The sequence below is a fragment of the Pinus tabuliformis genome, chromosome 4_2, assembly GCF_031772625.1.
Source record: "Pinus tabuliformis cultivar Carrire ecotype Pingquan chromosome 4_2, CPIR1, whole genome shotgun sequence".
Lineage (NCBI taxonomy): Eukaryota > Viridiplantae > Streptophyta > Pinopsida > Pinales > Pinaceae > Pinus > Pinus tabuliformis.
This window is the reverse complement of record NC_142304.1, coordinates 535,554,120-535,842,477: the sequence shown is the minus strand read 5'-3', so window position 1 is coordinate 535,842,477 and position 288,358 is coordinate 535,554,120. Positions and strand designations below refer to the sequence as shown.

Sequence of the window (288,358 nt, the reverse complement as noted above, 5' to 3'; positions counted from 1 at the left end):
ATTTGTTTATGTGAAATTTTTTTACTTAATGAATTTAATTAGAAAAAACATAACTACTTTGCAAATAAATCCCAATCTTTGATCTGTGTATATTATTACAAATATTTTTTATAAAAAACTTATTGCAAAAATAACCATATCTATTAACATAATAAAATTTTATTTTAAAATAAAACCACTCCTCATAAAATTTTAATTTTAAAATTTTAAAAATGTAATAAATTAAAATGTAATTTCAACTAATAAGACCATTAGTATCCTATCGCATGAAATTAAGATAACTCTATCAAGTTTTGTATAATAAAAATAATGTTTTTACATTATAAAGTTATGCTAATGACTTGAGAAGAAAAAAAAATGGTGGTTTTGAATATATATATATATATATATATATATATATATATATATAATTATGGAATGTTAAATTATAATATTTATAAATTTTATGTTAACTTAAAATATTCAATAAAAAACAAAAAAAATCATTGTTTTGAATCACAAACGAAACTAATTCAATGTATTTTTTCTAATCCAAAAAGTCAATTCAGTATAAATTGAGAATATTCTCAAAAAATGTATTATTTCATTTCATTGTACGATTCTATGAAAATGAATGAATAATATTTTAATGTCACTAAACGAAACCAATTTAATATATATTTTTTAAGAAACCCAAAAAATCAATTCAATACATATTGAGATTACTGTCAAAAAAATACATTATTTCACTTCCCAACCCGACTCTATAAAAATAAATGAATGAATGATATTTTAACGTAAGGCTTCAATTTTTTTATTTTGACTTTTTGTAATTCAGTTATTTTCTTATTTAATCTAATCATAGACTAGCTCAAGCTGAAAAACAAGTTCAAAGAACCTACTAACATATTACCATAACTATTCCTAATAACATAGTTACCATAACTATTCCTAACATCTTTGATATGTCAAAAAAAGAAGAAGTTATGAATAATTTATAAAATACATGGATTCACGGTCTCTTACAGCTTGCCCAACTAGATTGCGGCGCACACGTGGGTAGCACCCAAGTGCGTGGAATAAATATTGACCAGTCGGCGGTGACTTGGACTTTGCTGCCGTTGTTCTAGAAGGGACAGCTCAGCTGTTGTATCCCACAACAAATGCTACTATGGACTCACACTATATGAACCACTGTTGTTTTTACATAGTTGCGAATGTTTATCCACCCTGAGTGGGTTAAAAGGTAAAAGGTAAAAAATAAACAGAAACCTGAATGCAAGGTGGTCAAAATTGGAGTGTAGTTGGTCTCCATAAATAAGCAATGCTCATGCCCCACCTTGCAATTAATTGTCCGAAAAAGAGAAAACAAAAACAGCTACCTAAATTTGAGGGGGTCAAGATAGATAGGGTATGGTTGGCGAACAATAAATAATAATGGTCATGGCCCATGGCCCACCTTGCAATTAATTGTCGTAAGAAGATTAAAAAAAACAGCTACCTAAATTTGAGGGGGTCAAGATAGAGTATAGTTGGTGTACCAAAAACTAAATAATGGGCGTGGCCCACCTTGCAATAATACAATTATAGTATATTAGCATTATGAATGTGAGGTGGAAAATAACATGATTCACCAATTTGACTTGGACCAATTGTCTCTTTGATGTGTTTCTTTTATGTTTGTGTCCGAAGAGTGAATGCTACAAGTTGTTGTCTTGGCTATAGTTGTGTTGGCGGTATTACAAGTCAAACGGGTTAAGAGGGAACACCGTATCTTATGGCAATCAGGGTTGGAATTTGATGGGCAAATTGTTCGTCCTGGGTGATTTGTTTATCAAATACAGTTTTAAAAATTATAAAATTTTCTAAATTCTGACTTTGAAATTATAAAAATAAGTTGAATGGTGAAAAACGTGCTGATTTTTTTTTAAATTCTAACCCTAATGGCAATGATTGGACACCAAGGTACAAAATAAAAAGGTGTACATCAGATCCTATGGCAATGATTGGGCACCACCGTAAAGAAATAAAAAGGTGTAGAGTTAAATATTTATGAAGATAAATTAAAGGTTGAATAATTGATCAGGTTATAATGTTAAATTAATAGATTATTAATTGAAAACTTAACATTTTTGACACTTGTTTTTCAATACTCATTTGGTTTCACTCTTTTTAATTTTTGGAAATGGGATAAGGGAAAGCATTTATATAATTAATTAATCTATTAATTGAAAACTTAACATTTTTAACACTTGTTTTTCAATACTCATTTGGTTTCACTCTTTTTAATTTTTGGAAATGGGATAAGGGAAAGCATTTATATAAATAATTGTTAGGGGTAACAGTGTTTATTGATTCTATGCATAAAGGGAATTATTCACTATTAATCAATTTCGTTAATGAATTTGTAACATTTTTTAATGTATTAATTTTTTTTAACGATATTTTGTTTTATTTAACTATTTTTTTAACAAAATTGTATTGTATATTAACATGTGTTATCTTGAAATGATAAGCATTATCTTTAACTAAAAACTTCATGCTTTAATTGTCACAACTTATTCTCAATATATCCTTAACAAAACCAATACATGTCCCCACGGCACGTGCCTAATGTTGAAGGTTGTCAGCAGGAGATCAAGGCTAAATTGGGTTACTAGCCATCTAATTGAGCATTTAATTCATCGGCAAGATTGCATTCATCTTGAAAAGATGCCTAGACCAGCTAAGCTTTAGTCGTTGTACTCCTCATTTGGTTTGCCTCATGTAAACATTGTGGCTTCTCATCATTGTTTACAGAGGTTCCGTGTGCAACCGGGCGAGGGTGGCATCATGGTGAGTCAACGTTCCCCCTTCAAGCCTATTTTTGTCATTTGCAACCTCTCGTGAGAGTCATTCGACAAGGAAAAAGATGAGCTTTGTGGTGTTAATGTAGGGGAATCATGCCTCTAATGTTCATTCTCTCATCACAATCTCCAATGGGTTTCTTTTGAGTCTATTTTGGTTCTCTAGGCATTGGAATGTGTTCATAGTTATTGGTTTTGTACTTGGCCACCCCTAGCCTCCCTTGCTCGCAAGTTGGTTCTGGCATCTCCAATGGCCCCCCAGCTTCACCATTCTAGTGCGACCTTCCCAACGAATTCTTTGTTTCATCATTATTCAAAGGTTATAACTTTGTGGGCTCCATTAAAGGCATGGCCTAACTACATCCACTCTTCTCATTCAACTGAGCAATTGTTGGTGACAAGCATGAGCTTGGGAATTTCTAAAGTGCTTTATGGTATAGTGGTTGTGGGCATGGCCTCTACCCTCAGTTTCTCTCCATCCTGCAAGGATGGTCACCCTCACAACGCCAAAATATCACGGTTAGTGGGAATTAGCCTCTGCTACATGCAATTCATGGCTCACCGGCCACTTTGTATCACAGTCCCGGATGGGTGGCTCTGATATAATTCAATTGGCCTCTATATGGGGTTACGCTGGCAGCCAAAGCCAAGGGGTGGTTCAGAACCAAATTGTATGCAAGCTTTGTGCTTTATGTGGCTTCGCCTCCCAGGGGTATAGGGTATCCCTTCTTGGTGGCAAGGGGTTGTAATTCACGAAATTTCTTGGAATAATGGCTTAGAATCAACTCATATGGAGACTTTGCGCTTCATGCGGCTTCGCCTCCCAAGGGTCCAAGGCATCCCTTCTTAGTGGCTAGGGCTTGTGGTACATCCCAATTCTTAGCAAGGTGGCTTGTGGCTCTTCACGGCTTCTCAATGGTCCTAGTCAGTAGTCCATGGTATTATTCGGTATGGTGGTTTGCACGAAGCCTTAGGTTGGTTGATGACTAGTGGTTCCTCCCTAGACTGCGACTTATGCTTCTTCAATGATTGGTGGTTAGCAGCTCCTCGTGGGTCTGAAGCTCGAGATACCTCAAAAGAAGCAGGTACATGGTTAGTTTGAGGTCATTCCATAGTTTTCTATAATGTATTAATTTAATCATGGATGATGATTATCAGTTTGGTCTTCATCTAAGTGGCTCTCCAGCATAGAGCCAACACTTTTGTAACCTTTGGAATAGTAGCTTTGGCACTACTCAAACCTTCATTTTGTTGGATAAGCTAGTCAGAAGATGTATAAATGGCAAGAAATTTGCTACAACTGATGAATTCGAACTAAATACAAGAGATACAAATTTCTTCCACAACCTGTAGAATAGAAAATCATAAGATAGAAACACATGCAATGACATGCAACCATCAAAGCACAAGGAACACAATTATTTTACAAGGGAACCCAACTGGTAAAAACACCTTCATTTCTTTTCACTAATCAAATGAGAATGATAAACTATTACAATTTATTGCTTCAACTCTGAAGCACACCCTGCACTATAAACATGTTCTCCTGCTGATTGTCCCGCTCTAGACAACACTTGGCCAATCCAAGCCTCCATCTTCCTCCTATTTCCTTATGCAATTCAGGAGAAATTGAGCTCCTAAATAATAGGGTATTTCCATATTTCCTTACGTAATTCTAAGGGAATTGATCACCTGATTAATTACCAAGCTTATACACTCAACTAGTATATAATTGATAATTACAATGTGCCTTTTAATCCAATCTAGCTAGGCAATTCGAATTCCATGCATCTTTGGGCATTTTTAGTTGATTAACTAGTTTAACTAAGAGACCAGTGAGTTAGCAACAATTCTACTACTCAACTGACCTTCCACTGACTTAATTAATGACTAGAGCTCAATTAACTGAGTTCAACTGAAAATAATTGAACTAGATTGCTAAATTTTAGCAATCACTACATGCACAACTCTACTCCAAGCCTACAACCTGAATTGACCGACTTAACTAAGTGACAAGGCCATGTCACTCAAGCTAACTACAATCAAAGTCATCTTTTTGATGTGGAAAATTGAATTTCTCCATTTGACTAAGGCACTAGTCAAATGAAGCTTTTCTTGCTATATTTCTAACGCTCCTTCTTAGCAAGAAAGGGTTCTACACCACCCATATCTTACACCTGTTGATCTGATAATGAAGATCTTAGATTACTTTTAAGGTATTACAGACTCATGTGCATGGATTTGCCTATATTACTTAGTGCAACAGATTGATAAGATTGCGAATAATATAGACAATTGAGCAGTTAGAGAAACATAATAGACAACACACATAACACAACAAATTTAATATGGAGTTCACCCAAAACTCTTGGGCTACATCTCCTGGTCCAGCCTTCAGTGGTGACCTCTCTATTATGTCTTCAAGAGCAGAGTTTTTACAAAAGTGTGAGCTCAAATTGAGTCTCAACACACAGATACAAAACAACATGAGTTTGCTTGAATCCCTCAAGCCTCTCTGAGTACACAGACTCTTTCTTTCACTCTTTGTCTCTGTTTTCTCTCTGTCTCAGTACTGCTTCCTCTCTGTCTCTGTCAGTCTGTGGCTTTAAAGCCAATCGGCGTTGTCTGTTTGTTTCCCCTTCTCGGGCTCTCTAGCTCCCGGCCTCTGTCCACTCGAATCCCCTTTTGAGCGTTAGCAATCATGGCATAATGTCTTCAAGGAAGGTGGCCACCTGTTCTACAACAGAAGGGACCATCGGGCCTTTGAAATCCCCAAAAATAGTGTTCTCTGTTTACACAGAGAAACACTGTAAAACACGGGAAAAATCCGCCAAATCACTATTCATCGGACTTCAAATATTATGAATTCCACCCTATATTCCATCGGGTCCGCCTGTAAATAATGCAGGAGCATCCAGCTAGGGCACCATGACCGGGTGTTGGTCTCCGCCAAGATGGAAGTTGTGTTAACAAATTGTTTTTTTTTTATGTTAGTTTGTCAAAGTAGGGTGGAAGATTTTGTTTACTTTTAGTTTCAGTACTAGTTAGGGACAGTTTGGTCGGTTAGGGTCATTAGTTTGTCTGTCTTTAATCAATAGAAATTTAATAACTGTTCTGTCATTTTGGAGAAAAAAACAAAATGTGTTTGATGTAAAATCTTGTCAAAAAGCAGAACCGAATGCAAGCATCGTTATGTAACTAAATAGAAATACAACTAAAAATAGTAACTGCACAGTTCAGGTAACTGTGAACAGAGACTATAAATGTACATGAAAAATCCATTGAAAGGGTTCAACATTTTTAGCATTCAAGCAATAATAAGAAAAGAATAGACAATTCGAATCCATCTGTGTATCCATAGTATTTTCGTTTTGCTTCCTAATTCACCGAACATCAGAGTAATCAATACAATGCTTACATACAAGTTTATTTAATTCTTCTTTTCTAAGAAACAAAGTCCAGACAGTGAGACAGAGTTGCATTTCCAGAATGAGGGTTTGAATCCCATAGAAGAAATCGACATTGAATAAACAGGAACGAACGCAGACAAATCAATCAGACGAGTTAATCACATACAGGTGATGAGCCCCAATTTTTGGTACAATTTGGGCTCATTTGGCCTACTTGCTCTGCTCAAACCATTCATTTTTTATTGCTCATGCATTCATTTCTTGGTTTATTCGTGTTGTTTGTAGGAAGAAGGGTAGGCATTCTATCCACGTGACTAATACATGATGATTTCAGGTTTTTGGCATTAAAAGGGAGCAAAGATCACGAAAAAGGAGACAAGGAGACAATGAGGTGGCACTGCTGGTTTTTAGGAGAGGATGTCCACGGTCTTGGGGACCTTCCTCGTAATTCCCACCATAGCTCCGAGCTCCAATCCATCTCCCCACCGAGCTTAGAGGCAGCCAACTGTTCTACAGGAACAGCAGTTATAACTGTTCTACAGGAACAGCAGTTATAACTGTCCTACAGGATCAGCAGTTTAACCTTCAGTTGGACAGCCGAGCTCCACAAATCAAGGATACCTGTTGGATGATCATTTTTGCATAAATACTGAGGCCGTAGCCTTGGATAGAAGCTTTTTGAACTTTTGTATTGCTCTTGTAATTTGGAAGTACGAGCTACAGCTCGGTGTTTGTTCCTTTTGTAAGCCAGTTTTGGCATGACATCAGATTTTCGTTTATGAATAAAGGCAGGCAGATTTTGATCTCATTCTGAGTTTCTAAGGGAGCTATAGCTCTCAGGTTAGGGCCCAACCTGAGAGCAATAGATCTCCTCGGTGTTGTAATGTTATTTGCATTTCGTTCCAGCACTTTGAGTTTTTTACTTTAACATGCAATTCGAATTTACAGTCTGTTAATTTAGTCTTTTTCATGAGATTGATTAGGATTAGCTTATGGTGAATTTGTTTCCAGTTGCTTAGGTTAGAAGAGGATAGATATAATCTATTGGAGCTCCAGAAAAAGGTTGTTAAGGCTCACTGCCATCTCTGTTAGGGATTGGGGTGCAGTCCATCACCAACCACCAAAAAGAAACGCAGTTCTTCTCACTTCCATGCAAGCTGCAACATAGACACTTTCGTTAAAGATCCATTCATGCACTTTTGATATTGAACCATACTTATACATTTCACTTCCATGCACGAGTTTCATTTCTTGGTTTTCCATTGCTGATCATAGGTTTCATGGCACAGTTATCATAGGTTAATGAATTCTCGTTTTTGGTGCATAAGTCATTTGTTTCATTTACGCTGCTCCATATCATTCCACTTCCTTCTTCTTCTTCTTCTTGATCTCTCCTCAATCCACCTACTCAGCCTCTGTCCAACTCATTTACCCTCCAACTCATCCATTAATCACTTAGCTCCATCTACTTAAACTTTCGTTGATCCCATCCTTCCAACCATCAACCCACTATATGCACTCTTCCTCCATTTGACTTCTCTGCTCCTGAGCCATCACCAGCTCCATCTCCATCTCACCTATCCTCCCACACCACTCCAACACTTCACCATCTCCCAAAACTTCCACGGCCAAACATCCTGTAGAATTGCACAGACTTCCTGTAGAAATCCCTGAGTTTCCTGTAGGATCCCCTGCAGACTTCCTGTAGAAGCCTGCAAACTCGGTTTCTGAGCATCCGAACGTGGTAGACTTCTGTGGACTGATGCTAGAGACCCTCTGGGACCTCCCCTAGCCATCCTGACCTTGCCCATGCTTTCCTTCCATTCCAACCGCTCCTGCACAACCAAACCCTAATCAAAAGCATCATCACAATAAATCCAACCACTTAATGAAAACATACAAAAACATGTCTTTTCAGATGCAAGTAGCTTAGATGCATGTATTTCAGTTCACTGCAAGTAATGGCATTATTGGTAGTGGTTTCATTCACAGTTTTGCATAGTTAGGGTCTAGCTAGTCAAATTAGGGTTTACTAGGATTTTCATGCTTTGTTGACTTTCAGTTCCTTTCTGCAAATAGACTAGTCTTCTTTGAGTTAGCTTTCGTCCATCATTCATAAAGCTTCTTCTGTGAGCATATAGAAGTTGGCTTGAGCCCTAGCGGACTTGTGCCAGCTGACCAAGTGACAGCTGCGACAAGAGCCAGTACTTGTGCATATAGCACCGACGCTTCCAAGTTTGTACGAACTACCGGGTTGATAAAATTAGAGATAGGAAGCTCCAGGAGTTGTAGCATTATTGCTACAATACTGGAGCCCACCATCTTTTTGGCGCCGTTGCCGGGGAAGCGTCAGAGTATTAGTCATTGTTGCTTTTCTTCTACTTTCTTACTCTTGCCTTCTACTAAGTAGTTTACTTCATTTCCATTCTGCAAAAGTAGCATAGACATTTCCTGCTTTCATAGATTAGCATTTCCTGCTTTCATAGATTAGCATTTCCTGCTTTCTGCAAGCGTAGACTAGCATTTCCATTCTTGCAATTTCATTTGAGCAAAGTAGAATAGTTCTTTCCTGCTTTCAGTTTAATTCTGCATCTTTCATAGTTAGTTGTAGATCAATCTGTCTCAGTTTTGCAGGTACCAAAAGAAAAGCAAAGCAAAAGCAATCAAAATAAAAAGAAAGTCTTTTCCATTTCATGCCTCGTAGGAACCAAGATAGATCAGGCAAATTCTTACCAAACACCCCCACCACATCACTGAGCCACCCTTCTCTCTTCTTTGGTGACAGTGACCCAGAGGATCCTATAGGTGAACATCCTGAGATATCCAAAGACCCTATAGTAGAAGAAGAGTTAGAGACCACTCCATCTGAAGCTATGGCTGACAATAGGAGAGAAGATGAGAGAATAGAAGGTGCCTTCCCCATCCGAGAGACCAATGGAGAGATGAAGATGAAGAACATTAGCCCCTCCGCCTTACCTCACTTCCATGGGCTGACCACTGAAGATCCGGATACCTTCCTGTTTGAGTTTGCTGTCCTTTATAGAACCTATGACTATACTGAAGATGAGCAAAAGCTGAAACTTTTCCCTTCCACTCTTAAGGATGCAGCATTACGCTGGTTCATGGGCTTACCTGGGAATAGTATCACCACTTGGGCTCAGATGCAGCAAGCTTTCAACACCAAGTACCGGGATTACTGTAGGTCCAAGGAAACAAAGGGGGAAATCTTTCGGATGTCCATGGGAAATGATGAGTCCTTAGAGGATTACGAGGAGAGGTTCCAACTAAGCTATAAGCGGGCCAGGTGCACACTTGACCCCGAATCCCTCAAGTTGGTCCTGCTCCGAGGAGTCCCTGAAGACCTCTTAGATACCCTTCACATGTTAGCTGGGGGGGACATTTACCAACTGCCTTATGAGGACATCAAGACTGTGTTTAGAAACCACTCCAGGGTAGCTCGGAAACGAGGTAGAGGAAACCACCTCTCAACTAGTGTCCCTTTCTCCAAACATGAGCTTGCAAATCAATTAGAAGATCTTAAGAGTGAGGTGAGACAGACCATTGCTATGCAGCTTGACACATTCAGGATTCAGCAAAAGAAAGAAGAAGCTGAGAGAGCCTTGGCTGTCTTCTGTCCTCGGTGCACAAGGAGACACCCTAAGAACGAATGTCCATTGCATTCGGTTGAAGTGTGTTTCGTTTGTGAGGAGGACCATCCCACAAATCAGTGTCCAACCTTACCGGGGTTTAAAGCCATGTACCAAGGGACAGAAGCTCCCACAGAGCCTCTCTATTACCTCAACCAAAGGAGGCCACAGGGATCTAGACCTTATCAACAGGGGATGCAAGGGGCATCTCAAGCTTATTACAGCCCCAACCAATCGACTCCTATGCCTTCCTGGGGTCCCCCTGCTCATCCTTCATGGTCCATGCCTCCTCCATGGTCTTATCCACCTCAGTACCCCACTCAACCTACTTCTCATTCATATCACTCACATGCCCAGCCACAGCCTCAATGGAATGCACCTCAGTCGGGGTGGAGGCCCCAATACAACACTCCTCCTGCCATCTTGCCTCCACCACCAGTTCAACCTCAGCCATTACCTCCTGCTCCTCCAAGGCAACCTCAAATGCCTGCTCAACCGAACCCGAACCCCAACAATAGACAGGCCCAGCAGGTATACACTGGGGAAACCTCATGCCCTACCTATGCGGTGGAGATCCAGGAGATCAATCTTCGGTCTGGAAAGACTCTACCAGATCGCCAACCTCCTCCCCCGGAGGATGAGGAAGATAAACAGGAAAGTGAACCGAAGGTTATTCCACCCTTTCCTGAGAGACTAACAGCCACCACACAACCCAACCCAGAGGAGGATGAGCTTCTGGGTGAGCTCAAGCAGTTGTGTGTAAAGATACCACTTCTCCAAGCCATCAAGGATGTGCCAATATACAACAAACTGGTTAAGGAGAAGTGTTTCAAACACCCAGGTAGACGGAAGAAAGATGCCTCAACTATCAATGTCATAGGACAACTGTCTGACCTTATGTTAGGACAAGTCATCTGCCCAAAGTACCTAGATCCTGGAAGTCCTGTAGTAGATGTTCACATCAATGGCACCATTATACCTCACACCTTGATCGATCTGGGGGCTGCCATTAATGTGATGACCAGGGATACCATGCTTAAGCTTAATCTTCAGGGCTCCTTGAGGAAGACCTCGACAGTACTGCAATTAGAAGATCGCTCCACTGTGACTCCCGAAGGGATTGTGGAGGATGTCTTGGTCTCTATTGACTCTTGGGAATACCCTGCAGACTTCCTGGTTCTGCAACCAAAGGCCAAGCTTACTGGATATCCTCTCATTTTTGGAAGGCCTTGGTTAGCTACTGCAGATGCTTACATAAGTTGTCGTGCAGGAAACATGACCATCAAAAATGGTCCCATGTCCAAGCAGCTAGTCCTATACCCTCCTGCCCAACCCTCCTTAGTGCATGACTTACCACTCTGGTTGGAAGAAGGAGAGGAAGACGAGGTGTACTCAGCACCTCTGTGCACCTTAGATACCACTAGAAGAGACCCCCCAACCGAGGATGACTTGATCGAGACCTTGATCCAGAATCCACCTTCCAGTGCACTACCCTTAGAAAAATTGGTGGAGGATGCCCAAGCTAGCACCTTAGTGGATCTTTGTACAACCAACCTTGTCACTCCCAGAGTCCAGAGTGTGGAGTTCGGCCCTGAGAAAACATTAAAGATCAGCTCCTCCCTGTCTCCTTCCCAGGAAAAGGAGCTGTGTAGCCTGTTGGCCAACCACCTAGATGCTTTTGCTTGGAACTATAAGGAAATGAAAGGAGTCCATCCTTCAGTCTGTACCCATCGTATATACATCAAAGAGGATTGTAAACCGGTTAGGCAACCTCAGAGGAGAATGAATCCAACCCTTAAGGACATTGTCAAGGAAGAATTGCAAAAACTGTTGGATGCCGGATTCATCTACCCCATCTCAGATAGTGAATGGGTGTCCCCTCTAGTGTTGGTTCCCAAGAAAAATGGGAAATGGAGAATCTGTGTGGACTACCGAGAACTGAACAAAGCTACCAAGAAGGACCATTTCCCTCTACCTTTCATAGATCAAGTGTTGGATGGACTGGCAGGAAAGAAGTTCTTCTCTTTCCTGGATGGGTTTAGCGGGTACAACCAAATCCAAATCAGCCCGGAAGACCAAGATAAGACCACCTTCACTTGTCCTTGGGGTACCTTTGCCTATCGAGTCCTTCCCTTTGGGCTATGCAATGCTCCTGCTACCTTTCAGAGAGCTGTCTTGAGCATCTTCTCGGAGCTAGTCCATGATGCAGTAGAAATCTATATGGATGACTTTACTCCTTATGGGGCCAACTTCCAGGAAGCATTGTCCAACCTGGGAAAAGTCCTAACCAAATGCACCGAGATGAACTTGTCCCTGAGTCCTGAAAAATGTGAATTCCTAATGACTGAAGGGACCGTGCTAGGCCATACCATTTCTTGCCATGGGTTGCAGGTGGATCCTAACAAAATTGCTCTCATCAAGAGGGTTCCACCTCCTCAAAAGGTAAGGGATGTCCGGAGTTTCTTGAGATTAGCAGGATACTACCGGCGATTCATTAAAGATTTCAGCAAGCTAGCCTCGCCATTGTTTGGCCTGTTGGCAAAAGATGTGGAGTTTAATTGGACTGACGTTTGTTAGAGGGCTTTAAATGAATTGAAGGACAAGTCGGTGTCAGCCCCAATCCTGAGAGGTCCAAACTGGGCCCTACCTTTCCACATCCACACTGATGCCTCGAACAAAGCCATAAGTGCAGCTTTAGGACAAGTTGAGCAAAAACTTCCATATGCCATTTACTTTGTTAGCAAAAACATGTCCAAAGCTGAGCTGAATTACACTGTAACCGAGAAAGAATTCTTGGCTGTGGTCCATGCACTAAACAAGTTCCGACATTATATTACTGGTTACCAGACCTTTGTACATACTGACCATGCTGCTATTAGATATTTAATGAATAAACCAGATGTGAATGCTCGTATTATTAGATGGTTACTTTTATTGCAGCAGTTTGATTTGACCATTGTTGACAAACCAGGTAGAGAAAATGTTGTTGCTGACTTTTTATCTAGATTGGATTTGTCTGCAGATGAGGATGGAACAGTGGATGACCAGATGCCCGATGAACATCTGTTTGCTATTTCAGTACTCTCTCCATGGTTTGCTGATATAGCAAACTATCTTGTTTCAGCACAGTTCCCTCCACACCTATCTTCCAGAGAGAAGAGCAGAATCATCAGAAAAAGTGCCTCATTTACTTGGATCGGGGGCAATCTGTTCAAGCTTGGCCCCGATCAGATCTTAAGGCGTTGTGTGAGGGAGGAGGAAGTCTTTGATATCCTCCTCACTTGTCATGATGGGCCTTGTGGAGGACATTTTGCAGCAAAGAGAACTGCCTTCAAAATCCTGCAGGCAGGCTACTATTGGCCCACACTTCATCAAGATGTCAGAAGATATGTCAGTCAGTGTGACCAATGCCAAAGAATGGGGAAACCGACCCAAAGGGATGAGATGCCTCTCCAACCTCAAGTGACTCTTGAGCCATTTGAGAAGTGGGGCATGGACTTTGTGGGCCCAATCAGCCCCTCTTCGAGGCAAAGGACTTACATCATTGTGTGTACTGACTATTTGACAAAGTGGGCAGAGACCAAAGCAATCAAAGCAGCAACAGAAGAAAAGGTGGCCGAGTTCCTAAGAGAAAACATCTTCTATAAGTTTGGCTATCCAAGAGAGCTGGTCACCGATCAAGGGAGCCAGTTCACCTCCAACCTGGTTGAAGATCTACTAGCTCATCACAAGATCAAGCACAGGACTTCCACCCCTTATCACCCTCAAGCGAATGGGCAGGTGGAAGTCACCAATAGAGCCTTAGAAGGGATCTTGACTAAGGTGGTGAGCAGCAGCAGAAAGGACTGGGCAGATCGCCTGGTTGAAGCCACATGGGCTTACAACACCACTTGGAAGACCACCACCGGCTTCACACCATATGAGCTGGTCTATGGGAAGAAAGCTTTGCTGTCCATTGAGTTTGAATACAACACTTTGAGGATGGCAGCTCAGCTGGACCTAGATCTCAGCCATGCACAACAAGAAAGGCTACTGCAGCTGAATGGCCTGGATGAGCACGGAATGCAAGCCCTCCTTCACTCAGAAGTGGTTCAACTTCAGAGAAAGGTGTGGCATGACCAACATCTCCATGAAAAGCAATTTCAGCCGGGAGATTGGGCTTTGTTGTATGACTCCAGATACAAAGATTTCAAGGGGAAGCTGAGAACCAGATGGCTAGGACCATATGCAGTGGAGAAATGCCATGACAATGGATCTGTCCTCATTCGAACCATTGATGAGGAAGCCATTCCCATGCTTGTCAATGGGCATCGATTGAAGATCTACAGGAGACCTCTCTCAAGACAAGAGTTCATCAAAACTATGGAGAAATCTGTATTGGTCATAGAGAAGGGTTCTGCCTCTGCTTTTGGCATACCCTGAAGGATATAAAAAAAAAAAAAAAAAGGAAAAAAAAAAATAATAATAAAGATCCTTGGGTGAAAACCTCTCTGAGGCGCCCAAGGCAGGTGGTAGGGGTGAAAACCTCATTGAGGCGCCCCTATTGTCTTTCAAAAAAAAAACGAGAAAAGGTTTGAAAAAGATCCTTGAGTGAAAACCTCTCTGAGGCGCTCAGGGCAGATGGCAAGGGTGAAAGCCTCTTTGAGGCGCCCCTGTTATCTTTCAAAAAAAAAGAAAAAAGAAACAAACAATAAGCAAAATATGGTAAAATTGCATGCAGGTTGCAGATGTTCTATGGAGGAGAGGAAGCCTTCAACTCAAAGCCAAGGGTCCTTATGTTGCTGTCAAGAGACCTCACCAGCACCTCCTCCAAGGGTACCCATGTTTTTTTAAGGTATGTGCAATTTTATCATGGTTTGAGTCCTCTACAGGAAGATGCAGTCTTTCTACAGGAAGATGCAGTCTTTCTACAGGAAGATGCAGTCTTTCTACAGGAAGGCGCGGATTTTCTACAGGAAAGTACAGACTTTCTACAGGAAGGTCGAACTTTCTACAAGAAGCTCTGTGTTCTACAGGAAACTTCCTGTAGAAGTTTGGGACGGCCCAGGATTCATCTTAAAAGGAGATTTAGCGACTATGGATTGGTTTGGATGCATGCAAGCCTCTGTTGGCACCCTTGCACATTGCTGTCACCTTGCTCCACCATCCTTGTCGACATGCAACCAAGTTCCCTGCACCAACAAAGAAGATCGATGAGTTCTCGCGGGAAAAGCCATTTTCGAAGTTAAACAAATGCTGAGATCTCATACCACAGGCATCAGAAGCTCCGGGAACGTGATTGAAAGGCCAGATCCTCCGTCGTGCAGCATGCACCCAAGGAGAAAGGACTGTTACGAGACGCCTCGCAGGAATCCTGTAACAGTTCAACCTGCTCGAGTGGATACCATTCACAGCACCGCCATCTGAAATGAAACGCGGGCGCATGCAAGCAAAACATCCACTCCATCGTTGGCAGCCTGTAACCACGAGCCTCCGGGTCTGTGTAAGTCGCATGCGGCAGGTAGATCCACTCACCATCGTCCAAGAACTGGAAAAATCGTGTGCAGCCACGCAGGTAAGTGTCTCAACCCTTCCTTCCATCAAATCGCATGAATTTTACTTTGAAATTGTTTGCATAGCGTAAAATTGAATGGTTGAGCGACCGTATGGCCAGTCGACTGGCCACGTCGGCTAGTTAAAGTGTAATTGGATGTTTGGGTGGCGGCCACGACAAAGAGAATGTGCGGCACGCACGTGAGAACACTCCCGTCGGAAGCAAGAGTTTAACAGGAAAAGGCGGCGGCAAATCTGTGGGAATGGATGCGGCAGCAAGTGAATACGCAGGCGAATGATGGATGACGTCGCCCAACGGTCCGGCGGGGACAGCTCATCCCCCGCGCCACGGATTGCGCCGATTCAAAATCTAATCGGCTAGATCATGCGCATGCATTTATCAACCACCACTTCAAACTCGGGTGGCTATTCTGATCTCCTCTGCACTTTGATACGCCGAGCTGTTGGCTACCAGAACGCCGGTGAAGCACACCTCGAGCGCGGGCCAACTACAGTCCTCCCCGAGAATTGCGCACTGCTCCTACAGGAACACAGTTTCTACAGGAACGCAGTCTACAGGAACGCAGTTCTACAGGAACGCAGTCTCTACAGGAACGCAGTCTTCTACAGGGAAGCGGGTGCCTCACGAAAAAAGGTGGCCAATTAACGAGGTAACCCTGAACTCTTCATGCAACTGGTTAGTAAGAGTGGCAAGACCATCGTCCACAGTCTGGTCATAAAGATATCGGTGAAATTGTTGTTTGCTGTGCCTATGCTGTCGTTCTACAGGAAGTGAAGTAGACTGTGTTGAATTTTGTGGATTATGTGCATGCTCTGTTTTAATAGACCAAACCTCTTTTGCATTTGCCACCTTTAATTAAAACAACCGTGTTCATCATGCCGGGTGGGTTTATAAGACGGGAACCCACTGATTCAACCAAATTAAGGGAAAACCCGGCAGTGGTAGAGCTCTTCACCAGAGCACAATAGATGCCTTTTTGTGATAAGCTGCAGGGTTACGATGATGAAGTGGCCGAAGAATTCTTGCAGGCTCTGAAGCCTAAATCCCAGACACTGGACACAGTGAACTTCAGAGGTCTGAGCCTCAAGCTCACCCCGCAACATATCAGCCGGATCACAAAACTTCCTATGGGTTTGCCGTGGGATAAGGAAGAAAGAAAGCTGAGCCAGCAGGCAAAGAAAGAATTCTTTCCACCTGAGGAAGAATTCTCGGAGGACAAAAATGGGGTGCGAAGAACGAGCCTGTTGCCACCATGGAATGAAGTCAGTTTGCAAATCATGAAATATATCACTTGTGAAGGCCGTTTCAGCATCGTGTATGCATATCACTTTCGGCTGCTCACTGAATTGAGGCACCGAATTGATCTTCCTGTAGAACAAAAACTGAGCATCCCTTATTACCTACTGCAGTCTCTAATGGAGTGTGCCACAAATCTGAAAGAGGGCATACCAGATCAGATAGCCCACCATGGGTTGATCAAGCTTCTTGTGGAGGATGCACTACACTCATATAAGGTCCCCCTCTCATGGGAATCCTTCCGGAATTTGACAAAAGATGGGGACATTAAAATGTTGATCGAAGAAACGGGTTCCTCCAGCAGTGAGGAACAAGAAGCAGTGGCCGAGGGACAGAGAGAAGAAGGCCAGAAGACCCCGACCACAGTACAGAGGAGAGAACAAAGGAAGAAGCATGAGGAGAAGGAGGACAAAGAAAAAGGTGGCACACCTATCTTGTCAGCAAGAGAAAAGAGGATGAAGAGCAGAATGGACAAAGCTGAGGTGGTCCACGTCAGCCCAAGTACCTCAACAGCACCTGCAACCAAAGCAAAAAGCAAAACTCAGGCAGGCAAGCAAGCGGAGGTGGAGACACCTGTGTCTACAGGAAAGCATAAAAAGGCTTCTACAGGAAGCCCGAAAACAAAAACAAAGGCTTCTACAGGAAGCCCGAAAATCATTGAGAAAAAGGCTTCTACAGGAAGCCCAAAAACAAAAACAAAGGCTTCTACAGGAAGCCCGAAGATTATTGAGAAGCAGGCTTCTACAGGAAGCCCGAAGACAGAGACAAGGGCGCCCGAAGACAGAGACAAGGGCTTCTACAGGAAGCCCGAAATTGGAAAAAGGGGCTTCTACAGGAAGCCCGAAAGTCATTGAGAAACAGGCTCCTACAGGAAGCCTGAAGACAGAGAAAGGGCCTTCTACAGGAAGCCCGGAAGTGGGCAAAGCAGGGTCTTCTACAGGAAGCCCGAAATCTGAAAAGGAGGGGCCCTCTACAAGGAGCTCTGAGAGAGCAAAACGCAAGAAAGAGAAGGCTGGTATTCAGTACACCTCCAAAGCCGAAGGAGAAGAGAGAGAGGGAGACCCCTCTACCATCTGAAGCCAGGAGAAGCAAGAGGATAAACACGGGCAAACCACAGCCTCCACCCAGCAGCCAAACCACTTTAGGGGATGTCCCTACTTCGCCCAGTGCAAGAACCCCCTCTAAACCATCAGCCACCCCCGAGAAGGGAAGCGCAAAAATTACTTCCTGGACACGAAAGATAGGCCAATTGCCTTCCGAAGCCCGGCTCAAGGAAATAGGGAAGGGGGAAGAAGCACCACCTTCGTCACCACCCTCGGCAGAAAAGGCAGGGCCGCCAAAAATAGGAAAGGAAAAGCATGATCCGGGCTCTAGTTCTCGGCCAAAGACGAGGAGCCAGAGCAAAGTTGCTCAAGGATGAGCAAATAGTTTAGCTGGGGGGTGATGATGAGCCCCAATTTTCGGTACAATTTGGGCTCATTTGGCCTACTTGCTCTGCTCAAACCATTCATTTTTTATTGCTCATGCATTCATTTCTTGGTTTATTCGTGTTGTTTGTAGGAAGAAGGGTAGGCATTCTATCCACGTGACTAATACATGATGATTTCAGGTTTTTGGCATTAAAAGGGAGCAAAGATCACGAAAAAGGAGACAAGGAGACAATGAGGTGGCACTGCTGGTTTTTAGGAGAGGATGTCCACGGTCTTGGGGACCTTCCTCGTAATTCCCACCATAGCTCCGAGCTCCAATCCATCTCCCCACCGAGCTTAGAGGCAGCCAACTGTTCTACAGGAACAACAGTTATAACTGTTCTACAGGAACAACAATTATAACTGTCCTACAGGATCAGCAGTTTAACCTTCAGTTGGACAGTCGAGCTCCACAAATCAAGGATACCTGTTGGATTATCATTTTTGCATAAATACTGAGGCCGTAGCCTTGGATAGGAGCTTTTTGAACTTTTGTATTGCTCTTGTAATTTGGAAGTACGAGCTACAGCTCGGTGTTTGTTCCTTTTGTAAGCCAGTTTTGGCATGACATCAGATTTTCGTTTATGAATAAAGGCAGGAAGATTTTGATCTCATTCTGAGTTTCTAAGGGAGCTATAGCTCTCAGGTTAGGGCCCAACCTGAGAGCAATAGATCTCCTCGGTGTTGTAATGTTATTTGCATTTTGTTCCAGCACTTTGAGTTTTTTACTTTAACATGCAATTCGAATTTACAGTCTGTTAATTTAGTCTTTTTCATGAGATTGATTAGGATTAGCTTATGGTGAATTTGTTTCCAGTTGCTTAGGTTAGAAGAGGATAGATATAATCTATTGGAGCTCCAGAAAAAGGTTGTTAAGGCTCACTGCCATCTCTGTTAGGGATTGGGGTGCAGTCCATCACCAACCACCAAAAAGAAACGCAGTTCTTCTCACTTCCATGCAAGCTGCAACATAGACACTTTCGTTATAGATCCATTCATGCACTTTTGATATTGAACCATACTTCTACATTTCACTTCCATGCACGAGTTTCATTTCTTGGTTTTCCATTGCTGATCATAGGTTTCATGGCACAATTATCATAGGTTAATGAATTCTCGTTTTTGGTGCATAAGTCATTTGTTTCATTTACGCTGCTCCATATCATTCCACTTCCTTCTTCTTCTTCTTCTTGATCTCTCCTCAATCCACCTACTCAGCCTCTGTCCAACTCATTTACCCTCCAACTCATCCATTAATCACTTAGCTCCATCTACTTAAACTTTCGTTGATCCCATCCTTCCAACCATCAACCCACTATATGCACTCTTCCTCCATTTGACTTCTCTGCTCCTGAGCCATCACCAGCTCCATCTCCATCTCACCTATCCTCCCACACCACTCCAACACTTCACCATCTCCCAAAACTTCCACGGCCAAACATCCTGTAGAATTGCACAGACTTCCTGTAGAAATCCCTGAGTTTCCTGTAGGATCCCCTGCAGACTTCCTGTAGAAGCCTGCAAACTCGGTTGCTGAGCATCCGAACGTGGTAGACTTCTGTGGACTGATGCTAGAGACCCTCTGGGACCTCCCCTAGCCATCCTGACCTTGCCCATGCTTTCCTTCCATTCCAACCGCTCCTGCACAACCAAACCCTAATCAAAAGCATCATCACAATAAATCCAACCACTTAATGAAAACATACAAAAATATGTCTTTTCAGATGCAAGTAGCTTAGATGCATGTATTTCAGTTCACTGCAAGTAATGGCATTATTGGTAGTGGTTTCATTCACAGTTTTGCATAGTTAGGGTCTAGCTAGTCAAATTAGGGTTTACTAGGATTTTCATGCTTTGTTGACTTTCAGTTCCTTTCTGCAAATAGACTAGTCTTCTTTGAGTTAGCTTTCGTCCATCATTCATAAAGCTTCTTCTGTGAGCATATAGAAGTTGGCTTGAGCCCTAGCGGACTTGTGCCAGCTAACCAAGTGACAGCTGCGACAAGAGCCAGTACTTGTGCATACAGCACCGACGCTTCCAAGTTTGTACGAACTACCGGGTTGATAAAATTAGAGATAGGAAGCTCCAGGAGTTGTAGCATTATTGCTACAATACTGGAGCCCACCAACAGGCCATACATTATCTTCTTAACTTCGAAATTGACCACCAGAACAAATTATCAGAGCAACTACAGAAATTTCTGTTCGTGGAAAAAAATGTACAAACACAGTTGCAAATTAACAATCGTAATTCGAAGATGTTGAAGCCGGAATGAAAAGAACGACAGCCAATCATCATCATTAAAACAAGGTAAACCGAAACCAACGTTTTCCTAAAAGTTTTTTCTTTAAATTACAAGATGAAATGTATGAGCATCCATAGCAGAGTTCCAGAATAAACCAGAAACAGTTACATAGCTGACGGTCGACAAACCCTAGGTGAGGGTTTTGGGAAACGGCTCCCACACATTAAAAGTTACAGCCAACAATCACAGAACCAAGGAAGCCTATGCTAACAAAACGACCAGGACGCTGGCTACAGCCGAGAGACAACACTGACTAAGCATTGAGGAAAACCAAATCCTCAATCTTACAGGCCTAATCCAAAAACTGAAGATTAATTGCGTTGACAGAGCCTACCAGGCAGAGGCCGACATGTTTGTTCTGAGAATACACAACTGCAAACCCCAATACCTGCAAAAGAACCAACACACAGTTGTTAACAACTTGTCGACAGAGGAAAACAAAACAAGTGCATGAGTGCAAGTATAAGAGGGATACATTTTCCCTACCTGAAGGATTCGCAGCGAGAACATAGAACAAGCCTTTATTGCTCGAGTTCCAACCAACGACTAAGACAAAGGAGCGGCCACATTAGGAACAGAAGAATGTAAAAGAAAAAATTGAATCATGGATAGAAGAGGCTACCTGCATTGAAGCCGAAGACCGGAGAGCGCCACTGTTTCGAAACCTGAGTGCATGCCAACTCACTAAGTTTCACAAGCAAGACAACCTCATACCAGAACCCGAGCTCATGGAGCAGAGACCAGTTGAAACAATTGCAAAAAGAGCACAGAAATCTACTTACACAGGCGGCGGCAAAACCATTTTTGGTTGTCCAACGAATCAGGACCAAAGGTTATCCAAGCAAGTATAAGAGTCAAGCAAATATAAGAGTCACACTATTGGACAAGAAAAACCAGAAGGTGCGCCCAGCAGTTGCAGCGTAGCTACATACACAAGCAGCAAAACCACACAGAACAAACCCTCGACAAACAAGTGCAAAGAACAGAAATGGTTGAATGAACGATGGAGGAAGAGTTTTGGCGAAACGAGGAGCGGGAAACGTGACTCGAGGTATAGTACACAATATTGATTGCACACATAAATTCCACCTATCACTTTCCAGAAAAATCCAAGAACATTGGTAATCATAAACTAATCCACAGCTAAATCACACTTAAATCATTTAATTGTTGATTAGTCCGAACAGTATTGGGCTGGTCCCATCAGAGTGGTATCAAAGCAGGTTGAAATTGACTGAAGAAATGGAGGTAGGAAGGAGAGGTCATGGAAGAGGTGTTCGGAGGATAGCAGAGGAAGGACTGAGAGAGGAGATTAGGATTCTTACTGCCCGTTTGGAGGCAGTCGAAGCAGGGAGAAGAAGGGATCCAGAGGTAGGCGATGACAGCGAAGAGGAAGCTGAAGCGACAACAGATGGATCAGATGGAGAGGGCCCAGAAATGAGACTATTGAGATTTGTCTTAGTGGCAAGCAGTAAACCCAAACCAGAACTCCCAAATTATGACGGCAGCCTGTCCATAGAGGTTCTATTGGATTGGATCAACGAGTTGGATAAGTATTTCGAGTGTGAGGAGGTCAGTGAAGACCGCAGAGTTAAGTTCATTGTGACGAAGTTGAAGGGACACGCAGCCCTGTGGTGGGACAGTGTCCAAACAGAGAGAAGGAGATTGAACAAGTTGCCGATCAAAACCTGGTCAAGGATGGTGGCCAAGTTGAAGGGCAGATTTCTGCCGAAAGACTATCAGATTGCACTACACAGACAAGTGCAAAATCTGAAACAGAAAGGAATGACAGTGAGGGAGTACACTGAGGAGTTTTATCGAGTGAACTTAAGGGCCAGTTATACAGAGGATACCTCGAAGAAGACAGCCAGGTATGTAAATGGTTTAAGACTAGAAATTTTAGATGAAATTAGTATTTTGTCTCCAAAGAACATTGAAGAAGCGTATTAGAGTGCTATGAAAGCTGAAGAGAAAATTACTAGAAAGCAAAATGCCAGGAGAGGACGAGGAACTGGCAAAGGAAAAGGCCAGTCATATGGCAGAGGGTAGACTGCTAGTAGTAATGAGGAAGGCAGCAGTTCTAAAGCTTCCGGATCAGCAAATAAAGGTGATAATGCAAAAGGTGGTAGGCCATATCAGCGAGGCAAGGGAAATGGCCGAGGCAGAGGAGCTGGTTACCAATGTTACAGGTGTCATAAGTGGGGACACAGATCATTTGAGTGTCCTGAGGCAGACCAAGCTGGATAGAGGGGTGCGTATGTTGCACAACTAGAAGAAGCAGAGGCACCTCCCCAAGAAGCAGAGAATGCTCCAGAAATAGGGGAAGCCCTGGTGTTGAACAAGGTGTTGTTAAAACCAGCAAAAGAAACCACCAAACAAACTCAGCGGAAGGCTTTGTTTCGAACGGTTTGTAAGTCACACAGTAAGTGCTGTAAGTTAATTATTGACAGTGGTAGTACAGATAACTTGGTGGCCACAGAGATGGTGGAAAAGTTGGAATTGAAGCGATTGAAACATCCCACCCCTTACAAAGTTTCATGGCTGCAAAAAGGCCATCAGTTGCTGGTGGATGAACAATGCGAGGTGGAGTTTCAAATAGGCAGATATAAGGATAAGGTCATTTGTGACATCATGCCGATGGATGTATGTCACATACTGCTAGGCAGGCCATGGCAGTACGACAGAAAGGTGGTACATGATGGATTGACAAACTACTATAAGTTTGTCAAGGATGTAATCAAGCACACGCTTGTGCCCATCAAGGAGGAACGAATAGCAGGAACAAGTGAGCCAAGAGCATTGTTGGTCAGCGGAAAACAGTTTTTGAAACAAGTTGAGGATAGCGAGGTGAGTTATGCAGTTGTAAGAAGAGCAAGAACGATGCTGTTGCATACAGAGGTATCAGATTTACCCCTAGAAATTCAGCAGATGTTGCAGGAATTTACAGACATAGTGGTGGATGACTTGCCAGATAAACTACCCCCCAAAAGAAGCACCATATTGACTTCATACCCGGAGCAAGTTTGCCAAATAAGGCAGCATACCAAATGAGCTCCAAGGACAATGAAGAGATTAGGAAGCAGGTGCAAGAACTGCTAAACAAAGGATTGATAAGGGAGAGTTTGAGCCCTTGCGCAGTTCCAACGGTTCTCGCTCCTAAGAAAGGAGGAGAATGGCGGATGTGCATAGAATCGAGGGCCATCAACAAAATCACCATTCAGTACAGGTTCCCACTACCACAGATGGATGACATGATGGATTGCCTAAGTGGGGCAGCATATTTTCTAAGATAGACTTGAAGAGCGGGTATCATCAGATCCTAATTCGAGAGGGGGACGAGTGGAAGACAACCTTTAAGACGAATGAGGGATTGTATGAATGGCTAGTTATGCCATTCGGGTTGAGCAATGCACCCAATACATTTATGCGGTTAATGAATGAAATGCTGAAAGAATACATCGAAAAATGTGTGATAGTGTACCTAGACGACATACTAATTTTCAGCAAGACAAGGGAGGAGCACCTTCGACATGTTCGGAAAGTGCTGGAAAAATTACAGCAGAATAAACTACTAGTAAATCTGAAGAAGTGTACTTTTCTACAAAAAGAGTTGATTTATTTGGGCTTCGTAATAGCAGAAAACAAGCTAAAGATGGATCCAGAGAAGATTGCAGCAATATTTAATTGGCCATCTCCGAAAAGCTTATTTGAGGTACGTAGTTTTTATGGGCTGGCGAGTTTTTACCGGAAATTCATAAGAAATTTTAGCGAAATCTGTGCACCTATGTTGGACACCATTAAAAAGGCCAGTCAACCTTTTCAATGGACTAATGCAGCGGAGAGGAGTTTTCATCTACTAAAGAAGAAGATCACAGAAAGACCGATCCTGAGATTGCCAGATTTTAAAAAGCTCTTTCAGGTTCGCTGTGATGCTAGCGGTACAACTATTGGAGCTGTACTTAGCCAGGAGGATAAACCTGTTGCATTTTTCAGCGAGAAGCTAAATGAAAGTAGACAGAAATATTCGTCCTATGACAAGGAGTTCTATGCTGTTGTACAGGCATTGAAACACTGGAGGCACTATTTGCTGGGAAATGAATTTGTGTTGTTTTCAGATAATTCTGCACTACAGTATGTGATGCAACAGCACAAGCTAAATCACAAACATGCCAAGTGGGTGGAATATTTGCAGAGTTTCACCTTTGTGTTGAAACACATCAGCGGGCAGGCCAACAAGGTGGTGGATGCGTTGAGTAGGAGGGCCTTACTTTTGCAGGAGAGTATTGTACAAGTGTTGGGTTTTGAGCACTTGAAAGATTTATATCAGACTGACACAGATTTTAAAGAAGCCTATGAGGCATGTCAGAATCCCTTGGTGAGAGATAACAGTCCATGGTTGGACTACAACTTGCAAGAGAAACTGTTGTTTAGAGGAGGACAGCTATGCATTCCTGACTGCTCGATGAGAGAGAACATTATTCGAGAGAAGCACAGTGGAGGTCTAGCCGGACATTTCGGCATAGACAAGACACTCGAGCAGCTCAGTCATTTCTACTTTTGGCCAAAGATGCGAAGGGATGTACAGTGATTTGTGACCAGATGTAAAGTGTGCCAGTTGGCGAAAGGTCACAGTCAAAACACGGGACTATATACACCATTACCTGTTCCAAGCAGACTGTGGGACTCAGTCAGCTTGGACTTTGTCTTGGGTCTACCTAGGACACAGTGAGGTTATGACTCGGTGATGGTAGTAGTGGACAGATTCTCGAAGATGGCACATTTTATCCCTTGCAGAAAAACCAGTGATGCCACTCACGTGGCCCACTTGTTCTTCACGGAGATTGTCAGGCTACATGGTTTGCCTAAGTCTATTCTTTCGGACAGGGATGTGAAGTTTACAGGGCACTTTTGGCGCACCCTGTGGAAGAAGATGGATACACAGCTGAGTTACAGCTCTGCTTATCACCCGCAAACCGACAGACAAACAGAGGTGGTAAACAGGAGTCTGGGAAACCTGCTACGGAGTTTGATTGGTGAGAATTCGCGGATGTGGGATCGAGTGCTTGCACAGGCAGAGTTCGCTTATAACGACTCGCCTAATCGTAGCACAGGTTACAGTCCATTTTAGATCCTGTATGGCATGCATCCTCGCGGAGTGCATGAGTTGCGAGATCTCGGACTGCAAGAAAGGCGAAGCGCAGATGGAGAAGATTTCACTAACGCGATGAGAGATTTGCATGAGCAGGTGAAAATTAAATTGCAGGACAACAGCCAAAAGTATAAACAACAAGCAGATTTGAAGAGAAGGGAAGTACAGTTCAATGTAGGAGATGAAGTCCTCGCGCATCTGCGCAAGGAACGCTTCCCTAGAGGTGCATACAATAAGTTGAAGTATAAGAAGATAGGTCCCTGCAAAGTCCTCCAGAAATTTTCAGCGAATGCCTATGAGATACAACTGCCACCAGGGATAGGCATTTCACCCATCTTTAATGTAGCAAACCTATTTCCTTACACTGCTGACCCAGAAGAAGAAGACAAAACCACACGACCTACACAGAATACCCAGGATGGAGGAGAAACTTGGATGAGACAGATGCCTTACATTCAGCCTCCCGAGATCGAGAGCATCCTCGATACTCAGGTGGCCAAACGAACTCGGCGGAAGGAGTATCTGCAATACTTGGTCAAGTGGAAGAACCATCCTATTGAGGACAGTTTGTGGCTTGATGCCAGGCAGATTGAGCAGGCGGGTTCTTCAGTCGAGAAGCTCATGGACCGGAGTCATGATTTCTTTTTACCCCGGGAGCCTGATGCAGGAGCATCCAGCTAGGGCACCATGACCGGGTGTTGGTCTCCGCCAAGATGGAAGTTGTGTTAACAATTTTTTTTTTATTTTTTATGTTAGTTTGTCAAAGTAGGGTGGAAGATTTTGTTTACTTTTAGTTTCAGTACTAGTTAGGGATAGTTTGGTCGGTTAGGGTCATTAGTTTGTCTGTCTTTAATCAATAGAAATTTAATAATTGTTCTGTCATTTTGGAGAAAAAAACAAAATGTGTTTGATGTAAAATCTTGTCAAAAAGCAGAACCGAATGCAAGCATCGTTATGTAACTAAATAGAAATACAACTGAAAACAGTAACTGCACAGTTCAGGTAACTGTGAACAGAGACTATAAATGTACATGAAAAATCCATTGAAAGGGTTCAACATTTTTAGCATTCAAGCAATAATAAGAAAAGAACATACAATTCGAATCCATCTATGTATCCATAGTATTTTCGTTTTGCTTCCTAATTCACTGAACATCAGAGTAATCAATACAATGCTTACATACAAGTTTATTTAATTCTTCTTTTCTAAGAAACAGAGTCTAGACAGTGAGACAGAGTTGCATTTCCAGAATGAGGGTTTGAATCCCATAGAAGAAATCGACATTGAATAAACAGGAACGAACACAGACAAATCAATCGGACGAGTTAATCACATACAAGCCATACATTATCTTCTTAACTTCGAAATCGACCACCAGAACAAATTACCAGAGCAACTACAGAACTTTCTGTTCGTGGAAAAAAAATTACAAACACAGTTGCAAATTAACAATCGTAATTCGAAGGCGTTGAAGCTGGAATGAAAGGAATGACAACCAATCATCATCATTAAAACAAGGTAAACCGAAACCAACGTTTTCCTGAAAGTTTTTTCTTTAAATTATAAGATGAAATGTATGAGCATACATAGCAGAGTTCCAGAATAAACCAGAAACAGTCACATAGCCGATGGTCGACAAACCCTAGGTGAGGGTTTTGGGAAACGGCTCCCACACATTAAAAGTTACAGCCAACAATCACAGAACCAAGGAAGCCTATGCTAACAAAACGACCAGGACGCTGGCTACAGCCGAGAGACAACACTGACTAAGCATTGAGGAAAACCAAATCCTCAATCTTACAGGCCTAATCCAAAAACTAAAGATTAGTTGCGTTGACAGAGCCTACCAGGCAGAGGCCGACACGTTTGTTCCGAGCATACCCAACTGCAAACCCCAATACCTGCAAAAGAACCAACACACAGTTGTTAGCAACCTGTCGACAGAGGAAAACAAAACAAGTGCATGAGTGCAAGTATAAGAGGGATACATTTTCCCTACCTGAAGGATTCGCAGCGAGAATAGAGAACAAGCCTTTAACCCTCGAGTTCCAACCAACGACTGAGACAAAGGAGCGGCCACATTAGGAACAGAAGAATGGAAACGACAAATTGAATCATGGATAGAAGAGGCTACCTGCATTGAAGCCGAAGACCGGAGAGCGCCACTGTTTCGAAACCTGAGTGCATGCCAACTCACTGAGTTTCACAAGCAAGACAACCTCATACCAGAACCCGAGCTCGTGGAGCAGAGACCAGTTGAAATAATTTCAAAATGAGCACAGAAATCTACTTACACAAGCGGTGGCAGAACCATTTTTGGTTGTCCAACGAATCAGGACCAAAGGTTATCCAAGCAAGTATAAGAGTCAAGCAAATATAAGAGTCACACTGTCGGACAAGAAAAACCAGAAGGTGCGCCCAACAGTTGCAGCGCAGCTGCATACACAAGCAACAAAACCACACAGAACAAACCCTCGGCGAACAAGTGCAAAGAACAGAAATGGTTGAATGAACGACGGAGGAAGAGTTTTGGCGAAACGAGGAGCGGGAAACACGACCTGAGGTATAGTACATAGTATTGATTGCACACATAAATGCCACCTATCATTTTCCAGAAAAATCCGAGAACATTGGTAATCATAAACTAATCCACAGCTAAATCACACTTAAATCATTTAATTGTTGATTAGTCCGAACAGTGTTGGGTTGGTCCCATCAGTAAATCGCTATCGCATGTCGCAAATGTTCGTTCCATGGTTTCCCTTTGTATTTGAAAAATACATTAAAACACTGAAAATATTGCAAAATGGCTTTATGGCGGACTTGAAATGCTATATATTTTCATCTATAAGTTCCATCGGGTCTGGTTTTATATCGCTATCGCATATCCACTGTTGATCTGAGTGATCTTGATCCAATGGTTGAGATTCATTTCAAGCGGCGAAGGCGTACGGAGATTACCCGCCCGAAAAGGTGGTTTTCTCACGCCACGTGTCGGCCAGTGGATGGGATCGGGTGGAGCCCGTCCAATACCACTTACCGCCTAAGGCCCGCTCGAAATCCTGCCCATTACGGAACTCAAAACATATATATCTGCATGTATATCCCTTTCGGGTCCGGATTCATCGCTTTATTCACATTTCCTTTGTTTTTTCATTTATTTACGAAAATACGAAATACATTGAAAAAACCCTTTTACCGGACTTGAAATATTATCAACTTTCATCCATAATCCTATCGGGTCCGGCTATCGCAGTCGCAAGTATATCGGCCCCGCTCCTTTGTATTCTGTCGATGCGATATCGTGAGTTAACCTGGGCCGTCGATCTGCGCGCTTGATCGACGGTCCTCGTTGACTTGCGCTAATCATTATCACAACTGTCATATGGTCACCTCCGATAACCTCCGCTTGTCACCACCAATTGCGATATGCTGATCGGATCTGGACCGTTGATCGGCCAGATCCGACGGCTCTTGTGCAAAGTTGTTTTGACCTCCGATAGGCTCTATTTCTGTTGTTTCCTTGTGTTTTTCACTCCCGATAGTGTAATCCACCATTTTTAAAGGTTCTTCTCTGTGCGATAGTTTTTTATTTTGAAGACTTAGAGGTTGTTTTGGATCCATTTTGGATCACGCCTTCCCACTAAAAAAGCTTTTGGACCACCAAAAGTTGGTTTTCAAGAATTGATCAAGTGAGGATACAACTTCCTCACTTGTCCAGTTTCCATCCATCATGCACTGCTTGATTTTGAACCTTTGAGTCCAATTTTGAGGTACTCAATATCCCCTCTGCGCATAGTTCTCACCTTCCTGTCCAGAACTGTATCTTCCTGCAACTCATTGAGATATTCAGGCAACAGATCATCAATAGAAGGTAACTAACTTTTCTCTTCGGGATATTCAATTAATGAAGGTTCAAACAGTCTCAAATTTTCTGCATTAACCACTAAATAGATGTGCATGTAAGCTGGCAAATCAAGGCGAAAAGCATTCTCACCAATTTTCTCAAGTATCTTGAAAGGTCCATACCTTATTGGCTTTAGCTTCTTTCCTTCACCTTGCATTCTGTCTTTGCTGATGTACATCCAAACTTGATCACCAACTTGGAAGCTATGCTCAATTCGATGCTTGTCATGCATTGCCTTGTACTTGGCCTGGCTTCTTTCCAGCTGTTCCTACACTGCCTGGTGAATTTCTTGGATCTGTTCAATGAACTTGGTTTCTTTGTCTACATCACTGTGTCCATCATCCGTTATGTCTTTTCCAAAGACAAAATCCAAGGGAGACTTTGGTGTAAAGCCAAAACAAGTCTCAAAAGGAGATCTCTGTGTAGAAGAGTGCTTAGCACGGTTGTAAGCATGTTGCACATAACACAAATGTTCATCCCAAAGTTTGGGATGCTTGCTGCAATAGCCCCTGAGCAACTGGATCACTGTCTTGTTGACCACCTCTATTTGGCCATCTGCTTGTGGGTGAAAGGTTGTGCTTTTCTTCAATCTGTTGTCCATCAATGCCCACAAACTTGACCAAAACTTCCCAACAAATCGGGAATCTCGATCAGATACAATGGAAGTGGGTAACCCAAAATGAACCCATACATGCTGAAAGAACAACTTCGTTGTTTGTTCAGCTGTAATCTGCTTGTTACAAGGTATTAAAATACAAATTTTTTTAAACCTGTCCACAATAACATATAAATAGTCATGACCTTTTCTAGACTTTGGCAATCCCCCAACAAAGTCCATGGAAACACTTTCCCAAGGACGAGAAGGAACTGGAAGTGGAGTGTACAAGCCTAATTTTCTATTGTTGGGCTTGCTTTTAGCACACATGGTACACCCTTTAATATATCTAGAAACTGTTTCATGCATTCTTGGCCAATAACAGAACCTTTGCAGCTGTGCAACTGTTTTACTTACACCAAAATGACCTGATATAAGAGAAGTATGTGCTTCTCGGATTATGTTAACTCTTTCATTTTGTGGAATGCATAACTTTCCCAAATGATACAAGAGTTGGTCCTTAACATAATAATCCAATTCTTCTATTTGTTTGCCATGACTTAAAGTTGCATCTACATCTTTAAAATCTACATCTTGAGAATATTGTTCAATGTAGCTTTCATGCATTACTGAGTTATGCTTAAGTATAGTAGATGCATTTATGATTGGTTTGGACAACATATCTACAACTTTATTATGTATGCCCTTCTTATATCTGATGACTAGATGAAACTGTTGTAGAAAACCCATCCACCTATAGTGTCTTGATTGTTGCAATTTAGTTTGTGAGTGCAAATATTGAAGTGGTTGATGGTCTGTATGGATGATTGTTTCTTTGCCCATTAAGTAATGTTTCCACTTTTTCACACTCTATACTAATGCATACAATTCTTTATCATATGTGGGATAATTAACTACTGCAGAATTAAATGTCTCAGAATGATAGCATATGGGTTTACCGTGTTGCATCAACACTGTTCCCATGGCATAGTCACTGGCATCTATTTCAATCTCAAATGGTCGTTGAAGATCTGGCAGTGCTAGTACTGGTGTTGTACTAATTTTTTCTTTTAAGGTGTCGAAGGCTTTCTGCTGTTTGCCTCCCCACTGAAACACCTTATTCAATCATGTTAAAGCATGTAAGGGAGCTGCAATCAAGGAAAAGTTAGCAATAAACTTTCTCCAATATTGTGCCGCTCCTAGGAAGCTCCTAACTTCTGTGGCAGATTTCGGTTTAGGCCAGTTCACAATGACTTCAACCTTAGAGGGATCTATCTTCAATTCACCACCCCTTACAATATGACCCAAATAATTTAAATATTTTTTTCCGAATTCACATTTTGATAACTTAACATAGAGATTTTCTCTTTTCAAAACATCTAGAGTCTGCTTTACATGCTTCAAATGTTCTTCCCATGTTTTACTGAAAACAAGAATGTCATCTAAATATAAAATTGCGAAATCATCAATAAAAGGCATGAGTACATCATTCATAACTCTCATGAAAGTGGTAGGAGCATTAGTTAAGCCAAAAGGCATAACCAGCCATTCATACAACCCTTTCTTTGTTTTGAAAGCAGTCTTCCATGCATCTTGTTCTGCTACTTTGACCTGATGATAGCCACTACGCAAGTCCAACTTGGAAAAGTAAACTGCCTCTTTCAGCTGATCTAATAGATCATCAATGCGAGGAAGGGGATAACGATTCTTGATCGTTATTTTATTCAGTGCTCTGTAATCAATGCACATCCTCCATGAACCATCTTTCTTTCTCACCAACACGATTGGAGATTTGCATGGTGATGTGCTTGGTCTTATGAACCCTTTATCGAGTAGCTCCTGTACCTGCTTCTTGATCTCTGCATTCTCTAAAGTGGATAACCTGTACATTCCGATGTTAGGCAATGGAGCATATTGCTGCAAATGAATATCATGTACTATTTCCCTTTTGGGTGGCAGACCTTTAGGTTCTTGAAATAGGATATCATATTCTGAAACAAATTTTCTAAATCAGCTTTCTGTTTAGCATCATAGCCCTCAAATACATTGGTTTTATCAGGGTTCTTTTCCTTTACAACCATTAGTAAAAATTGCTTGCATGAATTTACAATTCTTTTCATCTGCCTTGAGTTTATGAGAGTGTAATTATTTTTGAGTTTATGAGCTCTTACAATATATTCTATTCCATCTTTGGTGAGTTGATACTTATTTTCAGCTCTATAGAAAATGGCTTTTCTATCATACAAGTAAGGACTTCCTAAAACAATACCACATATATCCAAGGGAATTATATCTAACTCAACCTCATCTACAAATGTTGACCCAATAGCAAACCTAAGTTTACATTGTCTAGTCACTTGTAGCTTTGCTTTATCACATACCCAACCTAATTTATATGGCTTCTTGTGAGGTGTGGTTAGTAATCCCGACTTCTTTACAATTGCTTCAGAAATCAAGTTTACTTGTGATCCACTATCAAATAAAGTATCAAACTTTTGATGCTTGGAAATAACTCTAATATGAAAAATCTCATGTCTTTTCCTCTCATTTTCTTCATTATCAATAGATTGTGAGGAATTACTAGTAGATGCTTCAGAATTTTTACATTTTATACCTGTAGCTGTGACTGTTGTTTCATCACCTGAGTCTGACCCCAAATCTTTCTGAATAGCAGCAGTAGTCTTCTTCTTCTTGCCAACAAACTTCTTGGGTTTCAGCTCCGGTTGCAAAGACCAGCAATGTGCATCATCATGTCCATCCTTCTTGCAGTGAGTGCATGAAGGTTTGTCTTTATGTACAACGTTTGCCTTCCTCTCTTTCCATTTTTGCTTCTTCTTTTCCTTGTTCTTGCTTGCAGTGGGTTTTGATGATCCCCCAATCTCTGGGTTCACATTCTTGCCTATTGCCTCCAAATGTGTAGCCTGAACGGATACCTCATCTATGCTGGTGGGGTTAAACATGAGAATGGTGTGCCTCAAATAGCTATGCAGATGACCTATATACTTCAACAAAGTTTCAGGTGAGTCTAGAGAAATGCCTAGAATTAAAGCTCTTTTTCTAAATTCCTGGGTATAGCTTTGTAGACTTTGGCCCTTTAATTGGCGAAGAGTTTGCCAAATCATCATTGCTTGCTACATATAATCTAGTGGATAGATTTTTTTTTTTTAATGGCAGAAACAAATTCACTCCAGGTAGAAAGAATTTTACCATGCTTCTTCAAATCAGCTTGCGTCCTACCTTCCCACCACACTAGGGCAGTTCCTCCAAGGCGAAGGCTAGCCAGCTGAATTTTACTCCTTTCTGAATCAATGTTCTGCACCCTGCAATACACATCAATATGTCTAATCCAGTTATCTAGCTTTTCTGCATTTAATTCTCCATCATAGATTGGCAAATCAAATTTTACATCTAATTTAATCAAAGATGTTTTCTTCTTTTTCTTTTCAGGGCTAGAAGGAGGTGTTGATGGAGGAGGCTCTTCCCCTTTCCCTTTGCCTTCTGAATGAACAAATAGAAGAGGTTCCTCTACTCCTTTGCCTTGTTCGGGTGTTGAGGTGCTTCCACTTCGATCCTTCTTAAATTCCCAATACATTTCTTCCACCATGGCTCTCATGGTCATGAAACTGTCCATGAAATGAGATTCTAATTCCAATGGGACTTATCCGGCCATTCTCCTCTGAGCGTAGACTCTTCCAATCTCTAGATTAGTCTCAACAAGCTCTCATTCTCCTAGTTTGAGCTTTGACCTAGTTAGAATTCAATAATCCAACACAAGCTTGTCTAACCTTAGCAAACCTAAAGCTCTGATACCACTTGATCTGATAATGAAGATCTTAGATTACTTTTAAGGTATTATAGACTCATTTGCATGGATTTGCCTATACTACTTAGTGCAACAGATCGATAAGATTGTGAATAATATAGAAAATTGAGCAGTTAGAGAAACATAATAGACAACACACATAACACAACAAATTTAATATGGAGTTCACCCAAAACTCTTGGGCTATGTCTCCTGGTCCAGCCTTCAATGGTGACCTATCTATTATGTCTTCAAGAGCAGAGTTTTTATAAAAGTGTGAGCTCAAATTGAGTCTCAACACACAGATACACAACAGCAGGAGTTTGCTTGAATCCCTCAAGCCTCTTTGAGTACATAAATCTTTATTTCATTCTCTGTCTCTGTTTTCTCTCTGTCTCAGTACTGCTTCCTCTCTGTCTCTGTTAGTCTGTGGCTTTAAAGCCAATCACCGTTGTCTGTTTGTTTCCCCTTCTCGGACTCTCTGGCTCCTAGCCTCTGTCCGCTCGAATCCCCTTCTGAGTGTTAGCAATCATGGCATAATGTCTTCAAGGAAGGTGGCCACTTGTTCTGCAACAGAAGGGACCATCGGGCCTTTGAAATCCCCAAAAATAGTGTTCTCTATTTACACAGAGAAACACTATAAAACACAGGAAAAATCTGCCAAATCATTGTTCATCGGAGTTCAAATATTATGAATTCCACCCTATATTCCATCGGGTCTGCCTGTAAATCGCTATCGCATGTCGCAAATGCCCGTTCCGTGGTTTCCCTTTGCATTTGAAAAATACATTAAAACACTGATACTTGAGCACTAGATGTCGCTGTCCTTGATACCCATCTTTGTGTGTAAATTATGAAAGATATTCATGAACTCTGACATGTCTTGGTCCCTTTCCTGTTATAGTGTGGTCCATTTTATATATTTGTCTTCGTAGCTTCCAAAGGGGTAACATTGTTCCTTAAAAGAGTTATAAGAGGGTGCAATTGAAAATAGTGCAAAATCCACCATGGCTCTTTTCTCATAGTAAGTTTCTAACCAGTCCTTAATGTGGGGGGCAGATTTAAGCAGTGCAAAAGTAATATTTTCTCTATAAGAAAAATCATGGACTGAAAAATATCATTCCAGTAGATTTAACCATTTATCTAGAGCATCTACATCTATCTGGCCTTCGAATATAGGAATATCAAAGTTAACTTGTACCTTAAAGGGGGTGGCGCCTCCAAAGTGACTGTTGGATGAAGTTATGTCGCATATTGGTAACCATCGAAGGATCTAGGAAAAGTTGTTCATCATTTCATTCCTCTGTCACTCAAGGGCTTCTTACAACAACAATTTGATAAGATCTATTTCTCCCTTGTCTTTCTTTTCTTCTACCATGGGAGGCCATTGGGGTTGGGGAGGACAGTCTTTCAAGGGTTCAAGAAATTTGAGTCCCAACTCCTTATACCTTAACCTTGTTAGGGACATGCACATAAAAACTGAGAATGAGTATACCACTCTGATACCAGTGAACCAAATTTATGAAGAAATTAAATGAAATAAATATTCAAAAAAACACATAGATACTGTGAAACTTGACTTCAATTAATAAGTAGCAAATTCAGACAATTGTTTACATGTAGAATGAAAGCAAACTAGCTTGAGCAATGGTAGTTTATCTATGAGAAGATATGTGATGACTACATGCCTTCTAGAATGTTTTATAATGAGGCTCCAAGGCCTTTTTATCATGAAGAAACAATGAGAAACCCTAAACATCCAAAAACCTAACCCTAGGAGATTAGGTTCCAAATGCTTATGGGACCCGATGGGGTTAGTTGGAACGTCAACTTTCCGGGGTCGTAACTTTGGCATACGATATTTGTTTGGCGTGCACAATATATAGTTAGAAATAACTATACGAGGAAAACAACTTTCGACTACAAACATAGTCTTCGACTTACATTATATTGTTTCCTGAAAAAAAAAAAAACAAAAAAAAAAAAAAAAAAAAAAAAAAAAACAAAAAACAAAAAACAAAAAAAACTCTATTTAGGGCCTCAAAATGGCTCTGGAATTTCAGGACCCAAAAACTAGTGAAATATGAAACTATACTGAAAAATAGGAAACTGATAGGAAACAATGTTGGGGGTCCAAGTGGAATAAGCGAGTGGCCACCAATATCCACCTAGATCAATTGAAAACTAAGACATTGCAACGACGAAGGAGAGGATGACCACACTTAGAGTATTTATGTGTGATATTTTCATCCCTATAATGTTTTAGGAAAACCAAATTTGAAGAAAGTTTAACACTTGTCAACCTTAACTGTAACAACCCTGGTGAAAATTCCATGTAATAAAAGTTAAAAATAATAACCACAGTTGATGGGACACTTATTCCAAGGTGAATGTTGGGAAAAACATCCTAGTGTGGGTATTCATCGGTTTATTATGGCTAAGGAAATTTGCAAAGACAATGACTAAGGTTTTGGAAGGGCAAAGTGGCATTTTTGGCACATTTATTTATGAAAATAATGGAAATTAGGAGAAAAGGAAAGTGAAAGGTCATAGGTTCCATGTGAGGAGGAAATTGAAGGAAAATAATGGAAAATGAAGAAAATAGAGGTCTAATTGATAAAAAGGCTTATAAGGATTAGTTTGTAACCTTTTGTCAATTCAATTTTGGAGCTCTCTCATTATTCTCTCTCTCTCTCACTCTTGGACACTTAGATTTTTCTCGAAGCACTTTGGAATTGGATCAAGAAAGGTAAAGAAGGAAAGAGGAAGCAGAGATCGAGCAAGGAAGAGTGGGATCAAGCAGCTACATCAGTGTTCTTTGCAGGTGTATTTTCCTTGCTAGATTTGGAATTCATGGTATTGCATGTGGTTCTTTTGCTGTTATGGCATGGGTTTTTCTAGGTGTGACAGTGTTTTCAGCCTAGCCTTGCCATTTCCAGATAGCCATGATGTGATGGGGTTCTCATGTTTTGGTGGAGCTGGGCTGCCTGATGGATTCAAAGTTGAGTGAGGTGGATCTATGAATGATAGAGAACATGGCTTAGTGGTCCCTGAACTGGAATGTGGATCACGGTAAAGCCACTGGCCTAGTGACAACTGAGCCAGATTGTAGGTTGCGATAAATCCAGGATTGTGTTGCCTCAGTGGGCCTAAGAATCCTTGCCGGTGAATGGTGGGATATATGGTAAATCCTAGAGGTGGTTTCCCTTGATTAGGCCTAGGAATCCTTGCTGATGAATGGCAGGATATACGGTAAAGCCTAGAGGGTGGTGTCTTAGTTTAGGGCCTAGTGATCTCTAAATCAGACTGTGGATTGCGGTAAACCCTGAGAAACTAGGAGATAGGAAAATTACTCATTGTTGGCATTATGATACAGGTGTTGTCCTTGATGGCAACTCACACATATGAAAGTTGACAGTGCAACAGGTTAACAACAAAGGATTACAGATCAGACTCCAGAGATTGAAGAAAGAGAGTGGTTTAAGAAGTATACGCTGGTTCACTTTGTCCAAGCAACGTATACACGTGGGTCAACTAAACAAAAGGGGCGTATACGTATACACGCACTTTCACAGAAAGAAAAGTGTGTATGGGATGGAAAATCAAGGTTTTGGTCCAAGGTATTAGTCTGAGGTATTTGGTTTGAGGTATTTGGTCCGAGGTATTGGTTTGAGGTATTTGGTCTGAGGTATTGGTCTGAGGCATTTGGTCTGAGGTATTGGTCCTAAGTGGTTTTGGTCCGAGGTATTGAGAAAGGCCTAAAACTATATAAGGAGGAGAATATCATTAGGCCAAGGTGTGCAAGTATTGAATATCTTATGAAGAGTTAGATCAAATATGTAGGTTATGGGTTTCTGATGCTTTGCTTGATCTGAACTAAGGATGCACATAAGTGGTTGATGATGGATGATGGATCAAGATCATAAGACCTGAAATGAATTATCAGTATGTGGTTTGATCATGGATAGTCTAGATTTGAATACTGACGCATGTTTTATTCTGTAAATGTTATGATCTGGGTATGACTAAAGTCTGGAATAGCTGTGAAGTTTTTAAGTTAGTATTTGTAGATTTGTACGCTGATTCGCTTTGATAAAAGCGCGTATACACACTGGTTCGACACATCGAAGTAGTGTACACAGTATGAAATATGATGTTTGAAGTTGTAGTTGGTTCTGGTTGTTGATGCAGAGTTTCAGGTTCTGCTTTGTGTTCTGGTGACAATGTTCTGAATATTTAGATTGATTGATTGTGATTTGCTTCAGTGATGATGGGTTTTCAGTCATTGATTGATTCAGTTATGGTTGATTCAGAGATTGATGATTGGATTTTAGTGATTGGTTGATGTCGATGTATTTAATGGTTGTATTGCAGTGGTGATTGATTTTGAGCTTCTATGTTACTGATGGGTCTAGTATGAAAATTAGATGAAACGAGACCTTCAAATTGTGGTGTTGTGTTCCCGGAGTATCCAGTCTGAAAATTTATGAAATGTGGTCCATGGAGGAAGAGAGAAGGTCGTAGCCTTTTGTAGGCCGATGCCTATGTACTAGTAAATGGATCAGCTAGTACAAGATCCAGGGGGTTGGAGCTCCCTTCCAATAGTAGCTAGAAAACGAGTGAAAGTTGGAGCCTTCTGTAGGTCGGCGCCTACGTATTAGTAAACGGATCAGCTAGTACAAGAGCTAGGGGGTTGTAGCTCCCTTCTAGTAGAAGCTGGAGAATGACAGAAGGTTGTAGCCTTCTGCAGGTGGGTGCCCGCATACTGGTATGAGTCTACATGAGTACAAGAGTGTAAATAGGTTTTACTTATATTAAAAGAAGACAACAACAGGTGGTTTTTGTCCCGCATAGGGTTTCCACCTTAAATCTTGGTGTTCATGTGTGTTGCTTATTTTGTTATTACTGCACATGGTTACTGGTTATATGGTTAATGAAGTACCGATGCACTGATTAAAGATCAACATATGATGAATTAACTGAGTCATAAGTCTGTTGGATATATGTTGGTTGCTTTAAAGACAGTTGCATGTACACGCGAGTTACCTTCATTGAAGTAGCGTATATAAATTTGAGTATGAAAAGAAAAAGTCATTGATTTGATAAATTCTGATTCACTCTTCCCCACCCCCCGCCCCCCTCTCAATGTTATTTCCAACAATGGTGTAGGTGGAGAAATCTGGTGGAATCCATGCTGGTTTGGCCTAGTGAACTGGTGGACATCATGGTAAATGTTGTTATTACATGTTCATTGTGTTGGACTAGTGATCTGTGATGGATTATGGTAAAGCCTGGCTTTTATTGATAAAGGTGAGGTGGTCTAGCCTCAGGATGCCCTGGTTGGTTCTTTTGGTTTTGAGCCCCACATTCATGCTTGGAATATTGCACGGGGGTGAATGGATGAAGAGATATTTGGCTCAACCATTCTATGGTCGGGTGGAACGTGGTAGTCCCATTCTGGGTTTGGATTTTGCATCATCAATATGAGGTTATTTCTCCTTGTATTTCCATGAGTATTATACAGGTTTATATGTGGATCATATGGTTGTGATTCCATTGGTATTTCTATTGCTATTATGTTGGTTATGTATGTGTTTTATGACAATGGCTATGTATAGCTCTCATCATGTTTTTACTTGTAAATGAATGGACAATGTATATATGAACTAATATATGATAATCCAACAAATGATATGAGGGAAAAATGGTTCTTAGTGATTCTCATATAAGTATGAGATCCCTATGCTTAAATATGTTGTTTACACCTGTAGATTACATATTTGTGATATGTTTGACAAAATGCCTATCATGGCTAGTAGGGGTCTGGTTAAGGGCTTGTTCAAGTATTTAATTTTGCATCATTGTTTCCCTGTTATCTTACTAATCTGAAGGTGTCAATCAATTCTAGGAGTGACTTGGGCTATGGGCCTGAAAAAGTGGCTCAAATCCCAAGGATGCTGGCACAACACTGAGCAAAATAGTCCCTGGACGTTGGCATGCCTTGTCATGAGAGCGTCCAGAGCCTCCTGGACATTGGCAGGCCTATAGCATGGGAGCGTCCAGAGGTCAAGTGGTCAAAAACTTCAGTGGGACCCAGGGGCTAGCTACCTAAGTGGTTGGGATGGTTCCTAGGAGTCTTGTAGCTGATGTGGAAGGTCTATATGTTGTGTTTCCATCGATTCCACTTCCTTAAGGTCACATGGGAGGTTGAATCCAATCATAGTAGCCTCTTGTCACATGTTTACCCCAATTGGCCAATTACTTGGGTAGATGTGGGAGGAGGGTGTTACATTGACTTCTCTAACAACATTGCATTATCCACAATGTCCCTTCCATGGTGGGACTTGATAGTTTGAAAGAGTGAGTCCATTACATGTGAGATGTTTGTGAAGTATTTGGAAAACCTTGTTTATGTTTTTTGACCCAATGTTTCGAACTTCAAGGTGAGTCTATATTTAGGGGGATCATAATCCATGATTGAGATGTTATAACATGATGTGTTGTAGCTTTATTAATAGTCATGCTTAGAAGATTTATCTTCACATCGGCTCGTCGTGAATATTATTAATTTTCTTTAATAATGGTTTCCATGCGTTGTTGAGCTTTAATCCATCATTCTGTGTTGCTTCTTTTTTCTATTTTGATTGATTCTTTTACTCTCCTTTTTAGATAGTGGTCTTCCTTCTGAATTAACCTTGTGCTTTCCATGCAAATGTAGTGAGACGAGGAGCATGCATGTTCCACAAGGGTTGATTTTTATGCCCTGTGACTTGAGATGTTTGCCACATGTTCTTTTAATCTAATGAGAAGCAACCTCCATGTTTTGCTTATGTATTTTTTCCCGCGTGAACATGGAATTATATATACTCATTTTTATTTTTATGGTTCCATCGAGTGTAGCAATCCTCTTTGTCATGGGTCCACATAGGTGAATCATGGAGGTCATTTCTTATCATATTAAAAGAACATGTGATAGACATCTCAATAGATAGGCATGCTCCTCATCTCACTACATTTGCATAAAAAGCATGAAGCTAATTAAGAAGGAGGACCGCTATCTAAAAAGGAGAGTAAAAGAAGCAATGAAAATGGAGAAAAGAAGAAACATTGTGAACAGAGATGATCGATTAAAGTTAAGAAACACATGGAAACCATTATTAAAGAAAATTAATAACAATCATGATGAGTCAACTTGAAGATAAATATTCTAAGCATGATTATTAATAAAGTTGTAGCACATAATGTGTAACATCTCAATCATGGATTATGATCCCCTATAATATGGACTCACCTTGAAGTCCAAAACATTGGGTTAAAAAACGTAAATAGTATTTTCAAGATACTTCACAAACATCTCGTCTGTAATGGACTCACTCTTACAAACTAGATGGAATATGTCACGAGTTAAAATCTAGTCGTCTTTTGAGGTTACAACCAGTATGACGATTGGTAATTGATCCACCCAACACCTAATTACTCTATGAAAGAGGAGTGATTATGTGATGTTTTTCTTTAAATATGCGTTTGTAGAGAGAGAGAGAGCGAACCTAACCCTTAGGGATATATAGGGGTTAGGGCCTCTCTCTCTCTCTCTCTCTCTCTCTCTCTCTCTCTCTATATATATATATATATATATATAGATATTCAAAAGGTATGTTACCAGTAATGACGCCATGAGTCACAAGTTCAGATATGGTCTAATCCCTTGAGTTTATTAGTCACAATTATAGTGGTTAGTTAAGTTGTCCACCCAAATTTTTAAGGAGAGAATGTGGATCCCATGCTACATGAATTGGTATTATCACCTTTGAGAGGAAGAAAGCCTCCCCTCTTCATTTGAAAGATGTTATGTTTGTACCTGGGTCGAAGAAGAACCTGATCTCTATATCAGTATTGGAGGATAAAGGCTATGATGCTATATTCAATAAAGGGAAAGACTTTCCGAGACACATAGCTACTAGGAAAGTGAAGTAGATTGGAGTTCAAGTCAAGAACCTATACAAACTTGAGGTGGGAGATTGCATTGCATTGAGCAGCAAGGCAAAAAAAGTGCAGAGTCGAGATGTTGGAGAACTCTGGCATAGGAGATTGGGTCATCTACACCATGGTGCCTTAAAAATCATGCAACAAATTACCACTGGTCTCCCTAAAGGCTCCCTTGACCAACAAGATGTCTACAAGGGTTGCACATTGGGAAATATGTCAAATCCACTTTCCATGGCTGAGATAGCAAAGCAAATGCAATCTTGGAGCGAGTCCACTCTGATGTTTGTGGACCCTTTTCTACAGCCTCCACAACAAAACATAAGTACTATGTTATTTTTATTGATGATTTCTCTAGAAAATGTTGGATCTTCTTCATGCAAAAGAAGGATGAAGTTTTCTCCAAATTTGTTGAATTCAAAGCATTAGTTGAGAAGGAGACTAGGAAGAAAGTAAAGGCTCTCAGGAGTGACAATGGAGGTGAATTTGTTCTGAATGCCTTCAAGGATTTCTATTCCCAAGAATGTATTCAAAGAGAATTTATAGCACCCCATAACCCACAACAAAATGGGGTAGCTGAGAGGAATAACAAGGTCATAGTTGGAGCAACAAGAACCATGTTGCATGATTAGGGGCTGCCATTACATCCATGGGCGGAAGCATGCAACACAACAATCTACTTGCAGAACCGAAGTTCTCAAAGAATACTTGGTATGATCACACCGGAGTAAGCTTTATCTGGGAGAAAGCCTGATGTGTCTTATTTCAAAAATTTTGGAGCTTCAGTTTATTGACATGTCTCCAAGGATTCGTGGAGGAAACTTGAGCCTATAACAGAGTTGGGAGTTTTTGTAGGATACACCAAAACTCCACACAATTACTGGGGATATTTTCCTTCACTAAGGATGACAATTGAAAGGAGAGATTTCAATTTCGATGAGGAAAAGGCTATGAGATGCTCTCTAGAATGAGAGTTGAGTATCCCATCGGAGCAGGAGTTTCTAATTCCAAAGGAGGAGCCTCAGGATGAGCTTCAAGAAGTTGTGGTGTAGCCACAAATGGAGGTGTATAAAGGAGGCTGAGTGGAGACACTCACTCAACCAGGAACATCCAAAGGGAGAAAGAGAACCAGAGAAGTTAATAGATTGATAGAGGATGCACGGGAGAATGTGGGAGCCCCTACATCATAGCGCAAGCAGAGGTCACCTGAGAGGTACACTGGTTACATGGATCTCATGACAGAGCTAATTGAGATAGAGCCCTCTTCATTTGAGGAAGCAATTTCTCAACTTGTTAGGGTTGATGCCATGGTGGAAGAATATGAATCCATCATGAAGAACAATGTATGGGAGGCGGTGCCGAGACTAGAAGGGAAATGAGTGGTTGGCTCCAAATGGACCTATAAAGTGAAGGATGTAGCTGATGGGAGCATCGAGAAGTATAAGGCTAGATTTGTGGCCAACGGATTTTCTCACGTAGAGGGAGTTAACTATGAGGGAACGTTTTCCCCTATAGCAAGGTATTCCTCCATTAGATCAATTATTGCATTCGTTGTGCAGATGGGGTGGAAGATCCACCAGATGGATGTGAAGACTGCCTTTCTCAATGGTGTTGTTGAGGAGGAAATTTACATAGAGAAGACTGAAGGATTTGAGACATATGATCGAGAGTCACATGTGTGCAGAGTCAAGAGAGCATTGTATGGTCTCAAACATGTACCTCGAGCATGGTATACTTGGATCAACAGTTATCTCAATGGATTGGGCTTCACCAAAAGTGAAGCAGATGCAAACCTCTATCACATTGTGGTAGATGGTAAGTTGCTTATTCTTGTTTTGTATGTTGATGATTTAATATTGACAGGTGATGAGCAGTTGATTCGCTCTTGCAAAGAGGATCTTGCAAGGGAATTTGAGATGAAATACATGGGCTTAATGCATTACTTCCTCGGGTTGGAAGTATGGCAAGGTGATGGTGAATTGTTTGTGTCTCAGGGGAAGTATGCCTCTGAAATACTTTAGAGATTTCACATGGAGAGTTGTAAGCCTATGGACACACCTCTAGCTACAAACTAGAGGAAGGAGAATGCCACTTCAGGTGAAGAGGTTGATGCTACCATTTACAGGCAACTTGTGGGGTCTTTGATGTATCTTGTGAACACAAGACCCAACATGTGCTATGCAGTAAACCAACTTAGTCAAGCTATGGTGAGGCCTACCAAGTTGTATTGGAAGGTAGCAAAGCATGTGTTACGGTACCTCAGAGGCACTACTGAGTATGGATTATGATACATGAGGACAAACAGAGTGAAGCTCCAAGGCTTCACCGATGCAGATTGGGTAGGGATTCCATCATACAAGAAAAGTACTTCAGGTGTTATCTTTAGTGTTGGTTCCGCAACTATTTCCCAGTACAACAGGAAGCAAACGTCTGTGGCACTCAACTCAGCAAAGGCTGAATACATGGCTGCAAGTCAAGAAACATGTGATGCCATATGGATGAGGAAAATACTTGTGGGTCTTTTTAGTCAGGAGATGGACAATGATATATTGTGATAATCAGAGTTGCACTAAGCTCTCCAAGAATCCAATATTTCATGACAGGTCCAAGCACATTGATATTCGATATCATCATTTGTGGGACTGTGTGCATAGGAGAATTATGTTGCTACAATACATTCCAACTGAGGAGAAAGATGCTAACATCTTGACAAAGGCATTGTCAAGAGGTAAATTCAAATTCCACAGGTGCAGGATAGGGGTGGTGAAAAATCCCTTTCTTGCTAAGAGGGAGTGTTAGAAAATGTAGCAAGAAAGGCTCAATTTGACTTTAGCCTTAGTCAAATTGAGTAAATCGAATTTCCACATCAGCAGGACAACTTGGAGGCAATTAACTAGTGTGACATGGCTCTTGTCACTCAGTTAGCTCAGTAAATTTGAGTTAGGGGCTTGGAGTTCAGTCATGCATGTGTTGATTGCTAAATTTTAGCAATCTAGTTCAGTTATTTTCAGTTGTATTTAGTTAACTGACCTCTAACTATTGATAGAGTCAGTTGAAGGTCAGTTGTGCAGTGGGACAACAGTCTAACTCAGAGATCTATTAGTTAACTGATCAATCAACCCAAAATAGCTCATGCATGCATGAAATTTGAATTGCTCAGCTGAGGTGGAGGAGACAAGGCTAGTGTAACATGAGTTGTATAATAGTTAAGTGTATAGTTGTTGCATGCAATTAGGAGATTAATTCCTTGGGAATTGCACAAGGAAATAGGGACTTCCCTATTGTTTAGGAGCTCGAATTTGCTCAGATTTATGCAAGGAAATAAGAGGCTGGTGGAGCAGAAAATTGGCTAAGTGTTGGCTAGAGGCTCTCATTCAACAAAGATAACAATTATTCTTTTGTAGGTTGTGCTCAGAGCTGGAGCAAGCAATTGTAATAGTTTATCTATTCAACTGATTAATGCAAAGAGGCTTGAGGGATTTTTCCCAGTTGGGTTCCCCTAGAAATCACTATGTAATTGTGGTTTTGCTTGATGCGTGTCTATGCATGTTGTTCTAAATTGTGATTTCTATTCCGTAGATTAGTAGAGTAGAATTGTGTCTCTTGTTTTCAGTTTGAAATCTTGAACAGTTGCAATTTCTATCAAATTTCTACTTCTACAATCATCCCAGCTTAGATTTCTGTTGAAGTCAATTACAAGGTTTTTGTAATCCCCAACTTCTTCCAGAGTGCTATCTTCAAAGTAGAACTTACGTTGGTTATGTTTTCTTTTGTTAGAGAAAGCCACTACTTTCGTTTTGCAAACATTGACTTGCATCCCAACCCTTCTACAAAAATGCTCAAGGGAAAGTAAGTGCTCTTGCAAACCAAGAGCATATTTAACAATCAAAATAAGGTCATTCACATACAAAAGAAGCCTTCTAACAAACTTGCCCAAATGGATACCGTCATGCCCTTGCGAATTTATTTACTCTTCAAGCTTGTCAATATATAAACCAAAAAGGGTAGGAGACAATGGGAAACCTTGCTTGATCCTGATATCACTTCTAAAACTTTCAGAAATGCCTGTTGAAATTCTAATTTTGACTTTCACCTCTTCATACAGGTTATGCACAACTGCTCTCAAATGCCTAGGAACCCCAAGTTTCTCCATTTTGTGCCAAAGTTTATCCCCAGGAACCGTGTGAAAGGCTTTTTCGAAATCAACAAAGCAACAAAAAGCTTTTTTCTTTTTCTCCCAAATTTTTTCAATGATGTGCCTTAAAGTTATACCATGATTATCTAGGGAATGTTTAGGTCTAAAACTTGCTTGCCCTTTAGCACGTTTATCTCCTTTTTCCGCCCACTTGCTGATTTGTTTTCTAGAATGCTTCCAAATAACTTTGCAAACAAGGGGTTTATCATTATGGTCCTATAATTAGAGGGATTATTGATGCCACTGCTCTTGAAAAAAGGTATTACTAGACTAATTGTTCGGTAATAATTACTAAGATATGAGTATACATAACATGCAATTCCAACTATTTTTTGAAAATGTTATTATTATATATCATTGTGTTATCAAGATAAATTAAATATTAAATATATATTATATTAAAAGTTATTGCTAATAAATAAATAAATTAAAATATTGTTTTTATAAATAATAGTAAAAAATTATTAAAATAACTACATAATTTCTGAATTCAGGGTTTTGTGATCCATATTACATTAATAAGAGTCTTTTCGGTAGAAATCACATAGGAGAAATTTTTTGCCAACGCATTTGGAACTAGAAGGTGATGTAGAGACCAACAGATCATATAAGGGCTAGTTTATGAAAATATTATCATTATTAAAATATTAATTTTCATAAACTGGCCCTTATATGATCTTTTGGTCTCTAGATCATCCTCTATTTAATCTTGTGTTATGATCTACATCTTCGTCTGCTCCTAATAATGAACCACACTAGCTGGTTCGAAACCGTCAGCGAAAATATTCTCCTATGTAATTTCTACCTAAAAAAAGACTCTTCTTAACTACAGAATTTCCATTCCATTATTATTATTTAAATTTTTTTTATTCATTTTCGTTTTAAGTCTCTTTACAACTCCAAAACTTATCTTCCAAACGTAGTTGTAACTAAACACGCTATTAAATACAGGTGTTGTCCTTGATGGCAACTCACACATATGACAGTTGACAGTGCAACAGGTTAACAACAAAAGACTACAGATCAGACTCCAGAGATTGAAGAAAGAGAGTGGTTTAAGAAGTATACGCTGGTTCACTTTGTCCAAGCAACGTATACACGTGGGTCAACTAAACAAATGGGGCGTATACGTATACACGCACTTTCACAGAAAGAAAAGTGTGTATGGGATGGAAAATCAAGGTTTTGGTCCAAGGTATTAGTCTGAGGTATTTGGTCTGAGGTATTGGTTTGAGGTATTTGGTCTGAGGTATTGGTCTGCGGTATTTGGTCTGAGGTATTGGTCCTAAGTGGTTTTGGTCCGAGGTATTGAGAAAGGCCTAAAACTATATAAGGAGGAGAATATCATTAGGCCAAGGTGTGCAAGTATTGCATATCTTATGAATAGTTAGATCCAATATGTAGGTTATGGGTTTCTGATGCTTTGCTTGATCTAAACTAAGGATGCACATAAGTGGTTGATGATGGATGATGGATCAAGATCATAAGACCTGAAATGAATTATCATTATGTGGTTTGATCATGGATAGTCTAGATTTGAATACTGACGCATGTTTTATTCTGTAAATGTTATGATCTGGGTATGACTAAAGTCTGGAATAGCTGTGAAGTTTTTAAGTTAGTATTTGTAGATCTGTACGCTGGTTCGCTTTGATAAAAGCGCGTATACACACTGGTTCGACACATCGAAGTAGTGTATACAGTATGAAATATGATGTTTGAAGTTGTAGTTGGTTCTGGTTGTTGATGCAGAGTTTTAGGTTCTGCTTTGTGTTCTGGTGACAATGTTCTGAATATTTAGATTGATTGATTGTGATTTGCTTCAGTGATGATGGGTTTTCAGTGATTGATTGATTCAGTTATGGTTTATTCAGAGATTGATGATTGGATTTTAGTGATTGGTTGATGTAGATGTATTTGATGGTTGTATTGCAGTGGTGATTGATTTTGAGCTTCTATGTTACTGATGGGTCTAGTATGAAAATTAGATGAAACGAGACCTTCAGATTGTGGTGTTGTGTTCCAGGAGTATCCAGTCTGAAAATTTATGAAATGTGGTCAAGGGAGGAAGAGAGAAGGTCATAGCCTTTTGTAGGCCGATGCCTATGTACTAGTAAATGGATCAGCTAGTACAAGATCTAGGGGGTTGGAGCTCCCTTCCAATAGTAGCTAGAAAACGAGTGAAAGTTGGAGCCTTCTATAGGTCGGCGCCTACGTATTAGTAAACGGATCAGCTAGTACAAGAGCTAGGGGGTTGTAGCTCCCTTCTAGTAGAAGCTGGAGAACGACAGAAGGTTGTAGCCTTCTGCAGGTGGGTGCCCGCGTACTGGTATGAGTCTGCACGAGTACAAGATTGTAAATAGGTTTTCCTTATATTAAAAGAAGACAACAACAGGTGGTTTTTGTCCCGCATAGGGTTTCCACCTTAAATCTTGGTGTTCATGTGTGTTGCTTATTATGTTATTACCGCACATGGTTACTGGTTATATGGTTAATGAAGTACCGATGCACTGATTAAAGATCAACATATGATGAATTAACTGAGTCATAAGTCTGTTGGATATATGTTGGTTGCTTTAAAGACAGTTGCATGTACACGGGAGTTACCTTCATTGAAGTAGCGTATATAAATTTGAGTATGAAAAGAAAAAGTCATTGATTTGATAAATTCTGATTCACTCGTCCCCGCCCCCCGCCCCCCTCTCAATGTTATTTCCAACAATGGTGTAGGTGGAGAAATCTGGTGGAATCCATGCTGGTTTGGCCTAGTGAACTGGTGGACATCATGGTAAATGTTGTTATTACATGTTCATTGTGTTGGACTAGTGATCTGTGATGGATTATGGTAAAGCCTGGCTTTTATTGATAAAGGTGAGGTGGTTTAGCCTCAGGATGCCCTGGTTGGTTCTTTTGGTTTGAGTCCCACATTCATGCTTGGAATATTGCATGGGGGTGAATGGATGAAGAGATATTTGGCTCAACCATTCTATGGTCGGGTGGAACGTGGTAGTCCCATTCTGGGTTTGGATTTTTCATCATCAATATGAGGTTATTTCTCCTTGTATTTCTATGAGTATTATACTGGTTTATATGTGGATCATATGGTTGTGATTTCATTGGTATTTCTATTGCTATTATGTTGGTTATGTATGTGTTTTATGACAATGGCTATGTATGGCTCTCATCATGTTTTTACTTGTAAATGAATGGACAATGTATCTATGACCTAATATATGATAATGCAACAAATGATATGAGGGAACAATGGTTCTTAGTGATTCTCATATAAGTATGAGATCCCTATGCTTAAATATGTTGTTTACACCTGTAGATTACATATTTGTGATATGTTTGACAAAATGCCTATCATGGCTAGTAGGGGTCTGGTTAAGGGCTTGTTCAAGTATTTACTTTTGCATCATTGTTTCCCTGTTATCTTACTATTCTGAAGGTGTCATTCAATTCTAGGCAGTGACTTGGGCTCTGGGCCTGAAAAAGTGGCTCAAATCCCAAGGATGCTGGCACAACACTGAGCAAAATAGTCCCTAGACGTTGGCATGCCTTGTCATGAGAGCGTCCAGAGCCTCCTGGACATTGGCAGGCCTATAACATGGGAGCGTCCAGAGGTCAAGTGGTCAAAAACTTCAGTGGGACCCAGGGGCTAGCTACCTAAGTGGTTGGGATGGTTCCTAGGAGTCTTGTAGCTGATGTGGAAGGTCTATATGTTGTGTTTCCATCGATTCCACTTCCTTAAGGTCACATGGGAGGTTGAATCCAATCATAGTAGCCTCTTGTCACATGTTTACCCCAATTGGCCAATTACTTGGGTAGATGTGGGAGGAGGGTGTTACATTGACTTCTCTAACTACATTGCATTATCCACAATGTCCCTTCCATGGTGGGACTTGATAGTTTGAAAGAGTGAGTCCATTACATGTGAGATGTTTGTGAAGTATTTGGAAAACCTTGTTTATGTTTTTTGACCCAATGTTTCGAACTTCAAGGTGAGTCTATATTTAGGGGGATCATAATCCATGATTGAGATGTTATAACATGATGTGTTGTAGCTTTATTAATAGTCATGCTTAGAAGATTTATCTTCACATCGGCTCGTCGTGAATATTATTAATTTTCTTTAATAATGGTTTCCATGCGTTGTTGAGCTTTAATCCATCATTCTGTGTTGCTTCTTTTTTCTATTTTGATTGATTCTTTTACTCTCCTTTTTAGATAGTGGTCTTCCTTTTGAATTAACCTTGTGCTTTCCATGAAATGTAGTGAGACGAGGAGCATGCATGTTCCACAAGGGTTGATTTTGATGCCCTGTGACTTGAGATGTATGCCACATGTTCTTTTAATCTAATGAGAAGCAACCTCCATGTTTTGCTTATGTATTTTTTTCCCGTGTGAACATGGAATTATATATACTCGTTTTTATTTTTATGGTTCCATCGAGTGTAGCAATCCTCTCTGTCATGGGTCCACATAGGTGAATCATGGAGGTCATTTCTTATCATATTAAAAGAACATGTGATAGACATCTCAATAGATAGGCATGCTCCTCATCTCACTACATTTGCCTAAAAAGCATGAAGCTAATTAAGAAGGAGGACCGCTATCTAAAAAGGAGAGTAAAAGAAGCAATGAAAATGGAGAAAAGAAGAAACATTGTGAACAGAGATGATCGATTAAAGTTAAGAAACACATGGAAACCATTATTAAAGAAAATTAATAACAATCATGATGAGTCAACTTGAAGATAAATATTCTAAGCATGATTATTAATAAAGTTGTAGCACATAATGTGTAACATCTCAATCATGGATTATGATCCCCTTTAATATGGACTCACCTTGAAGTCCAAAACATTGGGTTAAAAAATGTAAATAGTATTTTCAAGATACTTCACAAACATCTCGTCTGTAATGGACTCACTCTTACAAACTAGATGGAATATGTCACGAGTTAAAATCTAGTCGTCTTTTGAGGTTACAACCAGTATGACGATTGGTAATTGATCCACCCAACACCTAATTACTCTATGAAAGAGGAGTGATTGTGTGATGTTTTTCTTTAAATATGTGTTTGTAGAGAGAGAGAGAGCGAACCTAACCCTTAGGGATATATAGGGGTTAGGGCCTCTCTCTCTCTCTCTATATCTATATATATATATATAGATATTCAAAAGGTATGTTACCAGTAATGACGCCATGAGTCACAAGTTCATATATGGTCTAATCCCTTGAGTTTATTAGTCACAATTATAGTGGTTAGTTAAGTTGTCCACCCAAATTTTTAAGGAGAGAATGTGGATCCCATGCTACATGAATTGGTATTATCACCTTTGAGAGGAAGAAAGCCTCCCCTCTTCATTTGAAAGATGTTATGTTTGTACCTGGGTCGAAGAAGAACCTGATCTCTATATCAGTATTGGAGGATAAAGGCTATGATGCTATATTCAATAAAGGGAAAGACTTTCCGAGACACATAGCTACTAGGAAAGTGAAGTAGATTGGAGTTCAAGTCAAGAACCTATACAAACTTAAGGTCATTCACATACAAAAGAAGCCTTCTAACAAACTTGCCCAAATGGATACCGTCATGCCCTTGCGAATTTATTTACTCTTCAAGCTTGTCAATATATAAACCAAAAAGGGTAGGAGACAATGGGAAACCTTGCTTGATCCTGATATCACTTCTAAAACTTTCAGAAATGCCTGTTGAAGTTCTAATTTTGACTTTCACCTCTTCATACAAGTTATGCACAACTGCTCTCAAATGCCTAGGAACCCCAAGTTTCTCCATTTTGTGCCAAAGTTTATCCCCAGGAACCGTGTCAAAGGCTTTTTCGAAATCAACAAAGCAACAAAAAGCTTTTTTCTTTTTCTGCCAAATTTTTTCAATGATGTGCCTTAAAGTTATACCATGATTATCTGGGGAATGTTTAGGTCTAAAACCTGCTTGCCCTTTAGCACGTTTATCTCCTTTTTCTGCCCACTTGCTGATTTGTTTTCTAGAATGCTTCCAAATAACTTTGCAAACAAGGGGTTTATCATTATGGTCCTATAATTAGAGGGATTATTGACGCCACTGCTCTTGAAAGAAGGTATTACTAGACTAATTGTTCAATAATAATTACTAAGATACGAGTATACATAACATGCAATTCCAACTATTTTGTGAAAATGTTATTATTATATATCATTGTGTTATCAAGATAAATTAAATATTAAATATATATTATATTAAAAGTTATTGTTAATAAATAAATAAATTAAAATATTGTTTTTATAAATAATAGTAAATTATTAAAATAACTACATAATTTCTGAATTCAGGGTTTTGTGATCCATATTACATTAATAAGAGTCTTTTTGGTAGAAATCACATAGGAGAAATTTTTTGCCAAGGCATTTGGAACTAGAAGGTGATGTAGAGACCAAAAGATCATATAAGGGCTAGTTTATGAAAATATTATCATTATTAAAATATTAATTTTCATAAACTGACCCTTATATGATCTTTTGGTCTCTAGATCACCCTCTATTTAATCTTGTGTTATGATCTACATCTTCGTCTGCTCCTAATAATGAACCACACTAACTGGTTCGAAACCGTCAGTGAATAATTTCTACCAAAAAAAGACTCTTCTTAACTACATAATTTCCATTCCATTATTATTATTTAATTTTTTTTTTTATCCATTTTCGTTTTAAGTCTGTTTACAACTCCAAAACTTTTCTTCCAAACGTAGTTGTAACTAAACACGCTATTAAATACCCTGCGTAAGGACGATAAGTAGCGAAAAATGCCACTAACCCTCCCTGCAAAGGGTGATAGGTAGTCAAAATCAAAGGTCGAAGAGCCAAATATTTTGACAACATGGCAGAGGCAATGGTAAGTGGTCGCCTACTATTGGAACATTTTGCAAATCGTCTCCCTGTACTAGAAGCGTCTCTTCCTTCTCTCGTCCAAGTGAAGCGCTCCCCGCAAGCTCCATCCGACGTGTCAGAGCTGGACAGGCTACGAAATAGCTACGAGGGAGAGCCGTATGTCTTCCCTGCCACGTGGGTGCCTAGCTGGACCGATGCCCTAGGGACTAGTACTGTGCTCGAAGGCCTACAGAGCCTCTTGGCTGGTGTTGTCCAAGTAAGAATACCGCTTCGTTTCAAAATTCCATCATCAATCCATGATAATTTTCTAGAATCTTGATCATGTTAATACTATTTGGGTTTGCTTTCTGTTAACTGGGAAGGCGCAGGGTGGTTTTGCATTTTACTATCTAGCAACTTCACTCAATTGCACTAAAATTAAGTTGGTAAATCCGTTATGCAGAATTGTTTTCTTAGTGGTATATTCATTCAATTGCAGAAGTTGCAAGATATAGTTGACAGGCTGTTGTACTGGGATGGTTTTCTTTTAAAATTATTAGATAAGTCTTCCTTGACTATTAAAATTTGTCATAAGACGTAGCATTGAGAAAAAATAAAATTAGGCTGCTAGGGCAACCACCCCTCGCACTACTTCCGTGGCATTAACGAACCGTACTTACAGCCAGTAGAAAAAAGCCATAGTCTAACTGTTATATGTCAGGAGTGAGTTTTTTTTGTTTTTCAGTTAAATTTGTCTGAAATTCTGCAGGAATTAGTTCGCATCAGAAGTTCGATCTGTGAACTCTGTACAATCGATTCCCAGAGTTTTTCAGGGCGCTGAATTTATTTATGCATTAAAAACAAATTAAAAAAAAAAAAAAGATCCGACCGAAATTGTTTTGCTGGACAACACCATAGAAAAATAGTATAACTGATCAAACCTAAAATTTCAATGGACCACTTGGGACAAATAAAGAAGTCCAGTAGCCAAAATTTATTAGGGCCGCTGTGAAGAATACAAGCAAAACAAAATGGATTTTGCTCCCAGATTCATAAAAACAAAAAATCACGGGGCAGCGGGGATCAATTCGGGAGATGGAGGATTGTCCTTGTCATTGTTTCTTGGACCATCCCAACCCTTGCTATGCCACTCTGGATCTGGAGTATGTACTTACCAACTATCATTTTCCTCCTGCAGCTAACGACTTCTTAGATTGTAGGAACTGTTAGCTCCCAAAACTGCTCTGCAAAATATCAAGCGCTTCACACTAATCATGGCAGCTCTGGTGCCATCCAAGACGCTTCCCACTGTCACCACATCAGCTCTCCTCTCACTTAATCTAAGGTTTTAAGCTCAGGGAAAATGACAGCTCAGAAGGCAGGGAGTTTGCAAGTTTAACTTTTGAATAATGGGCTAGACCTTAAAGGATTGGTGCCTAACCATTGGGTGATGGACTTTCTATGCAACAATAGAGGTCTGAAAATGGGAACAGAGAAGCTTAACAGAGGAAACTACAGATCCTGCTAATAAAATCAACCAGATTCAATAATATAAAATTGTAAATATTCAAAGAAAGCACTCTGATATGCAGAATTTTTTTTCTTGTACATTCATCCATTCACAACAAGGCAATTTACCTCTTTCATTAGAAAGATCATGATTCATGAACCATAATTTCAGATGCAGAATAAGATAGACCATGACACGTTCTACCGAGTTTTGATTCCCAAAACATAATGAGGGACAGCAAACAGGCACAACATTAACCCTTCGTAATCCCAAGCTATCAAGGAAATTACACATGAAAGATAGAGAAGAAAATTTTGCTATTAACTACAGATAGAGAAGAAAACTTTGCTATTTACTTCATATTGCAGCATCAATACAGTCTTCCTATTTATAGATCTGAGTGAGGATGAAGACGCTACCATCTTTACATTATTCCTTGTTGAAATTCTGATGTTCTATGCTGTTACAATCACTTAAATCCATAATTTCTTTATGCTGCAAAATAAGTTAAGTAATTGTAGATAGAACATAAACCATATAAACCATATGCACAATGGAAGACAACCAATAATTCAATGAGACACAAATAAGTTAGATCAATGACCAGGGCAAAACCCACAAGGGGAAAACCCAACTAGATTCTTCTTCTATTAGAAATCAATTGTTCAGCAGAGATACAAAGTACAATGAGAGAATGAAGAAGTTCACCCAAATTTGAAGAATATCTCTGATAGTAGTCGTTGATGCAAACACTGAATCACTTTGACTCTCCAAGATATGCTCTTGCTCTTCAAGTCTCTCTCTCTCTCTCTCAATCTTCCTATAGACTCTCCAACTCTCTCTTTCTCAATCTTTCTCTAGACTCTCCAGCTCTCTCTTTCTCAAGTTTGAATTCTCCTTTCACAAGCACAAGTAAGTGTGTCAAGTGAGGATGAGAGGCACAAATATATAGGAAGAGCAAGGAGGTCGAATTCATGAGGGAGTAACTCCTATGCCTTGAGGAGGAGTTACAGATGCCAAAATAGGAGTGTAACTTATGCCATAAAGGAGAAGAGTGTAACTTATGCATTAAAGAAGTGTAAGAGGGCGTAAGATGCGTAAGAGCATTAAAGAGAGAGAGGAGTGAATCCATTAAGAGAGAGAGTAACATATGCATTATTTGAGGGGACTTACATATGACATGATTGAGAGACTTGAATTTCTTTTTAATAATGATAATAATAATAATAATGATGATTAAGTCCAAATTGAACTATTAGTATTGATTGATGGTCATAAGGGATTTTCCATCAACAATACTTGATTAACAATTGATGCAAGGTGATTTACTATTTTTGCAAAGTCATACTTGAGACTTAGATTTTCTATTTTTAGAAATTCTATTGTTAGACTTTCTATTTTTAGAAATTCTGTTTTTAGACTTTATATTTTTAGAAATTCTATTTTTTGGACATTCTATTTTTAGAAATTCATCCCTGAGTTGCCAATTTTCAACACTCCCTCTTAGCTAGGGAGGAATTTCTTTTTGCAATAAAGATCTCTGCTTTCTCTGCTCATCTTTGTTCATCTCTACTCTGTATCATCTGGAACAATGATGTCTCACCCTAATGATGAAGAATCATCATAGGGGAGATTCATCCATCACCCTTTATTCACTTGGGGGGAATGCCACTTGCTAACACACGACAAGGATCTCGCACAACCAAGTCTCATCTCTGCTTGGGGGGATCCACTTGTCAACACATGACAAGGATCTCGCACATCCAAGGCTCATCTCTGCTTGGGGGCCTCCACTTGTCAACACTTGCAAGGTTCTTGCACATCCAAGGCTCAACTCTGCTTGGGGGGATCCACTTGCCAACACATGACAAGGATCTCGCACATCCAAGGCTCATCACTGCTTGGGGGATCCACTTGTCAACACATGACAAGGATCTCACACATCCAAGTCTCATTAAATGTCAAGTGGTGGAACACCTGCATCCTAGACAAGTCACACAGACAAGTCTCACTACACCTATTGGCCAGATAGGTGGCTCTTCCCATGTCCTAGATTGTGGGTCAGATGCATACTAAGGCCTACTCTTGTGGCACACACTACACAAGAGGTCCCTCATCCTCAGGAGCTTTTCGGCATCATTCCCTAATCCTGTGAGCTCTGACAGGGGGGAAAGGTAGCTCAATGTTCTCGATCAGCTGTGACCGCTTCCTGGAAGGGTCACGTCCATAAGTCCAAGTTGCTCTCTAAAAACCAAGAACTTTCCTTTCGGTAAAGGCTTGGTAAGAATGTCAGCTATCTGATCATCAATCACAATATGATGGAGCCTCACTGCTCCTCTCTGCACCATATCCCGGATATAGTGATATTTGATCTCAATGTGCTTGGACTTGTCATGGAACATAGGATTTTCTGCAAGACGAATCCCACTCTTATTGTCACAATATATAATTTTTGTGTCTAGAACTTGCTCAAATAGCTCTCCAAAGAGCTTCCTCAGCCATACTGCCTCACAGCTAGCCATGCTAGCAACAATGTACTCAACTTCAACTATACTCAGTGCAACAAACTTCTGCTTTCTGCTCATCCAAGAGATCATGGCAGATCCCAAGCTAAAGCAGCACCTAGAAGTGCTCTTTCTATCAGCAGAGTTACCAGCCCAATCAACATCAATATATCCATGAAGTCTTACATTTTTAGCAGTATATCTCAATCCAAGATTGATGGTCCCATGCAAGTATATCAACACATGCTTTGCAGCAATCTAGTGTGCATGTGATGGCTTAATCGTATTAGCTCAGAGTATTGACCGCAAAACATATGTTTGGTCTAGTGTTCACTAAGAACATTAGTGCCCAAATCAATTGACGATACTCAGAAGGATATGCTAAATCAGGACCTACAACTTCACCACATAGCTTCTTCAAATTCATTTCCATTGGAGAATTCATGGACTTGCATTATGTCATACCAAATCATTCCAGTAGCTTGACAACATGTTTTCCTTGAGAAAGGAAAATCTCACCAGGTCTCTGCCATACTTCAAGACCCAGAAAGTAGTGCATCAAATGAAGATCTTTCATTTCAAATTCAAAAGCTAACTCCCTCTTACACTAGAGGATAAGAGGTTCACCATCGATCATAAATAAATCATAAACATATAATACCAAAATCAAAAGGCATACTTTGGACTGTCTTGAAGTAAAGATTTGGATCAACATTACTTCTAGTAAAACCAAGCTTCATCAAGAAGCTACCAATGCAGGCATACTAAGCTCTTGGAGCTTGCTTCAAACCATATAGGGTTTTCTTCAGTCTTAACACAAGTTTTCTGGTCATGCACTTCAAAGCCTTGTGGTTGCTCCACAAATATTTCTTCCTTGAGGAAGCCATACAAAAAAGCAATCTTCTCATTCATTTGGTGAAGGGACTGTTGTTGCACAAAGTGTCTAGGCATCGCGACAACGCTCAAAGTAAGGGCTGTCACTCTAATCCTTACTCCCTCCGTTTAGACTCTCTCTTAGACAAGTCAAGGGGGGTAGTCCCTAGGGTGAATGAATGAGGGTAGCCTGTGGAACACAGACTCTAGGAGACTTAAAGATGAACAACTTGATGAATGTAAACAAGTCCTGGTTAACCGAAATGGATAAATATTAATAAAATAAGACACAACCACAAGATAGAAATGATTATAGACTAGTACCTTTATACTCAATTAACCATAGACTAAATAAAAACAAGTTATCCAGAGCAATTTATAAATGTGGCAAAGCGACGATCATGAATAATTAAATGTCAACGCCCAAAACCTTATCACGCAAGATATTCTAGCAATTAAATCTTGTGAAGAATTATGAAATTTAAATGCTAAGCAATGATTCTAGATTTAAAATGATTTTCATTAATAACCCAGATCTAGAATAATTTATCATTCTCCAATAGTCAATGATTTTAAAACATTAATCACACTTGACAATAGAGGAATCACTACCACGAAAGGACACCAAGGACACTGTCAGGCTGCCTCAGTTAATTATCTACTGAGGGTCAACCATGCTTTAGAATGGGATTCGCTCAGCTGAGTAAATTCGTTTTTCTAGAATTATATTTCAGAGGTGATCCGCCTATGCTGATGGTGTTCTGACCTTCTAGCTTTAGATTCTATCCTAAAATATCCTCGCTCCGCCCAAAATTAATTACACACTATCCATAACCTGCCTCAGAAAACTATGGCACAGGGAATTTGACCCTCTCAGATCCAATCCAGTGCCTCAAACTTCAACTTAGAGTTCGACCTCCCTAGAAATATTTGCTCATTGTTGTGCCAAAACAGAGACATGAGATAAAATAATTTTACCAACTAGGGTGGAATCTTTCACCATTGAAAGGTCTCAAATGCTCAGAGTTAATGCTCAAGAAACAAATGAAATGATCCACACTTGATGCCCAAAATGAATTCAATCCTCTATTTATAGATTTTCTTGAGGGATTTCATCTTCTTAAATGATTGAGTAAATCTTACTCAAAATCCCAATTCGGGGTTTTTTGTCCAACTTCCCCAAAACTTGCCCAACAATGGGAACCTTGGGTTCTTTTCCTCCTTTTGTGGACTATAGCCTACGAGGATGGATAGGCTAATAAGTCCCATTTGTCCTCAATTCGTATAGGACATTACGCACTCTCTTATCACTCACATATCTCTCTCACACACACGTGTGAAGCAATCTAAGAAAGAGGCCAAAGTTTCTAAGGAGCTAAATTTTTGAGACAACCTAAGTTTTCAACATTGTGATCTCTACTTTCTTTTCATGGTTATTGGTTGAATTTATGAAGTGTGATTTGTGGGAAAAAAGAGAACTATAATATATATTCACAAGTAGATACCATAGTTCAGAAATAGTGCTTGTATCCATTGCACTCTATTTTTCAACATGGTATCATAGCTTTGGTGAAGCAAGGAAGTTGAAGATCACATCTAAGCCTATGCAAGGAAATGAGCTAATATCTGTCTGCCAGCAAAGCTAAAGATTGAGGCACCTTAGATTAGGGGTCAAATCCAGCATAAACAAGGCACAAGTTCACAAGAAGGTAGGGGCATTGATCAATGCACTAAAGAAGTATCTATGCTCGAGAATTGTGAAATATAATTGTAAGCAACTTTGTAGAAAGCCCTAATCTGAATTACTGGCTTCAGGATCAAAGAATATAGATCAAGATCAATCCCCTAAATCAATCTCTGCTAGAGTCCGAGAAACCTTAGGAATGAAACTGAATTTCTGTGCATTTGTGGTGTAAAATCAAAGTTCTTCTAAGACCTCAGATATATCTTAGAGGACCAAAAGCCTCAGAGAGTGTCAAGCAATTTCAAGAAGCTAAAGGTCTATCATCAGGAAGTTTAGAAGCCTTTATCTCCTGGATATTTCATGTATCATTAGAGATCAATATGTAGATTGTGCATATGACAGTCCAATCGACCTAGTATCTTTTGAAAGAGCAACCCTAAGAAGAAGAAATCTCTGTCAACAAGCAATCTTTTCTTCGATCTCAGAATTATGGAAAATTTGGAAGTGTTTGTGAGCACACTACAACAATAATAAAAGTTTGAAGTCTAAAGACCTACTATAGATGTCAAGTAACCTCAGATCAAACCTTAGCCTCAAAGTGAATCTCAGTCTATTTGAAGGCCGAGAGTCTTCTAAAATAACCTTAGAATACTATTTGTTTTGGTGACTAATATTGTTGTGATTTGATTAATGTCTCAAAAGGCAGTCATTGGAGCAGATTGTTCTCAGTTTTGAGCATAATGATTGTTTTGTCCAAGGCCAAGGATCTTGACTGTAAAGTGACCATGAGGAGATCATAACATAGAAGAATATTGAACATCATTGAATTTGTCTATAAAGGTCTTGGAGATGCCTGGATACTTTCTTGTAATTAAAAGCCTAGATGCATTTGCAATGAATTCAAGCTTGATAAAGGTTTCCATGCATAGCATACCTTGTCTACAAGAAATGGTCCTAGCACAATCTTGTGATCGTATTTCTATCATTCCACTGTAAAAATCCATCTACAACAATGATCTTTGAAGGTCTGGAATCGAGTCCCTTAATCTCATAAGGATCCGAAATGATGTCACTCTGAAAAATGCTAGCAAAGTCATCCTTTGTGAAGTTCTGGAAGGCATTAAGAAAATGTCTCAGTTTGGACTGATATATCAGCCTGAAGTATCCTTATGAACCTCATGACCAGTAAGAACTGATGCTACACAATGTTGAATTAGTCATGGGAATTCAGACCTACAAGAAGAACCATAAAGCTAATGCTTTAGAGTAATGACACCTCTATTATGCAAGCTGTGGATCAGATCACAACCACATAAGGAAATTTTGTGACCTTTGCTCAAATTGAAGTATTGAACATATGCTTTCTTTGAAAAATGTTACTATGTCATAAACCCTATGTTGCAAATGATTGCTGAAAGTATATTTGAAGTATACCTTTGAAGAAATCCTACTTACAGTGAAAAAGATGTTGAACTGTCTCTTAAGAATCATGATGATATATTTGGAAACAAAGGGAGAAGTTATCATAAGATTACCTGAGCCCAAAATATCAAATTGTTGAATTGAAGAAGCCTGGCAATTAGCCTTGCAGAATCTAAAGATGATTCTTTTAAGGTCACTTAGTTGGCTCAAATATCTTGAGTTTAGAAGGAAAGGTTGGGCCCCTCTTCAAGCTTAGAAGTTCTAAGGCTTTCTTGATAAAGTCATTTGCAAACCCTGCACTATGACAGGTCAAGGACACAAATGACTAAAGACATTGAAGGTTTTATTGCAGAGAAAGTATTGATGCCATGAAAGATATCTTCCATCTACTGTTTAAGAATGATGAAGTTATTCTTTGTACATTGAAATGAAGGCCAAGCTCTTATGAACAAAATACTACTGCTACAATGATTTAGAGAAAGCAGATCATCATTGGACTCTCTTGATTGATTGTTGACAATGTTGGATATGTGAAGGGCATGTCACTTCTAGGATTCTGACATTTGATTATGAAATTGAAAATCTAGGGTTTGTAAACCCTAACAAGCAGCAAAATCTTGAATTGGTCGTTTCCACTGAAGATAGAAATCTTAGTTCATGCAAGGAAGATATGACATCATGATGACATTGTGGATGAAGCTGATGCAAGAAGGCCAAGATCAAGAGGGAGCTAACATTCTTCTCAAAAGTTGTTCTTCCATGGCCTCCTAGTGAGGATTGCAGGAATGTATTGAAGGTTTCCAATGGCTCTGGAAACAGAGGGAGAAGAAGTGGAAGAACGAAGCAAAGCTTGTGACAAAAGGATTTGTCCCAAAATCGAGATTTGAAGATTTGAGCTTAAGAGGGAGCAGGAAGATAAACAAATTTGAAATATGCTTGTCTGTTACTAGAGATGAGAGAATAGAAGATTCGTTGCGAGAGGGAGATCATGTTTTTGTGCCAATTTTCAAGACTTTGAAGAAATCTCGTAGGGCCCTCAAGGACAAAAAATTATGTTAGATTCAGAGGGAGCTCGAAATGATCATAGTAGAATATGTCTCAGATTAAGAGGGAGTTGGCCACTGAATGTGATCTTGAATTGATGAAGCTTGATGAAATCTTCTTTGCAAAAGTTTGATGATGATAGGCAACTGATTGGTTCTTTAATGAACTTGGTTTGAATATTTGCTTTGTAGTGAATACATTAAATCAGATGAAGCCAAAGTATGATCATTGGATACTCTTGTGGTACTGCTAATTATTGTTTGAAGTATGTGGCAGGAAATGAGCTTAAGCTACTGGGATACTCTGACTTTGATTGGGCTGAAAGTGTTGTCGATGAAAGGAGTACATCTGGCGGATGTTTTTGATTGGGCTCAACAATGGTTTCTTGGATGAGCAAGAAACAATCTTCCATGGAACTTAGTACTGTGGAAGCCGAATATATGGCAGCCTATGCAATTTGTTGTTTGGCTTTGAAAATTGCTTGCCAGAATGTTTGAGCAAGTGCTGGAATTGACCATGATATTTTGTGACAGTCAAAGCTGCATGGCAGGTCGAAGCAAATTGGTATCAAGTACCACTACATTTGTGACATGGTGCAGAAGGGAGCAAGAAAGCTTTAGTACATCTCCACTGATGAGAAGACAACTGATGTCCTAACTATGCCTCTTTCCAGAGGGAGATTTGTTTTTTTCAGAGATAAGTTGGGACTTGTGGAGCATGCCTCTCTGGCTGAGAGGGAGCAATGATTTTTCCTGCATCATGATATTCTTCCTGTGTCACTTAACCAGAATTAGGGATATCATCCTTGTGTCAAGTTGACCAGAATTAGGAAGAATGGTTTGAGAGATGATGTTCTTCCTGTGTCACTTTGACCAAAATTAGGGATATTATCCCTGTGTCAATTTGACTAGAATTAGGAAGAAGGTTTCATGGACAAAGATTCTTCCCGTGCCTTGTGTTGTGATCAAAATTAGGGATGTTATCCCTGTGTCAAGCACATTGAACAGAATTAGGAAGAATGGTCTGGTTGATAGACATTTTCCTGTGTCATGTGTTGTAACCAGGGATGTTGTCCCTGTGTCAAGTACATTGATCAGAATTAGGAAAATGGTCCTAGAGGTTGAGTTGTAGCCTCCCAACATCATGCTCATATCTCTTTCTTGAGAGAGCTTGTTTGATTGATGTCTCTCTGGTAGACTATGTATATGAGTACCATGATTGTGACGTATTGGTTGTTTGATGATGCTGGTAATGTTGATATTGATTTGATAATGATGCTAATCTAGTCTTGATCTTTCCTTAGAAAACTTTTCAACTTGTTGACATCTTGTTAGACATTATGAATACCTCCCTAGCTAAGAGGGAGTGTTGAAGAAAGTAGCCATGGTCGGTCTTCATAATCCTTGATGTATTTATAACTATGTAAAAACACGAAAGAAAATTAATTTTTAAATTAGAAGAAAGAAAATAAAGGAAATCAACAAAACCACCTAAATTTTAAATCCTTGAAAATAGCTCATACTCATGTAAATAACAAATTTACCATAAGTTACTAACCACCATAATTTAAGCAAGTATTTGCGTAAAAGATGGGATAAGGAACAAGATGTAAATAAATATAATTACTAGGAATTATTGCCTACCATTATTTACATGTTCTTCAACACTTTAACATATATGAGTAAAAATGTAAATGTGCAGACTTACTAGTGGTTACTAACCACCAAAATTTAATTTGCAAATAGTTTTGCCTCTTGGTCACTCTAAAATCACTATAGAAATACACTTAAACTTTTCAATTTTGCATTCGCTTATCACTCACATATCTCTCTCTCTCACATACATGGGAAGCAATCTAAGAAAGAGACCAAAGTTTCTAAGGAGCTAAGTTTTTGAGACAACCTAAGTTTTCAACAATGTGATCTCTACTTTCCTTTATGGTTGTTGGTTGAATTTCTGAAGTGTGATTGCTTGATGAAGATAAGAGAATTATAATATATATTCACAAGTAATTACCATAGTTCAGAAATCGTGTTTGTATCCATTGCACTCTAGTTTTCAACAAAATGAAGGTAATATATGTGACGTTTGGGCATAACGACTATAACTCCCACAATTTACAAGAGTATGATTATGTTTTAACCCCTTTACGACATAAGAATTACTTTTTTGCCATTATGAACTTGACTTAACCTTTGTTACTTTAAAGTTTAACTTTTTACTTATGCCCACAGCTTCCCTTGACTTGGCCTATGTTACTGAAAGGTTTAACTTTTCACTTATGCCTAATACTTAGCTTCATTTTATATACAACGTGTTAGCAATGGTCACTATAGTGACTAGTCTAACATTATTGGTTTATCAATTTTTCATTTTCTTTCATTATTCTTCTTGTACCCTTCTTCTTGACTGTACAATCAAATTGTGTGGCCTAAATATGTGTAAAGACGAATCACTTACGTATAGTGATTGTTTGGATCTGGGAGCACACATAAGCACAACTCACTGGTCTAGGTGATTTATAATATAGATTCTATAATATAGATAGGGTGAGGTTGACGATATGATTGTTTGATTTAGAGGAGGGTATGGAAAGGGGGGTCATGAGACACTAAACTCTGGGTGATGTTGGATATGTGGTTCAACACCCTGTACTTGACGTATTTGTTACTGCTGCAGAGGCTTCAATTGTCAGTTCTTATCAGCAATCCAGAAGTGCTTGCCCTATCTTTTTATACAGATTTGTAAGGATATCATGTGGAAATTGTGAAAAAGAGAATTTCTTGCAAGGGAAGGTTTAGTGTTTATTTTGTCAGCAAGCATCCTCAGAGCTGCCAGTATCTCTACCAATTTCATTTCTTTCGTCAAGTTTTCATGTGAGCAACTCTTGAAACATTACTGTGTTCTTATGTTATGTTCCTGATCTTATATGGGTGATCAACAACCCAGATATTATGTGTTATTATTGTCTGTGAATAATAGTGTGTTGTTTTAATAATTTAACCATGCAGCACAACAGCTTCTGTTTTTTAATTGCAGTCATTGGCTATTATGAAACCATCTGTTGTTTTGTGAGCCTTTGGAATTCTGGATATGAGAAAATTTCATCTTTCTCAGAAGCACATGATGAGCTTTACATGTATTAACAAGATAATTTTATATATACCACATATGATTACCTATGAATTTTCTATCAGCAATGGACACAAAGATGGCCAAAATTATATACCTGTTGCACTTTTTGGCTTTACAGGTTGATGCCTTTCAACTTCAGTATGAAGCTTGCAAAGATGTATTTCAGCAAGATACATTCCAATTATTATCTGCAGATTGTTGTGAACAGAGTTGCGCAAATGATGATCCATCTACAAGTTTTTCCATTTTGCACTGGAACAGAGAGAGTGGTGACACAAATCATTTCAATTACAAAATGTCCACAAGTAGAGGCTTTAATAGGGATTTTAGCAATCATGAAAATCAAAATGGTGACTCTATCATTGGGAAGACATCGAATGTAGGTCTAACTGCCATGGATAATATGCTTGTTGAAAATGGCTCTGTCACCAGACTTTACCATCCAGTCCCTTGCAGCAACTCTCAGATCATAGATTTTGGGGCATTTATATCAGAGTTGAATGCTGTGTTACTTCAGCAGAGGAATCGGCTTATGTACCTGACTTGGAGAGGAATTCCGGCTTTAGAAAATTTAGATAGTTTGCCAGCTCATGCAGAATTTTGTTTCTTCATAAGAAGCCTGTTTCATCCCACGACTTCACCACAATTTATCACAAAAGATGGCATCATTCAGAGGAATCTTTGGGTAGGGGCGATAGTGACAAGCAGAATCCATTTTGACGCATTGGATAATGTCCATTCATGCATATCAGGAACAAAATTATTTCATTTGTATCCTCCATCAGCTCTGACATATCTCTATCCAAACCCTTGGAAACAAGGTAATGTCCTTAGTGTTATCTTGGAATAAAGTTTAAGCATGTTGTATCTAGCAAGTTAGGGAATAGGATATCTAGATTAATGGATGTATTCATCAACAACAGAAAAAATTTCTAATGTTTTTCAGTCCTAAGATCCTGTGTGTTTAAGAATGTTAAAACAAGTTCACCTTGTTTATCACTTTCCTATTTGGTAATTCGTAACTTGCTGAACAATGACAGTCGTATATTTCAAATTTTCACTGTTAATATTTTTAAGCAAAAAATATAATTTCATTATTTAAAAAATTTCCTTGGACTTGTAACATATCAGAGTTGAAAAATTAACTTTTTGGATGCTTTTTCAACTTAGAGGCTATCATCCTTAACTTTTTTCCTGTGTTGTCTCTTTTTTCCTCTTTTACTTTTGCCCCATTCTTCCACTTTTGGTAAGCTATCTTGTTTCATGACAAATCACTCTTGCTGACAAGAGAGATCTTCCTAGATCTGGTACCCAGATCTAGAACAAAACAAACAAGAACATGTAGCTTTCCTTAATTTCAATACAATCAAATCATCAATGAAAACAAGAGTGGAATGAATTCTACCTTTAATCAAAGGTTGTCCTTGCTGATTGTTTGAAACGTTGTAGCTCTCAGCTTTGCCCTCAGTGCTCCCGAAGCAGCAAAGATCTGCAAGGAACACAAACAAACAAAACATCAAAGCACATATAATCCAAAAAATGATTTGATGAAACTTATATACATGATCAAGGAATTATATACCAAAAATTTCCAAACAGATAGACAACAATTGTGGGAAAGGAACATATAACTGTATTAATCAGAAATAAGAGGTTACAACCTGATGCTGCCTTGTTGTTGTAGGTCCCCTTCCAGCTGTCCTTCTCAACACCTTGGCTTCAAAATTCTTAAGACCATAGGTTGGATAAGCAGAATTTCACCAAAGCCAAAGCCTTTTTGAGATTAACTAACTAGCCCTCTCAATGAGAGATCATTATACTTATAGGCTTGGCAAAGGATAAGAGAATGATAAGGGAAGGAGGTTAAGATCCAACAAATTAGGGATGCAAGGCAGATGCAAACCGATCGGGAGAGATGCTGTCCATGAGGCTTATCTTCTAGAAGCCTTTTATTACCTTTTTTGTTTTTACCTTTGTTTTTCCGCAGGAAAATCGTAACTTTTTATTAAGATATATAAAAAGTTACATAAGCACGTGCATTTAAGCATTTAATCATATAACAACATACATGAGCATATCTCAAAAACTGAGCTATGAGGAAAAAACCTCCAACCCAAAGAAGTCCCAGGAAATGCTAAAAAGCTGTCTATCAGTCATACATAATCAAAAAGACCTGATAGAAACTATAAACTGTCTGTGAAACATTGATGAAACAAAATACTAAATCCGCCATGGCATAATGAGAGTCCAAAAAACCAAAATAGCAATAATTGAGAAAGAACTGCAGCTTGAGTGATCTGAAAAAGTTTGTGTGCAACTCAGAGAAAATGATGCCGATAAACAGAGACTATATCCTCTATGGACTTGCTGATTTGCCAAGTGCCCTGATCCTGCTGAGCACACTCCTTAGATAAGGTGCCCACATCTGCATTGCGTTCCCTGTATATATGGCAGCAAGAGATAGTATTAAAAGCTGATTTTAACTAAATGACTTCTTCTAAAATAGGTTGTAAGAACTGATTGTGACACCTATGGACAATGTTGAACCAATTAATCACAATGAGGGAATCGCCAAAGATTTGTAATGATAGACAACCCTTTTCAAGAGCCCAACACAAGAGGAGTTTCAGAGTTAGGAGTTCTGCATAATTGTTGGTTTCCCTTCCTAAACCAATGGTTGATTTAAGCTTATGAGTACAGTTGAGATAGAGCACTATTCCACCACCACGTCGACCCTGCTCATCGCTGGCTCCGTCAAAATAAGCCCATGGAATGTCAGGATTAATCTCCTCATCTATTATCACCCTGGGATTTTGGATAGAGACTTTGGTTATCATGAGAGAGTAAATGGCAATGATTTATGAAGCTATGATGATTGGCGCCGAAGCTTTATCCCTTAAGATATCCTTATTTCTCACCAACCATATTCCCCAGCACAGAAGTGGGGGAGTATTCCTTTGCTGTTGTCCATGACCGCCTCCCACCACGATTCCCAGGTTTCCCTAAAGTTCTGCCCTTGCCACTCAAGGTCTATGCCCAGTGCCTGTTTATCTTATCTAAAGTAACCATAGTAAAGGGACAACTCAGAAACAGATGATCCACCATTTCCTATGCGTTTTTGGATAGAGTGCACCATCTTGACCCTGCCTTATTTCTCTTTTTGAGGTTGTCCCAAGTTGGTACCTTGTTTTTGATAGCACACCACAAAAATAACCTTGACTTTGTTGGGCATTCTAACTTCTAGATATGTTTCCACCACCACTCAGGATTTATTTGCATATGTTCTACATTTTGATGCCGATATCCTAGTTTTGGCTAGTAGGATCCTGAAGGTGCATAAATCCATTTCAACTCGTCCTCCTGGTCTCTTACTTTAATTTGAGATCTTCTCAGGGCTTATGTGTACTGTTGCCATATGTCTGCGAGCTCACGATTTAATCGGAGCTGATTTGCATTCTCCCAACCTTGGCCCCAAATGGTGGATCTTCTATGATCTGCCACCTGATTAAGGAAAAAAATCCCTTGCTCATTCAATCTATTTATCAGCTTTGGAGGCAAGCTAAAGTTTTCCTCCCCTCCCACCTATTTTTACCTTTGTTAGAACAATGTCGCACCCTATAAATGAGCAATGTGTGACAGTATTGCAGTCTATCAGATATGCAACCTGTGACAATAAGCAATATCACATGGTGTTAATGTGCAACCTGCGACATCCTTTTGAATTAGGGTTTTTGAAGGAATTTGAACAAGTTTTTGATCTTTCAAGGAGAGAATTTTCTTCCATATTCTTCAGGGATTAATGGCAAGCATGCTTCGGATGACGAAGGACAGGGGTACAACATCAATTTCCATGAATGCAAAAATATAATGTGTAACATAATCTCCCCTAAAGTATGAAGTTCGAAAGGTAGTGATAACTAAAATACCTTATCATGCAAAGGCATTGAGACAAGGAATAGATTCGTCGAAATACATTATGATTCGTGACATGATGCAAGATGGAGTTGTGAAGCTATAGTATATCTCCATTGACGATTAGGTAGCCGATGTATTGACAAAGGCCCTTCCTAAGGGAAAGCATGAGCATTTTCGAGACAAGCTTGGGCTTGTGGATATCTCCTCCCAGTTTTAGAGGGAGTGAGGATGGACACCTTGTTCTCCATGTGTCTTGTACTATGGCTAAGACTAATAACCATAAGTCTAGTACATGAACACGAATAAGGAGAATGGTAGATTGGATAAGCATCATGGACCGACATTCTTGAGACATGTTCTGTGACCAGGACTAACAGCCGTAAGTCAAGTACATTGATCTGATATAAGTGTGGTTTGAAGGACTGACATTTCCTTGTGTCCAGTACTGTGACAACAAATTAGGAAATGGTCTTGTGGAGGACATACTTTAGTGAACCTAGGTCAAATATGTGCCTTAGAGAGGTGGTTGTGGTGTCCTATTGAATGCCTCCCAGCATTGTGCTCTGATCTAGTGGAGAGATAAAGCATACTTGTCAAGGCCTTGATAGTTTGACAATGCTGGTCATGATGATGTTTATATCGATGCATATCAATCTAGATCCTTTCTTATAGAAGTTTTCAACTTGACAATATCCCAATGAGTCATTATGAAAACCTACCTAGTTTAGAGGGAGTGTTGAAATTATAACTAGGTTCGGTCTTCATAAATAAATTTTATCAATAATGTATTTATTGTATTTTTGTCAAAGCATGTTCTTCATGCTTAGAGTCAAAAAGAGTAAAAAATAATTTATTATGGGTCAAAAGAAAATTCAGAAGGGCTTGTTCTTCATGTCCCTTGCAAAAGAAATAAATATTAAATTTGTCAAGTGTCATTTGTTTCATCAAGATGCCAAGTCGATCGTCGTACTCCTTAAATCTGTTAGTTTTTGTAGCATTGTATGGTGTTCTAGTCTCAAACTTTTTAGAGAGGCTAAAACACGTGAGATCTCTAGAACCCAGAAATTGTTTCTGAAAATTCCACTTAGAGACAACTCAATTAAATTAATTGGTCGATAATTAAAAAATGCCTAAGTTTAACTTAGGGAAATCGATTAATTAATAGGAATTAATTGAGAAATGTGAGAATTCTCTAGAAACTCACATGGATCAACTCAAAGATGATCTCAACCATCGATAGGACTTTGTTACATGTCATTTTGTCACCATTAGGCAGATGACCTTGTTGACCCTGCCGCCTACACCTACCTACAAGTCAGTGAGAAAAAGCCTTCAACCCCATAAGGTGTGGTTGGTGGCAGGGAACTCAAAGAAGGGGCTGCCACACTAATCCCGACTCTTTCCGTTTGAGCTATCTCCTAGGTTAGCTAAGGTAGTTCCTAATGAAAAGTTAAGTTAAAAGATGTGAGTTTCTAGGAGAGTGTTATAGTGAAAATGGATTACTTTAAGGATTTATGGGAAAATTTGAAGTGAGCAACCTGAAATAACAATGCCAATCATTAATATAATTAAAAACCATAAAACCAGTGCCTTATAAGGAATTTGCTCAACAATTTAAAGATATATTTGCTCAAAGTAAAATGCAATGTTCTCAAAAGAGAAAACAAAGTAACCCTGAAATGTAAATAAGAATTGTTAGCACAAGATATGTAAGATACAAAATGCTTTTGAGATAATCAACTTTATAAATCAAAACATGTGAAACATATATTGCCAAAACCCAAAAATTAGTAATTAACTTGGAAATGTAAAAGAAAGGAAGTGCTAAACCAAGACATCAATATGCAATTAGACTTGAAACATGAAAAGAAAACACTTGTTTGAAATGATTACAATGCCTGCTTTTGAAATAGACTTTGCATATGAAAACTCAAACCATCAAGAGATAAGTAAAGTAAATGTAATGGAAAGTGCTTTTGGTTAATTTTATTAATTAGCTCTACAACAAGATTACAATTTAAATCTTCAATCCTCAGATCTCACTCTTGCTCAATGATATGGATCTCACAGTGAGGAGTCAATAGAAGAGTAGAGGATTCCTAAGATATCTACTTCAACCAACTTATGTTGGAGGTAAAAGTTTAATGAGGCTTGGGGCCTTCCTACTCTAAAATGCCTAGATGAAATGCAAGTTGTGTTAATTCCCCAAATTAAAATAATGATACATGCAAATGCTTCAAAGAGATTGATTTGCAATGCTTGAAAATGAAATAGTGTTCAACATAAGTTGCAATTATAACTTCAATTGGAGGAATAAAATTAGCTTACAAGTGTTGCATGTGTTTCACCAATGAATTAAAATGATACAAGTAATTTGTTTGAAAGTAAAATTTGTTTCAAATAGACAATGACAATAAATTGCTTCAATATTCAAGATAAAAATGTAGCATAAAATTGAAGCATGTATTCAAGTGCTCTTGAAACAATTTACCAAGGTAAATAGAAACGAATCAAAGTTTGTTACGAATATAAAATGCTTCCATGTAAATGATGAATTGCCCAAAGTAAAGTGTAAGCTTGTAGCTCCAAGCAACAATGAGAAAGAAAATGCAAAGCTCAAATGAAATTGTAACAAACTTTAACTTAATGAAATGTGATAGTGAGGTTGTGTTAATTCCCAATTAAAGCATGCATGTAAGTGAATGAAGTATGAAAGCTTAAATCATGCAAATGTCAATCCACCCAAGAGAAGCCTCCCTCTAAATGGGGAGATAGGATACCATGGGAGAAATCCCAAGCTCCCACAAGCAAGTTAGATCTTTTATTAATATTACAATGAGAAGAGGGCCCTTCAAAGTTCTCAACTATACTTCAAGGAGAGTCCTCACAATAATTTCTTGAAACTTGGACACTAGACCTCCTTTCTTGACAAAGTAGTGACAAGATTTCACAAAACTTATGCAAGGGAAACAAGGTGTGAGTTTCCTCCAAATGCCCACGGCTTAAAGAGGAAAATGGGCATCCCTCTAGTGAACTCGACTTGGCCAAAATAAGCGTCAAAAGGGCTCACGACATCCTTGGAAATCGAACCCCCAACACTTGCCAAAGGTTCTGCAAACACTTGTTAGATGTTGCAGGAAGTTGCTTTTCAAAATATGCCACACAAGAGTTAGCAAACTATCCAAACAATCACTGCAAAATAAGTTAAGTATTAATGGAAAAATCAGTAAGATAAAATGTATATGTACAATTATAATTTACAAAAGGCTAAGCTAAAGAGTGAGAGTAAACTCTCGTCTTTGCTTAGCCATCTTCAAGCTCTTAGATAGCAAATGAAAGAAATGAAGTACAATGTTTTTTTTAAAAGAGATTTAAATTTAGAAGTTCTCGGCTTGTGTACAAGCTATGTGCCGAAATCCCTGCAAAACCACTTTGTAAAATAAGACTATGAAGGTTCAAAGAACAAATGAGAGCTCCTTTAAGAATGTATCAAGAGTGGGTTGGTCTCTCCAAAGACTAACCCTCACGTTTGATTCTGTAATCCCAACAAGATGTTCCCCTATAAAACTTCAATCAAGAATTAGTTCCATATAGATTTAGCAATAAACAATGATAAGAAATTCTAGAGATTTATTTAAAACCAACTAGAGCATTCTATACCTAGAGCATACTTCTAAATCAAATGTCAATGCAAGATAACTCTACATTAACAAATCTACAAGAGCATATGGAAGCAAATTAGATTAAAGCATGAGTAAAAGGAATTATACCAATGCTCAACAATTCATCACACTCAAAAAGGAGGAACACCTCATGAATGAAACCCCAAAGTCTTTATTGATATTTCCGAAAGTGTACAAGGCAGCAGCACTTCCGCATGCACAATAGCTAGTAAAAATCTTATACAATGTGAGAGCCCATGGCTCTATTATAGAGAGAGTTGGGAGCAAATCCCAATGAAGAATGACAATGACAAAGGGCATTGGAGCCAATCCCAATGTAGAAGTGATTAAACAAGTGGCATAAGGTGACAATCCCATAGAGAAATTCGAATTTGTTGAACGGAGCTTCAATGCTAGTGTAAAAATCGAATTCTGGCAAGTGGACAGCATTTTCTTCTTCCCTTATGTGCCAAATTTGAATTTTTTGGTGGAATGACAAGTGTATATGGGTGGTGACCCATGTGAGGACAATTTCCCACAAAAATCTCCACCAAATATTCTCCCAAATCCTCCCAATTGTGCATTGACTTCACAAATTCGAATTTCCAAGCAACATTTTCATTTAATGCCAGAAATTCGATTTTATTTGAGCACATGTCCTTTCTTTGATTTTAGGAGTCCACATCAACTTGGGACTTCACTTTAACTCCCCCATAATTTTCCACCTTATTTAGCATGTGTGGATATTTATTTTTCTCCATTTATTTAATTTCTGGCTTAATTAATTGTCAGATTTCCCACTAAACTTAGGAAAAATGGGTTTTGAGGGTCCAAAACACATTATTAACCCCTCAAAGTGTGTCATAATAGAAAGTTGAGGGTGAGAGGTGTAATTTTGATTACTCATACCCCATACAACTTCTCTAGACGACACTTGTTACAATTTAAATACAATTTTATTTGCAATTTTTGACCTGCGGGAAATCTAAAAAATAAAAAAATGACTACCTAGACCTAATCAAATTCCACGAATTTTTTTGTGTGATCTAGTATGATAATATACATTGACTCTAAACGCTAAGATGTGTCAGGGGCTCAACCTTCAAACTGTCACCCCGACTTTGGGGTAAAACGTGAGTGAAAAAACCTAGAAAATTATCCGCCTCTGAAAAAGAAGGGATAATTAACCAGATAAAAAAACACTCCAAGGTGTACTCGTTTGCTGATTGAGTCCCAACATCCTAGGCTTATTACAGACTGAAAACTCATCATTACTAGTATCACTTATTACAATTCCCCGTAGGGTGTGGAATCTGGGTATAAGAAAGATGATGAGAAGATAGAAGTAGAGTTAAAAAAAATCTGTTGACTGACGATATCTGATGGTACAAGTGTCCTCTAGATCATCCTTGGGCATGGAGTCTTCATATAATCATCAGGTGCCACTCCAGTGGTCAATAGGTCCCTAACCCCATTTCCCTACTCATTGATCAGATGAGAGGTACTTCCCATGAGTCTCAGACTGCATGGGTAGGATGCCTCGACAGGAGAACTAATCATCCTATTCACAGGAGAACGAATCATCCTGTCCAACAGTCGCCACAGGAGAACTAATCATCTTGTCCCACAGTCGCCACGGGAGAACTAATCATCCTGGCCCATAGGAGAACTAATCATCTTGTCCCACAGTCGCCACGGGAGAACTAATCGTCCTAGCCCACAAGCGAACTAATCATCCTGTCCCACAGTCGCCACGGGGTGTCACAGGGGAAGGTTGAATCTTTCACCTTGTACATAGCGCACCACCAGGGGATAGTGAGTCGCCCTGTGGTTGCATGTTGCTCCAAGAAGTAACCCGCGCCCCCCTGGAGCTCCCAGAGCTCAATATATGCATCATACACGACCCTCATAAGAGGGTCTCTCAACGACACCAAGTCGTTTTCGGAAAGTGAAGAATTTGACCTTTCCCAGGGGCTTCATCAAAATGTCGGCGACCTGTTCATCGGTACCGATATGTTGGAGCCTTATTGCTCTCCGATGTACCATATCCCGGATATAGTGGTACCTGATATCGATGTTTTTGGAACGATCATGAAATACAGGATTCTCTGATAGACGAATCCCACTTTGGTTGTCACACAGGATCACGGTAGTATCCAATGTGAATCCAAACAGCTCACTGAAGAGCTTCCGCAACTAGACTGCCTCACAAGAGGCCATACTAGTAGCAATGTATTCTGCCTCAACGATGCTCAAAGCCACCAACTTCTACTTCCTGCTCATCCAGGATATCGAGACACATCCCAAAGAGAAACAACACCTAGAAGTGCTCTTTCAGTTCACCACACTGCCTGCCCAATTAGCCTCAGTATATCCATGTAGTCTCACATCTCCGGCAGTGTATCTCAAACCATGTGTGATTGTGCCACGAAGATATCTCAACAGATTCTTGGCACCAATCCAATGTGTGTGGTGAGGCTCAACCATATGTTGACTCAACGTGTTGACTACAAAGCATATATCCGAACGGGAGTTCACCAAGAACATCAATGCTCCGATGAGTTGACGATACTCGGTAGCATTTCGTAAAATAGGTTCGGCAGCACTACTGCTTAACTTCTTGAAGTCAAGCTCCATCGAGGTAGTCACGGGCTTGTAGTCCACCATACCGAACCTTTCCAATATCTTCACCACATATTTTCCTTGAGATAGGAAAATCTCCCCTGGTTTCTGCCAGACTTCCAGTCCTAGGAAATAGTGCATTAGTCCTAGGTCCTTCATCTCAAACTCAGAAGCCAACTCCCTCTTACATTTGTGAATGAGAGGGTTTGCACCTGTTAGAAAGAGGTCGTCAACATACAACACCAGTATGAGAGGTTTGTCATCTTCAACCTTAAAGTAAAGGTTAGGGTCGGCTTCACTCCTAGTGAATCCCAACTTCATCAGGTAGCTATCGATCCTCTCATACCACGCTCGGGGTGCCTGCTTCAGCCCATAGAGGGCTTTCTTCAACCTGCACACGTGAGATTCCCGATCATGAATCTCAAATCCTTCGGGTTGTTCCACATAGACTTCCTCTTTGATCGAACCATGCAATAACGCGGTCTTGACATCCATCTAATGTAGGTTCCATCCTTGCGAAGCAGCAAGGGCTATGATCGAGCGAATGGTGGTATATCGGGCAACAGGTGCAAATATTTCGTCATTGTGTATACCTTCCTTCTGAGAGAAGCCACGAGCGACAAAACGAACCTTATACTTTTCAACACTTCCATCAACTGCATGCTTTATCTTGTAAAGCCATTTCGAAGTGATAACTGCTTTGTCCTGGGGTTGGGAACCACATCCCAAACATCGTTTTTCATGATCGACTTATATTCCTCAGTCATAACATCCTTCCATACTTGATGCTTGACAACTTCTGCAAATGATGAAGGCTCATCTTGGATGATCGTGCTCATGATGGTCAAGTATCCTTGATACTTGGCCGTCTTCTTACTTTCTCGGAAAGTCCCTCTTGGTGCAATGTGTCCTTCAGCATCATCAAGTGTCCCCCTAAGCCATGAAGGCCTTTTCCTAGAAAAGCAAGGCTCTTGCAGAGGCGGATCAATAGGATCCATAGGTTCTTCCACATCGGGCATCCTCTCATCTTCTTTTCCTTCGGTTCCCTGGTGTCAGCTTCTTTAAATCACCTTTGAATAGGAAGATTGTCAACTTTGCTAAGAGCCATATCTCTGTCAAAGGTGACATCATGGCTAATCTCGATTTCCCTTTGACCAGCCACATAGATTCTATAGCTCTTAGTATTTTCACTATAGCCCACGAAGATTCCTTTTTTTCCAAATGCACGCAATTTCCCTTTCTCCTTCAACACATGAAAATATACTGGACTTCCAAAAATTCTAAAATGAGATATGTCAGGTTTCTTATCAGTGAACATCTCTTCGGGAGTCTTGGAACCCAATGCTTGATGAGGGCATTGATTTTGCACATATACGGTGGTATTTGCAGCTTCGGCCCATAGAAACTTCGGAAGTCTTTGATCATAGAGCAGAGCACAGACAACTTCCAAAATCGTACCATTATTCCTTTCCGCCACACCATTCTGCTCAAGAGTATATGGTGTTGTAGTCTCCCTCTTAATGCTAGCCTCTTTGCAAAAGTCATGGAACTCATTGGATTCATACTCAGTCCCATTATCAGTCCTTAAGATCTTGATCTTCTTTTCGGTTTGATTCTCGATCAAGGCTTTGAAGTGACGAAACCAAGTGAACACTTCATCCTTCTTTTTCAAGAAGTATATCCAAGTCTTGCGAGAATAATCATCTGTAAAAGTGAGGTAATATAAATATCCTCCCAAGGAGTTCACAGGCATCATACCAGATATGTCTGAGTGAACCAACTGCAATATATCGGAGGTCTTGCTTTGGCTTGAGGGGAATGGTCCCCTTTTGAGCTTCCCTTTGGCACATCTAGGACATACACCTTCTTGCTCTACTCGGAACTCGGGCATCCCTGTCACCATTTGTCTTGCATTGGGTAGAGCTTTATAATGAAGGTGAGCAAACCTCCGATGCCATAGTTCGGACTGAAGTGATGTGTCACAAGACATGACACCCAACGGACTTCCTCCGACCTGATATAATAAATTGACTTGAAACCCAAGAGTGAAAGCTTCTTTAAAATTCTTTTTCCATACACGTACCTTGCCATCGATGAAGATCACCTTGTAGCCTTTGTCTTCCATTGCCGAACGAACATTAGGTTCTTTTTGAGATCAGGTACATGTAGGACTTCTTGCAAATGAATTGTATTACCCCGATTCAATTTAAGAGTGACATTCCCTACACCTTTCACGGGATATTTTGCGTTGTCCCCAAGAACAATTTCCAGGTTGGTCTCCTTCTCTATCAGATTAGAGAGAGCTTCTTTGTAACCAGTGAAGTGCCTTGAGGCACCACTATCAATAAGCCAATTTCGTAGCGAGTCCAGGGGAGCAGTAGTAGAGAGGGCTGCTGGTAGACAATATTCATCTTGCTTATTGTTAACAACGTTAGATTCATACCTGGAGTTTCTTACCTTCTTGAAGGGTTGCCCTCTTCCTTGATTTCCGACATATCTTTTACCTCTGCCATTGGACCTGCCATTACTTTGATTGCCTTGAGAGTGATTTTGGTCATCGTCATGGTGTGAGTCCCTTTTATCAGGGCACTCCCTCGCATAGTGGCCCATTTTGTTGCAATTGTAACATCGTCCTTTTCTTCCACCCTTCGGTCCAGCCTTTCCTTTGGATTTAGCCCCAAAATTGTTTCTTCTTTTAGCATGAGAAGAAAAGGCAGAGGGATTGCCTTTAAGTGCGGGCATTTCTTGCTCTTCCATCCTTGTTTCTTCTTGAATACATCTAGCCATCAATTCCTCAAATCCTGGGATGACATTATTGTTGAGAAGAGTAGTCTTGAATATATACCATTTAGGTGGCAGTCCTCCAAGAGTTGTGATAGTCATTTCCCTGTCAGGAACTACTTCCCCAATAGATAGGAGATCATTCTTGATCTCAGTGATCCTTAAGAAATATGCTTGCATACTCTCATCTTTGCCCTTCTTAATTTCCTTCAGCTTATTTCTAAGGAACAAAACTTGATTTGCATCATTAACTTTAAATAAACTCACCAGTCTATCGTAGATTTCCTTGGAGGTGGTCAACTCGGAAACATAGGCCACCAGGCGCTTGTCGATAGAGTCCTGGATGATCTTCTTTGCTTTGACTTCTCCCTTGGTCCACTTGCTTCTGGCAGCAGTGGATGCATTTGATGGAGGCGCAACAATATTGCCTCTCACATGGTCCAACACTTCTTGATCTTCTAAAGTTAGATCGAGAGACATCTTCCATCCGTGATAGTTAGACTTCTCACGGAGCTTGTCTTTGATGGGGAAGAGTGTTGAGGACCCCATGAAGTTTTTAGGATAGCCTTGCCAACCTTCGGTGATTGCTCTTGCTCTTGCTCTTGTTTGGGCTTTGTCTTCACCTCAGCGCCAATACCATGTTAAATTATGGTATGTTCTATGCTTAGAGCAATTTACTTCTTTTCTTCTTATTAGCCACTGATTAGCAATCACATATACATTAAGTAAAGTGCAGATAGAACATTAAACGATCGACAGAAAACAAGCCAAGACAAGAGACACAAGATGTGGCAGCTAGCCAGGGACAAACCCCAATGGGGGGAAACCCTTTGATCAAATCTTCTTTTATCTTCAATATTTTAGCAGAGAGAAATAGAACAAAATCATAATTCTGTAATTTTATATCAGCAGCAGCAAACCCTAGATCAGCAAAGTCAAACTTAGTCAAACGAGATGAAATTGACTTCCAATATGCTTGGTCAATTTCCCGGTCATCTAGTCCTCGAACAGCCTGAAGAAGCAACCCATAAATAGCCCCAAAAACATCGTCAAACTGCTGTTGACTGAAGTCAATCTGCTGCCCCAAACTAGGGTAGTCAACTTGGTCAAACCAGAGGTCTGATCACCTCGGTTTGCGTGCCAAAATCTGCGGCTTGCTTAGGAGAGGCAGCCACACCAAAACCACACTCCTAAATGGTCAACGCTTGGTCAAAGAGATGACTTGCAGCTTCTGCGTCCTTCTTTCTGCGTCTTCCTTGCCCTACTTCATCCTCCTCCTTCCCACTTGTGAGCTGCTCCTTGTGTAACCCAGAGCTAAGGAGAGAGAGAGAAGAATGAGTGAGATGAGATGAGTTGATAATGAATCAACCTCACTTGTACTTATATGATTTGTTGGGCATGTGTGCCACACATTTAGTAGCTGGCCGACTTTGACAAGTTGTCAAGTAAATACAAATAAATTCATATCTCCATAAATACTTGTCGGAATTGGATGATATTTAGATCAATCCTACACCTCTCTACAAGAGGAATCTAGGAAAAATATCCGCTGCCATAAATAAGATGACCCACATGGAGTTTGGCCCTAGTTGCCAATTTTAACAAACTGCCTCTCCAAGACCAAGCCATCAATCCTCTTTGTGTCACTGCTGAGATCATTATCTTCGCTGCTCCACAGAGGTCATCACTGTTGCACCATCCTGATCTTTCTTACTGCTGCAACATCCATTGCTGTACCTTCATTCGAGGTCCTCTCAATGAGATCTTCATATGACTGAGAGCTACAATTAGATCCACTGAAAGCATAACTGTTTCTCTATAGATGCACTTTGTTGCACTGAGATCATAATTCAAGTTGCTTCAGAGATCATTGAGACTATTGCACCATGATCTTTACTGAGATAGTGATTGTGTTCTCCATGCATCGAGACCTTTCATTCTAATCTCCAATGAAATAGTGACTGTGACGTTATCTCTCCACCGAGATCATCATCATCAAGATATCACCGAGGCTACCAGGTATTCGAGATCCTCTACATATCCGAAGTTGCAAGAATACTTGTCTTCTTGTAATTTGGATATTAGTCCCATATCCATCCGAGAGATGATTCATAGGTATGCCGAAATTATTAGCTCTTTTGTGGTGACATATCTACACAGATCCGTATGACAGATATGCCGAGGTTGTAATCACAGAATGTTAAGTTATGGTATGTTCTATGCTTAGAGCAATTTTCTTTAATTTTTTCTTATTAGCCCAATGTCAATTTCACTGTTTAGCAATCACATTAACATAAATTAAAACGCTGACAGAACATAATAAATTGACAGAAGACAAGCCAAGACAAGAGACACCAGATGTGGCGGCTAGCTAGGGACAAACCCCAATGTGGGGAAACCCTTTGATCAATTCTTCTATAATCTTCAATAATTCAGCACAGAGAGAGAGATAGTACAATATCACAAGTCTGATATTTTATATCAGCAATAATAAATCAGTAACTAGCAAAGTCAAAGCTAGTCAAACAGCCCCGGATTGACCTCTAGTCAACCTTGAAGAACTCGGTCTTCAACAACAAACTTTGGCAGCCCAAAACAACCCTCAGTCAATGGTTAAAACAAGAGTCAATAATCAGTAGCCTGCGGTTAGCCCTAACCAGTCAATGTTGGTCAACAATTTGGTCAACGCTAGTCAACGCAGCACCCAAACAACGTGCACAGGTCAACGCATCATTTAACAACCCTGCACCTTGGTCAACACAACCCAGAAAGTCAACGCTGCCCTAGAAACAGTCAACACTGCCCTAAACAGAAAATTTGTCCTTCCTCTTGCATGTGTGAGAGACACTGCTTCTATCCTGGCCCAATGAGATGAGGTGAGAGGAGATGAGTGTTTTGATGATGTGAAATAATGCCACAAGGTATCTTCCTTTTATATGAATCGTTGAGGTTAAGCTGGGGGTGTGCCACACACTTTATCTTGCTGGTCGACCTTGATAAATTGTCAAGTATATACAAATAAATTCATATCTCCATAAATACATGTCGGAATCAGTTAGATCAATCCTACACCTCTTGACGAGAGGAATCCAAGAAAAATATCAGCTGCCATAAATAAGATGACCCACATGGAGTTTGGCCCTAGTTGCCAATTTTAACACAAAAGTATATCTAACCCAGATTTAATATTGTCTCTATCCATAGTCTTACCCATTCGAGGGCTTCTCCTTCCAGTCATAGGTATGCCGAGAGGATATAGGATTGGGTTCTGCTGCTCCTTATACCCAATCGAGGAGGCATCTGACCCCTAAATGTGTCCTACTGAGATGCGGATTCTTTGCTCCTTAAACACCCGAAAAATTCAGAGATAATTGTGGGATTTTCTTACTGCGACTCCTCTTCACTATGGCCATGAATTTGACTGTGGCTCCTCTTCCTCTTGACTGTGGTTGCTCCTTCACTGTGGCTCACTGCGGCTCCCTTACTCCATGCGAAATCTCAGAACCATCTGAATTTTTTCATGTCATTTTCGTTGACCCTTCATGGGTATATATAGTGGTGAGTGTTCTCATATTGAATCGGCGTGTGAGTGTGAACAGTCATGTCTTTTTCCAAGGCTACATGACTTCCATTTATTTAATATATTCATTTTGTTTGGAGCTGACGTTAGCATCTCTTTATTGTTTAGCATGCAGACTTCTTGTGCTTGTTCTTGAGGCATTGATCTTGGTCTTGGAGGGCTGCTACACTAGTTGAAGACTTGTAGACATTTACATGGACTCATGACATGATTCTTTGACATAGAAATAAATTCTAAAGACATCAAGAAGAAGTCTTTCACCTAATGACACCTCTTGCTCATGAAACCCATGCAACAAGATTACAAAGATAATTTATTCTCTTTTATTACATCAAATACAAAGATCATGTCATTATGAAGACCGAACCTAGTTACACTTTCTTCAACAACAAGTATCTTTTCATTCTATAATCAAATTTGGTTAATGACTTCATGAATTGCAAGGACATCTATAGGTTGATGGGTTATCAAGATTCCTTGCATGAAGAAGGAGGATAGACATAGTCCTCTGAGTAGCTGAAGTCATTAAACATATCAAAAGGTCTCCTCTGAATGTATGGAAATGGATACTCATGAAAGATCCCCTCACATAGCAATATTGGAGACATCAAAGTGATGAAGATGATAAACTCATTCTTTGAATGTGCAATGAAGAAGGTCACATGAAATCTGATCTACTTGAAAGTAAAATGTATCAAAGGATGTAGGATATCTTCATAAGGTCTCATATACACGATCTAGGAAGGAAGATAACCATCAATGATCTATAATGCACTAACAAGGTAACAAGTATCCATGAGATAAGGAAGTTACCACATTCAACAACTTATGGTATTTATGCTAAATAGAGAAAGACAAGTTGATGGCAAAAAACATTGAAGGTTAAAAGAACTCAAACATGTGCAGAAAGGAAAGTCAAGTTTGGTCCTCAAGTAGATAAAATAAGTATAGTTAAGATTCAATGCTATGGAAAGGTTAAAAGCTCATATCACTGGAAAGATGGAGGAAGCTGAAGAAAAGGGGCCAAGGAAAGAGGGAGTAACAAAATCCCTACTATGAGTAAGATGATATCCCTCACAAAAGGGTCCTATCATAAGCTCATAAATCTTGTGTTACAGATATGACCAAGATAATAAGATGCACCATGGCATCATCGAATCATTAGAAACAAGAGCTTGTAACATCACCATGGAATTATGAAGGACCAAAATCCATGACAGACAAAACATGAAGAATATAGCTCTTGGGAACCTCAGTGGATATTGAAGGAAAGGAAGAAGTCATCTAGGACAAGGCTCACCATGCATCAAGTCAAAAGGGAAGGTTGGGAAACATCTGCCAGTTGGGGTTATACAAGATCCTCAAAATTCTTTGATGGAATCCTCATTGTAGGATTCACTAATCTAGAATGGAAGCAAGTGTTTCAACAGGAACTCCAACCTATGGAATCCATGAGATGACGATGTAATGACATGAAGCAAATCAAGGGATTGAAGATCTTTTCAATCAAGGAAGCTGTTGGAAGAAGCCTCGATGACCTGAAGTTAAAATAAGGTATGTATGCTTATGTTTAATATTATAATGTCATATCATATGGTTGTAAGTAACATGGATCATTGCTTCTATCTTGAGAAGCACGATCAAGAGAAAAAGATCTCCTCCTCTGAAAGGATGCAGGAAGGCATAAGTCACACTAGATGAAATCAACACAATATGTCCTCATATGAAGTATGAGGTGGTTGACTACAATTAAGAAACTTTGATTAAAAGCTCCTGGGAATGGAATGTGTGAGGAAGGAAGAGATCGTGAGATATGTAACCCTGATGAAGGCAATCAACATCCAAAAGACCAAGAAGATTTGACTAGGAAATCTCCTAGAAAGATATGAAGACTCTGATGAAAGTCTGAAAAATATGAAGACCCTTGACAATGGATATCTTTGGGAGATGTGTCAATATGTATGCAGGATGCTGATACCTACAAGAGGATGTCATGATGAAGAGACATCTCGTAATGTATGATTTGATTTCTTAAATAATATCTGGATAATGCAAGGCTACTCAAACAAGAGTTGTAAATACAAGTACAACTAGCATTCATGTGGTGGGTGGAAGAAGCATGATGAGAAAGAAGTAGTCGTATAACGAAGGTTCCAGATATGAAGAAGGCTACTTTCCATGAAGAAAGGAATGACACAATGAACTAAGGAGGAAAGTGATCGATGGCTGTTGCCCCACAAGGAAGAAGCTCAACTGATTTTCATGACATCAAGGAGAGAAGTTGATCAAGCAGATGAAGGACCCATGAAGAAGAAGTTGCTGCTGTATAGAAGAGTCCCTAGCTAAGAGGGAGCTCTAACAGATCCCTGATCAAGAGGGAGCTTGGATTGGATCACCCCTAATTAAAAAGGAGTGACAAGTTGTGTTTTTCTATTTTCATGTGTCGTGCACTAGACCAAGACTAACAGCCATAAGTCTAGGTGAAGGTCATGAAGAGAAATGTAGACACATGATATCCTCCCTAGTTGAGAGGGAGAGATAGACACAACATTCTTGTCTTCACTTTGGAAGAAAGAATGGAGGATTGGGTAATCATCTGGCATCCGATGCTCTTTGAGGATGTGTAGGGCATCCAAGACAAGAGTAGGCGAGAGGACCGATATTCTTTGAGGGCTGGGAACCCAAGATAAGAATAATCGTAGAAGACTAACAGCCGTAAGTCTAGGTGAAGGCCATGAAGAGAAATGTAGACACATGATATCCTCCCTAGTTGAGAGGGAGAGATAGACACAACATTCTTGTCTTCACTTTGGAAGAAAGAATGGAGGATTGGGTAATAATCTGGCATCCGATGCTCTTTGAGGATGTGTAGGGCATCCAAGACAAGAGTAGGTGAGAGGACCGGTATTCTTTGAAGGCTGGGAACCCAAGATAAGAATAGTCCTAGAAGGTCATACTCAGTGAACACCTGGGTGGGTATGTACCTTGAGAGACAATGATGAAGGTGTCTATAATCATTGGTCTCGCCAACATTGTTGCTCATGATCTCGTGGGGAGATGGAGTTGTTAGTCAAGGCCTTGCACTGTGACAATGCTGGTTGATATAATGCTATACAGATGGGATTACCAATTCGATTCTTCTTATGAGAAATTCTTCAGATTGAGAATGACCAAGTACCATTATAAATAACTCCCTAGTTAAGAGGGAGTGTTGAAGAAAGTGTAACTAGGTTCGGTATTTACAAATGTAATTTTGATCTTTGTACTTGTCAAGAAAAAGAAATATTATTTTTGTAATTTATAAGAATGAGTTTCTTGCTCATTTCATAGGTCTAGGAAAGTCAAAGAGTCAAAGTCATGTATAAGGAGCTCTTCTTGAGCCTATGTGTAATGTATACAAGTCTAGAATAGCCCTCCAAGACAAGCACAATCCTCCAAGACAAGCACAAGAAGAAGTCTGCAAGCTAAACGATGAAGAAGAACAGTCATGTCGGCCTCAATACATATATAACTGTCAAGTCGGCTCATAAAAGGTGACACACCGGTTTAGTAGACATGTCGACTTATTTATGGAGACATAACAACTATAAATAGGCGTGTAGGGTAACCACAGAAAGGCAGATTTTCGGATCTGTCTGAAACTTCAGATGATGACAGAGGCACAGAACTTTGGATGGGTACAGGAGTGTAGGAATCTCAGGCAAGTCACTTCGGACAAGCTCAATGGTTCAGGTTCTCAGATGAGTAAGGCGAACCATGGGGAACAACAGGTTTACACACTCGTTTACCTTTCTCAGTAAGGCGAACCATGACGGAATCCTCAACTATAAGTCAATCTTCATCCACTCTTGAAAGTGGACCTAGTCAAGTAAATATGACTTCCATGTTTACTAGACCTCCATAATCATTTATATATGGTGGACCCTCTGTACCTGTTGGGTATCAATCACTCAACGAGACTTTTTTAGGAGTTGCATTAGATCTTCCTTCTTCTCAAATTTCCAATTGGTCTTGTTTACCGCCAATTACTTTAGGATCTATTGCCCAAACCATGGCATTTTCACAAGCTTCCATGTCTGAAATGCCATCAACATTTGACCAACAAGTAAATATGTTATCTGGTAGTGGAGGTATCCCTCAACAAACCCTAGCTAGATCTTACTTTTCAGCTGGGGGGCAACTGTCCTATGGACCATATTTTCCTCTGGGAGGGAAACCTCTTGGAGGACCCTATCCTTCATATATAGGACCGTCTGTTGGTGGAACCTATCCAACCCTTGGTCAAATACCTCAAGTAGGCCCAAGTCAACCTGTTGTAACTCAACCCTTGATTGGTGCTCCATTCCTAGGAATGGGAGGTACTATTTGGAACCCTGCTTTTGGTGTTGCACCCTAATTTCCTTCTGGTCAAACTACTCAGGTTACTCCTCAAGTGTCTGCTTATCAACCATCCAAACCATTGGTCAGACTATACCTCAGACCCTTGTTCAACAACCTGTTTCGATTACTCCTCAAACCCCTATTCAACAACCTATTCCAAGTACTTCGCAAACACCTTTTCAACAACCCGTTCCAACTACACCTTAAACAACTGTACAAAATGCACAACAAGCACTATTCAACCTCAGGTATCAGTCCAACAACTTGTGCAGACATTACCTCAAGCAACTACATATTAACCTATTCCAACTATACCTCAAACCCCTATAGGTCAAACTGTCCAGGCTATTCCGCAGATGCCTTCTAGTCAAGTTATCCTAGGTGTGCCATAAATGCCATATCATGGTCAATATTATCCAGGTCAGTCTATTCCAAGTTAGTCTCAAATACCTTTTCAAGGTCAACCGTTTGTAGGATCTACATGAACTCAAGTGATAAGCTCTACATGAACAAGTTCACCGCCATTGAAAAGGCTCAAAAGTCAAACTTTATTTCCAAAAAAATCCTTTTCCTAGGAAAGCTAATGATGAAGGCAAGCAAAGCTCTTCCCAAGTTCCTAACACATTAGCCTCGAGTAATGCTGTGAACAAGAATCATTGTCTGAAAGTGAGCAATGTGAGGATGAAGAAAATGAAGACGAGGAGGTAATGAGCAAGCTAATATTGTGGATTCCCAAGCCTTCAACATTATGTTAGGTGGCATATACACTCATCTTTCGATTAGTGAAGTGACCTTTAAGGAAGAAAAGGATGAGCTGATCCTCAATGTCGATGATAGTGGGAGATTTAAAGGGGTCCAATATTCATGAAAGAACAGTAGACACCCCTACGAGTTCAAATGAACAAAACAAAAAAGAGTCCTTGCCTAGGCAGTCTCCTCCTAAAGAGCCTTCTCCTAAGAAACCTCCTAAGAAGGATCCTCCCAAGAAAGATAATCCCAAAAAGGATCCTCCAAAGGAAGAACCTAAATGTAAATCCAAAGGAAAGGAGATCAAGCTCGATATCGACGTAGGTATTGCCATAGGAAAGATGATCATGCAGGTTGTGAAACTTCCGCGCCAACAATGGCAGGCCAAGAAAGCCTTAGGATTTGAAGGAGAGGATACACCCATCATAGTACAAAATATACACCTCTCTAACACTAACCCAGGACACGAGCCATTCTTACTCACCTTAGCCATTAATATCCTCCTATTGCATAATTGTATGTTGGATTCTAGGGCTTCCACCAATAACATGCCATTAAAAGTCATGAAACAACTCAATCTTAACACCACCTGGAGGTATAAAAGTGTCTGTGGTTTCAACTTCCAGCCTGTTGAAGTAGAGGGCCTCATAAAGGATCTCAAGGTGTCAATAGCTATGAATCCTGACATATCATTGCTTATTGATGTTGTGGTCATAAACATTCCTGATGTGTGGGGCATGCTATTGTCTAGGAAATGGTGTGCTACCGTGGGTGGTCAACTTCAAATGGACCTATCTTATGTCACCATTCCACAATTCAATGGGATGTTGGGTTGTGTTATATTCTTTCCACGACTAGCCCACGTAGTTAACCAGGGGGTTAGAAGGGGGGCAGAGCCCCCCCTTCGTTGCGCCGATTGTGTAGCGGGGGAGTCACACGGGGTTTCAAGGGTGCAGGTAACCCCACTCTATGGGGTCCGGGGCAGCGCCCCAGAAAATTTTGGTTTTGGACCCTATGTTAGGTTGGGCAGACCTACCTATGGTTTTGTGCATGATTTTCGCACATGGTTTTGGACGCGATGTTTTCGGTCCATGTTGTTGGATGCTTCGGCATGTATAAATATGTATTGTAACATTGAAAGGAACATAATGAAAAATCATGTTGTAGTCCCGGTTTTGGGATCCAGGGGAAAATCTCTGTGTATATATGTGTTTTATGTGTTATGCTCTCGCATTGTTTATTTTCTGTGTTTTAGAATTCGTATGTAGGTAATTTCTGTACGGGGTTAAAACTGACATGTGACCCCTTTCATTCTCTATAGAGAACCCTTGTATCCATCTCATGTGGTAAAATCGGGCCCCATTCCTTATTACAAGATTCCTGAGGTTGAGAAACCATCCCCTATCGTTCCCTCTCAAGAAGTCCGCATCCTTAAAGGGCCAAATCAAAAGCAAAACAAGAAATGGAAGTCTAAAAGGGAGTTCAAGGTTGGGGATGTTGTGTTGGTTGACAAAAAATCCATTCTTGTCAAGATTCATGGAAAGGTTGGTGGGGACTATTATTACATTGCTAAACTCGACAATGAACTTTGGCCACAACCGGACAAATTTAGTCGAATCACCCGTTTTATTGATACTTGATTGTGTATTATATGCATGTTAGAGTAGGATGCATTCCATGCTCATTTTCGCATTAGAACTAACATCATATTCTTTTATCATGCTAGATTAGCTGCATTTAGATTAAATTGCATTTAGAATAAATTTTATTCCTTGTCTATTTTTTATGGCCTAACATAAGCATGGGTGATCATAAGACATCGGAAAAACATGCTGCCCCGTGTGCTTAGTCTTTGATGTGTAGGTAATAGGTTTACAGTCCCAAGGGATTGCTGGTGTTCTCATGACCTCCCGTTTGAGTACATCCGTGAACTCTACTAAGAGATCATGTCCTAGTTGGAGCCAAATGTTACCCACCAACTGTGGGTGACACCTTTAGGAATTTTTTTTCTCCTAGATGGTCCTCAGCCGGTAGCCAGCATCCCCTTGCAGTCACTAGATAGCTCGATGTGCCACCATCTCTGCCACCTGAGCCAGCCAGTATGCTCCCTCGCTCGTATGTTATGATCATATGTTTGAAGGTGGGTCTTCCAAGCCCGAAGATATGACTTTCATTATGTAGTTGGGTATTTTTGTTTACTTATCATGGACACTTTTGGGCATGGATTAGTGGGGGTATTCGACGGAAAGAATGGTATTGGTTTGTACTCTTGTTTCCTCTGTCTAACTTGGTGGTTAACCTTGTATCTTAGTCCGGCGGGATCTCCGTTATTGGCTACTAGCTTTAGGAGTGCCACTACTTGGGAAAACCCGATTTTGGTTGCGTGGTCCTGCGTCCCAATGTTGAAGAATCTAGGGCAAATAAGTGTAGTGTGATTCTTCGTTACTTGATAACAATTTGTGGAGTCTTTTTACTTTTTCTTGTTAGCTTAATTTTCTTCTTCTTATTATTAATGCATGTGTGTGTACTTCATCAAATTGCTACCAAAACATAAAAACAAGAATACAAGATGTTGGCTCTCTTCCAGGGCCAAAACCTCTCTTCTCTTGAGAGGAAAACCCTTTAGTAAGTTTCTCTTATTGAAACTTCTTATTGATCAATGCCAAATCCTAGACCCTTGACAAGAATATCCTCCAAGCACAAGTCAAATACTTCCTTCTTCCTGCACTTTGTTTCCGACACTTTGTCATCCTACTTCCTTCGGGAACTAGTGATAGAACTTCTAATGCTTAGTTCTAGCAGAGATATTTCTCCTTGATCTTTAGTGAATTCTTTCACTTAAGAGGATGCGTTCCTTCTCTTAACCAACTGAGCTCCTTCTTGATATGAGGTTGCAGACTTATGTGACAGCACCGCAGCCCTAGTTTTTCGTACGTGTGGGAGGTTTCCTTTAGGTTTTGACTCCTTTCTCCTTTTGCTTGTTGATGAGCCTCGGTATTGCAACAAGAATGCTGCAACTCGCAAGGCTACCAACTTTAATTATCAACCCGGGGTTCGTACAAACTTAAGAGGTATCGACACTATATGTGCAACATACAATGTGTCCTTCCTTCGCTATCATGATGTAATGGAGTGCATGTACTGAAGTCAAATCCTAAACTAATTGCAGAAAATGAAATGCTTTAAATAGAAACCTCAACCTATTGCAAAAAAGAAAGTACAAGGAAATAAACGTATTCTAATTGCTTAATGTAAATATCATGAACTAAATGTCAACCATTACATTTCAAAGACTTTAGATCCATTAACAAATTTCATTGGATGTGGCAATCAATAAAATCATCATTGTATTACCCATTTCATAAATCTGTCCATTAGCCCAAATCGCTGAAATGTTTTGCATGGGTAAAGAGGCAAGTCCTAAGTGGTCTTTAGTCTTCCCTAATCATTGATTTAGAGCCTAGGGGTCTTGATTCAACCCTAAGGGACAATAACCAAGCTTCTTGAGCGAATCTGGGCAAGTATATGCATGTTGGAAGGCTACTACAGGGTTTCCTGTAGTACTACTATAGGAAACAACAGATTTGCTATAGGGAGTTATAATTCATCAAATGACCAACCAAATCAAATCCAAATTGGATGGGACAAATTTTGTTATTGACTAGGATGTCTTAGGTCTCAATTCCAAGTGGAATCACTCAAAAAGACCACTGTTAAGCCATGCTAAACAATGGCAGAAAATTACTAATCAAAAATCTAGAAATTCAAGAACTAATGAGCTAGTAAATCAATCAAATGCCTAACCTAATCAAGTGAAAATGCAATGGAGTAATTTTTGTTATTAACTAGAATGTTTTTGTGATCTAATACAAGTGAAACCAACTCGATTGAAGGTCGTTAGCATGCTCTAAAAAATAGCAGAAATTCACTGTTATTTGCCACAAAAGAGTTCCAAAATCAAGATTTGGGAATAAACAAACTAAACCAAGTAGCTCAATGATTACTATGACCTTCCAAAGCTTTTCCAAGAATGAAATGATGCTTGTGATCCTGCAAAAGAACTTACATCAACCATTTAACCCAATCCTACAACAAGAAATCATTAATACTAAATGCAGAAATAGAAAGAAACAAGAATAAGAGATGCATGTGAATAAGAAGTGAAAAGAAAAAAAGAAAATGATATAAAAGGGCTCTGAGGCTCCTAGGATGGAGCTACAAAAATACGAGTTCTCTCCACAAGAATACTAATAAAAATCCATCGCTAGAGGTAAATTCGACTTGGTACTTATACAAAATGATTAAGAATCATTCCCCATGAAAGGAGGAAGCTTTCACCACCAAAATCCCTTGATTAGTGGATCTGGTTCCCAATACTAGGAATCTGCATTAAATGGCAGGGAACACATTCCTAGATTTTCTCAATCATTGGAGCTCTACAATTTGTGCCATAATTCCAGAATATCTTGTTGATTTATTATTTAATATTGATCCTCCTGTAGTAGGGAGCAGGTCCCTAGATTATCTCCTCCAAATCTCCATAATCTGCCCAATATTCTCATAATATTCCACAAAAATAAATAATATTAGGCACAAATATGCAATTATCCATAAACCTTCCTACTGAACATATTGAAGTTAAAAATACATTATCTAATGCAAAAAGAGAGGTTTAATGTGCTGAAGGATGGTCAAATGGGCCTTAATTTAGGTCTAATTTAGAGGCATGGGCCTTAATTTATGTCTAATTTAGAGGCCCATCATACCCCCCTGCTGAAAGTGTTGCTCATCCTCTGAGCAACTTAGTGACCTCATTGTGTCTCATTCATGGCCCTGGTGGCCTCTCTCTTGTGCATTCCTCAGTCCTTTCTCTTAAGAATTTTGGTTGGAAGTTTTGCAATGACAAACACAAAAATGTAGTTGTTTTTTTCATGATTGTTTAACAGTCTTTCAAGCAAAAAAAAAGAGTTGTCCTCTTCGCAAGTGAAATCCATTGGCTTGTAGATCCATTTCATTCATATCCTCTCCCTTGAAACCTTCATTCCATTTTCACTCATTTTTCCAAAACAGTTTGTGCATAGAAAAAAATCATAGTGTTTCTTGAGACCATTAGCATGCCTTCTTCCCTCTTTGGAGCTGCGTTGTCTTTCCTGGTGCTGCTCTGCCTCTCTGCTATGTATTCTTCGGCTTTGGACTAAAGTCCTTCTGCCGAACTGCCCCTCATTGCAGCTCAAATCACTAGTTCGATTTTCTCAACAAACCTCGCCTTAGAAAAATTGAACTCTTTGATCAATTCGGTGTGTCTCCAACTCACCCTCAAGCCTCCTCTTATACTTTTACTGTTGATGAATCAACGACCGTGATCTAATCTCTAATCAATGACTAAGATTAAAACAAGCTTGATCTTCGTCACTTAGAACCTTCTCACCCATATTCTTATTAATACACATTAATATTTTTATTTTCCTAAGTCTAGACTTATGAACCCATTAAAAATATTAATTATTTTATAAACTCCTCATCTGGTAGAATTTCTCCAAACGACTTTTGGGTTCTGGAGATCTCATATGTTCTAGCCCCTCCACAAAATTTTGGAGTTAGAGCACATCCGATGCTATCCAAAATCAACACCTTCTGCTACCTTTTTCCACCATTTGGACACCTTTGAAATCTTCAAAATGCCTTTAGATGAGAACTAAGACATCCTATAGTAATTCTATGTTCCCTGTAGTAAACTACAGGAAACCTTGTAGTGGTTCCTGTAGTACTACAGGAAACCCTGTAGCAGTTCTTGTAGTACTACAGGAAACCCTGTTTAAACCTGTTTTGAGCAGAAATGATAGTTTGAGCCTAGGGTAGGCCCTCAACTTGACTTCCATGCCTTTCTCCCATTTCTATAACATCTTTTAGGCCTTGGAAAAAAGCTAGAAAGAGATTAGAGACCTCTTGGAAAGCCTCTTTTCATCACTACAGTTTGAGTTCTATTTTGATGGTGAATTCCTTCTTTCCTTTTGTTGCCTTCTTCTTCTCTTTTGTGGCCTAGATGATTGCCTAATGGCCTTGGAGTTCTCTGTTTTGATTAGGTCTCTCTTAGGCACTGCCATTTTGGGTTTTAGCACAATTTGTTCCTTTCTTCCTTCTTGTAGTAGCATTCTGCCTTCCTGTAGTAGTCATTCCTTCTTCCTTCAGGGTCTTCTAACTGTATGGGAGTGATGAGAAATGATGTAGAGGGGTTGGAGGATGATGCTAGGGCTCAGAGGGAGTAGTGTAGGTTTGTGAAAATGGAGAGGATGCTTTGTTTGTTTTTTCAAGAAATTTTCAGGGTGAGACAGAGTGTAGGGTTTGTTCTTGAAAAATATTGATTTTTTTCTTATGAAATGGGATTGATGAAGGATGTGTAGATAGTGGATATGAAGTGGATGGAGGGCATGGAGTGTTTTGTGTTGATTTGGGGTAGCATCGGATGTGCTCTAGCCACGAAAATTGGTGGAGAGGCTAAAACGCATGAGATCTCCAATACCCAGAAATGGTTTGGCCAGATTCTAAACAGTTTGGGAGATATTAAAATAATTAATATTTTTAATGAAGTCCCTAAGTCCCTAAGTCTAAACTTAGGGAAAATAAAATATTAATGTGAATTAATATAAAATTGTGTTAGAAGGGTCCAAAATTCATCGATCAAGCCAGAGTTAATCTTAGTTGTTGATTAGGGACTTAATGTCGGCTGTTGATTTGTCAACGAGAAAAGTATAAAAGGAGGTTTGAGGTCACTTGGAGGACACACTAAGGGAGACTAGTTAGTTCAATTTCTGGAGTGGGGTTAGCTGAGAAATTCGAACTAGTGGTTTGGTGAGCAGTCAGGAGGCAACAAGTACGGAACAGAGAGAAGGGATCAACCACTGGAGACCAGCGCTGAGGCAGGAGAGGCAGACGCAGGGCATTTCAAGCAGATGCAGAGGTAGCAGGAGACTGCGCAGTCACTAGAGGGCCTGCGTGGGTGACACAGAGAGGCCCAGGGCTGACGCAGTCAAGCAGGGGCTGACGCAGAGTGTCTGGGAGCCATGCAGAGGTCAGCCAAGCTGACGCTGGGACTAGGAGAAGTGTTGGAGAATTTTTCTCTCTGTGGGTAAGCCAATTTGGCACCCTATTGTACTGAAGAATTGCTGAATAATAAAATCCTCCCTTGCTGCACCGGTTTTCCCACATTGGGTTTTTCCGGGGACTATTGTCCAAAATATCTATGTCAATGTGTTGATTCTTGTACATGCGTTGGAATTTCATAAATAATTTACTAAAGAATAAGTAGGAAAAGTAAATCAGATGTTGCAGTGATAGAATTTTCACATGGTATCAAAGCGAGTAATTAGAGACAGAAGGGAAAATCAGTTATGGGTCGAGACCACGATGCAGAGGCATCCACGTCAAGGGACTCGCACAGATTTTCAGAAGATTGCACAAGAGAAAGAGACTTCGATTTCTCTATGTTGGCTTCCAGGCTGGAAGAAGAAGTGGCTTGTATGACTAGTTCTGCATCATCAAAAGTGTGGTATATAGATAGTGGAGCCTTGTGGCATATGACGGGAATCAGGGAATGTTTCTTAGAATATCGAGAAGAGAAGATGAACTTTCATATCACCATGGGGAACAAGGCAAAGTGTACTCCAGTAGGGAAGGGTACCATAGTTTTTCAAACAGAATCGGGAGAATGGTTCCGTGCTACAAATGTGCTGCATGTACCAGGATTGGGGATGAACTTACTTTCCGTGTCATAACTTCAAGGCAAGGGCTATGACGTCTACTTCATCAAGGAGAAGGTATACGTCAAACACCCGAGTTGGAAAAAGAAAGTGCAGATCGGGATCAAAAGTAACAGGTTGTATAGATTACAACTAAAATCACCAATGGCACTAATAGGCAGTCATGGAGACAAGGACTTGAATGAACTATGGCACAGAAGAATGGGTCATTTGCACCATGGAGCTCTGAGAATTCTCAAGAGTACTATAATAGGAGTTCCAGATCTGAGTACGGAACGCGATGATGTATGCAGAGGATGCGCTCTAGGAAAGTATGCCAAGGCAACATTTCCTAGAAGCAAACATAGAGCCAAGAGTGTACTAGGATTGATACACTCAGATATCTGCAGACCTATGTCCGTCAAAGTTCTTAGTGGTGTCGATTATTTTCTTACCTTCATTGATGACCACACAAGGAAAACTTGGATTTATTTTCTGAAAACCAAGGACGAGGTTTTCCGTTGATTCAAAGAGTTCAAGGCTTTGGTGGAGAATCTGACTGGGAAGAAAATAAAAGTTTTGCGCTCAGATAATGGTGGAGAGTATGTCGATAAGGACTTCACTGATTTTTGCACTAAGGAGGCCATTAGAAGAGAGTGGACAGCTCCCTACAATTCGGAGCAGAATGGAGTAGCAGAAAGAAAGAACAGGACTATTGTAGAAGCAACTAGGGCCATGATGTATGATCAGGATATGCCGAAATTTCTGTGGGTGGAAGCATGCAACACAACAATCTATGTTCAGAACAGGACTCCTCATCGAGCATTGGGCAAGATTACTCCAGAGAAAATTTTCACAGGGAAGACACCTGAAGTCAATCATTTCAGGATATTTGGGATTTTAACATATTGCCGCATACCAGAGTAAAAGAGGAAGAAACTGGATCAAACTGCGGAAAAGGGATATCTGGTGGGATATAGCGAGAACGCTAAGGCATACAGAATCTACTTTCTGGGGAGCAGGAAGGTAGTAGTTCGACGAGATGTAAAGTTCATGGAGGACAAGGCTTTTAGAAAATCTCGTGAGATGCCTTCCGAGGAGCAGTCAAAAGAGGAGCCGCTGGTTAAGCCTCTTCAACCAACGGAAGTAAAAAATTCTCCCTCAGGTCAGGAAGATTCTTAGGATGATGAGGAGGAGCTAACAGAAGCACCTGTTGGCAGAGGAAGAACTAGCAGGGAACTTTGTCAATTCTGCGAGATGCAGAGGACTTCATCGGTGCAACAAGAAACAATAAGAGGGAGCGAAAACAACCAGATAGATATCAGGGATTAGTAGCTCAGGATGGGGAGCCTGCCATTTTCAAGGAGGCAGCTCAACATCAGGTTTGGCTAGACGCGATGTTAGAGGAGTACAACTCCATAATGGTGAACGATGTCTGGGAGGTAGTGCCAAGGCCTCAAGACAGATCAGTGGTAGGTTTGAGATGGATCTACAAGTTCATATACGCTACAGATGGCAGTGTTGAGAAATACAAGGCCAGGTTTGTGGCTAAGGGGTATGCTCAAAAGGAAGGAATTGACTACGAGGAGACCTTCACTGCGGTAGCCAGGTATACATCTTATTAGGACTGTGATATCTCTTGCAGCTTAGATGGGATGGGAGATTCATCAGATGGATGTCAAAACGACTTTTCTGAACGGGGTAATAGAAGAAGAGGTATACATTGAACAACCAGAGGGCTTTGAGACACATGAGAAGAAGTCTCATGTATGTAGGTTGAAAAAAGCCTTGTATGGGTTGAAACAGGCACCTAGAGCATGGAATGGTCGAATCGATGGCTACTTGCAGAAGATGGGATTTTCAAGAGTGATGCAGATCCAAATCTCTACTATCTGGTTTTAGAGAATGAGCCGCTAATCTTAGTATTGTATGTAGATGATCTTTTTTTGACAGGATCATCCAACCTCATCGAGGACTGCAAGAAGAATCTAGCCACAAAGTTCGATATGAAGGATTTGGGACGAATGCATTATTTCCTAGGGTTGGAAGTTTGGTAGCAAAAGGGAGAGATCTTCCTTGGGCAAGGGAGATATGCTATAGAAATTCTGAAGAGATTCAGGATGGAGGATTGTAGACCCATGGCTACTCCAATGATCACCAACTGGAAGAAGATTGATACATCAAAAAACAAGGATGTTGATCCCACCTTATACAGGTAGCTCATAGGGTCCCTGATGTATCTAGGCAATACCAGACCAGACATTTGCTACGCTGTCAACACCCTCAGTCAGTTCATGGTGGAATTGAAGAGGGCGCATTGGGCAACAACTGAACATGTTCTCAGGTATTTACAGAGAACAGTCAATTATGGACTGTTGTACACCAGGAGTATGGATATCAGATTGAGTGGATTTACTAATGCAGATTGGGCAGGAAGTTCAGTAGATCGGAAAAGTACCTCTGGGTACTGTTTCAACATTGGATCAGGAATGACCTCTTGGTGCAGTAGGAAACAGAATCCCGTGGCTCTAAGCTCATCTGAGGCAGAATATATGGTGGTGAGCACAGCTTCGTGTGAGGCCATATGGCTTAGAAAACTACTTGTGAACCTATTTAGAAGGAATATGGAGGCGACCAGGATCATGTGTGATAATCAGAGTTGCATCAAGCTCTCTGAGAATCCAGTGTTTCATGATAGGTTGAAGCATATTGATATCCAGTGTCATTTTATCAGGGACTGTGTCCAACGAAGAGCTTTATAGTTGAGCTACACTCCTGCAGGAGAACAGGTGGCGGACATCCTCACCAAGGTCCTTGGAAGGACAAAGTTTGACAACTTCAGGGAAAAGATGGGGATGGTAAAGAACCCGTTTTAGTAGCAGAAATGGGAGTGATAACAACACGGATGCAGAGGGAGTTGCAGTGCGGATGCAGTGTTGGGAGAAAGGACCAGCAACAACACAGATGCAGAGGGAGTTGTCGTACAGATGCAGCAGTGGCAGTAGCAGAGCCATGGGCAACAATACAAGATGCAACAGTGCAGAGGATGTTGGGAAGGGAGGCTTAGCATCAACACAGGGACCAATGCCAGATGATCAGGGTGATACTTAGTGAGGAGTATTACTAGAGCACAGTCCTCGCTAAGACGGAGTGCTGATTTGGGGTAGCATCGAATGTGCTCTAGCCATGAAAATTGGTGGAGAGGCTAAAACACATGAGATCTCCAATACCCAGAAATGATTTGGGCAGATTCTAAACAGTATGGGAGATATTAAAATAATTAATATTTTTAATGAAGTCCCTAAGTCTAAACTTAGGGAAAATAAAATATTAATGTGAATTAATATAAAACTGTGTTAGAAGGGTCTAAAATTCATGGATCAAATCAGAGTTAATCTTAGCCATTGATTAGGGACTTAATCTTGGCTGTTGATTTGTCAACGAGAAAAGTATAAGAGGAGGTTTGAAGGTCACTTGGAGGACACACTGAGGGAGACCAGTCAGTGCAATTTCTAGAGCAGGGTTAGCTGAGAAATTCGAATTAGTGGTCGGTGAGCAGTCAGAAAGCAACAAGTACGGAACAAAGAGAATGGATCAACCACTAGAGACCAGCGCTGAGGCAAGAGAGGCAGATGCAAAGGCAGCAGGAGACTGTGCAGTCACTAGAGCACCTGCGTGGGTGACGCAGAGAGGCCCAGGGCTGACGTAGTCAAGCAGGGCCTGACACAGAGTGTCTGGGAGCCACGCAGAGGTCAGCCAAGCTAACGGTGGGACTAGGAGAAGTGTTGGAGAATTTTTCTCTCTGTGGGTAAGCCAGTTTGGCGCCTTGTTGTACTGAAAAATTGTTGAATAATAAAATCCTCCCTTGCTGCACCGATTTTTCCCACATTGGGTTTTTCCGGGGACTATTGTCCAAAATATGTGTCAATGTGTTGATTCTTGTACATGTGTTTGTTTTTGTATTACGGTGTGATTTCCTGCAGCAAAATTTATTTTAATGTTTATTGAGGGAATTTCATAAATAACTTATTGAAGAATAAGTAGGAAAAGTAAATAAGATGTTGCAGTGAAAGAATTTTCACACTTTGGTGACTTGGCCTTTGCAGAAATTTCTTCTTTTAACTGTTATCCCCATTCCTCAAAATCATCACCCTTCATAATTTGGCTTTTCCACATTGCATGAGTGAAGGAGCGAGCTGCAATTAACTAGTTGAAGGCAGCTGAGACTGCTGATCTATTCTTAGCTTATAAAACCTCATCTCTCATGCATTGACAATAAATTCTAACTATAATATGCTCAAGAGAAAAGGTCAAAAATATTGCATAACTGTACCTACATGATGGTTGTTGGAGAGACATGCATGCTGCTACTGAGTTGATGATTGATCCATGGTCCTCTGGAGGTGATAATTTCCTTTGTTTGCTTCTACACAAGTCTTCATAGCTTGGTGATTCTAAATCTCTGTCTTCCACTTACCATGAGCAAGCTATCCTAGTCAAATCCAGCCTTCTTGGAATGATGGGTTTTTCCATGGGTGATGTTCACTTCCCTATACCTTATTCCACCATTAGACACCTTTCCCACACTTTATTTCATCTTCCCTACCATCTCCTATGCTTTCGACCTGTTTCCTGTAGTAAAACAACACAACCTGTAGTAGAACTAGAACATCCTGTAGTAGTATTACAGGAAACAACAGATTTGTCTTGTTTTGCCCAGATTTCCCAAACGATAGAATGGATTGACCTGAAATTTTATGAGCATGTTGCCATCATCCTTATGCACCTCCCCATAAAAAAAATTTGGCCAATGGATGCACGAATCTTGAGAAAAATTAAAAATGGCTGAAGTTGATAGAGGCCGATTTCTTGGAAACCGTGGAATGGAATTTGCTGAAATTGCTTGGACATGTTACCATCATCTATATGCATCTCCCCATGAAACAAATTTTTAAATGGATGCATGAATATCGAGAAAATTAAAAAATCGCTGTAGGTGATGGAGGATGATTTCTCGAAAAATGTGCACTGGAATTTTTTTGAAATCGCTTGAGCATGTTACCATCATCTGTATGCATCTCCCCCTGAAACAACTTGGCAAATGGATGCATGGTTTTCAATATATGACAAAAATAGTTTTTTGCTCTATGTACTTTTGTTTATAATATTTCAAGACAACAAGGAAAATGAGTGGTAAAAGCTTGGGAATGATGAGTGGATGGTGGAAATAGATGAAGGTGATGGATTGACATGGCCTTGGTTCTTCTGAAGCATCTGAGCAAAGGAGGAGAAAGTCCAAGTTTGACTTCTTTTGACTAGAATTTTGACCAATTTTTCTTTTCTTTGGTGCCAACTTGTTTTTGTTGCTTGTAGATGTTGGAGAGCACCTACATTCATCAGAGAGATACATGGAGTAAAGATTTTTTATTTTTTCCTTTTTTTCTTCTAGGCCTACTAGCCGCCTCAATGAGATTTTCAACTAGTAGGTCTGCCTAGGCACCTCAAAGGAGGTTTTCACCTAAGATTTATTTATTTATTTATTTTTAATTAATTAATTTATTTTTTCAACCCATTGACCGCCTCATAGAGGTTTTCAATCAATGAGCCAATCTCAAGCCCCTCAAAGGAGGTTTTACTTGAGACTTTTATTTTTCTCTTATTTTTCATTTTTTTGTTTCTTTTCCTATCCTACTCTACTTAAAAAAAAAACAAAATCATTTTCAAGTGTAGGAATACTTCCAATGAAGCCATGTGCACAACAATATGATAGATAAACTGATGTGTAGGCTTGCAATATATGATTTGACATATACCTGAATTTCAGAGACCAAATGCTTTGACTTTGAAAATATCAAACACAATTGAAGAAGAGAGTGATGCTCCATCTTGTTGATTTTTTGGAACCAAACCTCAATATAACTTTGATGCCCTTGGTTTGCTTTCTTATCTGGATCATTTTTCATGTCTTCTTCTACCATGACCTTCAAATCTTCCTCTTTTTGTTGATTGTTCTCTTGAATACATGGAGGATTTGGTGGTAACCATGAGGGAGCTTTCTCAATCTCTGATTTTGATGTCTGCTCTTCATCAAGTGCAATTTTTATTATATTTTTATTTTTCTCTTTTTAATTTTTAATTTTTAATTTTTTTTTTTCGCATGTTGTCCTTCAATGATATCAAGAAAATCTCTTTTTTGCAATACACTACCTGAGCTAAGATGAATACCATTTAGATCAAGAGGAGATGTTTGGAAGTGTTGTACCTCAACATTGTAAGTGGGCTGAGCTACTTCATTGTGTGGGTTTGGAAATGATGGTACAAATAGTTGAGTGGGAGTGGATATTTGAGATGGATGTGGTTGGGGTTGTGGTTGTGGTGGAGGTGGATGGTAGGGATAACATGGAGTTGGGTATGAAGGATATTGAGGATATTGTGGATGGATCCCATAAGTTCCTTGCCAACCTTGTTGCCAAGATTGTTTTTGGGGTTGAGATGGCCAATGTTGCCAAGGAAAGGGTTTGTTTCAATTACTTTGAGGTGGATATGCATAACCTTGAAATTGTGAATTAGGCTCTTGCATCATACTAGGTTGACTAGGCTGCCATGGTCCTCTTGGAGCTACATAACATAGCTGCTTTGGCAATTGACTTGCTCCATTGTCCTCTTGGTAAACTTCATTCAACCTTGGTAATGATGGACAATATTTAACATTATGTGATTCTGCATAGACAACACAATTATCAACATCTTCTTTTCTCCATCTTGCATTCTTAACATTTCTACTTGTTCACTTAGATTGCTAAGGATTTTTGTTTTAAAGTTATCAAGCAAATTCTCAATTTTAGCTTGACTTATTGATCCTGATGTTGATTGACTTACTCTTGCCCTTCCTCTTGATATGTGTTTGCATGTTTCACAAATTCCTTCAAATGATAATTGGTATACATCACCTCCACTCACGAGATCAAGGAAATCAATCCACTCATCCCTAATTGTTCTAAGTAAGATAGTTTTAGTATGTCTGATCTTAAATGATGTAATTTTTCCCTCTTAACATTATACATGAACTTCTTTATTAGATCCTCAAGGTTTTCATCTTCTCTTTGATTCATTCTCTCGATTTTTTCCTTAAGATCATGATCTTTATATTTTTCTAGAAATATCTTTTGCATATCATTCCATGATTTTATTGAATTGGTCCCTAAACTCATGAACCATTTAAGAGCTTTAATCTTCAATGTCGCCGGAAACAATCTCAATTTTTGAGTGTTTAGTAAGTAACCATAAGATCTACAAAGGATTTCAAATTCAAAGAGAAAGGTTTTCGGATCCTTTGACCTTAGACCATGATATTTTGGAAGAAAAGATGGAGGGATGTTCTTCATGTGCACACTACCATCAGTATCTTGAATGGGAAATCCAAGAGGATCTTCCTTATTGTCATCATCTCCATCCATTTCTTCTACATTTTTTGCCATCTCTTCTTCTTATACCTGTAAAAATGGATGGTGATGTGGCTCTTACTGCACCAGGTGATCAAATGGGGGGTGGATTGGTGTTGGAGAATTTTTTTATTTTTATTTTTATTTTTTATGATTGACTGAAGACACTAATGCAATACAGTTTTCTATTTTTGAAATGAAATATGCCTAATGCAAATATTTTTTTTTTTGCGAAAAGTAAAAAGAAATGAATCAACTAGGGAAGAAAACAATGCATATTTTGACACCTCCTTGGCAATAGCGCCAAACAGTGATGAGCCTCGGTATTGTAAAAAGAATGCTGCAACTCGCAAGGCTACCAACTTTAATTATCAACCCGGGGTTCGTATAAACTTAAGAGGTATCGGCACTATATGTGCAGCATATAATGTGTCCTTCCTTTGCTGTCATGATGTAATGGGGTGTATGTACTGAAGTCAAATCCTAAACTAATTGCAGAAAATGAAATGCTCGAAATGGAAACCTCAACCTATTGCAAGAAAGAAAGTACAAGGAAAGAAACCTATTCTAATTGCATAAAGTAAATATCATGAACTAAATGTCAACCATTACATTTCAAAGATTTCAGATCCATTAACAAATTTCATTGGATGTGGCAATCAATAAAATCATCACTGTATTACCCATTTCATAAATCTGTCCATTAGCCCAAATCGCTGAAATGTTTTGCATGGGTAAAGAGACAAGTCCTAAGTGGTCTTTAGTCTTTCCTAATCATTGATTTAGAGCCTAGGGGTCTTGATTCAACCCTAAGGGACAATAACCAAGCTTTTTGAGCGAATCTGGGCAAGTATATACATGTTGGAAGGCTACTGTAGGGTTTCCTATAGTACTACTACAAGGAACAACAGATTTGCTATAGGGAGTTATAATTCATCGAATGACGAACCAAATCAAATCCAAATTGGATGGGACAAATTTTGTTATTGACTAGGATGTCTTAGGTCTCCATTCCAAGTGGAATCACTCGAAAGACCTCTGTTAATCCATGCTAAAAAATGATAGAAAATTACTAGTCTAAAATCTAGAAATTCGAGAACTAGTGAGCTAGTAAATCAATCAAATGCCTAACCTAATCAAGTGCAAATGCAATGGGGTAATTTTTGTTATTAACTAGAATGTTTTTGTGATCTAATGCAAGTGAAACCAACTTGATTGAAGTTCATTAGCATGCTCTAAAAAATAACAGAAATTTATTGTTATTTGCCACAAAGGAGTTCCAAAATCTAGGTTTGGGAATAAACAAACTAATCCAAGTAGTTCAATGATTACTATTACTTTCAATGATTACTATGACAAGGGTGAAATGATACTTGTGATCCTACAAAAGAACTTACATTAATCATTTAACTCAATCCTACAACAAGAAATCATTAATACTAAATGCAAAAATAGAAAGAAACAAGAACAACAGATACATGTGAATAAGAAGTGAAAAGAAGAAAAGAAAATGATACAAAAGGGCTATGAGGCTCCTAGGATGGCCAAACCCAAGGAAACTCAAAGCCTATGAAGGAGACCAAGATTTAGAAGCTGAACATGACACCAATCTTCATTATTTCCATGAATACAATTACATCCCTGCAAGAAATGACAATGGAGCTGCAAAAATACGAGTTCTCTCCACAAGAAGACTAATAAAAATCCACCGCTAGAGGCAAATTCGACTTGGTACTTATACAAAATGATTAGGAATCATTCCCCATGAAAGGAGGAAGCTTTTGCCACCAAAATCCCTTGATTAGTGGATCTAGTTCCCAATACTAGGAATTTGCATTAAATGGCAGGGAACACATTCCTAGATTTTCTCAATCATTGGAGCTCCACAATCTGTGCCAAAATTCATGAATATCTTGTTGATTTATTATATAATATTGATCCTCTTGTAGTAGGGAGCTGGTTCCTAGATTATCTCCTCCTCCAAATCTTTATAATCTGCCCAATATTCTCATAATATTCCACAAAAATAAATAATATTAGGCACAAATATGCAATTATCCATAAACCTTCCTATTGAACATATTAAAGTTAAAAATACATTATCTAATGCAAAAAGAGAGGTTTAATGTGCTGAAGGATGGTCAAATGGGCCTTCATTTAGGTCTAGTTTAGAGGTATGGGCCTTAATTTAGTCTAATTTAGAGACCCATCACTTGTGAGAGCCTCTTCTTCGCTTGGGTAGGAGGCCTTATAGGCATAAGTTACTAGCCCAAACAAATAGGAATATATCACTGTGATCTTGCTGTTGTTATGTCCGCGGACTGCCCTTGTTTTCTTGCACGTGTGACTGCGTATCCTCCTTAGAACAACCCTATAAACTTCGGTTTGTGTCTCTCCTTCTTCGCTGCACTAGAGGCTCCTTGTATTTCGTCTTTCTTCACCCTTTCTCGGTTCTTCTTCTTCGCTAATTTCAGAGGTAGATTTCGTTTTACTTAGAGGAGTGGACAACATCTATATATAGAGGACTGTCCCTCCTTTAGGCCGACTTGACATATCTAATTCGGATTTCTTCTTTGTAGGTGTCGTTGCATGGAGGAGACTTGTTGACTTTGCTTGGAGGTATTCTCTTGACTCTAATACATAGGCATACAAGGTGTAGCATGCCCTTAAGGTCTTAAACCTTTTCTTTTGACTATTTGACTCACCTATAGCACTTTAACCTGTGCTAGACCTATTTCAATGAGCAAGAAACTCATTGACATATATTATAAAAGTAATATTTCTTTTCTTGAATAAATACAAATATCAAAAGTACATTTATGAAGACTGAACCTAGTTACACTTCCTTCAACACTCCCTCTTAACTAGGGAGGTATTCATAAAACATTACAAGGCTTTTGGCTATTATCAATCTTGAAGAATTCACATAAGAGAAACCGGATTTGCAATCCATCTATTATAGCATCATATCAATCAGCATTGTCATAGTGCAAGGCCTTGACTAACAACTCCATCTCTTCATGGGATCATAAGCTACAATGCTGGCGAGAACAATGATTTATAGACACCTTCATCATTGTCTCCCAAACAAGGAGGAATATATCACTGTGATCTTGCTGTTGTTATGTCCGCAGACTGCCCTTGTTTTCTCGTATGTGTGATTGCATATCCTCTTTAAAACAACCCTATAAACTTCGGTTTGTGTCTCTCCTTCTTCGCTGCACTAGAGGCTCCTTGTATTGCGTCTTTCTTCACCCTTTCTCAATTCTTCTTCTTCAATAATTTCAAAGCTAGATTTCGTTTTTCTTAGAGGAGTGGACAACCTCTATATATAGAGGACTGTCCCTCCTTTAGGCTGACTTCAGGCTGACTTGGCATATCTAATTCAGATTTCTTCTTTGTAGGTGTCGTTGCATGGAAGAGACTTGTTGACTTTGCTTGGAGGTATTCTCTTGACTCTAATAGATAGACATACAAGGTGTAACATGCCCTTAAGGTTTTCAACCTTTTCTTTTAACTATTTGACTCACCTATAGCACTTTAACTTGTGCTAAACCTATTTCAATGAGCAAGAAACTCATTGACATATAGTATAAAAGTAATATTTCTTTTTTTAAATAAATACAAATATCAAAAATACATCTATGAAGACCGAAACTAGTTACACTTCCTTCGACACTCCCTCTTAACTAGGGAGGTATTCATACAACATTACAAGGTGTTTGGCTATTATCAATCTTGAAGAATTCACATAAGAGGAACCGAATTTGCAATCCATCTATTATAGCATCATATCAATTAGCATTGTCATAGTGCAAGGCCTTGACTAACAACTCCATCTCTTCATGGGATCATAAGCTACAATGCTGGCGAGACCAATGAGTTATAGACACCTTCATCATTGTCTCTCAAGGTACATACCCACCCGGGTGTTCTCTGAGTATGACCTTCTAGGACTATTCTTGTCTTAGGTTCCCAACCCTCAAAGAATATCGGTCCTCTTTCTTACTCTTGTCTTGGATACCTACACATCCTCAAAGAGTATCAGATGCCAGATGATTACCCAATCCTCCCATTCTTTTTCCCAAGTGAAGACAAGAATGTTGTGTCTACATTTCCATTCATTGCCTTCATCTAGACTTACGGCTGTTAGTCCTGGTCTAGAGCATGACACATGAAATGGAAAAACACAATTGTCACTCCTTTGTAATCAGGGGTGATCCAAAACTCCCTCTTGATCAGGGACTTGTGAGAGCTCCCTCTTAACTAGGGACTCTTTCATTCATCATCAACTTCTTTTGTGTGGGTCCTTCAACTGTTTGATCTCCTTCCTTTCTTTGATGTCATGAAGTCTTTGTTCGAACTTCTTCTAGGTAGGGCACCATCCATTGATCACTTTCCTTCCTGGTTTGTCATGTCATTGCTTCCTTCGTGGAAAGTGGATTTCTTGTCATATGTCAGGTTTTTCTTGTCATCTGGCTACTCCTTTGTGATCTGTCCATGCTTCGAAATACACTTCTCATGGATGCTTCGTCGTACTTGCTTGTTTACATGCTTCGACCTAGTAGCCCATCATGACTTCATCTTGATATTGCTTCAACATTGTTTTTTCTTTTGCTGGATGGCTTCTTCATCATGACATCTTTTGTAGAGTAGAATCAATTATTTGTACCTTTCATCTCTCCAAAGCCTTCATAGGTGTCAAGGGTCCTTCCTTCCTTTGTCAGAGTTGTCCTGCCTTCTTTCGGGAGATATCCTCAATTGTTCTTTGTCAGATAGTGATTCTTTGTGATCATGGTGTTCTTCACATGCTTGATCTCTTTCTTCATTTGCTTCTTCTTAGATAGATTAGTCAACCACCTTATGCTCCTTGTGGGAGCACTTCTTTATGGCTTTCTTCTAGGACTAGTCAGCATTCCTTCTTCACTTGCTTCTTAGTCAGCGATCTTATACTCCTTATGTGAGTATTGCCTTTTGTTGACCTTCATTTCATTGTAGTACATGCCTTCGAGCATGTCATTGGTGAAAGAGATTCTTCCTACTTGATCATGTCATAGAACTATTCCTATGACTCAATAATATACAAATGATAACATGACTAAACTTTGATGCATACATACCTCATCTTGATTCTCCTTTGATCATCTTGACTTTATTTGATTATTCATGGTGTGGCCCTTCTTGCTTCATCTTAGCTTGCCTGCTCATCATTCTTTTCTTGAATCCCATGAATGGGACTTCCCAATAAGACATTTGCTTCTTATTCATGAATCTTCTTTTGAAGATTCCATCATAGGATCTTGAAGACCCTTACCCTGCAAATGTTTCTTTCCTTTTGATGATGGAGGTCTTCTAAGATTCTTAGTCATGATCAATCTTCTTTCATTGGAGATGAGGTTCTATACTAGGTATGCTCCTTCTACGTGAATATCTTGAGCTTTATCTACCATGGTCATATATTCTAGAAGATATTTTTAACCATGCATTTTGTTCTCATTATAAATGCTACTTCTACATGAGTATCTAGAACTCTATGTACTACATGCTTCTAGTTTCTAGAAGATGGTTTCTAGCCATGCAATTTCATTTTATTTATACATGCTCCTATCCTACTCAAAACCTTGAAAGAAGACTTGAAGTAAAGAGTTTGACTTAGTCATCTTAGAGATCCGGAGGATCTTCCTTCTTTTGCTTCTTTTCTTCTTCTTTCACCTCTTGAGTCATGTGAGCTTCTTCTCTCTTTCTTTTGTTGTTGTTGTCCTTCTTAAGATTATGACAATTCCTTTTGTAGTGTCCATATTCTTGGCATCCAAAGCATTGGATTTTGGACATGTCTTTGTTGTTTGTTCTTCGTGGACCAAATTTGCCAAAATTTTCCTTTCTCTTGGCCATGGTAGCAGTTACTTGCTCCGTTGATCCCACATCTTCCTTTGCTTTAAGTCTGGTTTCCTCTATCCTATAAAGAGACCACATTTCACTGAGTGTGGTTGCTTCCTTGGCATATATGCTTCATGTGAAGTTGCCTCAATCCTTAGGGAGAGCATTGAGTACTGTTGAAAATAGTGTAACTAGATTCGGTCTTCATTATGTCAAAGGATGTAACAATGTAAGTTTGGTATTATTATTATTATTATTTGAGCATGGGTTTCATGCTCAAATGTTTATTTTGAAGTTTAAAAGACAACCATGAGTTGTTACACTTGTAAAGTCAATAATTGTCAAAGAGTCCTTCCAGATTATCATATGAAAACCACCGAAATGTACCCACCGAAATAAAAAGAAATGGTATCTACTTGGAATGTTGGCCTAAGAGAAGGGATCACGTCGGCTTGGAGAAGGGGATACAAGCCTATAAATAGGCCACTATGATCTCACCTTGAAACACAACACAATCTCTCATTCTCGCATCTAGATCAAGGGAAGCCGAGACAAAGGAGGAGAGCCGCAGCAAGAGGAAGTCTGTTCCCTCACCTGAGATTGTCTTCACACGTGCGGAGGTCTAGTTTCTGAGCTAGGGCATCATTGCGAAGGTGTATTGGTTGGGTTTCATGATAGATCTAGCCTTAATCTATAAGGCAGATCTAGTCTCTTGAAGATCGAAGTATAGGAAGGGCTAGAAGAGCCTCTCTTCCCCTCGCACGTGCCTCCGCAATCCAAAGGTGACTGTAATATTTCCGCTGCTCCTGGACAATATACATTTCGCATATATTGAAGTGAATCAAGCTCAATTCAAGGAGCTGTTTCATGCTTGTGTAGTTGGCATAAAAAGCAAAGGTGGAAGGAGTTTAAATGAAACTGATCTAGACATCATTTGGTGACTGTCTTCACGTTGGTGCAGCCATACCATACAATGCAAAGTTGCAGAAAGAGATTCTATGCTTGGGTACATTTCGGAAGGTTTGTCATCTTGATGTTGAAGGCTTTCTAGTGTCTTTTGTAAAGGTCTTGGAATTCGTCAATACAGATTCTATAAGAAAGAGTTCAAGGGTTTTTCCTCTCAGATTTTGGAGAAGTTTTTGCCCTGGCTTGGTGCCAATGTCTTGTGTACTTGTATATTTTGATCTTCTTGTTTTGGTAACTGTTTGAAGATAATAATAGAAAGAAGAAAAATCTAAAGAAGTAATATCTCAAGCAGTTATCATAATTAAGAGAAATTGAATAATTCAGATTGCCCTTAATTTCTCAACATGATATCAGAGGGTGGTTCATCAAAGGGCAGAAAGAAGATCAACTCCCTCATGCAATAGTTGGCAAGTATTGGGCTATGGTTGAAAAACCTCATCAATCAAGAGATCAAGCAAGCATGGGTTTATGTAATCTCCAAATTTGACAGATCTGCAAAAGCTGATGGTTTGTTCTCTGCACTCGGGCACATTCCAAGATGAAAACATTTGGGTAATAGACAGTGGAGCTTCAAGGCATATGACAGGTCACCATCATCAACTCAAGACTCTCTCCAAGGGAAAGTCCTATTATGTGGAGCTTGGTGACAACAAAAACTATCCAGTGAAAGGCATCAGATCTACCTCCATCAAGCTTGATGACGGAAGCAACATTCATCTCAACAACATCCTCTATGTTCTAGGTCTGTGCAAAAATCTTATTTCTATTTCATCTTTAGAAGAAAAGGGTGATAGAGTAGCTTTTATAAATGGAAAGGTAGTTGTTTGGGCTAAAGATTCAAGTCTTGAAAAAGCTAGAACCATTGGTGTCCGAGAAGGCAGATTATACAGATTAGCCTCTCCTTCAAATCAAGCACTCGTACATATTGAAATCAACCCATGTGAATTATGGCATAGAAGGTTGGGTCACTTACACTTCAAAATTCTTCCAACCCTGAACTCCATAGTGAATGGAATCCCAAATCTTAAGGAAGAACATGAAGGTATATGCAAGGGCTGTGCATTGGGCAAGATTGCAAAGAAGCCATTTGGACATAGCACATCCCTTGCTCAAGAAATACTTGATCTTGTACACTTTGATGTTTGTGGTCCTATGACCAAATCTCTTGGAGGACATCTATACTATGTCACTTTTATAGATGACCACTCCAGGGAAACTTGGGTTTACCTTCTTAAATCCAAAGCCAAAGTAGAAAATCTCATAGAAAGGAAAGTCAAGATTTTGAGATTTGACAATGGTGGAGAATACACTTCAAAGGAAATTATAGCCTTCTGCAAGGAGGCTGAGATTAAGAGGGGGCTTATAGTTCCGTATAATCCTGAGCAGAATGGAGTAGCTGAACGAAAGAACAGGGCCATAGAAGAAACTTGAAACTTGAAAGTGTCAAAGCAATGATTCATGACCAAGATCTACCAAAATTCCTATGGGTGGAAGTGTTAATTTTAGGTATGTTCTATGCTTAGAGCAATTTATTTCAATTTTCACAGTTAGCTCATTATCTTTTCCAGATTAGCAACCACATCAGCATTAAAATAAACTGCAGATAGAACATAAACATAAATCGCAGAAGACAAGCCAAGACAAGAGGACACAAGATGTGGCGCTAGCGAGGGACAAACCCCAATGTGGGGAAACCCTTGATCAATTCTTCTTATATGTTCTTCAATTGTTCAACAAAGAGAGAGAGAGAGAGATAGTACATTTACAACAGAAGTCAACACTTTGACTTATCTTAAATAAGAGCATAGATCATCTCTAAGTAGATGATACATGAGGTAGCTGAACTTAGTTGAAGACACGCTGCTTCAACTGATTCTTCCAGGTGACTCCATCACCCATCATAGTGCTGCACCTTGTCATCATGTTGCAGTTCACTGTGCTGCATCACGCTGCACCCATCATCACTATGCTGGACCTCATTACCATGCTGCATGTATCATACTGCTGCACCATGATTGCTTGCTGTCCTATGCAAGCACCATGTCCTTGCTGTCCCATCATTTAACATTGCTGTGCCATGTCATAGCTTGATGTCCCTCATACAAGCAAGCTCCATTGCTGTGCCATGTCATAGCTTGATGTCCCTCATACCAAGCTCCAACAAGCACCATGTCCTGCTGTACCACTTACCATGCTGCTGTCCCTTGCAGCACCATGTTGCTGTCCCACTGTTTAGCATTGCTACAACTGTCCCAATGTGCTTTTGCTGCCACATGTCATCGGTGCTATTATGCTGCCCATGCATCTTGTTGTACTATCAAATTAGTATGCATTCAAACTTCATGGGTCACTTTGCTGTTGCTGCTGTCCCGTTGTGCCATCATTGCACTATGCCCTTGCTGCTGTCCCACTGTCATTGCTATTCCATGTTTGCCATACTGCTGTCATACTATTCCATGTATTCTGGGCAGCCTTTATCATCAACAGTCTTCACACTTTGGCATGCTGCTCCAACCCTGTTTGTTAGTGCATATTGCAATAACATTAATGTTCTCCAATCTGCCCCAAACAAACCTTAAAAGACTGTGGCTTACTGAAGGTGAACTCCTTCCTTTCTAGGTTTCTGCCATAGGGTATATGTCAGCTCTTAACAGCTCAACGCAAGCCCAGCTGTGGTGCTATGGCCTGAGGCCTAGCACAACAACAATTGGCTTTTGGTTATGCTCAACACAACAACGTTTAGCCCTTAACACTTCAGCCTTCTAACCATAGTTTGGATATCCTTCAATGAGCCCTAGAACGGTCCTTAAACTGCCTTGCTGTTAGCTGTGTCTAAGGGCTGCATTATACCTTCTATTCTCTGCGGCTAGGGCATGTTTTACTCCAGCTATGGTTCCTCCAAAAGCTGCGGTTATAACCCTTCTTGTAAGACTTCGTTTTTAGCCCTTCTTTGATTGCGGATAAGTGCATGGCTTGGACAACAGTTTCACCTCCTAGTCTAGACTGCGGTTAGGGCATCATACTTATATTTAGGACAGCGTATATCCTCTTCTTGACTGCGGCTAGGTTACCCTTGAGACAGCGTGGAGGATTAGGGCATCTCTTCATGACTGCGTCCTCTAGGTTAGGACAGCGTATATCTTCTTCTTGACTGCGGCTAGGGCTGTGCTAGGACTGCGGCTAGGGCAGATTGTAACCCTCCTTTCCTCCTGCGTCTTAGGGCTACTTCCTCCTAGATTTCTCTCACACTAAAACCCAAAACAAGTGGAGAGAAATCAAGAGTGAAGTGTGTGAGAAATGACTCTCAAGTCATCTCCTTTTATACTAAAACGTTGAGCACATGTGTGGGTTATTTGGTTGCTGGCCGACCTTGACAAATTGTCCCATAACACTAATAAATTCATATCTCCATGAATACTTATCGGAATCGGATGATCTTTAGATCAATCCTACACCTCTCAATGAGAGGGATCCAAAAAAAATACCGGCTGCCATTAATAAGATGACCCACATGGAGTTTGGCCCTAGTTGCCAATTTTAACACTCCCTCTCAACTAGGGAGAACTCCATTCGCTGATCCATATGTCCAACTATACTATCTCTGCCATCAGTGCCCTGCACTGCTCTGCTCTACTCTGCGCTGCTGAGCTATGCTCAGTTCTGCTTTGCTCTGCTGAACCATGAAGAAGAAGAATTGATCGAGAATGTCTCATACCATTCTCTACTAACCCGAAGTCAGTTTTATTGATCCCAGATCAATATCACAAGAGAGTGTCTCAAATCACTCATATTGATCCCAGATCAATGGAGGTCATCCTAGCATAGGGAATACGGGAGATACAACGATGCGTCCATCGATAGTACTACTATGGTCCCTAATCCCATTTCCTTGCTCATTGATTAGATGAGAGGTACTTCCCATGAGTCCTAGACTGCATGGGTAGGATGCCTCGACAGGAGAACTAATCATCCTGTCTACAGGAGAACGAATCATCCTGTACCACAGTTGCCATGGGAGAACTAATCATCCTGGCCCACAGGAGAACTAATCATCCTGTTTCACAGTTGCCACGGGGAACTATTCATCCCGGTCCACAGGAGAACTAATCATCCTGTTCCACAGTCGCCATGGGGTATCACAGGGGAAGGTTGAACCTGTCACCCTGTACATAACGCACTAGCAGGGGAGGGTGAGTCGCCCTGTGGCCGTATGTCGCTCCAGTAAGTACCCAAAGCCCCCCAGAGCTCCCAGAGCTCAATGCATGCAACATGCATGACCCTTTTACGAAGGTCTCTCAACGACTCCAAGTCGTTCGGGAAAATCACAGATTTGATCTTTCCCCGGGGCTTTGACAAAGTGTATGCGACCTGTACATTAGTCTCAATGCGATGGAGCCTCCTCGCTCATCGACTTACCATATCCCAGATAAGATAGTATTTGATGTCTATCTGTTGGAGCAATCATCAAATACGAGATTCCTCAATAATCGAATCCCCCTTGGTTGTCACAAAGAATCACAGTGGTATTCATCATGACTACAAAGAGCTCACTGATGAGATTCCATAACCAGGCAACTTCACACAAGATCATACTCGTAGCTATGTATTTGGTCTCGGCGGTGCTTATAGCAACCGACTTCTGCTTCCTGCTCATCCATGATATCGAAGCAGAACCCAAAGAGAACTAGCATTGAGAAGTGCTCTAGTGATTCTCCACACTGCCTGCCTAGTCAACATTCGAACAATCATGCAGCTTCATATTTCCGACTGTGTATCTCAATCCATGAGAGGTTGTGTCCCGAAATATCTCAGAAGATTCTTAGCACCAATCCAGTGAGGCTCAACCAAATATGAGCTCACCATGCTAACTGCAAAACATATGTCCGGACGAAAGTTCACCAAGAACATCAATGCAAATGAGTTTATGAAACTCAGAGGCATTTCCCAAATCTAGTCCGACATCATCACCATATAACTTCTGAAGGTTAAGATCCTCGAGGTAGTCACGGGCTTGCATTTTACCATTCCACATTCGGAATCCAACTCCCTCTTATTTCTGCAAGTGAGAGGGTCTGCACCTGTCTGAAATAGGTCGTCCTCAGAAGGTGTCAGTATGAGAGGTCTATCATCCACAACCTTCAAACAATGGTTTGGATCGACTTCACTCTTAGTGAATCTCAGCTTCATCTAACAACTATCAATCCTCTCATATCAAACCCGGGGTGATCTGCTTCAGGCCATAGAGGGCTTTCTTCCACCGGCACACATGAGATTCCCGATCATGAATCTCAAACCCCTCGGGTTGTTCCAAACCTGTGGACCTGCTACATGGGGGGAATGGTCCCCTTGTAAGATTTCCCCTTCGGTACATCTCAGACATGTACCTTCATGCTCCTTTTGAATTCAGGCATCCTTGTCATCATTTGACTTACAGACCTCCGTGCTATGTGTCAACTGACGTGGTCCCCAATGGACTTCCTGCCAACCCTGAACTCAACGATAAAAACATCTTTGAAAATTCTATTTCCAAACACGTACCTTTCCATCGATGAATACCACCCTGAAACCTTTGACTTCCATTGCCGAAATGGACACCAGGTTCTTGTGATCAGGTACATAAAGAGATTCTCGTAAATGAATCAAGTTACCCTCATTCAATCTAGGGGTAACGTTACCTACACTCTTTCGAGATAGGTGGCATTGACTCCAAGTATAATCCCAAGATTATTTCCATCTCTACTAAATTAGAGAGATCACCCTTCTATCCGATGAAGTGCGTTGACGCACAACAATCAATAAGCCAGATTCCCAAAGAATCTGAAGGAGAGGGCTAATACAAGATAGCACTTCTATATCTTATCAGAAACAACATTTGATTCTTCATACCTGGGGTTCCTTGCTTTCTTGAAGGGTCAGCCATTACCTTGATGACCTGCACTGTCATTCCTCTGATCATTGAAGATGTACCTGGAATGATTGTTATCATCATCAAGTGATGTGTCCCTGTCGTTCGGACACTCCTTCACATAATGGCCGAACTAGTTATCTGCCTTTCCTTCCACCCTGAGATCCGGTCTTCCCAATGAAGTGATCTTTAGGTAGGCCATATTCCGCTGCGCCATTCTGATAATATTCTCTGCTTCGATTTCACCCTCGGTGAATTTGAAGAGGGATGAGGAACCCATTGATCCTTTTGTCCTTTCCTAACTGTCTTCGGTGATTGCTCTTTCACTCTTGCTTGGGCTTTGTCTTCACCTCAGCTCTGATACCATGTTAATTTTAGGTATGTTTTATGCTTAGAGCAATTTATTTCAATTTTCACAGTTAGCTCATTATCTTTTCCAGATTAGCAACCACATCAACATTGAAATAAACTGCAGGTAGAACATAAACATAAATCGCAGAAGACAAGCCAAGACAAGAGGACACAAGATGTGGTGCTAGCCAGGGACAAACCCCAATGTGGGGAAACCCTTGATCAATTCTTCTTATATGTTCTTCAATAGTTCAGCAGAGAGAGAGAGAGAGAGAGATAGTACATTTACAACAGAAGTCAACACTTTGACTTATCTTAAATAAGAGCATAGATCATCTCTAAGTAGATGATACATGAGGTAGCTGAACTCAGTTGAAGACATGCTGCTTCAACTAATTCTCCTAGGTGACTCCATCACCCATCATAGTGCTGCACCTTGTCATCATGCTGCACCTCATTGTGCTGCATCGTGTTGCACCCATCATCACTATGCTGGACCTCATTACCATGCTGCATGCATCATACTGCTGCACCATGATTGCTTGTTGTCCTATGCAAGCACCATGTCCTTGCTGTCCCATCGTTTAACATTGCTGTGCCATGTCATAGCTTGCTGTCCCAAGTACCAAGCTCCAACAAGCACCATGTCCTGCTGTACCACTTACCATGCTGCTGTCCCTTGCAGCACCATGTTGCTGTCCCACTGTTTAGCATTGCTACAACTGTCCCAATGTGCTTTTGCTGCCACATGTCATTGGTGCTATTATGTTGCCCATGCATCTTGTTGTACTATCACATTAGTATGCATTCAAACTTCATGGGTCACTTTGCTGTTGCTGCTGTCCCGTTGTGCCATCATTGCACTATGCCATTGCTGCTGTCCCACTGTCATTGCTATTCCATGTTTGCCATACTGCTGTCATACTATTCCATGTATTCTGGGCAACCTTTATCATCAACAGTCTTCACACTTTGGCATGCTGCTCCAACCCTGTTTGTTAGTGCATATTGCAGTAACCTTAATGTTCTCCAATCTGCCCCAAACAAACCTTGAAAGACTGTGGCTTGCTGAAGGTGAACTCCTTCCTTGCTAGGTTGCTGCCATAGGGTATATGACAGCTCTTAACAGCTCAACGCAAGCCCAACTGTGGTGCTATGGCCTGAGGCCTAGCACAACAACAATTGGCTTTTGGTTATGCTCAACACAACAAAGCGGACACTTCATAGTGGCATGCCCTTCATAGTGGCATGCCCTTCCAAATGGGCATTAGAATGTATAGTTGTCACCAAGCTCGATAAGAGAGGTTAATAAAGGACCCTATTAGGTGGTTTCAACTTCTAAGGAAGTAACATGTCCATGGTACATTCGTTAAATGGCAAGTGTCATGTGAAATGATGGTGGAATGGAGTGGGGCAATAGGGAATGCTCCAAGCCACATGCCATGGTACAAGGGTAGCTATAATGAGGGAAGCCCACACATTGGGTGTATGGATGTAGGAGGGAGCAATCGTGGTACATGAGTTACCTCGACCTTTGTTTTTCCACCCTTCTTCATATGCCTTTTGCCTTTTATTGATTTTTCTTTCCTTTAATTGCTTGGGGCTCTAGGGGATGAGAGAATGATGTGTATGATAAAGCAGTGATTACCCCTTTAAGGTTGGGCAGTTCATTGCCCACTAGGGGTTGGGACAATCATGGGTTCCTTAATGATGCAGGGGGCACTCATAGGGGCCTTAGGAACTAGGGTGATGGCCATAGTGATAGGGGTAGAGATCATGTTTGGTTTTTGTCAAAGCACTAAATTTTTATGTCCCAACCATCTTTTTCATTTTATGGTACATTTCTTGTTGTAAGTGGCCAAATTATGCTTTTAACTTTCTTTTTAGCTGCATCAACCTTTGGGACATCATTCCAGGCCTGACCCAAAGTGTGGACAAGGGAAGGGGAGGCTAACACCTTGTGGCCCCAATGGACAAATGTGGACACAAATGGGAAAAGTGTGAAAAGGGGCTATAATGTCCAAATGTCCAAAAAAAGCATCCATGTCCTAATCCATGTCCAAATGTGTCCAAAAACAGCGAGCATAAACACCCAATTATGTAATGAAAATCCATACCTTCAGGGTTGGAAGGCCCACCTTCAAACACACAATCATAACAAATCAGGGAGGGTAGACAATTGTTGGTTTAGGTGGTGGAGAATGGCGACACATCTAGCTATCTAGTGTTTGTTGGCTACTGGCTGAAGACTAATCTAGGAGAAAAATTCTCCTATAGGGGTCACCCACTGGTGGTGGGTAACAGTTCCTAGATTGAAATCTAGTAACAATGGTTTCAAAAATAAACATGGTTTGCCCCAAAACTGTTGGAAATATTGGGGAGGGGGGAATTTGTATTTCTTTATATTTGACAAATTTTCACTGAAGAAATCTTGATACTGAATTCACATCACACAATTAATCATCCACAATGTATGAACACAAAGATTAAAGTGCAAATCAAAATTTGAAGAAGAAATACTTAAAACGAATCTTTAATATATTACAAGCTCTTGTGAGGACACTAATCCTTTGTAAACACCAATTTACAAAAATTGCAAGCTCCAACCTATCAAGGAGATGATGACACCAATCCCTAGTAAGTACCAACTTATAGTAATTGTAGGCTTCAACCTGAACCTAACCTTCAATACACCAGAATATGGATTTCAAACCAGACTTAAACTTGGCCTTCAAACCAGGCTTGAACTTGACCTTCAAATAGCAGAACTCAACCCTAAAACGCAGCCTTCAAAAAATAGAATTCATTCCCTGAAACTTGGCCTTCAAACAACAGTACTCAACCCCACAAAACATGCCTCAAACAAAGCAGAACCCCTTCCATAGAAAGTTGCTTCAACTCAACTTCATTTCACTTCTTCTTGGTTCATGAGGTATGAACTTTGGACCTCTCCTTTGCTCTCCTAAACCCAAAACTAAATGCTTGAGTTGAGTGGTTAGAAATGCTCCTTCTCACGCCTATTTATGTTGTGTTTGGACGCTGGGTTAGGGCTGATTTTCCCACTGGTTGGGTCGACTTGTGCAACTAGTAGAATGTATGGTGAATATTCAAAAATTCATTTCTCCTCAACCGCGAGGAGTTAGAAGGTGTGCCATATATTGTTGTAAAGGTCTCAGAATAAGCTTTTCAACCATATTTCTTATGCTCCCATTTGAGCTAGGTAATTGGAGTAAAAATGCCTTCATAGATAAGGCATTGAAATGGGGTTTGCTTGTACTTTGATTGGGTCATCTTGAAAAAATATTTCATATCTCCTCATTCCTATGGAATTAGAGCGAGTGCCATATACCATTGGAAAGGTCTCGGAATATGCAGGCATCAAAAGAAGAAAAAATCCCTTCAATGGAGGCCAGAAAAAGCCAATTAGGTTTTAGTTAGGTATACCCTTACAAAGTTACACTGTTTAATCTGTAGCAATCCTTGTGATTCATACCATCGCTGCCATGCACAAAGGAACATCCCTCCTTGCAAAACTTGCTCCTTCCTAAGATTTTGTGAGAAAACATTTCAAGGCCTCTTTAAAAGCTGTCATTGTGCCTCTTGCCAAAGCCCGTGTTCCTCCTTAAGAGTCAAGACACTAATGGAAACACTTGTGCCACTTGACCTAAGTCCTCATTTCTCAGGTCAATTCTCCAAATGGTTGTTACTCTATGTCATGCTGAATTCCCTAAAATTTTGTGTCTTAGATGGATTGCTGCTACCAAACTTGCTGCTTATGCTTCCCTTGCAACCTTTTCATGCTCGTTGGACCATAACATTATATTACTTGTATTCCAGATCTTGGATCTACCCTTGTTGTACATTTTCTCCTAGATCGTATCAAGGTTAATTGGGAGCGGGAGCCGAGAGCGATATTTTAAAAAGCTCTTGAGTCTGGAGCGAATTTTTATATAATATATATTTTTATATATTTTGATACATATATGTCAACAAAAGCACGTAGAATGATGAATTAGATATCAAAAATATAATAACATGGATTAAACCATATAACAGTGTTGATAATATCGGTATCGGCAAAATATCGATGAGGGTCCAGTAAACATATTATCGGAAATATCGGCGAAAATATCGGCAAGCATAAAAAATGCATAATATATTCATTTTTTTTTTCAGATTTTTAAACATATAAAGCAATAACAACATGAACCAAACACATTGGCACATAAATATGAAGAAAGCACTGATATATATGATGTCAAATAGAAATGATACATCAAAGGCGATACCAAATCCTTCTGATCCCTGATAATTGTCTAATCAAGGACTCAAATGTGGAGAACCAATACAAAATAACATCACATATTTAAAAGTATCTCATCATCATGAGTTATAAACTTATATGTAGCAAAACAAATAAAACTAGCAGCTATCTATCTGAGACCAGTGCCCTCTCCTTAGCAGCTATCTTTCTGTCTTGTTCAACAATTGCTTCAAGAGCTTTTTGTATAACCTCTGCACTAGAAACCATACAAGGCATTACATCTACATCATGTGTAGGGAGTCTAGCCAGATGGTATTTCAATCGCGTAACCCCTCTTGCCATCTTGGTCCCACACAATTTGCATGATAGATATGCCCGATTTGCCCCACCAACAGGGTCCCCTTACTCCCAAAATGGGTACAAGGCTTTTGGCATATTTGACATTTATAGTGAACTAATTCAAACCTAGGGCACAAAAAAAAAAAAACAAAAAATTGGCATTAAACCCCTCAACACAAAAAACAATAAATAATAACCACCTCATTTAAAAAAATTTACTACATTATTTGCAATGTGAATGTAAAATAGCAATAAGAGGGTGCATAAGAAAGTTGAAAAAAAATGAAGCTTGCTGTCCAAATATGGAGAAAACCCTTGCATTGGCTCATGGGCATGAAAATAATAGCAAATGGAAAAAAAACAAAGAAACAAAATGTTGGTAGGCAAAAAGGCAAGGAAGCATAACCCTAAATCTATGAAAAAATCATTAACATAGGGGTTTTTGAGAACATACCTGTTGATGGAATAAATGTAATTTGTCTCACTGTTCTTCAATCTTTGATCCACAAAAAAATCTTAGTTGGTGGTGATAATCGCTGTTTGATCCTCAATCCCTCGACAACCACCACAAAACTCTTCCCCTTCCTTCTCCAACACTCAGAAACAAAAATGAAGAAAAAAAAAAGCCAAATTTCCCTTTTTCTAGTCGAGGCCTAGCCTGTTCAACGATATTTTATATCGTCGTGTGATATTTTGCTGAGATATCGGCGATATCTCAGAAATATCGCAATATTTTCGAGAGCCAAAATATCGCGATATTTTTTTTCGGCGATATTTCGGCTCGCCGAACATATCGCGATATTTCCGATATTCGACGATATTTTGCTGATATTATCATCATTGCCATATAACATCAATCATCTATAAGTGATAATCTTCACAACCGCGTCCACAAGTTACAAGCTCTCATTTATATAGCATGTAAGGGTGCACATAACCAAAATAACATCGAGTGTAATCCATCTCTGAATCGAAAATATATCAACAAATAGGCTCTAGATGGCCTCTAGCATCCAAAAAAGTCATGCTACAACAAATAGCTACATACCATCAAAACCATTGCCTATCTTGGGATCTTTTTCATTAATATCACCCTCTATGCAATTAACATAAGATAGAAAAAATGTCACATGTCAAGTCAAGATTTTGTTTGAGTGATGGGTACAATTTTAGTAGGGTCATGATAGAGGAGTTCGACAACCAATGTCACTAACATCAAGGTACATAGAGGGCTTGGTGCTCTCGATTAAATACGATTCCCGTACCCTAGTACATGACAAATGTTGGAATTCCTAAGTCTAACTGTTAGAAACCCTTCATGTACTTTTCTGATTTATTTTTGCCTACTTGTTCTGATTAATTAACAAGTTATTTACCATGTAAATACTGAAAATAAATACAAGTACATGCTCAACACGTTACAGATCATCAACTGAAGGAAACAAAACAAGCACACAAGTGACGCTGTTGTTTTTGGACCAATGTCCCCAAAAAAACCCAATGCAGGAAAACCGGTGCAGCTATTTGAGGGTTTTATTATTATGTAGTTTCTGAATACACTCTGAGTGCCAAAACTAGCTCACCCAACAAAGAATAATCTCAGCAGTAGTACCTCTCTACTCGGAAGCAGATATTCTGGCTGAAACCCCGGATAAACACTCTGACAACTCCCAACTCCAATTTGCCTCACGAAAACCCCAACGTCAGCCTCTAGGGATTGCGTCAGCCCTTTCTGGCCCAGAGTCTGCCCAGCGTCACCCTGGCTTGCCCTGCGTCAGCGTTTGGAGGCACTACGTTAGCCCTTAGAGCCTCTGCGTCACCCACGATGGCCCTCTGAGGCACTGCGCAACTCCTGGCTGCCTCTGCATGAGCCCTTGCTGGCTTTGCGTGAGCCTCTAACTGGCTCTGTGTCCCTCTCTCTCGGCTTCTGCGTTGATCCTCCCGGTACTATCTCTGCCTCTTTGCTTCTGTATTCACTGTCCCTCAGTTGCAATTCTGATCACTCCTTCGATTTCCTCAGCAAGCCCAACCCCAGAAAATTGAATTCTTGATCAACTTGGTGTGTTCTCTAAGTGACCCTCAAGCCTCCTTTTATACTTTTCTCGTTGACAATTCAACGACCGAGATTAAGTCCCTAATCAACAGCTAAGATTAACTCTGGCTTGATCCATGACTTTTGGACCCTTCTAAGTTCTAACACAGTTTTGTATTAATTCACATTAATATTTTATTTTCCCTAAGTTTAGATTTAGGGACTCCATTAAAAATATTAATTATTTTAATATCTCCCAAACTGTTTAGAATCTTTCCAAACCATTTATGGGTATTGGAGATCTCATGTGTTCTAGCCTCTCCACCAATTTTTGTGGCTAGAGCACATCCGATGCTACTCCAAATCAACAACAAAATCCAATGGAAACATTGCAATCCCCCCAATCTTGAAATCTTGAAAAACTGATAACTCTGCTGGATTTTGAGTGAGATCTAAAATTCTACTTTCTCCATATGAAATCCAATGAGGTCGGAACCACTCTCAAACATCCTGAGTCATTTCATGGTAATGTTAAAAATTTAAGTAAAATCCCTTTACTTCAAGAATCTAACATTACCATGAATTGTATATCAATACTAGGGACATAAACTTGAATATTAGGCTGCTCTACTAAAAAACTCTTGTTTCTTTGAAAAAAAAATGCATTTGGAACATTTTGACAAAAAATTTGTGAAAAATCCAGGGAGTGATTTTTTTTCTTTCTACGGGAGCGAATTTTAGGAGTGCACTCCCAGGCCGCTCCCGATTCGTTCCCGCTCGGGCATGCTCCCGGAGTGATTCAAAGGGGGGAGGGGGGAGCCACTCCCCTGCAACCCTGGATCGGCTTCCCACTCTTGGAATTGATTGCTCATGGTTTAATTATATCCACACTTTACTTTCTGCATTTTGCCTTTTATAGAAGCCACTTTACTGCTCCCGCTTTGTATTAACATCATTGTACCCAGCTCTCCCTGTGGCCTACTTAGGTGGTCATTTGTTGGACATTAAGAAAATTATTGTGTCTTATCTTATCTACTGTTGCAATTCTGTGACAACCTCAATGCATCCCTGTTGCGCTTCAAAGGTTGTAACCTTCTGCAACTGTGCCTCGACAGTGACTCAGGGAATATGCAAGTGCTATTCCATTATTCTGAGCTTCCACCACACTGACATCTTGGTGTCATTAAGAAAATTATTGTATCTTATCTTATCTACTGTTGCACTTCTGTGACAACCTCAATGCATCCCTATTCCGCTTCACAGGTTGTAACTTTCTGCAACTGTGCCTCGACAGTGACTCAGGGAATCTGCAAGTGCTAGTCCATTATTCTGATCTTCCACCACACTCTCTTCATGATCAATGATATTGACATCTTGGTGTCCTTTCTGAAACCACACGCAGAAGATATATTAATTCAAAAGGGTAAATACTAAAACAGAGTGTTGGCTGACTTCATATCATTCTGATGCCTGGCATCCCCAAACTCTAATTCTTCCAAGTACTCTAAAATTTAAGTTCGAAATTTTTAATCTTCTTATTACTTGAGCCATAGCAGAATTAGCAATGTTACTGATGATGGGTTGTTTATTTCAGCCAGGTAGCTTACAATACACATTTTATGCTGTAGGGGACTCAAGAATAAGGCTTGTGAAGTAATTTAAATTTCATTATAGGTATGCTTATAAATTAATGTTTATTCAAATTTAAACAGTATTTCTTCACTATAAATTGTCCAAGTATTTAATTCTTAAAGGTGTGTCTAGGTACTCAAGAAAGTATATGAGAATCTATATGTATTTTCTGAGATGGGAGTTAATTAGCAAAGGATATCACAAGAGAGGTCATGCAAGAAATGTTTAGTCTTTGTTGAACCTGAATGCAGAGTCACCATGACTATATTTTTTTAATGAGAAGAGAGAAAAATAAAGGGGAGATGGGGTTACCTTCTGCTCAGTGACACTTGAAAATTCTGCTTGAGAACACACTGAAAAAATTCTGGAAATGACAGTCTTTTTTATGCTATCTGGAAAACTTTCTTACTTTGAATCATGGATGTTGAAAACAGTACTCCTGTATTTCTTACTGTTCCAAATTTGTGAGCTGACCCTGCTATTTGAAACATTTTACAAAACTAGAGCTAAATATTTTATATGTTGTTTGATTCTTTTTGTATGTATGTGATTATCCTGTTTTGGATGTGTGTTTGTTTTACCCTGAATAAAAATACAAAGGTATTTCTTTTAGATGTTTTATTTGTCTTTTTCTGAAATGTAATATCGTTACTTGCTGTTTAATCTAATTCATTTATTTTCATTACTACAGAGGCTCTAAATAATTTTTCCTCCATGGAGTCTATCTTCCTAGCAAATCGTGTACAACATGCCAAATTCTTCCAAAATGCGAAATGCTGGCGTGCAGAGGTGGTCAATAATATATGATCTACGCTAACATTGAACTAGCTCTGTTCTTTTTGAAAAATTGTTTGCCTGCATTTGAGAAAAACTTGGAGGTCACCGTTATACATCTTTTGCTTATGCCAGTATTCATAAAAGAATATATATTTTTCTGCTGCAAAACTTTTTCAGATAAATATGCTTTTATTGGGTTCCTCATCTCTTTAAATTTTAGGCAATCTTATGGCACATGGAAAAGATCGTATCTAACGGTTCTAAAATTTGACTTTACTACTTGAAGGATGAACATCTAACAATACTAAAATTTCCATCTGCTAATAAAGGAAAATTATATATGATCATCCAAAAGTATGACAACCATACAGCTTTGCAATGCACTACTTATACTAGCTTATCAAGGTTGACAAACCACAACACAGACTGACTCTAAACCTCATTAGTTGGCTTGCCCATTTCCACACTTAGCAAAAACTTTCTATTTGTATACTAAATAATTTAACCTTGCATCAATGCGTCTCATCTCTTACTGAAATAGCCTATAGGTGAAAGGTCTGTGGTCCACGGGAATACTCCAGTGATAGCAGTTTATCTTTCATTTTCTCAGACCTCTCACTTTTCAGTTACCATTTATCCTCCTGTTGACCTCTGATGTGTCAACCATCCCATGAGCAGAGTGCAGTTCAAAGCAGTCAATTTTTTTTCAGATTTCATCATCATCTTACAACTTCTGGTCTTTGTATTGTAATCCAAATTCTGCTGCCCTGTGAGCCTTGATGTAAAAATGGCTCTAGTATGCTTATAAAGCCATGTAAAACATTTAGGTAAGCCTATGATTTATACCAAAGAGTTTCACTCTAGGGAGTTTTTTTCCTCCTCCAATTATCTGTGTTTTTAAACATTTATAATTGGTAGAGTTTTTCTCCCAAGATATGCCCCAAAGCTAGAGTGTGGCTCAATGGTAAGGTCTTAGGTGAGTCCTAATGTATCGAGTCTATGTAAATTATCATACTAGATCATCTATAAAGTGTCACAGAATTTGGTTGAGTCTAGAGGTCATGTTTTCATTGTCATTATTCCCTTTCTGCCTATGATGTCTATGTAATTTTTGATGTAATAAGTATTGTCCATAGAGGTTCTAGGGGGTATGAGTACTTGATTTTACACCTCAACTCCTAAACTATCTATATAGACACACTTTGAGGGTGGAAAAATATGTTTAATCCCCTCTAGAGTCATTATTATTATTTTCTAGTGAAAACTGGCAAATTAATAGCTAGACAGTAGTAAAAAAAAGAAAGAGAAAATAAAATTTTCTCCAAGTGGAAAAATAATTAAAAAGGGAATGTGCATTTTCCAAAAATGAGATCAAATTGAAAGTCTCATTTCCAAGGCAGAAAAGGCCCACAAAAAATTCATTGGGCCAAAAAGAAAATATTTTCTCAAGGAAATTGAATTTTTTGGTCTAGGTGGTTATTTTGATTTTTGAATGAGGGAATTCCAAGAAAATTATTTTTGAAGATTTTCCAGTGGTCCAAAACCACCCAGAAGTCAAATATTGGTCCATCCAGCACATCCATCAAGGAAGTCGAATTTTTTTGGAGATCTGTGCAACAATAATCAAGGGTTCGAAATTTTTTGACAAGGATCAAGCCATGGATTAGGTCCAACTAGCCATTTTTCCACTTGGAGGCTCTCATGATGAAGCTCTAAGCTCATCATTGTATCATCATGTAATCTTGAGCTCTTGGTCAAGCGAAGCTTTGCTATCATTGTAATATTTTTCTAAGCATATAATAAAAGTCTTTGGGGCAAAATTATGGTGTTATTCTTCAGTGATATGGTATAATCTCTCTGATCTCTTGTGTTTAATGTTCTACTAGTGCTTCATATTGTTATTTCCATTAGCTTTTGAAGATTCATTGGTGTATAGTTACCTTGCATCATTGTTTGGATTTGGAGAAACACACTAGGTGTAGCAGATCTATTGGTTTTTGGTTAAACCCGTAGAATCCTCTGTCACTGTGCTATCCAAATCTATGTGGATCTAACAATTATTTTTCAAGTGTGTAGATTCTCAGTTATAAAGAACCCATGGTGGGTCACTTGAAGACTTATCATTTGAATAAGAGAAGGGGTTTTCCTTAACATTTGCTCTAGATCTAAATTTAAATTTTTTTCAAAATCTTTTCAAAATTATTTTAGAGCTTTGATGAATAGATCTGCTACTTAAAGAGCTTGTATTATTAAATTTGTGAATAGATCTTGTGTATATATTTCCATCTAACCTTGTATATCTTTCCATCTATTTGTATATACTGTTGAAGTTTCTAAGTCTAACCCATTAGAAACCCTTCATGTACTTTCTGATTTATTCCTACCTACTTGTTCTGTTAATTAACAAGTTATTTACCATGTAAACACTGGAAATAAATACAAGTACATGTTCAACACATTACAGATCATCAACTGAAGGAAACAGAAACTAGCACACAAGTGACACCGTTGTTTTTGGACTAATGTCCCCTGAAAAACCTAATGCGAGAAAACTGATGCAACTATCCGAGGGTTTGATTTATTAAGTAGTTTCAGAATACAATCTGGGTGCCAAATTCGGCTAACCCAATAGAGAAAAATCTCGGCAGTAGTACCTCTCTACTCAGAAGCAGATACTCTGGCAGCTCCACAGCTCCAATCTGCCCCACGAAACCCCAGCGTTAGCCTCTAGGGATTGCGTTAGCCTCTCTCTGGCCCAACGTTAGCCCAATGTCACTCTGGCTTGGCCTGCGTCAGCCTCTGGAGGCACTGCGTCAGTCCTCTAGCCCTCTGCATTACCCACACTGGCCCTCTGAGGCACTGCACAACTCCTGGCTGCCTCTGTGTGAGCCCTAGTTGGCTCTGCGTCCCTCTCTCCAGCTACTGCACTGATCTTCCCGGTGCTATCTTTGCCTCTCTGCTTCTGTATTCATTGCCCCTTAGCTGCAACTCTGATCACTCTCTCAACTTTCTCAGCAAACCCAACCCCAGAAAGTCAAAATCTTGATCTCTTGGTGTGTTCTCCAAGTGACCCTCAAGCCTCCTCTTATACTTTTCTTGTTGACAAATCAACGGTCGAGATTGAGTCTCTAATCAACGGCTAAGATTAGATCTGGCTTGATCCATGACTTTTGGACCATTCTAACACAGTTTTATATTAATTCCTAAGTAACTGGATTCGTTGATATACCCCGGTGAATCCGAATCCCGTGTATCCGATACGATTCGCTGGAAAATTGTATCCCAAAACCGGATTCGACGAGTCCGACTAGGATTCGTACGAATCTTGTACAAATCCCGTACATGCTCAGCGAATCTCGATTTTAGGATTCATATCCCAGAAAAGTGCCTCCCATGGGTTAAAAAGCACGCATTTCCTTCATTCTTTCACGCTGTTTGTCATTTGTATTTGCATTGTTTGAGCTGTTTGCAAGGAGATAAGGGTTTGGAGCAAGGAGCTAAGGGAGTAGAGCGTTCGGCAAGGAGATTCAAGCACCAGGTAAGTGCATTTCAGCTCCATTTTTTTGCATTTCTTATTCTATTACAACAGTTTGTATATGATTTTTTGTTTACAAATTTGTGCATGTTTTGTTCATTTTTTTTATAGTATTCATGGCTCAATCAAAGGCAGCAGTTAGGGGGCAAAGGAAGGGCAAGAATGTCTCCATTGGAGATGCCCCTCCTCCCCCAATATCATCAGAGTCTGCTGCAAGTAATGTTGAGGGAAGAGGAGGACCTAAAGACAACATTGAGAAATATCCCTTGTGGAAATATGTCACAAGAGAGGATGGGACAAGCACCAAGGGGAAGGGAGGAGGCAATGTGCAATGGAGATGCAACTTTTGTCACATTGCTTTCAAAAGCACATATTTCCGTGTGAAAGCCCATTTGTTGGCTTTACCGGGTTGTGGGATTGGAACTTGTAAAGCTGTTCCTTTACAAAAGAGAAAAGAATTGGAAAAGGAGTCCATTGTTGGTGTTAATTTTAGGTATGTTCTATGCTAGAGCAATTTATTTCAATTTCTTTTCCATATCAGCAATCACATCAGCATAAAGTAAACTGCAGATAGAACATAAATATAAATCACAGAAGACAAGCCAAGACAAGAGGACACAAGATGTGGCGCAAGCCAGGGACAAACCCTACAATGTGTGGGGAAACCCTTGATCAATTCTTCTTTTATGTTCTTCAAAATTCAGCACAGAGAGAGAGATAGTACATTTACAATAGAAGTCAACACTTTGACTTATCTAGATCATTTCGTTTAACGATGAGATCAGTTGAATACATTCTATTTCAACTGATTCTCAAGGTGACGTCTTCACCTATCGTAGTGCTACATCTAGGTCCACTTGCTGCACCACTGCATATTGCACCATACTAAACATGATTATCATCATGTTGTCCTTCATGTCCATGATCTCATCGATCATGCTCCTGTCCATGCTCCATGTCATCATGCACCTATGCTGCCCATCATGCTGCTCATAATGCTGCTGCTATAACTTCTTGATGCCTCATCATACAGCCATATGCACATCAGCCTTAGTTGTTTGCTGTTGCTTGCAGCCTAGCAAAGCAACTAGGCTATAGTTCCACACAATACTCTATGCAGTCCCATTATTTTCTGTATAGGGTTTGCTCAGCTTGATTGCGTTCATATGTGCTATATTATTTCCTGCGTCTTGATCATGAACTGTGTAGATATTACCATTGCGTACCAATATATAGTGCGTTGACTGTGTGGCATATTACCTGTGTTCCATTTATATGACAACGTTTACATGCATATGATTCCATGCACAGCGTATAGGTCTCACCATGAACAGGCCTACGCTATTTTGTTGTTCCTTATGAAATGGAACAGATTCATCACGTTGACTGTTGCTTCATTCTTGACATTGCCAGGATTGCGTTTCACCATAATGCCACTACGTTCACCATAACTGTGTTTCACCAAGATGCGTGTTATCTATGCTGCCAGATCCACGTGCCATGACTGCATTCCTGCGTTCCATGCTGCGTGTTATCTACGCTGCCAGATCCAAGTGTATGCTGTGTGTATACGTAATGACCAGCGTATAGGGTTTCATTATATTGCTGCGGCTACTCAACTAAAAGCGGATACCCGAGTTATGCTTCATGTGAACAACGTGTATATATATAACATAGGACAGCGTTTGATTGCGTTTACTTACCTTTTATGAACAACGTATAAAGAAGTCTCCATGATCTGCTTATAAATGTCATCAATGATCTGCGGCTAGGGCTGAGTGTCACCTTTGACTGCGTCTAGGTGACTTCCTTACTGCGGCTACTACAGCTAGGTCTTCACTGCGGCCTTTATTACCCTTACAGTGTCTTCATTACCATGACTGCGGCTCTTATGTGCTTCATTATGTTATTACTGCGACTTCCATGCTTTGGATGTGACTTCATGCCTTGACCCATTACATTGCGTGTAAGGATCTCTACCCTGTGTATAATTAGGGCATCATGTTGACTGATGTCACTATGAACAACGTAACCATGAACAAATCATGACTGCGTTGGATGAGTCTTCATTGACCGTGTTGAATATCTCCCATGAGTGCATGAAACCAGCGTATAATATCCACAACGTATCCACTATGAACAACGTATATCATTTACTACGAGCAGCGTATATCTTATAAGGTCTCCAAGGCTACGTTGGATTAGGGCATCATCAAACTAGGTCAGCGTATTCTTTTTGTGACTTTCCTTCTCCAAAAACCCAAGACGTGGAGAGGAGATCACCTCAAGAATGTGTTCAAATGACTTCAAGTCCTTGCCAATTTATACTAAAATGTAGATGATGAATATACACGTCTATTGGGCTTCTTGAGCCTACATAAGAGTTGGTCGGCTTGATAATAATTACATAATCAAAATAAATTCATATCTCCATAAATACTTATCGGAATCGGATGATCTTTAGATCAATCCTACACCTCTCGACGAGAGGGATCCAATAAAAATATCGGCTGCCATAAATAAGCTGACCCACATGGAGTTTGGCCCTAGTTGCCAATTTAACACTCCCTCTCAACTAGGGAGAACTCCAACCGTTGATCCATAAGTTCGACTGTACTATCTCTGCCATCAGTGCCTTGCACTGCTCTACCCATCTCTGCTTGCTCTGCTCTGCTCAACTCTGCTGTCTCTGCTTTGCTCTTCTCAAATCTGCTGGCTTTGCTCTGCTCTGCTCAGCTCTGCGCAGCTCTGCTGGCTCTGTTCAGCTCTGCTGGCTCTGCTTTGCTATGCTCAGCTTTACTGTCTCAGCTGGCTCTGCTCAGCTCAGCTCAGCTTAGCTGGCTCTGCTCAACTATGAAGAAGAAGAATTGATCGAGAATGTCTCATACCATTCTCCATTGACCCGAAGTCAGTCTCAAAGTGCGTACCACTGGTCCTAGACCAGTCTTAACCAACCCAAAGTCAGCGTCATAGTGGGTACCACTCCTATCACTGGTCCCAGACCAGTATCGCAGTCTCAGAGAGTGTACCACTGGTCCCAGACCAGTCTCAGGCGACCCGAAGCCAGCGTCATAGTATGTACCACTTGCACTGGTCCCAGACCACTACTGCACTAACACGAAGTCAGTCTCAGAGTATGTACCGCTGGTCCCAGACCAGTCTCAACCGACCCGAAGTCAGCGTCATAGTATGGTACAACTCCTACCACTGGTCCTAGACCAGTATCATTGATCCCAGATCAATGGAGGTCATCCTAGCGTAGGGAGTACAGTAGATACAGCGATGCGTCCATCGATGCTATTATGGTCCCTAACTTCATTTCCTTGCTCATTGATCAGATGAGAGGTACTTCCCATGAGTCCCAGACTGCATGGGTAGGATGCCTCGACAGGAGAACTTAATCAATCCCGTCTTCACAGGAGAACACATCAATCCTGCTACAATCGCCATGGAGAACACATCAATCCAGTCCTCACAGGAGAACACATCAATCCTGCTACAATCGCCATGGAGAACACATCAATCCAAGCCTCACAGGAGAACTAATCATCTTGCTACACAGGAGAGCGAATCATCCTGTTCCACAAGAGAGCGAATCATCTTGTCTCATAAGAGAGCGAATCATCTTGTCCCAATGCGCACCACCAGGGGAGGGTGAGTCACCCTGTGGTCGTACGTTTCTCTAGTAAGAACCGCAAGCGCCCAGAGCTCCCAGAGCTCACTGTATGCAACATGCAGGACCCTTGTACAAGGGTTTCTTGACGACTCCAAGTTGTTCGGGGAAAATCACAGATTTGATCTTTCCCCCGGGGCTTTAGCGACATGTACATCATCTCAGTGTGATGGAGCCTCCTTGCTCATCGACTTACCATATCTAGATAAGGTAGTATTTGATGTCTACCCGCTGGAGCAATCATCGAATACGGGATTCCTCAATAATCGAATCCCACCTCTGGTTGTTACAGAGAATCTCAGTGGTATTCATCATGTGTACAAACAGCTCACTGAAGAGCTTCCCCAACCAGGCAGCTTCATACGAGATCATACTCGTAGATATGTATCCGATCTCGGCGGTGCTTATAACAGCCGACTTCTGCTTCCTGCTTAGAAGCAAAATCCAAAGAGGAACAGCACTAAGAAGTGCTCCAGTGATCCTCCACATTGCCTGCCCAATCAGCATTCGAGTAATCATGCAGTTTCATATTTCCGGCAGTGTATCTCAATCCATGAGAGATTGTGCCCTTAAGACATTTTAGAAGATTCTTGGCACCAATCCAGTGAGGCTCAATCAAATATGAGCTCCCCGTGCTAACTGCAAAACATATGTCTGGAATCCAACTCCTTCTTACTTCTGCAAATGAGAGGGTCTGCAACTGTCAAAAATAGTTTGTCCGCATAAGGTGCCGGTATGAGAGGTCTATCATCCACAAACTTCGGATAATGGTTTGGATCGGTTTCACTCCTTAGTGAATCTCAGCTTCATCAAACAGCTATCGGTCCTCTCATACTACGCCCGGGTTGTTTTGCTTCAAGCCATAGAGGGCTTTCTTCCACCTGCATATGTGAGATTCCTGATTATCAATCTCAAACCCCTCGGGTTGTTCCACACCTGTGGACCTGCTACATGAGGGGAATGGTCCCCTTGTAAGATTTTCCTTCGGTACATCTGAGACATGTACTTTCATGCTCTTTTTGAATTCAGGCTTCCCTGTCACCATTTGACTCACAGACCTTCGGTGCTATGTGTCAATGGACATGGTCCCCAGTGGACTTCCTGTAACTTAATACAACCCTAAACTCAAAAGCATCTTTGAAAATTCTATTTTCAATTACGTACCTTTTCATCGACAAATGCCATCTTAAAACCTTCGACTTCCATTCCTGGGGTTCCTTGCTTCCTTGAAGAGTCGGCCGTGCCCTTGATGACCTACATTCTCTGCCCTTTGGACACTCCTTCGTATAAGGGCCGAACTTATTGTAACCAAGGCATTTGCCTTTCCTTCCATCCTTAGATCCGAACTTCCCAATGAAGTGATCTTTAGGTAGGCCATAAGAAATTTCCACTGCGCCAGTCTGATAATATTTTCTGCTTCGACTGCACCCTGGGTGAATTATGAGGAACCCATTGATCCTTTTATCTTGTCCCAACTGTCTTCAGTGATTGCTCTTTCACTCTTGCTTGGGCATTGTCTTCGCCTCAGCTCTGATTCCATCTTAATTTTAGGTATGTTCTATGCTAGAGCAATTTATTTCAATTTCTTTTCCATATCAGCAATCACATCAGCATAAAGTAAATTGCAGATAGAACATAAATATAAATCGCAGAAGACAAGCCAAGACAAGAGGACACAAGATGTGGCGCAAGCCAGGGACAAACCCCACAATGTGTGGGGAAACCCTTGATCAATTCTTCTTTTATGTTCTTCAAAATTCAGCAGAGAAAGAGAGAGATAGTACATTTACAATAGAAGTCAACACTTTGACTTATCTAGATCATTTCGTTTAACGATGAGATCAACGGAAAACATTCTTCTTCAACTGATTCTCAAGGTGACGTCTTCACCTATCGTGGTGCTACATCTAGGTCCACTTGTTGCATCACTGCATATTGCACCATACTAAACATGATTATCATCATGTTGTCCTTCATGTCCATGATCTCATTGATCATGCTGCTGTCCATGCTCCATGTCATCATGCACTTATGCTGCCCATCATGCTGCTCATAATGCTACTGCTATAACTTCTTGATGCCTCATCATACAACCATATGCACATCAGCCTTAGCTGCTTGCTGTTGCTTGTAGCCTAGCAAAGAAGCTAGGCTATAGTTCCACGCAATACTCTATGCAGTCCCATTATTTTCCGTATAGGGTTTGCTCAGCTTGACTGCGTTCATATGTGCTATATTATTTCCTGTGTCCTGATCATGAACCGTGTAGATATTACCACTGCGTACCAATATATATTGCGTTGACTGCGTGGCATATTACCTGCATTCCATTTATATGACAACGTTTACATACATATGATTCCATGCACAGCATATAGGTCTCACCATGAATAGGCCTAATCTAAAGTCTAATCTAAAGTCTAATGAATAGGCCTAAGCATCTAATTTTTTTTTTTTTATAAAATTCTAAATTAAACTAAAATCTCAATAAAATTAAAATCTAGCCTAATCTAAAGTCTAAAAAGAACTTTTAGATGCTTTTTTATTTTATTATTTTTATATTTTTTATATTTTTTGATTTTTTGATTTATTATTAAAAAATAAAACACCACTAAATTTGAAACTAGCAGCTAATCCTAAAAAATGAAAATCAATTTTTTTATTTTCAAACTTTTAATGATTTTTTGATATTATTTTTAAAATCAAACTTTTAAAAAATTAGATCTAACACCTAATCAAAAGAAACTAAAGGGACCCTTTATGCCTTTTTATATTTTTTAAAGTCAAAACAAAATGACACTAAATTTAAATTAATTCAAAATCTAAAACCCAAAAGAAACTAAGGTAAATGAAACTAAAGCTACATAAATAAAATTTAAAACCAAAACTATGTAACAACAGAAAATTTTACACTATAATCCTAACATAAAAAAAAAGAAATAGTACGTAACTAAATTCAAGCTAATACCCAATCTAACAAAAATGAAAATCGATTTTTTATCTTTATTTTTAATTTTCAAACACATACAAAAAGGAAAAAATACGCTAACCTAGCTTATATGCATATAAAATCAAAGGCAACCCACAAAAAAAAATCGAAATCGATGGGAGGATGAAGAGATGCGTGGGAGGTGTGTACAAGTGAGGTGCGTGTGGGTGCAGCTGCCTGGACGAGTGCTGCAGCGATGGTGGAGAGGGTTTGAGGTTGTGTGTATGCAGATCCGGACAGTAGAAGTGCGAGGAGCAACGTGCTTTTTTTATATATATATTTTTTTGTTTGCAGGTGCTGGAGTAGCGTGGAAGGACGCAGGTATGAAGCTGCGTTTGTTGGCAAGAGAGTTGAACTAGGGCAGCGTACTATGTGGGACACTTTGCAGGTGTGTGGATGGCCAGCTGATATGGATGCTACGAGGTGAGGAAATGGACGAGGGATGGATTCACGATGGCAGCAGAAGTGAATGGCAGTGATTGTGTGGAGAGCGATGCTGGACAGCGTAATGGGCTTGCAGTTCTGGAGCCGGCAGCGTGGGATGAAGCAACAACAAAGCCTGTGGGATTTTAAAAATTTCGAAGATTCTTTGCAGCAATAAAACCCCAGGCAACAATGAAAAATGAAAACGCAGGTTGTAGACCCGTAGTCCAAAAACTTGATCAAAATTTTAAATCTTTCCTGCTCCAGATTGCCTGATGGAAACCCTGAAAATTTTCTCAAAAAACCTGTACCTGCAACCTGTAATGGCAAAAACCAGAACACCCAAAGATAATATGTGCAAGAAACAAAACTGAAAACCCTAAATCAGCTAAATAATTACAGTATTTACAGATTAACGACTCTAAGCAGCCAGATTTATCAATAATCCACAGAAGTATTTTCAGAATTTTAAATTTAATGTGAGATGCTTCAGAAAACCCTTCATGCATTCATAAAAAAAAATTCAAATGATAAGCCCGGGATCAAAACTGGCTGGGCTCTTTTAGAAAACGCAATCCGGGAGTTGGCTGGTTCAGCGGAGAACTTCCCCTAACGCCCGGTAAACTCAAAACTAAGGATATCCTGCACAGCTTAAATCAACCATTAACATAGAGGGAGAAAACAACAGAGAAATTCAGATCAAATGGAGATACCTGCCATTATATTTCAGAATCTAAACTATCATTCAAACCCCAGAGATTAGACAAGATACCTGTGCCTAAATCAATCTTCATCAAGCTATTATCAATGGCTGAAAATAAAATTATGCAGAAAAATAAATCATCTTACAACACTTCCAGAAGAGTAACACCAGCAAGATTTCAACCCCAAAGTCTTTCTTTATTGCACAAAAAAAATGACTACAAGAGAGCTTTCTTTAGCACCACACTCTCAGATCCAATCTGATCTCAAATGACCCCTAACACCCTATTTAAAGGAAAATTTCCCAATGGCTAGTTCAAGTGATCCATGTCAAACTAATCTTGATCGTCGATGAGGATCAAAATCCCTTTTAATCTCTTCCGTTGAAATTTTAAATGCATTTTAATATATTAAAAATTTAAATTTTACATTTATTTTCTCAAAACTTTGACTTATTATTATTTTATTATATATATTTTTAATTAATTAATTTATTTATAAATTATTTTTAAAATTTTATTTTATTTTAATTTTTAAATTTTAAACTTTTTTAGTTATTTTAATTTTTTTTAATTTTATTATTTTTTTGTTATTTATATATTTTTTTATTATTTTTATTTTTTTATTTTTGGATCCTCGAACTTAGCCCTTTGGAAAAATCACCTAGGACCTAGGACTTATGAGGGGATTAAAACATTTTCTAACCCTCAAGACACTTTACATCATGACTTTTACAATTTTACATCTCAAGGGGGAAAACCCATTTGACATAGACCCTCATAGACCACCCAGTTCTGCGACACAACTATAATCTAGCAGATCAAGCAATTTGTAATAACCTAACCAAATAGTTAGAGTTATTTCCAAATTACTTTTACATAGACTCGACCAAGTACACTAGGAGTCCCCTAAGATTCTGACGACAAAATTCATTCTGGCTTTGGGGTTAGGCTGAAGGAAAACTCTGCCGATCATGGATCAGTGAGACAAAAAACCTTCTGGAACGTAGATTATCACTAGAAAATTAGGTTTTCCTAGGCAATTTACATACATGACTCAGATCTGCTAAGATTATTTACAATGTACACATGCAGACTGGGTTTACAACATAACATGATCGCGCTGATGATGACATTCGAATGGCACGGACATGTCGATCCAGTGCTGTCCCTTTTGCGAAAAAGGGGGTGTACTGCTATGGGTAGTTGACACGTAATGGTCAACATTGTGTGTATACGTAATGACCAGCATATAGGGTTTCATTATATTGCTACGACTACTCAACTCAAAGCGGATACCCGAGTTATGCTTCATGTGAACAGCGTGTATATATATAACATAGGACAACGTTTGATTGCATTTACTTACCTTTTATGAACAACGTATAAAGAAGTCTCCATGATCTGCTTATAAATGCAATGATCTGCGGCTAGGGCTGAGTGTCACCATTGACTGCGTCTAGGTGACTTCCTTACTGCGGCTACTACAGCTAGGTCATCACTGCGGCCTTTATTACCCTTACAGCGTCTTCATTACCATGACTGCGGCTCTTACGTGCTTCATTATGTTATTACTGCGACTTCCATGCTTTGGATGTGACTTCATACCTTGACCCATTACATTGCGTGTAAGGATCTCTGCCCTGTGTATAATTAGGGCATCACGTTGACTGATGTCACTATGAACAGCGTAACCATGAACAGATCATCACTGCGTTGGATGAGTCTTCATTGACTGCGTTGAATATCTCCCATGACTGCATGAAACCAGCGTATAATATCCACAGCGTATCCACTATGAACAACGTATATCTTATAAGGTCTCCAAGGCTGTGTTGGATTAGGGCATCATCAAATTAGGTCAGTGTATTCTTTTTGTGACTTTCCTTCTCCAAAAACTCAAGAATGACTTCAAGTCCTTGCCAATTTATACTAAAATGTAGATGATGAATAGACATGTCTATTGGGCTTCTTGAGCCTATGTAAGAGCTGGTCGGCTTGATAATAATTACATAATCAAAATAAATTCATATCTCCATAAATACTTATCGGAATCGGATGATCTTTAGATCAATCCTAACACTCTTGACGAGAGGGATCCAATGAAAATATCAGCTGCCATAAATAAGCTGACCCACATGGAGTTTGCCCCTAGTTGCCAATTTAACAAAAATGTGGCTTCAAAATCAAGAAAACCCAAGAATGAAGACCCCCTTCCATTTTTGAGGAAATCCACCACCAAATTTCCATTTGAGAGTTCTATTGGGGGACAAGCAGCAAAAAGAAGAGCAATTGCACCTGGTCTAGTGGATAAGATTTTCCAAAAAGACAGACGGGAAGAGCTAGATCTCACCATTGTCTTCTTCTTCTATCAAAACTTCATATCATTTAATGTTGCACGCTCACTTCTATTTATTGAGATGTGCCGAGCTCTAACTCAAGGGGCTCCACCAAGGTATGTGCCTCCTGGGTCAGAGAAGCTGAGAACCACATTATTGATGAAGGCAAAAAAGAGGTGCAAAAAATGCTTGAGCCTATTGTAGCATCATGGCCAGCATCTGGGGTTAGCATTGTTTCTGATGGATGGACAGATCCAGCACGACACCCAATCATCAACTTCATGGTGTCTTCCTTGAATGGTCCAGTTTTCATGAAAGTAGTGGATACACTTGGAGAATACAAGGATGCACAATTTATTGGTGAGTTATTTATTAAAGTTATTGAAGATGTAGGTGTTGATTCTTGTGTGCAAATCATTACAGATAATGCACCTGTTTGCAAGGTTGCTGGCATGATTGTGGAAGCTAAATATCCACAAGTGTTTTGGACACCTTGCATTGCCCATTCATTGAACTTAGCACTGAAATCCATTGCTTCTGATGTGCTTTGGATTGGTAACATTATTGAGGATGCACGACATATCCGTAACTTTGTGCAAAATCATACAAATGCCCTCACTATCTACAAGGAGTACACCAATCTATCATTGTTGAAGATTGCTGATACACGGTTTGCCTCTTCATTCATGATGTTGAAGAGGTTGAGGGAGGTCAAGACCGCTCTTGGGTCCATGGTTATTTCTGAGTTTTGGTCTTTTTGGAGAAAGACAGATCAGGTAGCCTCTAAAAGAGTGAAGGACATAGTGCTAGATGATGCTTGGTGGGAGAGGGTAGATCTAATTATTCGGATCATGGACCCTATCATTTCTTTGCTTCGATTTGCAGATATAGACAAACCCATCCTAGGAGAGGTTTAGGAGGGATGGGATTCCATGATTGAGTCTGTGAGGAGCATTATTCTACAGAGTGAGTGCCTCGAGTATGAGACATCACCAGAGGCCTTCTGTGATACTATACATGATATTCTTGTCAGCAGATGGGACACAAATTGTACACCTTTACATTGTTTGGCTCACTCATTGAACCCCAAATACTACAACCATGAGTGGCTGAATGGTGGACCTTCTCGCAGATTCCCTCCTCACATGGATGGTGAAATCTCACAGGGGAGGAAAGAGGCATTCAGGCGGATTTTTCAGGATAGTGCATTGCTTGATGAGGTGGAGGATTCCTTTGTAGAATTTTCCATTGGCAGTGGTCGAATTGGAGGTTCTGATGTGATTAGGGACAAGGGGGCTAAGAAGCCCTATTGTTGGTGGGCAAATCATGGAGCAACAAGCCTCCTCTTCAGCAATTAGCCATGAGGCTCCTCTCTCAGGTGACTTCGTCCTCTTGTTGCGAGAGGAATTGGAGCACATATGGGAATTTGTATAGTGTGAAGAAGAGCAGGCTTGAGCAGTCCAGGGCAGAGACAATGGTGTATGTGCACACCAACCTTCGTCTTATTTACAGGCAGAGGGAAGAGTGGTTGAGGGGAAAGACAAAGATGTGGGATGTCTTTCCTGATGATATGGGTCTGGACACTAGTGTTGAGTTGGCATTGGCCAACATGGATCTCAATGATCCAGTGCTAGAGCCTATTAGATTTGATGACTTAGAGGGGTCATCCTCCACACCAGCAGATGCAGAGGCGACTATGGATGTAAGGGAGGAGGAGGATGCAGAGGAGAGCAGTGGGGACCATGATGATGAGGACATTGATGCTGATTCTGATGCTGATGATGAGGATTGATGCCTTGAGGCTTGTATACCTGTAGTTGTTTTATATTTTCTATTTCTATTTGCCATTGGCATTGCACCAACACGACTTATGTAACACATTTTGATTTGATGACTTAATGAGAAAACTACAGTTGTTAGTGTGTTTATCTTACTATCTTGTAGTTGTAAGTTGTCTTTCATTTATGAATTATGAATCATGATTTATGTGACCATTGACATGTATTTGAATTTTGTATGTACTATGCATGCTATAGATGAAGATCTATGTTTGAAATCAATAAATTTGTATCATTAATTAAAATTTGTGTAAGAAATATCTAATTTTCAATATATATATATATATATATATTTTTAATAAAATGATATATAACGAATCCTACATGTCCTGTTTCGGGGGGTCAACATGTTCGAATCTGACACTATGAATCCCGAATCCCCGTGTCAGGGGACTTAGATTAATTCACATTAATATTTTATTTTCCATAAGTTTAGACTTAGGGACTCCATTAAAAATATTAATTATTTTAATATCTCCTAAACTGTTTAGAATATGCCCAAACCCTTTCTGGGTATTGGAGATGTCATGTGCCTTAGCCTCTACAACAATTTTCATGGCTAGAGCACATCCGATGCTACCCGAAATCAACACTCCCTCTTAGCGAGGACTGTGCTCTAGTAATACTCCTCACTGAGCATCACTTTGATCGTCCAGCATCGTTCCTGTGCTGATGCTAGGCTTGCTGCCCAACATCCTCCGCACTGCCGCATCTTGTACTGCTACCCATGGCCCTGCCATTGCCACTGCTGCATCTGTATTGCAACTCCCTCTGCATCCATGGTGCTGCCCATGGCCCTGCCACTGCCATTGCCACTGCTGCATATGCACTGCAACCCCTCTCATCATGCTGCATCGTGCTGCCCATAGCACTACCACTGCTAACTTCTGCACTGCAACTCAGTTACTGAGAAGTAAGTAACTGATCTCCCAACCCTGACATCTCCGTTAGGCTAGAAACACTCATGATGCTGAAACTCCCTCTGTCGCTGACAAGTGCTCTCTCTCTGACCTCTAGGCTGCTGCAACAACTCCATGCATCTCGCACCGTTGCACACCTCTCTGTGCTATCCTGCATTGGTGCAACACTCCCGTGCCTCTCGCACTGTTGCAGCCTGCTAGCCTTGCGCTGTCCTGGGAATCCGGCATTGTAGCTCCCTTTGTCGCTCCATCCGCATCCGTCTCTACTGACATTGCCAGTACTGCTACTCCTCTTCGGGGCTCCCGTAGCAAGGTATAATCCAAGAGGCTGGGTACCTCGAGAATCTTGTCCCTCATCGCCTGTAGTCCACCTGACTACAGCTTGATGTCTCCCCACTTCTTCCGAAGTGGCACATGAGCATTCATGGCACAATCATCCTCTGTCTCCACTTCCTTCTCTGCCCTTGTTGGCACTGCCTTGGTCTCGGAAGCCTCTCCCTTGCTCTTCTTCCTCGGACACTGGGTCGCATAATGACCCAACTCCCCACAGTGGAAGCATTTGACCTTGGAGAGGTCCTTCTTCTTCCGCTTTTCTTGCTTACTCTCAGATGCTAGGGCGGCATCCACCTCCTCCTCCTTCTTGATTTTGATCCCCTTGCTGCGGCTTCCCGTCTTGGTCACCGTTCTGATCTCTTCTTGGCGAAGAGCAGCCCACATTTCCTCCCATTTTGGAAGGGTCGCCCTGCCCAGTATGCTCTGGACAAACACCTCCTAGTCTTCTGAGACTGCGTTCAGGGCTGTTCTCACCATCAATTCTTGATCCGGTGTGGCCCCTATGGAAGTCAGTTGATCCCGGATCTCCTTCAATCGACCGAGGAAGGGGTCGATCTGTTCTCCCTTCTGCATCTGGTATGATCGCAATTGATTTTCTAGTAACATCCTTCTCTGCACAGAAGTATGTTGGTACAATTTCTTTATGACCTCCCACATCTCATTTGCCGTGTCCTTTTCAGCAATATGTGGTACTACATGATCCTTGACCCCGTTAAGAATGATGCTCTTGGCCCTCGCCATTGCCTCCTCATACTTGTCGTTATCAACTGGGTCAACTGGGATAGCTATCATCATCAAGGCGAAGTGCTTGACACGATTTCTGTCTAGAACGGATAGGATTTTGGCCTTCCAGACTACGAAGTTTGAGGCTCCATCCAGTCTGTCCTGGTCTCTTACCCCGTTCACTGCCAACTCGATGCTCCTCTACTTCCCTCCTGGAAGTTCTTGGTGTGACTCCCTCTGAGCCTCGATTTCCCTCTTGGAAACCCTTCTGCCAATGTCGAGATGCCCCTACTCTGATTGTTTGTGCAGCTGCACCACTGATCTAGATTTCTCGGCTAGAAACCCTTGGTAGCAAATCCCTCCTCCTTGGCCTTGCCTTGTTAGGTACTATTCTGGCTGCAGTACCCCACCAGCTCCACTCTGCAACTTACCCACAGCCTCCTAAACCCCAACAAACTGAAGGTTAGAGCTCCTAGGCTATGCGCAATCTCGGTACCGGCAAATCAGCATCCTCAGCCCTCTTGGCCTTTGCGTGGCTCTGAGTGAGCCTGCCTTTGCCTCCCTCAACCTTTGCGCTGCCTCTTCCTGGCTGAATCTTGATGACGTAGGCACTGTGTCACCCCTTCCTTGCTGCTACTCTGCTAGGAACAACTTCTGTCACTCGAGACCACTGTTTTCTGCTGCTGCTGCTTTGCTTGGCTGATGTCCTCAGTTCTCCTATGATCTGCAACCACGCTCTGATACCATGTTGAAGTTTCTAAGTCTAACCTGTTAGAAACTCTTCATGTACTTTCTGATTTATTCCTACCTACTTGTTCTGTTAATTAACAAGTTATTTACCATGTAAATATTGGAAATAAATACAAGTACATGCTCAACACATTACAGATCATCAACTGAAGGAAACAGAAACAAGCACACAAGTGACACCGTTGTTTTTGGACTAATGTCCCTGGAAAAACCCAATGTGGGAAAACTGGTGCAGCTATCTGAGGGTTTGATTTATTAAGCAGTTTCAGAATACAATCTGGGTGCCAAATCCGGCTCACCCAACAGAGAAAAATCTTGGCAGTAGTACCTCTCTACTCGGAAGCAGATATTCCGGCTGAAACCCCAGATAAACACTTTGGCAGCTCCACAACTCTAATTTGCCCCACAAAACCCCAACGTCAGCCTCTAGGGATTGTGTTAACCTCTCTTTGGCCCAGCGTTAGCCTAGCGTCACTCTGGCTTGGCCTGCGTCAACCTTTGGAGGCACTGCGTCAGTCCTCTGCGTCACCCACGCTGGCCCTCTGAGGCACTGCGCAGCTCGTGGCTGCCTTTGCGTGAGCCCTGGCTGGCTCTGTGTCCCTCTCTCCGGCTATTGCACTGATCTTCCCGGTGCTATCTCTGCCTCTCTGCTTCTGTATTCACTGCCCCTCAGCTGCAACTCTGATCACTCTCTCAACTTTCTCAGCAAACCCAGCCCTAGAAAGTTGAAATCTTGATCTCTTGGTGTGTTCTCCAAGTGACCCTCAAGCCTCCTCTTATACTTTTCTCGTTGACAAATCAACGGCCGAGATTAAGTCCCTAATCAACGGCTAAGATTAGATCTGGCTTGATCCATGACTTTTGGACCATTCTAACACAATTTTATATTAATTCACATTAATATTTTATTTTCCCTAAGTTTAGACTTAGGGACTCCATTAAAAATATTAATTATTTTAATGTCTCATAAATTGTTTAGAATATGCCCAAACCCTTTCTGGGTATTGGAGATCTCATGTGCCTTGGGCTCTCCACCGATTTTCGTGGCTAGAGCACATCCGATGCTACCCCAAATCAACATATACTTGTTGGGTTTTTCTTGAATTTCTATTGCAGATCTGAAGGAAGGCATCAATCTGGGCTCAGATCTATTTGTATACATTGTTTGCAGGTGTGATCCCATCAAGATTTTGAAGAATATTAATTTCAGAAGCTAAGATTAGCCTCCTAGCCTAGACGGCTAGGGCTTTGGAGGTCAATGAATTATTTTTGAGGGTCGTCTAGCCTTTCTAGAGGGCCGCAAGGGTTTTGAAGGTCTTTTCTCTTCAAGACTAAATTTCTCAAGGGATTTTTCCCCTATAATTTTTTTGCAAAATTTTCAAGGGCTTTGCTTGGTTTTTGGTTATATATTTGCTTTAGATCTCACTCTCAAGGCTAGCCGCTAGCCTTGAAGGGTTATTCTTGGCATCAAGAAGGGGTTTGATATCATTTTTGTGGCTCATATAATTTTTTAAGGCTCTTTCTTGTAGGACACAGGCATTCTAGGCCTCTTTTCCCTTGGCCGCAAGTCTGTAGGGCTTCATTTATTTTTCCATTAAATTTTATTTGCTAACCGTCATCTCTTGCAGGTGCTTCAACGAAAATTTTTGAGGGTTTCATCACATATTTTTGGCATATAAATTGATTTCAAAGGTTTGACATCTTTTGCAATTTTTTCAAGGAAGCCACATAGATTTTTGGCCTATTTCCTCTAGGTCAAAGGCTCTTTTCCTTGACTGAAGCAAGGGTTTGACACTATTGGAGGGGCCAAATTTTTTTGAAGTGAATTTGAGCATTGATCTCAAGAGAATCATCATAAATTTTTTTGATAAAATTTAAATAAAATTTTTCATTAATTCTGTGGGCTGGCCGTAAGGTTTTGGAGGCCATCCTCCGCTAGATGTGGGCTCTTTTATGATTGGTGTAACCTTTTGTGGAAACCCAAGTGCCCTTGAGGGTTAGATCAGCCTTGTGTGAAGTGTTTAGAGTCAAAATTGGTAGCTGATCTGATTCATTTTTGCATCTTGAGGAGATTGGTTAGGATTGCTCTATCATCATTGTAATCTTCCTTGAGGTTGAAGAGTCCTTTCCTTCTGTCAAGGGGATTTCTTCTTTGTAATAATATAGTAAGATCTTCTTCTTGAGGGAGCTTGGGACCTCAATCCCATGGTATCCCGCCTCCTTATTTAAAAAGGAGGCATCCTCTTTTCTCTTTTCTTTCCTCTTAGATCTAGCTTACTAACTTGTCTCTTGCATATTTAGTTTCATAGTTTAGATCTGATCTCTTTAGTTGCATTCATTAGCTACTTGATCTATTGCATTTGAAATTGTTCTTGTCCATGGTTTCATTTGCAAGTTGAAGATTTTAAGTAGTCTCTTTCTAATCTTGTTAGCAATCTCATTTGCCATCATTCACATATGCTTTCATTATAAAACTTTACTTGTTTCTATTATCTAATATAAGTAAAGTCATCTTAAGAAGTGTTTATTGTTAAAGGCATTTGGGATATTGCTCTAACCTCTAATCTAATTGCATTTCTATTGTTTCATTGAGTAACATTTAATTTGCTTCATTAATCATTATTGTAAGCTAATCATCTTGTGCTCATAAGTGAATCTTAATTATAAGTGAATTGGCTCTCTTTTCTATTGAAACATCTTGTTATCATTAAATCTCATTGGAACATTTGCATTTGCATCCTAGATCTAACTTGCATTCCTAAAATTTACCTCCAAGCATAAGCTTGGTTGATAGAGAGATAGGACAACCTTCTTCATTTCCAATTTGAGACCTTGCAGTTCTCTTTTGGTCGAGTGTCTTGTAGGAATGGAGGCACTTGGGTTGCTAGAACTCCTGGGTAAGTATCGTTAATGAGGCATTAGCCTCCTTCCCTAGCAGTTCTTCCAATAACTTTGTTATAAGAATTGTTTCAAAATAATTGAGGGGAAGGCTTTCACCTTAGAATAGGCATATAATTAAAATCAACCAAGATCTTGCATCTCACATAGGTAGATCTTACATCTTCATTTTGCATTTTAACTGATTATCTATAATTGGAATCGTAAGTTCAATTTGTTTACTTGCGAATCTTACATTATTATACTTGTCATTTTCAAGCCAATTGTTTCTTGAATATCATTTTACTTGAAGTACAAGTATTTATCATCATTGCAAGTTTTATTGCTCATACATCCAATTGTTGTAATCTTTTGATCTCTCGTACTAACTTTGTCTTTCAACATTGCTTCTCTTGTAGCTTGAGATATAGTTATTTTGTGCAAGTACTATAATTTCTATTTAGGCATTATCATTAAGGCACTGGTCTCATCACTGTTTATCTTGTTAAGTGTCATCAATTTAATTGAATCTATCTCTAATAATTCACATTGCTCAATAATAATACTTCACTTTCCATTTAACTTTAAATCAAGTTGCTTAGAGGAGTGATTTCCTTGCCCTTAGTCTCCTAGAACTTGTTCTTCCAATAAGTTTTCCTCTTTCATCCATCTTTAGGGACTACCCCCCCATAGCTTGTTTAGGAGAGTTTAAACGGAGTGAGTAGGGAATAGGTGACAACCCCTACTCTGAGCGTTGCACCTTAGGTGTACACTTTGGGCAACAACACCACAAACGACTTCACCTTAATTCACTTGACTTTCTAGCAACAATATAATGCTTTGGAAAGTGGGCATTTGTCACTAAGGTTTAGAGTCCTTACTGATGCTCATGTGTAGTTCTAAGCAACCATGGAAAACTTCTAGCTTAGCTTTAAACCATAACCTTTGGTTTATAGGAGTGTGCATTGATCTTGCAATATAGTGGACAATTTGACTCATAGGCATACATTTAAATAGCTTTTGTAGCACCTCCCACCCCTTTAAACCATCTCAGGCCATGGGAGTGTTACTCTTTTGACACGATCTCCAAGGTTTGTTATGAGGATGGGGTTACAACAACTTCTTTTTCTCAAAGTCTTCAAATTCTAAAATTAATGCTACCATGTCGTTCAACTCGTCGAGCGCTTTCTAGTGATATAAATTTTACTGCAATTTGAGTCTTGGGTAAAAAGTTATGCCCCTCAGAACTCTAGTCCATCAAAAAACATGTCATGGAGGGAAATCTACGTGGTACCCATGTGGCCACGCTTGGGCCATGTAGTGCCATGCCACCGTCATGTGTAGGTCCACATGGCACATATGTCATACCTGTTGAAATTCGAGTACAAGCTTGAATTTCTTATCATGATAATTACTTGTGACTTGTTTATATATGTTTTTTCTTTAGCATTTACTTCATTCATTATGTCATCAAGCAATTATACAAATACAAAGACAAGAGACACCAGAAATTAGGCTAGAGGCTAGGGAAAAACCCATAAAGGGAAAAGCCAACAATCCTTTCCTTATAGAATCTTTAGTCAACAGGGGAAATTCAAGTCAAACTAACTAGTGTTCCAAGTGCCAAGACAACCCTCCTTTAATAGCCCAAACTTTGTCACAATTCTGTCAATAAGCCCGGTTACAAGATGCCACATGTTTGTCCTTTAGATGCCTCGTCCCACACATATAGTAGTCATTCTATAGCTCACATTATACAGAAATTACAACCCTCTTGTAGCTCACACTTCACAGGGATTACAATCCTCTTGTAGCTCGCACTTCACAAATATTTGAGTTCTCCTGTAGCTCACACTTCACAAAGATTGTGAAATTTTATCTATTGCAGCTACTGGAAACTATTCTTCCAACTGAAAAGTTAGTTAGATAGTTTATTTGCTATAACAAACAATGAATAAAATCACAACTGTAATTTTCACCATAAAAATACTGCGGAAAATAAAATACTGGAAACTGAGAAATTCTAGTACATACATAAGAATTTTGACATAGCTATTTTTGGACAATTGTCCTCAGAAAAACCCAACTTGGGAAAACTGGTGCAGTAGATGAGGGTATTATTATTAATCTTTAGCAGCAATTCTAAGTACAATGATTTAGATGCTCAACTGGCAATCTAACATGAGGAAAATACTGGCAAAAATATCGTGAGAATTTTCCCTCACCCCAGAACTATTTCCTGCCTCCGAAATTGCCTCCCTAGCCTCTGCGCTGAGCTCCCTGCATCACTCTCTGTGTAGAGCTTATGCTGACCCTTTGCAAATTTCGGCCTTCCTTCCTTTGCCTCCCCCGGACATTGAAAATCTTCCTCTCAGAATGCTGCTGCCCTTCTCTTCCACTTGCTACTCACCCTTGGCTCTATCTTCTATGCTGAGCTGCTGCTACTGAGAAAATCAAATTGCGTGGGCAACTGAGTATCTGCACTGGTGTCTTCTCCATCACTACATCGAATTCCTTTGATAATCAACTGTTGGAGCACCAATGACCAAGATTAAAACTTAATCAATGGCTAGGATCATCTTTGGATCGAGTTGAGTGAGTTTCTAGATGATTCTCACCTTATCTCAATTAATACTGATTAATTAGCCATATTCCCTAAGTTTAAACTTAGGAATTATTTCAAAATTGGTTAATAATCTAATTGAGACACATCTAGGTGGAATTTCTAGAAATGATTTATGGGTTTTGTAGATCTCATGTATTCTAGCTTCTCCACCAAATTTTGTGGCTAGAACACATCCGATGCTACAAAAACTATCACTCCCTCTTAGCGAGGAATATGTTCTAGTGCTACTATACACCCTGTAGCAACACCCTGTCTCCGCATCATCTCCTATCACATTGCTGATGTTTGGCCATACTGCCCATCAACAACCGCACAACTCTGATATATGCTGCATCTGTGCTGTTGTTGATACTGCCATACTGCTGCCAAGAATGCATCTGCATTGCAACTCCCTCTCATCTATTGTTGCTATAACTGCAACATCTGCAACTGAGAAGCATCCAAAATAGCCTGTCCCTGCTACTGAAATGGGTTCTCCACCATACCCATCTGTTCTCTAAAATAGACGAACTTAGCTCTCCCTAGAGCTTTCATGAGTATATCTGCAACCTGCTCTTTTGTGGGAACATATTGTAGCTGGACTGCTCCACGTTGTACACAATCTCTGATGAAGTGACACTGAATATCGATGTGCTTTGACCTGTCATGAAACACTAGATTTTCAGAGAGATTTATGCAACTCTGATTATCACAATAGACACTGGTCGCCTCCATCCTCTGCCTGAACAAGCTTACTAGTAGCTTCTGAATCCATATAGCTTCGCACGTAGTTGTGCTGGCTGCCATATACTCTGCTTCTGCAGAGCTCAGTGCTACTGACTTTTGCTTCCTACTACACCAAGAAACCATCCCTGATCCAACACTGAAGCAGTACTCGGAGGTACTTTTCTTGTCCACTGAACTGCTTGTCCAATCGGCATATGTGTACCCACAAAGTCTGACGTCATCCCCTCGAGTATATCTTAACCCATACTCGACTGTGCCACGAACATACCTTAGAATATGCCTCGTTGCTGCCCAATGTACCCTCTTTGGCTCTACCATGAATTGATTGTTGGAAAATGTAACTATGTTCGGTCTTCAATAATGTACTTGAGTCATCAATGTAATGTACTTGTGAAAAGAATAAATAAAAGAATTATTATTATTATTATTGTGACTTATTAAAGCGTGGGTTTCATGCTTGGTTCACCATGTTTTAGGTCAAAGCCCCCATTGAGGACTTCTAGGATTTATTATGAGTCTATAGAATTATTGTACATTTAAAGAGACCCTTCTTGGGCATTGGAATCATGTAAAAAGGTTAAGTATTGAGCCAAATATGAATTATGTAACCTCCACACCATGTCAGCCTAAGAAAAGATCAAGTCAGCCTAAGGACCCCATTTGACCCCACAAGAAGCCTATAAAAGGAAGCACATCGAATTCATTTGGAGCATCATTCTCTCATCAAGTTCAAATTCTCTTGTAGTTGGGAAGAAGTGCGAAAATCTCTTGTTGCTGGGTAGAAGTGCAAAGTTCTCTTGTAGCTGGGAAAAGGTGTGAAGTCTATTGTCGGGAAGCCGAAGTGAATGCGAGTTTGGGGAAGTCTAAGGAGACAAGGAAAATCGAAATTTTGGTGTCTCTCTTTTCTGTTTCATGTCCTAGATTGGGAGATCGAAGTCTTCCAAGTTTCACTGTTTCCGGAAGCTGTCAGTTGCCATAAGTTGTTGCATAGTCGAAGTTGCTGGGAAGAGGTCGAAATTCTGGGAGGCTGACTTGGTGTGGAGGGAAGGTCTAGTCTTGGTCTAGGGTGAAGAGTCTCAAAGAATACTATTGAAAGGAAGAATTATCTTGATTGGGTTTTCCCCTCGAGGGGGGTTTTGCCCTGGCATGTGCCTACATTTGGTGTCTATTGTTTTATGTGCTGTTGCTTTTGGTAATTGCTTGATGAACTAAAGAAAGAAGATATAAAGAATCGTAATAATAAGAAACATCACAAGTAATTATCAAGAACAAGAAAATCTTTACTGCCTTTCTGATTTTCTAACATGGTATCAAAGCTTTGGTGAAGAAGGAAGAAAAAGGCAGTCTCAAGCACTTGATCCATTCATAGGTACTATCTCAGGGAAGGAGTCTATTATATTCAAGGAAGATGTCTAACTCAATCAAGGGTGAGAACAAACTTGAAGGAGCCTCTAACTTCGAGTCCTGGAAGAAGAGGATTGACCTAATCCTCGAGAAGAACTAAGGATCTCTTTGGCTTCCAATCCTGAAGGAGTATCAAATATGTTGCTCATCATAAAGGAAAGAGATCAAAGGGACCAAGGAAGAAAGTTGACATGTCCAAAATAGAGTGCTATCAATGTCATAAGAAGGGTCACTACAAGAGTGACTGTCCCGAGAATCCAAAGAATAAGAAGAGAGGAAGGGATCAAGCCAACCTTGCTGTAGAAGGAGACTCAAAGAAAGTCAAGCCTAAAGAACCCGACATTAGGGACTTACATTATTAAGTCCTTTGCTTGTAGCTTTATATATCTTGTTTTATATGTTTTAGAATTTATAGGTTTTTAACATATTTTGGAAAAGACATTTTTGTATTGTTTTTATAAGTTTGTAGGTATCCCTCAAGCTTTGGAGGAAGCCCCCAACAACTCCCAAAGATAAGTATCTCATGTATTTTCAGTTTTGGGTTCATGTATTCATTTAGTTATGATTATATTAAATACTAATCACCTTTCTCCCTCTATTGTCTTGATTAGGGAAAACATCTGCAAGAAGGAGGATCTCTCAAGACAAGGTTAGTCAAGAAACAAAGGTATGCTTTGAATACATTGATTGAAAGGATTATTCATTTGATGATCTATTACTAACTTTGTTATGACTAGCTGTATTGAATCTTAGTGATTCTTGTTTGGGTGATTCATCTCTTGATAAATCTACCCACCCCACTCATATTCTTGATTGACTATGTAGAACCCTAGACAGGTTCTGGAAAACCCTAACCAAAGGGTATGCTATTGTGAATGTCTGAAACCCTAAACTGCTTAGGGATATTGTGAAATGCTAGTTGAAGTTTTATTGATGATGTCATGTTTGGGATTTTGGTATGATCGGGAAATCCTAACTTGTTAGGGTTGAATGATAAGGTCTAAAATCTCGAAACCTTTGAAGTTTTGGTAATATAGGGTTTTCTATGTTTCTACATTGGAACCCTAGCTCATTAGGGTTTGGTGGAATGTGTGAGCAAGACCCTTATATTGTCTTAGAAATGTTTCCTTTGGTATGTGTGTATTTGTCTGATCAAATCCTAGTGTAATCAAAATGATTGTGTCTAACTCTTATTGATCATTGTAAAGTTGGGTTTAACTAACACATGATATGAAATGTATTTGTATGATGATGAAATCTAGGCTTATATGGATATGTCCATCTTTGTTTAAGTCCTAGGTTGATCTAGGTTAGAGGTATTAATGTTGTTGGACATATGATATGCTTATGAATGATTATGATCTCCTAGATATGTGTGTTGACCTAGTCATTGATGGTCATAAGTTTTAGGATTTAATGGAAGTCCTTGTCTGAGATTCTAGGATGATGATATTTGGAAATCTAGGGTTTTGTAGCTAAACCCTAGTAAAGTTAAAACTGTCTAGTATGTGTGATATAACAATTTGAAATCTATTTAAATGATTGTTGGAAAATGAAAAATCTAGGGTTTTGCAGTTAAATCATAGTAGTGACATTGTCTAATGTGTGAAATGTAGCAATCCGAGATCTATGTATTTAATGGTTGTTGAGATTGTGAAAAATGGAATTCTAGGGTTTTGGAGTTAAACCTTAGTCAAAGTAAAATCTCTGAAATATGATGTTTTGAGATCTATGTAAGATTGTTGAAATTGTGAAAATGGAATTCTAGGGTTTTGGAGTTAAACCTTTAGTCAAAGTAAAATCTTAGAAATATGATGATTTGAGATCTATTTAAGATTGTTGAAATTGTGAAAATGGAATTCTAGGGTTTTGGAGTTAAACCTTAGTCGAAGTAGAAACCTCTGATATATGATGACTATATGATAATTTGAGATTTGTGAAAGATTGTTGAAATTTGAATTTTTGGTTAAGATTGATGATTGATCGGAAATCTAGGGTTTGCAACTAACCCTAGTGGTAGTTGGTCATGTTAAATGATTGATGATGGTTGATTGAAAAATCTAGGGGTTAGGAACTAACCCTAGTGGAAGATGGTCAGGTTAATGACTAAGCTGTGATTGGTTTTGATTGACTCTTTTGTATGAAATCTAGGATTTGTATGAATCCCTAGTGAGAAGTCTAACATATGTATTTTGAAAGGTTGTTAGATGCTTTGTAGATCTATATTTGTGTGAATTGTTTCTAGGGTTTGCTATATGTTGTAGTAAGGTATGTCATACCTTTGGAAGACACATTGAAACCCTAGATGGAATGAATGTTGTTATGAAGTAGTCTAGGGTGTATAACTAAGTCCCTAGCAAAATGTTGAAGAGTATATGTCTCTTGTTTGTAATTGAGTTTGGGTATCTGATATATATAAATATGAAATGCTTCCGTGATTTTGATATGGCTAACATCATGCTTCTATAGATTTGGTTGTACTTGTTATTTAAGTTGTGCAGGTACACAATCTTCAACTTGGTGAAGATGCTCATTGATGTGATAAGCATGATGAGGTTGATGATAACTTTGATGAAATGGTTGGAAGCCACGAAAGATTCTCCGATGTCGAAAAAAAGAAGTTGATCTCCCAGAGGAAGCATGAATATAAGAGATCTCCCTAAGATTAAGAAGGAGTTCGGATAAAGAGGTGCTTCCTAGTTAAGAGGGAGCTCGAATGGAAGGAATCTCCCTAAGATAAGAGGATGGTTGAGAATATTCCTTGTATAGGAATGATTAGATCCTCTTCGTTTAAGAGGGAGTGACAAATATGATTCTCTGCTTCATGTGTCTTACACTAGACTAGGACTAATAGCCATAAATTTTAGTAAAGGTCATGAGTAAGAGAAGCAAATTGGAGAATGCATTTTGAAGTGCTGCTGAAAGAAGAAAAGCAGGATCAATTGAAGAATGAATTTTAGAGGATATGTTGCTGCATGAGAAGTAGGAAAAGAAAAATACATGTTTGAGGAATCTTCTGTCAAAGGTTCGGTTGATAGTCCAACTATGGAAAGTTGAGAAGCAACATTTGTTGTTTGAAAGACCCCAGAGGTTTGTATTTGATTATGTACATGTGAAAGTATATTATTGATTAGGGTTGTGTTTGTACAGGTGAATCTCTCGAAGGATTTGATAGCATGCTGGTTACCAATTAGTTTGATTGGGAGAGATTGGTCATTCTTGATTTGCTGGATCAAGGGGTGTTGAGGCTTTGTGAGTGAAGCATTGCCTGGGAAGACATCTGGTTGACACTTTGTGTTGATGTCTGAAGTTGGAAAGGTGGTGTTGGTTATTGAGCTTTGTTTTGGATACACACTTGGATTTTTGGGTTGATGGTTAGCAAGTAAGCTTGAGGGTACCTAAAGGGGCTGAAAGCTTGAGTCCATCTTAGTCCCACTTGGATAGATTTCCTTGGTCAGGAATCTAGTCCATGGCATTGCGGTGCCTAAACTATTGAGTGACTGTTTGGATAGATTGCCCTAGTCAGGAATCTAGTCCATGACATTGCAGTGCCTAAAGTTTTTCATGGTTCATATTGTTTGAGATCTTCCATTGTATTTGTACATTATGAATACCTCCCTAGTTAAGAGGGAGTGTTGGAAAATGTAACTATGTTTGGTCTTCAATAATGTACTTGAGTCATCATGTAATGTACTTGTCAAAAGAATAAAGAAAATTATTATTATTATTATTATTATTATTATTGTGACTTATTAAAGTATGAGTTTCATGCTTGGGTCACCATGGTTTAGGTCAAAGTTCCCATTGAGGACTTCTAGGATTTATTCTGAGTCTATAGAATTATTGTGCATTTAAAGGGACCCTTCTTGGGCTTTTGAATCATATAAAAAGGTTAAGTATTGAGTCAAAGATGAATTATGTAACTTCCACACCATGTCGGCCTAAGAGAAGATCAAGTCGGCCGAAGGACCCCATTCGACCACACAAGAAGCCTATAAAGGGAAGCATATCGAATTCATTCGGAGTGTCATTCTCTCATCAAGTTCAAATTCTCTTGTAGCTGGGAAGAAGTGCGAAAATCTCTTGTTGCTGGGCAGAAGTGTGAAGTTCTCTTGTAGCTGGGAAAAGGTGTGAAGTCTGTTGCCGGGAAGCCGAAGTGAATGCGAGTTTGGGGAAGTCTAAGGAGACAAGGAAAATCGAAATTTTGGTGTCTCTCTCTCTTCGTGTCCTGGATTGGGAGATCGAAGTCTTCCAAGTTTCATTATTGCCGGAAGCTGCTAGTTGCCGTAAGTTGCTGCATAGTCGAAGTTGCTGGGAAGAGGTCGAAATTCTGGGAGGCTGACTTGGTGTGGAGGGAAGGTCTGGTCTTGGTCTAGGGTGAAGAGTCTCAAAGAATACTATTGAAAGGAAGAATTATCTTGACTGGGTTTTCCCCTCGAGGGGGATTTTGCCCTGGCATGTGCCTACATCTAGTGTCTATTGTTTTATGTGTTGCTGCTTTTGGTAATTGTTTGATGAACTAAAGAAAGAAGATATAAAGAATCGTAGTAATAAGAAACATTACAAGTAATTATCAAGAATAAAAAAATCTTTATTGCCTTTCTGATTTTCTAATGCTGACTAAGGGTATTGACTGCGAAGCAAATATCTGGCCTAGTGTTGACCAAATACATGAAAGACCCAATAAGCTGTCTATACAAGGTGGGGTCGACATCCCTGTCATTTGATGCATCTATCTTCTTCCAATTGGTGATCATCGGCGTAGACATGGGTTTGCAATCCTGCATTCTAAACCTCTAGAGAATATTTGTAGTGTATCTTCCTTGCCCAAGGAAGATGTCCCCATCCTTTTGCCACACTTCCAATCCTAGGAAATAGTGAATCAACCCCAAATCCTTCATGTCAAATTCTTCTACCAGGTTCCTCTTGCAATCCTCTATGAGCCCTGATGATCCTGTCAAAAAGAGATGATCCGCATACAAAACTAGAATGAGTGGCTCACCCTCTACCATCAAATAGTAAACGCTGGGATCTGCGTCACTCTTGACAAATCCCATTTGTTGCAAGTAGCTGCCAATCATTCCATACCATGCCTTGGGAGCCTGCGTGAGTCCATATAGAGCTTTCTTCAATCTGCACACATGAGTGTGCCTCTCATGAGTCTCAAATCCCTCTGGCTGTTCTATTTCCACTTTGTAAAAATTCCTAAACCCGGAATCCCAAATGCAGTAAACTGATGTTACTTCTCCTACTTGTTTAATCCATGCAAGTTATTTACGGTGTTTTACTGTAAATATTGAAGTAAATACAACTGCAACCTTCACTTAATTAAATTATATGCGGAAACAAGAAACTGAACAGGAAAGAGATATAAAACACATCTACACAGTTATTTTTGGACAAATGTCCCCGAAAAAACCCAATGCGGGAAAACTGGTGCAACAACTCTGAGGGTTTTATTATTAAGCAGTAGTAATTAATGAATACAATCTCTGGATGCCTTCCCGACAATCCAGTTACAGAGAATATCACTGACAGAAAGATTTGTGAGTTTACCTCACACTATCACTGGAAATCCTAGTTGATCCAACCCTTGAATGACTGCCCCTGGTTGCCTCTGCGCTGCCTTTGCGCAGCCTCTGTGTCAGCCCAACGTCAAACCCTCTGGGGACTGTATCACTCCTCCAGCTGTTCGATTTGCTGCCCAGGAACTTCGATTTCTGTCTCTCAGTCTCACACCCTGACTCCCAGTTTCTGCAATCGATTTCTTCAGCAAATTTTCAGACTTCCTCTCGGCTTCTGCGCTGCCTCTACATGGCCTTGTGTGGCTTTGCGTCAACCCCTCTGGCTCTGTGCTGCCACTGCTGGATCTCCCTCTAACTTCTTTGCTGAGTATTCTCCGACTGGGAAAGATTCCCTTCGGATACTATCCTTGCCCCTCACTACAAAAGATCACTATTGAAAATCTCTCCGGCAGCTGCTCTGCTTTAGAAAATCGAACTTTTAATCTCCCCTCTATGTATTCTCCAAGTGCCCATCAAGCCTTCTCTTATAATCCTCTCGTTGATCAATCAACGATCCATATTAGATTCTAATCAATGGCTAGGATCATATTGACTTGATCTCTGCCTTCTTCTAGAAGTTTCACCCACAATTTAGATTAATACCCTTTAATTATTTTAATTTCCTAAGTTTAGACTTAGAGTCCCATTAAAAATAATTAATTATTTTAATAAAACTGTCTCCGGGTGGAATTTCCCAAAACGATTTCTGGGTATTGGAGAATACATGTGCTCTAGCAATGCAACCTACTAAAGCATCACTCTGTTCTGTAACATCTCCTTCTGCGTTGCTGATGTCTAACATCCTGTCCACCAACTACTGCGTAAATGCTGCATTTGTACTTTTGTTGACCCTGGCACTGTCAACACTGCATCCGTACTGCAACTTCCTGCTAATTCGGCATCCGCGCTGCTGCTGGTACTAACATTGCCAACTACATCTGCATTGCAACCTTCTCCAACTGCTGCTGCTACTGCATCAACAATGAAAAGGCATCCCAAATTACCGAACTGGTGTTTAGTATGATACATCTCGCTGCTGGAGTCTGATTGCTGCTAGTCTCTACGCTAAACCTTTGAAGCCTCTGCGCTGCTGCTGACCTCTGCTATGTGCCATCTGCATTGTTGCCAACTCTTCTCTGCGCTACCCAATCTATGGTGCTACTAGCCACTGCAACTGTCACTCTGACACTTCTCGACATCAACTGGCCCGATCCATCCTGCTACTTTTGTTTTGGGCTCCCGTAGCAAGGAATTGATCCGAGAGGTGGGCTCCTCAAGGATCCTGCCCATCTGTAGCTCTTTCGAACTACAGTTCTAAATCAGCCCACCTCCCTCCTGGAGGTATCTCAGTTGTCATGACAAACTCATCCTTCTCGATCTTCGCGGTTGCAACCTACGAATCATGCTTCTCATCTTTGTCCTTTTTCCTGAGAGGACAATGCGCTGCGTAGTGGCTGAATTCACCACATTTGAAGCATTTGATCTTCGAAACATCTTTCTTCTTCTTCCATTGCTCTTGTTGCCCCTTGGATGTGAGGGCTGCATTCTCATCCTCTTCCTTGGGCTTCGACCCACTACTGCTGCTTCCATCGAGTTTACACTTGACCAAGTCCCTCCTCAGCTCCTCTTGCTTAAGAGTTGCCGACATCTCATCCCAGTTTGGCAAAGTCGCGCTGCCCAGGATGCTTTGGAAAAAGACTTGCCACTCCTTAGATACTGAATTTAGGGCCAGTCTTACCATCTCGGAACCTTGAGGTGTTGACCCCACAACTGCCAATTCATCTCGGGTCTCCTGAAGCTTCGTGAGGAATGGATCAATGCGTTCCCCCTTCTGCATCTGCATAGATCTCATCTTCTGCTCCAAGTACATCTTTCGCTGCTTGGAAGATCCTTGATACAATGTTGACAATGCATCCCACATCTCCTTGGCAGTGTTTCTGCCAGCGATGTGACAGAATATATGATCCTTCACTCTGTCGAGGATCATTCTTTTTGTCTTCGCCATTTCTCCCTTGTACTTCTTGAGTTGATCTAGATCTGTGGGCTCAGCTACCACGTTGTTGATGTAGACTTTGAGAAAATGCTCATCCAGAAGGCATGACATCCTTGCCTTCCAGATCACATAGTTGGATGCCCCATCCAACCTATCCTGATCTCTCAGTCCACTGGCTGCCATCTCTGCCAATTGAAAAAGTCGAATAGCCTCCTCTCCTTTGCGCAGCACTGGACTGGCCTACGCACTCCCTTTTGGAGCTTGTAGATATGCCCTTCTCCACTACTGCTCAGCTAGTGAGAATTCAGACTCCTTGGTTGGAGTCCTCTGAGGAAGAATTTTGTCAACCATGTATCTCTTTTCCCTCTGACGTCTTTCTGCCCAGCAACTACCTACAGAAAACTATGTCCCACCAGAAAACCCCTCTTTGTTGAAGCTTCTGCTGTGTTGCTCCCTTTGCCGCTGACATATTTCGATCTGGATAAGACCTCTCTGTCAACTCACTCAGAGAGAGATTTACCACAAAAATCTAGCCCTCCTGGCCTAAACTGTGCAAACCCTCTAGGGATCGATTTGTTGCCTCTGCAGGAATTTCGAACTCCCTTCCTCCTTCGGTGCTGGGTTTTCCGGCTTTGTTCTTCTTGCTTCACTTGCTACTCTCATACCATGTGAAAATTCCTAAACCTAGAATCCTTACTACAGTAAACTGATGTTACTTCCCCTACTTGTTTAATCCATGCAAGTTATTTATGGTGTTCTACTGTAAATATTGAAGTAAATACAACTGCAACCTTCACTTAATTAAATTATATGCGGAAACAAGAAACTGAACAGGAAAGAGATACAACACACATCTACATAGTTATTTTTGGACAAATGTCCCCGGAAAAACCCAATGCGGGAAAACCGGTGCAACAGCTCTGAGGGTCTTGTTATTAAGCAATAGTCATTTTTGAATACAATCTCTGGATGCCTTCTTGGAAATCCAGTTATAGAGAATATCACTGACATAGAGATCTGTGAGTTTACCTCACACTATCACTGGAAATCCTCGCTGATCTAGCCCCTGAATGACTGCCCCTGATTACCTCTACGTAGTCTTTGTGTCAGCCCAACGTCAAACCCTTCGGGGACTGTGTCACTCCTCCAGCTGATCGATTTGCTACCCAGGAACTTAGATTTCTACCTCCCGGCTCCCAACTTCTGCAATCGATTCCTTCAACAAATTTTCGGACTTCCTCTCGGCTTCTGCACTGCCTCTGCATGGCTCTACGTCAGCCCCTCTGGCTCTGCGCTGCCACTGCTGGATCTCCCTTTGCCTTCTCTGCTGAGTATTCTCCGACCGGGAAAGATTTCCCTTCGGATACTATCCCTGCCCCTCACTACAAAAGATCACTATCGAAAATCTCTCCGGCAACTGCTCTGCTTCAGAAAATCGAACTTCTGATCTCCCCTCTGTGTGTTTTCCAAGTGCCCATCAAGCCTTCTCTTATAATCCTCTCGTTGATCAATCAACGACCCATATTAGATTCTAATCAATGGCTAGGATCATATTGACTTGATCTCCGCCTTCTTCTAGAAGTTTCACCCACAGTTTAGATTAATACCCTTTAATTATTTTAATTTCCTAAGTTTAGACTTAGGGTCCCATTACAAATAATTAAGTATTTTAATAAAACTATCTCTGTGTGGAATTTCCCAAAACGATTTCTGGATATTGGAGAATACATATGTCTAAGCCTCCCTGCAAAATTTGAGACTCAGAGCACATCTGATGCTACCAGAAATCAACACACTTCTTCTTCTGTCACCCTGTTCAAGAAGGTTGTCTTGACGCCCATCTGGTGAATCTTCCATCCCATTTGAGTTGCTAGAGATATAACTGACCAGATAGAAGTGTATCTAGCAGTTGGGGCGAATGTCTTGTTGTCGCTCAGATTGTACAGGCACTGCGACAATCTCTCATGGCGGGCACTGTCACTCTAATCCCCGCCCACTCCATTCTAGCTGTCTCCCAACAACAGGCTATGGGGGGTAGTCCCTATGGAATGAGGTGAAGGAAAACAAGTTGGAAACCAACTTGTTTGGGAGACACGGATGAGTGGCCTAGTTACTTGGTTAAATTTAGCAAGATTAATGATTAGATTAGATTTTAAGTATGAGACTAGTGCCTTAATGGAGTCACAATTCTTGCTTATGGTAATTTGAAACCAAGTGACCAGATGGACACTCGCTGCTTGAATGATTAACTATCCTATATGATGTGCAAGTCCTAGGATCTATGTGAGATGCAGTGATCTTGGTTTATTTTAATTATATGCCTAGTCTAAGTATGGCCTTCCCTTAACTATTTTGAAGCTGGGCTCCAAGGTAGGTTGTGGGAAGGAGGCCAACAGGAAGCAGGCTAAGGCCTGATTAACGATACCTTCTGTTGTGCTCCTATCACTCGATGCTTCTGGCGCTACAGACACTGTGGCTCTGATGACTGCAAGGTCATCGTGTTAACCACCGAAGAGTTGCCAAGCCCCTCAAGCTAGGTGAGAAGGGTTGCCCTATATTTCTATCAACCTAGCTTATGCTAGGAGGTAAGTTTTAATGCAAGCTAGATCTAGGATGCTTATGCAAGAGATTATGAGTGAAATTATCTTGAATTAAGATTGTTTATGTTACTTAAGTACTTAGTGTGAATTAGCTTATAGCGAGAGTACTTAACAATGATGAGATGACAATCTTGAACAAGATAAATTGATTTAAAGACACCAATGCAAAACATCAACAAATTCTCACAAGATGTAAAATGCCATTTTTTCAACAATGTTCGATACCACTTTAAGATAAACTAATCACCATTCAAGATAGCCAAATGAAAACTTAGATGCCAAGATTTAGAGTGATTACCAAAGACAAAGATGCCAATTAGATTCCAATTATCACAAGATCAGATCTAGAGCTTAAATGTAGGAGTGCTTTAGGTGCCAAATTCCGGAAATTTACAAAATTAGAGTAAACCACACAAGTGTTAGATCTCAACAGTGAAATCAACATTATTACTTCAGAAAATTTTAGTGCTTATTAATGTTATGACAACAGTAGAAAAATCATTCTAAATTATAAAATTTGCCCAACATATGAAGTACAAAACTTTCCAATGACCAACAAAAGTAAATTTATGTGTCTAGCTTACTTTATGAAGATGTATTCAGTAATATTTCAGACCTGTAATAAGTTATTACAACAATAAATTGACCCATAGATCAACAAGCTAGAGATGTTAGAAACAATGCCCAATATACCCAAAAATAGTAAAATTCACCCAACTTGAAAGAAAAAACAATTTTTAGGGTTTTTAGAGAGTGTGATTCAGAAAATTTCAGATATGATCTATTTACTACAATAGTGAATAATTGACAAATCAACAAGCTAATGCAGCTACAATCAATGCCAAAATTGCCTAGAAATAGAAAAATTATCGGACACTGAAAATTTGAAGTTTTAGACTTTTATTAAGTGTATGCTTCAGAAATTTCAAATTTGAAAACTTCAATTATGCAGTAAATTCCAGCAAGCATAAAAGTTAGATCTAGGCTAGATCTGGGATGCCTAAGTGGCCAAAATTTATGAAAAAGAAGATTTTGGAATTTTAAACAATTTTGATCATGTAACATGTGATTTTAGGGCTTAATTGTTATTGATTTGATTGTTTTAATAAATCAGAGGTAAAACTAAGGTTTAGAGGTCAAACCCTAGGCCCAAGGCTTTGATGATTACTTGCCCAAATTTGCCAAAATTTCTCCAATGTATTTGGCACCTGAAAACCTAAGATTTGAGCCAATATTGCTGCAAAACTATGTTGCATGAAACTTCTAGGAACCTGGCGTTTCGGGCCGTACTCATACACGAAACTCAGAAACTCGACCATAATGTAATCATCTATGAGAGTTAATATAGACTTAGTTTTCCTTCTAAATTGTCATGTATGGGTCTTATTGTTGATTTGGGGTAGCATCGGATGTGCTCTAGCCATGGAAATTGGTGGAGAGGCTAAAGCACATGAGATCTCCAAAACCCAGAAATGGTTTGAGAAAATTCTACCCGGTGAAGGAGATATTAAAATAATTAATATTTTTAATGAGTTCCTAAGTCTAAACTTAGACTTAGGAAAATAAAAATATTAATGGGTATTAATATAAAACTGGGTTAGAAGGTTCTAAATGACATGGATCAAGCCAAATCTAATCTTAGCTATTGATCCGAGATATAATCTCGGCCGTTAAAGACTCAACAAAAAAAGTATAAGAGGAGGCTTGAGGGTCAGTTGGAGATACACCAGAGTGATCAGTCATTCGATTTTCTAGAGCAAGGTTTGCTAAGAGAAATCGAATCAGTGATCAGAGTTGCAGCGAGGGGTAGTGAGTACGAGGCAGAGAGGCAGAGATAGTGCCGGAAGACCAGCGTAGAAGTAGAGAAGCAGACGCAGAGCCAGAGGGAGCCACACAGAGGCTAGCAGGGACTGTACAGAGGCCAGAAGGGCCTGCGTCATCCACAGAGAGGCTGTAGGAGTGACGCAGAGAGCCAAAGAGGCTACTCAGAGCCTTAGAGGGTTGACGTAGAGGGTTTCAGGTTGACGCAAAGGCCAAGAGGGTTGACGCAGTGCTTTAGATTGTGTCGGAGAGGGTTTCGTGGGGCTGACTTTCAAAATATCTGCTTCCGGAGAGAGGTATTACTGCCAGATTTTGTATCTCTGTCGGGTGAGCCAGTTTGGCACCCAGTTGTACTCAGAAAAGCTGCATAATAATAAAGCCCTTATAACTGCTGCAACGGTTTTCCCAAGTTGGGTTTTTTTTTTCCGGGGACATTTGTCCAAAAATAACGGTGTCCTTTGTGTGTTTGTCTATTTCTTTCAGTTGTTGATCTGTAGATGGTTGAGACTGTATTGTGCTTATTTCAGTGTTTATATGGTTCAATAACTTGTTAGTAATTAAACAAGTAGGTGAAATAAACCAGAGAATACAGATAAAATTTCTAACGGGTAATGCTTAGAAATTTCAACATTTATTCCTTTTTTTCCTGCAAGATAATGTGTTATTCACTTCTTTATAAATTTCTTTTTTTATATATATACATACATGACATTTTGGCTAGCATTTCAGTCAATGTTTCCATTTTTAGGAGGTGATGTTTCTAAATGTACTTGTTTCGGAAACTCCAAAACATTTTGGCACTTCGTGCAACTTAGCTGCAAAACAACTTGTTAGAGATAAAATGCCAATCCTTTGAAGAAACCATTGTTTGCAATGAGATCTAGCATTTGTAGGGCTTATGGCCTTCTTAATGCTTGCAAAATAGATCCCAAACATTAGCCTTTTAGGTTGGGTAAGGGCTAGGGGCTTCTAAAAATGGGTTTTTTCCTTGATTTGAAAATAAGCAACCTGCAAAAATAGCCTGAAAACCCTAGACGTCTGGGGTTTTTGAGGTTTCCAATGCCAATTTCTTCTTCAATCCTGAAACAAATTTAGAATAGAAACCCAAATACCCAATATAAAAAATTTGAATTTTAAAACCCCAAAACCCCAAATATTGTACAAAAATTCAAAACCCCAAAACCCTAATATATACAAAACACTAAAAATCCCCAAAAACCAAGTTGGAAAAAATAATTTACAAGTTAGATCTACAAAATTATTCACAAAATTTACAAATATAAAAGGGTTTTGAAAATTTAAATTTTTTGAGAAAAATATTTTTATGGAGATTTTTTCTTTGAATAATGGCTAAAAATACTTTAGAAACCCCAATGTATACTATAGCCTTAGCGAAGATTTAATCCACCGTATAAGTATTTGGAATCCAAGCAACAATGATTCTTGCCCAAGCTTGTGAACTTGGAGGCCAAGGACTCAAGTACCTGCAAGCACTGTGAATTTATCTCAAAAATAATTTGTTACATTGCATGAGGAATCAAACCACCTAATATTAGTCCAAAACTATCAATAGTATGGTTTTATCTCCATCTAATGAAAAAACAAATCTTACCAATATTCAGCACAACATAGAGATGCCCGTAGTCAGCACATACGACAAATCAATAAGCAAGAACACCTTGAATTGCACCCCAAAGTCTTTATTATGATTAAAAAAATAGTTCCCAGCAGAACAATAGTTACAAAGTTGCTTTAGCATAAATTTTCTAGCCCGAGATCAAGATGTTAGAGACTCAAATGACTCTAATTTATAGATCTATTCTCCAAGTGGAAAAATAACGGTTAGTTTCTTTGATCCTTGTTAAAATTATCTTGTCTGTTGATAAATACTTCAATATCTTTTAATCTTGGCCCTTGATTTTTTATTTTTGAGGTATTTTCGAATTTATCATTTAATTTAATTTTTATTAGCTCAAAATTAATTATTTTGAGCTAATTTCCTCAAAAATTTGACTGGCTTAACCACCAAGGTCCAAGGGTCCAAATTTTCTTGAAATATACAATATTCCCTTGGTGGAGGACCTTTAAAATTGATTCTTTTAGGACCCACGAAATTTTCCACTTGGAGAATTATTTTTCCTAAGACAATTTAATTAGCGCTATTAATTAATTTTCTGGCATAAGATTTAATTTTATTTTTCTAGAAAAATTAATTAATTTACAAATGAGGGGATTTAATTATTTTTCCGCCCTCTAATACATAAGATTTTGCATTTACAACCCTCAAAGGGGGAATACACAGCTGGCTTAGACCCTCAAGACACAAAAACCATTTGCGACATAATATGATTTAGTAGACTGAGTGATTTGTAATAAAATAATTAATCCAACTAGCTTAAATTATTCCTAAATCACTTTTACATCAAACTCGATTAAAAACACTAGGACTCACCTAAGGTTTCGACAATAAATTTCACCCTAGCTTTGGGGTTTAAGCTGGAGGGAAAAACCTCTTCTGATTAGCGGTGTCTAGAAACACATGTAATCAACGACGTTAAAACACCTCTTAGGATGAAATTCGTCATCAAAATCATAGATTTACCCAGGTTGTTACATATGCTCAAGGTCTTACTAGGATCATTTACATCACATAACTTGCAGAATGGGTTTACAACTACATGTACACTGCCGATAGATGACCCGATCTTGTTGAAAATATTTGGCACTTCCGCTTCCTTGGAACTTTGATAGATTGAGTGCAACAGGTCTCCTCATAATCTATTCCTTCTTTTTGTTCATACCCCTTTGCCATGAACCTAGCCTTGTACTTTTCCACACTGCTATCTGTCGCATATTTGATCTTTTAGATCCATCTAGAACCTACAACTGATCTGTCTTCCGGCCTTGGCACTACCTCCCAAACATCATCCATCATGATAGAGCTATACTCTTATACCATGGCATCTACCCACACCTGATGTTGTGTGGCCTCCTGAAATCTGGAAGGTTCTGCAACCTGAGCCACCAATGCTTGGTACCTGTTACGCTATATGCTATGTCTTTTGCTCGTCCTAGTTGTTCCAATAAACTCCCTCTGCATCTCTCAGTGTTCGATGAACCTCTCTGCTGGCTCGTCCACTAGTCGTGGGAGGTTCTCCCAGCTCCTCCTCATCCTGTCTCTGCTGCTCCATTTGTTGAGAAATCCCCACGTTTCCTGCACCTGAGGAAATACTGGTACTGTTCACAATACTTGATCCTTGTGACTGTCCTCTTGACTGTCCCACTAGCTTCCCCTGTGGCTGCCCTTGTTCCTGGACCAAAGGAGCTTTTGCTAACTGACTTTGATCACTTGCCGACATCTCACGAGATCTCCTGAAAGCTCGATCCTCCATGAACTTCACGTCTCGCCTTACTACAATCTTTCTATTGCTAGGAATGTAGATTCTGAATGCCTTTGAGGTTTCACTGTACCCAACGAAGAACCCCTTCTCTACAGTCTAATCCAGTTTGGTCCGTTTATCATCTGGCACGTGGAAATAAGAAATGCTGCCAAAAATTCTGAAGTGGCTGACTTTTGGTTTCTTCCCTGTGAAGACTACTTCTGGCATTTTCTTTCCCAATGCTCTATGAGGAGTCTTGTTCTGGATATATACTGTCGTGTTACATGGTTCTGCCCATAGAAATTTGGTTAGATCTTGGTCATATAACATAGCCTTTGCAGCCCCAACAATGATTCTATTTTTCTGCTTCGCTACACCATTGTACTGTGGATTATATGGAGTTGTCCATTCTCTCTTGATTCCTTCCTTCGCACAGAAATTTGTGAAGTCCTTATCAGTATATTCTCCACCATTATTTAAGCGAAGCACCTTGATCTTTTTCCTTGTCGCATTCTCCACGAGAGCTTTAAATTCTTTGAAACAATTGAAGACTTAATCCTTGGTCTTCAAGAAGTAGATCTAGGTTTTCCTGGAATGGTCATCAATAAAGGTGATGAAATATTCGGCACTGTTGAGAGCTCTAGTGGACATCAGGCTGCAAATATCTGAATGTATGAGTCCTAACACACCATCAGCTTTGTTGTCACTTCTTGGAAATGTTGCCTTAGCATACTTCCCAAGTACGCATCCTCTGCACACATCATCGTGTTCCGTGCCAAGTTCTGGAACCCCTGTTACCATTTCTCTGAGCATCCTGAGTGCTCCATGGTGTAGATGTCCCATTCTCCTATGCCATAACTCATTCAGCTCCTTCCCACTGCTATTGTCACTGCCTATTAGTGCCATTGGAGAATCGATCTGTAACTGGTATAATCTGTTACTTCGAACTCCAATTTGTCTTACCTTTTTCCAGCTCAGGTGTTTGACATACACTTTCTTCCCTACGAAGTGAATATCATACCCCTTATCCTATAACTAGGATACTGAAATCAGGTTCATACCCAATCCTGGCACATGCAATACATCTGTAGCACTAGTGCTTGCTCCTGACTCCCTTTGAAAATCTATGGTACCTCTCCCTACTGGAGTACATTTCGTTTTGTTCCCCATAGTAATCTAGAAGTCCATCTACTCCTCTTTGTAGCTAGAGAAATATTCTCTAACCCTTGTCATGTGAGTTGATGCTCCACTGTTTATATACCTGACTCCTTGTGAAGCTGATCCTACTAAGCAAGCAAATTCGTCCTCCAACCTGGAAGACAAATCTGAAGTCTCCTGAATGTTACTTCTGTCCATGGTTATGGTGAAGAATTTAGTGTGTTATTCCTCTTTTCCACCTTGACATTGTCTCTGCTCTAGCAACCTGCTGCAAAAACTTCTGTGTCTAGCTAGAGATCTGCTCAACAAGAAAATCTGAGTTGCTCCCTCTGCCTCTAGAATCACTTGCTCTAGAAGAATCAAATTTTTTTCCCCTCTCAGAAAAAACGTCTTCCTCAAGCAATTCAGCCTCTTGGCAAAAAGACTGCGCTGCCCCTTGGGAATTTCGACCTGCTGCCCACACTGAGCAGTGAAATTCCTTCTTTTCGTTTCTGAGCTCTTCGACTGATCAATTGTGCTCTGATACCATGTGAAATTTTATCTATTGCAAATACTAGAAATTATTCTTCTAACTGAAAATTTAATTATACAATTTATTTGCTATGACAAACAACGCATAAAATCACAACTGCAATTTTCACCATAAAAATACTGCGAAAAATAAAATTATGGAAATTGAGAAATTCTAGCACACACATGAATTTTGACACAATTATTTTTGGACAATTGTCCCCAGAAAAACCCAACTTGCGAAAACTGGTGCAACAAATGATGGTTTTATTATTAATCTTCATCAACAATTCTGAGTACAATGATTTAGATGCTCAACTGGCAATCTAATCCGGGGAAAATACTGGCAAAAATATCATGAGAATTTTCCCTCACCCCACAGCTATTCCTTGCCTTTGAAATTGCCTCCCTGGCCTCTGCACTAAGCTCCCTGTGTCACCCTCTGCGCAGAACTTACGCTAGCTCTCTGGAAATTTCGGCCTTCCTTCCTTTGCCTCTCCTAGGAACTGGAAATCTTCCTCCGGAATGTTGTTGGCCTCCTCTTCCAAAGTTCCACCTGCTACTCACCCTCTGGCTTTATCTTCTCTGTTGAGCTGCTACTAATTAGAAAATCGAATTGCCTGGGCAACTGAGTATCTGCACTGGTGTCTTATCCATCACCACATCGACTTCCTTTTATAATCCATTGTTGGAGCACCAACGATCAAGATTAAAACTTAATCAATGGCTAGAATCATCTTTAGATCGATCCGAGTGAGTTTCTAGATGATTCTCACCTTATCTCAATTAACACTGATTAATTAACCATATTCCCTAAGTTTAAACTTAGGAAATATTTAACAATCGGTTAATATTCTAATTGAGACACTTTTAGGCGGAATTTCCAGAAACGATTTTTGGGTTTTGGAGATCTCATGTATTCTAGCCCCTCCAAATTTCGTGGCTAGAACACGTTCGATGTTACAAAAAATAACAAAGATTACAATCCTCCTTTAGTTTGCACTTCACAGAGATTATGGTGCCTTAGTAAGTTGGTATACCATAGAACTAAGAAATTTGATTCGCTGAAAAACCCCTGTCGTGTCTTGAATCCCACGAATTGGACGCGATTTGCTGGGACACGTGTCGGGACATGTGTCTGTTGAGCATGTCCGAGTGTGTCCTATGCGTGTCCGAGGAGCGTGTCTTGATTTCAGGACACATGTCCCCTGGAAATGCATGCTGCGCGACACATAAAGCCTGGTTTTGGCTCATTTCTCCTTCATTATTTGTCTCTCTTATTGTGGGTGTGTGGGAGCGACTAACAAAGGTCTTGGGAGCATTTTGGAGGTGATTCAAGCAATAGGTAAGTGCATTTTGCTTCTATTTTTTTTGCATGTTTATTACAACAGTTTGCATGTGCATTTTTTCTTTTTTTTTACAGCATTCATGGCTCAATCAAGGGCAACAAGGAAAGGTCAAAGGAAGGGGAAGAATGTCCCCATTGGTGATGCCCTTCCTGTTCCAATTTCGTCAGGGTCTGTAAGTGTTCCCTGTGAAAATTTTTGAATCTACACATCAGAAATACCACTGCAATCACTGGTTTACCATCTCCTACTTGTTTTTACATTCAACAAGTTATTTAATTATTTAAATAGCGATGAAAACACTATTGCAGACTACACATACATACAGATCATGAACTTGAAATAAAAGGAGACAAATACACAAGGGACACCATTATTTTTGGATAATCGTCCCTAGAAAAACCCGATTCGGGAAAGCCGGTGAAGCATATAGAGGGTTTGTATTATTAAGCAGATTTCTGAATACAACTAGGGTGCCATATCTGGCTCACCCAACAGAGAATAAACCTGACAGAAGTACCTCTATCCAAACACAGATGAACAAACCCCACAGGTGACTGCGTTGTTCTCGGTGCTGGGCAACGATGGCTGCTCGAAGCTTTGTGTTGGAACTGCGTCACCTCCTCTAGGAGCTATGTCACTGTGACACTGCATCAGAGCTCTCCCTTTGTGTCAGTGCGTCAGAGATCTCCTTCTGCGTCATTGTGTCATTGAGAGCTCTTAGCCTCCACTGCGTCACCGCGTCAGAGCTGTCCTGGTGCTTCTCTGCCTCTCTGCTATGTATTCTCAGCCTTGGACTGAAGTCCCTTTGTTGAACTGCCCCACTGCAACAAATCACTTGTTTGATTTGCTCTGCAAACCTTGCCCTAGAAAAATCGAACTGATTGATCTCTCAGGTGTGTCTCCAACTAACCCTCAAGCCTCCTCTTATACTTTTCATGTTGATGAATCAACGGTCGAGATTAAGTCCCTAATCAACGGCTAAGATTAAAACAGAGTTGATCCTCGTCACTTAGAAATTTCTCGCCCATATTCTTATGAATACCCATTAATATTTTTATTTTCCTAAGTTTAGACTTAGGAACCCATTAAAAATATTAATTATTTTAATAACTCCTCATTCGGGTGGAATTTCTACGAACAATTTATGAGTCTTGGAGATCTCATGTGTTCTAGCCCCTCCACAAAATTTCGGAGCTAGAGCACATTCGATGCTACCCAAATTCAACACTCCCTCTTAGCGAGGAATGTGCTCTAGTAACACTTCTCAACAGAAGTACGACATTGATCCACTGCATCGGTCCACTATGTTGTTGATGCTTGGCTTGATGCCCTTCGTCCACTGCACTGCTACTTCCTATACTGCTGCCCATGACTCTGCCACTACCATTGCTACATTTGTACTACAACTCCCTCTCAAAATGCTGCCTCATGCTACCCATAGCACTGCCACTGCTAACTGCTGCACTGCAACTTAGTTGCTGAGAAGTAAGCAATTGAAACTTCACCCAAAAATTGACATGTTGGTCAGTCTGGATGCCTTGTGATGCTGAAGCTACCTCTGCTGCTAATTTGTGCTGACCCTCTGCTGCTACTGCGCTGCTGCAAACTGCTTTGTGCCTCTCGCACTGCTACAACATCCACTGCGCTGCCTCAGACTTTGGCACTCTAGCTCTACCACTGTCGCTCCATCACACCTCGCTCCAACCGACACTTTTTTGCTACTGTTATTAAGGGCTCCCGTAGTCGTATGTGATCCAAGAGTTTGGGCACCTCAAGGATCCTGCCTGCCATGTAGTCCTCTCGACTACAGTCTACAACTCCATGTTGCCCCACCTCTTCTCCAGAGGTGCATGAGCACTCATGGCACAATCATCATCGATGGCCATCTCTGCTCAAATGAATGTCAAACTGGTTCTCTTCTCTCTCTTTTGCTGCTGCCCCAACAAAACTCGGATCTGGATTTCTTTGGTGCTAGAAATCCTCTAAGGAACAAGCTCCTCTAGACTCCCTCTGAGTCCTGATTTCCTTCACAGAAATCCTCTGGCCAAATGTCGAATCACTCCTCTCTAATCCTCCTTTGCTACTGCAACTCGGATCTAGATTTCTTTGGCTAGAAATCTGTCAAGGTAGTGACTCCCTCTACCTCGGCTCTGTCTCCACAGACATTGTTCTGCACCAACAACAACGACATCCCACTAGCTCCTCAAATCAAATCTGCTCTGCTCCTCCAGCTTCGACAACTCACTGTTTTGAGCCTCTCAGGCTCTGCGCTAGCCCAGAAAGTGGACGTAGTCACTGCGTGAGCTCCTCTCGGGTTCTACGTCACCCTTTGTAGGCTCGAAATGCTGACGCAGGCACTGCGTGAGCCTCTGCATCACTTCTATGGCTATGTGTCACTCCTTCAGCTGCTCCTCTACCTCTGAAACAGTGTTGTCACTCGGGACAGTTGCTTCTCTGCAACAAATTCTTTGGATCTCTCGGTTGGTGTCTCCAATCTCCTATGATCTGCGATGCTCTGATACCATGTGAAAATTTCTGAATCTACACATCAGAAATCCTATTGCAATCACTGGTTTAACATCTCCTACCTTTTTTACATTCAACAAGTTATTTAATTATTTAAATAGCGATGAAAACACTATTGCAGACTACACATACATACAAATCATGAACTTGAAATAAAATGAGACAAATACACAAGGGACATCGTTATTTATGGACAATCGTCCCTGGAAAAACCCAATTCGGGAAAACCGGTGCAGCATATAGAGTGTTTGTATTATTAAGCAGATTTCTGAATACAACTAGGGTGCCATATTTGGCTCACCCAACAGAGAATAAACCCGGTAGAAGTATCTCTATCCAGAGACAAATGAACAAACCCCATAGGTGACTGTGATGTTCCCAGTGCTGGGTAGCAATCGCTGCTCCAAGCTCTGCGTTGGAACTGCGTCACCTCCTCTAGGAGCTGCGTCACCGCGTTAGAGCTTTCCCTCTGCGTCACTGATCTCCCTCTGCGTCATTGCGTCATTGCGACACTGCGTCACTGGTGCTTCTCTGCGTCTCTGCTATGTATTCTCGGCCTTGGACTGAAGTCCCTCTGCCGAACTTCCCCTCTCACTACAATAGATCACTTGTTTGATTTTCTCAGCAAACCTCGCCCTAGAAAAATCGAACTCACTGATCTCTCAGGTGTGTCTCCAACTGACCCTCAAGCCTCCTCTTATACTTTTCCTATTGATGAATCAACGGTCGAGATTAAGTCCCTAATCAACGGCTAAGATTAAAACAGTCTTGATCCTCGTCACTTAGAAGTTTCTCGCTCATATTCTTATTAATACCCATTAATATTTTTATTTTCCTAAGTTTAGACTTAGGAACCCATTAAAAATATTAATTATTTTAATAACTCCTCATCCATGTGGAATTTCTCCGAACGATTTCTGGGTCTTGGAGATCTCATGTGTTTTATCCCCTCGACAAAATTTCATAGCTAGAGCACATTCGATGCTACCCAAAATCAACAGGGTCTGTAAGTGTTCCCTCTATTGGAAGTGGGGCTGCAACAACAACTTCAAATGTTGAGGGAAGAATTAATTTAGAAAGACAGTTGGCTCAAGAAAACAAATATCCCTTGTGGAAGTATGTCACAAGAGAGCGAGGTCTAGGCAACAAGTTGAAGGGAGGAGGCAATGTTGATTGGAAATGCAACTATTGCAACACTCGTTTCATGAGCACTTATTACTGTGTGAAAGCTCATTGGTTGTCTTTACCAGGTTGTGGAGTTGGAGCATGTACACAGGTGTCTTTAGCTAAGAGGAAATAAATGCAAAAAGAGGCCAATGTTGGTGTGGCAAAGGTGGTTGCATCATCTAAAAAAACAAGAATGATGATTCCCTTCCATTCTTGAGGAAAAGTAGCAACAAAGTTCCATTTGACAGTTTTGGTGGGGGACAAGCAACAAAAAGAAAGATAGTGGCACTTGGTCCAATGGACAAGATTTTTTAGAAAGAGAAACAGGGAGAGCTTGATCTCACCATTGCATTCTTTTTCTATCAAAACTTCATTTCTTTTAATGTTGCACGCTCACCTTTATTTATTGAGATGTGTCAAGCTCTAACTCAAAGGGCTCCATTAGGGTATGTGCCTCCTGGGTCAGAAAAACTTAGAACCGCATTGTTGACTAAGGCAAAGAAAGAGGTGGACAAAATGCTTGAGCCTATTAAATCAACATGGCCAACATCTGGGGTTAGTAATGTTTCTGATTGATGGACGGATCCAACATGCCACCCACTCATCAACTTCATGGTGTCTTCTTTGAATGGTCCAGTTTGCTTGAAATCAGTGGACGCACTTGGACAATACAATGATGCACAATATATGGGTGAGTTGTTCATTAAAGTTATTGAAGATGCAGGTGTTGATTCTTGTGTGCAAATCATTACAGATAATGCACCTGTTTGCAAGGTTGCTGGCATGATTGTGGAAGCTAAATATCCACAAGTATTTTGGACACCTTGCATTGTCCATTCCTTGAATTTAGCACTTAAATCTATTGCCTCGGATGTGCTTTGGATTGGAAGTATTATTGATGATGCACAACATATCCGCAACTTTGTACAAAATCATACAAATACCCTCACAATCTACAAGGAGTACACCAATCTATCATTGTTGAAGACTGTAGATACAAAGTTTTCCTCCTCATTCATCATGTTGAAGAGGTTGAGGGAGGTCAAGACCGCTCTTGGGGCCATGGTTATTTCAGAGTTTTGGTCTTTTTGGAGGAAGACAGATCAAGCAGCCTCAAAAAGAGTGAAGGACACAGTGTTAGATGATGCTTGGTGGGAGAGGGTAGATCTACTTATTAAGATCATGATCCCTATCATTTCTTTGCTACGATTTGCAGATACAAACTAACCCATCTAAGGAGAGGTTTATGAGGGATGGGATTCCATGATTGAGTCTCTGAGGACCATTATTTTACAGAGTGAGTGCCCTGCGTACGAGACATCATTAGAAGCCTTCTTCACACCATACAGGATATTCTTATCAGCAGATGGGACAAGAATTGCACACCTTTGCATTGTTTGGCTTACTCATTGAACCCAAAATACTACGACCATGAGTGGCTGAATGGTGGACCTTCCTGCAGATTCCCTCCTCACATGGATGGTTCCCAACTTGCCCTTCATCATCTCATTTCCATAGGGTCTACCCCCCATAGCTTTCTGTTGGGAGACAACTAGAACGGAGAGGTTGGGGATCAGGGTGACAACCCTCGACCTGAGTCGTTGTCGTGGTGCTTGTACAATCTGAGCGACAACAATATGTTTGCAGGAAGAAGAAGATCAAATATGATAAGCAAAATGGTGGATTACAGTTCACACGACTCTCCTTATAGATCAACTGAGTAACATGGGGAAGAGTATTCTCCTGACATAGTAGATACCTTGAGAAGTCTGAAGAAAAAAATCAGAAGTTGCAAGGCAGGTAATGACAGGATAATTCGGTCACAGGAAGGGCTTGCCAGAGCTCAGGAAAAGCAAGTAGAGGTCAATGCAGGGATTCTTCAGAGCTTATCAAATTTATAGAGATAGGGATAGCCAAGAATCCATTTTGGAAAGGAGGAAAGGACTAATGGGGCATATTTGTAGCAAGTCTCATGGAGGACACAGGTCGGGCATGGATGATATTGTCAGAGGTGGTAGATGGTTGTGTTAGGATTCCAAGAAACTTTCCTAGGTTGTAGCTCAGAGATGCCTGGTAACATATAAATTCAACTATTTTTGTAGGTTTAATGGAAGGAATGATGGTTTAGTTCAAGCCAGATAACCACTTCTACTTTGTTTCACTCCAGACATGTGTGAACACCCCCAGACTACAAGGCTTTAGACCACCAATTGCTCACAATTTGAGGTATTAGGTGAATATGGAGAATACTAACCACACCAGCAGATGCACAAGACCATGTGATGGCCGGCTGCAACTAGTAAAGAAGTCTGTAAATCTAATCTACTAATGCAAAGACAGGATGACAGCTCTCCTGCATTAGATAGAAAGAAACCTGGACAACCTATTCAATGATGCATACAGGATTCTAGCATGGAGATAAGATGACAGTTATCTAGTGCTAAACATCAAGAGATCAAGAACATAGCATATCAGGCACAGCTTAGAACAGAGGGAAAATGGAAAGTGAGCAGTTAACAGCAAAAGAAGCTTGTATTAGCTGAAAATGAAGACGAGATGCTGCAAGTGACAAAATATCTACAGTCTCCAGAAGTTGAACCTTACATCAAATGCCAACCTTGATTACATCTTGTTTCTGGGTATTTATAGATTTTCATTACAAGGGCACTTGGCCATTTTAGGTATGGAGGGGTCATAATTGACCACCAACCGCATTTAACTGCCTGATGGAGTCTCTGAACGTGTTTGCTTGCTTTAGTGGGTGAATCCGATCTGCTCAAGTGCTGTGTTGTCCCTTTAGGCTGTTGGGGTGTTTGTACCAGTGGAGTCCATAACTGATAAATTCAGTTACAGGGTCGTGCTTGTCCTTTTCTCCCTTCGGCCATTCTTTCGGTTAAATATGGTGGTTGTGAGTTTGACCGTGACTGGTACTGGCAAGCTGGTCATCTCCTTCTTCGAGCAAGTAGAATGGTGGAGGACGTGGAATGCATGGGCAGGTGAATGATTTGGATGAGCGGAAAGAATAGCCATCGGATCGAGGGAATGGATGGCGGAGATGGTTCGGCAGATGCTATCGGCCGAGGTGAGAGCGGGGTGAATCAGAGCCGTCGGATCTTCAGCGGGCAGATCGGACGGTCATTGGGCTAAGGAGCTGCGCAGTTGTTTAACGTGCGCGGGCGGTTTGGATGGGCGGTAATGGTATTCATCGCACCGCTTTTGGGCATGAAGCGGTAAAAGCCTGAAATCGTGCGATTCCATTCAACGATCGACGCGTAGCAGCAGATGAGAGAGAAAAACTGCTCTCATCGTGTGCTATCGTTCGATTGAGTTGCGGGCGCGGTGAGAGTGAAAAGTGTCGGATCGGGCGGAGATGGATCTGACGGTGGAGAGTGGTCGGACGGGTTACTTTATCGGGTGCGATGGGAGCCGTTAGATCGGTGGGGTAATCAACGGCGCGGATGGAGCGCGATGAGTTATGAAAGCGTGGAGTCATATGGGTGAGGTTTTATGGTGGGTTTGGACTTTGCGCTCGGGGCTTAAAGTCAAAAGGGACTATTTTGCAAGGTTTAGGATGGCTTATTCAGGGAATGAGGAGGGTTTAGAAGAAAATTAGAGGAATGGAGGTGGCGTAGAGAAAGCGGGATAGAAGGAAAAGGGAAAATGACCCGTGAGGGGCCCCTTTGAAGACACCATCACACAGAGCGAAACTCCTCCATGACCTTAGAAAGTCAGCGTTGTATAGCAGAGCTAATAGGCTGGATACACTTGACAGGAGAGGTAGTGGTTATGGGTTCTACTCTAGTTCAGGATTAGAGAGACATCATGGTCATCACCGCTATCATCCTTTTAGGAGGAGTGAGAAGCAGTACTTGCCAGATGAGTTTAAGAAAGCCAAGCCTCCTATTGGATGGAGAGTTGAAGAAATCGGAAGATGTAGAAGCATGGTTGCTTATGAAGAAGTTCTTCGAGCTGCATAGTTATACAAAGAACATGAAAGTCAGGATAGCTATTTTCAGTCTCAATGGAAAAACAGATATTTGTTGGGAAGATGTGAAGCGTGTCAAAGGCACCAGGATAGAGGAGTTGAGTTGGCATGAGTTCAAAAGACTCTTCAGGAAGAAGTACTTGTCAAAGAGATATTATGCTAAAAAGGCCAAGGAGTTCTATGAGTTGAAGATGAGATCTATGACAGATGAAGAGTTATGACCAAGTTTCTGTAGCTGTTGAGGTATGTGCCATATCTTAAGGATGAGAAGACGAAGGTCCAAAAATTCATCAGTGGGTTGTCTTTAGCAATCAAGGATCCAATTGAATATGATGATCCTCGGTCATTGGAGGAAGTTATTGAGAAATTGAAGCATTGTTATGAGCAGTCTAAGCATAAGTTTGAGCCTAAGCGTGATTGGAAAGGGAATGACAAGACTAAAGGAAAGTGGGATAAGAAGTGAGGAAGACCTCAGGATGCAGGTAACAAGGAGAATGTAGCGTCGTACAAGAAGTTCAATGTAGTTGACAGAGGACATGGGTCTTAGCCTGAGGAGAAGAACAAGGGTGATGGCAGGAAGCCTTTGTAGTGTTGGACTTGTGGTGGAGAGCATTGTAGGAGAGATTGTCCACAACATTAGGGTGGCAGACCTCAGATTTACAGTGCTCAGGAGGCACAAACAGTTGGGGATGTTGGGTAGAGTATTCCTCGGATTTATGCAACAATGGATAATAGGTAGGCTGATCATCAGACATCTATTATCGAGATGGAAGGTAAGCTTTGTGATCAAGTTTTTTCTATTTTGATTGATCCTAGATCTAACTATAGTTATATCAATCTTGACCTGGTGGATAAGTGTGGCTTGAATAAAGAAGTGCATGTAGAATCTTGGTTGGTGCAGTTGGCTACAGGGACCAAGAGAAGAGTTCATCGTTGGGTGAGAGCTTGTGCATTTGAATTGAATGGTATGTCCACTTCAACACATTTAAATGTGTTTCCTTTGGGTTCATACAACATGCTTTTGGGCCTGGATTGATTGTACATTCACAGGACTAAGGTAGGTTGCCTGGATGACGATGGAGAGAGGAGAATCTTACAGGGAAAGAAGAAGCCTACATTAGTGAGAATGGTTATAGCTATGCAGGCAAAGCGTAGTTGCAGAAAGGGATGTGTATTGTTTGCAATTCATATTTCTAGTGACAAAGGGAAGGATGTTGATGATGCTAAAGTCTTGAAGAGGTATCATGTTTTGCAACAGTTCCATGATATATTTCTAGCAACGATTTCAGAGTTACCACTTCATAGGGAAGTGGATTTCTCTATTGAGTTGATACCAGGAGTAGCACCAGCATCAAAGGCACCTTACAGAATGAGTACTCCAGTGTTGGTGGAATTGAAGTTGCAGCCTAAGGAAATGCTTGATAAGGTATACGTTAGGCCAAGTTTGTCACGTTGAGGTGCACCACTGTTGTTTGTGAAGAAGAAGGACGATATTCTCGGGTTGTGTATTGATTACAGGGAGCTGAACAAGGTGACGATCAAGAATAGGTTCCCTTTGTTGAGGATTGATGACTTGTTTGATCAGTTGAAGGGAGCAACAGTGTTCTCAAAGATTGACTTGAGATTAGGATATCATCAGGTACACATCAAAGAAGAGGACATCTACAAGACCGCATTTCATACCAAGTATGGGCATTATGAGTTTGTGGTGGTTCCTTTTGGTTTTACTAATGCTCCAGCTACTTTCATGTGTTTGATGAATAATGTGTTGCACCTTTATCTGGACAAATTTGTGATAGTATCCATTGATGGCATATTGATATATTCTAAGAATGAGGAAGAGCATGCAAAGCACCTGGCAACAGTATTAATATTGCTGAGAAAACATTAGTTGTATGCCAACCTTAGCGAGTGCAATTTCTTTTAGACTGAAGTTCACTATTTGGGACATGTTGTTTCCAAGGAAAGTATAGCAATGGACCCTGTTATCACCCCAAGAAACTCACCTAGGTTGTAAATCAGTGATGCTCAGGAACATTAAAAATTCAATAGTTTTGTTGGATAAAATGATGGATAAATGGAAGATGTGCAGCACCTTTAAGTCAGATAACCACTCCTACTATGATTTACCCCAGACATGGGTGAAGACCCCCAGACTACAAGGCTTTCAACCACCAACTACTCACAGCTTAAAGTTAAGGTGATGATGGAGAAGACTGATTGCACCAGCAGATGCACAGAGCTCTGCGATGGCCAGCTGCAATCAGTTAGAGGATCAGCACGACTATTATTCAATAGGCAGTGAGGATGACAGCTCTCTGCTATTTGAACAATAGCAACCTGCAAACAAGTTTCAATAAACTACTAGATTTTAACATAGAGGTGGGATGACAGCCCCTCCGATGCCAAAAATTCACAGCATATCAAATAAATGCAAGCAGGCGCAGTCTAGAACAAGAAGAAGAAGTGGAAAGTGAGCAGGTGATAGCAAAAGAAGCTTGTATTAATAGAAATCAAGACCAGAAGCTGCAGGTCTCATAGTATTTACAGTCTCCAGAAGTTAAAAGGCTACAATAAGCTCTCATTCATCAAACACTCATCACGCATTTACATCATGTGTCTGGGTATATATAGAATCTGTTTACAAAATTGCTCTGCTAAACTATGCGTGGAGGGATCATAAATGATCACCAACCACATCTGCAATGAGATATGGGTCTCTGCAGAATTTCTCAGAGCTTTAATGGACAAATCGGCCATTCAGATTATCTGAAGTCCTTTCCTGGTAGCTGAAGTAAATTATGAATAACTCTCCATGCCTGATAAACGCCTCTCACTGCTCGAGATCATCCTCTTTGTCCTTCGGCCCTTTTGTTAATTTATTGCAGTTGGTGGAGCTTATTAATTGTGCATGGAGCAGGCAGCCTTCTCTTTTTATGCTTCGGGCGAATAACACAGGCTACGGGCGGGAACAGAATGGCTAAAACAGACTTGGTTCAGAGGAATGAATCTCAGCCGTCGGATCATTTAAATCAACGGCAGAGATTGCGCAGGAGGAAGCCATCGGGAGTCATAGACGCGGGAAGGACGAGGACCGTCGGATGGAATGAACGAACGGCGGAGATTTATTTGAGGGAGAGGCGATATGCGATAGCGATCATATCGCATCGCAATATCGCTTCGGGGAACAACAAAAGGCAGAGAGTTAACACATAGGATGCGAAATGCGATGATATCGCATCGCAGAATCGCATCGGTGGAAGACAAAGGGTCAAAAGGAGCAGCGGCGTTATATTGCGATATGCGATATGATCGCATCGCAATATCACGTCGGAGGAAGTCAAGGGAACAAATGGAGGCAGTGGGTATAAATGCAAAGTGTAATATGCGATATGATCGCATCGCAAAGAGGAAAAACAAAGGTAGAGGGGTTAAGGAAATGTAAGGAGGATGAAGGAAAAGGGGAAGAAGGAAGGAGGAGAAGCTTGCTCCAAGCAGCCTTTCAGCACAAGCCCACCATCAGACCTGAATCTGACCTTTAAGCACTGAATTTTGTAGTAGAGCTAACACTGGCTCCTTCTGGGGATGAGATCCTCCCTGTGAGGTCTCAAGAACCTGCAGACCAATGCCTTCATGCAAAACAGCTATAAAAACACTTGCCTAGTGTCCATTGGGCATGGAGTCAACTAAGCATAAAAAACTGTAAAAGAACTTAATTAGAAACATTAAAGCCTGAAAACTTAAACTTCAAAATTTGCCCATTTGCTGGGCCACCAAAACTGTTCCTCCTGCTCTCAGCCCCGTTCATCATAGATTAGCAGGACATGATTTATTTGATCCTCCACCTCAAAGAGTTTAGGACATTTGAGCTCCATAGGCAGAAATGGATCAAATTTCATTTCCCCTCTGTGTATTTTCCTCCTTGGATGTTCTTGACAGGAGCCTCTGTACACCTGCTGAATAACAATGAATGCTGTGTACTTATTTTTATCTTTTGTGGCCTGCAAAATAAATATGAAAGATACATCATTGTTTTCTTGTGCAGGGGACACAGAGATAACATTTGCTCCTGAATCTTTGTTTGAACAGCCCTCATCCAAGGAGGATTTCCAAAACTGTACATCCTCTCCCTCTATCATCTGGTAAGCTGCCCTTTCAGGCTGTGTGGGGGCCAACTGAGCAGGTTTCTGAATATCAAGACTGAGGTGATCAGTCTCAGCCTGGAGCATTGAATTATGTTCTGCTTCAGTGTTCAAGGGGCAGCAATGAGGGCTTTCCTCTTGAGCAGGCAAGGAAACAAAAGATGATGATGGAGAGCTTTCCTCTTCCTTTTCAATCACTGGACTGAGGACAAAAGCAGGCTGGCAAATTGGCAGATCTGCATAGTCATGAGAAGTTGGGCTGTCTTCGGGCACAAATTCTTGGAAGAAGAAAGGATCAGCTGCTGACTGCTGCTGCTCATAAGCTTGTTGTTCTGCAGGTACAACAAACTGATAAGCAGTGCTCTTGGATACTGCTTCTTCGTATGCAACTTTTGTTAGGAAAGGAGCACCTTCCAAAACATGGACCTTCTCCTCCTCTTTATACAGCTTTTCTTTCATGACTGTACTTTGACAAAGGGTCTTCACCCTTTGATCTTCGTTTGCATCTCTACTTCTCTGCAAAATCTGCAAAGGCGCATCTGCTTCCTCAGAGTACTGCTCAGCCACTAATTTGGAAACTTTAGAGGACAAAAGCTCAATCATCCTAGCTAATTTATCAATCTCGGGCTCATAGGATGATGAGGATTCACATCCCTGACTTCTCCTATCAGCATCACCTTCAAGTCTTTCTGCAGCCAGAATGTTCGATTCTACTTCAAAGGCTGTAGCTTGCATTTCAGCCAAAGAAGTGCATCGTCTTTCTCTTAACAGTAGGCAGAACTGAGAATCGAAGGCATTGGCATAAGTAAGCATAGCAGAAGTAGGGGCGTGTTTTATTTCTGCTGGCATTCTGCTGTACAAATGATTGAATCTGATATTAAAATCGGACAGCAGCTCACCATCTTCCCTCTGCAAGTTCCCAAATTCATCATGATAAAAGAGCAGATCTTTATTATTTCCCCAGTGCTTTAAAAATACATCATCTAAAGCATCAATGTCTGCAATGGACCTAGGGGGTAAATTTCTAAACCATGTTCTAGCTTCCCCATCTAGGCTTTGGACAAAAAGCCTCATCCAGACATCCTCTTCATTGATATCTAGGTTATCAGTGTAGCTATAAAAAGCCTCTAAATGCTCTTCAGCTGATACTCCTCCTTTACCAGTAAACTTTGGCATAAATTCTTGATAATCTCCAGCAGGCATGGCACGTAATGGGACAGGCAAGACCAGGGGTCCATACCTAGTGGCAATGATTCTTTCCATGACTGAGGTATACAAAAAGGATACTGGTGGACTGAGTGGAGTGAATCAATGAAAAGAATGACAGAAACAGAGGAATATGATGGACAGCGTGGGACGCTTTTGTATTGACTGATATCCGAAAGGGAAATGAATGAACGGGAGCGGGATGAATCTCTGAAGGAAATACTTCACTAACAGAGATACATGGGACTTTTTCGGCTTACCTGATCCTGATGCTCCCTTCCACAAAGTTTCTTCTGCTTATCGATCCTCTCAGGATCAGGCACTGGCCAGCTAGTGATTTCTGAAGATTTCTCCGAGCATGCTTCACGAACTAGACCAGAACTTCAATGTGGAGTCGCCAAAGGATGGCCTTCCTCCAGTGGAGTCGCCAGACAGATGATTACAACCAAAATCTGTGTTCAAACCTTGTCTGTCATCAAAGTTTGAAGCTGTGTCGTCTCCCAGGGAAGCTGAGCTTCGATTCTCCTCTCCCCGGCAACGGCGCCAATTAATGTTATCACCCCAAGAAACTCACCTAGGTTGTAAATCAGTGATGCTCAGGAACATTAAAAATTCAACAGTTTTGTTGGATAAAATGATGGATAAATGGAAGATGTGCAGCACCTTTAAGCCAGATAACCACTCCTACTATGATTTACCCCAGACATGGGTGAAGACCCCCAGACTACAAGGCTTTCAACCACCAACTACTCACAGCTTAAAGTTAAGGTGATGATGGAGAAGACTGATTGCACCAGCAGATGCACAGAGCTCTGCGATGGCCAGCTGCAATCAGTTAGAGGATCAGCACGACTATTATTCAATAGGCAGTGAGGATGACAGCTCTCTGCTATTTGAACAATAGCAACCTGCAAACAAGTTTCAATAAACTACTAGATTTTAACATAGAGGTGGGATGACAGCCCCTCCGATGCCAAAAATTCACAGCATATCAAATAAATGCAAGCAGGCGCAGTCTAGAACAAGAAGAAGAAGTGGAAAGTGAGCAGGTGATAGCAAAAGAAGCTTGTATTAATAGAAATCAAGACCAGAAGCTGCAGGTCTCATAGTATTTACAGTCTCCAGAAGTTAAAAGGCTACAATAAGCTCTCATTCATCAAACACTCATCACGCATTTACATCATGTGTCTGGGTATATATAGAATCTGTTTACAAAATTGCTCTGCTAAACTATGCGTGGAGGGATCATAAATGATCACCAACCACATTTACAATGAGATATGGGTCTCTGCAGAATTTCTCAGAGCTTTAATGGACAAATCGGCCATTCAGATTATCTGAAGTCCTTTCCTGGCAGCTGAAGTAAATTATGAATAACTCTCCATGCCTGATAAACGCCTCTCACTGCTCGAGATCATCCTCTTTGTCCTTCGGCCCTTCTGTTAATTTATTGCAGTTGGTGGAGCTTTTTAATTGTGCATGGAGCAGGCAGCCTTCTCTTTTTATGCTTCGGGCGAATAACACAGGCTACGGGCGGGAACAGAATGGCTAAAACAGACTTGGTTCAGAGGAATGAATCTCAGCCGTCGGATCGTTTAAATCAACGGCAGAGATTGCACAGGAGGAAGCCATCGGGAGTCATAGACGCGGGAAGGACGAGGACCGTCGGATGGAATGAACGGACGGCGGAGATTTATTTGAGGGAGAGGCGATATGCGATAGCGATCATATCGCATCGCAATATCGCTTCGGGGAACAACAAAAGGCAGAGAGTTAACACATAGGATGCGAAATGCGATGATATCGCATCGCAGAATCGCATCAGTGGAAGACAAAGGGTCGAAAGGAGCAGCGGCGTTATATTGCGATATGCGATATGATCGCATCGCAATATCACGTCGGAGGAAGTCAAGGGAACAAATGGAGGCAGTGGGTATAAATGCAAAGTGTAATATGCGATATGATCGCATCGCAAAGAGGAAAAACAAAGGTAGAGGGGTTAAGGAAATGTAAGGAGGATGAAGGAAAAGGGGAAGAAGGAAGGAGGAGAAGCTTGCTCCAAGCAGCCTTTCAGCACAAGCCCACCATTAGACCTGAATCTGACCTTTAAGCACTGAATTTTGTAGTAGAGCTAACAGACCCGAAATAGATTAAAGCTAACGTGGAGTGGTCAGCGCCTAGAAATGATCTGAAAATGGGGCACTTAGGCTCCTTGTCTAGTTTACAAGGACCTCTCCCACTTCCAAATCTTAAATGTTCCCAAGTCTTATTGATTAACCAATGCGAAATTGATAATATACTTGAAAATATAGGTGTATGCTTATGTTTGTTTTAAACTGTTTATGTGCTTTTTAAATTCTGTTGTTTGTGCTGATATGTAAATACATATGACAGTAGACAAATGCAGCAATAAGCAAACACATAAGACAACAATTTAACATGGAGTTCACCCAAAACTCTTGGGCTACATCTCCTTGAGCTCTAGTCAACTCAACTAAGCTCTCTGGGATTATGGCAAAGTCCTTTTACAAGCTCTTGGCTCAACTCCATTGTTTTACACAGAAACAATGGGTTTAGACACTATTTTATCGCCTGGCTCTTGGAGCTCTCGGCTCTTCTGGCTCTGGCTCTGGGCTCTGGTTCTCTTTAGCTTTTGCTTATTTGGCTTTGGCTTTTGCCTTCTGCAACTTACAGCGCTCTGGCTTTTCACTTGACCTCCAAGTGACTCCCTCATCTGCTTTGCGCAGTAGCTTTTTGCTCCCTCTCTGCTCTCTGTCCTCAGCTTCCTGCTTTAGCTTAGCTTTTTGCGCTCATTTCTCAGCACTCCCTCTGTCTCTGTCATTCTGTGGCTTTTAAGCAAATCGACGTTGTCCGTTCGTTTCCTCTTCTGGATTCTCTGGCTCCCGGCCTCTGTCCACTCAAATCCCCCTCTGAGCGTTAGCAATCATTGCTAAACGCCTTCAAGGATGGTGGCCACGTGTTTTGTAACGGAAGGACCATCGGCGCCTTTGAAATCCCCAGAATATTCATTCTCTGTTTACACAGAGAAATACTCTAAAACATGAGAAAATCCGCCAATCTGTCGTTACCGGATCTAAAATATCATTAAATCCGCCCTATATTCCATCGGGTCCGCCTTTAAATCGCTATCGCAAGTCGCATAGGCGTGGGTTCCTTTGTATTTGGGTTTATTATGAAAAATCCCAAATACAAAGAAAATCCCAACAATTTTTCCCATATCGGACTTCAAATGTTATAGTATCCACCCTAATATTGCATCGGGTCTGCCTTTGGCCGCTATCACGCTCTCCACCATCGATCTACGGGATCTCTGATCCAACGGTCGTCATGCATTTTCGGGCGGCTTAGGAGTACGGAGGTTACCCGCTCGGAAAGGCAGTTTTCCTCTCTCCTCTGCCAGCCACGTGTCGACCAGTGTGTGGGATCGGGGGGAGCCAGCGCAAGACCATTTATCACTTGAGGCCCACCTGAAACCCACCTTTATGGAACTCAATTTCTGTGCAATCGGGCTTAGAATTCCCCTTCGGGTCTGTTTTATCGCCTTCAGGGGTTTTCCTTTGTATTTCGGGTTTTACACCGAAAAACATTAATACACAGAAAATCCAAATTTCTGGATTTCAAAATTTATGAATTTCGCTTATGAAATCCGTCGGGTCCGGCAATCGCCGATCGCCGATTTAATCCTGGCCGTCCGTTCCTCTCGCGATCTGACGGTTGAGATTGCTCGTCGCAATCGCTATCGCATATTGCGTCGCATACGGCCCAGGGGTTCTGTGCATCGCCGATGCCGATTCGCCGATCCGATCATCGGCGATTGGCGTATCGCATGATTGCAGTCGCCAGATCGAGGGTCCCGATATCGCATGTGTTTACCTCTGATCCAATTGATCGGATCAGTAGATTGGGGTCTCTCCTGCCCCCGCTTAAGTCCGGCCTTTCCCTTTTTCTGATGTGATTTCCCTTTATAAGGGTTTTTTTTCCATTTTTAGGGGTTTTTGCCTTTTTTTCCAAAGAAACAGGGCATCTTCTTTATGCGATAACTTCTACATCCTAAGTCCATTTTAGCCCATTCAAGTTGCAGTGGATTCAGAAGGAAGAGATCTCTACAATGGGGCTATTTCCAGGAACTTCCTTGGACTTTCATTTTCCTCTGTGAGGAACACTTAGAGTTAGGAGTCTATCCAAAATCCATTTTGGATCACGCCTTCCCACTAAAGAACTTTTGGTCTCCAAAAGATTGACACACTGATCTGAACAGTAAATGAGTGTAACAACACCCTCTTCTTTCAGCTTCCACACACTTGCCTTGCCTAGTGCCTCTGAACCAAAGTCTCTGACCACTTTTCTTTCTGGATGTGCTGGTTCTCCTGGGAAGAACTGTTTTGCTTCTTGCCTTCATGCAGAACTTTCGCTGAAATGGTCATAGAAGGTAGTTTGAACTTTTCTGCCTTGATAATTGATCTAGGGTGGCTAAAACAAATGTGAAGTACATCTGCTCCACAAAACTTTCATTTGTACCTGTTTGACAAGCTGTCAACAACAACTGTTAACAACAACAGAAATACAGACAACAACTAGATGGCTTAAACTCTTGCTTCAACAAAAGAAACAATTTTCACATCTTGTGAACACCTCCATGTCTTACATCTACATACAAATGATGGACTAGATAACAAGCCCACAAAACATGCCTTTAGACAAATGACCCTTCAAGTCAAGCATGTAGAAAAAGACCATCAGGACTCTTTTTCAAAAGATGATACACTTCATCATTATCTCCATTTGGAGACCAAGTTAACTTCTCCCAAGTCAACATGGCATCACATGCATGTCAAAGCAATCAACCCTGCAAGCTAATTACACATACATGTTCAAAAACAAGGAAATCATCAACATCCCTGTGTTCATGCATCTCATGCTCATGCATGCATTTCATCCTTTGACTTTCACTTAAGCACACTATACTTTCGAAGCTGAAATGAAATATAATGTTGCAACAAGAAGTGCAAACAGATGCATCAATAGACATGCAATCTTAATCGGATAAGAACTCTAACCGTTTCTTACCAATCCCTTTCAAAGGTACTATCTTTGTCTGCACATCAGCATCATCATGTGAATCACCCTGAGACACATCATCCATGGAATCTTCCTTTCTATTTTTGCCATCTTCTCTTTCCACTTTCTTCAACTTTTGTGGAAGCATTGTTGAATTCAAGGTCCAACATTTTGCAGCAAGATGCCCTTGCTTATGGCAGTAGGTGCACTGCATGTGCATCCTCTTGACAGCATGATTTGCCTTGTCCAATGGACCTTTGGCTTCTTGCTTTCTTTCCTTCAAAAGTTTCTTGTATGTGGCCATTCTCTTCCAACATCTAGAAACATTATGGTTATCCAAGCCACAAAAGGAACAAGCAATACTTTTCCCATATCTATGTGGAAAATTATCATGCTTTGCACAATGAAAAGGAAAATGATTAGAACCAGATTTAAACTTGCCTCTTTCACCTTTATTGCCTTCATGAGGAGGTGAATTGAATGAAGAAGTGGCTCCCTTTGGAACACCATCAATCTCTTCAAGGCTGTTAGAGTCTCCCCAACTCTCTGGTTCAAGTGTGTGCCTCTGAACACCTGCATCCTGCAAATGATGTTTCAAGCTATTGCATTCTTCCTGAATACAATCTTCACACTCTGCAATGCAACTCCTTCTTGGAGCTGTTTCAATGGCCTTCATGGTAGCTTTGGAACTCTTTCCATAAGATTGTCCATAGCCAAGACCCAAATACTTAGGCCTTTCCTCAACCATTATTGGTTCAACAATACCTTGTGCATGCTTTCCCAAGCCCTTTCCTTCATAGCCCATCTTGGACATTAGCTTGGAACCTATGCCTTTAGTATGTTTTTCAAAAGAACCAATATAAGCATTCTTAGAAGAATTTGAAGACAAACTGGAATGGTTTACCTCTTCTTCAAGCTGATACTTGACTAAGGCTTCTTGGGCAACAAAGAGCTGTGTCTCCAACTCATGCATCCTTTTCAGGTTCATATTTTCAATATGAAGTTGCCTCTCCATTTCCTTCAATTTGTCAGAAAGCAACCGCTTCTCTTCCTTCATGGAATTCAACTGCTCTCTAAGTATGCTGCTCTTCCTTCCATCCTCATACATTTCTCTCACCATATCCATCATGGTGGACAATTCTTGCTTCATGTCTTCATCAAAGAGTCTTGTGATGACGAAAGAAGGATTCGAGGACTCACTTGTAGAAGTAGTCATTATACCAATGAACAAAAGAACTTCAAACAAGATTAACAAAGAGCTTATTCAAGCAACCTTTGGCAACAAACCTCTTGTGCTTCAAGGATTGCTTTGAGGTCCTTTGGGATAGAAGAATGCCTTCAGCCCTTCTTCCTTTTTGTCCTTCCTGGACTGAGCTATCAATAGCTTTCCCTTCACCTCTGCAAACTCAAACAATAGTCAGTCTGCAAAACAAGCATACAATCAACCTTTGACTATTTAAACACCTTTTAGACAAGCAATCTTTGCTCTGTCAATCAAGCATGCTGATATAACCTTCTTTGAAGGTGTGGTTAATCAATCGCAGGCTCTGATACCACCTGATTTGAAAATGGGGCACTTAGGCTCCTTGTTTAGCCTACAAGGACCTCTCCCACTTCCAGAGCTTAAATGTTCCCAAGTCTTATTGATTAACCAATGCGGAATTGATAATATACTTGAAAATATAGGTGTATGCTTATGTTTGTTTTAAACTGTTTATGTGCTTTTTAAATTCTGTTGTTTGTGCTGATATGTAAATACATATGACAATAGACAAATGCAGCAATAAGCAAACACATAAGGCAACAATTTAACATGGAGTTCACCAAAAACTCTTGGGCCACATCTCCTTGAGCTCTAGTCAACTCGACTAGGCTCTCTGGGATTATGGCAAAGTCCTTTTACAAACTCTTGGCTCAACTCCACTGTTTTACACAGAAACAATGGGTTTACACACCATTTTATCCCTTGGCTCTTGGAGCTCTCGGGTCTTTTGGCTCTCGGCTTTGGCTCTGGCTCTGGGCTCTGGCTCTCTTTAGCTCTTGCTTATTTGGCTCTGGCTTTTGTCTTCTGCAACTTACAGCTCTCTGGCTTTTCACTTGACCTCCAAGTGACTCCCTCGGTTGCTCTGTGCAGTAGCTTTTTGCTCCCTATCTGCTCTCTGCCCTCAGCTTCCTGCTTTGGCTTAGCTTTTTGCGCTCCTGTCTCAGCACTTCCTCTGTCTTTGTCATTTTGTGGCTTTTAAGCCAATTGGCATTGTCCGTTCGTTTCCTCTTCTAGGCTCTCTGGCTCCCGGCCTCTATTCGCTCAAATCCCCCTCTGAGCATTAGCAATCATTGCTAAATGCCTTCAGGGATGGTGGCCACCTGTTCTGTAATGGAAGGACCATCGACGCCTTTGAAATCCTCAGAATAGTCATTCTCTATTTACATAGAGAAATACTCTAAAACATGGGAAAATCCGCCAATCTGCCGTTTATCGGACCTGAAATATCATTAAATCTGCCCTATATTCCATCGGGTCCGCCTTTAAATCACTATCGCAAGTCGCATAGGCGCGGGTTCCTTTGTATTTGGGTTTATTACGAAAAATCCCAAATACAAAGAAAATCCCGACAATTTTCCCCATATCGAACTTCAAATGTTATAGTATCCACCCTAATATCACATCGGGTCCGCCTTTGGCCGCTATTGCGCTCTCCACCCATCGATCTACAGGACCTCTGATCCAACGGTCATCATGCATTTTCGGGCGGCTTAGGAGTACAGAGGTTACCCGCCCGAAAAGGCGGTTTTCCTCTCTCCTCCGCCAGCCACGTGTCAACCAGTGTGTGGGATCGGGCGGAGCCGGCCCAAAACCATTTACCGCTTGAGGCCCGCCCGAAACCCACCTTTACGGAACTCAATTTCTATGCAATTGGGCTTAGAATTCCCCTTCGGGTCCGTTTTATTGCCTTCGGGCGTTTTCCTTTGTATTTCGGGTTTTACACCGAAAAACATTAATACACAGAAAATCCGAATTTCTGGATTTCAAAATTTATGAATTTTGCTTATGAAATCGGTTGGGTCTGGCAATTGTCGACCGCCAATTTAATCCTGGCCGTCTGTTCCTCTCGCGATCCGACGGTTAAGATTGCCCGTCGCGATTGCTATCGCATATCGCGTCGCATACGGCCCAGTGGTTCTGTGCATCGCCGATGCCAATTCGCTGATCCGATCATTGGCGATCGGCGTATCGCATGATTGCAATCGCCAGATCCAGGGTCCCGATATCGCATGTGTTTGCCTCTTATTCGATTAATCGGATTGGCGGATCGGGGTCTCTCCCGCCCCCGCTTAAGTCCGGCCTTTGCCTTTTTCCGAAGTGATTTCCCTTTATAAAGGTTTTTTTTGCCATTTTTAGGGGTTTTTGCCTCTTTTTCCAAAGAACCAGGGCATTTTCTTTATGCGATAACTTCTGCATCCTAAGTCCATTTTATCCCATTCAAGTTGCAGTAGATTCAGAAGGAAAAGATCTCTGTAATGAGGCTATTTCCAAGAACTTCCTTGGACTTCCATTTTCCTCTATGAGGAACACTTAGACTTAGGAGTCTATCCAAAATCCATTTTGGATCAAGAAATGTGGATGAGGTCAGATCATTCATGGGACTAGCAGGTTACTACAGGAGGTTCATCAAGAACTTCTCACGGATTGCCTATCCTATTACATCTTTGCAGTGAAAAGGAAAGAAGTTTGAATCACTGAAGAGTGTGCAACTATCTTTGAGCAGTTGAAGCATTTGCCTACAAATGGTCAAGTCATGAAGATTGCAGATCTTGATAAGGAGTTTGTGGTTTGAACTTTGTACAGATGCTTGCAAGAGAGGACTTGGTGGAGTCCTGATGCAGGAAGGACAGGTGGTATGCTATGAGTTAAGGAAGTTGAATGAGCACGAGAAAAATTATGTGACTCACGATCTTGAGTTGGCAGATATCATTCATGCCTTGAAGATGTGGAGGCATTATCTTCTTGGTAGGAGATTCGTCTTGATGAGTGATCATAGTGGATTGAGGTACTTGTTTGACCAACCCAATCTAAATGCCAGGCAAGCTAGATGGTTGGCTACCCTCAATGAGTTTGATTTCGAGATCAGATACATCAAGGGTAAAGAGAACAGGGTTGCAAATTCTCTCAGCAGAAGAGTGCAGGTAAATCACATTGCAGGAGTGAGTTCTTATGGGATAGACTTGTAGGAGAGGATCTTGCAGGTTGGAAGCATGATGACAAATATCAGCAGTTGAGGCACAGGTTACATCAGTGGGGTGAAGGTGATAGGGCCGAGGAGTATCATCTCACATCAGATGGCTTGGTTAGATTCAGGTACAGGATTTATGTGTTGGATGGCAGTGAGCTCAAGAAGCTTATCTTGAGAGAGTTTCATGTCAAGTCGTATTCAGGTCACCGGGATATCAGAAGACATTGACAACAATTAAGAAGTTCTACCACTGGTTGAACTTGAAGAAAGAGGTGGCTGAATTTGTTGCAAGATGTTTGGACTGTCAGCAGGTAAAAGCAGAGTATAAACATCCAAGTTATTTATTACAGCCTATTCTTATTCTAGAGTGGAAATGGGAGGTCATTTCCATGGACTTCATTATAGGTTTGCCAAGGACATCAAGACAACATGATTCCATCATGGTTGTGGTTGACAGGTTGAGCAAGGTAGTTCACTTCATTGCAATGAAGTCTACGAATTCAGCTAGTGAGGTAGCTCAGATCTTCATAAGGGAGATAATGAGGTTGCATGGTGTTCCCAAGAAGATTATATCAGACAGAGATGCCAAGTTCAATTCCAGGTTTGGAAGGAGTTGTTTGCAAGTTTGGGGATAGAGTTAGCTTTCAGTACAACTTATCATTTGCAGACAGATGGACAGACAAAGAGGGTCAATAGATTCTTGAGGACATGTTGAGGATGTATGTCATGCATCTGCAACGAAAGTGGGAAGAGTATCTTCCACTGGTGGAGTTTGCATATAACAATGGGTATTAGGAATCCTTGAAGATGAGTACATTTGAGGTTCTTTATGGGCAGAGTTGTAATACTCCTATCAGCTGGAGCGATATAGTGAACAGGGTGTTGATTGGACCAGACATGTTGGTAGAGATGGGACAGGAAATGTAGGTTATTAAGAGGAATTTGAAGGCAATGTAGGACTGACAAAAGAGTTATGCAGCTCAACACAGGGCATTTAAGGAGTTTTAGGTTGGGGAGCATGTGTACTTGCACATCAAGCCCAAGAGGAGCTCCTTGAGGATTGGATTATGTGCCAAGCTGGCACCTCAATATTGTGGGCCTTTTGAGATCTTTGAGAGGATTTGACTAGTGGCCTACAAACTTGCACTGCTGCCAACAATGAAATTCCATGATATTTTCCATGTTTCATTGGTTAAGAGATATGTCCAGGATGCTGATCATGTGATTGATTAGTCTGTATTGCAGGTGGAACCAGAGGGAGAGTTCCAGCGAAAACCTTAGTGCATTTTGCAGTGGAAGCACTTTGGTCCCGATGAAGCTACATGGTAGATGGCTAATCAGATGCGGGCTTTATATCCTTCATTATTTGCTAGTTCAAGCAAATGAGTTTTTGGTAAATGTATATGTATATGGATGTTGTTGTAAATATCGCCATGAGATGTGTTATAAAGCTCTAATAAGCGGTCTGTTTTTTGAGATCTTTGAGAGGATTTGACAAGTGGCCTACAAACTTGCACTGCTGCCAACAATGAAATTCCATGATATTTTCCATGTTTCATTGGTTAAGAGATATGTCCAGGATGCTGATCATGTGATTGATTAGTCTGTATTGCAGGTGGAACCAAAGGGAGAGTTCCAGCCAAAACCTTAGTGCATTTTGCAGTGGAAGCACTTTGGTCTCGATGAAGCTACATGGTAGATGGCTAATCAGATGCGGGCTTTATATCCTTCATTATTTGCTAGTTCAAGCAAATGAGTTTTTGGTAAATGTATATGTATATGGATGTTGTTGTAAATATCGCCATGAGATGTGTTATAAAGCTCTAATAAGCGGTCTGTTGGCCTTGTTTTTCTGCAAGATGTCATTGTAAATATTGCATTGAGCTATGATATAAAGATCCATGGGAAATATGTTTTGTTTTTCAGTGGTTTGTTGGTCATAGGTGTCATAGAACACTGAGGACAATGTTCCCCTAAGGGGGAGGGGTTTGTAAAAACCCCTGGTTGATTTTCCATGTAAATAAAATAAGACCAAGGTCATGGGACATGTATTCCAAGATGAATGGTGGGAAAAACACTTTAGTGGGCATCATTTGTGATTAATTAATGGCTATGGAAATTGGCAAAGACATTGGCAAAGACAAAGAGGCAATAATTGACATTTATTTATGAAAATAAAGGAAAATAGGAGAAAAGGAAGGTGAAGAGACACATATTTCTATGCTAAGAAAATTAGAGGAAAAATGAATGAAAATGAAGAAAATAGAGGCCTTAATGATAAAAAGGCTTCTGAGGACCAATTCATAGCTTTTGTCAGTTCAGTTTTGGCTCTCTCATTCATTCTCTCATTCTCTCATACTCTTGCACACTTAGAGAAATCTTGGAGCATTCTTGGAGCACTTGGGCATTCACTTGGATAAGAAGGCAAAGGAAAACAGTGAAGCGCAAAGAAACAGTGGGATTAGCAGCTACAACTGAATTGCTTTGCAGGTAACATGTTGCATGTGTGATTTCCTTGCTAATTTTTGGATGCATGGTATATGCATGTGAGTCTCTGGTTATGTGTTGTCATTGGCATGGAGATTTGTTTGGATTGACAATGGGTTTTAGCCTTGCCTTGCCATTTCCTGGATAACCATGGTGTTGTGGGTTTCTTCCACTTGTTTTTCTGATTGGTGCTCAGGTTCCTTATGGCTGTGGGTTGGAACAAATGCTCTGGAAGCCCTGGAACAACTTGGGTTGAGTTACTAGTTCCTAGAGTTGTTGGTTGGGACAAATGCTCTGGAGCCCTTGGTGGGTTGAGTTACTAGTTGTTGGAGCCGCAGTTGGAACAAATGCTCTAGAGCCCTGGAAGGTCGTGGGTTGAGTTACTAGTTCCTGGAGCCCTAGACAGCTCGGGTAGAGACCAATCTAATTGTTGTTAGTGATTTCTGGATCGTAGAGGTTGAATCACTGTGGTTGAGGGTTTGTTTTTGTTTTGGTTTATTCCATGAGATCCCACATTCATGCTTGGAATATGGCGTGAGGGTGATTGGTTGAAAGAGAGATTTGGTTTAGCACGAAGAGAGATTTGGTTCAGCCCTGTTGTCGCACAAAGTGTCTAGGCACAGCGACAACACTCAGAGTAAGGGCTGTCACTCTTGATCCTTATTCACTTCGTTTAGACTCTCTCCTAGACAAGTCAAGGGGGGTAGTCCTTAAGGTGAATGGATGGGGGTAACCTGTGAAACATAGGCTCTAGGAGATTTTAATGCTGGACAACTTGATGAATTTAAATGAATCTCGATTAACTCAGCTGAATAGATTAAACGCTAATGTAACCAAGACACAACCATGAGATAGAACCAATTATTGACCAGTGCCTTTATGTTGAATTAACCATAGACTAAGTAATAACAAGTCATCTAGAGAAAACTTGTAGATGTGGCAAAGCGACGATCATGAACAATTAGATGTAAAATGCCCAAAACTTTAACATGCAAGAGATTCAAGATTTAAAATGATTTTCGTTAACTGCGCAGATCTAGATTTAATCAACTTTCTCCTATAGCCAATATAAATTTTAAAACACTAGTCACACTTTGACGATAAAAAAATCATGAAAATGCATTTAATCACCAGATTACACTAAGGAACTTCAAGATTAGCGCTTCAATTATTCCTTAGGCAAAATATAAAGAAGTAAAACAAATTAACGGGTTAATAAATCGAATTTTTAATGGGCCATAGGCCACGTTAAAAAATTTTAATGTTAAAGCACAATTCCTTTAATTTATTTTAACTCCTTGGTCACAAAATTTGAAATTTTTAGAATTTTAGATTTTTTTATGATTTTTAATGAAATTTTTGAATTAGAAATAAAAGAAAGGAAAAAATAAAATGTCAAAAAGGTTAGTTTTTACAATTTTTAGATTCTTGAAACTTTATATTTTTTTAATCAAAACCATAAAAAAGGTGAAACTAAATGGAATGAAATAAAATAAAAATAAAAATGAATGACTGACCTAAACCGTAAAAAAAAATACAAAAAAATACAAAAAGACAAAGCTAAATGAAAACTAACGCATATATACAAATGAACATAAAAATCGAATGTATGCATTTGTGGTTTTTTGCAGTTGCAGGTCGACGGAGAAATGCACGTGGGAGTAGCTTTGCTGGACGGAGGGAGCTTGGGTTGCTTGGGAGCCTGTAGAAGATGGAGCTGCTTGCGGGTTTAAGTATGGAGCAACTAGGAAAAGCGAGAAGGGACGCTGAGGGTTGGAGCTACTGTTGAATGGAGCTGCGGGAAGGAGATGGAGGCTGCGGGGGTATGGCTACAGACAGGATAAGGATGCAGGGTTGTTGGAATGAGGGTTAAGCTGCAACGATGAGGGAATCAAGCAGGCAGAGCTGCGGAGAGGGACGAAATCGCAAGAGAGAGATGGAGCAGCAACACGCAGCGAGGGTTTGGTGAGGAAAATGCAGAGGGAGATGGCCGCGAAACTAGGACTTTGCGGATTCGAAGAGAAAGTAGGCAGCAAGGCTGGAGCCTTGTTTAAAAAAATAAAAAATCGAAATGCACAGTGAACTCCACAAATCAGGCCGTGAATCAAAGAAACCAATCAACAAACTGGTGGCCTAGAAACCCCTTAAAATTTACCAGAACTTCTTTAAGAATTTTCCAGAAATCTTAATTTAAAATTTTGAATCAACTTGCTTCAGATTTAACCCTGAAACCCTCATGAAATTTCCAGATCTGAATTTAAATTTAAACCCTGGACTGCAAAATGTCCGAATAATATCCATGGAAAATGGTTTTAATGAACCTCAGAGATCCAGATCTTACCCTCCAGGGCCTAGATTTGGACTCTGCATAGCTTTCTTCTTCAGATCTGTAGCTGCAAGACAACAAAAAATACCCAAACGATATATACAATGACCCAAAAAACTAAAACCCAGCAAACCCAAGTCAGAAAACTGAAAATAATTACAGATCTATGTACATGAATGGCAGATCTATCAGATCTAGGGAGTGTGAGTCCAAATCCACTCCCAAATCTGATAATTTGAGGCCTTCAACAGCCAGATCTATCGATCTAGCACAGAAAAAATTAAAAAATTTAAAGTTTAAAGGAGGTGTTGAGCTCAAAACCCTTCATGCATCACCCATAAAAAATATCTTATGATAAATCTGGGATCAAATTAAGTTGGGCTCTTAAGAAAAGCGGATTGGGAGTTCACTGGTCCAACTGAAAACTTCCTCGAACGCTGATGATCTAATAATCAAGAATTTTCTGCAAAACTCAATTCAACCATCAACATAGAGCGAGAAAATGATAATAAAATTCAGATAAATAGAGATACCTGCTATTATATTCAAAATTTAAATTATCATTCAAACCCCAACGACTGAGCAAGATACCTGTACTGAAATCACTCTTCATAAAGCTATCATCAATGGCTAAAAAGAAATCTATGCATTAAAATGACACATCTTACAGTATTTCCACGAAGAGTAACACCAACAGAAATTAATCCCAAAGTCTTTTTTTATTGCTCATAAAAAGATTACAAGAGAGCTTTTTGCTTAGCACATGATCAAAAGATTGGATCAACTGACTGACAAATGACCTCCTATTTAAAGATAAATCCTCCAATGGCTAGTTCGAGTGATCCTCGTCAAAGAAATCTCGATCGTTGATGAGAATCAAAATTTCTTTTAATCTCATTTGTCGAAATTTTAAATTCTTGAGGAAATTCAAAATTTTCAATTAAATGAATTTTAATTAATTCAAAAATTAAATTTTTGAATTAATTTCCTCAGAATTTTGACTTTGACTTAACCCCAAGGACCAAAGGCTTAAAATTTAGCAAAATAATTAATTTACCTTAGTCCTTGGACCTCTTAAAATTTAATTTTTAAGGACCGACGAATTTTGCCTTCAGAGAATTTAAATTTACCTAGGACCTATAATTAATTAAATTTTTGGCTTAGGATTTTAATTAATTTTGGCCAGAAAATTTAATTAATTAACCTATGAGGGGATAAATTATTTTTCCAACCCTCAAGACCCTTTATATCATGATTTTCACATTTTTTACATCTCAAGGGGGAAAACCCATTTGCAAAAGACCCTCACAGACTACCCATTTCTGTGACACAAATATAATTTAGCAGATGAAGCAATTTGTAATAAAATAACCTAACCAAATAGTTAGGATCATTCCCAAATCACTTTTACATAGACTCGATCTAGAACACTAGGACTCCTTTAAGATCCCAGTGACAAAATCCATTCCGGCTTTGGGGTAAGGTTGAAGGAAAACTCTGCCAACCATCTGAGAATGGATCGGTGAGACAAAAAACCTCCCAGAATGTAGATCGTCACCAGAAAAGTAAGTTTACCTAGGTGATTATATACACGACACAGATCTGCTGAGATTATTTACATTATACACATGCAGACTAGGTTTACATTATAAGATGATGATCAAGTTGATGATGATAGCTCGATGGCATGAACACATCGATCAGGGACTATCCCTTTTGCGAAAAAAAAGGGGGTGTACTGCTATGGGTCGTTGACACATAGTGGTCAACAAGTCCAATCTATGGTTGGGTGGTACTTGGAAGCCCCTAACTTGGTTGGCATTTTCACATGTTAATGTGAGATATTTTACTATTGTGATTTATGAGCATTTGTATTGATTATGATGGTGATGTTATGGCTGATTTGCCATGGTATTTATGTTGGTTATATGATGTATTCTATCTATGGCTCTTGACACGTTTTGATAAGTTATGAAATGGTTGATGAATGCATGGACTAACAAGTGTGATTGCAATTAGCTAGAGAGGGTTTGGAGCCTTCTTGATGATTCTCAGATGAAGACTGTGAATTTATAATCAAATATGCATTCATGACTTGTAGCTTACATGTTTTCCATATGTTTGACGAAATGTCTAGTGTGTTCTAGGTAGACTAGGTCAAGTTTCCTTTTCAAGTTTGAATGTTTAGCATTGCCATCATGTTAAATATGATTCTAGAAAGTTACAGGGAGTTCAGGGCAGTGTTCTGGAGGCTATCTTGGAAAAGTGGCTCAGATCTCGGGACCCCTGGCACAGAACAAGGGGAAATTAAGCCATAACCACATGGAAGCAGGCCTATGCGTGCGGTTGGAGGCCTATAACCGCACCCTTGCCTTGTTGTGTGTGCGGTTGGGGTGTTAGGTCAGTAAAAAGGGGTTTAAGTTCAAGGATTGATCACTTGGGGTGGTTGTTAAGCTCCCGAGTCATCTGTAGTCTTTGTAGGATGTCAATATATGTTCAGTTTGTTGGCCCCACTTCCTTAACTGGAACATTGGAGGTCAGGTCATGTCATAGTGACACTCGTCTCATGTTTACCCTGGCAGGCTGGTGAACTTGGGTAAATGTGGGAGGGATGGTTACAACCTCTCTGGCACAAATTGAGACTAAAACCCCTGTCTGATGCTACAAAAACTAACATGTAGCAGCTCATTAGTGAAGACGACTTGGTTTCCAAGGCATCTCCTAACAAGCTCTATTGACTGATAATTGTTCCAGGCACAAAGAGGAAGGAGGTCGAGTTTCAGAACTAAGGAGACACTGTTTACTTACATTCCTGAGTTGTCATGTAGCAGCCTATTTCAAGAGGCCGAGTTGGTAGTCTACTTGTAGCAGCTTGTTCAAGGAGGTCGAGTTAGTGTCAAGCATCTACAAATTCTGTTAGCTAGTGTTGTTCTAGTGGTTTTAGGAGTACATCTGCATTAGCCAACCCAAGTTCTGTCAGTGTGTGCTCATTCTAGTTGGAGTCATGTTATTTAGAAGGCCAAAAATATTCTCCATATCATTCTTTTCCAGAGTTGAATTATATTTGAGACTACCTTTTTGAGTATTGCAGTCATCTTTTGGGAGGACAAAATCACTATCTTTGAGAAGAATACGTTTCAGATCACAGTGTTTGGCAGTGTGAAACATCATTCTGGAGCTAAGATTGGACTGTTTCTGGGTTATACATTATTTTGGGAAGACCTAGTTTCCAGATTCCAGAAGCCAAATTCATCAATTAATTTGAAGCTGAGTTTTCATACCAGAACCAAGTGCCAAGAGGTAGTGGGGATCAGATTGTCATTGCTGAGGCTGGTTGGGTATGTTATTACCCTGAAGGGTTTTTTGCTAATGTTAGCCTGGGAGATACATTGCTAGAGTTAGCTACACCAGGTTCTTCAGATCTACTGTGTATTTTAAATTCTTCCCCAACAAAGAGAGGGCTGAATTCTGGATTGCAATAGTCATATAGCATCGTAACAGCTACAGACAACCAAAGGAAAGTATGAAACGGGTTGGCAGAATGTGCTTCAACTATATCTGGCGGGCAAATTCAGGAACTAAGACAAGCATGTACAATAATTAATGATCTTTTCATTAGTGCACTGTTGCAATTATATCTTGCATGCATCAACCCAAAACAACTTTGCATCTATTGCTGCTAGTACTGCGTTTGTTGTCAATGTTGCGTATTGGTGATCAGGGATTCTACTGCTGCTGTAGTTGTCATTGCAGGAGAAAGCATTTGTTATGAGTTGAGTCATGTTACTACTGTAGGGATGAATTGTTCACATGCCATGTATACTCTGCCAAATTGTCACATCATTACTATATCATTATGTTGAGGCAAAGAAGGTGTTGGTTGAGGTCATGGTAGAGTTAGTATGGTGTAGAGCATTTATTGTTGTAGCTGTCTTAAGTCAGGGTTTATGATTGAGAAGTTTGTTGAGCAGAAGCTTATATGGCTGTAGCTTTAATGCATGTACAATTTATATTGTAATAGATTCGTCAAAGCCCCTGTAATAGTGAAGGATCCATGTCATGTATCCTACCACGTATTGACTACTGTATATCTGGTGTACTAGTTGTTTGGCTGCTAGGAGCAAAACAAGGTATATGTGAGAGGTCTTGTCGTTATTGTGTACTCCTATTGTGAAAGTCTTGTATGAGTCACCTTGATGAACTTGTCATTGTTGAGCTAAACTACGGAGAAACTCACAAAACTCTTGAAAATATTGAACAGTACAAAAGTTAGTTCCTTGAACCACCATGCATCATTGGACTAGAAACCCAAACAAAACAATAGACCTTTCTCAAGAGGGGTCTATGCCATTCTTCAAAAAGAACAACCAAGAGATCTGTAGAAAGAGTCAGAGATTGGACACAAAATATTTGCACTTGGGGGAGATTTGAAACACATGAGGGTTATAGTGAAAGCCCTTCTCAAACTAGAAGAGCTAGACTCACTCCTTTCCAAGGTGGGTTAGTCAGAGGGGAGGAAGCTAAGTTGGGCTTCAAAATTAGCCATGCTTGCCCTAATACAACACAAGTTCTTGGAGTACCCTTGAGAAGGGGTCAAACTTCTGATTGCATCTTGTCTCAGTAACATTATGAGGCTAACCACACCTATACCTCAACGATGATATTATGAGGGGAATTTTCAAATTGATAGTAGAGACCTTTCAGGACTTGGATAACACTGTGGGTCCTACCTTTGGGAAAAAGCTCTAGATTTTAGAAGATATGGCCATGATTAGATCATATGACATCATGTTTGATCTAGAGTGTGATGACCTGATTCTTCAAATGTTCCAATGCTTCTTCAACATTAAGAAACATCATCCGCACATGGTCAAAACACACATGCAATCCATTTTGTCTTTATTTATGGGAGACCATGATGCCATTTGCAATAAGTTGCAGTCTAAGTTGTTGGCCATTTGGAGAAAGGAACAAATGGTCTCACCCGTTGCTTATGAACTAGCCGAAAGGTTCGTTGAGTGGAACATTAAGCTATTCAGAAGAAAGTTGACTTGGGAGGAGCTGCTCAGGATTGATGGGCCATGCAACAAGAATGAGTTAAGGAGGAAGGGTCTTTGCTTCATTTGCAAGGAACCTTGGGGGCTAACCACTCATGTTTGAGGGACACTGAGGAGATGATAGGGGTAGATCAAGAGGAGTTTCCTTTCGACTTTCAGGATAAGGACTCTTCTTGTTTAGTTAAGTCCATGGGTTTTTACGAGGTTACCTCTAAGGAGCATGAGTAGTCTTGTGGAGTTGTTGACAGTAGCCTAGATATGCATCCATGTGAGATGGAGGAGTGTGATGAGCAACAGATTGTTCCCATGAGTGAAGAAGACTAGGGAGAAGACTTGTGAGATGAATGACTGATGATTCAACATGGAGAGATCATAGAGGAGTGTGAGTCAGTTGAGCAGGATGATATGCATGGTGTGCATGATGAGCCACTTGGAGGCTCATGTTGTGCCCATGATGGAAGAGGATGAGCAACCATCTTTTGGATCAACCATTGATGAGGAGAAGACAGATCCACAGGCAGTCAACAGAGTTGCAATACTTTTCAGAAGACAACCCTCTCCAGAAGTACATAGACAGGGTTTGCATCATGGTTTGTCCACTCCTGTCCAATATAAAGAGAGGGGCAAGATTTTCTAGATGGATCTTGTTGATTGACCAGGCAGAGTTGCATGAGTTGGGCACCGTGCATCATAAGAGAATTGTTCCATGTACAGGTGCCTATGCATCCAATCCTTCCCACAGGATGGATTGGTGAGAGATCATGAGTTGTTATCCTATTGATGGGGTGTCATTTTTAGTCAGGGGCATAGTATAGCATGAGCCCTTAGATGTGAGGGATACTACGTGCTCTAGTTGGCAGTATGATGTAGGCCGAAAGTTCATCGACATTCCAGTAGCGCTATCCTAGCATCAACAAAGTGGGGTTGACCTCGGTCCATGCTAGGGATTGGATTGGAGAGAGGTGATGATTTGGTATTCTATTGGTGGAGCAACATCTATGGACAGAGACAGAGCATAACGAGAGCCATGGGGTATGGGCGATGATGATTGGCCATGGTGGCTTTGTGATGCGGGTGGATCCATTGATGGCAGACTCAATGAGCAACTTGTTTGGGATCTAGGTATTGAGGGACCCATTCATTTTGGTCTAACATGGAGGCATGATGTGACCTAGTGGTTTATATGGGATCCTGGTATCAGTATGCAGATGCCTTTGCAGTGGACAGATATGGATTTCTTGAGGGCAAGCAATCTTAGGGTAGAAGGACTTGTAATGCTCCCATTTTTAGTTTCCTTTATAGTATAGCCAAGATGGATTTTCATGGTATGTGATGGCCAGTCATAGGAGCAGGATTATGTCATTAGGAGTCGCAGAGGGAGTTTGAGGAGTTTTTATGGGATCTGGTGACATTCACCTGACATATTCATCATCATGAGTAGTTTTGCATAGTTTGTTTATGGTTTTGTTGCTTTCTGATAATTCCCAGAAAACGGGGTTATTATTGAGCATAACTTAATTAATCACGCTTATGGTGCCATTCCAGGAAGAATATTTGACATAACACCTTAGTGTAATAGCTCATTGGAACATGAACGAGAAGATCTATAGGATGGGATGTTGAGAAGTGAGTAGCTAAAGAGAGTATGGTGGGTGATCTACCATTTTCCCAGATTAAAAAAGACTTTAATTAGTCATTTAATTAAAAGGGGAAAATATGAATTAAAGGGAAAGGGCCAAAAGTGACTTAAATAAATTAAAAAGTCACTTAAGATAAAGTCAAGGGGGAGCTTCTAGAATAATAATAAAATAATAAAATAAAATACTTCTAGAAGATTGGAGATCTATCTATTGGGTCTTTAAAATGAGGAAGAGGAGATCATTTGAGGACATCTTGGTTTTGAGTATCTGTTTTCAATGTAGATTTGAGAATTCAGTTCTCTGTTTTAGTAGCCCCAAGATGAAATCCCTCGGGTGATTGAGTGAGAGTGGGTGAAAACCCATCTCTCCCCTTGGTGAATTCATCTAGAATTTGTTGAGAAATCCATTAGGGCAACATTAGGAAAACTTTTCTAGGTTTCTCTTATCTTGACATTTACCTTTGATATTATATTTTATTTTGTTGATTATGTTAGTGTTCTTATCATGAAATAAATGCCAAAAACATGAAGATCATACACAATGAACACTAGATGTAGGCACTTAACCAGGGAAAAACCCCTTTTTAGGGGAAAACCAAGGAATTCTTCCTCTTCTCTAGGATCAAATCAAATGCAACCAAGACTACAAACTTTTCCCAACCACCAAGTCAACTCCTCAATGAAAGTTAAATTTATCTCTTGCTGGTCAACTCTGATTTTCGGTCCTTAATTACAGGTCTGCAACTTTTCGGTCCTTCAACAAAACTGAATTTTTGTCCTTCACATGTGAGAGATGGAATAGGGTCTCCATCTTTTTCGTTGTAGTTTCTCTTCCTCTACTAGGGATTTCAATCTCTTTTTTTGCCTTCTACAACTTCAAATCGAATAACTCTTGATCATCCTTCAATAGGTCGAGTTTCTTTTCAATTTATAGTGGTTGTTGTGAAAATTTCCAAATACGAAATTCTACTGCAGCAACTGATTTATTTCACCTACTTATTTCTCACAATAAGTTATTTATGAAATCCCTTCAGTAAACATTAAAATAAATTCTACTATAGTGATCACATAAATGCATAGAGAAAATAACAGTGATATACAAGCATAAGAACCAATCACATGAATATAGTTGTTTTTGGACAATCATCCTTGAAAAAACCCAATGTGTGAAAACTGGTGCAACAGATGAGGGTTTTATTTTTTTTTCTAAGTAAAATTAATCTATTAATATGATACAAAAAAGGTGATTACAGAGAGGCCTGGCCTCCAAAGTACTGAGCAACAACCATCACAAAATAATTCGGTCTAGCTGTGACTGCCCCAACAGAGAGGAAACCAATCGGTCTAGCTGTGACTGCCCCAACAGAGGGGAAACCAGTCCAGGAATTCAAAAAGACCCACCTATGGGTTAACAATTTTGACCAAAAAACAAAATGACATCTCAGACATTGCATATACTTAATCATAAAACATAAAATTAACCAGAAACTCCCAGTCAGCATGAGAAGCATCGACCTGGCAAAAAGCGACACCTGGCTGCCAAGTGTCAGGGCTAGAGGTTGTCCGGGGCCGGTTCTTTTTCAATCCTGCATGCATATTTGTACCAATCATCCTTGTCAGCTGACGTGTCCTCGCCCTGAGTTGGGTGGACGGTATCAGTGTTCCCCGTGCCCGCATGCAGGCCAGACGTGTCGCCTCGTCGGCTGCCCGAAGCTTGAGTGTCACCAAGATTGCTTCCCACAACTTGCTGATTGCCAGCCGGTGCTTTGCCATGCAGGGCGGCTCTATCAACGTCGGGTTGCTGTTCGCCCGGGATGCGAATGCCTCTACTGCTTGGAGCTGCCCTATTCTGCTCTTCGCTGTGTGCACGCAGAGGTTCCGACGGGTCCAATTCTTCAGTGAAAGTAATAGTAACAGTAGCAGTGATGACGGGCCGGTTCAGAGTACTACGAAAACGAAATTGAGTGGTATGGGGTGCAGGATGCGGGGGAAGGGGGAAGTTTGCTGTATGAACTGCAGCGTCCCTCCGTTCAGAGCCTTGAAATCGAGTTCTTCCCCTTCCGCTTCGGGTGTCTGGATATCGGCCATGGAAAGGTTCGAAAGGATTGGGATTGTTTGCTGAGGAAGCAGGGGAAGCAGAGTCAGGGCTGGGAGTAGCAGGAGGGCGGATGATGCCGCCGCGCGTGCCTCCCCTCCTGCTTCGCATTCGATGACGAACCATGGCAGGATTGAAGGCGAGGTTAGCAGCAGAGGAGGTGGTGGAATAATTGCACAGAGGATGGACCGAGGAGGTTTGAGCCAGAGCTAAGTTGCAGAGCCTGGTTTGAGAATAATGAAATCCGTTACCCAGGTCAATACAGCTTAGCAGCCAACATCGGCGGCCAGTTACAGTGCGTGAGCATGGCTCAGAGGCTTGCGGAGGACAGACACAGTAGAGCAAGGGGGGAGGGATAACATAATGCTCTGCAGACTCCATAGCGATGAAAGAGGTGGTGCAGTCTCGGCCTTGGGACGCATTTAATGGCACCTGCAAGGTGCCTTGAATGTGCCTCAGGTGGGCTTGGGGGAGGACGCAGGCGGCCATGTGGCCAGCCCATCCGCTGCCTGACCATCTTGTCAAATTAATTACCTGGGTAATCACCTGAATCCGGGTGCGTTTCTTCTTCCTGTACCATTTCAATTTGCACCAAATCATTGTATTCCTGTAACTGTAGTGTTGTGGCGACAACATTGAGTGTTCCTGCATGTAGGGTCCTTCCACTGTCTACTCCAATATTTGCTAACATATCAGCTACTTTGTTGCCATCCCTTCGAATGTGTTTAAGGGTGACTGCTCTATGGGTTGAGAGCCATTGCTCAATGTGCTCTAAGCGTTCTGCCAATCTCCAACTGCTGCCAACTTTGTATGATGGAGTCCCTTGCAGAATCTGATTTACCATGTTAATGAGAATCTAAGAATCCCCTTCAATTATAAGTGGGAAGAAGCCATGGAGTTGAGCAAGGAGAAGCCCCTGCCATAATCCTTCTAATTCAGCTGAATTATTGGTGTCCCAACCAATTGAGCCTGTGTAGGTTAGAAGAGGATTGCCTTTGTGATCTCTGAAGACTCCTCCATATCCTGCTTTACCTGGATTACCTTTAGACGCTCCGTCAAAATTAAGTTGTATCATATGATGGGGCGGAGGAATCCATCAGTCTGGTGTTTTTCCTTGTGATGAAGCTTTACTCTAATTTGCTTGCAACTGGTTCCACTGAAGATTCCAGTTTGCCCATATGTTCTGTTCCTGTGGAATGGAGGGAAAGTCTTCTTCATACCAGGTTTGAAGCATTAAGGTTTCTCGAAGGTTTTGACATATATTATTCCATAGGACTTCTAAAGGGGAGGATTGGTCCTTGAAGATGCGACGATTCCTTTCTTTCCATACAGTCCACATGAGAAGGCCTGGGATAAGATTCCATAAGGCGTTTAACAGTTTGCTTTTGTATGGATTGATTGCCCAGGTGCGAACAGTGTTGGTGATATCCTCCTTAATTCTTCCATCTTTTTGGCACCTGAAGCTGACTTTTTCCCAGAGTCGGTTTGCTAGAGGGCAAGAGTTTATGAGATGCTCAGTGGTTTCTTCCGCCTGTTTGCAATTGGGACATATAGAAGGCCCCTGAAAGCTTCTTTTCTGAAGGTTGTTCCAAGTGAGGATTTTATTTTGGCATAGCAACCATAGGAAAGTGGATATTTTTGGCCATATGGTGGGGGCCCATACTTTGTTCCATAGAGTGTCTTTGACTGTATGATTTCTTATAATTATATTATAGGCCTCTTGTGAAGTGAAGGTTCCTCTCGCCTCGTATCCCCATCTAATGATATCCTTCTTATCAGAGTAGCGTATTTTCCTGTTTGAAAGCTCTGTTTCCAAATTTTCCTTGATGAGCTGTGTGCCCTGTCTGATGATGTGGTCCGAGCTCATCCATTGCCTGTATCCTTGAGTTTGAGTGGGTCTCCAGTGTTGGTTGACCTTGACCATCAGTTGCCCTTCCCAATCCTGTATTTGATGGGGTTTGATCAGATCCTGCAATTTGGGTCTTTGTTGCCATGAATCTTCCCAGAACCGCGCATTATTACCATTCCTAATTTCCCAGAAGCTGTGCTGTTGAATTAAGTCCTTATGTTGTTTAGCTGCATTCCAGATTAAGGATCCTGGGCCAACCTCTGTGAGTCGGATTAAGTCGTCCACTGGTCGATTATTGGCATATTTTGCAGTCCAGAGAATAGCCCAAGGAGTATGGGGTTCTGAGATCCATTTCCACCAGATGCGCGCGCCCATGACTGCATTACTGTGTTGAGGATCACGAAGCCCAGTACCTCCTGAGTTTTTCGGAAGGCATACTGTATCCCATTTTACCAATGCCCATTTTCGCTTTTGTCCCGTGTTTCCCCATAGAAAGGTTCTTTGAAGATGTTTGATTTCCTTGAGTACCCACTTTGGCGCTGCCAGAACTGAAAAAAGATAGAGCGGCATGGATTGCAGCACTGCTTTGATTAAGACTAGTCGGCTTGCCATGTTTAGAGTTCTGTAAGTCCAGGAAGAGAGACGGGCTTCCATTTTTTCCAAGAGCAATTGCCAAGATGAGTGTTTCAAGGCAGTATCCGTCATAGGAGCGCCCAAGTATTTGGATGGGAGAGCGGCTATCGTAAAACCCAGGATCCTAGCAATAGAGGTTTGTGTTATAGCAGGGGTATGAAAGAAAAAAAATTGGGATTTAGCCTTGTTTATGCAAGCTCCAGAGGCGCTCGAGAAATCAGTCAAAATGGAATTTAATTTAAAGGCTTCCTGGACTGAGGGATGGCCAAAAAGCATGTTATCATCCACGAACTGTTGGTGGGTATAAGCAGGGGTGTTGGGAAAGGAGAGCCCTCTCAATTGCTGGGAGTGAAGAGCTTCTTTGATGCTTCTGCCAAGTCCTTCTGCCATAATGACAAATAGAAAGGGGGAGAGGGGATCACCTTGTCGAATTCCTCTGGAGGGGTGAAAGGGGGTGGAAGGGATCCCATTGACCAAAATGGAGAAGAAGGTAGACGTTATCAGACTCATGACCCATCTAACCCAAGGAGGGGAGAAGCCAAAGGCGAGTAGCATTCTATGAATATACTTCCAGCTTAAACTATCAAAAGCTTTAGAGAGATCGATTTTTAGGAGCATACCTGCTTTTTTGGACTGCTTTAAGGAGTGAATGATCTCGTGAGTGAGAATGATGCCATTCGTGATTTGCCTTCCTTCCACATAGCCGGATTGCTCTGGCGAGATGAGTAGTGGAAGCAGAGGTTTTAGTCGTGAAGCAATAACTTTGGAGACGATTTTGTATATGATATTACATAAGGCAATAGGCCGGAATTTGTCCGGAGTCTGAGAGTGTTCTTCCTTGGGGATGAGAGCAATGAAGGTTGCATTTAGAGAGGGAAGCATCCATCTATTAGTCCTGGATTCCTCAACGACTTGCCAGACCTCCTCTTTGATTAGATCCCAGAAGTTGTGGAAGAAATTGGACGTGAAGCCATCTGGGCCAGGCGCTTTTCCTACTTTGAGTTGTCTCATGGCTTTCTCTACTTCCTGTAAAGTTATTGGCCTGAGGAGGAGCTGATTGTGTTCCTCCGTTATGATCTTGGGAACATTCTTGGTAATTTTCTCTATAGCCAGCAATCTATCTATTTGAGGTTCCTGATGTACTTGCTGAAAATGAGTTAGAAGTTCTTGTTCTACATCCTCATGTTTTTCCAGCCACTCCCCTTGCCGATTCTGGATGTAAGTGATGTTATTATGCATTCTTCGCTGGATAGTAGTGCGATGAAAGAACTTTGTGTTTCTTTCACCCTCTTTAAGCCATCTAACTCTTGATTTTTGTTTCCAAAGTATTTCTTCTTGCTTTGCTCTTTCTGATATTTGTGTTTGTAGGTATTTTTCCTGCTCTGAGAGGACTTCAGATCTTCCTTCCATGATGATTCTTTGTTGTAGTTTTTCCATCTCTTGGTCCAGAGTACTTTGTGCTTGGAAGATGTTTCCATAGGTACGCTGATTGCAGTGTTTGATGTTGTTCTTGAGATTTTTGCTGGAATTGATACATTTTGGTGCCCTCCGGGGGTTTGAAATTTTTCCACACTGCATTAATCAGGTTATTAAAATCTGGATGAGTTAGCCAGAAAGCTTCAAAGCGGAAAGGCCTTCGAGTAGTGTTTCTCGGCCTTTGCCATTGAAGCGCAATAGGCCAGTGATCTGAGCCTGAGAATGGTAAGATTGAGGCCGAGAAGTCTCCTCCAAGATGGATTGCATTGTCAGATAGCAAGAAACGATCCAAACGAGAGGCGATTTGATGCACACCTACTCGTTTGTTGTTCCATGTGTAGATTCCGTTGTTAAATGCCATATCTATGAGCCAGTTGTCTTGGATGAAGTTTTTGAAATGAATGCTTTCATTATCCAGTTTGGCCCTGCCCCCTTTTTTTTCTTCCAACTTTGTTATCATGTTAAAATCTCCTCCTGTGATCCAGAGTGGATGAGTTCTTTCAGAGTTGATCAAAGCTAAAGTATTCAATATATCTATCTTGTTCCTTGCTTCCTGGGGGAAGTAGACGTTGGTTAGGTGACCATGCACATTTGTCCCTGTAATATGGAAGGTTGCTTGAATAAAATGCTTACTCGCATGAATATTAGTAAGAGTGATAGCTCGTTCATCCCAGACTATTGCTAGTCCTCTTGATGCTCCTGATGCATCTACTGCAACTGCTTTGCTGCCTGGCCATGCTTTTGCAAGGATCTGATCCAACACTGCAGAGTTACATTTGGTTTCCTGCATGAAGAAGACTTGAGGTTTCTCCTATTGAAACATGTTTTTTATCAGTCTATATTTCCCGGGGCTGTTGAGCCCTCTGATATTCCATGAAATGAGCTTCATGAGGTACTGCTGGGTAGGGGATTGTAGTACTTTGTAAGCTTGGAATATCTTCCCGATTCCACCAGCATTTCCCCAATACGGATGGTTCTTTGAAGATCTGTTTTCCTTCCTCTTTTTTTGTTGTCTTTAGAGATGTTTTTACCATCCCATTGACTTTCAGGCTGGATGCCTAGTGATCTTTGCTGCTGTGCTCTGGAGAGGATGACTTCTAGGTTTTCCAGCTGCCTTTCTGGGATCTTGTCGTATTCTTTTTTCTTGCAAGCTTGTTCTAATCCCAGTATGTCCAGGTCTCCAATATCGAAGCTCTTCGGTTCCTCTTCCATGTGCTGAGCTTCACTTCGTTCTACTGCTGTGTTCGTTACAGTAGTGGTTTCCTGATGCATGCTGTCAACATCCATGCCCTGAGAAATCCAATTCGGGGATTTACTGGGAGAAGCGGATTTGAGATCTGTGGATTGCACAGATTTTTGGGTCTTCTTTGAGCTCGAGGGAGCGGATTGCGGAGTCATCTTGGGAATTCCTACTGAGTGGTCAGGGATTTCAGAATTAATTGGCGCCTGCTGATTCAGGGCTTCAAAGCTATTACTGGTGGATGGCTGGGAGGCATTGGCAATAGGTTTTTTAAGGTGTGGAGGGTTTTTTGTGGTTCTTTTTGTGGCTGGAGACTTTGGTAAATCCATCTGAGTCAGGTTTATCCGGTGTGGGAGAGTTCGAGGTATTTAGATTTGAAAGGCAGTCTCGAAATAAATGGCCAAGGGCATGGCATTTCGACACTTGAATGGAACGTGCTCATAATCTGTTGATTGTATCCATTCGAAATCATCATGATATAGACTTACCGCGTCCGGGAGAGCTTTGTTGAGGTGCATATAGACACATATTCGAGCATAGGAGGTATATCGCCTGAGTTTCGTCTCCTCCGTGATTTTGATGAATTCCCCTAAGCCGTTCCCGATATCTTGCAGCGAGTCTTCATCCCAGTACTCCAAAGGGAGGGAGTAAAGGCGGATCCAGACTGGTGCCCAGCTTAAATCCTCTTTGTTCGGATTGAATCTTTCAATCCAGTCTCTCAGATAGAGTCCTGCTGCATTGAAAAAGTATGGTCCTCCATCAAGAACTCTGTTCCGGTCTTTTATACAGTTGAAGATAGCCGTAAAGAAACCTTTAGGCCCCAACTGCAGGGTAATGTGCCCTTTTGGTTTCCATTTTGCTGCTATCCAGCCATGCAAAGCCTTCTCTGTGGGCCAGAAGCCTATGAACTTTCCAATCAAGGCGTGATCCTTCATGTATTGGATTTGAGTGTTAATCCGGTGACTTGGGAGCTCAATCTTAGGTCGTTCGGCTGCAACAGGCTTGCAGGTTGCCGACGTCACTTTGGGAGCTTCGTTGCTGTTCGTATTTTCTGGCAGGGTTTCAGGCTCTGTTCCCGCATCTTCCTGGTGTTCCTTCCTGACATCCTCTGTATGCATCGGAATGTTTTCAGCGTCAATGGGGGGAGGCGCCATATCCTCCCCCTGGGGGGTTTCCATCGCTTGCGTACTATTTCTTGTCGTATGGTGTTTGTCTTATTACTGGAGAGCGATGACAGATTGCCATGGTCTCTGCAGGTCTGCCGTTTGCAGGTCTGTCACAAACCCTAGTCGCCCATGGTCACTCCTGCCCCCGCCAGCAAATTCTTATTTCAGATGAGGGTTTTATTAATCTTCAACAACAATTGCTTTACAAGGAATGATTTTACAGAGAACCTGAGATACTATTGAGAGAAAACACCTGAGGTAGGGTTCATCCCTCTTCTGGAAAATTTCTGACACCCTGGAGACCCTTCTCCTACCTCTTCGTCACTTTTGCATCACTCTGCACTGCTCTGCGTCACTCTGCGTGCCTGTGTGAGGACTACGTCTCCTGGATTGTGTCTTCCCTTTGCGCTATCTCTCGATAGCCCTGCGTCACCTCCTCCTCTGTTACTAACTGCTGCTGCTCCCCTCCTCTTCCTCCACCCTGCTACTCTCCCTCTGAAATCGATCTCCTTTTCTTTGAGAATTGATTTTCCTTGGGACACTGAGTATCTACCGGTGTGTCTCCAAATGATCCTCACATTTTCTCCTATACTTTTCCTGTTGATGAATCAACGACCGAGATTAAGTCTCTAATCAATGGCTAAGATTAAAACAAACTTGATTCTCGTCTCTTAGAAGCTTCTCACCCTTATCTTTATTAATACCCATTAATATTTTTATTTTCCTAAGTTTAGACTTAGGAACCCATTAAAAATATTAATTATTTTAATAATTCTTCATCCGGGTGGAAATTCTCGAAACGATTTCTGGGTCTTGGAGGTCTCCTGTGTCTGAGCCTCTCCACCAAATTTCAAGGCTCGAGCACATTCAATGCTACCCAAAATCAACACTCTCTCTTAGCGAGGAATGTGCTCTAGCAGGGCTTCCCAATAGAAGCACCACATTGATTCATGACATCGGTCCTCTTCCCCTCATCTACTGCGTTGCTGCAACCTGTATTGCTGCCCATGACATTGCAACTGTCATTGCTACATCTGCACTGCAACTCCCTCTGAATATGCTGCATCATGCTGCCCATAGCACTGCCACTGCTAACTGCTGCACTGCAATTCCCAATAATATCCGTTTCTGCTACTGAAATGGATTCTTCACCATCCCCATATTCTCCCTGAAATAAGCAAACTTTGTTCTTCCTAGAGCCTTGATGAGGATGTCTGCCTCCTGTTCTCCTATTGGAGTGTACCTCAACTATACTGCCCCTCGTTGGACACAGTCTCTGACAAAGTGACACCTGATATCAATGTGTTTCGACCAATCATGAAATACTGGATTCTCAGAGAGCTTGATGCAACTTTGATTATCACACAAAATCTTGGTTGCTTCCATCCTTCTCCTGAATAGATTCACAATCAATTTCCTAAGCCATATGGCTGCGCACGAAGCTGTGCTAGCTGCCATATATTTTGCTTTAGCTAAGCTCAGAGCCATGATTTTTTGTTTTCTACTACACCAGGAGGTCATTCCTGATCCAATGTTGAAACAGTACCCAATGGTACTTTTCCGATCTATTGAACTAACAACACAATGTGCGCCAGTGAACCCATTCAGCCGATGTCATTGCCTTGGGTGTACAATAGTCCATGCTCGACTGTTCCTTGTATATACTTGAGAACATGTTTCGCTGCTACCCAGTGCGCCCTCTTGGGTTCCACCATGAATTGACTAAGGGTGTTGACAGCATAACAAATACTTGCCCTAGTATTGACCAGATACATCAGGGACCCTATAAGTTGCCTGTACAAGGTGGGATCAACGTCTTTATCTTCTGATGCATCAATCTTCTTCCAATTGGTGATCATTGGAGTAGCCATAGGTCTACAATCCTGCATTCTGAATCTTTTCAAAATCTCTGTAGCATATCTCCCTTGTCCAAGGAAGATCTCACCCTTTTGTTGCCAAACTTCCAACCCTAGGAAATAATGCATTTGTCCCAAATCCTTCATGTCGAATTCTGTGGCTAGGTTCTCCTTGGAGTGTTTGATGAGCTTGGATGATCCTGTTAGGAAAAGATCATCCACATATAACACAAGGATAAGAGGCTCATTCTCTACGATAGGATAGTAGAGATTAGGATTTGCGTCACTCTTGACGAATCCCATCTTCTGCAAGTAGCCATCAATTTGACTGTACCATTCTCTAGGTGCCTGTTTAAGCCCATACAAGGCTTTCTTCAACTTGCATACATGAGATTCTTTCTCATGTGTCTCAAAACCCTCTGGCTGTTCAATGTATATTGATATTCTTCTTCCATCACCCCGTTCAAGAACACCGTCTTGACATCCATCTGGTGAATCTCTCACCCCATCTATGCTGCAAGGGATATCACGATTCTGATAGAAGCATACCTGGCTACTGGGGCAAAGGTTTCTTCGTAGTCTATCCCTTCCTTCTGAGCCTACCCCTTAGCCACAAACCTGGCTTTGTTTTTCTCCACGCTATCGTCTGCAGCATATTTGACTTTGTAGATCCATCTCGAACCTACCACTGACCTGTCTTGAGGCCTAGGTACCACTTCCCAGAAATCATTGACCATTATAGAACTGTATTCCTCCACCATAGCATCTACCCATACTTGATGCTGAATGACCTCTTGAAAGCTAGAGGGTTCTCCAACGGTCCAACCTAAGCTACTAAGGCCTAGTATTTGTCTGGCTGTCTTCGCTCCCTTTTATCATTCTTGGGTGCACCAATGAAGTCCTCTGCATGCCGTAGAATCTGTCGGAGTTCCCAACTTGTTCTTCCACTGGTTGTGGGTACATCTATTAGCTCCTCCTCTTCCTGAGATTCCACCTGTTCTGAAACTTTGCCTCTAGGAGAATTGTTGGTAGTGGTTTCTGTTGGTCGAAGTGGTTGGACCAACATATCGTCTTTTGACTGCTCCTCGAAAGACATTTCTCGGGATTTCTTGAAAGCTTTGTCCTCCATGAACTTTACATCCCATCGAACTACTACCTTCCTACTTCCTGGAAGATAGACTCTATATGCCTTAGCATTCTCGCTATATCCCACAAGATATCCTTTCTCAGCAACTTGATCCAATTTCTTTCTCTTTTCTTAGGGTATACTGCAATACGCCAAACTCCCAAATATCCTGAAGTGACTGACTTCAGGTGTCTTCCCGGTGAAGACTGTTAAAATTGGCAACTAGGGCCAAAATCCATGTGGATCATCTTATTAATGGCCGCTAATATTTTTTTTGGATCCCTCTCATCGAGAGGTGTAGGATTGATTTAAAGATCATCTGATTCGGATAAGTATTCATGGAGTCATGAATTTATTTGTGTTATAAGACAATTCGTCAAAGTCGGCCAACAACTAAATAACACCCACATGTGCTCAACGTTTTAGTATAAAAGGAGATGACTTGAGAGTCATTCCACACACACTTCTCTCTTGATTTCTCTCCACTTGTTTTGGGTTTTAGTGTGAGAGAAATCTAGGAGGAAGTAGCCCTAAGACGCAAGAGGAAAGGAGGCTTAACAATCTGCCCTAGCCGCAATCCTAAAGAAGCCCTAACATTGTCCTAAGGAAGCCCTAGCCGCAGTCCTAAGGAAGCCCTAGCCGTAGTCCTAGAATACCCTAGATGCAGTCATCTAAATGAGGTATGTTCACACTAGGGTAGGCTGCATTTCATAAGGGAAATTCTAGGCCATATTTGAGGATGGTTAGGGACTGTTGTGTGCCCTAACCAATCCCAAAAATTACAACAGTAATGAAGTGACAAACAACAACGTTTGTATGGTGTGTTGGAAGCAAAGGAAGATGGGATAGCAAGGTCACATGGTGCAGCAAAGGAAGATGGGACAACAAGGTGACATGGTGTTGCATAGGAAGATGGGATAGCAAGGTATCTAGTGCAGCAATGTACATAGGACAACAAGGTATCTAGTGCAACAATGTACATGGGACAACAAGGTATCTAGTGCAACAATGTACATGGGACAACAAGGTAACTAGTACAACAAAGATACATGGGACAACTGGGCTACATAGTGCTGCAAAGATACATGGTGCTGCAAAGATGCATGGGACAGCAAGGTCACATGGTGGATAATATTGATGAAGCATTACGGTTGGCTACAACAGTTGATGCAACATGTTAAGATACAACCTATGGATGCAGCTACATATCTAGATGCAGCAGTTGGATGTAGCATGGTGTTAGAGACAATAGTATAGTGTTGCATAATGATCGAGTGCAGCCCAGTGATGGGAGCATGTGATGAAGTGCAACATAGTGATGATGGGTGCAACATGGTGCAGCACAGTGAGGTGCAACATGATAGCAGGAGCAACACAATGATAGGTGCAACAAGGCGATGGAGAATCAGTTGAAGTAATATGTCTTCAACTGAGTTCAACTACCTCATGTATCATCTACTTAGAGATGATCTATGCTCTTATTTAGATAAGTCAAAATGTTGACTTCTATTGTATATGTACTATCTCTCTCTCTCTCTGCTGAACTATTGAAGAACATATAAGAAGAATTGATCAAGGGTTTCCCCACATTGGGGTTTGTCCCTGGCTAGCGCCACATCTTGTGTCCTCTTGTCTTGGCTTGTCTTCTGCGATCTATGTTTATGTTCTATATGTAATTTACTTTAATGCTGATGTGATTGCTAATCTGGAAAAGATATTGAGCTAACTATGAAAATTGAAATAAATTGATCTAAGCATAGAACATACCTTAAATTAACAAAGACACTTTCTGGAATAATCTTGCCCAATGCCCTGTGCGAAGTCCTGTTCTGGACATAAAATGTCGTGTTGCATGCTTCTGCCCATAGGAATTTGGGCATATCTTGATCATACAACATCGCCCTAGCTGCTTCCACAATAGTCCTGTTTTTCCTTTGTGCTACTCCATTTTGCTCCAGATTGTAGGGAGCTGTCCACTCTCTTCTAATGCCTTCCCTAGTGCAAAAATCGGTGAAGTCCTTGTCAATGTACTCTCCACCATTGTCTGAGCGCAACACTTTTATCTTCTTTCCTGTCATATTCTCTACTAGAGCCTTGAACTCTTTGAATCTACCAAAAACCTCATCCTTGGTTTTTAGAAAGTAGATCCAAGTTTTGTTGGAATGATCATCGATGAAGTATTCGGCACCACTAAGAGATTTTGTGGACATATGTCCGCAGATATCTGAGTGTATCAATCCTAGAACACTCTGAGCCCTATGGTTACTTCTGAAAAAAACTGCTTTGGCATACTTGCCTAGAGCACACCCTTTGCATACATCATGTCGTTCGGTACTTAATTTCGGAACTCCTGATGCTATTTTTCCGAGAATTCTCAGAGCCCCATGGTGTACGTGTCCCATCCTCCTGTGCCATAGTTCATTCAAATCTTTATCCCCACAGCTGCCTATCAGTGCCATTGGAGATTCTAGCTGTAATCTATATAGCCTGTTACTTCTGATTCCAATCTGGGCCTTCTTTTTCCAACTTGGGTGTTTGATATATACTTTCTCCTTAATGAAGAAAATGTCATAGCCGTTGTTTTGAAGTTGAGATACGAAAAGTAAGTTGATCCCCAATCCTGGCACAAGCAGCGCATTGGTTGCTCGAAGATGATCCCCTACTTCTGTTTGAAAGGCTACATTACCTCTTCCTATGGGGGTACACTTTGCGTTATTTCCCATGGTGATTTGAAAATTCATCCTCTCTTCCTGATAATTCAAAAAACATTCTCGTATTCCTGTCATATGCCAGGAAGCTCCATTATCTGTATACCAAACCTTAGAGGAGGCAAAACTTGCTAGGCAAGCAACCTCTTCTTCCAGTCTGGAAGCTAACATAGTATAATCGTGATCCATGTTCTTCGTGCTTTTCTGTGGAGATCTGCATGAATCCCTTTGAGTTGATGCCTCAGTATCATGCTCTTGACTCATAGCAAATTCGTTTCTCGTGTTGCCCGATCTTCGCTCCAATACCATGTGAAAATTTCCAAATACGAAATTCTACTGCAACAACTGATTTATTTCACCTACTTATTTCTCACAATAAGTTATTTATGAAATCCCTTTAGTAAACATTAAAATAAATTTTACTGCAGTTATCACATAAATGCATAGAGAAAATAACAGTGATATACAAGCACAAGAACCAATCACATCAACACAGTTGTTTTTGGACAATCGTCCTTGGAAAACCCAATGTGGGAAAACCGGTGCAGCAAATGAGGGTTTTATTAATCTTCAACAACAATCGCTTTTCAAGGAATGATTTTACAGAGAACCTGAGATACTACTGAGAGAAAATACCTGAGGCAACATTCATCCCTCTCCTGGAAAATTTCTGACACCCTGGAGACCCTTCTCCTACCTCCGTGTCACTTCTATGTCACTCTGCGCTGCTCTGCATCACTTTGCGTCCCTCTGTGTCAGCCTGCATGAGGACTGCGTCTTCCGTCTGCGCTCTCTCGATAGCCCTGCGTCACCTCTTCAGTTACTGACTCTTGTTGCTCCCCTCTTCTTCCTTCATCTTTCTACACTCCCTCTGAAATTGATCTCCTTTTCTTTGAGAATCGATTTTCCTTGGGATACTGAGTATCTGCAGGTGTGTCTCCAAATGATCCTCAAGTCTTCTCTTATACTTTTCCTGTTGATGAATCAACGACCGAGATTAAGACTCTAATCAACGACTAAGATTAAAACAGACTTGATTTTCGTCTCTTAGAAGCTTCTCACCCTCATCTTTATTAATACCCATTAATATTTTTATTTTCCTAAGTTTAGACTTAGGGACCCATTAAAAATATTAATTATTTTAATAACTCTTCATCTATATGGAAATTCTCCAAACGATTTCTGGGTCTTGGAGATCTCCTATGTTTGAGCCTCTTCACCAAATTTCAAGGCTAGAGCACATCTGATGCTAACCAAAATCAACAATTGTGACATCCTTTATAAGGGTGACTTGATGAAGGGTAAGCCGACTTGAAGGAGATGGAGTCGACTTGGTGGAGGAGACTATTTTTGACACAAAATGGAATTTTTCTACTTTAACATACGGAACCCAAGAATGGTCCTTTACATAATAAATGTGATTTGGACTTTTGACAAAAACCTAGAAGCCTGGAATGGAGGCTTGACCTAGAAAATACATGGAGTATGAAACCCATGCTCATAAAATAAAATTTTCTTTTATATATTTTTTTCTTTTTCTTTCAAATACATTACATCATGACTCAAGTACAATTATGAAGACTGATACTAGTTACATTTCTCAACACTCCCTCTTAACTAAGGAGGTATTCATAATTGTTCAACCGGTACAAGGTTGACCTCAATTTGAAATGTTCCAAGAAGAATATAAAGAAGAATTCAACAACATACACACGGTTTGGGATACTATCACTGCTAAGGTATTGTTGTCACCCGGATTGTATAGGGACCGCGACAATGCTTAGGACGGGGGCTGTCACTTTGATCCCTACTCACTCTGTTCTAACTATCTCCCAACAATAGGCTATGGGGGGTAGTCCCTATGGAATGAAGTGGAGGAAAGCAAGTTGAGGATCAACTTACTTGGGAGACACGGATGAGTGGCCTAACCACTTGGTTGAATTTAAACAATATTATTGATTAAATTAGATTTATCTATTATGAGACCAGTGCCTTATTGGAGTCACAAATTCTTGCATCTTATGAATTGAAACCAAATGACCGGATGGACACCCACTGTTTGAATGATTGACTAACCTATATGATGTGCAAATCCTAAGACCTATGTGAGATGTAGTGATCTTGGTAAATTTTAGTTAAATGCCTAGTCTAAGTGTAACCTTCCTTTAACTATTTTGAAGTTGGGCTCCAAGGTAGGTTGTGGGAAGGAGGCTAACAGGAAGCAGGCTAGGGCCTGATTAACGATACCTTCTATTAGACTTCTATCACTCGATGCCTCTGGCGCTGCAAAGACTATGGCTCTAATGACTGCAAGGTCACCCTGTAAACCATCGAAGAGTTGTCGAGGCCCCTCAAGCTGGGTAAGAAGACTTGACTTATATCTCTATCAACTTAGCTTATGCTAGGAGGTAAATTGTTAATGCAATCTAAATCTAATATGCTTATGTAATAGATTATGGGATTATCTTGAATTAAGATTGCTTAAGTTACTTAAGTACTTAATGAGAATTTTCTTATAGCAAAGGTACTTAATGAAAGTGAAATACAATATTTAGACAAGATCATTTTTTAGATGCAAGTGCAAATTTTCAACAATATACCAAGATACCAAGATACCAAATGCTAACAGTAGTCAATCAAGATGCTGATCACAACTTTATGATAGTTAATATCAGCACTACTACTTCAGAAAATTCAGATTTACGAATGTATGACAACAATGCATAATCCCGAGGGGAAAAACAACAGTGCATAATCCACTCCAAATAATGAAAATTACTCAACACATTTAAGCATAAAATTTCCAATTCAACCAGCAATGTAAATTAGCTTCTTTAGCACACTTTACGATGGAGTATTCAACAATATTTCAGATCTGATTTTAAGATTACAGAAGTAAGAAAAGACAGACCAGCAAGATAAAAAAACTGCCAAAGATAGATACCCAATATGCCCAAAAACAACGAAATGTACCAAAACTTGAAAATTTGAAATTTAGGGCTCTTGGTGAGTTTTCTTTAGCAATTTTCAGATCTGATATGAATATTATAGCAGTGAGTTAACCACAGATCAACGAATTTACCCAACCAAAAATCACTGCCCAATACTTCCAAAAATAGAAAATTTTCACCAAAATTGAAAAAATTAAGTTTTTGAGTTTTTAGAGAATATGATTAAGAAAATTCAGGACTGATAAACTAATTATAGTAGTAAGTTAGTTACAGATCAACAAGCTAAAAATATTGAATACAATGCCTCAAATGTCTAAAAATAGTAAGTTTTTGCCAGGGAACTAAACATTCAAAATTTTTAGTCCCTATAAAGTATATGCTTCAAAAATATTTCAGACTTGAATTTCATAGATATGCAGTGAATTCCAACGAGCTAAAATGCTAGATCTAGGTCAAATTAGAGATTCCCAAGTGGCCAAAATTTGTGAAAACTTAGATTTTGCAATTTTAATCAATTTTGACCAATTAGAATATGATTTTAGGGGCTAGAAATTAATGATTTAACTGTTGTAATGAAAATGAAGCAAAGTAAGGGTTTGAAGGTCAAACCTAGGCTCAAAGCCTTGAAGATCCCACCTTTAAAAATCGTTGAAACTTTGAGATTACCTTTCCGCTTGCTAGATATGAATTTTGAGACCTTAATCCTGCAAAACTGTTAAGTGTTTAGTCTTAAATCTTCTAGAGACTCCATGTCAAGGAAGACAGTGAAGGATTATTGTATGAACAGGCATATGGCTTGTGGAGTGTTCTCCTTCCTTAAGGAGTGAATGTATGGTGTTGCCCTACCTTAAGGGTTTTGATATAAATAAAGAGAATCATTTCTATTTATTTCGATCTTGTTATTATTGGGTATATTTGTTATTTCTCATATATTCTGGGTTAGATCTATAACAAGTGGTATCAGAGCACTTTCTTGGGCACAAGGGGAGATTTTTTTTTTAATTTTTGCAGGATTTCGGGGGCGACGAGTTTGCAGATCAGATCTGTATGTTTTGGTGAAAGATCTGCAAAATCTAATTGTAGATCTGTATTCTTTGTGAAAAAATATCCGATTTCAAAAAAAAAATCGGTTGAATCGGAGTCCGGATGAAGGAGATATTGCTGATCTAAAAATCAGTGGGGTTGCAAACAATTTTTCAGGGCAGCGAGTTGGCGGCGCAGATCTGGACGTCCTGGTGCAAGATCTACAAAATCTAATTGTAGATCTGGATTGTTTGAGAAAAATTACCCAATTTCAAAAAAAAAATCAGTCGAATCGGAGTCCGGATGAGGGAGATATCGCTGATTTAAAATCAGCTCTTTTTTGCAGAAATTTTGGTGACGGCGGGAGAGTTGCAGTGCAGATTTGAAATTTCATTGCCTGGATCAAAATTTCTATCACATGGGCAGATGCAGAATGGTTGTTCCATTTCCAAAAACAGGTCATAATAGGGATTCTGAGCAATATTGACTAAACTGTGACAATTTCAAATTTTCGCCAAGTAAGTGAATTTTTTTTCAAAACTCTCTTCATGGCTTCTAGCAAGGTTCTATATTTTACAGGAAAAGATGATGGTCCTACTATTGAAGAATTCATACAAAGATGCAAGTCCACACATGGGACATATTGGAAGCTTCCAATGGGGCTTAATATGAGAGATGAGGCTCAAAAATGGAATTTATCACTTGACTACAAGCAGTTGACCAAACTTTCAGATGCAGAATTTGAAAAAGTCTTTTTGGACAAATGGTCTCGGGCTAGAAAAAAGGAGAATGAGACACATAAGGGGTTAATTGCTACGGGTGTCTCCTTACTGCAGGTTCATGGATTGATTCAGAAAGAGAAAATCATTGTGTCTATAAATCCGAGTTGCAAACAAAATCTCATAAATGTCAACTTAGCAAAAAAATTACAAATTCCAGCAAAACACATTCAAAACGCACAAGTGGATGATAAGGATGTTCAAGTGTACAAGGATTTGAAGATTTCTATGGATAAGTATGTGTTCCATGGTGATTTTTATGCTTCAGATATGGATAACATGGATGTTGTTTTGGGATACCCTTGGATGGAATCAATGGGTACTATCAATATTAATGTATAGAAGAAATTCCTGAAGCTCTGGTATAAAAAGAAGAAAATTACATTACAAGATATTTCCATTAATAAACAGGTAGAGTGCAAGGAGGCTGAAGCAGAAGATGTTCCAGGGTCTGACATATTAGATGATGAGCCAGTGATGATAGACAATCAAACACAAACAGAGGTGGAAGTAGAAAAGGTTACAGGTGCTGATACATCAGAGGAGGGCTCAGTGGTTGAAGTCATATTGGAAAAGAAGACACCACAACAGGCACCACAGCAGGGTGAATTAAAGAAAAAGACACCGTGGGTTAAAACTTCAACATATCATCACCCACATCACCCCGCAAGAAAACAACTCACAAGATGGCAACCAATTAGCCACAAGGACAACGACCCCCGTATGACGGATAGCGAGGAGCGAAGATCCACCTACTACACATCAACACAGAAGAGCTGCCACGGTCAACTTCCATCTCAAGCAAGCGAGGCACCAGCGAGATCGAGGGTTCACCTTTCTCTTGGATGGCTAGATGCACGTGCATGGTACCAGTGGACTACTCTTTTGAGTAGATCTTATTATTTGTGTTATTCCCATGTTTTGGGGACGAAACATGCTTAGGGGGGTGGAATGTTATATACCTAGGGGGGATAATATGGGGTACCAAGGGAGGTATCCAAGGTAATAATGTAATAATGGGATGGGCCATAGTAATAAATAAGGTGGTTAACCCATATCATGTAAGGGACCACAAGTAGTTAATAATAATGTAATGGGCCCATGGTATTAGTTTGATGGTATGAGGGAACCATGGTAATGACCCATGGTATTGTATGTATGAGGCCTATATAGAGGCTAGAGACTCCATGTCAAGGAAGATAGTGAAGGATTATTGTATGAATAGGCATATGGCTTGTGGAGTGTTCTCCTTCCTTAAGGAGTGAATGTATGGTGTTGCCCTACTTTAAGGGTTTTGATATCAATAAAGAGAATCATTTCTATCTATTTCGATCTTGTTATTATTGGGTATATTTGTTATTTCTCATATATTCTGGGTTAGATCTATAACAAGTGGTATCAGAGCTATAACAAGTGGTATCAGAGCTATAACATTAGGGTTTCAGGTCAATTTTGGGGCAAAAGAGGCCAAAATTTGGAGAACAAGGATAAGGGAAGTGAATTTGCGGGGATAAATGGGCTAGGATGATAGATCGGGTCACAAGGAGGTTGGAAAAGGCCAAGAAGGGCCAACGCTTTGCCCAGAGAGGCTAGTGTTTGGGAAAAGAGGGTCTAGGGGCTAACCCTAAGGCCTAAGGCATAGGGCCTAGGGCCTAAAGGCTCCACAAGGGAGCTGCAAGCCCTTAGAGGGTTGCGGCCAAGGAGGAGGAGAGAGGGCCGAGGGAGGAGGGTCGAAAGGAAGAGGGGAGGCTGAGAAGGCTAGGAGAGGGAGACGCTGGGGAAAGAGGCCGAGAGGAGGAGGGGCTAACGGCTAGCCTAGGAGGGCCGAAAACCAAGACGCAAAGGGAAGAAAGGCTGACGTTGGGGCTAAGGAGGGCAGAACCAGGCTAGAAGCCTTGAAAATTTTGAAACCCTTGCTCCGAATTTTTTTTATGCTTCAACTCTTTGATTTTCTGAAAATTCTTTCGTGGGAACCCTGCAAAAATTTCCAAGAGACTAGATCTTACCCTCAAGGGCCTAGATCTAGCTCTTCTTCCACTTAACTCCTTGATCTAACCTGCAAAAATGAAAATAGAAACACCCAAACCCCAAATATATACAAAATAAATCTAAAACCCCAACCCAAGTTAGAAAAATAAATTACAATTTAAATTTACAATGTTATTTACAAAATATACATGAGTTTTTAAATGGATTTTGAGAAAATAAAAATTTCAATATTTTTTACTTGAAAGAATGGCTAAAATGCTTCAAAAAAAATTAATGATTCACTATAGCCCAAGTGAAGATTAATTCCACCACATAAAAACTATAGATCCAAGCGATAGTGATTCTTGCCGAAGTTTGTGAACTTGGAAGCCAAGGACTGAAGTACCTACAAGCACTTTGAATTTATCTCAAAATAATTTGTTAGATCACATGGAGAATCAAAGCACCTAAGATTAGCCCAAAACTATCAATAGTATGGTTCTATCTCCATCTAATGATAAAAACAAATCTTACCAATATTCAACACAACATAGAGATGCTCGTAGTCAGCACATACCACAAATCAATAAGCAAGAACACCTTGAATTATACCCCAAAGTCTTTTATTATGGTAGAAAAAATAGTTCCCAATGGGACAACAGTTTACACAATGCTTCAGCAACAATTCTAGCCAGAGATCAAGATGATTAGAGACTCAACTCACTCTCTAATTTATAGATAAATCCTCCAAATAGAAAAATAACGACTAGTTTCTTTGATCCTTGTCAAAATAATTTTCGCTGTTGATAAATACTTCAAGATCTTTTATTCTTGGCCCTTGATTTCTTATTTTTGAGGAATTTTCAAATTATCATTTAATTCCATTTTAATTAGCTCAAAATTAATTATTTAGAACTGATTTCCTAAAAAATTTGAATTTGACTTAACCACCAAGGTCCAAGGGTCCAAATTTTCTTGAAAAAGACAATATTCCCCTGGTGGAGGACCTTTAAAAATTGATTCCTTTAAAACCCACGAATTTTTCCATTGGGAGAATTTATTTTCCTACACAATTTAATTTTGACTCCAATTAATTAATTTTTTGGCTTAGGATTTTTTTTTTTTTTTTGCTAAGTAAGATTAATCTATTAAGAGAAGAAAAAAGCTATTTACAGAGTGGTACTGGCTGTACAGAAGAACAACCTATCTCAGCTTGCCGAAGAACTAGTTCTAAGACTGCCCCAACAGAGGGGAAACCAGTCTGATAGTGCAGATATTACAAAAAAGAGTGCATCATTGAACATTTGCCACAGTTTTCTGGGCAGTGCTAAGAAAACAACCTTAAACCAGCAATTCGTCCTCCTGGGTATGCCTGCGTGGACAAAAAAGAAGTTGAACCAAAAGTTAAAAGAAGTGCCACCTGGCATTGGTAATCTGGTTGATGAACTCCTCCGTGGCAGGTTCCTCCACTATCGGGCAGCTCCAATCTTCGTGGTTGTCTGGCTGAGAGTGCTCGCCTTCTCCTCTTCCTTCAACCAGCGGCGTGTCCTCCTCATTCACCTTGCACTGCTCCATGGCTGGCGTAGCAAGCTGAGGCTCTGAATCCTCAAGCTGTTCCCCCACAACCTCCTTCCCTTTCCGACTGGGCGGTTCACCGTGCGCAGCTTCCTTATCTTTGTTAGCATTCTGCCGAGCTCTGTGTTGACTGGTTTCCCCTTTAAGCGCATCGTTCCTGGGGGAGGGCGCCTGGGTGTTCTGAGCCGCCTCCTCAAAGAAGGAGATGGCAATGGTTGCAGTGATAATTGGCTGATTGAGAGTGCTGCGGAAGTGGAAAAACGTGGTGTGGGGGGAGGGATGCTGAGGCAGAGGGAAGGGAGCAGAACGAAGGCGAGCTCGACCCCGTCCGCTTCTGGTATTGGGATAGCGAGGATTTTCCGCCGAGGAAGAGGGAGAGCCCGAGGTGCTTCGCCTCCTAACCTGCTGTCGAGAGCTACCACCCCTCGAGCCGCCCCTTCTGCTGATCAGACGCTGTCTCACCATGATGGGATAAGGAACAGAGAGAGTGAAATGGTACTCTGAAAGTGGACAGAAGAGCAAATTGGGAGCAGGCGGAGGGCGCGACTCAGAAGCCAAGTATAACCCAGCAGACACCCATAACCCACCTTCGCCAGGCCGTCGATGCATATGAAGCTTCCAGACCAGACAATTGCAATACATAAATTTTAATTCAACCGCCTCTCCTCAGCTATCCCCTGCCATTACTCCTGCATTAAATGGAGCCGAAGCCCAACTTGACCTGAAGCATGCGGAGGTGATGGTCTGATCCATATCCAGGTTGTGCATGCCGTCGTCCCAATGCGCATAGCCATGTGATCTCCCCTTCAGCTGTAATGAACTCGTCCCTTCCGTTTCCAGGTGGTGCTGGGCTGGCAGGTGTCGTCCAGCATTGCCGCACCCCTGTCCCATCACCCTAACTGTCATCTGAAGCACCCGCATCCGGGGGGCTTAGGATTTAATTTAATTTTGCTAGAAAAAATAATTAATTTACACATGAGGGGATTAATTATTTTTCCAACCTTCTAATACATATGATTTTTCTTTTACAAGACTCAAAGAGGGAATACACATTTGTCTTAGACCCTCAAGACACATAACCCATCTGCAACTTAATATGATTTAGTAAACCAACTGATTTGTAATAAAATAATTTAGTCACTTAGCTTAAATTATTCTCAAACTACTTTTACATTAGACTCGACTAAAACACTAGGACTCACCTAATAATTTGACAATAAATTTCACCCTGGCTTTGGGGGTTATGCTGGAGGGAAAAAACTCTTCTGATTAGCCATGCCGAAAAACATAGGTAATCAGTGAGGTTAAAAAACCTCCTAGGATGGAATTCATCATCAAATTATAGGCTTACCTAGGTTGTTACATAGAACCATGGTTTTACTAAGATCATTTACAATATATAACTTGTAGAATGGGATGACTATGACACACGGATTGCTGATATGTGATCCGATCCTTGTTGAAAAAATTGGTACTTCTGCTTCCTTTGAACTTTAACAGTTTGAGTGCAACATGTATCATCACATCAAAGATCTGAGTGTCATGACACTAATACAAAGCATAGTTTTAAAATTCGGTCGATTCGAAACGGAAACGGCCGAGTTGATCCATTTCAATGCCCAGAATTGTGACTCGGTGGAGGAAACGGTTCGGGAGACCAAGTCAGCCATGACTCGGCCAACTCGGCTGTTTCCGTATTGACTCGGTCGAGTCATAACCTGCGGCCCGTAATCCCATCAAAACAATGATTTGTCATTTTTTTAATGAAATTTTGAAGTGTTTGCTGATTGGTTTGGACTCCAAGGTGTTTTCTAAATTAGTTAAATGCTATTTGGGGTCCATTCCCCTCTCCTATTATTGATATGCTATTCAAATTTCATGGTAATGTTAAATTCTTAAAGTAAAAGTGACATTCTCCTTGATCTTAATTTTCATCATTTTACTTAAATTTGTAACATTACCATAAAATGACTCAGGATGTTTGAGGGTGGTTCCGGCCTCATTGGATTTCATATGGAGAAAGTAGAATTTTAGATTTCATTCAAAATCCAGCAGACTTATCAGTTTTTCAGGATTTCAGGATTGGAGGATTGCAATGTTTCCATTGAATTTTGTCATGTATTAAGGTATGGAACTCGTATTTAATCAAGAGCACCAATCCCTCTATGTACCTTGATGTTAGTGACATTGGTTGTCGAACTCCTCTGGGATTCGCTCCCAAACCAGGAGCTTTTGAAAATGTCGCTCCCGCTCCCGTTTTTGCTCTCGCTCCCCACTTTCGCTCCCGCTCCCAAGTAACACTGAGCCAGATGATGTTGGCAACTCTAGCAGTAGCCAGTAGTACTGGTCACAAACTTTTGTTGTAGAGGCCATTTATAGCCTCCTTGGTTATGTGTTTTTGTTTTGATCTCTATATCATCATTGTGTATGTATTGGACAATGCATTGGGTGCCATTTTGATATAATGGATATATTCATGAGCCTACTTTGATCATATGTTGTCTTCTATCTATATTCTAATGCTGTGTGTTTGGAAACATGAATGAAAAATCTTTAAAATTATGTGTTTTTATAAAAAATAAATATTTATTGTATTTTTTACAACCACTGAGTCATTGAAATCGAGCCGGCCGAGTCGATACCAAGTCGGAGTCGGAGTCGGAGTTTTAAAACATTGATACAAAGATTCCAACTTAGGGATTCTAGTGCCATACACTCATCCAAGTTTTGAAGACACCAATCGGGAGTAAGGTGTTATCCAGGCCTCTGCTATTAAAATTTTTTTAGGGCTATATTGTTCTTTTCTTTAGATAATTGCATTTCTTCATTTATACATTAAATTCACCCCACAACATTATAACCTACGTTGCCAGGAAACGTGGCTTCAGGGACAGGGACAAAGACATGTACGACATTTTTTGAAACAGGGTGCGTGGGTTCGTCGGGGGTATATTATAATTTATATATATAATATATAAATATCATAATATTAATAATTATATTTTATAAATCATAAATTTATGAATTATAATATATATGAATTTGTATATTTTTCAACTTTAAACAAGAAAACTAAAATATTTATGATTTAAACTTTAAACTTTAAAGATTTAAACATGCACATCATTGAACATTCAACATTCACATTGAAATTTCAAAATTTCTAGTTTGATATCAAGTGCAAATTGGAGTTTGCATATTAATGAGAATCATGAATCATGATGTATGTCCGTTGTCATACTACATTCAAAATTTGTCTTAAGGCATCTCCAAACATGAAATAGGAAATTTTAAAATACTAAAATAAAAATAGCTAAAGCCTAATAGTGAACAATGGCTTCCTCAAGCCATGTCATCGACATCACTTAGATCTTCAGCTAGCATGCCCTCTAGGTAGGAATCACTCTCATCTTGAGGCTCCTGCTCATTCATAGCAACTGGAGGTAGCTTGATAAGGCCATCTAGTAGTTTCTCCTCGTCGACACACATAGCATCATCTGTGTATTGGTCCCATCTCTTGAAAGGACCCTCCTTCTACTTAGGGTCTTTTTGAGATATGAGACGAAGTGTGCTATGAATGTACACTATGTTCTTTGCCTTCTTTGAGCCCAACCTATTTCTCTTTACTGAGTGGATAAAGGCATAAGTACTCCAATTCCTCTCGCGAGATGAAAAACTACCTATTTGGAATATTAGGGGAATCCCTTAAATTAATTAAAAATTAAATAATAAAAACTAAAATGAAAATTTAAAAATTAATATAGAAATTTAATTGAGAAATTTTAAATAAGATGAGGAACTCCAAACTAGCTACCTGTCCAAGTAACCGTCTGGGAAATTGCTACAACTCAGGAGCATCAACACCATGAAGCCACCACCAATCAACTGGATCCTTCTTCTTGCCTCTATCTGCCAAAGATGCATGTGAACCAAAGAGACCTCGGCCACGTGAAAATTGGGCAAACTGAGATCGTATGTCAGAAGCTTCTTCTAAACTACCATAAATTTTCTTGACAACGTTCAAGAATCCTTTGAACACCTATCTATCTTGGGAAGGAGACCTTCTTCCTGTTGTGGGATCATACCATTTTGGATTAACTGCTTAAGCTACCATATGAAGAGGGGTGTTCAGTTTATTCCAATGCCCATGTATAAACTCTTTCAGTTGTGGCCATAAAGTAGGATCCTTCCTATATGTGACGGTTTGGATCCTCTTAAACATGGAGTCCATGTTCTCATAAATCTCACCTAAACATGGAGCATTTGTCTCTGCATAGTGGATCATATCACAAACTGGTTCTATAATTTCCACAACAAATTTGGCATCAACCCAAAAGTGATCATTCAAAATCAACCTCTTCCTCTCCAACGCTGCATTTGAGGTAGATAACCTACACTAGTCCCACATGTCACTGACAACTATGGCAGATAAAACCTCCTTCATCTCCACAAGCCGCATAAGTAAAATGTAGTAAGTTGCAAATCTGCTATCTGCTGGTTTAAGAAGCTCCATTTTGGCACGCTTGTGGTAAATGGCTTGTGACTGATGATGGTTGCATATAAATGTTTGAATTTTGCAGCCATTTTTAATTAATGCTTGAATCCATTCAATTTTTCTAATGTCCTTCAATGCATTATTCAAAGAATGAACTGCACATGGTGTCCAAAAAATATGCTTGGGTATATCAAGGACAAAATTAAAATATTAATAAATCAAAATGTTTATTGTTTAAAATTAGAGAAGTTAAAACAAATCAAACTTGTACTCAAAATTAAAAATGTAATTCATGTAATTTAAATATAAAATAAATCAAACTTGAAAGTTGAAACTTGTCACTTACTTGTACTCCTTCTGAACCATTGCGCCTGCTGCTTTGCACACTGGAGCTGTATCAGTAATAACTTGAACAACATTGGATGGCCCCACCTTTGCAATGGCGTCACATAATTGGTCTTTCAAGAATATAGTGTTCTTTTCTTGACCATAACAATCAACGCCCTTGAGAAAATAAGGACTAAACAGGGAAGAGACAATGATGTTTATCAATGGACGATTCCTACAATCAATCCATCCATCCATGACAATTGAGCATCCATCTACACTCCAAGATGCCTTCAAAGGTGTCCACAGAGTCTTGGATAGATGGTGATTGGGTGCTCTATTAAGACACTCCTTGATGTGAAGTCACCGGTTCAATTCCTCGCCTCGATCGGAGTGATATATTAGACACGATGGAGATGTAGTCCTGCCAAGATTACAAAAAAAGAGATGCCTTCAAGGGTGCCATTTCCTTTTCAAGACGGACTTTCTCCTTGTCCACCAACACAGTCTGGAGCTTCTCATAAACAAGAGCTTTATACCCTTGAGGTCCATCATTAATAGCATGAACCATTTGCTCAAAATAGGGGGAATAAGTTGCATTGAAAGGAATGCCACATGCAAGAAAAAATCTTGCTATTTCAAGATCAACACCCTCCCTACCTTTCACATCAAACATGTCATAAAGGCCACCAAGTTTAGGCTTCTTGCGTGTTTGACTGGTAGTGCTTTTTTGTTAATTTTAGGTATGTTCTATGTTAAGAGCAATTTACTTCAATTTTTCATATTAGCTCAATGTCAATATTCAGATTAGCAATCACATCAGCGTGATAGTAAAGTGCAGATAGAACATAAACATAAACAGTAGAAGACAAGCTAAGACAAGTGGACACAAGATGTGGCACTAGCCAGGGACAAACCCCAATGTGGGGAACCCTTGATCAATTCTTATTATATTCTTCAATAGTTCAGCAGAGAGAGAGATAGTACAAATACATTTGAAGTCAATACTTATCTTGCCAAAATAGGAGATCAGACATCAGAGATCTTCACCATGAAGATGACACAATGAGGATGGAATATATGCAGCAGATGATAGGCCTAGAACAGCTCAACCAATTACCCAACATACTGAAGCTTTCCTTCCATAAGACTCTCCTTCCTTTGTTGCTTCACTGATCATGTCAAGGCTGCCCATCTGGCAACTTGTATATGCTGTAAGGACTGAAGCATATCTTGGCAAACCTGATCATTGGTTAGGGCACAAACTCAGTGTGCTACAACACCCTAAACACCCCCACAGTCCACCTATATACAACGGCTAACCTTCATACAATCCATCCAACCACACACTACCTTGTAGGGCTGCTAACTTTCAGAACACAGCTCCTAAAAGGCCTCCAACTGCTGGCTATGGCCTGCGGCCTAGCCCAGCAGGTGACTGTAACTTTGGTCCCTTCAAACAGTGATCCAAACAACCTCTAGTTCTTCCTTATTGCGGATTCTTCTGCCCAGCATACCGAGTTCAAGAATAGCTTGATCATGCCCAAAACAATCTACGCTGTCAGCTACAACAATGTGATTTTAATGCTGATGAAATACTTCCTTTCGCTGCGGCATAAGTCCACTCTTCTTGCTATGTCTTAGGTCTTTATATGATGCCGATTAGGGCGACTTCTACTGCGGCTAATAGAGCTGCGTATAAGGCTTTTTCATGACAGCAAATAGGAGCTTCACAATACTGCGAATGGGTCTCTCTTAATAGTAGATGAGGGATGCCAATTAGGTCTCTTGATGCTACGGAATAGGTCTTGCGTTTAGGACATTAGGGCACCTCTAAGACAACAGTTATGTCTCCTCCTTTAGGACTGCGTTTAGGTCATCATTAGGGCTTCTTGAAACAGTGGATTAAGGTCTCTTCTAGACCTGCGGTTAGGGCTCTTTTAGGGCTTTCTTTGACAGCGTTAAAGCCTCTCCTTGCTGCGTTATAGAAGCCTCCTTGACTGCGTAGATTAGGGCTGCTGATTGACCTGCGGCTAGGGCACTTGAGCTCCTACCAGACTGCGGCTAGATGGAGGCTAGATCCTTCCCTTGGACTGCATATAAGTCTTCCTCCATGACTGTGGCTTGATCCCATTAGGGTAGCGTATAAGTCTCCTTCATGGCAGCATATAAGACTCTCCATGACTGCGTCTAGATCTCATTAGGGCAGCGTATAAGGCACTCCCTCTAGATCTCTCTTTCACCAAAACCCAAACAAATGAAGAGAGAGATCACAAGAGGTGTGTCTCAAAGGACTAGCAAGTCACCTCTATTTATAGTGCAACGTCGTGTTAAGATGGGGTTAATTTGGTCGTTGGCCGACCTTGATGAATTGTCACATAACACATATAAATTCATATCTCCATGAATACATGTCAGAATCAGATGATCTTTAGATCAATCCTACACCTCTCGACAAGAGGAATCCAAGAAAAATATCAGCTGCCATAAATAAGTAGACCCACATGGAGTTTGGCCCTAGTTGCCAATTTTAACACTCCCTCTCAACTAGGGAGAACTCCATCTACTAAGCCATCTGCCAGTCCGTACTATCTCTGCCATCAGTGCATTGCTCTGCACTGCTCTGCTCTGCTCTGCTGTACTAAGAAGAAGAAGAAGTGATTGAGAATGTATCATACCATTCTTTACTGACCCGAAGTCAGTCCCATATAAAGAGAATGTCTCATACCACTCTTACTGATCCAAAATCAGTTCCAAATAAAGAGTGTCTCATACCACTCTTACTGATCTGAAATCAGTTCCAAATAAAGAGAGTGTATCATACCACTCTTACTGATCCGAAATCAGTTCCAAATAGAGTGTATCATAGCACTCTTACTAACCTGAAGTCAGTTCCAATTGATCCCAGATCAATATCATCCTAGCATAGGGAGTACGGTATTACACAATGCGTCCATCGATAGTACTATGGTCCCTATCCTCATTTCCCTGCTCATTGGCTAGATGAGAGGTACTTCACATGAGTCCCAGACTGCGTGGGTAGGATGTCTCAACAGGAGAAGGATGAACCACTCATCCTTCTTACATGTCGCCAGGGGTAACCCAGGGGAAGGCTGAACCACTCACCCTGTACACAACAAATCACTAGGGGAAGGCTGAACCACTCACCCTATGATTGTGTCTCAGCAGGAGAAGGATGAACCACTCATCCTGCCTACATAGCAGACCACTAGGGGAAGGTTGAACCACTCACCCTATGGTTGCTCATCGCTCCAAGAAGTACCCCAAGCCCCCCAGAGCTCCCAAAGCTCGATATATCATACCAGACCCTCAAAAGGGGGCCTCTCCACGACTCCTAGTCGTTCTCAGAAAGATAATAATTTTACCTTTCCTAGGGGCTTCATCTGAATATCGACGACCTGCACATTAGTCCCAATGTGTTGGAGCCTTCTTGCTCCTTGTTGTACCATATCCCAGATAAAGTGGTACCTGATGTCTATATGCTTGGAGCGATCATAGAACATGGGATTCCTCAACAATCGAATCCCACTCTGGTTGTCACAGAAGATCATGGTGGTATCCAACACGTGTCCAAACAACTCACCGAAGAGCTTCCACAACCAGACAACTTCATAGGAGGCCATACTCTCAGCTATGTATTTGGCCTTAACCGACTTCTGCTTCCTGCTCATCCAGGATATCGAAACAAAACCCAAAGAGAAACAACATCCAGAATTGCTCTTACAATCCTCCACACTGCCTGCCCAATCAGCATCAGAATAATCATGCAGCCTCACATCTTCGGCAGTGTCCCTCAGTCCATGAGTGATTGTGCCCCGAAGATATCTCAGAAGATTCTTGGCACCAATCCAATGAGGCTCAACCATATGTTTGCTCAACATGCTGACTGCAAAACATATATCCGGAGTTCATCAAGAACATCAATGCTGCTATGAGTTGATGAAAATCAGAGGCATTTTCCAAATCAGGTCTGGTAGCACTACCACATAACTTCTTCAAGTTAAGCTCCATCAAGGTAGTCACAGGCTTGCAGTGCACCATTCCAAATTCAAAATCCAACTCCCTCTTACTTTTGCAAATGAGAGGGTTTGTACCTACGAGAAAGAGGTTGTCCACATAAGGTACGAGTATGAGAGGTCTATCATCCACAACCTTAAAGCAAAGGTTTGGATCGACTTCAATCCTAGTGAATCTCTGCTTCATTAGATAGCTATCAATCCTCTCAATCCAAGCCTGGGGTGCTTGCTTTAAATCATAGAGAGCTTTCTTCAACCTATGTACATGAGATTCCTGATCATGAATCTCAAACCCCTCGGGTTGTTCCACATCTGTGGTCTTGCTATTACATGAAGGGAATGGTCCCCTTGTAAGTTTTCCTTTGGTACATCTTAGACATGTACCTTCATGCACTTCTTTGAATTCAGGCATCCCTATCACCATCTTTCTCACATCAAGTAGGGCCTTACAATGAAGATGGGCAGACCTTTGGTGCCATTGAAGAGATGTGTCACATGATATGGTCCCCAATGGACTTCCTGCAACTTGATACAAAGTGTCAATCCTAAACCCAAGAGTAAAAGCATCTTTATTTTTTTTCCAAACACGTACCTTTCCATCGATGAATGCCACCTTGTAACCTTTGTCTTCCATTGCTGAAATGGACACCAGGTTCTTCTTGAGATCAGGTACGTAAAGAACCTCTTGGAAATGAATCGAGTTACCCTGGTCCAATTGAAGAGTAGCATTCCCTACACCCTTTACGGGATAGGTGGCATCGTCTCCAAGAATAATCTCCAAGATTGTTTCTCTCTCTATCAGATTAGAGAGAGCTTCCTTGTATCCGGTGAAGTGCCTTGAGACACCACTATCAATAAGCCAATTTCCCAAAGTGTCCGAAGGAGAGGCAGTGGAGAGGGCAGATATAAGATAATACTCATCTTGCTTATTGTTAACAACATTTGATTCATACCTGGAGTTCCTTGCTTTCTTGGAGGGTTGACTATTTCCATGATTTCCCGCATTCCTCTTTCCTTTGCCATTGAACCTACCATTCCTTTGATTGTTGTTGTTGAGGTTGCCCCTGAAGTGATTGTGATCATCATCATGTGATGTGTCCTTTCTATTTGGACACTCACTCGCATAGTGGCCAAATTTATTGCAAACAAATCATCCTCCCTTCCACCCTTCGATTCGGGCTTTCCTTTGAAGTGACCTTTAGGTAGGTCACCAGATGCTTGTCGATGGAATCTCTGATAATATTCTTCGCTTTGACTTCACCCTTGGTGTACTTGTTCTTTGGAGCAGCCGGTGCATTTGATGGAGGCCCAGGGATTTTACCCTTCACGTAATCCAACACTTCTTGCTCTTTTAATGTCAGATCCAGAGACATCTTCCATCCGTGATAGTCAAACTTTTCATGGAGCTTGTCTTCACCCGGGAAGTGGGATGAGGAACCCATCGAGCCTTTTGTCCTTTCCAATTGTCTTCTGTGATTGCTCTTCACCCTTGCTTGGGCTTTGTCTTCACCTCAACTCTGATACCATGTTAATTTTAGGTATGTTCTATGCTAAGAGCAATTTACTTCAATTTTTCATATTAGCCCAATGTCAATATTCAGATTAGCAATCACATCAGCATGATAGTAAAGTGCAGATAGAACATAAACATAAAGAGTAGAAGACAAGCCAAGACAAGAGGACATAAGATGTGGAACCAACCAGGGACAAACCCCTAATGTGGGGAAACCCTTGATCAGTTCTTCTTATATTCTTCAATATTTCAGCAGAGAGAGAGATAGTACAAACACATTTGAAGTCAATACTTGACTTGCCAAAATAGGAGACCAGACATTGGAGATCTTCACCATGAAGATGACACAATGAGGATGGAATATATGCAGCAGATGATAGGCCTAGAACAGCTCAACCAATTACCCAACATACTGAAGCTTTCCTTCTAAAAGACTCTCCTTCCTTTGCTACTTCACTGATCATTTCAAGGTTGCCCATCTGGCAACTTGTATACATTGTAAGGAGTCAGGACTGAAGCATATCTTGGAAAACCTGATCATTGGTTAGGGCACAAACTCAGTGTGCTACAACATCCTAAACACCCCCACTTCCCACCTATATACAGCGAGTAACCTTCATACGGTCCATCCAACCACACACTACCTTGTAGGGCTGCTAACCTTCAGAACACAGCTCCTAAAAGGCCTCCAACTGCTTGCTATGCCCTGTGGCCTAGCCCAGCAGTTGACTGTAACTTTGGTCCCTTCAAACAGTGATCCAAACAGCCCTTACAGCAGCCTCTAGTTCCTCCTTCTTGCGGATTCTTCTGCCCAGCATACTGAGTTCAAGAATAGCTTGATCATGCCCAAAACAGTCCACGCTGTCACCTACAACAATGTGACTTTAACGCTGATGAAATACTTCCTTTTGCTGCGGCATAAGTCCACTCTTCTTGCTGTGTCTTAGGTCTTTATATGTTGTTGATTAGGGCCTCTTCTACTATGACTAATAGAGCTGTGTATAAGGCTTTTTCATGACAACAAATAGGATCTTCACAATACTGCGAATGGGTCTCTCTTAACAGTAGATGAGGGCTGCCAATTAGGTCTCTTGATGCTGCAGAATAGGGCCTGCGTTTAGGACATTAGGGCACCTCTAAGACAGTGGTTGTGTCTCTTCCTTTAGGACTGCGTTTAGGTCATCATTAGGGCTTCCTGAAACAGTGGATTAAGGTCTCTTCTAGACCTGCGGTTAGGGATCTTTTAAGGCTTTCTTTGACAGTGTTAAAGCCTCTCCTTACTGCGTTATGGAAGCCTCCTTGACTGTGTAGATTAGGGTTGCTGACGACCTGCGGCTAGGGCACTTGAGCTCCTACCAGGCTACGGCTATATGGAGGCTAGATCCTTCCCTTGGACTGCGTATAAGTCTTCCTCCATGAGTATGGCTTGATCCCATTAGGGAAGCGTATAAGTCTCCTTCATGGCAGTGTATAAGACTCTCCATGACTGCGTCTAGATCTCATTAGGGCAACATATAAGATGTTATCACTCCTCCGGATCTCCAAGGCTGAGGAAGAGTCCAGCTGAGGTAACCACAGACCAATATTTTGACTTGGTAGCTAGCCCTACTAGGCCGGAGAGGGCTCTCTCCAAAGAATCACAGCTAAGAGGGCTAAATGGATTAGGGTTATAGGCTAGGTATAAAGTGCAGAGGTTGTTTTGATTTGATGGGGTTACTGAATGAGGATTAGGTCAAAGAGACTAGGTCAGGGCAAATGAGGGTATGATTGCAGACATCTAATGGAGCAAAGTAGGTAGGCACTCAAACACTTTAAGGTTATGAAATGAGATGGATAAGACAGGTGAGGTGCTAGAAAGAGCAAGACAAGCATGTATTCTTTCTAAACTGAAGAAAATGGACAAACTATGAAGATTTCCCCAAAACAGAGCATGAAAGCTGTATTCTGCTCATCAACTTGAAAATCAACATATCATAGAAGTGAACTGAAGCATGGGAGTAAAAAACATTCAAACATATGAAACATAAGAAGAAACTACGTCAAAATTCCATACCACAGGTATTCCACCAAAATCGCTGCAACTCATTCATTAAATTCTGCCAAACACTGAGCACACTAGTGTCTCTGATCAATATTACGACATCCAATTGAGTCCAACACTTCTCTATGGTGAAGAAAGGGACTAAATAGACATGAAAACCACTTCCCCTCATCCTCAGGGGTCGAATCCATGAGGTGAGGAAGATATTACACAAAAATCTGAACTGATAGCTAACTTGTAGGATGGTCCAAGTGACTCATTCCTATCTTAAATGAACTGATTCATTACACCTCATATGCTTGATTTACCTAATGCATTTACCCTAGGTAATAGTAAAAACATGATAATTACATCCAATTTGATCATTTACATAGGTAAAATCATCATTTGCCAAGGTGAAAATCAAAACAGGAGAGAAACTCAGAAAATTGGAGAAGACTGTCAAATGCGCCCTCTCTTTGTCAAATGCGCCCTCCAAGTTCAGGACTACTTTTGGGTGCCTTCCTGGTGTCCAAATTTGCTCCAAGATGGCTTGTTGGAAAGCCCTTCAAGTCTACTTTCTAGAAATGTCTTCAGTTTTCAATTTGGAGCTCATTTGCCTTGTCAAAAACTCAATCTCCCAAGACTGGTAAACGCGCAGCACCCAAGCCAGAAATGAGGCAAAAAGGTGGTTTTTGACCTTTCTGACTAACCTGTTTGTCTCTAAATTCCTATAAAATGCACAGGGTTCATATCCTCATTACTCTGAATCCAATGATGTTGACCTTTTTCTCATTAGATGCCCCAAAAAAGAGCGCAACACCCTAGGTGCTGCGCGTTTGACATGCAACTGGTCAAACGTGCCCTCTCTGTGTCAAACGCGCCCTCCATCTTGCAGGCTGATTTTGACTATCTTCTTGAAGTCCAAATTGAGCCCAGTATAGCTCATTGGAAATATTATCCAGTCTAGTTTCCAAATATGCCTTTAGTTTTCAAAATGGGCTTGATTTGACCCTCCAAAACTTCATTCTCCCAAGACTGGTCAAAAAGTGCAGAATGAGGGTGCAAAAATGAAGTGTGCTCTTGAAGGAAACTTTTGGAGGTCTTCCTCAACTCCAAATTGAGCTCATGATAGCTCATTAGAAATATATTTCTGTCTAGTTATCATTTGACTCATCAAGAAAGTCATTTGGACACTCCAGCTAGGAGAAACAATGATTTTCCCAAGGTCACTCCAGAGGTGTAACAACTCTCTTGTAGCAACTGTATTTTTAAAATTTCTCCAAAACCATGACACCTATGTAAAAACTGAAAGAGGTTTTTCATACTTGGCCTATGATGGACAAAAACCTCTCTCACTTTTGTCAAATTCATCTCTGTTTGGTCAGAAACATAGTTTGAAGAAAAACTGGCCCTGTGTGTGGCCAATGATTTGTCCCTTGGAATGACTTCTTGAAAAATGATGGAAACATGATGTCTATGAATTGGACTGACCTCATGCTTGCTGAAATGACCTCCCTTATGCCTCCTCTTCTCAGATGTCTCTGATTCCATAGCAAACCCTAGCTCAATGGGAGAGAAAATTATGGCTTAGTGTAGGCAAAACAAGGGATTTGGGAAATTTATAGGAATGAAGAGAAATAAAGGGGATAGGGGGCTTCTAAATTCTTAGGAAATAATTTGGAGGTAGGGAGGGATGTTAGGAAGTAGGGGAAACTGGAACTTCAAGGATTGAGTGAGGAGAAAGGGTCCAAAAGGGAAAAACACATGCCTAGTCTAGAAAAGTGTCAAAAGCGTAGCAATAGGCTAGGGTTTGTAGAATAATGATGATTTTGAGGGATAGGAATGATGGGAAGTGTTAAAGAACCTATATTAAGGATAGGGGAAGGCATAAGAGCATCAAGATACAAGTTTTGTTGATGATTTAACCATGGAGGTCATGAAACCAAGAAAAATGCCCTCAAAACCCTAGGAGAGGGAAATGAGAGGAATGGGCATGGGAAAAGGTCAAGGGAGGTAGATGGAGTGTAGGTGAGTGAGATATTGATGGATAAGAGTGAAATGAGCCTTCCCTTGGTCTTTGATGGTCTTTATACCTTGTTTAAATTTTCAAAATTGATCTTGGGACCCACTTTCTTCCTTTTGTCATTCACCTTACTCTTGGAAACTATATCTTTACACTTGACTTTTTCTTTGACAAATTGATCACTTGATATACATTGAGAACACTTTGACCTTTGACTTTTTGGTCCTTTGGCATTTTGGAACTGAGTTGGCAATTTGAGAAAAAGTTACTTATTACATATATGATATAATTGACATAAAATTACAAAAATATAAAAAATAGAAATACATCTCTGTTTTTTGGAATAAAATTACAAACTGGAATGAAATTCATACTTGAAATCAAAATTAGAACCTTTGGCAACCATGGTTACATGCTTGCAAATCCTCTTTAATTGAAAAAGGGATATTATTTAGTTCACTCTCATACTTTGCTGGCCTTATGTAGTGAAATGGTGTTTTATTGGACCTTGAAAAAATGAAACCTAGAGACCTAATGAAAACCTTGAGTGAGCAGACTTGAGGTGGACTTGACTAACAAAATATGATGAAATGAGCCTTGATGGTAAATGTATGCTCAATAAGACACATGAAGGTGGGCCAACAAGTATGAATTTTTTAGGGAGAGTGAGGTTTTTGACTAGGGCTTCCATCAATGAGTAAATTTTTGAATGAGGACCTAGTTGGAATGACAAAAATTTCTGAGTGGGACCCTAATATGATATGAAAAGAGGATTTTTGACCACTGATGGCATTATGCAAATACTGACTCTAACATCGGCCTTATTGGGGATGGCAGCTCCTTGGAGGTGTCAAGAACACTGTAGACCAAGTGCCTAACCATGTGGGCCAATACAGTCAAAAAACTTAAACTGAAATGCATGACTAAATGCTGCAAACTCAAATGACATAAACTGACTTGTGACAAACTGAAAACTAACTGAAAAAAATGCTTAGAATTGAGCTTATTCCACAAAACCTACTCTAACTGATCCATTCATCACTTGATCAGGTGAAATGGAACAACCAATGCAACCATGTAAGCATTCTGGCTGCTATTTGAATTCTCTGCAAGTGCTTGCTTATGAGCAAGAAGAGAGAACTACTGAAAGGCAACTCCCATGAAAACTTGAAATCAAATTGAATCTTGATGAAATTGCAAAGCATGAGCCCTCCGGCTGACCTCAAAAATGCTGCAAAAGGATCTTCATAGGAATACATATTGATTTCCAGACCATATAATACATTATTGTTCTACTCTAGGTAGTCTTCATACCTTGATTTTAAAATTTTCCCAACATCCGTGCTTTCTTCCCTTGATGACTACAACAAGTTGACAAAAGGATCCTGAAACTCGTGAATGACTAATTTTTCTTGATGATCAACAATAAAACAAGAATCTTCTTCATTACTATCCTGATATGACTGCAAATTTTCGAATGAGCTTTGTAATGAGACTCCTGCTGAAAATGACAAAGAAACTGGCTGTCGGATCAAGTTTATATCAACACTCTTTTTAGGCTCACAGTTAGCTAATGGAGAAGGACTTTTACTGCAGATATCATCCAACACATCAGCTATAGGGTCATGAAAAACTTGAAAAGACTGCTGCAACCTATTTTCCATTGGTTCTAATGAGACTGCATGACTTTCTACAAGTTGCTCATCCTTTGTTTTAGAGATATTATGAAAATTTTCCTTTAAAGACTGAAATGCTTCAAAACATAATGGTACAAAATCATCTTGCATCATTTGATCACATGTTTCATCTTCCAAGCCTTCATCTGCAATTTGGGATTCAATGGAATTTGGTGGCTGCAAATCTAGAGCTAAGGAGGATTCTATGTCACAAATGATTTCCTCAACCATTTCAGGAGAAGGTTTATCATTTATAGTGTTGACCACTCGCTTATCTGCTTGCTTATAGTTTTCTCTTATTTTTGCAAACGAGGAGAAACACAAGGGTAAGGAGCTCTGATCAAGAATTTCATTATCCTCTTGATTGTCAAGATCAAAAGTTAATGACTGCTGATTTCTGATTACATCAAAGTTGTCTCTGATGAACTGAAATGAAGTAAAACAAAGAGGCAAAGATCCTTCACTTACTTCCAAATTTTCTGCACTTTCCTCCTCACTACCATAGCTAATATGCATTGGCTGATCATTGTATTCGAGTTGCTGAAACTGAACTTCCTCCTCCCATAAACCAGCTGCTGATTGGTCTGCAAGATTAGCTTTTGTTTGGAGAACATAATCATCGTCATACTGATCAAACTTTGGCAAATCATCACAAGTAATGTCATCAAACATACACATTAGATCAATAGATTTTTTCTCCTCGGATTGATCTATAAATCCATTTTCTGATCTATGGTAGCTGGGATTAGTAGGAAAGTGTTTAAGGCCAACAACTTTTTCTTCTTCTGGGATAAGTGGGTCATGGTGATCTTGAACGACAAATTCATCTCTCACGGTGATCTTTTGCATCATTTGCTCCACTGCACTCACCAAAATGTCGAGCTTTACCTCTAAAGATGTCAGGTGCTCTGCATCTATGTTCTCCCTCTTTTCTTCCTTCAACTTTGCCCTTTTGATCAACAGATTAGTCTCTACATCTACTGCATTGTTTTGCATCTCTTCAAGTGTTGCAAGGTTCCTTTCTCTCAGCTGAAACTCCATTTCCGGATCAAAGGCATCTGGGTAATGTAAGAGAGCTGAGTTGGGAGGAGGTCTTATATTGGCAGGTATCGAACAATAGACTTGATTGAATTTGGCAGAAAATTGTTGTACTGTCTCCCCTAGCTGTCTTTTCAGCTGGTCATACTCTTCTAGAATCAGGAAAGGGTTTTCTTTGACCACCCACTTGTCAAGGAAAACTTTGATAAACTGTGGGAAATCTGAGATGCTTGTAGCCGGTAGGTTTTTGAACCAACTCTTGACTTTGCCTTGCAAAGAAAGAGAAAACAGCCTAATACTGACATCCTCTTCATCAACTTCAAAAAGGTCGAGGAAAGTCTCAAAATTATGCATATGTCTCTCAGCAGTGATGTTGTCACATTCACCATCAAACCTTGGCAGATATAGGTAATGACTTTCAGGGAAAGCATGGAGTATAGGAGGTAAGATGAGTGGTTTGTATCTATCTAGAATTTTACAAGGTGTAGGAGTATGTACAGAAGTTGTAGGATCAATCTTGATCTCTTGAGGTTCATCAATTTGAAGATGGTCATCATAAGATTCGGAAAAAGGGTTTAGACCAAGATCAAAGGCGTACGGGGAATTTGTATTTACAACCTTCAAAGGAAAGGAATCCAACGGAGGTCCATGATCTTTTCTCAAACATAATATACCTTGGAAAAATTTCTGGAAATTTTCAGGAAAAGAGAAGAGATATTTCATGATAAACAACATGATGTCTTGAATAAAAGTCCAAGTTGAATACCTGATCTTCCCATGTTGTCCTTTCATATTTTTTGGCAAGGTTCATCCTCCAGTGGAGTCTTTGAATTTGATTTTGAAACTGATTTGGAGTTTCCAGGTGGATGATTTCAGCCTTCGTGTGCCTGATCACTGTCCACCATCAACAATCAGATCTAAACTTTGTCGTACACCCAGGGAAAATGAATCTTTCGTTCCCCGACAACGGCGCCAGTATGTTATCACTCCTCCGGATCTCCAAGGCTGAGGAAGAGTCCAGTTAAGGTAACCACAGACCAATCTTTTGACTTGGTAGCTAGCCCTACCAGGTCGGAGAGGGCTCTCTCCAAAGAATCACAGCCAAGAGGGCTGGATGGATTAGGGTTTTAGGCTAGGTATAAAGTGCAGAGGTTGTTTTGATTTGATTTGATGGGGCTGTTGAATGAGGATTAGGTCAAAGAGACTAGGTCAGGGCAAATGAGGGTATGATTGCAGACATCTGATGGAGCAAGGTAGGTAGGCACTCAAACACTTTAAGGTTATGAAGTGAGATGGATAAGACTAGTGAGGTGCTAGAAAGAGCAAGACAAGCATGTATTCTTTCTAAACTGAAGAAAATGGACAAACTATGAAGATTTCCCCAAAACAAAGCATGTAAGATGTATTATGCTCATCAACTTGAAAATCAACATATCATAGAAGTGAACTGAAACATGGGAGTAAAAACATTCAAACATATGAAACATAAGAAGAAACTATGTCAAAATTCCATACCACAGGTATTCCACCAAAATAGCTGCAACTCATTCATTAAATTCTGCCAAATATTGATTACACTAGTGTCTCTGATCAATAGTACAACATCCAACTGAGTCCAACCCTTCTCTATGGTGAAGAAAGGGACTAAATAGACATGAAAACCACTTCCCCTCATCCTCAAGGGTCGAATCCATGAGGTGAGGAAGATATTACACAAAAATCTGAACTGATAGCTAACTTGTAGGATGGTCCAAGTGACTCATTCCTATCTTAAATGAACTGATTCATTACACCTCATCTGCTTGATTTACCTAATGCATTTACCCTAGGTAATAGTAAAAACATGATAATTACATCCAATTTGATCATTTACATAGGTAAAATCATCATTTGCCAAGGTGAAAATCAAAACAAGAGAGAAACTTAGAAAATTGGAGAAGACTGTCAAACGCGCCCTCTCTTTGTCAAACGTGCCCTTTCTTTGTCAAACACGCCCTCCAAGTTCAGGACTGCTTTTGGGTGCCTTCCCGATGTCCAAATTTGCTCCAAGATGGCTTGTTGGAAAGCCCTTCAAGTCTACTTTCTAGACATGTCTTCAGTTTTCAATTTGGAGCTCATTTGCCTTGTCAAAAACTCAATCTCCCAAGACTGGTAAACGCGCAGCACCCAAGCCAAAAATGAGGCAGAAAGGTGGTTTTTGACCTTTTGACTGATCTGTTTGTCTCCAAATGCCTAGCAAATGCATAGGGTGCATGTCGTCATCACTCTGAATCCAATGATGTTGACCTTTTGCTCATTAGATGCCCCAAAAAAGAGCACAACACCCTAGGTGTTGCGCATTTGATAGGCAATTGGTCAAACGTGCCCTCTCTGTGCCATCTTGTAGGCTGATTTTGTCTGCCTTCTCGAAGTCCAAATTGAGCCCAAGATAGCTCATTGGAAAGCTTATCTAGTCTAGTTTCCAAGTATGTCTTTAGCTTTCAAAATGGGCTTGATTTGACCCTCCAAAACTTCATTCCCCCAAGACTGGTCAAAAAGTGCAGAATGAGGGTGAACAAATGAAGTGTGCTCTTGAAGGAAACTTTTGGAGGTCTTCTTAAACTCCAAATTGACCTTATGATAGCTCAATGGAAAGCTCTTTCTGTCTAGTTATCATTTGGCTCATCAAGAAAGTCATTTGGACAATCCAGCTAAGAGAAACAATGATTTTCTCAAGGTCACTCCAAAAGTGCAGCAACTCTCTTGTAGCAACAATATTTTTGAAATTTCTCCAAAACCATGACGCTTGTGTAAAAACTGAAGGAGGTTTTTCATACTTGGCCTATGATGGACAAAAACCTCTCTCACTTTTGTCAAATTCATCTTTGTTTGGTCAGAAACATATTTTGAAGAAAAACTGGCCCTGTGTGTGGCCAATGATTTGTTCCTTGGATTGACTTCTTGAAAAATGATGGAGACATGATGTCTATGAGTTGGAATGGCCTCATGCTTGTTGAAATGACCTCCCTTATGCCTCCTCTGCTCAGATGTCTTTGATTCCATAGAAAAACCTAGCTCAATGGGAGAGGAAATTATGGCTTAGTGTAGGCAAAACAGGGGATTTGGGAAATTTATAGGAATGAAGAGAAATAAAGGGGATAGGGGGCTTCTAAATTCTTAGGAAAATTTTGGGAGGTAGGGAGGGATGTTAGGAAGTAGGGGAAACTGGAATTTCAAGGATTGAGTGAGGGGAAGGGGTCCAAAAGGGCAAAACACAAGCCTAGTCTAGAAAAGTGTCAAAAGCGTAGCAATAGGCTAGGGTTTGTAGAACAATGATGATTTTGAGGGATAGGAATGATGGGAAGTGTTAAGGAAGGTATATTAAGGATAGGGGAAGGCATAAGAGCATCAGGATACAAGTTTTGTTGATGATTTAACCATGGAGGTCATGAAACCAAGAAAAATGCCCTCAAAACCCTAGGAGAGGGAAATGAGAGGAATGGGCATGGGAAAAGGTCAAGGGAGGTAGATGGAGTGTACGTGAATGAGATATTGATGGATAGGGGTGCAAATGAGCCTTCCCTTGGTCTTTGATGGTCTTTATACCTTGTTTAAATTTTTAAAATTGATCTTGGGACCCACTTTCTTCCTTTTGTCATTCACCTTACTCTTGGAAACTATATCTGTACACTTGACTTTTTCTTTGACAAATTGATCACTTGATATAGATTGAGAACACTTTGAACTTTGACTTTTTGGTCCTTTGGCATTTTGGAACTGAGTTGGTAGCTTGAGAAAAAGTTACTTATTACATATATGATATAATTGACATAAAATTACATAAATATAAAAAATAGAAATACATCTTTGTTTTTTGGAATAAAATTACAAACTGGAATGAAATTCATACTTGAAATCAAAATTAGAACCTTTGGCAACCATGGTTACATGCTTGCAAATCCTCTTTAACTGAAAAAGGGATATTATTTAGTTCACTCTCATACTTTGCTGGCCTTATGCAGTGAAATGGTGTTTTATTGGACCTTGAAAAAATGAAACCTAGAGACCTAATGAAAACCTTGAGTGAGCAGACTTCAGGTGGACTTGATTGACACAAAACATGATGAAATGAGCCTTGATGGTCAATGTATGCTCAGTAAGACACATGAAGGTGGGCCAGCAAGTATGAATTTTTGAGGGAGAGTGAGGTTTTTGACTAGGGCTACCATCAGTGAGTAAATTTTTGAATGAGGACCTAGGTGGAATGACAAAAATTTCTGAGTGGGACCTTAATATGATATGAAAAGAGGATTTTTGACCACTAATGGCAGTGGGCAAATACTGACTCAAACATAAGACACTCCCTCTAGGTCTCTCTTTCACCAAAACCCAAACAAATGAAGAGAGAGATCACAAGAGGTGTGTCTCAAATGACTAGTAAGCCACCTCTATTTATAGTGCAACATTGGGTAAAGATGGGGTTAATTTGGTTGTTGACCGACCTTGACGAATTGTCACATAACACAAATAAATTCATATCTCCATGAATACATGTCGGAATCGGATGATCTTTAGATCAATCCTACACCTCTTGATGAGAGGAATCCAAGAAAAATATCAGCTGCCATAAATAAGTAGACCCACATGGAGTTTGGCCCGAGTTGCCAATTTTAACATTTTTGATGCTCTAGATGACACAGACACATGCTCATCCACAACTTGAACTTCATCATCAAATGGTAATTCTACTTCATTGAGTCATCATTTTCATCAACATTGCAACATGGCCTAGAGATTTCCTTGCCTGCCTTACCATCAACGTTTTGTTGCTCTCTTTGTGCACTAGGGAGTCTAGTGGGATCATTTGGGTCTCCAGTGCAAGCATCAACACCCTTCCTTGGTATCTGCATAAAATGAGCTTTAACTCTGGTATAGCTTGTGAAAATTCTATCACTACAACAACTGATTTATTTTACCAACTTATTTCTCAATAAGTTATTTACGAAAATCCTTCAGTAAACATTAAAATAAATTCTGTTGCGGATATCACACCATAATACAGATTCAAACACATGCACAAGAATTAACACATGAACATAGATATTTTGGACAATTGTCCTCGGAAAAACCCAATGTGGGAAAATCGGTGTAGCAGAGGAGGATTTTATTATTCAGCAATTCTTTAGTACAACTGGGTGCCAAACTGGCTTACCCAATAGAGAAAAATTCTCCAGCACTTCTCTCAGTCTCAACGTCAGGCTTGCTGGCCTTTACGTAGCTCCCAGACCCTCTGCGTCAACCCCTGCCTCTTTGCGTCAGCACTGGGCCTCTCTGCGTCACCCACGCAAGCCCTCCAGTGACTGCGTAATCTGCTGCCTCTGCGTCTGCCTGAGAGGCTCTGCGTCTGCCTCTCCAACCTCTGCGCTGGTCTTCTGGTGTTGTTCTCGACTCTTTGTTCCATACCCACTGCCTCTTGCTGCTCTCTAGACCACTAGTTCAAATTTCTCAGCTAACCCCGCTCCAGAAATCGAACTGACTGGTCTCCCTCAGTGTGTTCTCCAACTGACCCTCAAGCCTCTTCTTATACTTTTCCTGTTGGTCCTTCAACGACCGAGATTAAATCTCTAATCAACGACTAAGATTAGATTTGGCTTGATCCATGACTTTTGGAACCTTCTAACCCAGTTTTATATTAATACCCATTAATATTTTATTTTTCCTAAGTTTAGACTTAAGAACTCCATTAAAAATATTAATTATTTTAATATCTCCCAAACCGGGTACAATTTGTCCAAACCATTTCTGGGTCTTGGAGATCTCATGTGCTTTAGCCTCTCCACCAATTTTCATGGCTAGAGCACATCCGATGCTATCCCAAATCAACACTCCCTCTTAGCGAGGACTGTGCTCTAGTAATACTCCACATTGAGCATCACTCTGACTATACAGCATCGGTACCTGTGTTGATGCTAGGCCTCCCCGCCTAACATCCTCTGCACTGTTGCATACTGCTGCCCATGGCTCTGCCTCTGCCACTACTGCATCTGTACGACAACTCCCTTTGTATCCGTGCTTTCGCCCAACACTACGTCTGCACTGCAACTCCCTCTGCATCTATGCTGCTGTTGGTCCTTCTTCCCAACACTGCATCTGCACTGCAATCTCTTCTCATCATGCTGCATCGTGCTATTGTTGACTGCTATTGCACTGCAACATCACCCCCATTTTTGCTACTGAAATGGATTCTTTATCATCCCCATCTTTTTCCTGAAATAATCAAACTTTGTTCTTCCAAGGGCCTTGTTGAGGATGCCTGCCACCTGTTCTCCTGTAGGAGTGTAGCTCAACTGTACAACTCCTCGTTGGACACAATCTTTGACAAAGTGACACCGGATATCAATATGCTTTGACTGATCGTGAAACACTGGATTCTCAGAGAACTTGATGCAATTCTGATGATGCAATTCTGATTATCACACATGATCCTGGTCACCTCCATCTTTCTTCTGAATAGGTTCACAAACAATTTTCTAAGCCATATGGCCTCGCACGAAGCTGTGCTTGCAGCCATATATTCTGCCTTAGTTGAGCTCAGAGCTACAGACTTCTGTTTCCCACTGCATCAAGAGGTCATTCCTGATCCAATGTTGAAACAGTACGCAGAGGTATTTTTCCGATCTACTGAACTTCCAGCCCAATCTGCATCAATGAATCCACTCAATTTGATATCCTTACTCATGGTGTACAAGAGTCCATAATTGACTGGTCCCTGTATATATCTGAGAACATGTTTGGCTGCTACCCAGTGTGCCCTCTTTGGCTCCACCATGAACTGACTAAGGGTGTTGATAGCGTAACAAATGTCTGGCTTGGTATTGACCAGATACATCAGGGACCCTATGAGTTGCCTGTATAAGGTGGGATCAACATCCTTGTCTTCTGATGCATCAATTTTCTTCCAGTTGGTGATCATTGGAGTAGCCATGGGTCTACAATCCTCCATCCTGAATCTCTTCAGAATTTCTATAGCATATCTCCCTTGTCCAAGGAAGATCTCCCCCTTTTGTTGCCAAACTTCCAACCCCAGGAAATAATGCATCTGTCCCAAATCCTTCATGTCAAATTCTGTGGCTAAATTCTTCTTGCAGTCCCCGATGAGCCTGGATGATCCTGTCAGGAAGATATCATCCACATATAATACTAGGATTAGAGGCTCATTTTCTACAACCAGATAGTAGAGATTTGGATTTGCGTCACTCTTGACAAATCCCATCTTCTGCAAGTAGCCATCAATTTGACCATACCATGCTCTAGGTCCCTGTGTCATCCCATATAAGGCTTTCTTCAATCTACATACACGAGATTTCTTCTCATGTGTCTCAAAGCCTTCTGGTTGTTCAATGTATACCTCTTCTTCTATCACCCCGTTCAGAAATGTCGTTTTGACATCCATCTGATGAATCTCCCATCCCATTTGTGCTGCAAGAGATATCACGGTTCTAATAGATGTATACCTGGCTACTAGGGCGAAGGTCTCTTCGTAGTCAATTCCTTCCTTCTGAGCATACCCCTTAGCCAAAAACCTGGCTTTTTATTTTTCCACACTGCTGTCTGCAGCATATTTAATCTTGTAGATCCATCTCGAACCTCCCACCGATCTGTCTTGAGGCCTTGGCACTACCTCCCAAACGCCGTTCACCATTATGGAGTTGTACTCCTCTACCATCGCATCCAACCAAACCTGATGTTGAGCAGCCTCCTGAAAACTGGCAGGCTCCCCATCCTGAGCTACTAATGCCTGATATCTATCTGGCTGTTTTCACTCCCTCTTATTGTTCCTTGGTGCACCGATGAAATCCTCTGCATCTCGCAGAATCTGACGAAGTTCCTTGTTCGTTCTTCCTCTACCAGCAGGTGCTTCTGTTAGCTCCTCCTCCTCCTGTGATTCTTCCTGATCTGAGGAAGAATTCTTTACTTCCGTTGGTTGAAGAGGTTTGACCAACGGCTCGTCTTTTGACTGCTCCTCGGAAGGCATTTCTCGAGATTTTCTGAAATCCCTGTCCTCCATGAACTTCACATCTCGTCAAACTACTACCTTCTTGCTCCTTGGAAGATAGATTCTGTATGCCTTAGCGTTCTCGCTATATCCCACTAGATATCATTTCTCTTTAGTTTGATCCAAGTTCTTCCTCTTTTCCTCGGGTATGCAACAATATGCTAAGCTCCCAAATATCTTAAAATCACTGACTTCAGGCGTCTTCCCTGTGAAGACTTTCTCTGGAGTAATCTTGCCCAATGCCTGATGAGGAGTTCTATTTTAAACATAGACTGCTGCGTTGCATGCTTCTGCCCACAGGAATTTTGGCATATCCTGATCATACATCATGGCCCTTACTGCTTCTACGATAGTCTTGTTCTTCCTTTGCTACTCCATTCTGCTCTGGATTGTAAGGAGCTGTCCACTCTCTTCTAATGCCCTCCTTAGTGCAAAAACCAGTGATGTCCTTATTGACATACTCTCCACCATTATCTAAGCGCAAACCTTTTATTTTCTTCCCAGTCAGATTCTCCACTAGAGCCTTGAACTCTTTGAATCGATAGAAAACCTCGTCCTTGGTTTTCAGAAAATAAATCCAAGTTTTCCTTGAATGGTCATCAATGAAGGTGAAGAAGTACTCGGCACCACTAAGAGCTTTAGTGGACATAGGTCCGCAAATATCTGAGTGTATCAATTCTAGTACACTCTTGGCCCTGTTTTTATTTCTAGGAAATGTTGCTTTAGCATACTTTCCCAGCGCACATCCTCTGCATACATCATCTCGTTCCGTACTAAGATCTGGAACTCCTGTTACAGTGTTCCTGAGAATTATCAGAGCCCCATGATGCAAATGTCCCATTCTTTTGTGCCATAGTTCCTTCAAATCCTTGTCTCCATGACTGACTATTAGTGCCATTGGTGATTCTAGTTGTAGTCTGTACAACCTGTTACTTTTGATCCCGATCTGCACTTTCTTTTTCTAGCTCAGGTTTTTGACGTATACTTTCTCCTTGGTGAAGAAAATGTCATAGCCTTTGCCTCGAAGTTGCGACACGGAAAGTAAGTTCATCCCCAATCCTGGTACATGCCGCACATTGGTAGCATGAAAATGCTCTCCTGTTTCTGTTTGAAAAACTATGGTACCCCTCCCTACTGGAGTACACTTTTCCTTGTTCCCCATGGTGATTTGAAAGTTCATCCTCTCCTCCTGATAATCTGAGAAACATTCTCAGATTCCCGTCATATGCCAAGAGGCTCCACTGTTTATATACCATACCTTTGATGATGTAGAGCTAGTCACACAAGCCACTAGTTCGAATTTCTCAGCTAACCTTGTTCGAGAAATCGAACTGATTGGTCTTCCTCAGTGTGTTCTCCAACTGACCCTCAAGCCTCTTCTTATATTTTTTCTGTTGGTCCTTCAACGACCGAGATTAAATCTCTGATCAACGGCTAAGATTAGATTTGGCTTGATCCATGACTTTTGGAACCTTCTAACCTAGTTTTATATTAATACCCATTAATATTTTATTTTTACTAAATTCAAACTTAGGAACTCCATTAAAAATATTAATTATTTTAATATCTCCCAAACTGGTTAGAATCTGCCCAAACCATTTCTGGGTCTTGGAGATCTCATGTGCTTTAGCCTTGTTGAAAAGTGTGCAACAAGAAATGCTTGTTGAGAATGCAACAAGATGATGGAGCTTAGTGGAAAGGAGTCGCCTTCACTAAGTGCGCTCGCGGGCAAATTATGGCGCAAGTTCTATTTTTGGATCCCAGCAGGGATGATCACAGCAGGAGTGACCACAGCAGGGATGATCACAGCAGGAGTGATCACAGCAGGAGTGATCACAGTATGAGTGATCAAAGTCTATTTTTAGACTGGCTGTCAAAAATAGAAAAGTCAAATATTATTGTCTCATAATAATATTTGGACTATAAACTTGATCTTATTCTCTTGGAGCACTTCAAGATGAGCTACGGATGTGGTACATGCAGATCCCAGAAGGAAATACATGGTTACCTATGGGATGACTAATATTTGCATGCAGGACTTCAGTTAGAACTCAAGTGAGTTGAGTTTAGTGGACTGGAGGTGCAGTTGATGGAGTTGTGTTCAATTTAGCTTTGTTAAACTGGTTGTATTTAGTCTAACTGGCAAATAGACTAGAGATGAGTTGGGTGAATTAGTTATTAATTAGTTCACAAGTTATTAACTCATAATGCAACTATAGAATACATCAATTAACTCAGTTGCATGTCAGTGCATGTTCAGTTCAGCAGGGACAGGTGTTAGAGGATCAGATTGCTATCAGTTGTGACTATAGATGTGCATGATGATTTGCACAATCAGAGGGATTGAGTATGCCAATGAGTTGGCCAATACCAAGAATTGTAGCCTGTGCTCACGTCCAACACAGTGTGAGTGATTCTTTGCAGGTTAAATACGAGTTTGGTAAACCATTCTCATCAATGCTCTTGCAGGTATTGTGCAGTGGAGGCAGGCAAGCAGTGGAATAGATTTGGAGATCAGATCTGAGCTGTATTGTGTGTAACAGGTGGAGCTGGTACTGGATTGCTTGTGATAAGCATTGTACTTTGTAATGTTACATGATTCAATCAACATAATATACAGATAGTTGGGGTTTTTAGCGAGATGCTTTCCCCGGGATACATACTGTGTTAATGAGTTTGATTGATACTTCTATGTGCACCTGTGAATGTTTCTGCTTCTGTAAATTGATGATCAACGTAGAGGAGCTTATGTATTGTGTATGTATTCCGCAATAGTACATGATCAGGATAATCTCCATTGAATATGTGTCATATTATTCAAAATTTCTACATGGTATCAGAGTTGCTTGATTTGTAGAAGAGATTTTTACAGGATATCAAGCGAGGATTGATCATCGGATCTATTATTCAGAAAGTGTTTACATTTTATTTCTTCAGGCAGAGTCTGTAATCGGGCCAGGTAGCCTCTGGATTCATCCTTCTTTTGGAAGGTGAGATATCCGGTTAATGCTCAGACAGTCAATCTCTGTACAAGAAATACTTTGTTCTCACGAATTCTAGATCGGAAGTGGTTGAGTTTTTGAGTTGGTTGAATTTGAATTTAATTCCAAAGCAAGAGATAAAACTCAGAAACATTAAGTGTGAGAATGGAGATAGTATGCCCCAGTATCTCACGAAGTTCACCCAATGCCGGGATGAGCTGGGAAGTGTGGGGGTGACTGTCGGATGAGGATGGTGAGTCTAGCACTCCTTGACCTTCCTAAGAGTTGGCATAGCTACCAGGACTCGGTGAATGGAAGGGAGAAACTGCCAGGATGGGAGAGACTTTGGTCGGATCTTGTGCAGGAGGAGATTAGACGGAGCACCAGAGACGGTTCTTCATCCATGCAGGATGAGGAGAACTGTGCCTTAGCGAGTAAGGCGAAGAAGGGGAAGGGGAAGGTTTCTCTTTCCGAATCCAGTTCTTCCAATGATGGGAAGAAGGTTGACAAGTCGAAGGTGAGATGCTTTCGTTGTCATGAGATTGGTTCACGGGTCAGGAACTTGTATGCTCTTGAGGTTCAAGATGCATGCAAAGCCTTGAGCAGCGAGGCAACTGATGGAGACTTGATGGTTGAGAGGGAGCGTATATTACCTCTCGACATGCAGAGCCAAAATAAGTCTCAGACGATTGTGGAGGAGCCACGATTGGTGCAACAGCTTCAGGAGGTTGTGGAGGAGCCACAACAGTGGAAGCTGAGAGGAGATCGAGTAGAGACATCTACTCATCCAGAGACCTCCAGTAGGGGGAAACTTCGAGCCAGGTGGGCTGAGGGATCGCATGTAGCCATACCTCCAGGTAGGAGGTGGGGTGATGTGGATTGATCGTCCCAAGGAGCGGCAAGATCCTTGAGGTACCCAACCTCTTGGATGAGACCTTGCTACGGGAGCCCCGATGTGTAGTAGCAGGAACTGACTGATTGGGTAGAGACAGATGCGGATGGAGCGGCAGAGAGAGCGACAGTGCAGGGAATCCCAGGACAGCGCATAGCTAGCAGGCTGCAGCAATGCGAGAGGCACAAGTGTTTTGCACATTGCTAGGTGGCACAGAGAGGTGTGCAATGGTGCTAGATGCATGGAGATGTTGCAGTGGCGCAGATGTCAGAGAGGGAGCACTTGTCAGCAGCAGGTAGAGCTTCAACATTAGAGGGTGTTTCTAGCCCAACAGGGAGGTCAGTTGGGAGGTGCAGTGCGGATGCAATGCTGGGAGATAGAACTAGCAGCAGCACAGATGCAGTCAGAGATCAAAGTGACAGAGGCTAGAGCAGTCAGATACTGAAGAGCACAGAGATGCAGAGTTTTCAGTCGACAGAGGCAATAGCAGTCAGAGACTTTGATGACAGAGCAAGTGGACCGGCCAGATGTGTTGCATGGAGAACATTCCAGAGTTACAAGATCGGGTTTGAGAGGAAGCCTTTCTTGTTGAGAGGGAGTGTTGAAAAGTGTGCAACAAGAAATGCTTGTTGAGAATGCAACAAGATGATGGAGCTTAGTGGAAAGGAGTCGCCTTCACTAAGTGGGCCCGCAGGCAAATTATGGCGCAAGTTCTATTTTTGGATCCCAGCAGGGATGATCACAGCAGGAGTGACCACAGCAGGGATGATCACAGCAGGAGTGACCACAGCAGGGAGACCACAGCAGGAGTGATCACGACAGGAGTGATCACGACAGGAGTGATCACAGTATGAGTGATCAAACTCTATTTTTAGACTGGCTGTCAAAAATAGAAAAGTCAAATATTATTGTCTCATAATAATATTTGGACTATAAACTTGATCTTATTCTCTTGGAGCACTTCAGGATGAGCTACGGATGTGGTACATGCAGATCCCAGAAGGAAATATGTGGTTACCTATGGGATGACTAATATTTGCATGCAGGACTTCAGTTAGAACTCAAGTGAGTTGAGTTTAGTGGACTGGAGGTGCAGTTGATGGAGTTGTGTTCAATTTAGCTTTGTTAAACTGGTTGTATTTAGTCTAACTGGCAAATAGACTAGAGATGAGTTGGGTGAATTAGTTATTAATTAATTCACAAGTTATTAACTCATAATGCAACTATAGAATACATCAGTTAACTCAGTTGCATGTCAGTGCATGTTCAGTTCAGCAGAGACAGGTGTTAGAGGATCAGATTGCTATCAGTTGTGACTATAGCTGTGCATGATGATTTGCACAATCAGAGGGATTGAGTATGCCAATGAATTGGCCAATACCAAGAATTCAGAGGATCAGATTGCTATCAGTTGTGACTATAGCTGTGCATGATGATTTGCACAATCAGAGGGATTGAGTATGCCAATGAATTGGCCAATACCAAGAATTGTAGCCTGTGCTCACGTCCAACACAGTGTGAGTGATTCTTTGCAGGTGAAATACGAGTTTGGTAAACCATTCTCATCAATTCTCTTGCAGGTATTGTGCAGTGGAGGCAGGCAAGCAGTGGAATAGATTTGGAGATCAGATCTGAGTTGTATTGTGTGTAACAGGTGGAGCTGGTACTGGATTGCTTGTGATAAGCATTGTACTTTGTAATGTTACATGATTCAATCAATATAATATACAGATAGTTGGGGTTTTTAGCGAGATGCTTTCCAGACAATTAACAGGAAAAAGTAGCACACTTTTTTGAACCCAACTGTTTTTGATACAGGTCAAAATAGGATTGCATCAGCATATTCGCTGTTCACTACTCAGTCTTGAGAAGATTGTACAGATTTGGTAAATTGTAAGAATTAAAATTTCACATAAGTTAGGTAAAAGATGAAACTCCAAAGAACGAGGAAATTCTACAGATTCTGCATAGTAATAAGTATACTGTTTAAACTTTAAACATTGAAATTCTCTCCAAATTACCCATTTAAGACTTTATATGAAAACTCAGAAAAAAAACACTCAACTAAATTAAATAAAGAAATAAGAAGATCAGCTTGCCAAAAAAAGGATGTCCAAAAGTCTATAGCCTATTATGCAATGTTACACAAACTGTGGGTGTGATCAAAATTGGTGGGGGTGTTGTACTTGTCCAGAGATTAGGAATCAGGGATTCAAAACTTTAACCTTGATTTTTTTATAAATATATATTTAAAAATATAAAATTTAATTTTATATTGAAAATTTAAAAACAAAGAAATAAAATCTAAAATGATTCATACCCTCATGGATTCTCAAATGATTCAAATTCCTGAACAATGAAGAGAAAGGTACTCTTCTTTGCAAATTTAATTTGGTTTTATTATTGTGATTCTCTGTGCATTTGTTGTTTGAAGGATTGGATTACCGAAGCAGTGTTGATGTAAAATCAGTGAAAAATAAAATTAAAAATAGGAACAAAATTTTTAAATTATTGACCAACGAATTGTGGAGGAAACCTGCTAGTGTTTAAGCCCCCGCACATACACCAGCCCAACGTCTCTGCCCTGCTTATACACCAACTCGTCTTCTGCCCTCTACCAGTGAACGAAGACATTGAACAATCCCTACTCTTCCCTTTGCGCATACGAATGCCTCCTCTTCCCTCTGTGCATATGAATGCCTCCCCTGTTCGTGCTCTGTGCTATGAGATTTTGTATCCGTTTTGTTTTTTCTTTTATTTTTTTTTTCTTCTTCTTTTTTTAATTTTATTTACTTATATTTTATTTGGTTAATTTATTTATTTATTTTTTATTTTTTATCTGTTTGTTTGTTTGTTATGGCCAAAGGCCTAGAAAAACGGAGAAAAGGAGAAACTCCCAAATTCTAAGCAAAATGCTTTCAATTGTACGGCAACAAGGTTGACGAATTTCGATAGCCAAGGACCTGGATCAGAGAATGAGCTCTGTGCACTAGTTAAGCAACCTAGAGGACCGAACTACTCTGATACCAAATGAAGCGAACAAAGTTCTTTCTACAAATTAATTATTCTAGAAAACTTGGAATATGAATTTATCCATTGAGGATATAAATATTATATTAAATATATGAATAAGAATGAGAATAAGAATGAATGATGATGAATTAGAAATGAGAATGAGAGGCTTGCTTTTATATCAGGCAAGTGTCTCTTCATGAAGAGTCATGTCTCATTTAAACATGCCTTCTCAACCTAATTACTACTTAACTAATAATTATTTATGCTTATTATCATTTACATTATTTTATATTTATTTATATATATTTTATTCGTTACAGGGGGTGTTGTACTTGTCCAGAGATTAGGAATCAGGGATTCAAAACTTTAACCCTGATTTTTTTATAAATATATATTTAAAAATCTAAAATTTAATTTTATATTGAAAATTTAAAAACAAAGAAATAAAATCTAAAATGATTCATAACCTCATGGATTCTCAAATGATTCAAATTCCTGAACAACGAAGAGAAAGGTACTCTTCTTTGCAAATTTAATGTGGTTTTATTATTGTGATTCTCTGTGCATTTGTTGTTTGAAGGATTGGATTACCGAAGCAGTGTTGATGTAAAATCAGTGAAAAATAAAATTAAAAATAGGAACAAAATTTTTAAATTATTGACCAACGAATTGTGGAGGAAACCTGCTAGTGTTTAAGTCCCCGCGCATACACCAGCCCAACGTCTCTGCCTTGTGCCGACGTCTCTGCCCTGCGCATACACCAACTCGTCCTCTACCCTCTACCAGTGAATGAAGACATTGAACAATCCCTACTCCTCTTCCCTTTGCGCATACGAATGCCTCCTCTTCCCTCTGTGCATATGAATGCCTCCCCTGTTCATGCTCTGTCGTCATCAAAGGGTGAATGTCAATGAAGCCTCTGCCACTGTCAAAGGGTGGATGAAGCAGTGAATGGGTGAATAATGAAAATCGACTTAGCTTTAAGTTTCCCTTTTACATTTCATTGTTTCAATAATTTTTTTTTAATTTTATGTTTTAACTTTTTATTAATATTAATTTTTAAATTTCAATAAAAAAATTTATTTAAATTTTTAATCTAAAATTGATCAACACGAACCCAAAGAACCCGATTTTGGGGTTCTAAGTACCCATCATCGGGGTTTTCCGTACCTGTTAAGGAAAAAGAACCCATTTTTTTTTGGAGAACTTGGTTCTTCATAGAAGAACCTAGTTCATATGGGTTCTTCTTAGAAGCACCCATACTCGAATCCGGTACTTGGGGATGAGAACCCGGGACGGGTTTGAGAACCCCACCCTCGGGTTTGCGAACCCGTGCAACGTAGATTATAACATTATTGAACAACATCTGCAATTATATAGAAAGAACAATATCATCATCAATGCAACAGAACATAAGGGAACAATAGAAGAAAATCATTCACACATAGAGACTCGGATTGGTCCGAGACCAGGGAAAAACCCACTACGGGGAAAGCCCTTTCAAACTCTTCTTCTTATTAGATTGTTATTGAATGATTCAACAAAGGGAGAGTACAATGATCCATATCTTGAACCATAAACCTATCCAACAAAATCAACTAAACAACATCCATGAAATGAACCCAACATAACTAATAATCAAAACCCTGATTCAGAAGGTTGTAGTCCACTGTCACTATCTGCGGTCAATTGCTGAACTCTGCGGTCAACTGACAAAATCTGCAGTCAACTATAAAACTCAACCCCTAGCTCCCAACCGCATGCAGAGAGATGTGTGTGTGGCTGAATTCCTCCAATTACACGCATGAACCTGTGTGCTTGTTGTTGCAACCGAAATTTGCCTGAAGCATACCTGTAGCTGGTAACCAAAACCCTAAACACACGTGTGAGCTTTGGACCCTGCAATCTCGGCCCTGTACGAACCAATCTTCGGAACTAGCCCCAAACCTATGTGAGCCAAACCCAAAGAAAGAAGAATGATCATGATGATGTCCAAATGAGGGTCACTTGACTTGTATTTATAGCCATCCATGGGTGTCCAATTTCTCTTTTGGGTTGACCTATCCTTTTGTGCACATGTGGGCTTTTAATTCAAAAATACACTTTCCCTTGTCCAAATTGAGCACTTCAATAGTCAAAATTGGTCCTCTCGAAAAGAGGAATCTAGTCCCATGATTGGAATTTGTCACTGAGCTGCCAAATTAACATTTGCCACTATAGATACCATTAGGCTTTAGCCCTAACACCAACCCACAGGGATCTAGGTATCATATCCAAGGTCGGAGCTCCACAAGACCAGTGATACCCCTCTCACCGGGATCCATACATCATCAACAGGTCAGCCAAGATGTCCTCCCAAGTACCATCATTGGTAGTTCATGGTACTTCATCTCTTCCTTTTAATACACCAATTTTTCAGGAAGAGATCAACACATGCACCAATCCGTGCGTGCTCCTAAAACTAACTTCTTGTTGCAAAGAAATTTCGTCAATACATCAACAACTTATTCATTTGTTGGCACATATTGTAGCTTCACGACCCCAATCAATATTCAAACTTTCAATGTACATGTTTTTGTATGCTAGCATAATCTTCGGGGTATTTAAACTATTCTGATGCTGCTTAGGTCATCATAATATCCAAACATGACGAAAGCTTCCTTCTAATTTCTCCAACAACACCGAACTCAGCCTCAACACTTTCCAAAACATCCAATTCTTGTTCACATCTTTCATCAATCACAACTTTATGAATAACCATCTGTAGGGCTTCAGCTATTCTCCGATCTCAAACATCCTCGTGACCTTATCATAATGTTTTCAACTATGGAGGAGTTTTACCAAGCTCCCTCTCAATTAGGGAGATATACACTTTCCAAACTTCTTCTCTACTAGGGGACGAATTCATCATCTTTAGCCACACAACCTCTTTCTTTCGCATCATCATATCATCAGAGAATTTTAACCTTCCGAAACATCATTCCTTCTATCCTCACTTGGCAACAAGTTCATCGACAATGTATACTTCAATGTTACCAAGATTTTCTTACAATTCCCTTTTTCCATCATGCTCAAAATCATTATTAGGTTATCGTCAGGTATGAGGTAGGTAAGCATCTTGAAGATTATGTACTTGCAAATCATCAACAACAAGTTCAACCAAACACAAATATAGAGCATGAAGTCAATTTTATTAATATAGGGTTAGAATGTTGACACAAAGGGAGTTTAACAAATCAGACTTTTGATATCAAAACTTAAACCTAGTTAGGTTTACAATCAACAAGGGTTACACCTTTCATGCCTTAGACTTTCATAATAATCTATGCTAGGGTTTTGTTACAAACCCTAGATTCCTTTACCAAAATTAAACTTTAGACATGAGCAACTAAAATCAATCATAGTGAAAGCATTTTACCTCTAGGGTTTCATTATCATGCCTTATAACTTCATGACAATCTCTACTAGGGTTTGTGTAAACCCTAGATACAAACATAAAAAATTTAATGTTAGATATACAACAACTCGACCAAGTTAGGGTTTCAACCATACAAAAGCATATACACCTAGGGTTTCATTCCTAAGATCTTTCATTAATTATTACAAGGGTTTTGTCCTAAACCCTAATTTATCAAACCTTAAAGATCTAGGGTTTCATCATATAGCATAAACAAAACCTAAAAGGCTAGGATTTCATATATTAAGAGATTAGGATTTCAATCTACAAACACTAAGTAGATTAGGGTTTAATTATTAACAACAACATACCCTAAGCATCAAGAGGTTAGGGTTTTACAATGAATGCTAAAGATTAGGGTTTTACCAAAATGAACAAATAGCAAAAAGATAGTATGACCATGGTAGATTCAATCTAGAGATTAATCACCCTAACAATATAGAATCTTATTGATTCTATAGCAAACCCTAGACATGAAAGAGTTAGCAATCCAGAGCAAAATAAAAAATGATTGTACCTTTTAATGATGAAGATTAGTTACAAATCTTTTTGTCTTAAGCATACCTAGAGTTGCTCCTTTTACAAACATTGTAGAGCTTTCTTATTGAAGGGCTCTCTTTGAATTATGTCAACATCTTCATGGTCCATTTCCATATGAGTCATCTTTTGTTCAAGGATCAACTCGATTGGCCAAGTCATCATTCTTAATATATATACCTTCAATATCTATTGACAAACATGTTGTAAAGTGTAACTAGGTTCGGTCTTCATAATGACATGTAATTATGATTTTATGTAAGAGATGTAAAGAAGAAAAATAAAATTATTGTAATGCTTGCATCATGGGTTTCATGAGCAAGATATTTTATTTTAGTATAGGCTCCCACTGAGAGCCCTTAGGAATTTTTTCATCTACTCAAAAAGTATAAAGAGTCATTGTCATGTAATGAAGACATGTTACACATTGTAAAGAGTCACACTTGTCTATGTAAAGTCATCCTCCAAGACCTTGTCACTAGCCCTCTTCAAGTCGGCCTACAACGAAGGGAGAAAATCAAGAGATGATGATGGCCCTCCTCCAAGAGATCATGTCGGCCTAACTGCCATGGACAAACGCCTATATATACTAGTACTCGACCTCATTTGGAAGCAAGCAACTCGATCAAGAAAGTCTACAAAGAAGTGCGAGAATCATACTAGAGAAAGCCACTATCTCAGTGAAGCAAGAGGGAAGAAGAGCGAAGTTAGTTTGCAAATTATTTTGGGTAATATATCGTCCCATGTGCGAAGGCAGAAGATACAAAGGTACCAGAAGAAGGTCAAAGTCTTGCAGCTACATCAAAGTGATCTTATTTGGGAAGAAGACCTCGCTAGAAGGGGCCAAGTAGAAGTACATTAGGTCTCTCTCTTGAGACCTCAAGGAGACTGAGATTCTCAAGGAAGCTGAGAAGAAGGAGACTGAGATTCTCAAGGACGCTGAGGAGAAAGAGATCGAGATTCTCAAGGAAACCGAGAGGAGGAAGAAGAAGAAGCAGTGTCAGAAAAGAGGCTAGTGACTTGGTCTTGGGAGGACTCTAGTGTCAAGGGTCATTGTCATGGTCTTGGTGTTCATCAATTGAAGATCTATAAGAAGAATTTTGTTTGGGTTTTCCTCTCAAAGAGTGAGAGGTTTTGGCCCTGGCTGACAAGCCTATATACTGTGTCTCTTGTCTCTCTATTTGTTCATGATATGGTAATTGTCTTGATGAAAAGAACACAATAATAAGTACAAGAAAGAGAAGATCATAATTAAGAAGCAAAAGTCTATCACAAGCAGTGATCATAAGTAGAGAAATCACCTAACCACTGATGCCCTAGATTCCTCAACAAAACACAACCAAAATATACAAGTAAGATAGAGTGATGATTATCTAGAGTTTCCATTGCATTTTAGAGAATGAATTCCTAGAGATTTTGAGTACAAGCTTTTACAGGCTCTAGGACATTACGTCAAAACCTAGACATCAATAAATTTTATTTTCGCAAGGGATTGTCATATACCTACAAACCCTAGATATCATGTGATAGAGTTTCTTAGAGGGAACAAGAGAATTCTGGATAGGGGTTTTTCATATGACTTATCTAGGATCTTCAATTTTAATCTTCATCATAATGAAAACTTGTCAACCCTAGAATCACATAAGTAACTAAACCCTAAAACTTTTCAATCTTAGATTAACAAATGAACATTCTATACATACCTCAAGATTACGTACCTCTTGTCTTTTATGACTGAAAGATTGATGGCTTATAGCTCTCCTTGCAAACTAAAGACATATTGTTAAATGATTGACACATAAGAAACAAAACAAGCAATACTTGATTTTTATGAGATCCTCAAATCTTCTTCCACAAGCTTGGTGCAAGAAAATTTCTTCATTGTTGTAGACTTCTTCCTTTCTTGAGACAGGGATGCTAAGATTGCTTATCAAGGTCTTCCTTTCTTCAACGATAGATTATGCATTGATATAGTAGACTGCTAAAATGCCTTGTACTGCAGAGATTGGTTTCTTTGTTACTTATAGGTCTCGACCTCCATATTTATGCATGCACAGGTCTTCTTTCTATAGATCTTGTGATGACTGTAGCTTCTAGTCAAGCCTTCTAGTGAGCTTAAGAATGCCTTTATGAAAACTCAGTCTTAAGTCCTTTCAGGTGAACTTTTTTGCTAGACCTTAATATATAATTCGGTCATCCTTCAACTACAGAACCTTTGTAGCTTGTGTTAAATTCAAACCCTTAATTTTATACTCAGAACTTCGATCTTCTTTATAAAATTCTAGGTTTATTCTAGGCTAGTTGCCTAGGATTTTAGCTCTCTGAAATGCTATTTGGCTCCTCTTTTGGTATGGTATCCAAGTACTTCCCTATGACCCTAATTACTCAGGTCTGTGGCTTAATCACAGAGGTAAAGTTTCATAAACATACCTAGACACTAAGTTGCACGATATGAGGAAACAAGTACGAGTTTCCGAAACGGGAATAGGTACGAAACGTGCCCCCCCCATCCTCCCCCCCCCACCCTGAAATTTTGGAAACGGGGAAACACTATATATATATATATATATATATATATATATATATATATATATTAGGACATTTAAGAAATATGTGCAATCATAAAGCATACATGATACATTCTAATTTATTACATTATGATTAAATTGTCAATTGTCAATGCATAAACTACGAGTCTCTAAATTTACATCACATTTACTCATGAATGGTCACATAATGAAAATAGGAATATCCAAAATCAGCCACGAGAAATTTCTAATTTCTTGTCTCGTGCTTGATTGGGAGTCTCCTCCTACATAGTCAAACGACCTTAGTGCTCTTGATTAAATACAAGTTCCATACCGTAGTACCCTAGAGGCTAGGTGCTCTTGATTAATGGGAGTCTCCCCTGCATAGAGGGCTTGGTTCTCTTGATTAAATACAAGTTCCATACCCTCGTACATGACAAAATCCAATGGAAACATTGCAACCCCCCCAATCCTGAAATCTTGAAAAACAGACAAGTCTGTTGGATTTTGAGTGAGATCTAAAATTCTACTTTCTCCATATGAAGTCCAATGAGGGCGAAACCACTCTCAAACATCCTGAGTCATTTCCTGGTAATGCTAAAAATTTAAGTAAAAGGATGAAAATGAAAGATAAAGGAGAATGTCACTTTTACCATGAACTGCATATCAACTCTAGGGCCATAGGCTTGAACATTAGGTTGCCCCACTCAAAAAAATCCTCTTTTTTATAACTTGAGAGAGGCATCTAGAAGCATCCAAAAGATATTTTAGTTGCCCAATAAAAAATTAGAAGTGGAAAAATAAAAATAAAAATAAAAGAAAATGTTAAGTGTTAACTGGAAACTCCGCCGTATGGCCTGGAAAATCGTTTCTGGCCATACTGGCCACGTTTCCCTAGTGTGAAACGGGCCAGTGCCGCCGGAAACGAGTTTCCTTGTTTTGGTTTCGTTTCCGGTCGGAAACAGACCCCTGGGCAAAGTTTCCTACAACTTAGCCCATACATGTGTCATATTAGATCGGTCTTCCTTCAAGATGGCTCCGCCTTCAATGGTAGATGTGAAACCCTTTTCCTTTAACACAGAAGTGATCTTCTAGCTGCCTTGATTCACTGACCTTAGCTCTAATACCATCTTGAGAAATCCATTAGGGCAGCATTAAGAAAACTTATTCTTGATTTCTCTTATCTTGACATTGACCTGTGATATTATATTTTCTTTTGTTGATTATGTTAGTGTTCTTATCATCAAATAAATGCCAAAAACATGAAGATCATACACAATGAACACCAAATGTAGGCACTCAGCTAGGGCAATACCTGTCTTTAGGGGAAAACCCATAAATTCTTCTTCTCTTCTTTAGGATCAAATCAAATAAGACAACCAAGAGCTTTAACCAAGACTACAAACTTTTCCCAACCACCAAGTCAGCTCCTCAACGAAAGTCAAACTTATCTCTTGCTGGTCAACTCAAATTTTTGGCCCTTAATTACAGGTCTGCAACTTTTCGGTCCTTAAACAAAACTGAATTTTCGTCCTTCTTCACATGTGAGAGATGGAATAGGGTCTCCTTTTTTGTTATAGTTTCTCTTCCTCTTCTAGGGATTTCGTCCTTGTTTTCTGCCTTCTACAACTTTAGATCGGAAAACTCTTGATCATCCTTCAACAGGTCGAGTTCCTCTGCAATTTATAGTGGTTGTGACATCCTTTATAAGGTGACTTGATGAAGGGTAGGCCAACTTGAAGGAGATGGAGGTGGAGTAGACTGTTTTTAACACAAAACGAAAATTTTCTACTTTGACATAAGGAACCCAAGCAGGGTCCCTTAATAAATATGATTTTGACTTTTGACAAAATCCTAGAAGCCTACAATGGAGGCTTGACCTAGAAAATACATGGAGCATGAAACCCATGCTCATAAAATAATTTTTCCTTTTATAAATAATTTTCTTTTTCTTTCAAATACATTACATCATGACTCAAGTATGATTATGAAGACCGATACTAGTTACATTTCTCAACAGAATTCATAGGTGCCCTTATTAATTCTGCAGTCAGTTTGGAGGGTTGGTGCCGCATTGGAGCAGATTTTTGGAGGCCCGTTTATTCATTTCGGCTATGTCTATGTAATCTCATATTCAGTGATTAAATAAAGTCGAGTTTTTCTTATGAGTCTGCAACATTTTGTTTTTCATACTTCAAATGTATTTTATTTTCACTGCAATTTCATGGTCCTGTTTTGCAATTGCTTGGAGAAATTTATGGTACAATTTTTTAAGCAATTTCCTGAGAAATTTTGGCAAAATTATAATCGGGGATAGGGGATATTACAATACCAGTCAAGACCACATCTCCATGTTTTCTGCTGAACCTTCTACTCCATGACTAGGCAACACTGACTTTTTGTAACAATTTCACAACTCCCTCTTGAGTTGATACCTATGCACACTTTAATCCACCTGCCCTTCAAAGTAGCTCTGATACTAAGTTGAAAATTTCCTTGCAGCCTAGGTTTTGTCTATGACTAGACTAGCACATAAGCACACTAGGAGTGCTCAACAACGAACAACTTTGCATAGCGGAAAATAACAACAAGAACAACAACAAAGTACACAAAATTTTCGCCCAAATCATATTTCTCATTAGTCCATTAACGAGAAAACACTAAGGTTCCCATACCAGGGATCATGTCCCTTTACAAACTCTGATACAAAGCTATAATACAGTCTGTGCTTTGACTAAAACCCTAGGGCTAAGGTCTAGTCCATCAGGTCCTCATCTTCCCAATAAATCCAAATACAATCAGTTGTCCTTCACCTACAAATCACAATGAGTAAGATACTTACCTGGGTTGTTTCTTTAGCCCACTGACCTCAGTATCAACTTGTCCTTGTTGTATCTGCCTTCATTCGCTGCGACACTGTTGGCATACTCCTTTAAGCCAAAACCTTAAGCCAATCTTAGTTTCCCACCTAGCAACCCTAGTCAGAATCATCTTGTCCTCTGTCCAGCTGATGTGCGCACTTTCTAGCCCTCAACTGACCTCCTTGAATTCTTTCCAACTGATCTGGGCACTTGTTCTATCTGCGCCCTACTGTAGCCAGGGCTCCTAGCCCACAAAACCACTTGCTACCCTCCACAACATTTTCAGTCCACTATTTAGGCTAGTGGTTACTCAAATCTATCATCAGCTAGGTCTGTTCTAGCTCCAATAGACCCTCAACCCACTATATCTACCATTTTGTTAGTTGCAGGTGGCCTCTTCTAGGCCTGGCTGTCCCATTCTGGGCTTGCAGCCTCCTCTGTTCTGTCTCCAGCCTCCTCTGACTGATCTCAGCCCCCCATGACTAATCTAGGCCTCCTCTGTTCCATCTAGCCAACCCTTGGTCTAACACTCCTGGTATGTGGCAGGCCTGCAACCCTGTGGCGTGCTCTCCTAACTGGTTGCGACTTGCTTCTACCCTGCTACACAGTCTACTCAGCATCGTTTTCTTCAGTGGATATCCCAAACATAACACTAAGTTGGTCTCTTTGCTAGTTGTGGCTCTCTCTAGGGAAGATTATCTTCCTCACAAATGGGTCCGTCTACTTGTGATGAGACTGTCCTTTGGCTTCTTATTTATACTTTTCCATTAGGTTATTTAGAGAACCCTTGGTCCTTTAGGGTTTTGTCCTCTCAACCATTTAACAACTAATTATAATATAATATTAGTTAACTTAGGTCCCAAACCCACACGTTTGGGTACTTTGCCCAAGAAACTTACTTTTGATGGGTTTTCTCCACTCAGAAATACCTTCCAAGCTACCCAAATTTCAACAGAAAATCCTTGCTAGAGCTCTCAAAATCAGTTCGTAATGATTTGATCAAACATATTATCAATCCTTCTAGTCTTGTGTCTTTGATGTACCACTTTCTAATCTCTTATCTTTCTGTACTTATTCTCGTCACTAAGAGTTTCCTTCAACACTATAACATTGCCATTTTGACCTGTATTCTCTAATCCCATTGACCTATCTTAGACATTTGTGGATATTAATATAATTTCATTTCAGAAAAACATTAATACAATTTATTTCATTTCTGAAAAAGATCAAATTCCTCTTATGACATGAATGTTTGACATTTATTCCACATTCCTTTAGCATAGTTATCCAGTTCAATTTTTCATTTTTTTGTTGACATGATTATGTTACGTTCTTTAAACTGATTCACTTGAGTGTTATGCATAGGCACACTATTTAAAAATTTATATTGCATTGTGCCATCCTCATGATTGTGTATGACAGGTCAAAGCAGGAGAAGCCATATTTATTCCAGCAGGTTGGTGGCATGAGGTAATCCTTGCACCTATGATTGTTTCAAAATCTGTTTGAAGCATTCTTTCATTTTTATTTTTTTTCGCTTGCTTTGCTTAAATAAAAATTTCCCTATTGGCCATCTGTGCATAAAAGTAAAACAAAATACCTAGACCATGTTAATCATCCAACCAGTTAACATCTTAAATTTGTGTAATGTAATAATCTTAACTTTTTGTTTTAATATTTTAAAATCTGAAACTTGTGTTCTCACTGCTATTTAAATTAATTTTTTAAAGCCTTTGTAAAATGTGATTACAAATTAAATGTTCGCGTGTCAAAACCCATTTTTGTGTGACTTCCATGCTTCTATTTTTACAGGTTAAGGAAAGACCAGATTATAGAAGTTCTGAACATGTTGCTGTTCTTGTATTTCAAATTAACATTGTGCTTTCTTTGTGGCCTCAGGTTTTTACCTTCCAAGAAGCTGTATCAGCAAATATTTGGTTCAAGCCTAGTCCAGTGGCAAGGTTTCGTCCAACCTTGATGCATTTGAAATCAGTATGTTCTCGTCATCTTAGAAGAGTCAAATGGGAATTAAGAGGACTGGAAAAACTGTGTCAATTTGTTTTAGAGCATAGTTTCCATTTTTGAGCTTATAAATGTTGTGTGATCTTGGATTGTGCACCTTCAAAAGCATTTCATATCAAGTGTTAGTTTTCCTTTCTTAGGTATTCTATAGAGTTAATAAATACAACTGCAGACAAATAAATTTGATCACCCGATAGGTTATATTGAGTGGTTGAGAGCTGTGTTTAGCAGGCAGAAAGGAGGTCTTGGGTTCAAATCCATGGGCTGCCTGAGTTCTTGGGTTCAAATCTGTGGGCTGCCTGCCTCTGTGGGTGTGGGCCTCACTGGATGTCCCTGTTGGGTCAGTTTAGAATAGTCTATGCAGCCTGCTTTACACTAGGTACCATCTTTGAAACTAAGGGTAGTGACCAAGCTTTTCCACAGATTTATTTTCCAATGAAAAAAAAACATTAAAAAAAACATAAATTGACTAGGATCAGAAATGGAAATTTATATGAATATCCACTAATGACTAAAATAGGTAATGGGACTTGAAAGTGCAAGGAATAATACGGAAAAAAAGTGTACCCTGGGTGTCTCAATTAAGAAGAAAAGGGCAAATGACATATAAACAAATGAAAGTGAGGTTAAATCCAGAATGGGTAAGCATTTGACAATGCAGTAAAGTACAACCCTCGGAAGGAAGACAGAGTATTTGATTTTTTTTAGTGACCTTACAGTGAATGCTATGATTTTATTTACTCTTCTTGACTGCCTTTAAGGGTTATTTTTGAGTAAGAGATGCACATACCATCCTCAGAAGTCAGGTTTTATTTTTCTATCAAAGTCCTTTAATCGTAAGAGATTTCTAGTTGAACAGGAAAAAATGTTGTTGTGAATATTCTTTAGGAAGCAGCAGTTACACTCTGTAGACCTTTTCTTACTTTATGTCCATGGCAGGAAAATTACTACAAGTTCATGTTGCAACGAATGCAGAGTTCATAAGAGTTGATACCAAAAGCTGCTTCTCATTGCTTATGCAGTTTTTACTAGAAACGTGTAGGTAATGTATGCCTTTGTCAGACATGCCTTTCATTAATTTAATTTTTGCAGACAAAAATAAATATGAATACACTGAACAGTAGAAGTCTGTCAGACAAAGTTATAAATATGACTACATACACAGACTATTCTGGTATGCTGTTTACTTATGTCCTGTAGGTAGGTGTGGAAATTTAGACATGTTAAAGAATCATTGCCAGCAAATCTAAGATGAACATGAACTATCTTATATAACTAATATAGAATAATCTTAAGTATGGATTTAACATGAGCTGAGAGAGATCAAATTTCTTCAAGTGCAAAAAATAATTGCATATATATATTTTAATTTTTCAATTGTTTAAGTTGTATTTTTGAATGGTATATAGAGTACATAAATTAAATTTGTGAGCCAAAAAATCATTATTGGATTTTGACAGAGAAACAGAAATGTTAGGACAACTTCAAACACTTCGTTGAAAATGCAGCAAGAAAAGTCTCAATTTTGATTTTTGCCTTAATCAAATTGAGGAAATTCGAAATTCCACATCAGTAGACAACTTGGAGGAGTTAAATGAGGTGACATGGCTCTTGTCACTCAGTGAAGAACACTCAATTCGAGTTAATGAGTTGAAGTTCAGTTTACTTGAGTTGATTCCTAAAAAATAGGAGTCTAACTCCGTTAATTCGAGTTGGGGAAGCTTGAGTTCAGTTCAGTGTGATTGATTGCTAATTTGTAGCAATCTCTTTCAATTAAATTGAGTTATGGTCAATTAAACTAGTTCTAACTGTTAGAGGAACTAGTGGAGGTCAAGTTGTGGAATTGGAACTTCAACTGCACTTAGTGATCAACCAGTGAACTGATCAATCAGCCCAAAATAATTGATGCATGCAGAGAATTCGAGTTACCCAGTGAAATGGAGATTCCAAGGCAGTGTATTATTACTTGTAGACTATTCCCATGTGTACAGGTGTTGCATGCAGTCATAGGAAGAACCTAGAGGAATTGCACAATCCAATTGAGAGAATTTCCTAATTAATAAGGGCCTAATTCCTCAAGGAACAACGCAAGGAAATAGGAGTTTGGAGGGCTTGAAAATTGGCTGAATGTTGGCCAAGTCAGTGAGTCAGGCAGCGAGAGAGACTATACACTTGCAGGTTGTGCTCAGGCTTGAGCAAGCATATGTATTCATCTCTATTCTTTGATTAATGCAATACAGATAGGAAGGGGTTTTGAGTAGTTGCTTTCCCCTAGATAAATCTATGTGCATGTGTGATAATTCTTCTTGCATGTTTATGATTTGTGTTCTCAATTGTGAATTGAATTCCACATAATAGTATAGTAGATTTGAGTCTTGTATTTTAGTAAATTTCATGAGCAGTTTCAGATCTACAACCTAATTTCAACACACTTTAACCATAAAACTTATTTTTTTCAATTGCTTTATATGTATATGCATAATTTTTTTTAAACAATATGTAATATATACATAGTTTACATTAAAATATTTTAAATAACATGTGCAATTTGCACACATTAAAATGATTTTTTTGTTATTAATATATTTTTAAATATATGTCAATATTAGTTTGTATTAAAATATTTTATTGATAGCCCACATTTAATTTTTTTGTTATTATGAACATTTTAAATATCACATTAATTTTATATTAAGAATTGAATGAATTACACATATCCCTCTTACTATTCTTATTAGGAAGTACTTGATATTTTTTATTTTATTTTTTAACTTTCAGTTACTTTTTCTCTTTGGACATTGCATATTTTATTTTATTTTTTTCCAAGGAAAAAGACGCAATTTTCATTAATATATTAAGAACATTACATGTTGTATCTTCAGCATGTATGAGATGCAATCACATGAGAACAAAATAGTCATTGTTCAAATAGACATAAGTTGCCTAGAGTAAAATAACAGTAATATCATATCCAACATTGTCTAAAAATTGAGTGAAAGCAAAAAGAAAAAAACCAAGGAATGATCTAGGAGATCATTCCGAGAGATTCCCATTCATCTCTATGAATGGACGATGGAAAAACTGAAAGAAGACACTATCTTTGAATTCTTGAATTATCCATTGCCCCCTGTTCAGCTGCGCGACCTCTTTGGAAAGACGATCAACAATCTCATTCCTTTCCTTGTATATGTGAGAGCATACAATAAAATCAAAATGTGATTTTAGAGTAATGACATCATCCAGTGTATCCCTGAGTGTGTGCAAGTGACAATGATATACATCGTTGATCCAATTTATAACAAGCTGTGAATCCCCAAAGATCTAGATCCTGTGACAGTTTTGTTCCAGCGCAAAAAGGAGGTGTCTTAAACTGTTTAGCTCAACAAAATTATTTGTGCCCCTTCCGAACCCCACTTTGATTCTGAAAGACAGGTGCTCATTGATGTGGAGGACAATGCCCCCCCCACAGCCCACAGCCTGGGCCGAGCCATCGAAATAACCCCAAGGGGAGCTTTTGTTAATAATTTCGGGAGTGATGACTCGAGGAGGTTGACTGACAGGGTCATCTGGAATCAGGTTGAAGATGGCAGCATAATTGGTACAGGTGACTGACCAGTTGATTTGAGCATTTTGGAAGATAAGGCGGTTCCTGTTTAACCAAATGCCCCAGCTAACTATCAGGGGAAGATTTCTTGCTTTTTGGGAGGGTGCCTCAGACCACCAACGAAACCATGCTTCCTCAATATTTTGTCCATCCCATTTGATCTTCATGTTGAGGGTAGTAATAATTGTGGACCAAAACTATGTTGTAACAGGACAATGGAGGAAGAGATGGTTCGTGTCCTTTGTGGCGGAATTGCATAAGCAACATCTGGAGGGACCGTGGAATGCCTACTTCATGAGGTTTATTTCTGTTGGAGCTTTGTTCGAGAGGATACACCACATGAACAACCTTGACTTCTGGGGGGCTTTTAGTTTCCAAAGGTGGCACCACCACCAACAGTTTATTCCAAAATCTTGGGCAGTCATAAGAGCCGCATAACCATCTTTTGGGGAGTACCTCCCGTGAGGGGCAGTGGCCTAGATGATCTCATCCTCCTTCTCTGTTATTCTGATATTGGATTCTTCCAAAGCGCCAATGAAGTGCTGCCAGGCTCTGCGCCATTTATCTGGGATACCTAGAACCCTGTAATCCAGCCATCGCTGAGGAGCCCATTGGCTGTTTCCAACCTCAGCAATTTGGGCAATCTGAGAGATACCAATCCCTAAAAGAAATTGTCTCAGAGCTCTCGGGAGAATGTGAGCATTTCCGCATCCGGTCCAGGCATCAGTGCCTAATCTCACCTGCTCACCATTACCAATTTTCCATGCTAATCCATCCTTGATTAAACTTAAAGATTGGGAGATGGCCTTCTAGATGATGGATGCTCTAGGAGAGGGTTGTCCGGGTCTGCGAATCCATTCCATTATTGATAGGGGATGGATGTACTTAAAGTATACTACCTCTTGCCATAGGCTTTCAGATTTGATTATTTGCCAGCCCATCTTTGCCGCAAGTGCCTTTGCAAAGATCTGGAGATCTTTTATTCCCCAACCTCCCAGTTTTTTTGGCTTCCCAATCCTGTCCCAACGGACCCAAGAAAAAGTCCTCCCCACATTTTGACCCCTCCATAGGAATCTACAACAAATTTGTTGAATCCTGTTGAGAATGCCTTTAGGAATCCATGCCAGGGTCATCCAGTAAACCGAAATGGCCTCGAGCACCAATTTTATCAGAGTGAGCCTGCCCGCTCTGGAGAGCCAACGTTGCTGCCAGATGTTTATTCTGCTTTCAATTTTTGCGATAAGCCAGGCCCAGTCGGCGATGCGATACCCATTTGGCTTCAGCCTGAACCCCAGGTATTTTAGGCTAGCATCCAGCTCTTGTCTGACAAAGGCGAAATGTTGGGACACATACCTTTCCTCATTTTGTAGACAAGACACAAAAATGATGGTGGATTTGTCATAGTTTGGCACCATACTTGTAGCTTTACAAAAGAGAGATAGTATGTTCTTGAAACAATAGGAATCACGAAAAGAACCATTTAGAAAAATAAGAACATCATCTACAAACAAAAGATGAGAGAGAGATGTCATGTTCGATATCCAGACTCCCCCAAGAGCTCCCACCGCACGAGTGTTTTTTATCAGTCTGCTTAAGCCTTCCATGATCAGCAGGAAAAGCAGAGGGGATAGAGGGCATCCCTATCTCATCCCTCGTTCAGCATGAAAAAAACCAGAATCCGCCCCATTGATAAGAATACTATAGGAAGCAGAAGAGAAACAACAAGGAGTGGGGGAAACCAATATGAGTGAGAATGAGTTGCAGGTAGGACCAACTAGCTCAATCAAAAGCTTTGGAAAGATCTATCTTAAGGATAATGGACTTTTTATTCTGTTTCTTGATTGAGTGGAGGCCTTCCTGGGTGGTCCCAATGGCTTCATGGATCTGACGGTGATTGAGGAAAGAAAACTGCTCCTTGGATATCATCTTGGATAAGATTGGTTTAACATGATTGGCAATGGTTTTGGAAATAATTTTGTAGATGCAATTGCAGAGGGATATTGGTCGATAATCGTCAAAGGTGAGGGGTTTGTCAACTTTGGGGATGAGGGCCAGGAAGGTTGAGTTAAAACCATCATGCATTCTGCTTGTAATTCTGCATTCCTCAATAGCCAAAAGTAGATCCGACCCAATTAACTCTATGAAGGTGCTGTAGAATTCCATGGGCCACCCGTCCGGCCCTGGGCTTTTTTCCTTGTTGAAACATTTTAGCACTGCTTCCAATTCCCCTTGTGAAATAGGCACATTTAGGGCCTCCACCTCTTCCGGCTCGACAAATCTAGGGAGTACCTCAGTAATGCGGAGAATCTCAGGAGGGTGGCACCCCTAAGAGCCTTGTAAATATGTGAAAAATGATGCATTCCCATATTAGCTAGTTGATTGAAATTGCTAGCCTCCCTGCCTGCATGATCTTGCAGCTCCCATATGGTATTAATAGACTTTCTCCCTCGAGCATATTGTTGAAAGAACTTAGAGTTTTCATCACCCGCTTTTAACCAAATCGCTCTGCTCTTTAATCACCATGACTCCTCTTTCTGTCTCAAAAGTCTGATCTTCTCCGTTTCTAGTTTGATTAGATGTTCCTTTGATTCAGCAGAAGCATAACTAGCAAGCCTTGTGGCTTCCAAAAGTTTGAGGTCCCCTTCAATCCTTCGAAGATTGACCTCGTCCTTTTGCTGCTTGTTCCTCGCCCAACTGATGGTTTTTTATTTTAAACAGGTCAGGTTATTTGCAATTACTTTGGTCGGGGAGGAACGACCATCTAGACTACAGTGAGTCCAAGAGTCTCTGACAATTTTGTGGAATTCAGCTTCAGAAAGCCAGGTTGAGTTGAACTTGAAAGGCGACTGGGGCTTATGGTTGTCATCCCGAATCTCCAAGAAGATCGGGGAATGATCTAATAGTCCACCTGATCCCACCCACTGGCGAATGCGGTCCAATCTGGTTAACAGTGGGGCCTTAATAAGGAAACGATCTAGCTACCTGGCCAAAGCATCCTCCCCAGTCCTTCTATTCCTCCAGGTCGGCATAAGCTTTGCCGTATCAATGTTCAGAAGGTCATGGGAATCCAACAAGACTTAAAAAAAGGTCGTTAGGGGGTCGGTCTGGGCCCTGTTGCCCCAGGATTCTGTAAGCCCTAGAGAGGATTTTAGGTCCTCACCAAGGATCATATTTTCTGATTGCATGAAATCGACCTCTAGGAGTCTTTCCCAGAAAATCTCCCTGTTATGGCAGGGCCCGTAGATGTTGATAAGCCTGAGAGGGAGATTGAAATCATAAGAGATGATGTCTGCACCCAAGTAACTCTCACCACCCCAAACGTTTTCAACTCTTATCGATATTTTTTTAAAACCCAGGGCGCAACCACTCGAATGCCCTCGTACATCCAAGAAATGAAAGACCTAGTCCGGAAGAAAATTCATGAGCACTTTGTTTACCAAGCTCCCTTCCCCTAGGGTTTCTTGCAAGAAAATGAGGTCTAATCTCTCCGAGTTGCATAACCTCTTCAACGCTAGTTTTTTGTCCGAGCTGGCCAAACCCCTGCAGTTGAAAGAGAGGCACTTCATGGGGTAACCTTTGTAGGGTTTCCCTTTGATCTAAGGACCCAGTCAATGGGGGTGTGAATGCCTGAAGCCACCTTGATGATGACCTTCCTGATGGCTTTAGATAAATGGGATTGTCTGCCCCTGGGGGGCTTCAAGGGTATGGAGGGGAGGGGATCCTCATTCAGGCCGAAAGAAGAGGTCTGAGAGATAGGTAAGGATCGAAGATTGTAGAGGTGAGAATCACTAGAGATCAGGCTACCTCTAGGTGCTAGAGGAGGAGGGATCAGAATAGTGGAAGGGTTTGAACTGAGGGGCGGGGGAGGAGCTGATATCACAGGACAAATTGGGGAACACAGCTTGCTAACCCCAGATCCCGAACTAGACAATAACATAGATGCAGATGCAATATCAGATAACAGACATTCATTTGTAAACAGAGGAGGGGGAGGAGGAGTACCCGAGAAAATATATTCTCTGGCCCGAGCTTTGGTGAAAGGTGGAGTTGAGGTCCCAGAGTCCGGCCGCGAAGGTGACATCCCTAAATTGTCCCAACTTAGCACCGAAACACCAGGAAGGTTCGCTTGTGAAGGAAAATCCACCTCCGACGTTTGGGTGCTTGCCGAAACCAGTGACCTCGGAAGATCTGGCTGTTTCCCAAACAGTAGGGGGCAGTCTTTATATAGGTGTCCCACCTCATGACACAGCCTGCAGTGAAAGGGGATGCCTTCATAGTCGAGAATCTACCACCTGGTGGTCTCACCCATCTGTAATTGATAGCTCTCCACCAATCCTTCCCTAGTGTCTAGGTGCACCAGAATTCGTGCAATGGCCATGCAACTAGTGTCCTGGTAAGCCCTGTCATGATCCAGATACACCCCCATGTCATCTCCAATGCACCTAAAGATGTCCTCCGCCCAGAATTGGAGCAGAAGGCCAGGGAGGCGAACCCATATCAGACCCGCTCCCATGTTTTCCTTCTCAGGATCAAATAGCGGTGACCATCGTTTTAGCAGGACTGGAGTCATTTCGATATGCCAGTACCGCGTCAGGACCCAATCCACTGGTTCCGGCTGCGGGAAGATGAGCGCGAACCACCCCCTTGACAATGTGATGACCCCCGGTAGTTGCACCATCAGATTCCCCTAGACCTCCGCAGTCCATTTCCTAAGATGAGCTGGGGTGTAATTCCTGCCACGGACCCTGCCCACCAGAACCGTGCTTTCCATTAGAGCAACTTGAGCCATGGTTATCCCAACCCCAAACACAAGGAGCCGACCACGTTCCTTGACTTTTGAAAGCTTTGATTTTTTTCCTCCCCCCGTTCTTTTTTGCGAGTTTGTGGGTACTCCCTTTGGTTGAGGGTTTTCGTCTGAGTCCGAGGACCTATTTTCTTCAAGCCCGGTGTCCAGTATAGATATACTGTCGAAAAAACCCAAGGAATGTGCTATGGCAGGGGCCGAGTGTGAAAGGCCTTCAAGTGCAGTTCCAAGTGTGCTGTAGGGGGGAGGCGAAGTGCCCCGCACTTTCAGAGCCGTTCCACAAAACCCTGTCGTTGATACACTCGCGCAACCTTGAGGAATGTCTGTACGCAGCTGAGCACGTGTCCAGGACTGGAGCTCCGATGGTGATGGGATGGAGAGGAAAGGAGAGTCAGAGCCTTCACCCAGACATAACAACGCATCTGAAACTGCTGCAGCCGGTTGCGAGTAGTCCAAACCCTGGAGGGAAACCTCCATATCTTCCATTAGTGTCGAGAGTTCAGCCACCTATATAGCCGGTGGAATGGGTGTTTCTGGTTCCTTGCCCGCTCTTGACATGTGTTTTCCTTCTACCCATATATCAGTTGGGGTCAAGGTGTTGGAGGAGTAGTCTAGCAGCTCCTTATCCATTTATAAACCAACGCTGTTGAAAGAGTAGGAAGTTGTTCCGTGAAAACTAGGCGAGAACCCCGACAGACGCTGGTCCCTATTAAAAACTTTCAAGGCCCTCAGAGACCGGCTGATGATAACCCTTTTTCACCGCGGTAGTAAAAAATCCATAACCGTTGCGGAAAGTTCAAATTGCAAGCCCCCTGGGAGCCGAAGCTGTTTACGACCTCTAACAAGAAACCCTTGCATATTTTATTATATACAACATTAAAATATTTTATTTTAACATTTTTTTTTCACATATAGATATATATGAAGTTGATATCAACATAAACTAGTTAACATAGATATTCAAATAATTGATTTAGATTCTGTGTTGAAATAATTTTGAAAATTATAATGTTTAAATATTTTACTCACATTTTTTTACTTCTAATTACTTTACATGAAATTGTATTACATCATATGGACAACTAACTAAAAATGCATAACATATTCATTTTTATTATTATTATAGATGACATTTCTTTTCTATTTAGAGAATATTTTATCTTTTATTTTAAGAAAGACACGTGTCAATTCCATAATGAACACATAGATACTTACATATTGCCCTCATATTGGGTTGAAGAATGAGCCTCTCAACTTAATAATAAAGTCAACAACCTTTCATTCACAGGGGACGCTCAATCACTAGCCATTGTGGGTGAGAGATGTGTGATAGAACTTATATAATCTTTTTGGTTACAAATTTGACATTGATTTGAAAGGTACTGAGATTAAAGAAAATAATCATAAAATTAGTCATGAAAATGATAAGTGCATGTGTTTTAAGCTCCTTGTTCAAACTGCATTATTTTGCAATTAAAAAATTACATATGGGAGTTATGGTCTGTTTGTTAATCAAAGAGTATTGTTGGCTCAAATTGCAGACCAAGGCCAATGGTGATGTCCAACAAAGTGGTTGTAACCTAGCATTAGGATGTTAATGCCTGAAACATGTAAAGTTTCAACTGAGGCACATTCTTAGACTGTGGAATGTTGAACAACACCCATGAAGGAACAACCTGAATTAAGTTTAACATTCATGCCCATTATTGGTTACTATGCATTCATATCAAATCTAATTAGAGTGTTGTTGCCTAAATCCACACCTGGGCTAACATGGATAATATATTTAAATCCACTTGGTGTGGCTATGGGAGCAAGTCTTGAGCTGTGCAACTATTACTCAATTCTCAACTCCTCCATCTAGGCTTACTTCTAGTGAAGCCAAGGGGAGTGGACCCTATGAGACAACTAAGGCTTAATGAGCTTAGCAAATAAGAAATATTGGTTCTAGGAGTTAATTAAGATTGACCAAGACACATTCAACCATCAATATGTAGATTACAACATGTTACTTCAAAGCATGTAAATAAACTCTGTGAGCATAAATAACCATAATCATTCATAGCAAGAGATATAGCAAAAATGATTAATCAATGAATGAAATACTCTTAAAGTAAAAGATGTAGCAAGTAGAAACCAATGCCCAATAAATAGTACTTGAATTCCCAAAGCAAGAGATAATTGCTTGAAAATAAAGTGCTTGAAAAGTAAATACTTGGAAATTGAAAGCTCAAAAGTAAATGCTTGAAGTGAAAGATGATTGCTTGAAATGTAAAGTACTTGAACTCAGAAATGTAAATGCCTCAAAGTAAATGTGCTTTGAAAATAAATGTGGCAATTGAAAATGACCGAGTACCAAATGTTGTAAATGAGAGTGTTATGGAATGTTCTTGGTTGATTTTAGTTAAATTAGATTTCACTTGGACTTAGGTTAGTTTAGTGTGTGAGTGCACAACATGAAATGTGTGATTGCAATAAATTAAATCTAAGGTTTGTGTCATCTTCCATCTTTATCTTCGTTGGGTTAAGGAAAGTTGCAAGGAGATCCAACAAGAGGAAGCTAAGGCTTCGTGCACTCCCCTGATTTGGCAAGTCAACTTGTCGCAAGGAGATCCAACACTAGAATAACTTAGCCTAATTTCACAAGTCTATGTTTACCAATTCCCCCCAATCTCACAATAAGAAGCTATAGAAGAGGTTTTCCCTATTTAGTCTAATTCAACCAACAAGCCTTCTTTGATCATGCAAGAGGATCAAGCTAGGCTTGTAACTGTTGAAGAATCAAGGGCAATGATGTATATTAGGATTATTCTTGACTTGATAACAATTTGTGAAGTCTTCTTACAATTTGTCTTGTTAGCGTAATCTTCTTGTTCTTATTATTAATGCATGTGTGTGTGCTTCATCAAATTGCTACCAAAACATAAGAACATGAACACAAGATGTTGGCTCTTTGCCAGGGCCAAAACCTCTCTTCTCTTGAGAGGAAAACCCTTCGGTAAGTTTTCTCTTATTGAAGCTTCTTATTGATCAATGCCAAACCCTAGACCCTTGACTAGAATATCCTCCAAGCACAAGTCAAGTCCTTCCTCCTCTCTGCACTTGGTTTCCCTGACACTTTGTCTTCCTTCTTCCAGCGGTTCGTTCCCCGACACTTCATCCTCCTTCTTCTGACACTTTGTTCTTCCTTCAACTATTGATGTACCTTGTTGCACTTGCTCTAGAAGAGACACTTGGGATGAGTCCCTTCCCTTGTGATGATCCCTACCTCCTCCTTGACCAAATGAGCTCTTCCTTGAGGTGTAGATGCAGACTTGGTAGGACTGTTTTGCAGCCCTAATTCTTGCACGTGTGGTAGGTTTGCTTGATGTGATATGGTTCCTCTCTCCTTCGCTTGAGGACCGTCCTCCTTCTCTTGGATAGGAGGCCTTGTAGGCCTAGATTCAAGCCCAAACAATGAGATATGCTTGACTGTAAGTTGTTGCTGTCATAACCACAGGCAACCCACTTTTTCATTCGCACGTGTGACTGATATTGGCCCTAGAACAATCCCAAAACCTTCACTGTCCCTTCTATCATATTTGGTGCACTTCGAGGCTCCTTCTTGTCCTTCACTGACCTTTTCTCGGCTCCTTTACTTCGCTGATTACAGAGGTAGATGAATGGGATGTTGGAGGAGTGGACAACCTCTATATATAGAGGACTGTCCCTCCTTTAGGCTGACTTGAAGACTGTTGGCCGACTTGTCTTCTTTACTTCAATTTGCTTCATTTAATGGTGCCATTACTAGGAGGAGGCTTGACTTTGCTTGGGGGTGTATTCTTTGACTCTCATACATAAATATACATAGTGTAACATTCCCTTAAGGTCTTCAACATAATTCTTTTGACTCTTTGACTCACCTATAACACTTTAACATGTGCTAGACCTACTTTAATGAGCAAGAAACTCATTGACATATATTATAAAAATAATATTTCTTTTCTTGAATAAATACAAATATCAAAGTACATTTATGAAGACCGAACCTAGTTACATTTCCTTCAACACTCCCTCTTAACTAGGGAGGTATTCTTACAACATTGCAAGGTGTTTGGCTATGTTTCAATATTGAAGAATTCACATAAGAGAATCTGGATTTGGAATCCATCTGTTATACCATCATAATAACCAACATTGTTTCCACAGCAAGGCCTTGATTGACAACTCTATCTCTCAATAGATCAGAGCACAATGTTGGCGAGACCAATGACTTATAGACACCTTTGTCAATGTCTCTCAAGGTACATACCCACCCGAGTGTTCACTGGGTATGACATTCTAGGACTATTCTTATCTTGGGTTCCCAACCCTCAAAGAATATCGGTCCTCTTGCCTACTCTTGTCTTGGATTCCCTACACATCCTCGAAGAGTATTGGATGCTAGATGATTACCCAATCCTCCCATTCTTTCTTCCCAAGTGAAGACAAGAATGTTATGTCTATCACTTCGTCTCAATTGAGGAATACATGCCCAAGTATCCTCTGACAAGGTATTTGTCCAAGTTCCTTTGTAATTGGGAACTTGTTATAACTCCCTCTTAGCTAGGGACTTGTATCAACAACTTCTTCTTCTTTGTGGGTCCTCCAGTTGCTTGATCTCCTTCCTTCCTTTGATGTCATGAAGTCTTTGTTCAACTTCTTCCTAGTAGGGCACCATCCATCGATCACTTTCCTTCCTGGTTTGTCATGTCATTTCTTCCTTTGTGGAAAGTGGCCTTCTTGTCATATATTAGGGTCTCTTGTCATCTGGTTATTTCTTGTCATCTTGTCTATGCTTCAGACTACTCTTCACATGGATGCTTCTTTGTACTTGTTTTTTCCCATGCTTTGATTTAGTAGCCCTTCATGACTTCATCTTGATATTGCTTCATCATTAAATGGTGCTTTTGTTGGATGGTTTCTTCATCATGACATCTTCGTAGAGTATAATCAGTTATTTGCACCTTTTGTATCTCCAAGGCCTTCGTATGTGTCAAGGGTCTTTCCTTCCTTTGTCAGAGTTCTCTTGCCTTCTTTCGGGAGATATCTTAAATGGATCTTTGTTAGATAGTGATTCTTGTGACCATGGTGTTCTTCACATGCTTGATCTCTTTCTTCATTTTCTTCTTTTTGGATAGATTGGTCAACTACCTTCTACTTCTTGAGGGAGCACTTCTTTGTTGCTAGTTTCTAGGATTAGCCAACATTCCTCCTTTCGTTCTAGTCAACAATCTTATACTCTTTATGTGAGTATTTCCTTTTGTTGACCGTCATTGCATTGTAGTACATGCCTTCGAGCATGTTATTGGTGAAAGAGATTCTTTCATACTTTATCATGTCATAGAACTATTCCCATGACTCAATAATGTACATATGATAACATGACTAAACTTTGATGCATACATACCTCATCTTGATTCTCCTTTGATCATCTTGGCTTCATTTGATTGTCTATGGTGTGGTCCTTCTTGCTTCATCTTAGCTTTCCTGCATATCATTCTTTTCTTGAATCCCATGAATGGGACTCCTAATGAGACATCTGATCATAGGATCTTAAAGACCCTTACCCTGCAAATGTTTCTTTCCTTTTGATGATGGAGGTCTTCTAAGATTCTTAATCATGATCAATTTTCTTTCATTGTGGATGAGGTCCTATTCTAAGTATGCTCCTTATACATGAATATCTTCAGCTATATCTACCATGCTCCTATATTCTAGAAGATATTTCTAACCATGCATTTTGTTCTCATTTATAAATGCTCTTTCTACATGAGTATTTAGAACTCTATGTACTTCATGCTTCTAGATTCTAGAAGATGTTTCTAGTCATGCAATTTTATTCTATTCCTACATGCTCCTATACTACTCAAGACTTTGAAAGAAGACCTTAAGTAAAGAAGTAGAGTTAGTCGTAGTAGAGATCCGAAGGATCTTCCTTCTTTTGCTTCTTGTCTTTTTCTTTCATTTCTTGAGTCACATAAGCTTATTCCCTTTTTCTTTTGTTGTTATTGTCCTTCTTTAGTTTAGGACAATTCCTCTTGTAGTGTCCATATTCTTGGCATCCATAGCATTGGATTTTGGACATATCTTTGTTGTTTGTTCTTCGTGGACCAAATTTTCCCTTTCTCTTGGCCATGGTAGCAAATGCTTGCTCCTTTGATCCCACATCTTCCTTTGCTTTAAGTTTTGTTTCCTCTGTCTTGCATAGAGACCACATTTCACTTAGTGGGGTGGTTTCCTTTTTCTCATATATGCTTGATGTGAAGTTGCCCCAATCCTCAGGTAGAGCATTGAGTACTACGGTTGTCATTTCTTTGTCAGACATGACTTCCTCTAGCTGTTGAAGTTGATCCCTCATCTCAGAAATCTTCATGAAATAGGGAGCTATTCCTTCCTTTGATATCTTCATCTTGTACAACTCATTTCAAAGAGATATCACTTCTCTAGCTGTGCTTACTGAGAATAGCTCTACTAGTTTATCATAGATTTCTTTTGATGTTTCAAGTTTGGAGACATAAGGAATGAGAGTCTTTGATGGATTCTATTAGAATTCTTTGAGCTCTTGTCTCCTCCTTATTGTACTTAGCTAAGGCTTGAGTTTGTTCCTTAACAAGAATATTGATATTCCCTTTGATATGTTCTAGAAGTTCATTCTCGTTGAGAAGTAAATTAGTACTCTTCTTCCATGCAAGATAGTTATTGGTACTTACCAATTTGTTGTTTTCCTAGCAAAAAGACATTAATGTATATTCAGAAGGGGACATATACTTGATAGATTTTTAGATGTAGTGGATTTGCTTTCTCCTTGAAGACTTGATGGCTTGCCTTCCTAGGATCTTGATGTTCTTCAAGTTGCCTTCTCCAAGTGGACTTGCTTGATGATGAGATTTGCTTGATGACTTGTAGCTTGATGTAGGTCCTTCTTTGATTTTCTCTTCTTGTAGGTGCCTTTATGTAAGGCTCGTCTTGATTTGTAGTCTTCCTTCATGAAGATAGATGGTAGACCTTTATGTCCTTGAAGTGATTGAAACTTCTTGGCTAGATGCTTGAGATGCCTTTTCCTTGATGTGTCACCTTAGCTTTGATACCATGTTGAAGAATCCAGGGGAATGATGTATATTAGGGTTCTTCTTGACTTGATAACAATTTGTGAAGTCTTTTTACAATTTGTCTTGTTAGCGTGATCTTCTTATTATTCTTATTAATGCATGTGTGTGTGCTTCATCAAACTGCTACCAAAACATAAGAATAAGAACACAAGATGTTGGCTGCCTTCCAGGGCCAAAACCTCACTTCTCTTGAGAGGAAAACCCTTTGGTAAGTTTTCTCTTATTCAAGCGTCTTATTGATCAATGGAAAACCCTAGACCCTTGACTAGAATATCCTCCAAGAACAAGTCAAGTCCTTCCTCCTCTCTGCACTTTGTTTCCCTGCCACTTTGTCTTCCTCCTCCTGGCACTTCGTTCCTCGACACTTCATCTTCCTTCTTCTGGCACTTTGTTCTTCCTTCAACTGTTGATGTACCTTGTTGCAATTGCTCTAGAAGAGACACTTGTGATGAGTCCCTTCCCTTGTGATGATCCCTACCTCCTCCTTGACCAAATGAGCTCTTCCGTGAGGTGTAGATGCAGCTTGGTAGGACTATTCTACAACCCTAAGTCTTGCACATGTGGGAGGTTTGCTTGATGTGATATGGTGCTTCTCTCATTCGCTTGAGGACCCTCCTCCTTCACTTGGATAGGAGGCCTTGTAGGCCTAGATTCAAGGCCAAACAATGAGATATTCTTGACTGTAAGTTGTTGTTGTCATAACCTAAGGAAGCCCTCTTTTTCCTTCACATGTGTGAGTGGTATTGGTCCTAGAACAATCCAAAAACCTTCGTTGTCCCTTCTATCACCTTCGTTACACTTGGGGCATCCTTCTTCGTCCTTCGCTCACCTTTTCTCGGGTCCTTTACTTCGCTGATTTCAGAGGTAGATGAATGGGACGTTGGAGGAGTGGATAACCTCTATATATAGAGGATTGTCCCTCCTTTAGGCTGACTTGTAGGCCGACTTGAAGACTATTATGAAACCAACTCACAAAAAGATAGAAAAGATAGATCAACGCTTTAGAAATAAGCCTCTTCGAGGGGGCAACCTCCTTTACATTACACAAATGAACAATTCTTAGATGATTCAAATGACAAAACCTCATTTCCATATATAGGAGTCTAAAGGGTCACAATATAACCAAGCCGACCTAACAATAATAATATAAAGGAACAAAAATAACAATAGAGGGATTCTATTGGGCACAATAATAACAATATGGGGACAATAGGGGCACAACAATATTAATAAAGGATACAACGACAATATTAATGGGGAAATCACTAGTATTATAGGAACCTAACATGCCCCTCTCCTTCAAAAAAGTGTTTTCCTCAACGCTTGAGTAGTTATGGATGCTTCTATATAAAATTCTCATATTCCCATGTGGAATCTTCAACAGATAAGTTCTTCCATTTGATAAGATACTTTGAAATTGATTGATTTCGTAGTTGTCGAGTTCTTGTTTCTGTCACTGCTTCCGGTTCCAATATAATTTTTCCTTCCTCGTCAAGTTCTAGCAATATTGTTTGAACTGGGAGGTTGTCCCCTATAACCTTCTTTAAACATGAAACATGGAAAACTAGGTGCACTCGATAAGCTGCAGGAAGCACCAATTTGTATGCCATAGTACCAATATTTTGCAACACCTTGTACGGACCTTAATACTTTGGTGATAATTTATTATCCTTCTTAGCTTGCTTAAGGGACATTTGTTTATATGGTTGTAGCCGTAGGAATACTCAGTCACCTACATCAAAACTTCTTTCGCTGCGATGTTGATCTGCCTATTGCTTCATTCTATTCTGCGCCAACATGAGGTTATCTTTTAAGAGTTGGAGAACTTGTTGTTGATGTTCGATGTGATGTTCCACTGCTTGAACCTTAGAATTTTCTCTTAAATATGATGTGATGGATGGTGGATGATATCCATAAAGTGCCATAAATGCGGTCATTTTTGCTGCAGAATGGAAGGAAGTGTTATACCACCATTCAATCAGAGGCAACCATTTGCCCATTGTGTTTGTTTATTAGATACAAAGCAACGAAGATATCCTTCCAAACATTTGTTTACTATCTCAATTTGCCCATCAGATTGAGGATGATAAGATGAGCTATGAGCTAACTGAGTACCGAGGCAATAAAATAATTCTGTCCAAAAATTTCCAGCGAAAATGGGATCTCTATCGCTTACAATAATCTTTGGGTTTCCATGTAGCTTTTGAATTGTTTCCATAAATGTAGTAGAAACTATACTGGCTTTAAATGGATGTGATAATGCACAAAAGTGTGCATACTTGGTAAGTCTGTCAACTATCACCATGATGACACTCTTTCCTTCGGACTTGGGTAAACCTGCGATAAAATCCATTGAAACCTCCTCCCAACGTTGGCTTGGAATGGATAAAGGTTGTAATAGACTTGGGGTCTTAATTGTTTCAACTTTATTTTGTTGGCAAACCAAACATTCAGCCACAAACTTTTGAATATCCGATTTAAGGCCATCCCAAAAAAATTCCTTCTTAACCTTGTGGTAAGTTTTTAAAACTCTCGAGTGCCCTCCTAAGGGAGAAGTGTGCAATTCCATTAGAATCTTTTGTTTGAGTTGGGAATTCTTACATAGGTATAAGCGATCTTTGTACCATAACGAATCATTTTTCCAGCTAAATGTATCAGATGTACTGGAATCTTGTTGTAACTTTCGAATGAGTGCCCACACTTCTTTGTCATTCTTCCATTCCTCCCTTGCTTTGTTTATCCAATCTGGTTGGATAATAGAAATGGCACACAACAATGCTTCCACATCCTCATCCTTTCTTGAGAGTGCATCTGCCACAACATTTTGCTTCCCTTTTTTGTAGATGATTTCAAAGTCATAACCCAACATCTTTGTGACCCATTTTTGTTGCTCTTCAGAGGATAATCTTTGTTCTAAAGAGTATTTAAGACTATCATGATCCGTTTTTACCTTGAAGTCTCTTCCCATTAGGTAGGGTCACCATTTCTTAAGTGCATGTAGTATTGCCAACATTTCCTTCTCATAAAAAGCTTTGTGTAAATACTTTCCCTTGATTGGACGACTTTTGAAAGCAATGGGTCTTCCATCTTACATTAAAATAGCACCAATTCCATTTCTTGAAGCATCACATTCCACCATGGAAATTTTAGGGGTGAATTTTTTCCCTTGGGCGAAATTAAGGGGTTTTATATTTTATTGGGCGAATATTTTGTATCATAGTACATAGTTACAAATCGCCTCAAATTTATTTTATAAAAAAATTAGGTATAGAGGTTAGCCCACCTTATTTTAAGGGAGAGAGTAAAAAAAGTAAATTTAGCTTTTGAAATTAGGAGTTACAGCTTTTCAAGAATAGGTATTTATGATAATTATTTCACCCTCCACATTCAGTGTAAAAAAGGTTTTTTTCTTTCATTTTCCCATATTTCATGGTATTGGGTTAATTTCGAGAAAATGACCTTATTTTTTGGAACAAATGGTCACAAAAGAATAATTCATTTTATTTAAAAATTCAAGTCTCTTATTTTCATGTTTATTTAAAGATTGAATAATGTTCTTGCCATATTCCAAGTTTGCATCTGTTTTAGTCATAATCATATAAAGAATAATAGAATTTTTTTTTTTTATATTTACTCCATAAGTCACTTTATATTTACGTGTAAATAAATAAAAATATAAATAAAGTGGATTATGGTAAATAAATAAAACATCTTTTTATACTTACTCCAAAGGTATGGTAAATAAATATAAATATAAATAAAGTAGGGGTATGGTAAAAAAATAAAACCTCTTTTTATATTTAGTCCGTATCCCTCTTTCTATTTAAGAAAGATAAAAAAAAAAGGTTTTATTTAAGTGAATCCTATGGGCCAAATATCATATTTATAGAAGAGGTATGGTAAATTAATAAAAATATAAATAAACGGGAGGTATGGTAAATAAATAAAATATTTTTTTATATTTACTCCAGAAGTCACATTATATTTAAGAACACTAAAAAAATTTGTTATATTTAGGTGAAGCCTATGGGCCAAATACTATGGACCAAATACCATGGGCCAAATTATTATTAATACCATGCAAAAAAAACATTATTAACCCATTATTAACCCTAATATTAGTATTAATAAAAAAACAGATGGCATATGGTATTGACCCATGGTATTCACGTGGAATGTAGGCTATTTAAAAGGGGGAATTAAACCAACATAGATCCATCTTTACTCTGGATCTACTAAGCTCCGGAGGGATCAAATATCGTGATATGCAAACTAGCATAGAGTGAAAAAATATTTGATCCTCGGGCTTGGTAGATCAAGGGTAAAAATGGATCTTGTAATTTAATGTCACTTAAACATTTTAATTTGGTTAAAATTAAAAATTAAAATAAAAATCAATTATTAATTTTATTAAATTTTATAAATTACTAATAGTAGTTTTTAAGCTCCAGGTTTATGATAACCCATGGTATTGACCCATGGTAATATCATGGTATTCATGTGAGCATAGACTATTTAAAGGGGAAATTCTATCAGCTTAGATCCATCTTAATTTCGGGTCTACCAAGTGCTGAGAGGGATAAATAGATTTCATCCCTCCAAGAGTGGTAGAAGTGGAGTTAAGATGGATATAGGTTGGTTTTTATG

At 40.3% G+C, this 288,358-nt stretch overlaps 1 protein-coding gene across 8 annotated transcripts; it reads left to right on the top strand.

Annotated features, from left to right (window-relative positions):
- The first annotated feature begins 52,904 nt into the window (after positions 1 to 52,904).
- Positions 52,905 to 269,993, top strand: LOC149170407 (uncharacterized). Of its 8 annotated transcripts, none has more exons than XR_016259910.1 (7): positions 52,905 to 53,287; positions 65,301 to 66,003; positions 124,105 to 124,202; positions 267,574 to 267,621; positions 268,051 to 268,112; positions 269,113 to 269,215; positions 269,378 to 269,510. XR_016259910.1 is itself a non-coding variant. In XM_089429013.1 (7 exons), the coding sequence occupies exons 1-6, from the start codon at positions 53,021 to 53,023 to the stop codon at positions 269,162 to 269,164; spliced, it is 1,230 nt and encodes a 409-aa protein (XP_089285139.1). In that variant the 5' UTR covers positions 52,906 to 53,020; the 3' UTR covers positions 269,165 to 269,211; positions 269,634 to 269,993. The 8 variants fall into 8 exon arrangements, 3 of the variants coding, with proteins under 3 accessions (XP_089285139.1, XP_089285138.1, XP_089285137.1); XR_016259909.1 differs by lacking the exon at positions 269,378 to 269,510 and adding an exon at positions 269,634 to 269,993 and having other exon boundaries at positions 52,906 to 53,287; XM_089429013.1 differs by lacking the exon at positions 269,378 to 269,510 and adding an exon at positions 269,634 to 269,993 and having other exon boundaries at positions 52,906 to 53,287; positions 269,113 to 269,211.
- The last annotated feature ends 18,365 nt before the right edge of the window (positions 269,994 to 288,358 follow it).

Coding starts and splice junctions, on each gene's coding strand:
- LOC149170407 (XM_089429011.1), top strand. CDS start 53,021: ATGGCAGAGGCAATGGTAAGTGGTCGCCTACTATTGGAACATTTTGCA. Junction 124,203..267,573: donor CGAAATGCTGGCGTGCAGAG/GTGGTCAATAAT, acceptor TGTGTATGACAG/GTCAAAGCAGGAGAAGCCAT. Junction 267,622..268,050: donor CAGCAGGTTGGTGGCATGAG/GTAATCCTTGCA, acceptor TTGTGGCCTCAG/GTTTTTACCTTCCAAGAAGC.